Here is a 243,793-nt window from a genome sequence, read left to right on the forward strand (position 1 = left end):
CCCTTATCAGTGAGTGCATATCAAGTGACTTCTTTTGTGATTGGGTTACCTCACTCAGGATGATATCCTCCAGATATATCCATTTGGCCAAGAATTTCATAAATTCATTGCTTTTAATACCTGAGTAATACTCTATTGTGTAATCCCTAATTTGTAAGAAGGAAAAACCATACAGACACAACTGTTTATAAAACAAAAAAGAAAAATAAATTATTAAATTATTTTATCAATTCTTTGTATTATTATATTGTATTAATGATTAAACACTTATTATGAGAATACCTATAGTTGGCAAAAACATATTGTTACAATATTATAGAGATCTCTCACATAAAACACAGCAGATCTTGGCACTGGATTTGCCACGGTCGTCTTGTGAAAGTAATTTCAAAAATTCAAATAATACTCAAGGACATTAATTCAGATCTTGAAAAATTATTCAAAGTAGATTGATATAATAAAATTTAAACTCAAAAGTCTAAATTTTAAAATTCCAATCAGTTAGCAGGCATATATTGACAATATTTCATACACACAAAATTATGGAAGATTGTCTGCTTCTTAGTACTATGTCATCTTAAAGAAAACTTTATTAGCTTACCAGAATTAGAAAAACTGAAAAAGTAAAAGAAAACTAGAGAAAACAATATCTGGTAATGTTTGAGAATATTTGGGGGAGGGTAGTAATAAATGCAATGTAGAATTCAAAGAGCTAACTCTAAAAATGAGCCCTATTCTCCAACTGCTGGCTCCATAGACTCAGACAAGTTTCACTATTTCCAGAGATAACATGAGCACATGTTCATAAGGATGGTATGAACATTTTTAATTTCAGCAACAAGTGAGCCATAAATACAAATCTCTGTAAAGGTCAGTTATATATTCAGATAAACTTTGTATCATCCACAGTATTTAGCAAAGCAATGTGAGATGTCAATAAATACTTAATATGACTAATGATCAAGGTCAAAAAGTTCAAGAAAAAACACTGATAAGTGAATACTAGCCAAAAAGCTCAGAATATCCATAATACAACACAGACCATATGAAGCTTGACAAGATGGAAGGCCAAAATGTGGATCCTTCAATCCCACTTAGAATAATCACAAGAGGCAGAGGGAGGGAGGAACCTAAGTGGGAGATGGGAGGGGGAGAAAAAATGGGGCAGGATCAGGTGTGGGAGGAGATGAGGGTGAAATACAGAGGGTCTGGAAATTGAATGGAGGTATATAGCAGTGGGTGATGAGGAACTGGGGGTAGCCACTAGAAAGTCCCAGATGCCAGGGAAGCAAGAGGTTCCCAGGACCCAGTTGGGATGGCATTAGCTGAAATACCCAACTAAGGGGAGATAGAACCTGTCAAAACCATATCCAGTGAATAGGCACAGCCCCTGGTTAAGGAATGAGGCCACCTACTCATTTGAAAAGTATTAATCCAGAATTGCTCCTATCAAAAGGAAATGCAGGGAGAAAGAGTGGAAAAGAGACTAAAGGAAAGGCCATCCACCATTCAGAGACTGCCCCACCTAGGGATTCATTCCATTGGTAGACACCAAACACAGACACTACTGCTGATGCCAAGAAGTTCTTACTGACAGGTCCTTGGTATAGCTGTCCCCTGAGAGGCTCTACCAGAGCCTGACCAATACAGATGCAGATGCTTGCAGCCAACCATAAGACTGAGCACAGGGACCTCAATGGAAGAGTTAGGGAAAGGACTGAAGGAGCTGAAGAGGTTTGCAACCCTATTGGAAGAATAGCAACATCAACCAACCAGACCCCCGAAGCTTCCAACTAAACCACCAACAAAAGAGTACACATAGAGGGACCCATGGCTCCAGCTGCATATATAGCAGAGAATTGCCTTATCTGTCTGATGTCAATGGGAGGGGAGGCCCTTGGTCCTGTGGAAGCTTGGTGCTCCATCATAGAGGACTGCTAGGGCAGCAAGGTGGGAGTGGATGGGTGGATAGGGGAGCACCCTCATAGAGTCAGGGAGAGGAGAGATATGATAATGGGTTTCAGAGGGGAAACCTGGAAGGGGGACTACATTTGAAATACAAATAAATAAAATAACCAGTAAAAAAACAGAAAACATATTGGGAGAAATTAATAAAATAAATATTAAACAGCAATATTGAAAGTCAACCAAAGTAGCTTTCTGTAAAAGTAAGACTGGCAAATCCTTAGTCAATGTGACAAAAAGAGGCAAAAGATGTAAATTAACAAACTGAAGATCAAAATGCTATCATTGCAATGGACCCCAATGAAATACAGAACATCATTAGAAATCCCTATGAACACTCATACTCTGAAAATATGGATAAACTGAATAAAATAAGAAAATCTAAATATATATATATATAATCTACCAAAATAAAGCCCTAAAGATATAAAAACCTTAAACACATAAAACTATGGTCCATGAGATGGAAGATGTTCTTAAAAATACCTCCCCACAATAAAAGCCTAGGACTAGGCAGGTTCATTGCAAACTTGTATAAAAATTTCCATGAAGACTCTTTGTAATATGTTTCATAAAGCATAATGTGAATTAATTCACCAAACTAATTGATCCTATGCCTATGAAGCTAGTGTTGAGAGAGAGAGAAAGAGAGAGAGAGAGAGAGAGAGAGAGAGAGAGAGAGAGAGAGAGAGAGAGAGAAAACAGTTCTCAATACTTGCAAATGAAGTTCAGAAACACATTAAAATGTGGAGCAAGGGGAACACTCCTCCATTGCTGGTGGCAGTACAACCACCCTGGAAATCAATCTTGCATTTTCTCAGAAAATTTGGAATGGTTCTAACTGAAAACCAAGCTGCACTGCTCCTGTGCATATATGCAAAAGATGCTCCACCTTACCACAAGGACACATGCTCCATTATGTTCATAGCAACTTTATTCATAATAACCAGAAACTAGAAATGCCCCAAATCCCTCTCAACCAAAGAATGGATACAGAAAATGTTCATTTATACAATGGGATGCTACTCAGTATTAAAAACAAAGACACCATAAATTTTTCAGGCAAATGAATGGAACTATAAATACCATCCTGACTGAGGTAGCCCAGACCCAAAGGATATGCATGATATATATTCCCTGATAAGTGGATATTAGCCAAAAAGTACAGGATCCCCATGCTACACTCCACAGACCCAAAGAAGCCAAACAAGAAGGAAGGTCCAAGCAAGAATACTCAAATCTCACTTAGAAGAAGGATTAAAATAGGCATAGGAGGCAGATGGACAGATGTGACTGGGTGAGAGAGGGGAGGGGAAGGGGAATAGGGTCCAGGATCAAGTGTTGGTAGAGACAGGAAAGAGGGCCAGAGGGTCAGGAGAAAGAATGGAAATCAGTGGCTATTGGAGGTGAGGGTAGGGGGTACTTATAGGACATACCAGAGATGTGGAATAGTGGAGGCTCCCAGGAATCTATGAGGGTGACTTTAGCTGAGAATCCTAGCAGTGGGGATATGGATGTTGAAGTGCCTACCAGGATTCCCAGCAGAGAGATAAGGACACCAATCCACCCACAGAACTTTTGACCCAAAATTCATCCTGTGTACAAGAAACGCAGGGACAAAGATGCAGCAGAGCCTGAGGGAATGGCCAACCAATAACTGGTCCAAATTGAAACACATGTCAAGAGCAAGCAGCAGTTCCTGACACTATTAATGACACTCTGTAATGCTTGGAGCAGGAGCCTATCATAACTGTCCTCTGAGAGGCTCCACCTGGAAGCTGACTGAAACAGCTGCAGAGGTCCACAGTCAAATGTGGAACGGAATACTGGGAGTGTTATGGAAGAGTTAGGGGAAGGTTTGAGGGTCCGGAAGGGAATAGGAATTCCACAGGAAGACCAACATAGTCAACTAACATGAACCCCTGGACGTCCTCAGAGACTGAACCACAAACCAAAGAAGATACATAGGCTGAACATAGTCTCCCCCTCACACATATGTAGCAGATGTGCAGCTTAGTCTTCACGTGGGTCCCCCAACAACTGGAATGGGAGCTTTCCCTAAAGCTGCTGCCTGCCTGTAGATCCCGTTCCCTTAACTGTGCTGCCTTGGGTAGATTCAGTGGGAGAGGGTGGGCCTAGGTCTGCAGAGACTTGATGTCCCACGTTGGGGGGCATACCCAAGGGGTCACCCTTTCAGAAAAAGTGATAGGAGTGGTAGAAGGACTGTGTAAAGGGTGACCAAGAAGAAGGAGGCAGTGATCAGGATGTAAATAAATAAATAAATGATTATACATTATGACCAAGTGGCCTTCATATCAAAAAAAATCAAAGTTGATTCAATATTTATAAGTCAATAAATGTAATACACCATAAAAATAAACTTAAGGCCAGAAACCACATACTGATTTCAATTAATCCTGAACAGGCATCTGACAATGTTTTCATGATAAAAGTTCTGGAGATTTTGGAAATGGATAGAACATACCTAAAAATAATAAAGGCTATATACAACAAACCTATAGCTATTATTATATTAAAAGAGACAATGAAAGCATTTCCTCTAAAAGCAGGATTAAAGTAAATATGTCCATTCTCCTTGCTCTTATTTAATAGATGTCTTGAAGTCTTAGAGGGGAAAGAAAGAAGTCAAAGTATCTGAATTTGTAGACAAGGAGTCTTTGCGTGAAAGACAGTAGGGGTGTACTAGAGAACTACTGCTCCTAACAAAGAAACACTTAAGGTATTAAAAAGTCAGTACTGAAAAAGTAACCCTGATTTTGCTCTCAGAGAAAGAAATTAGGGAAGATATTCCATTCAAAATAATCAAATATCAGGAAAAAATACTTAGAAATAAATCTAATCAAAGAAGTAAAAGACCTCTACAACAAAAAATTGAAGATATTACAAAAGGGTAACAGAGAAGATATTAAATAATAGAAAGACATTCTACGTTCCTGTATTGGCAAAGTTAGTATCATAAAAATGACTCTGCTACCAAAATTAATTAGCACACTTAATGCAATAACATATCAAAATCCTGATGTCATACTACACAGGTTTAAAAAAAAATATAAGAATTCATAGGGAATCAAAAAAGACCATAATAGCCAAAGTAATTCTAAGGTTCAAGAACACTGCTGGAAGCATTAACAATACCCAGCATTATATTATTCTATAGGGCTATAGTAATAAAGACATCCTGAACACTGGCATAAATATAAACAGGTAGAACAATAAAATGAAGTGCTGGGAGATAAAACAACACAGCTATGCCCAGTCAATTTTCAAAAACCAAAGAAAAACATTCATTCGGAAAAAAAAAAAAAGATAGCTTAAAACTGAGCAAGTTGGCTCAAGCCTTTCATTCCAACACACTCAGGAGGCAGAAGAATGTAGATGTCTGAGTTCAAAAACAGCCTTGTCTACACAGAGAGATCCAGGACAGCAGGGAATATATGATAAAATCTATCTTAAAGGAATAAAGATAACTTAGTCAACAAATGGCACTGACAAAGCTGGATGTATACCTGCAGAAAAATGAAATAAGATTCTTACCTTTCACCTTGTAAAAAAATCAATTCAAAATGCACCTAGATATTAATTTTAAACCAGAAACAGTAAAATTTCTAGAAGAAAACACAGCAGATAACCTTGAAATTGTTGGACTTGGAAAGAACTTAATTTTTAAAGGTTTTAGACTGATTTATCTTATTTTCATATGTATAAGGGGTTTGCTTGCATGCCTGTATATGTAACTAGTGAGCATATGGGTGATTATGAGCTACCATTCAGATGCTGAAACCTCATCCCTCTGCAAGAATATCAGACTCTCAAAACCACTTAGACATCTCTCTAGCCACATCAAGCACATTTTCAGTAGAACAAAAATAGCATAGGAATCAACTGTAAATATCAACAGATGAGATTACAAGAAATTTAAAGATTCAACACAGCAAAGGAAACAATCATGATAGCAAACAGAATGGAAGGAAACCTTTACTAACTGTAATTCATTTATTTTATTTTATTTTTTAGATATTTTCTTTATTTACATTTCAAATGTTATCCCCTTTCGTAGTTTCCCCTCCAAAAAGCCCATATCCCCACCACCCTATCTCTGCTTCCCAACCCAACCATTCCCACTTTCTGACCCTGGCATTCCCCTACACTGGGGCATAGAACCGTCACAGGACCAAGGGCCTCTCCTCCAATTGATGACCAACTAGGCCATCCTCTGCTACATACGCAGCTAGAGCCATGAGTCCCACCATGTGTTTTCTTGATTGGTAGTATAGTCTCTGAGAGCTCTGGAGGTACTGGTTAGTTCATATTGCTCTTCCTCCTATGGGGCTGAAAACCTCTTTAGCTCCTTGGGCCCTTTCTCTAGCTCCTTTGTTGGGAACCCTGTACACCGTCCAACGAATGGCTGTGAGCATCCACTTCTATATTTATCAGGCACTGTCAGAGTCTCTCAGGAAACAGCTTTATCAGGCTCCTATCAGCAAGCACTTGTTGGTATCCACAATACTGTCTAGGTTTGGTGGTTGTTTATGGGATGGATCCCCAGCTGGGCCAGTCTCTGGATGGCCATTCCTTCAGTCTCTGCTCCACACTTTCTCTCTCTAATTCTCCCCATTGGTATTTTGTTCCCCCTTCTGAGAAGGATCAAAGTATCCACACTTTGGTTTTCCTTCTTAAATTTCATGTATTTGCAAATTATATCTTGGGTATTCTGAGTATCTGGGCTGATACCCATTTATCAGTGAGTGCATTTCATGTGTGTTCTGTGACTAGGTTATCTTACTGAGGATAATATCTTCCAGAATTATCCATTTACCTAAGAATTTCATAAATTCATTGTTTTTAATAGATGAGTAGTACTCCATTACATAAATATACACATTTTCTGAATCCATACTTCTGTTGAGGGATATCTGGGTTCTTTCCAGCTTGTTGCTATTATAAATAAGGTTGCTATGAACATAGGGGAACATGTGTCCTTATTGCAAGTTGGAGCATCTTCTTGGTATATGCCCAGGAGTGGTATTTCTGGATCTTCTATTAGTACTCTGTCCAATTTTCTGAGGAACTGCCAAATTGATTTCCAGAGTGGTTGTACCAGCTTTGCAATTTTATGAGGCCCAGTTTTTCAATTCTCAATCTTACAACACAAGCCATTGCTGTTCTGTTCAGGATTTTTTCCCCTGTTCCCATATCTTCGAGGCTTTCCCCCCACTTTCTCCTCTATAAGTTTCACTGTCTCTGTTTTTATGTGGAGTTCCTTGATCCACTTAGACCTGAGATTTGTACAAGGATATAAGAGTGGTTTAATTCGCATTCTTCTACATGATAACCACAAGTTGAGCCAGTACCATTCGATGAAAATGCTGTCCTTTTTCCACTGGATGGCTTTAGCTCCTTTGTTCATTTCTGGGTCTTCATTTCTATTCTATTCGTCTACCTGTCTGTCATTGTATCAGTACCATGTAGGGTTGTTTATTTATTTATTTATTTATTTATTTATTTATTTATTTATTCACAATTGCTCTGTAGTACAGCTTGAGGTCAAGCATGGTGATTCCACTAGAGGTTCTTTTATTTATGAGAATAGTTTTTGCTATCCTAGGTTTTTTGTTATTCCAGATGAATTTGCAAATTGCCTTTCTAACTCTGTGAAGAACCAAGCTGGAATTTTGATGGTGATTGCATTGAATCTGTAGATTGCTTTCAGCAAGATAGCCATTTTTACTATATTAATCCTGCCAATCCATGAGCATGGGAGATCTTTCCATCTTCTGAGATCTTCTTCAATTTCTTTCTCTGGAGGCTTAAAGTTCTCCTTATACAGATCTTTCACTTGCTTAGATTCACACAAAGGTATTTTAGACTATTTGTGACTATTGTGAAGGGTGTTGTTTTCCTAATATCTTTCTCACCCTGTTTATCCTTTGAATAGAGAAAGGTCACTGATTTAACTTAATTTTATATCCTGCCACTTCACTGAAGTTGTTTATCAGGTTTAGGAGTTCTGTGGTGGAATTTTTGGGATTACTTAAGAATACTATCATATCCACTTCATTCCTTCTTAGAATGGGGAACAAAATACCCATGGGAGGAGTTACAGACACAAAGTTCAGAGCTGAGACGAAAGGAAGGACCATCCAGAGACTGCCCCACTTGGGATCCAACCCATAAACAACCACCACACCCTGACACTATTGCATATGCCAGCAAAATTTTGCTGAGAGGACTCTGATATAGCTATCTCTTGTGAGGCTATGCCAGTGCCTGGCAAATACAGAAGTGGATGCTCACAGTCATCTATTGGATGGAACACAGAGCCTGCAGTGGAGGAGCTAGAGAAAGTAACCAAGGAGATAAAGGGGTCTGCAACCATATTGGAGGAAGAGCAATATGAACTAACCAGTTTCCCCAGAGCTCATGACTCTAGCTGTATATGTAGCAGAAGATGGCGTAGTAGGCCATCAATGGGAGGAGGAGAGGCCCTCAGTCTTGTGAAAATTATTTGCCTCAGTACAGGGGAATGCCAGGGCCAGAAAGCACAAGTGGGTGGTTTGGGGATCAGGGAAGGGGGAGGATATAGGGGACTTTTGGGATAGCATTTGAAATGTAAATGAAGCCCTTCCAGTCCCCGCCAGCACTGAGGTACCTTGGTCACGGAGTCTGTGAACACTCACAAGGTACCAACAGGACCCTCCACAGGATCTTAAGACCTCTGGTGAGTGGAACACAGCTTCTGCTGCAATCCAATCGCGTGGGACCTGAGACTTCATTAATTAGGGAAGCAGAAAACCCGGCCTGATCAGGGGCACAAGTCCCTTCCGGTCTATGCCAGCACCGGGGTACCTTGGGCGCAGAGTCTGTGGATACCCGCAAGGTACCCACAGGACCCTCCACGGGATCTTAAGACCTCTGTGAGTGGATCACAACTTCTGCCAAGAGGCAGATTCGAACACCAGATATCTTGGCACCTTCTCTACAAGAAGAGAGCTTGCCTGCAGAGAGTACTCTGAACACTGAAACTCAGGAAAGAGCTAATCTCCCAGGTCTGCTGATAGAGGCTAACATAAACACCTGAGGAACAAGCACTAACCAGAGACGACTACAACAATTAACTCCAGAGATTACCAGATGGTGAAAGGCAAACGTAAGAATATTACTAACAGAAACCAAGACCACTCACCATCATCACAACACACTCCCACCCCAAACAGTCCTGGGCACCCCAACACACCCGAAAAACTAGACCTAGATTTAAAAGCATATCTCATGATGATGGTAGAGGACGTCAAGAAGGACTTTAATAACTCACTTAAAGAAATACAGGAGAACACTGATAAACAGAAGACCTTAAAGAGGAAGCACAAAAATCCCTTAAAGTATTGCAAGAAAATAGGACCAATCAGGTGATGGCATTGAATAAAACCATCCAAGACCTAAAAAGGGAAGTAGACACAATAAAGAAACCCAAAGTGAGGCAACACTGGATTTAGGAAACCTAGGAAAGAAATCTGGAACCATAGATGAGAGCATCAGCAACAGAATACAAGAGATGGAAGAGAGAATCTCAGGTGCAGAAGATTCCATAGAGAACATCAGCACAACAATCAAAGAAAATACAAAATGCAAAAAGATCCTAACTCAAAACATCCAGGAAATCCAGGACACAATGAGAAGACCAAACCTACGGTGCTGTGTTGTGATGATGGTGAGTGATCTTGGTTTCTGTTAGAATATTCTTACCTTTGCCTTTCGCCATCTGGTAATCTCTGGAGTTAGTTGTTGTAGTAGTCTCTAGTTAGTGCTTGTTCCTCAGGTGTATATGTTAGCCTCTATCAGCAGACCTGAGAGACTAGATCTCTCCTGAGTTTCAGTGTTCAGAGTACTCTCTGCAGGTAGGCTCTCCTCTTGCGGGGAAGGTGCCCAGCTATCTCGTTTTCGAACCTGCCTCCTGGCAGAAGTTGTGATCCACTCACAGAGGTCTTAAGATCCTGTGGAGGAATGGATCAATTCGCATTCTTCTACATGATAACCACCAGTTGTGCCAGTACCATTTGTTGAAAATGCTGTCTTTCTTCCACTGGATGGTTTTAGCTCCCTTGTCGAAGATCAAGTGACCATAGGGGTGTGGGTTCATTTCTGGGCCTTCAATTATATTCCATTGGTCTACTTGTTTGTCACTATACCAGTACCATTCAGTTTTTATCACAATTGCTCTGTAGTAAAGCTTTAGGTCATGCATGGTTATTCCACCAGAGGTTCTTTATCCTTGAGAAGAAGAGTTTTTGCTATCCTAGGGTTTCTTTTTATTCCTAAGGTCAAATCTAAGTGGATCAAGGAACTCCACATAAAACCAGAGACACTGAAACTTATAGAGGAGAAAGTGGGTAAAGCCTTGAAGATATTGGCACAGGGGAAAAATTCCTGAATAGAACAGCAATGGCTTGTGCTGTAAGATAGAGAACTGACAAATGGGACCTCATGAAACCTCAAAGCTTCTGTAAGGCAAAGGATACTGTTAATAAGACAAAAAGGCCACCAACAGATTGGGAAAGGATCTTTACCTATCCTAAATCAGATAGGGGACTAATATCCAATATATATAAAGAACTCAAGAAGGTGGACTCCAGAAAATCAAATAACCCCATTAAAAATGGGGCTCAGAGCTAAACAAAGAAATCTCACCTGAGGAATACCGAATGGCTGAGAAGCACCTGAAAAAATGGTCAGCATTCTTAATCATCAGAGAAATGCAAATCAAAACAACCCTGAGATTCCATCTCACACCAGTCAAAATGGCTAAGATAAAAAAATTCAGGTGACAGCAGATGCTGGCGAGGATATGGAGAAAGAGGAACACTCCTCCATTTTTGGTGGGGTTACAAGCTTGTACAACCATTCTGGAAATCAGTCTGGCAGTTCCTCAGAACATTGGACATAGTACTATCGGAGGATCCCACAATACCTCTCCTGGGCACATATCCAGAAGACGTTCCAACCAGTAAGAAGGACACATGCTCTACTATGTTCATAGCAGCCTTATTTGTAATAGCCAGAAGCTGAAAAGAACCCAGATGCCCCTCAACAGAGGAATGGATACAAAAAATGTGGTACATTTACACAATGGTGTACTACTCAGCTATTAAAAGGAATGAATTTATGAAATTCCTAGGCAAATGGTTGGACCTGGAGGGCATCATCCTGAGTGAGGTAACCCAATCACAAAAGAACTCAAATGATATGTACTCACTGATAAATGGATATTAGCTCAGAAACTTAGTATACCCGAGATATAAGAGACAATTTGCAAAACACATGAAACTGAAGAAGAATGAAGACCAAAGTGTGGACACTTTGCCCTTTCTTAGAATTGGGAACAATCACCCATGGAAGGAGTTACAGAGACAAAGTTTGGAGCTGAGACAAAAGGATGGACCATCTAGAGACTGCCATATCCAGGGATCCATCCCATAATCAGCCTCCAAACGATGACACCATTGCATACACTAGCAAGAGTTTGCTGAAAGGTCCCTGATATTGTTGTCTCTTGTGAGACTAGACCGGGGCCTAGCAAACACAGAAGTGGATGCTCACAGTCAGCTATTGGATGGATCACAGGGCCCCCAATGGAGGAGCTAGAGAAAGTATCCAAGGAGCTAAAGAGATCTGCAACCCTGTAGGTGCAACAACATTATGAACTAACCAGTACCCAGAACTCTTGTCTCTAGCTGCATATGTATCAAAAGATGACCTAGTCGGCCATCACTGGAAAGAGAGGCCCATTGGACATGCAAACTTTATATGCCCCAGTACAGGGGAATGTCAGGGCCAAAAAGTGGGAATGGGTGGGTAGGGGAGTAGGGGGGATGGTATGGGGGACTTTTGGGACAACATTGGAAATGTAATTGAGGAAAATACGTAATAACATCAAAACAAAACATAAAAGATCCCATTGAGGGTCCTTTGTATACCTTACGGGTGTCTTCAGACTCCATGCCCAAGGTACCCCTGTGCTGGTGTGGACCGGAAGGGACTTGCACCCCTGATCAGGCTGGGTTTTCTGCTTCCCTAATTAATGCAGTCTCAAGTCCCACATGATTGGATTGGAGCAGCAGCTTTGTTCCACTCACCAGAGGTCTTAATATCCCGTGGAGGGTCTTTGGGTAGCTTGTGGGTGTCAGCTGACTCTGCGCCCTAGGTACCCCGGTGCTGGCGGGACCGGAAGGGCTGTCCTTGTTTTTAATAGCTGAGTAGTATTCTATTTTGTAGATGAAACACATTTTCTCTATTTGCACTTTAAAAAAATGAGAGCATAAGTTAAGTTGTTACAGAGGACTCTGACAATACAAATATATGATATATTTATTGATTTAATGACTTTTCTGATGCAAGGTCTCATTACATAGCCCTGGTTGTTTTGGGACTCTTAATGTATACCATGCTGGCCTCAGAGACCCACCTGTCTCTGCCTCCAGAGTGTTGGGATTACAGGTATGAGCCACCATGCCCTACTGAGTTAATTATTTTTTAGTTAAAAATTTTAAAGTAAATTTTAGAACTAAGATTTCACACTTCATCCACATTAACATGTTGACATTTTCCTTCATAACATTTTTATATATTTTTGTCTTAGTTGCTTACTCTTCTTCTATTCCTCTCCTTGCCCTGCCTCTCACTTGTCTCCAATTGTTGTCTTCTAGCTTTCAAGTAACAAGTATTCCATTATCATCCCTAATCCCTTCCTTAAAAACTCTTTTCCATAACAAATAATGATAAAATAATATGCAACATCCATCCACTTTGTGTTCCTATTTCTAATTTCCTGACTGGTGTACATACAAGTACAAATATAAAAATTAAAAGGAGGGTCAACATATGAAAGAGAACATGTAATATTCTTGTGAGTCATGTCTATATCACTTGTTAACTTCCAGATCTATCAATTTTCCTGAAACATTCACTATATCTATATCTATCCATATTCATATCTAATCTATACCTATATCTATCTATAGTTTACACTCTCACAAAGAGTTCCTTTTCCCTAACACTCTCACCAGTATTTGTTGTCATTTGTCTTTTGATGATAGCCATTCTGCCTGGGATGAGATAGGATCTCAAAGAAGTTTTACTTTGCATTTACCTGATGGTTGAGTCTACTGACCATTCTTTAAGAATGTATTATACTTTTGTATTACTCCTTTCAAGTACTATCTGTTCAGTGTTTGGCCATTTAGGGGTTCTGGTGTTTTCTGTTTTCAGTTCTTTATATATTAGAGATATTAACTCCTGTCTAAAGTAGAACTGGCAAAGATTATTTTTCCCATTCTGTAGGCTATCTATTTACTCTGGTAATAGTTTCCTTGCTGTTCAGAAACTTTTAAATTTCATAAAATTCCACTTGTTAATCTCTGTGTTGGATAATCTTGTTAATTTCCTGTGCTTTAGAGTTCTAATAAAAAAATTGACTTATGCCTGTATCTTGAAGTGCTTTCTCTGTTTTCTTCCAGCAGTTTCAGTGTTAAACATTTTGTTAAGTACTCTTTTCTGAAAAATACAATAGACTCCTAAATTTTGAAGATAATTATTGACCTTTTATTCAGAAGGAAGCCACACTAGTTACTTGTAGATTATAAAATGTAACCTAATTGAATGAATATAAAGGAATGAATACAAAATAATTGAATAACTTTTATATTCAATTATATAAAATTAAATATAAATATTTCATTTTATAATAAAAATTAATACTATGTTAATTTACCTGCAAAACTGTGATCCAGATCTGCTCTGCTAAAGAATTATAAAGCAATTTCACATTCAATTTCTCCAAGTTTTTTTCATCTACTGATAGGGTGATTCTATCTGAATTATAAAGAACTAAGAATAAAAATTCCAGGCAATCTTTTTAATCCAATTAACATTTGATTTAAACCAATTTTAAAAACACAAATAAAACAAATGTATTGGACTTTTGGGACAATATCTTACTATGTAGCCTTGACTATCCTGTAACTTACTTTGTAGATCAAGCTGGCCTTGAACTCACCGAGACCTTCTTGCCTCTCACTCCCAAGTGCTGAGAGTCAAGACATGTGCCACCATCCCTGGCAAAACCTGATATATATTTTTTAAGTCTCCAGCATAGTAAGATAAAGATCACACTTCTGGTTTTTGTATGTGTGTGTGTGTGTGTGTGTGTGTGTGTGTGTGTGTGTGTGAAATGCTAGAGATAAAATACACTAAGAATGCATATCTTTTAGGAATTTAACAGAACTGCAATGTAGGAATTAAGTTAAAACTCTGTAAACAGCACTTTTCAGGTTGACGTACTTCTGAAAGTTCCTTAATCCATGTACTTTAAATCATAAATAAAAGATATATAGCAGCTTACTTTAAAAATACATTTGTTTTTGCTTTGAATACTAAGCCATGGGCTATCTGATCTCAATTTGTGATAATACCATTAACACTGGTACACTAACCAGCAGATAAAATGAATTAAACCTGTTTTTCTTTATCCAATTATAACAGTGACAAGATATTACTAAGTAGAAATAACCTGCTGAGCAGTATACATAGGATACTGTATTCCTTACCCAGGCTTCTGTTACTGCCCTGAGAATTTTTTCTTGAAGAAGAACTACTAGGCACACTGGAAAATGAATCACGTCTCTGCAATAACAATAACAATAGCAACAATATGCTTCAGTCAGAAAATGAGTATCAAACTACAAAAACTTTCATGCTTATGCCCCAATTAAAAACCTTGATATCAAATTCCATGTTAATCAATTTGTCATTGTTATTGGTCAGAATTTCCTATGCTGGTAGGAGAGAAAAGAAAATTGTAACATGTACTGAGAAATACTTTAGTAGGTAACATTAGAAAATCTTCAGTATTTTCGGTTTGGTCTTACTTTTCATATTTCATGCATTATTGGAGGTGTCCAGTAACCTACTAAAGTATAAAACAGTATTATCATAGCATAATTCCTCTAGACCAGGAGCAATTGCATCATGCAAAACATACAAATAAAAATTCAGACACCATCACGGGACTACTAAACAGAAAAATTCTAGGGATGAATCAAGCCTTGACAGTTGTATTTAACAAAAATCATCAAACAATTCAGATGTGTGTTAAAAGAGTGGTTTATATAGCATTAGTTGGGGTGCACTATCTGAAGGTGTGTCTCTGTATATTCAATTGTTAATTCTGTACTAGCAGAGAGCTAATGGCCCATCACTGATCTCATATTTTGTAAATATTCGTTCTTCCTTACCTGCCTAAGGCATTCTAAAATTGTATCTGATTGACTTTAATAAAGATCTGATGGCCAATAGCTGAGCAGGAAGTGGAAGGTGAATCTTCCGGGCAGAGACTCTGGGAGAAGAAATCAGAGGCAGGCGTACCAGCCGACATGGAGGTGGACAGATGGACAAGAGCTGGGCAGAGAAGCACACCTGACTATGTGGAGGGAGATTGTGCCAGGTTTGGTCTGGATAGAGTGCTCTGGAGACTGCTTGGCAAAAGGCCTAGGCTTTAAAATATTAATAAGCCTCTGTGTAGACATCCACATTGCTGGTGGGTCTGAGATAGTCCTGGTATAAGAATTAAAAACTAATTATAGAATTATTAAGGCTAATTGAGAATGAATGCCCATTTTATAAAACATGCCTTCCACACCAACTTAAAAGAAGTCCATGGTATATATAAGGAGATGTTCAGAGTACTTTTACTCTCATTTACAGGAAGATAGATGACTTGTCTTTAAACTTTCCCTCTCTCTATTGCTAAAAGGATTTTTGGTGTTTTCAGACATAGTTTTATTACTATGTGGCCCAGGCTGGCCTCATATTCTTAACTGATCCTCCTGCCTCAGCTTTCTAAATGTTGGGATTACAAACATAAGGAATCATTTCTGGTTTGTTTCCTTATTTCAAATAGAACTTGGCTGAACTATAAACAAACCTTTTAATCTATCAGAGAATGCTATATTAAAGCATCCTTTATACCCCAATAGAAATAACTAGTAACTAGTAACTAGTAACTAGTAACTAGTAACTAGTAACTAGTAACTGCCTGGTTATGTTCAATAAGCAAAGTTAAATAAGCTCTGTTGACTATACAATTACAAATACTAATTGCCTCAAGATACTTCAGTGCATACTAATTAAGAGATAAAATTATGCAAAGTGAAAGAAATATAATACATTTTATTAATCACTGAAAATTTCCTAAACTAATGAATATAGGAAATGACAAGTATTTATTCTTCAGATATTATAATAAACATAGTCACAGAAATACATGTGGTTCCTAATGAAATTCACACAGTTCTGATTATTTTTATTTGAAACAGTTCACGTAGAGTGAAATTATATAATTACTATATCTGGATGAATCGCTGAGATGAAGTTGTAAGATCAAGCATAGATTTGCTTAGCCCAGGAGAACCAGGAAGTTTACTGGTCCTAAAATTGCAAACTACAAAGGGACAAGAAAATAGGTTTTTTAATTAAAAAAAAAAAAGGAAACAGGAGGAATTCATCACGTAAATTATATACAAATTTATGTCAAAAGAAATTGTGATAAAATCTAAAAAAGTTCAATTATAATCTTTAAGGCAGAAGTACATAGCAATCAAATAATACATTTTCATTTCCACATTAAGTATTAAGCATGTTTTTGCTTATATTCTCCAATCCCTTACCCAAAAAAAATAATTTAATAGGACGTAAGTACTCTTCGATTAGTCACCCAGTATCCGCATTCTGTGGCTCCAGGTTCAGTGAGAGGTTCTGTCTGGAAAATGCTTACCACCTTCTAGTGCAAGAGACAGCATACAACAGAGAGGAGTCTCCAGTTTCTGGGACTGTGTTATTATTGGTAAAGATACTTTGTTGTGCTCTGCACTTTCTTTCAGGGTGTAGACTAACTTCTTTCATTCAAGTTCACCAGGGGAGAAGAAAAGTCTTTCTAAGAACACATTAAACTGAGAGCGGTTTTCTTCTGTGATATTTATACAAGCAGGTGACAGTTCTTTTGAAGTAAAGCATGATTATAAAATTGGGTTAACTAGTATCATAGCAATACTACTTGTCAGCTTTGTGCCCATTTATGACTATTTGGTACTGAGGAACTCATTTGGATTTATGCTGGGGACCCTTAGTGAGTCTGCACACCCAACAGAGAGCATCCATGCAGCAGTGAATATGGGAGAAAATGGGAAATTCTGTGCACATACAGTTCTTCCCAGGCTTTGCACCCTGTGTGCTTGCTTGTTTTTCTTTCAGTAAGTTCATTTGCAAGTCATTAGCTCTTAGGCCTATTTTTCTTTCGAGACAGATATGAAGCTCTCCCTGATGGCTGCCTTAGCTTTAGTATTTGGAGACAGAATGACCCTTTGGCTGTTACGGTTTTCCTTAAGTACTCAATAAGCATCCTAACACTCTACAGTAGATATTATATTAAGACTTATAGGCTTGGTAAAGTACTGCTTCTCATAACTTTCCACAGAAAATCTCTGATACTTGTGATAGAGGCAGTCAGTTGGAAATTCCAACTGCCTATCCTTTAAGATTGTTCTTAGCAGGCTTCTGTACTTAGTAGCAGCTGATTGGCTCTTACCAAAGTTAGGTAGACTGCTAGGCAGTTAACTGTGAAAACTCAGCTCTTGATACTTGGGTCTTCAATCTGTAGAGAAGAAACAAGGCTAAGGTAGAAACAAACAACAACACAAAGCCAAAAAGAAAGGCACCGAGGAAGACATTCAATTAAAGGTAATTGTAGAGAAAGGCATTAAAATAAGCTTCCTGCTCAAATGTTAATTTGATGCAATCACTTTTCTGTGCCAATGGAATAGCTGCAAGTGATTCAAATGAGAAGAAGTTAGGCTTCTTCTCTAGTTGATATTACAATGTTCTCAGTCACATAACAAAAATCATCCCAAATATCTTGTTTGTCTCAGACATTTGGGTAAATTGAGGTTTTGATACTGGAAATTCATTTTTTGATACTGGATCTTCAGTCTACAGAAAAGACTCTACACAGAAGAAATATGGGTAAAGGATAAAAAGAAAAGGCAATTAGGTAGCAATTAAATGTAATTGTAGTAATAAATATTAAAATAAGCTCCCTGCTATAATATTAACTTAAATTAATCACTTTTCTACGACAATGGCATAGTTACAAATGAACCAGATGGAGGTAAGTTAGGCTCCTCTCTCCTACAGTTCTCAGTGTTTGGTACCAGAAGGAAGGGAAATTCCAAATCTGTGACTTGTCATAGACAGTTATATAAAAGCCACAATAATTAAAGGCATGGGTCCTAGAGTTGTTCAGCTGTTGTCAGTTTACTAGTTTAAGGTGAAAAAAGGGGTGAAAGATTTTGTCATGTATCACTATGTAGTTTCCAGGTTTGAAACTGACTAGTGAAAGAAATAGTGTAATTGCCTGATAAGAAGTAACATTTGAATGTAAGAAATTGAAATTTATATAACAGAATGAAGAAGTTGTAGAACTAAGGAAGTACTTTTCTGTAATGAAACTGTCAAATGCATTACAGACAGTGTGGAGTAGCTGTGACACTAATCTTACTGAATAAAAAGTTAACTTAGAAAAGCAACATACTCAAAAGTACTTCAATTGTTCAAGGTTAACTCAAGCTAAAATTTAGACAGTCTCTCGAGATATAAAGTGACTGTTGAAATGAGGGAATTTCAAGTTAGGATGTATTGCTATATTGAAGGATAAAGGAGAGAATGCTAAGTGTCACCCAGTTTACTAATAGGTCAACTATAGTCATATTTCTGATATCCTTGAATTTTTTACTTTGTGGCATCTTCTAGTATTGATTAAACCCATGGAGTACAAAGATCATGGTTCCAAGATCATCTGTCCCTAGGCAGTAATGAACTTGAAATGTGTTTTTGTTAGTTATTTTTCTATTACTGTGATAAAAATCACATTACCAAAGCAACTTTTAGAAGCAAGAGTGTGTTTGGGTGTGTGGTTCCAGAAAGTTAGAGTCTATGGTAGCAGGGCAAAGGCATGGAGAAAGAGCAGGAAGCTGAAGACTCACACCTTGCACCACAAGAAGAAAACAGAAAGACTGAAGACTCAAAGCCCACCTTGAGTGACACACTTCCTCCATCAAAGTGACATCTCCAAAAGCTCCTAACAGTGCCATCAATTGATGTACATCATGTCCAAGTGTTCAAATGTCTGAGACTATGGCAGCAGGTCATTTAACCCACCAGGAACCCCAAAGTGCATTCTGTCACCAAACTCAAAGAATAAGTAGAAAGGCTCAAACCCGAAAAAGGGGGTGTGCAGTTAGTAAGAGTCAAAGGGAACCTGAGCCCACTTCTGACATGTCTCTCTTGTAACTCCCTCAGATTTCTTTACTACATGAATGTTTAAAGTCTTTCTCAGTAAGTTCTTAGTTCTTCTGTCTAAGATAAGCCATAGACTAATCCAATAAAATTAAATTAGCAATTTTATGCCTACCTAATAAAAAGATTAGAGCAACATTATGGATAGCAATACTATAGGTCAAATGAACTAGGGACCTAGGTCATAATGTATTTTCATTAAACTAAAGAGAAAAGCTGGTGGATTCTAATGGTGTTATATAATTTAATTTAAATGGTTAGGTAAATAATCCAAGATTTTTGACAGGAGCACTATTTTTAAATTAAGCAATAACCATATCTCAACATAATGTTTAACTTATTCTTACACAAAAACATAATTGAGTCCAGCACCACGCTGGTATACTTTAACATAATAGCTCTTTCCTCTAGCCTTGTGACAACTTGACTCATAGAGAGACCGAAAACATGGACTTTTTTAAAAATTGAGAAAACATGTTTTTTTACAATATTTTCTGATCAGAGCTTCTCCACCACCAACTCCTCCTAAATCGTTCTCATCTCCCCACCCTACTCCATACCGTTTTAGCCTTTATCCCTTTAAGAAACAAACAGATAAGTAAAAGAAAAGAAAAAGAAAGAGAAAGAACAGAAGAAACACGCCCACAGAGACACACACACAAAGTCATAATAAACTTGGAAAACCATAACACCCAAGCCAAAAACAAAACAAAACAAAACAAAACAAAGCAATATGAGATTTAAAAAAAAATCACCATTGAGTTTATTTTGTGTTGACCATGTACTACTAGACATTAAACTTAACCTGAGGTGTGGTTTGTATACCCAGTGAGACTCCATGGAAAGAAACTAATTTTTCCTTTTCAAGCTGTTGTCATTGGGAGATAGCTTGTTGATTATGGATGGAAGACATGCCCGTTCCTCTCCTCAATGCTGGCATCCCAGCTGGCTTTAACTTGCTCATGCCCTGGACATGCTGCCACTGTGTTCGTGTGTTCATGTACAGATCAGACCTGGTGTGTCTGGCAGACACCGTTTCCTTGGAATCACCTATTACCTCTGGCTCTTAAAATCTTTTCACTTTCTCTTTAACATAGCTTGCGGAGCCTTGAGGGGCATGGTTTGAGGAGGCGAAAACACCTCCTTTAGGAATGAATATTACAAAATCTCTCACACTTAGCACATTCTTCAGTTGTGTGTCTCTGTGTTAGTTCCCACCTATTGCAATAGGAAGTTTCTCTTGTGATGGCTGAGTTGAGGCACCCATCTATTCTGATAGGTATATCAGAAATTTGATAGGAGTCAATGTTATTTGGTTTCCCTCTAGTACCATTATCTATTCTGCCTCAGATTCTTGGGAATATCATGGAGTAGGCTATAACCCCAATCACTTTCTAACTGGATTTAACCAGAGGGTTGTTTATAGAGGGTTGGTGGTTGCCTTTATCCTCCAATAGCTTGCAAAAGTACCTTTCAGTACTATGAACTCTAGTTGGTAGAGATGAAGGCTCAACTTGGCTTTTTCTTGTTCAATGAAATATGTAAGTCTTCAACAATAAGACTTTACCATTAGTTTGTGGAGAACAAATAATAATGTACTTTAAAAAGTTTTCAAAGGTTGTATGGTGGTACATGCCTTTGAAATCCTGGAACTTGGAGGCAGAGACAGGCATTTCTCTATGGTTTGAAGAACAGACTGGTGTCTGTAGTGAGTTGCAGCCTAGAACATTGAGACCCTTTCTCTAAAAATAACTGCGTAAATAAAATAGACCTCTTTGATAATATGAAAATGATAAATTCAAAATTTCAATGGATATTTGAGCCCTTGTTCACTAAATATTCTTAAATAAGCAAATCAAATTTTGAAGGAGGGAAACCCCTAATTAGTTGAGCCGTTATCAGGAGCTCTGCAGAGTCTGAGATTTCAGTCTACTAAAGTTGACGAGTCAGTCTAGTGTCTGCTTTTGGATGTTGGCAAAAGACACTAGATTCCTATGTAAGAGACAAAAGGCATCATTACTCACAGAGAAAAGCATAGGCAGAGTATCAGTGTGAAGCTCTTTTCAATTCCCTCACATACAAAGTCCAACAGCATTTTCTAAGGTTCTATGACAAAGCACCACACACTGAGCAGATTAAGCCAAAGAATTTTTTCCACAAGTCTGGAGGCCAGAAGCCTGAGGCCAAAAGGTTTCCATGGTTGATTTCCTAGGGGCCATGAGGGAAAATCAGTTCTGGTCTCCCATGAATTTGTAGATCTGTTATGGTCTCCCATGAATTCGACTCTGTCTTTGCCTCAGCTTTCTTTTGTGTAACTCTGTGCCCAAGTTTCTCAGCTTTTAAGGACACTAGACATTTTCAGTTAGATCATTGCCAATGACCTTATTCTCCAACTAGGATCACATCATAGGGATTAGGACTTGAATATGTGAATTTTGTTATAAATGATACTTTCAAGGTAATGAGATGCATCACAGGGGAAGAACACTAATATTAGGAGAGTCACCAAAGAAACCGGCTTGCTCTTGCAACTCCCTTACATCTATTTGCTCGAAACAGGAACCTGTGAAAAAACCATGGATAAAGAGCAGCAGAGACTTGCATTCTTGCTGTAGATACAACAGGCAAGAATGCTTGGAACTATGTAGACTATCTCTCTCAAAATATTGTTAAAATAGTAAAAAGCAGGGTTGTGTTTGTTGGCCAATTTTGATTTGAGTGCTGGGCTCAAACTCATGGCTGTATGCTTACCAGGTATGCACTCGAACTCCAGCCCTATCATCTGGTTTTGTCACAAATAGAAAATAATTTTTCATTTCAAATGATATTTTCTCACCTCTGTGTTAGTTGCTTCTATTTTTAAAACCTCAAAATAGTATTTTCAGAATAACTGAATGAAAATTATTTATATTTATTTCAACAGATGGAGTCACCACTTATATATGTTATGCTGGTGCTTTTGAATGTATTTGTATTTTCATCAGGAGTAATACATAATAAGGGTAAGTTTCAGACTATAATTCGTTATTTCCTTCTTAGGTATTCATATTGATATTCCTTCCCCATTTAGTTATAATAGTTTTCATTTAGCATTCATTCTGGAAAGTTTTCTCGTCATTCTCATGCATTACCTTTTTACTGTGGTGCAGGTGTGTACTAAAATTATTGTGAACCCATTCTTACTAAGTTGTGTCTGCAGACCTTTGTTATAGCACTTCTCACCTCCAAGTCATGGAATGATTCATGTTAAAAGAAGAATTAACTTATTGTTTTAATAGATATAAAATTCTTGTGTGCATGAGTGAGTTATCGGACTAGTCAATGAAAAGTAGAATTTTTGTGAAAGAAATATGGAAATGGAAATATGTTGCCAAACTTTTATAAAGAAAATTTTAATAAGGAAATAGAAAAATCTATGTAATTGTGTATTGTTTTAAATTTTACAATAATATTTTATTGTATTTTTTAACTATTTATTTATTTTATTTAAATGAGTACACTGTAGCTGTCTTCAGACACACCAGATGAGGGCATCAGATCCAATTACAGATGGTTGCGAGTCAACATGTGGTTGCTGGGAATTAAACTCTGAACCTCTGGAAGAGCAGTCAACGCTCTTAACCATTGAGCCATCTCTTCAGCCTGAAAATTTCATTGTTAAAGTCAAGATAAATTGATGTTCATATTGTGTACACTTGTGAGATGCTCATGCATCCTAGAGTGCATGTTAAGATACAGTGGTGTTTAGTAAGTGGTTATGGAGAATTCAGACCTATTCACAGATGTGTTGCAGAATTGCTGAGATGTTTATTATCCAGGTTTTTAGTTCTCACATTGTAGTAAGAGATACTCAACATACATGTGGATATAAGCCAATCTTGGAGAGTCTTAGAAGGACGGATGTCAGAGAAAAGTGTGACTATATCTGGCTATGGAGAAGTATGTTGTTAAGGAAGGCTTTATATAAATGAGAAAAGTCCATCTAAGACATTAAAATGGGTCGAATTTGTATATGCAAATGTGGCAAAGAGAATTCTTTAAAAGTAGCAAAATGACACACGTTATAAAATAGTTTGGAGGAGGTAACTTGCAGAGTTTGTGAGGGAAGCAGTGCATATTTCAGTCTGACAATTCAACCATTTGGTAAGACTGAGAACTGGTGTATATCACAGGTTCTTGTATATGAGGCAAAGGGATATTGATGTCAAACTACAATCCTTGGGAAGCTATGCATACCAGTAATGATATCCTTACATAGGAAAATTTGAGAATAACTCTGAAACAACCACATTGTACAAAACATGTTCAGGATAAAAGATATTTATCCCTACTTCTTAATTAAATCTAATAAACTAGGTGGGATAGTGATATACCATAGCTGGAATTTGGATCAATATGGAAACATGGGGTGAGAAACACTTTTTAGGGAAAAAATTATTCTGTTATGTTCTGTGGCTGATGTTCTTAATCTAACAAAGGATAGGCCAACAAGGGAACAAAACATGGATTTCATTTGATATCAATATTTATGGAGCAATGAGGTCTTTGAGAAATCAGTGAATTCCTAAAGAAGTGGTTAATTCAATAAGCTAGTTACCATACCAACAAAAAAAGTAACAAGTTGGGGAGATGGGAGAATAGAAGGAAAGGGGGTTTGGGGATGGTTAACAGAGCATGAGTCTATTGGGATATATATAGGAGGGAAATGATGGAAAATAAACACTGTTTTAGTAGGTTTGAGCAGACTCAATGACATTTCTTTTTTTGGTGAAAGGAAAAATATGGTTTCTTAAGCTTGAAATAATCCCCATGCCAAAGTGCCTTAGGGTAGCATTTTCTGATCTCTTCCAATAGCACTGTGTGAGTGGAATTGGTGGTGAGAGAAGGGAGTTTTGTTGCCTCTGGTTACATGTTCATTGCTATACCTGTGTAACTGTGAGCAGAACAATGCATGCATTTAATAAATGACACTGGTTCTCCAAGTTTGCCCCAGAGTATCTCCTTATTCTATTTGGAACAGACAATCCCTCAGGAATTACACTTTTGTGATGTCTAAATTGTTAAAGATGTCACCTCTCTCGTTCCATTTTTCTTATAGGCACTAAATTCCCTTTCTAGCCTGTTGTGATGGTGTAAATGTACAATCCCAGCACTTAATTGGGTAAGGAAAGGATGGTGTCAGTTATTCAGAGGACAGCCTGAACTACATAGTGAGTTCATGACAAGTCAAGCCAAGATTATAAAATCCTGTCACAAAATCACCAAATCTTTCTCCACACTCCAGTTCTTATTAATCATATGCTCAAAACAAGAGTGAGGAACCGAAGAGTCATGACCTGGTTTTTGTCACCCTCTGCAAACTTGAAATCATGGCCCAGTGTAACTTGCATTATATTTTAATGCTTTAGCCTGTCAAGAGACACATGTATCACATGACCTTATGAAAGAATCTTTTTTAACTATATTCAGGACCATTGTTCCATTATCAGTTTGTGTAAGGAGTGATATGACCATTCTACTCAAGTGATGAGAGGCTTTTAAACAAGCAAATAAACAAAGTAACATCAAGTTTAATGCTCTAGCCCAAGAAGTTGTTCCTGACTCCTGATAGTATAGCTTTAAGAAGAAAAAAGTGCAAGATTTGAGTGTTCTCTAAAGTCAGTGAGTTCAAAACTGCAATTCTGCTTTTGTGGAGGATGGAAAGTAAGTAAGACATAATCTCCTGTAGCCAAGAATGGCTTCTGACTATTGATCCTCCTTCCTCTACTTCTTGAGAGGTAGAAATACAGATATGCAACTCCATACCCAGCTTTAAATGTGCAATTCTTCCTTTAAAATGTTTTGTCAGTTTGATAAAATGTGGTGCCTTTTACATAAGTCTTTCTACCTTGGTCTGTTTCTTTCTATTTGTTTAGGTAAGGAGCGAACTTACTTTTCTTGTTCCGGTGAAGGGATTCTCACAGGTCTGCATACAATCAAGTTGTTCCTTACCATGGACAATTTGGTAAAGTCCACCAACTGCATGTATTATAATAGCCCTTTGTGTTCCTTTTAAGCCCATGTAGAAAAGCTATCACACTGTATTCTCTCAAGTACCTTCCACTGTCGACACAGGAAGGTGAGGCTCTATGGAATTGTTTTTGTAGTTAGATAGGGAAGTATATATTCATTTAGCATTGAGCAACCTGGGTAGCCATGCTCTGTGACTGCTGTAAGCAAGTGATGCCTACCTTTCTTTTCTAAACCAACTGCAACACTCTTCATCTAACGTGAATCCAATGTGTTCTTTTGAAGATTGATAGAAGCAACCTGTCAGAGAAACATACCTCACATGACCTTAAGAAATATTTTTTTTCTTGTATAAGAAGGATCATGTAGCAGTTGCAATTTTGTAGAAGGGATGATTTAACTGTTGAGAGATTTTTAAACAATGATATAAGCAAAATTAAATAAAGCAGAATATTAGCCGTTGGTAAAGGCTAATTCAGTGATAGAGTGCTTGTGTATCCTCCTTGGTTGATGATACAGTCTCTGGGTGCCCACAAAGTTCCAGGTTAGTTGATTCTTTTTGGTCTTCTTGTGGAGTTCCGATCTGCTTCAGATCCCGCAATCCTTCCTCCAAATCTTCTATATGACTCCCCTGAGCTCAACCTAATGTTTGGCTGTGGTCTCTGCACCTGTTTTCAACAGTTACTGTGTGGAACTTCTCAGAGGAAAGCTACACTAGATTTCTGTCTCCAAGGATAACACGGTATTATTAATAGTGTCAGGGACCTTCTGGTTTACATCTGAGCCTGGTTGCAGACCCTGAGCTCTGGTTCTCCACCAGCTCTACCCACACCAAGAGGCAGCTTGACCTCCAGGAGCTCTGACACACCCAGAATCTCAGGTTCACAGGATTATAGAGATAGCTAGACTCCCAGGAGTTCTGACTCAACCATGATTCCAGAATTACAGCCTCACAGCAAGACCAGTTAGCATCAGAGACAGCCAAATGGTGAGAAGAAAGTGCAAGAATATAAGCAACAGAAACCAATGCTTCTTGGCAACATCAGAAGTTAGTTCCCCCTACCACAGCAAGCCCTGGATAACCCAACACACCAGAAAAGCAAGATTTAGATTTAAAATCCCATCTCATGAATATGATAGAGGACTTTAAGCCAGACATAAATAACTCCCTTAAAGAAATACAGGAGAACATGGGTAAACAAGTAGAAGTCCTTGAAGAGGAAACACATAAATCTCTTAAAGAAATACAGGAAAACACAATCAAAGAGATGAAGGAATTAAACAAAACCATCCAGGATATAAAAATGGAAATAGAAACATTAAAGAAAGCACAAGAGGAGATAACCCTGGAGATGGAAAACCTAAGAATGACAGCAGGAGTAACAGATACAAGCATCACTAACAGAATACAAGAGATGGAAGAGAGAATCACAGATGTAGAAGGTACTAGAGAAGACATTGACACAAAAGTCAAAAAAATACAAAAAGCATAAAGTTCCTAACTCAAAATATTCAAGAAACAAAGGACACAATGAAAATTCCAAGCCTAAGAATAATAGTTATAGAGTGAAGATTACCAACTCAATGGTCCAGGAAACATCTTCAATAAAATTGTAGAAGAAAACTTCCATAACCTAAAGAAGGAGATGCCCGTGGACATACAAGAAGCCTACAGAAGACAAATCAGATTGGAAAAGAAAAGAAATTCCTCCCATCACGTAATAATCACAACAACTAATGCATAGAACAAAGAAAGAATATTAAAAGTGGTAAGGGGGGAAAGGTCAAGTAACATATAAAGGAGAACCTACCAGAATTACACCATAGTTCTCTACAGAGACCATAAAAGCCAAAAGAGCTTGGCCAGATGTCATATAGACTCTAAAATAACAAAATGCCAGTCCAGGCTACTAAACCCAGCAAAACTCTCGATAACCATAGATGGAGAAACCAAGATATTACATGACAAAACCAAATTTAAATAATATCTTTCCACTAATCCAGGCCTACAGAGCATAATAGAAGAAAAGCTCCAACACAAAGAGGGAAACGACACCCAAGAAAAAGCAAGAAATTAGTCTTCTCACAACAAACCCAAAAGAAGATAACTACACAAACATAATTCCACCTGTAGCCACAAAAATAACAGGAAGCAACAACCTTAAAAGAGAATTTGTCCTTAATATCTCTCAATATTCATGGACTCAATTCCTCAATAAAGACATAGGTTAAGATAATGGATATGTAAACAGGACCCAGCATTTTGAAACATAGGCAAAATCCACCTCAATGACAAAGACAGGCACTACCTCAGAGTAAAAGGATGGAAAACAATTTTCCAAGCAAATGGTCCCATGAAACAACCTCGTGTAGCAATTCTTAATATCCAATAAAATAATCTTTAAACCAAAATATATCAAAAAAGATGGGGAAGGATAGTGCATACTCATCAAAGGAAAAGTCCACCAAGATGAACTCTCAATTCTGGATGTCTATGTCCCAAATACAAGGGCACCCATTTTTTTCTATATGCATGATTAGATAATTTTCATTTTCTGAGTATGAAAAATATAAGCTCACTATTTTTATGGCTAAGAACACTCTTATACAGATGAAGTGAAAAATCTTAGGAAAATTAACAAGTTACTGAGTTCTGAGGACATGCTTGTAAACAGTTTTCCCCTATGTAGATGAGACTCACTAAAGACAGGAGTCTTCACCAGCCATTATTTTTCACAAATTTCTCCTCAGTAATGAATTCTGCTTCTTCATATCAAGGTCTCATTACTTGTTATGTTTCTTTCTTTCCTAAAGAAAGTCCGCTGTTTCTTCAGAAATGAAAATCAAAGTCCTTCAAAGGAAATTTTGGGTCTCTTTACATCAGGAGGCCTTGCTCCCAACATGATAATTACGAACAGTACATTCTACGGTGGCTACTATTTTAAATTAACTCCGGTAATTATGTTTTGTTTTATTCTATGGTATGTTATTATTAAGAAGCACACTCTTTCTTATTGGATGCCTTTTTACAAGTTAAAAAAATCAGTAATACTGTATATCTACAAATGTTTTAAATCCAGTAATATAGTATGATATAATATGCTGTTGATTTTTTTTCAAATAATTAGAACACAAATAAAGTGATGATAGTTTTCTGAGAAAACTCCAAATTGATTTCCAAAGTGGTTGTACAAGTGTGACTCTCACCAGTGATGGAGGAGTTTTTCCCTTGGTCCACATCCTTGCCAGCATGAACTGTCTTACATTTGATCTTAGCCATTCTGATTGGTATCAGAAGGAACCTCATAGTTGTTTTGAGTTGCATTTCCCTGGTGACTAAGGACTTTTCTTTTAGTGCATCATGGCCATTCAGAGCATGTGGGCAGAGCCCCAGGATGCTTTGGTTATTGTTTTGAGTGCACTCCATCATCTTATATGGAGGAGGAAGAGCTTTTGTTTGACTTTTTTCCCCTGATGGAATGTTTTTAGCATCTCTGTTGAAAACTATACTAGTGCTCTGATCTGTGTGTCTAACCCTTATGTTAATAGCATGTGATCTTAATATCATGGCATTGTGCTACATTTTGAAGAAACCTCAGTTCACTCTTCTTCAATTGACTGGTTTTTGCCTAGTCTGAGTCCCTTTGATTTCCTTAGTTTTAAGACAACCATGCCAGTGACTACAAAATAGTCTGCTTGGACTGTGTTCAATCTGCAAATAAAGTTGGTTAAGACTGGCATTTTTATAGTGTAGACTTTCCAACTGATAACCGTGAGACATGGTTCTGTTTAGTAGATCTCCTTTGATTTCTGCCAACATTGCCATGTGGTATTCAAGTGTATTCATTTTTATTTACACTATTAAATCTCTTCCCAACATTTCATTTTTTGTGTACTTTTCTTTTACAACTTTTCTAAACATATTGTGACTTCTAACAGAATTTTATTAGTCACCTAAGTTTTGAAAGATAGTTTTGTCAGATATACTATTTCTCATTGACTTAATTTTCTTTCAGCACTTGCAACACCCCATTCTAAAGGCTCTTAGTACTATTGTTTTTTGATAAGAAGTTGGCTTTAAATTTAGTCATTCTCTCTGTATGTAATTTGTCATCCTTTTCTTCACATGTTTAAATTTTTCTCTTTCTACCTTCCTGACTGGATATCTGAGATCCATATTTTGTGCCTGCCAAATGTTGGAAGCCCTGAATAATTATTTCTGTATTGTTTGTTGCCCCTTTGTTTGTTTTCTTCTTAGGACTCTAATTATACGAATTTTGGAAGGCAAGAGTTGTCCCACCTACAAGTTTTTAAAACTATTAGACTTCTTTAGACATTTTCATTTTTTTCTAAATTTACCTGATGCATAAAAATATAAAAATTGTACATATTAGTGGGGTATCAGATGAAGAAGTACATATAGAAGTACATATTGTGTAAATTTTGCATTAGGTTAAATATACTCTCTCAAATATGTACCATTTTTGTTCTTGAGTTTGCTTTGTAATGTTGTTTTCTTTTTATTTGAGGAAGTATCTCATGTATTATGGTAAAAATGCTAAAGTCCCCTTTTAACTTTTTAAAATCTGTAGTACATTGGTACTGTCTTCAGCCATGCTCCTGCCTTCTTCTCTTGTATTATTGGGTTGCTTGTATATATCTCTAAATTCAGGATTTCTTTATCGATCTTATTCAATAGTCTCCTATTGGTCCTATATGGAGTGGATTTACTTCAGTTACCATCCTCACAGCCTTATTGTTTGCATGTGGCTTTGTCTGAGTTCCTTTTATACTGTTTGGAATTACCTATGTGTTCACTCAGTAGGACAGTTTTCTTGTGTCTTGCACAGATTTCTAAGAACAGCATTTAATCCATTGTCTGTTCACTGAAATGTAAGTCAACTGATTGTCTTCATTTCCCCCATAATATCATTCCAATTGTCTGTTTATTTTCCTATGATGTTTCTTCTTGTTGTTGACTGGACACTGAAGCTAGCATGTGTTGACTCTGGATTCTGGTTTGTTTTTCTAAGATGTGCTATTTTTACTGTCAGTTTAAAAGGCAGATGATTTCCTTGGTAACAATCAAAAACCCTGCAAACTCTCTTACCTCAGTTCTGATGGTTAGTATCTTTGTGGTTTGATTTTGGCTCCATTGATTTTCTTTTAAAAGTTTTTCTGGGGTGTTCTCTGGACTGGTGTAGCAGGAGGACTTAGACATGTTTTCTGTTGTAAATCTTAGATTTCCCCATTCTTATTGTTCTCCTTTTCCTGGAATTTCCTTCTTAAATTCCCAAATGTTCTGCCAGCCCCATTCCTTGGTGACTTATGAAATCAGTTATGATTCAGCTTTGTGCTTCTTGGGCTGCTCTATGCAGCTATATAATTATATATCTTACTAACAGTGCTATCAATCTGCTATTACAATCAATGATGCAAAATATCCTTGAGTATGTGCCATTTCACTCATCTGTGAGTGTACATGGAAAAAAAAATCCCTAACAGTGAAATTTGCTAGTGAAACCCCTTTCCTTATAGGCATACATATGCATATGTATTTGGATATGGTTAATTAATTTTATTTTAAAAATATTGAACAGAATGTGCCAAGATAAGTTTTGTTATTAACATTGCAAAATAATGTAATCTGATTTCTTCTGTCTTCAAGTTCAGTAATCGTCTTGAGTGGTTAATTGATATTCCTAGACAAAACATCACTGTAAACACAGGTAAGAGTGATCCAAGTTATTCTTATATTCATGGGCCTGCATTGCCAAGTTTAGCAGCATTGACTTGATATAATAAGTCAGGTCTTGTCTCAGCTATTATGTGACAGACTTTTAAAGGAGAAATACAACTTGCATGTCTACTTGTTCCAGAAAGGACGTGAGCAACAGATGAAAACAACTATTGCACCATGTCCATTTTGGTGAACTGTGTTTTTCCTGAGGCTTACTAAGCATGTTGTGAGGGGTTACTCATGAGAAACACAGCTAACACAAATGCAGATGTATCACCAGAAAGCCCACCCTCACATGGGTTGTGAGTCTCCAAAACCTACAGCACTGTAGCTCTCTACAAACACGTGTGCAGACCAACAGTCAGAGCATCTCTATCTTCAGGGATGCCCCATCAGCCTCTATCTCAGTGAATATTTACTTCCTTACATTGCTGGGTGGAAGCACCCAGGAAACTTCCTTTCTGCTCTTGGTTTATACGTTTTGGTTAACCCACTGAAGCTGGTGACCCAAGGCAAGCCCTCTGGAGGAAATTTTGTTCTGTAGGGTTTTTGTTTGTTTGTTTGTTTGTTTCAAAATAAGATATGTATTATTCAATATTATGAACTAATATCTAATCAAATAATTTTTCACTTTTAAAACGTGTGTTTATTTATTCACTTTATATCCCCATATCAGCCTCCCTCTCCTCCTTGTACCCCTTTATGCAAATCTTCGCCCTAAATCCATCCTCCTGTTCTCTGGAAAGTGCCCCTATGGGTGTCATCCACCCACACTAACCTGTCAGTTCCTGCCAAGTAGCTCAGGGACTAGGCACATCCTCCACAATTAGATCAGCCAAGGTGATCCATTTAGGGGGAAGAGATCCACAGGTAGGCAGACAATAGTTTTGGGCAATACCCCTGCTCCAGTTATTGGGGGACCTACATGAAGACTAAGCTGCTCATCTACTACATATATGCAGGAGGTATCCAGCCTGTGTTTACTCTTTTGTTGTTGATTCAGTCCTTGGGAGCCCCCAGGGTCCAGGTTAGTTGACTCTGTTGGTCTTCCTGTGGAATCCCTTTCCTCTTCAGGTCCCTCAATGCTTCTCCCAATTCTTCCATAAGACTCCCTGAGTTCCATCTAATAATAGGATGTGAGTCTTTGTATCCCTTCCCGTTGGCTGCTGGGTGGAGCCTCTCAGAGGACAGTTATGTTAGGCTCCTATCTGCAAGCATAACAGAGTGTCACTAATTGTGTTAAGGATTTGTTCTTGCCCATGGGATGGGTCTCAATTTAGGGCAGTCTTTGGTTGGCCATTCCCTCAGTCTCTGTTTTTTGTCCCTGTACAAAGATACATTTTGGGTCATGGGTTTTGAGCATGGGTTGCAGTACATATCCCTTAAAGGGGAGTATATCCTGGCTACAGTAAATGGCCTTGTCAGGATTCATATCCCCAATGCTAGGAGTCTCAGCTAGAGTCACCTCCATAGACCCTCTTCAGCCTTCTCCTGTCCTAGATCTATGGCTCATGCTGGAGATTGCCACCCTTCTACTGCCAAAGGGGGAAATGCTTTTATTTGGAGGAGTGCCATAAAACATCATGTAAATGTCCAATATAGATGTGTGGATATTCTAAAAATTATTTGTGGCTTATCTGAAATTCAAATGTAACTGAGCACTTTATTTGTTGACTTTACAAGTTGATTGTGCTAACACGTGCAATGTTAATACTGTGCTTGGTAATTTGACACAAGCTAAAGTAATCTAAGAGGAGAAAGTCTCAGTTGAGAAAATACTGCCATGAGATGGGCTGTAGGCAAGCCTGTAAGACCTTTTTGTAATTAGTTATTGATTGTGGAGGCCCTTCTCATTGTGGATGGGACCACCCCTGGGCTGGTTGGTGGTACTGGGTTTTGTCAGAAACTTGGCTGAGCAAGTCAGAAGCATGCAGTAAGCAAGCAGTAAACACTGTTCCATGGCATCTTCAGGAGCTCCTGCCGCCAGGTTCCTGTTCTGTTTGTGTTCCTGTCCTGACTTCTTAGACAATGAGCAGTGAATGACGTGAAAGAGCAAGCCAAATAAAACTCTCCTCCCCAACTTGCTGTTTTGGTCACTGTGTTTATTGTGGCAATAGAAATACTAACCTAAGACAGTACACCATCCTTTATTTGAAGCAAACACATTTTGTGTATTGGGGAAAATGGGCATTGATACACTTTCCTGAAATGGAATTAATCTAAAAATGTTATAGGCTGTAATAGGTGATGTTTCATTTTGTTGTGGAGTCTTCTGGTAAGTGGTGAATGGAAAATCACATACTGCTGTAAATACTCAGAGTGGAAAAAGAGGAATATCAAATTCCAGTAGTTGGGTATATTAAGCTAGTGAACCAAATTAACGCATCTTCAGTCATGAAATATACTCTTATAGGTGAAAAATGCTGGGAAACTTATTTAGATATGGTATGTGCTAGAAGCAAACACTGACTTAATTTTACCTTAAGGAAATGAAAACATTTATTGCATTTTAATTTCATATACATGTGCTGTATTTACATTATTTCATTCTTTCTTATCTTTTCCTCAATCTCTCCTATACAGCCCCAACTCCATTTCAAACCTTAGACTTCTTTTGTTTAGATTTTATTGAATATAACATATTCAAACATATATATGAGTGAATAAACAAACACAACAGACAAATATGAGTTTGTTTAATGTTGCTTATACATGTATTTATCTCCTTTTAGGGTTGGCTGTGTAGCACTAGATAACCAAGAAGGGTGCTCAGCCCTGCAGGATACTAATTTCCCTGTCTTGTCAGACATAATTGCTTTTATATCTTCATTTAAGAGTGGAGCCCATGAAAGTTCCCCTTCAACATTTTACATATGGACTGGTGCTGTTAATTTTCAGATCCTCGTTTTTTTCTATCTCCAGAATTGTCTCCTTTTGTGATTTTTTGTTTATATTTCCATTTTTAGATTCTGGATGGTTTTGTTCAATTCCTTCACCTATTTGGTTGTTTTCCTGTAGTTCTTTAAGAGCTTTTTGTGTTTCCTCTTTAAGGGCTTCTACTGGTTTACTTGTGTTCTCCTGTATTTCTTTAAGGGAGTTAATTATGTCCTTCTTAAAGTCCTCTATCAGCATCATGAGAGTGATTTTTAAATCCAAATCTTGCTTTTCTGGTGTGTTGGGGTATACAGGACTTGCTGCTGTGGGAGAACTGGGTTCTGATGATGCCATGTAGCCTTGGATTCTGTTGGTAAGGTTCTTGCACTTGCCTTTCATCATCTGGTTATCTCTGGTGTTAGTTGGTCTTGCTGTCTCTGGCTTGAGCTTATCCCTCCTGTGGGCCTGTAAGCTGGTGTCAGCATTCCTAGGAGACCAGCTCTCCCCTGGCAGGATCTGTGTGGAACAGCCCCAGCTCCTGAGTGCAGATGGCTGGAAGGAGTTATGGAAGGTTTTAAACCATCTTATTGAACTTGGATCCTCTGCAAAAGCATCAAATGATCTTAACCACTGAGCCATCTATCCAGCTCAACACTTTTTTATTTACCTTTTAATTTTTAATTTTTTCAGATATGTTCTTTGTTTACATTTCAAATGTTATCCCCTTTCCTAATTTCCCCTCCAAAAATCCCCTATCCCTTCGCCCCTCCCCCCTGCTCCCTAACCCACCCACCAACCCCATTCCTGGCTCTGGCATTCCCCTATACTGGGGCATAGAGCCTTCACAGGACCAAAGGCCTCTCCTCCCATTTATGACCGACTAGGCCATCCTCTGCTACATATTTTTGTGTTTATCTGCTGCTCAGTAAAGTATTCATCTAAAATTATTTTGAGTTTCTTACATATTTAGGATATAAACACTTTTCTCACATGATTGAGAATATTTCTTCAGTTTGTTATTCTCTTATTTATTATTTTGTGGGCCTGAGTACCAGAGGCTTTCCATGGAGATCTCTGGCCAGGCCTGGTGCAAGGGTTCTGGTGAAGGGAAGCAAGTATGGGCAGCGGTTGGCTGCAGTGATTGGCTCCACTTCCATCCCTGTTGTGCCTTCCAGGTTACTCAGTAACTCTGTGCCACATTGCCTTGCACTGAGTCAGGTTGGGCTGGGAAGAATAGAATGGATAGAATAAAAACAATATGTGTATACTCTGTGTGTGTGTGTGTGTGTGTGTGCGCACGCATGTGTGAGAGAGAGAAAGAGAGAGAAAGAGAGACAGAGAGAGAGAGAGAGAGAGAGAGAGAGAGAGAGAGAGAGAGAGAGAGAGAGAGAGGAAAGAGAGAGTTTGTGAGGCTATATGTATCAGCTGGTCTTCAGTATATGTTGGAACCCTGAACTCTACTGCCAGTGAAGAAATAAACCTGCCAGGGATAGAGAGGACAAGCAGGAAAAGAGCAAAGCCTTCTTCTTTCTTCCTACATTCTTTATGTAGACTGTCACCAGGAGGTAATAGCTCAGATTAAAGATGGATCTTCCCACCTCAAAATATCTATATTAAATGTGTTTCTGGCTACTTCAAACCATTTAATTGAGAAAATTCTCTGACAGGTTTTCCCAGTAGCTTGGGTTTACTTGATTTTAGACATTGGAAATTTGATAACCAAGAATAGAGAATACAGTCACAACTCCTCTTTTCTTGATGAGATTTGGTTTGGCTTGGGTTTGCACAGATCACTACACTTAATTTTGTGTATATGTATGGGTACACCCTTGTCCTTGTCATGATGAATGTATGGAAGTTTGTTGTGTCCAGAAGATAATATTTTTTCTCATCATCCTTCATTTTAGGCTCTTAAACTCTTTCTCTATTCCCACTTTTGTAATGACACTTGAGCCTTCAAGGTGAGGTTACAGTATACCTGCTCAGGCCTGAAAACCTGCAATCTCTTATTCTCTGTACCTTTTCCAATTGTTGATCACTGTGTTATAATAACCATAGATGCGTAGGAGGGTGTGTGCTTTAGAACTGTGATAAGTGTTTTGTAGCATCTCATTGTGATTGTGATTATATTTCCTTAGTAGGAAATATATGGTCTCTAGCCTATCAAGCCATAGTTAATGGTGCCAGATGCAGGTTTCATTCTGTGGAATGGGACTTAAATCCAACCAGAAAATGGCTGATTATTCCTATGATGTTCATGCAACTTTGGAACCTGTGAGCATTTCTCTCTGTCATTATTGCAGCTTGAAGGGTTCACAGCTGGGTATAATAGATAATTACTTTCATTCTCCAGTAGCTTGCATAGGATCTACCATTACTAGGAAAGCTAATCAAAAGGGCTAAAGCTTCTAAATCCACACAAGCTTAATTTCACCACGTTCTGTGACTCAAACATGTAGTGCCTTCAACAAAGGGATCTAACTATCATGTTCTAAAATCTAGAGGTTAACTAAAAACATGGTTTAAGGGGCCTTTGGAAACTCACTGGCCAACTATTTCAAAAGGAGTTATTCATACCTGGCACTGGGTTTATTATTTGTTAGTCTCTGGTGTGTAATAGGGGATTATTTGACCTGTCCTCTTATAACTTTATATTTAACCCAGCCTTGTGTGTCTGTCTGTCTCCCTCTTTCTCTCCCTCCCCTTCCCCTCCCACTCACCCTCTCTCTGTGTACGTACTCCTGTGTTCAGGTTGACTTGTCTGTTCATTCATATGTGGAGCCAGAAATCAATATCCTGCATCTTACTCTCTGACTCTCCGCCTTATTTTATTGATATATAATCTCTGACTGAGCCTAAACAACCAACAACCTGTTTCAGCTAGACTTGCTGGCCAACAAGGCCTCTAAAATCATCTATCTATACCTCATCCAGTGGGGGGAATCAAAGAGTTTATTATCAGGCTTGGCCTTTGTAGGGATTTTGGAATCTGAACTCATATCCCTTAGTTTGTGCAGCAAGTTTTTTACTCATTGAGCCATCTCCCCAAACTGAATTTTGTCCCTGTCTTTTCATCACCTCTCTTTTTTGAGATCTTTATAATAAGTCTTAGAATTATGTTAGGCTTTATCCTTTGACCATTTTCAAAATTAAATTGGTTTTTGTATTTATTGTGACCTTTCATGAAATTTTAGAGTTTCTTGTTTAAGTCTATGAAAAAAATACTCTTACCTCAAATACATATACATACATATACAAATACAAGTACATATACATTTGGAATATATTAAATTTATTGATCAGTTAGTGGAGATTTGCCTTATTAATTACATAAGATCTTTTAGTATTGCTCTCCATTTCATTATAAATGTCCATTAAGAATATGCCCTCATTTTAGCCTCAGCCTCAGTCGCAATCTTGATCTATGGCTGCAGTCAATACAGCAACTCGCAACTTGATGCCATCACCAGCCATCCTCCTTTATTTTTATAAGACATTTAAAGCATATACAATCCATATTTAAAATGAACTTTCTTATAATCAAAATATATTTCAATCTTAATATTACATCTAATGCATAAAATTTTAATTAATATTCTAGACCAAGTATATTTAGTGTAATTGTTTATTTGGGTCTATTGATATCTACCAATTTGCAAATGGAACTAGTGAAGTTTGTTGCATATATGGTATTTTATTTATTTCCTCCTATTCTCCATTTTATGTTACTTACTCTTGTGATTCCATTTTACCTCTACTCCTGGGACAGTATCCATGCCTGTAAATTTTTCAGTGTTTAACCATAGAATTTAGCTATCTACCCTTAAATAAAATACATTAAAGGTTTTTATACTGGGATGAAAATTAGCTATCAATATTTTATTTTAAGATTGGGTCTCGCTATGTAGTTATAATGTGTCCATGACTTATATCATCCTATGTCTCCCTAGTATTTAGCCATCAAAGGTTCTAGGAACCACCATTCCATTCTTTTCTATAAAAGCAAAGCCTTTATATTCTATGTGTGGATGAGATAGTACCAGTATTTGTCATTTTCTATGCCTGGGGTATTTCACCTAATATGATATCCTCCAGATTCATCCATGTTGTCTCAAATAACAAAAGGAGATAGTATTTATTTGCACTAATGTGGGTAACTATTAAGTTTTGAGAATTTTAATAAAAATGGACATTGTTGTTTAAGCATCTTTCTTTCTTTCTTTTTTTCTTTTTTTTCGAGACAGGGTTTCTCTGTATAGCCCTGGCTGTCCTGGAACTCACTTTGTAGACCAGGCTGGCCTCAAACTCAGAAATCCACCTGCCTCTGCCTCCCAAGTGCTGGGATTAAAGGTGTGCGCCACCACTGCCCGGCTTCAAGGCATCTTTCTAGTTATTGTGAATAGTATTACAAAAATAAGATGGAGGCAGATAGACATTCCTTGAAACAATGATTTTACTTCCTTTGACTACATGCTCAGTAACAAGATTGCTAGAAAGTTTTTAGTATTTTGAGAACTCTCCTTGTTGTTTTGCATTATACCCCCATAACAGTGTTTAAGGGTTACTGGTTCCCAACATGCTTACCATCACTTATTATCTTTTGCGTTTTGGATTATGGTCATTCAAACAGGGATAAAAAGATAGTGTGCTATGGTTTTGAATCACATTTCCATGGTGATTAGTAATGCATGTTTTAGATACCAGCTGGCCTTGACATGTCTTCTTTTAAAAACTGATTAATTTATTTATTTATAAAAAATTTTATTCACTTTACATCCTGATTGTTGTCCCCATGTCTCCCTCCTCCATGGCTGTTTCCCTTTCTACTTTGAGAGTCTGGAATTCCCATAGGTATCCCCTTACTCTAGCACAGCAAGTGTCTGCAGGCCTAGGCACATCCTTTTCTACTGAGGCTAGACAAGGCAGTCCAGTTAGAAAAACATAATACACATACAGGCAACAACTTTAGGGATAGCCCCCAGGTGTTGGGGAACTCACATGAAGACCAAGCTGTGCATCTGCTACATATGTGTGCTGGGAGAGTCCTAGGTGCAATCCATGCATGCTCTTTCATTGGTGGCTCAGTCTCTTAAATCCTCCAGGAGTCCACGCTAGTTGACACCTTTGGTCTTCCTGAGAAGTTCTATACCCTTCAGGTCCTTCAATCTGTCCCCCAACTCTTCCCTAAGAGTCTCCAAACTTCATCCAATGTTTGGCTGTGGGTCTCTGCATCTGTTTAAATCAGCTACTGAGTAAAGCCTTTCAGAGGACAGTTATGCAAGGTTCCTGTTTGCAAGCATTCCAGAGCATCATTGACTGTGTCAGGAATGTTTGTGGAGGATTTATTTGCATTCTTCTACATGTAGACATCCAGTTAAGACAGCACCATTTGTTAAAGATGTTTTCTTTTTTTCTATTGAATGGTTTTGGCTTCTTTGTCAAAAATCAAGTGTCTATAGGTGTGTGGGTTTATTTCTTGGTCTTCAATTCTATTCCATTGATCAACCTGTCTGTTTGATATCAACACAATGCGCCTAGTGCTATAAACTTTCCTCTTAGCACTACATTAATTGTGTCTGATAAATTTAGGTATGCTGTGCCTTATTTTTATTGAATTCTAGAAAGTCTTTAATTTCTTTATTTCTTCCCTGATCCAGGCATCATTGAGTAGAGAGTTATTCAGTTTCCACGAGTGAGTAGGCTTTCTGTTGTTTCTATTGTTGTTTTGTGTCCAATTATATAGTCAGTTTTGGGCAAGGTTTTGTGAATTGCAGAGAAGAAGATATATCTTGTTGTTGTTTTGGGGGTGCAATACTCTGTATATATTTATTAAACCTATTTGGTTCATGACTTTCTTAGTTTCATTGTGTCTCTCTTTAGTTTCTGTTTCAATGACATGCCCATTGGTGAGAGTTGGGTGCAGGTCTCCCACTGTTATTGTGAGGGGTTCAATGTGTGTTTTGAGATTTAGTAAAGTTTCCTTTATGAACATGGGTACCCTTGCATTTGGGACATAGATGTTCAAAATTGAGGCTTCATCTTGGTGCATTTTTCTTTGGTAAGTATAAAGTATCCTTCCCCATCTCTTTTGATACTTTTGGTAAAAAGTCTACTTTATTGGGTATTAGAATAGCTACAGTAGCTTGTTTCTTGGAACCATTTACTTGGAAAAGTTTTTTCAAGCCCTTTATGCTGAGGTAGTGTCCATCTTTGTTGCTGAAATGTGTTTATTGTAAGCAGCAGATATTGGATCCTATTTATGTATCCAGTCTGTTATTTTTGTGGTTGGATGCGGTATTATGTGAGTGTGATTCTCTTCTTCTGTGTTTGTTGTGACATAATTAATTTATTGTGCTTTCTTGGTTGTGGTTACCCTCCTAGTGTTGGAGCTTTGCTTGTAGTATCCTCTGAAAGGGTATATTAGTAGAAAAATAGTGTTTAAATTAGTTTTATTTCATGGAACATATTGGTTTCTCCTTCTATGCTGATTGAGAATTTTGCTGGGTATAGTTGTGTGGGCTGGCATATAGAGTGGAAGACAGCTGTACAGAATCTTCTGGTTTTTAGAGTTTCTGTTAAGAAGTCAGGTGCAATTATGATAGTTTTGCCTTTATATGTTACTTGGACTTTTCCCTTACAGCTTTAATATTCTTATTCATTCTGTAATTTAGTGTTCCGATTATTATTTGGTGGGAGGCTTTTCTTTTCTGGTCCAATCTACTTGGTGTTTTGTAGACTTTTTGTACATTTTCTACATAAATGGTCACCTCTTTCTTTAGGTTAGGAAAGTTTTCTTCTATGATTTTTGTGAAGAAGATGTTTTCTGGTTCTTTGAACAGAAAATCTTCACCTTTTCCATTCCTATTATTCTTTTTTTTTTTTCCTTTTTTTTCCATTTTTTATTAGGTATTTAACTCATTTACATTTCCAATGCTATACCAAAAGTCCCCCATATCCACCCACCCCCACTCCCCTGCCCACCCACTCCCCATTTTTGGCCCTGGTGTTCCCCTGTACTGGGGCATATAAAGTTTGCAAGTCCAATGGGCCTCTCTTTCCAGTGATGGCCGACTAGGCCATCTTTTGATATATATGCAGCTAGAGTCAAGAGCTCCGGGGTACTGGTTAGTTCATAATGTTGTTCCACCTATAGGGTTGCAGATCCCTTTAGCTCCTTGGCTACTTTCTCTAGCTCCTCCATTGGGAGCCCTATGATCCATCCATTAGCTGACTGTGAGCATCCACTTCTGTGTTTGCTAGGCCCCGGCATAGTCTCACAAGAGACAGCTACATCTGGGTCCTTTCAATAAAATCTTGCTAGTGTATGCAATGGTGTCAGCGTTTGGATGCTGATTATGGGGTGGATCCCTGGATATGGCAGTCTCTACATGGTCCATCCTTTCATCTCAGCTCCAAACTTTGTCTCTGTAACTCCTTCCATGGGTGTTTTGTTCCCAAATCTAAGGAGGGGCATAGTGTCCACAATTCAGTCTTCATTCTTCTTGAGTTTCATGTGTTTAGCAAATTATATCTTATATCTTGGGTATCCTAGGTTTGGGGCTAATATCCACTTATCAGTGAATACATATTGTGTGAGTTTCTTTGTGAATGTGTTACCTCACTCAGGATGATGCCCTCCAGGTCCATCCATTTGGCTAGGAATTTCATAAATTCATTCTTTTTAATAGCTGAGTAGTACTCCATTGTGTAGATGTACCACATTTTCTGTATCCATTCCTCTGTTGAGGGGCATCTAGGTTCTTTCCAGCTTCTGGCTATTATAAATAAGGCTGCTATGAACATAGTGGAGCATGTGTCCTTCTTACCTGTTGGGGCATCTTCTGGATATATGCCCAGGAGAGGTATTGCTGGATCCTCCGGTAGTACTATGTCCAGTTTTCTGAGGAACCGCCAGACTGATTGCCAGAGTGGTTGTACAAGCCTGCACTCCCACCAACAATGGAGGAGTGTTCCTCTTTCTCCACATCCACGCCAGCATCTGCTGTCACCTGAATTTTTGATCTTACCATTCTGACTGGTGTGAGGTGGAATCTCAGGGTTGTTTTGATTTGCATTTCCCTGATGATTAAGGATGTTGAACATTTTTTCAAGTGCTTCTCTGCCATTCGGTATTCCTCAGGTGAGAATTCTTTGTTCAGTTCTGAGCCCCATTTTTTAATGGGGTTATTTGATTTTCTGAAGTCCACCTTCTTGAGTTCTTTATATATGTTGGATATTAGTCCCCTATCTGATTTAGGATAGGTAAAGATCCTTTCCCAATCTGTTGGTGGTCTTTTTGTCTTATTGACGGTGTCTTTTGCCTTGCAGAAACTTTGGAGTTTCATTAGGTCCCATTTGTCAATTCTCGATCTTACAGCACAAGCCATTGCTGTTCTGTTCAGGAATTTTTCCCCTGTGCCCATATCTTCAAGGCTTTTCCCCACTTTCTCCTCTATAAGTTTCAGTGTCTCTGGTTTTATGTGAAGTTCCTTGATCCACTTAGATTTGACCTTAGTACAAGGAGATAAGTATGGATCGATTCGCATTCTTCTACACGATAACAACCAGTTGTGCCAGCACCAATTGTTGAAAATGCTGTCTTTCTTCCACTGGATGGTTTTAGCTCCCTTGTCGAAGATCAAGTGACCATAGGTGTGTGGGTTCATTTCTGGGTCTTCAATTCTATTCCATTGGTCTACTTGTCTGTCTCTATACCAGTACCATGCAGTTTTTATCACAATTGCTCTGTAGTAAAGCTTTAGGTCTGGCATGGTGATTCCGCCAGAAGTTCTTTTATCCTTGAGAAGACTTTTTGCTATCCTAGGTTTTTTGTTATTCCAGACAAATTTGCAAATTGCTCCTTCCAATTCGTTGAAGAATTGAGTTGGAATTTTGATGGGGATTGCATTGAATCTGTAGATTGCTTTTTGCAAGATAGCCATTTTTACAATGTTGACCCTGCCAATCCATGAGCATGGGAGATCTTTCCATCTTCTGAGGTCTTCCTTAATTTCTTTCTTCAGAGATTTGAAGTTTTTATCATACAGATCTTTCACTTCCTTAGTTAGAGTCACGACAAGATATTTTATATTATTTGTGACTATTGAGAAGGGTGTTGTTTCCCTAATTTCTTTCTCAGCCTGTTTATTCTTTGTATAGAGAAAGGCCATTGACTTGTTTGAGTTTATTTTATATCCAGCTACTTCACCGAAGCTGTTTATCAGGTTTAGGAGTTCTCTGGTAGAATTTTTAGGGTCACTTACATATACTATCATATCATCTGCAAAAAGTGATATTTTGACTTCCTCTTTTCCAATTTGTATCCCCTTGATCTCCTTTTGTTGTCGAATTGCTCTGGCTAATACTTCAAGTACTATGTTGAAAAGGTAGGGAGAAAGTGGGCAGCCTTGTCTAGTCCCTGATTTTAGTGGGATTGCTTCCAGCTTCTCTCCATTTACTTTGATGTTGGCTACTGGTTTGCTGTAGATTGCTTTTATCATGTTTAGGTATGGGCCTTGAATTCCTGATCTTTCCAAAACTTTTATCATAAATGGGTGTTGGATCTTGTCAAATGCTTTTTCTGCATCTAAGGAGATGATCATGTGGTTTTTGTCTTTGAGTTTGTTTATATAATGGATTACATTGATGGATTTTCGTATATTAAACCATCCCTGCATCCCTGGAATAAAACCTACTTGGTCAGGATGGATGATTGCTTTAATGTGTTCTTGGATTCGGTTAGCGAGAATTTTATTGAGGATTTTTGCATCGATATTCATAAGAGAAATTGGTCTGAAGTTCTCTATCTTTGTTGGATCTTTCTGTGGTTTAGGTATCAGAGTAATAGTGGCTTCATAAAATGAGTTGCGTAGAGTACCTTCTACTTCTATTTTGTGAAATAGTTTGTGCAGAATTGGAATTAGATCTTCTTTGAAGGTCTGATAGAACTCTGCACTAAACCCATCTGGTCCTGGGCTTTTTTTGGTTGGGAGACTATTAATAACTGCTTCTATTTCTTTAGGTGATATGGGACTGTTTAGATGGTCAACTTGATCCTGATTCAACTTTGGTACCTGGTATCTGTCCAGAAATTTGTCCATTTCGTCCAGGTTTTCCAGTTTTGTTGAGTATAGCCTTTTGTAGAAGGATCTGATGGTGTTTTGGATTTCTTCAGGATCTGTTGTTATGTCTCCCTTTTCATTTCTGATTTTGTTAATTAGGATTTTGTCCCTGTGCCCTTTAGTGAGTCTAGCTAAGGGTTTATCTATCTTGTTGATTTTCTCAAAGAACCAACTCCTCGTTTGGTTAATTCTTTGAATAGTTCTTCTTGTTTCCACTTGGTTGATTTCACCCCTGAGTTTGATTATTTCCTGCCGTCTACTCCTCTTGGGTGAATTTGCTTCCTTTTTTTCTAGGGCTTTTAGATGTGTTGTCAAGCTGCTAGTATGTGCTGTCTCCCGTTTCTTCTTGGAGGCACTCAGAGCTATGAGTTTCCCTCTTAGAAATGCTTTCATTGTGTCCCATAGGTTTGGGTACGTTGTGGCTTCATTTTCATTAAATTCTAAAAAGTCTTTAATTTCTTTCTTTATTCCTTCCTTGACCAAGGTATCATTGAGAAGAGTGTTATTCAGTTTCCACGTGAATGTTGGCTTTCCATTATTTATGTTGTTATTGAAGATCAGTCTTAGGCCATGGTGGTCTGATAGGATACATGGGACAATTTCAATATTTTTGTATCTATTGAGGCCTGTTTTGTGACCAATTATATGGTCAATTTTGGAGAAGGTCCCGTGAGGTGCTGAGAAGAAGCTATATCCTTTTGTTTTAGGATAAAATGTTCTGTAGATATCTGTCAGATCCATTTGTTTCATAACTTCTGTTAGTTTCACTGTGTCCCTGTTTAGTTTCTGTTTCCACGATCTGTCCTTTGAAGAAAGTGGTGTGTTGAAGTCTCCCACTATTATTGTGTGAGGTGCAATGTATGCTTTGAGCTTTACTAAAGTGTCTCTAATGAATGTGGCTGCCCTTGCATTTGGTGCGTAGATATTCAGAATTGAGAGTTCCTCTTGGAGGATTTTACCTTTGATGAGTATGAAGTGTCCCTCCTTGTCTTTTTTGATAACTTTGGGTTGGAAGTCGATTTTATCCGATATTAAAATGGCTACTCCAGCTTGTTTCTTCAGTCCATTTGCTTGGAAAATTGTTTTCCAGCCTTTCACTCTGAGGTAGTGTCTGTCTTTTTCCCTGAGATGGGTTTCCTGTAAGCAGCAGAATGTTGGGTCCTGTTTGTGTAGCCAGTCTGTTAGTCTATGTCTTTTTATTGGGGAATTGAGTCCATTGATATTAAGAGATATTAAGGAAAAGTAATTGTTGCTCCCTTTTATTTTTGTTGTTAGAGTTGGCATTCTGTTCTTGTGGCTGTCTTCTTTTTGGTTTGTTGAATGATTACTTTCTTGGTTGTTCTAGGGCGTGATTTCCATCCTTGTATTGCTTCTTTTCTGTTATTATCCTTTGAAGGGCTGGATTCGTGGAAAGATATTGTGTGAATTTGGTTTTGTCGTGGAATACTTTGGTTTCTCCATCTATGGTAATTGAGAGTTTGGCCGGGTATAGTAGCCTGGGCTGGCATTTGTGTTCTCTTAGTGTCTGTATAACATCTGTCCAGGCTCTTCTGGCTTTCATAGTCTCTGGTGAAAAGTCTGGTGTAATTCTGGTAGGCCTTCCTTTATATGTTACTTGACCTTTCTCCCTTACTGCTTTTAATATTCTATCTTTATTTAGTGCATTTGTTGTTCTCATTATTATGTGTCGGGAGGAATTTCTTTTCTGGTCCAGTCTATTTGGAGTTCTGTAGGCTTCTTGTATGATCATGGGCATCTCTTTTTTTATGTTTGGGAAGTTTTCTTCTATTATTTTGTTGAAGATATTAGCTGGCCCTTTAAGTTGAAAATCTTCATTCTCATCAATTCCTATTATCCGTAGGTTTGGTCTTCTCATTGTGTCCTGGATTACCTGGATGTTTTGAGTTAGGATCCTTTTGCATTTTGTATTTTCTTTGACTGTTGTGTCGATGTTCTCTATGGAATCTTCTGCACCTGAGATTCTCTCTTCCATTTCTTGTATTTTGTTGCTGATGCTCGCATCTATGGTTCCAGATCTCTTTCCTAGGGTTTCTATCTCCAGCGTTGCCTCGCTTTGGGTTTTCTTTATTGTGTCTACTTCCCCTTTTAGTTCTAGTATGGTTTTGTTCATTTCCATCACCTGTTTGGATGTGTTTTCCTGTTTTTCTTTAATGATTTCTACCTCTTTGGCTGTGTTTTCCTGCTTTTCTTTAAGGGCCTGTAACTCTTTAGCAGTGCTCTCCTGTAATTCTTTAAGTGACTTATGAAAGTCCTTCTTGATGTCCTCTATCATCATCATGAGAAATGTTTTTAAATCTGGGTCTAGATTTTCGGTTGTGTTGGGGTGCCCAGGACTAGGTGGGGTGGGAGTGCTGCGTTCTGATGATGGTGAGTGGTCTTGATTTCTGTTAGTAGGATTCTTACGTTTGCCTTTCGCCATCTGGTAATCTCTGAAGCTAGCTGTTTTAGTTGTCACTGTTAAGAGCTTGTTCTTCAGGTGACTCTGTTAGCCTCTATGAGCAGACCTGGAGGGTAGCACTCTCCTTAGTTTCAGTGGGCAGAGTATTCTCTGCAGGCAAGCTCTCTTCTTGCAAGGCAGGTACCCAGATATCTGGTGTTCGAACCAGACTCCTGGCAGAAGTTGTGTTCCACTCACTAGAGGTCTTAGGATCACGTGTGGAATCCTGTGTGGGCCCTTGCGGGTGTCAGGCGACTCAGCTGGCAAGGTAGCCCGGGGCTCGAGTGGAGCGGAAGGGGTTTGTGCCCCAGATCAAGCCCAGGTAGCCTGCTTCCCTATGTACCGCAGTCTCAAGTTCCCCGCGATTGGATTGGGGCAGGCGCTGTGTTCCACTCATCAGAGGTCTTAGGGTCCCGTGGGGAGTCCCGTGTGGGCCCTTGCGGGTGTTGGGCAAGACTCTGCTGGCAAGGTAGCCCGGGGCTCGAGTCTCCAGTCGAGCGGAAGGGACTTGTCCATTCCTATTATTCTTATGTTTGGTCTTTTCATTGTGTCCCAAATTTTCTGGATTTTGTTGGGTTTGGAAATTTTTACCCTTGACATTTTCTTTGACTTGTATATTAATGTCTTCTATGGTACCTTCTATGCCGGAGATTCTCTTTTATAACTCTTGTATTTTGTTGGTAGTGCTTGTGTCTGTAGTTTCTGTTCTATTTCCTGGGTTTTCCATCACCAGGTTTTATTATTGTTTCTCTTTCCATTTTTAGGTCTGGGGACTTTTGTCCATTTCATTTACCTGTTGGATTGTATTTTCCAGTATTTCTTTTTTTAAATATTTTTATTAGGTATTTTCCTCATTTACACTTCCAATGCTATCCCAAAAGTCCCCCATACCCTCCCACCCACTTGCTACCCACCCACTTCCACTTTTTGGCCCTGGTGTTCCCCTGTACTGAGCATATAAAGTTTCCAATGGGCCTCTCTTTCCAGTGATGGCCGACTAGGCCATCTTTTGATATATATGCAGCTAGGGTCAAGAGCTCCGGGGTACTGGTTAGTTCATAATGTTGTTGCACCTACAGAGTTGCAGATCTCTTTAGCTCCTTGGGTACTTTCTCTAGCTCCTCCATTGGGGGCCCTGTGATCCATCCAATAGCTGACTGTGAGCATCCACTTCTGTGTTTGCTAGGCCCCGGCATAGTCTCACAAGAGACAGCTATATCTGGGTCCTTTCAGCAAAATCTTGCTAGTGTATGCAATGGTGTCCGTGTTTGGAAGCTGATTATGGGATGGATCCCTGGATATGGCAGTCTCTAGATGGTCCATCCTTTCGTCACAGCTCCAAACTTTGTCTCTGTAACTCCTTCCATGGGTGTTTTGTTCCCAATTCTAAGAAGGGGCAAAGTGTCCACACTTTGGTATTCGTTCTTCTTGAGTTTCATGTGTTTAGCAAATTTTTCCAGTATTTCTTTAAGGATTTTTTTAAAATTTTATTTTGGTTTCCTTTTTAACGGTTCTACCTGTTTGACTGTGCGTCCCTGTATTTGTTTGAGGGAATTATTTATATACTTTTTAAAGGTTTTTATCATCTTTATGGGGCTGGATTGCAGACCAGATTCTTGCTTTCCATGTCTGTTAGTTTCTCCAGGGCTTGCTGTAGTAGAAAAGTTGGGTTCTGATGGTGACAAATAGCATTGATTTCTGTTGATTATGTTCTTGTGTTTGCCTTTCACATTCTGGTTGTCTCTGGTGGTATTTGGCTTTGGTGTCCTGGATTGGAGCAGGCCTCACAGGACATGGGAAATTCTCTGTCTCTGGTTAGAGCAGGCCTTCTGGAAGACAGGCAAAACTGGGTTGGTGGCAGTGCCAACCTGCCCTAAATGCAGTTGGAGGTACAGACCAGAAGAGAGATAGGGGTCCAGCAGGGCAGGAGAGATCCCATATCTGCTGAGCTCTGTGGGATCACAGCTGGTGTATGGGTTGGGACAGGGGTCTCAACCTTGGTTATAGAAATCCTCCTCATGTTTGCCCTCTTCTTACTGAACTATGAATCCCATGGTGAATCATCTTATAGTATTCCACTAACTTATCTTTTGCAGTATTTTTAAAGATTGTTTTATTTTTAAATTTAATTTTATTAGTTTTTTTTAACTTGTTCTCTTTTCATTCTGTGCTCTACCCCCTCTCCATCACCTCCTTCTAGAAACCTTCCCCCATCATCCCTCCCCATTCCCTCTGAAGAGTTGGAGGAACCACTGTGTATCTCTACCTCCTGGTACTCTGTGAGGTTATACACTTCCTCACCCACTGAGGCCAGACAAGTATGCATATAGGCAGGTCCATTATGTGCATATAGATCTCATAGGATATTTGAAGGCTTAGAACTGGAGTTTGATATGGCTGTGTTGGCCTTCTTGTTGCTGAAAATTGAACCTGGATCGTCTAAAAGAGCAGCAAGTGCAGTAGTTAAGTGCTCTTAACCAGAGAAATCTTTTCAGCTACCACCATTAAAGTATTAGCTTGTGGTCATTTTACCTTAAGGTTCAACAGGAATGTTGGCTTTAAGTTTTCTTTTTCTTTTTCTTTTTCGATATTTTCTTCATTTACATTTGAAATGCTATCCCAAAAGTCCTCTATACACTCCCCACACCCAGCTCCCGAACCCACCCACTAAACGCTTCCTGGCCCTGGCATTCCCCTATACAGGGGAATCATATAATCTTCACAGGACCAAGGGCTTCTCCTTCCAATGATGGCGACTAGGCCATCTTCTGCTTCATATGCAACTAGAGACACGAGCTCTGGGGGCACTGGTTAGTTCATATCGTTGTTCCTCCTATAGTATTGCAGACCCCTTCAGCTTCTTGGGTACTTTCTCAAGCTCCTCCATTGGGAGCCCTGTGTTCAATCCAATAGCTGACTGTGAGCATCCACTTCTGTATTTGCCAGGCACTGGCATAGCCTCATGACAGAGCTATGTCAGGGTCATTTCAGCAAAATCTTCTGGCATATGCAATCGTGTCTGGGTTTGGTGGTAGTTTATGAGATTGATCCCCGGGTGGGGCAGTCTCTGGATGGTTCTTCCTTCTGTCTCAGCTCTGAACTTTATCTCTGTAACTCCTTCCATAGGTCTTTTGTTCCCCATTCTAAGAAGGAGTGGCATATTTACACTTTGGTCTTCCTTCTTCTTAAGTTTCATGTGTTTTGCAAATTGTATCTTCGGTATTCTAATTTTCTGGGTTAATATCCCCTTATCAGTGAGTGCATATCATGTTTGTTCTTTTGTGATTGGGTTGCCTCACTCAGGATGATATCCTCCATATCCATCCATTTGCCTAAGAATTTCATAAATTTATTGTTTTTAATAGCTGAGTAGTACTCCATTGTCCAAATGTACCACATTTTCTGTATCCATTCCTCTGTTGAGGGACATCTGCGTTAGTCCAGCTTCTGGCTATTATAAATAAGACTGCATGAACATAGTGGAACATGTGCCCTTATTATAAGTTGCAACATCTTCTGGGTATAAGCCCAGGAGAGGTATTACGGGATCTTCCAATAATACTGTGTCCAATTTTCTTTTTTTTAATATATTTTTTATTACGTATTTTCCTCAGTTACATTTCCAATGCTATCCCAAAAGTCCCCCATACCCTCCCCCCCCCCACTCCCCTACCCACCCATTCCCACTTTTTGGCCCTGGTGTTCCCCTGTAATGGGGCATATAAAGTTTGCATGTCCAAGGGCCTCTCTTTCCAGTGATGGCTTACTAGGCCATCTTTTGATACATATGCAGCTAGAGTCAAGAGCTCCGGGGTACTGGTTAGTTCATAATGTTGTTGCACCTACAGGGTTTCAGATCTCTTTAGCTCCTTGGGTACTTTCTCTAGCTCCTCCATTGGGGGCCCTGTGATCCATCCAATAGCTGACTGTGAGCATCCACTTATGTTTTTGCTAGGCCCCGGCCTAGTCTCACAAGAGACAGCTATATCAGGGTCCTTTCAGCAAACGCTTGCTAGTGTATGCAATGGTGTCATTGTTTGGAGGCTAATTATGTGATGGATCCCTGGATATGGCAGTCTCTAGATGGTCCATCCTTTCGTCACAGCTCCAAACTTTGTCTCTGTAACTCCTTCCATGGGTGATTGCTTCCAATTCTAAGAAGGGGCAAAGTGTCCACACTTTGGTCTTTGTTCTTCTTCAGTTTCATGTGTTTTACAAATTGTCTCTTATATCTCGGGTATACTAAGTTTCTGGGCTAATTTTCTAAAGAACCACCAGGCTGATTTCCAGAGTGGTTGTACCAGCTTGCAATCCCAAGAACAATGGAGTGTTCCTCTTTCACCACATTCTTGAAAGCATCTGCTGTCACCTGACTTTTTGATCTTAGCTATTCTGACTGGTGTGATGTGGAATCTCAGGATTGTTTTGATTTGCACTTCTCTGATGATTAAGGATGTTGAACATTTTTTCAGGTACTTCTCAGCCATTCAGTATTCCTCAGTAGAGAATTCTTTGTTTAGCTCTGTACCCCAGTTTTTAATGGGGTTATTTGATTTTCCGGAGTCCAGCTTCTTGAGTTCTTTGTATATATTGGATATTAGTCCCCTATCAGATTTAGGATTGGGAAAAAAAAACCTTTCCCAATCTGTTTGTAGCCTTTTTTGTCTAATTGACAGTGTATTTTTGCCTTACAGAAGCTTTGCAATTTTATGAGATCACATTTGTCAATTCTTGATCTTAACAGCACAAGCCATTGCTGTTCTATTCAGGAATTTTTCCCCTGTGCCCATATCTTTGAGGTTTTTTTCCCCCATTTTCTCCTCTATAAGTTTTAGTGTCTCTGGTTTTATGTGGAGTTCCTTGATCCACATAGATTTGAGCTCTGTACAAGGAGATAAGAATGGATCAATTTGCATTCTTGTACATGATGACCACTAGTGAAGCGAGCACCATTTGTGGAAAATGCTGTCTTTTTTCCAATGGATGGTTTTAGCTCCTTTGTCAAGATCAAGTGACCATAGGTGTGTGGGTTCATTTCTGGGTCTTCAATTCTATTCCATTTATCTACCTGTCTGTCGTTGTACGAGTACCATGCAGTATGTATTACAGTTGCTTTGTAGTACAGCTTGAAGTCAGGCATGGTGATTCCACCAGAGGATCCGTTATTGATGAGAATAATAGTTTTTGCTATCCTAGGTCTTTTTCTTACTCCAAATGAATTTTCTTTTCTTTTCTTTTCTTTTCTTTTCTTTTCTTTTCTTTTCTTTTCTTTTCTTTTCTTTTGTATTCTTTCCTCTTCTTTTCTTTTTTTTTTGTGAGTAAATTTTTTTTCAGATGAATTTTCAAATTGCCCTTTCTTTTTTTTTTAATTTCTTTTATTAGGTATTTGCCTCATTTACATTTTCAATGCTATCCCGAAGGTCCCCCATATCCACCCCCAACAATCCCCTACCCACCCACTCCCCCTTTTTGGCCCTGGCGTTCCCCTGTACTGGGGCATATAAAGTTGGCAAGTCCAATGGGCCTCTCTGTGTAGTGATGGCCGACTAGGCCATCTTTTGATACATATGCAGCTAGAGACAAGAGCTCCGGGGTACTGGTTAGTTCATATTGTTGTTCCACCTATAGGGTTGCAGTTCCCTTTAGCTCCTTGGGTAATATCTCTAGCTCCTGCATTGGGGCCCGTGTGACCCATCCAATAGCTGACTGTGATCATCCACTTCTGTATTTGCTAGGCCCCAGCATAGTCTCACAAGAGAGAGCTATATCTGGGTCCTTTCAGCAAAATTTTGCTAGTGTGTGCAATGGTGTCAGCGTTTGGAAGCTGATTATGGGATGGATCCCTGCATATGGCAATCATTAGATGGTCCATCTTTTTGTCACAGCTCCAAATTTTGTCTCTGTAACTCCTTCCATGGGTGTTTTGTTCCCATTTCTAGGAAGGGGTAAAGTGTCCACACTTTGGTCTTCCATATTCTTGAATTTCATGCATTTAGCAAGTTGTATCTTATATCTTGGGTATCCTAAGTTTCTGGGCTAATATCCACTTATCAGTGAGTACATATTGTGTGAGTTCCTTTGTGATTGGGTTACCTCACTCAGGATGATGCCCTCCAGGTCCAACCATTTGTCTAGGAATTTCATACATTCATTTTTTAATAGCTGAGTAGTATTCCATTGTGTAAATGTACCACATTTTCTGTATCCATTCCTCTGTTGAGGGGCATCTGGGTTCTTTCCAGCTTCTGGCTATTATAAACAAGGCTGCTATGAACATAGTGGAGCATGTGTCCTTCTTACCAGTTGGAATATCTTCTGGATATATACCCAGGAGAGATATTGCTGGATCCTCCGGTAGTACTGTGTCCAATTTTCTGAGGAACCGCCAGACTGATTTCCAGAGTGGTTGTACAAGCTTGCAATCCCACCAACAATGGAGGAGTGTTCTCCTTTCTCCACATCCTCGCCAGCATCTGCTGTCACCTGAGTTTTTGATCTTAGCCATTCTGACTGGAGTGAAGTGGAATCTCAGGGTTGTTTTGATTTGCATTTCCCTGATGATTAAGGATGTTGAACATTTTTTCTGGTGCTTCTCAGCCATTCGGTATTCCTCAGTGAGAATTCTTTGTTCAGCTCTGAGCCCCATCTTCTAATGAGGTTATTTGATTTTCTGGAGTCCACCTTCTTGAGTTCTTTATATATATTGGATATTAGTCCCCTATCCGATTTGGGATAGGTAAAGATCCTTTCCCAATCTGTTGGTGGCCCTTTTGTCTTATTGACAGTGTCTTTTGCTTTGCAGAAGCTTTGCAATTTTATGAGGTCCCATTTATTGATTCTCGATCTTACAGCACAAGCCATTGCTATTCTATTCAGGAATTTTTCCCCTGTACCCATGTCTTCGAGGCTTTTCCCTACTTTCTCCTCTATAAGTTTCAGTGTCTCTGGTTTTATGTGGAGTTCCTTAATCCACTTAGATTTGACCTTAGTACAAGGAGATAGAAATGGATCAATTCGCATTCTTCTACATGATAACCGCCAGTTGTGCCAGCACCATTTATTGAAAATGTTGTCTTTTTCCACTGGATGGGTTTAGCTCCCTTATCAAAGATCAAGTGACCATAGGTGTGTGGGTTCATCTCTGGGTCTTCAATTCTGTTCCATTGGTCTACTTGTCTGTCACTATACCAGTACCATGCAGTTTTGATCACAATTGCTCTGTAGTACAGTTTTAGGTCCGGCATGGTGATTCCACCAGAGGTTCTTTTATCCTTGAAAAGAGTTTTTGCTATCCTAGGTTTTTTGCTATTCCAGATGAATCTGCCGATCGCCCTTTCTAATTCGTTGAAGAATAATCTAACTCTGTGAAAAATCGAGTTGGAATTTTGATGGGGATTGCAATGAATCTGAAGATTGCTTTTGTCAAGATAGTCATTTTGACTATATTAATCGGGCCAATCCATGAGCATGGGAGATCTTTCCATTTTCTGAGGTCTTCTTCAATTTGTTTGTTTCAGAGACTGAATTTCTTATCATATAGATCTTTCACTTCCTTAGAGTCACACCAAGGTATTTTATATTATTTGTGATTATTGTGAAAAGTGTTGTTTCCCTAATTTCTTTCTCAGCCTGTTTATCTTTTGTGTAGAGGAAGGCCACTGATTTGTTTGAGATAATTTTATATCAAGCTATTTCACTGGAGTTGTTTATCAGGTTTAGGAGTTCTCTGGTGGAATTTTTAGGGTCACTTATATATACTATCATGTCATTGGCAAATAGTGATATTTTGAATTCTTCCTTTCCAATTTGTATCCCCTTGAACTCCTTTTTTTTTTTTTTTTTTTTTTTTTTTGGTCTAATTGCTCTGGCTAGAACATCAAGTTCTATATTGAATAGGTAGGGAGAAAGTGGGCAGCCTTGTCTACTCCCTAATTTTAGGGGGATTGCTTCAAGTTTCTCTACATTGATTTTGATATTGGCTACTGGTTTGCTGTATATTGCTTTTATTATGTTTAGGTATGGGCCTTGAATTCCTGATCTTTCCAAGACTTTTATCATGAAGGGGTGTTGGATTTTGTCAAGTGCTTTCTCAGCATCTAATGAGATGATCATGTAGGCTTTGACTTTGAGTCTGTATAACAGTGGATTACATTGATGGATTTCCATATATTAAACCATCCCTGCATCCTTGGGATGAAGCCTACTTGATCATGATGGATGATCATTTTGATGTGTTTTTTGATTCGGTTTGAGAGTGTTTTATTGAATATTTTTGCATTGATATTCACAAGGGAAATTGGTCTGAAGTTCTCTTTCTTTGTTGGGTCTTTATGTGGTTTAGGTATCAGAGTAATTGTGGCTCCATAGAATGAATTGGGTAGAGTACCTTATGTTTCTATTTTGTTGAATAATTTGAGAAGAATTGGAATTAGGTCTTCTTTGAAGGTCTGATAGAACTCTACACTAAACCCATCTGGTCCTGGGCTTTTTTTTGATTGAGAGACTATTAATGACTGCTTCTATTTCTTTAGGGGAAATGAGACTGTTTAGATCGTTAATCTGATCCTGATTTAACTTTGATACCTGGTATATGTCTAGGAAATTGTCCATTTTGTCCAGATATTCTAGTTTTGTTGAGTATAGCCCTTTGTAGTAGGATCTGATGATGTTTTGGATTTCCTCAGGTTCTGTTGTTATGTCTCCATTTTCATTTCTGATTTTGTTAATTAGGATCCTGTCCCTTTGCCCTCTAGTTAATCTGGCTAAGGATTTATCTATCTTGTTGATCTTTTCAAAGAACCAGCTCCTGGTTTGGTTGATTCTTTGTATAGTTCTTTTTGTTTCCACTTGGTTGATTTCAGCCCTAAATTTGATTATAACCTGCCTTCTACTCCTTTTGGGTGAATTTGCTTCCTTTTGTTCTAGAGCTTTTAGGTGCTATGTCAAGCTGATAGTGTATGCTCTCTCCTTTTTTTTGGTGGTACTCAGAGCTACGAGTTTTGCACTTAGAAATGCATTCATTGTGTCTCATAAGTTTGGGTATGTTGTGGCTTCATTTTTATTAAACTCTAAAATGTCTTTAATTTCTTTTTTATTTCTTCCTTGACCAAGGTATCAATTGAGTAGAATGTTGCTCAGCTACCACGTGAATGTTGGCTTTCTATTATTTATGTTGTTATTGAGGATCAGCCTTAGTCCGTTGTGATCTGATATGATGCATGGGATAATTTCAATATTTTTCTATCTTTTTTTTGTTTGTTTTTTGAGACAGGGTTTCTCTGTATAGCCCTGGCTGTCCTGGAACTCACTTTGTAGACCAGGCTGGCCTCGAACTCAGAAATCCTCCTGCCTCTGCCTCCCAAGTGCTGGGATTAAAGTCGTGTGCCACCAATATTTTTCTATCTTTTGAGGCCTATTTTGTGACCAATTATATGGTCAGTTTTGGAGAAGGTACCATGAGGTTTTGAGAAGAAGGTCTATCCTTTTGTTTTAGTGTAAAATGTTCTGTAGATATTTGTTAAGTCCATTTCTTTCATAACTTCTGTTAGTTTCACTGTGTCTCTGTCTACTTTCTGTTTCCAGGATCTGTCCATTAATGAGTGGGGTGTTGAAGTCTCCCACTATTATTGTGTGAGATGCAATGTGTGCTTTGAGCTTTACTAGAGTCCCCTTAATGAATGTGGATGCCCTTGCCTTTGGAGCATAGATATTCAGAATTGAGAGTTCTTCTTGAAACTTTATCTTTGATAAAGGCCTGCCTTTATATGTTACTTGACCTTTTCCACTTACTGCTTTTAATATTCTATTTAATATTCCACCTTTGATGACTATGAAGTGCCACCCTTGTCTTTTTTGATAACTTTAGGTTGGAACTCAATTTTATTCTATATTAGAATAGGTACTCCAGCTTGTTTCTTCAGACCATTTGCTTGGAAAATTGTTTTCCAGTTTTTACTCTGATGTAGTGTCTGTCTTTTCCCTGAGGTGGGTTTCCTGAATTCAGAAAATGTTTGATCATGTTTATGTAGCTAGTCTGGTAGACTATGTCTTTTCATTGGGGAATTGAGTCCATTGATATTAAGAGATATTAAGGAAAAGTAATTGTTGCTTCCTGTTACTTTTGTTGTTAGAGTTGGCATTCTGTTCTTGTGGCTATCTCCTTTTAGGTTTGTTGAAGGATTACTTTCTTGCTTTTTCTGGGGCATAATTTCCCTCCTTGTGTTGGAGTTTTCCATTTATTGTCCTTTGAAGATCTGGATTCATGGAAAGATATTGTGTGAATTTGGTTTTGTCATGGAATACTTTGGTTTCTCCATCTATGGTAATTGAGAGTTTTGCTGGGTATAGTAGCCTCAGCTGGCATTTGTGTTCTCTTAGGGTCTATATAATATCTGTCCAGGATCTTATGGCTTTCATAGTCTCTGGTGAGAAGTCTGGTGTACTTCTAATAGGACTGCCTTTATATGTTACTTGACCTTTTTCCTTACTGATTTTAATATTCTATCTTTATTTGGTGCACTTGTTCTGATTACTATGTGTCTGGAGGAATTTCTTTTCTGATCCAAATTATTTTGAGTTCTGTAGGCTTCTTGTATGCTCATGGGCATCTCTTTCTTTGGGTTAGGGAACTTTCCTTCTATAATTTTGTTGGAGCTATTTGCTGGCCCTTTAAGTTGAAAATCTTCATTCTCATCTATACCTATAATCCTTAGGTTTGGTCTTCTCATTGTGTCCTGGATTTCCTGGATCTTTTGCCTTAGGATCTTTTTGGATTTTGTATTTTCTTTGATTGTTGTGTCTATGTTTTCTATGGAATCTTCTGCACTTGATATTTTCTCTTCCATCTCTTGTATTCTCTTCCTGATGCTCACATCTATGGTGTCCGATTTCTTTCCTAGGATTTCTATCTCCAGAGTTGTCTCCCTTTGGGTTTTCTTTATTGTTTCTACTTCCACTTTTAGATCTTGGATGGTTTTGTTCAATTCCATCATCTGTTTGGTTGTGTTTTCCTGTAATCCTTTAAGGGATTTCTGTGTTTCCTCTCTAAGGACTTCTACCTGTTTAGCAGTGTTCTCCTGTATTTCCTTAAGTGAGTTATAAATGCCCTTCTTAAAATCCTCTACCAGCATCATCAGATATGATTTTAAATCTGAATCTTACTTTTCAGGTGTGTTGGGGTATCCAGGACTCACTGTGGTGGGTATTTTGGGTTCTGATGATGCTGAGTGGCCTTGGTTTCTGTTAGTATGATTCTTACGTTTGCCTTTGCCATCTGGTAATCTCTGGTGTTAGATGTTCTAGCTGTCTCTGGCTTGAGCCTGTTCCTTCTGTGACTTGGTTAGCCTCTGTCAGCCCTCATGGGAGTCCAACTCTCTCCTGAGTCCCAGTGGTTAGAGCACTCCCTGCAGGCAAGCTCTCCTGTTGCAGGGAAGGTGCACAGAGGTCTGGAGCTCAGATCTGCCTCCTGTCTGAAGATGAAGGCGCGGAAGGGACCCTGACCAAGAACCTCTGTTGCTTCTATGGCCCAAGCACTCTTCCTGAGGGTACTGGTCTCTGAGAGACCAGGGTATAAGATGGTACTCTCACCTGAGTCCTGGAGTTAAAACCTTCTCTGAAGGCCGACTCTCTTCAGTGATCCTGGGTGTGCTAGGGTGCCTGCAGGGTGGAGAGTCCTCTGGGGACCGTGGAACCATTTGACTAGTTCATGCCCAAGATGGCCTGGGGCTGATGATGTCTGGAAAGAACCCCAGCCACTGGTCAGGTGGGTTTCCTGTGTCCCTGTTCCTGCGTACACAGGCCACTCCTGGTTGTTTTGGAACAGATGTTGCATTCCACTCACCAGTGATCCTAAGATTCTGGGTGTGGGAGGGTGCCTGTGGTGTGGAGAGTGGACTATCCACTGAGTTTGAGCCCAAGGTGGCGTGGGGCTGGCTCTAACTGAAACACATGTTTTCTCCTTATGATCTGTCTTTATTGGTTTGGTATCAGGATAACACTGGCTGGTAGAATGTGTTTAGAAGTAATCCCTCTGCTTCATTTTTGGGGACTAGTTTGGTGAGAGTTGCTGTTAACTCCTCCTTACCCGTTTTGTAAAATTCATCATTGCCACAGCCACGGGTCCTGTGCATTTCTCTGACAGGTATTCTAAAATAATATTATACCCCTTAACAAAATGGTTATGCATTTCTTAGTTATAAGAGAGAAATTATTATCTAAACTTATTAGCATTGAAAATATTGTTACAGTAATAAAATAATTTCATACTTATATATTATTTTACCTGAAAAAAATGTTTGCAGAAAAATGTGTGAAATTTGACACATTCGTATAGTCAAAATGATTTTAAAAGAGTTATGTTCACATGGCTTCCAGTTTCACCAACATGACATATAAAAAGTTATTTATCTTTTATTTTTAGACATTGCAGCTGTAGAACAGTGGATGATAAAGATCACAATGCATGAAGGATTAAACATTTATGATACTGAGGGGACCTTATTGGATCTTGTTCGAGGTAAATATCAACATATAAGGTAGAAGAATGTCATTCACATACTCTTTTAACACACTTTGATGATTAACTCATAGTGCCAAGTCCCAGAGGCCAGGACCATTGCTTTTATATATAATGTATAATGTATATTTGAAAATATATTCAAATTATAAATATATTTGAATCTCTGGGATGAGTTTTATTTGAGTAATATTTTACTGTGCTAGTGATCTGTTTTCTAGTACTTTAAAAAAGGTGTTTATTTTTATTTTCTGTGTGTGATTGTGTTGTGTACATATATGCAAGTGTACCATGTAGGGAGCTCAAACCAAAGAGGTTTTTGTTCTGGGGGCCAGCCTTGGCAGGCCTGCTTTCTTCTTCTTGGTTCCTCTAGAGGCAGCAGAGGGAGAAGAGTTTCAACAGGGGTAAGACTTTGTCTTATAAGATATGAGGATAAGACTTTGAGTTATGAGATATTTAGGGTTGCTGTATAATAATACAAAATTTACTTATCTAGGTCTAAGTTGCTTTGCTACTATAGCTATCTTCTGTGCTCCTCTCTGTTCCTCTGAGGCCAGAAACTACAGTCTCTGGCATTTAGCACCTCATCCTCAAACAGCAAGAGACAAAGTAGCCTTTGTTCTAACTCTGCAGGAATGGCACAGCTCTAACTTTCAGCCTGCTGCTGAAGTTGCAGGAAGGAAAGGGGACACTTTGAAAAGCGATTTTAGTGTATATTTCTAAGTTGTCAAATGTTTCCTATAAATGTTCTCTAATAAAAAAGGGCAGTCGCCATCTTGGTTCCGGGACTCAGCAGAACTTAGGAAATTAGTCTGAACAGGTTAGAGGGTGCGCCAGAGAACCTGACAGCTTCTGGGACGGGCAGAAGCACAGAGCCGCTGAGGCAGCAGCCTGGGCGGGCCGCAGACAACCGGCCACCATCCGGACCAGAGGACAGGTGTCCGCCTGGCTTGGGAGGCGACCTCAGCCTCAGCAGCAGCGGTCGCCATCTGGGTTCCGGGACTCCGCGGGACCTAGGAAATTAGTCTGAACAGGTTAGAGGGTGCACCAGAGAACCGGACAGCTTCTGGGACGGGCGGAAGCACAGAGCCGCTGAGGCAGCAGCCGGGGCGGGCCGCAGATAACCGGCCACCATCCGGACCAGAGGACAGGTGTCCGCCTGGCTTGGGAGGCGACCTCAGCCTCAGCAGCAGCGGTCGCCATCTTGGTTCCGGGACTCAGCAGAATTTAGGAAATTAGTCTGAACAGGTTAGAGGGTGTGCCAGAGAACCGGACAGCTTCTGGAACGGGCAGAAGCACAGAGCCGCTGAGGCAGCAGCCTGGGCGGGCCGCAGATAACCGGCCACCATCCGGACCAGAGGACAGGTGTCCGCCTGGCTCGGGAGACGGCCTCGGCCTCAGGAGCAGCGGTCACCATCTTGGTTCCAGGACTCCCTGGAACTTAGGATTTTAGTCTGCACAGGTGAGAGTCTGCACCACAGAAGCTGACAGCTTCTGGGAACTGCCAAAGCAACACAGCTTCTGAGAGAGGCCCTGTTTTGGGCCTTCTTCTTCGACCAGGAGGAGGTCCAAAAACAAGATATCTGCACACCTTCCCTGTAAGAGAGCTTGCCAGCAGAGAGTGCTCTGAGCACTGAAACTCAGAGGAGAGAATCTGTCTCCCAGGTCTGCTGAGAGACGGTAACAGAATCACCAGAAGAACAATCTCTAAACAGAGTCAACTATAACTACTAACTCCAGAGATTACCAGATGGCGAAAGGTAAACGGAGGAATCCTACTAACAGGAACCAAGACCACTCACCATCATCAGAACCCAGTACTCCCACTTCGCCCAGTCCAGGGCACCCCAACACACCCGAAAACCTAGACCTAGATTTAAAAGCATATCTCATGATGATGGTAGAGGACATCAAGAAGGACTTTAATAAATCACTTAAAGAAATACAGGAGAACACTGCTAAAGAGTTACAAGTCCTTAAAGAAAAACAGGAAAACACAATCAAACAGGTAGAAGTCCTTACAGAAAAAGAGGAAAAAACATACAAACAGGTGATGGAAATGAACAAAACCATACTAGACCTAAAAAGGGAAGTAGAAACAATAAAGAAAACTCAAAGTGAGGCAACACTGGAGATAGAAACCCTAGGAAAGAAATCTGGAACCATAGATTTGAGCATCAGCAACAGAATACAAGAGATGGAAGAGAGAATCTCAGGTGCAGAAGATTCCATAGAGAACATCGGCACAACAATCAAAGAAAATGGAAAATGCAAAAAGATCCTAACTCAAAATATCCAGGAAATCCAGGACACAATGAGAAGACCAAACCTACGGATAATAGGAGTGGATGAGAATGAAGATTTTCAACTTAAAGGGCCAGCAAACATCTTCAACAAAATTATTGAAGAAAACTTCCCAAATATAAAGAAAGAGATACCTATGAACATACAAGAAGCCTACAGAACTCCAAATAGACTGGACCAGAAAAGAAATTCCTCCCGACACATAATAATCAGAACAACAAATGCACTAAATAAAGATAGAATACTAAAAGCGGTAAGGGAAAAAGGTCAAGTAACATACAAAGGCAAGCCTATCAGAATTACACCAGATTTTTCACCAGAGACTATGAAAGCCAGAAGAGCCTGGACAGATGTTATACAGACACTAAAAGAACACAAATTCCAGCCCAGGCTACTATACCCTGCCAAACTCTCAATTACCATAGATGGAGAAACCAAAGTATTCCACGACAAAACCAAATTCTCACATTATCTCTCCACGAATCCAGCCCTTCAAAGGGTAATAACAGAAAAAAACCAATACAAGAACGGGAACAATGCCCTAGAAAAAACAAGAAGGTAATCCCTCAACAAACCTAAAAGAAGACAGCCACAAGAACAGAATGCCAACTTTAACAACAAAAATAACAGGAAGCAACAATTACTTTTCCTTAATATCTCTTAACATCAATGGTCTCAACTCCCCAATAAAAAGACATAGACTAACAAACTGGCTACACAAACAAGACCCAACATTTTGCTGTTTACAGGAGACACATCTCAGAGAAAAAGATAGACACTACCTCAGAATAAAAGGCTGGAAAACAATTTTCCAAGCAAATGGTATGAAGAAACAAGCTGGAGTAGCCATCCTAATATCTGATAAGATTGACTTCCAACCCAAAGTCATCAAAAAAGACAAGGAGGGGCACTTTGTTCTCATCAAAGGTAAAATCCTCCAAGAGGAACTCTCAATTCTGAATATCTATGCGCCAAATACAAGGGCAGCCACATTCATTAAAGAAACTTTAGTAAAGCTCAAAGCACACATTGCACCTCACACAATAATAGTGGGAGACTTCAACACACCACTTTCACCAATGGACAGATCATGGAAACAGAAACTAAACAGGGACACACTGAAACTAACAGAAGTGATGAAACAAATGGATCTGACAGATATCTACAGAACATTTTATCCTAAAACAAAAGGATATACCTTCTTCTCAGCACCTCATGGTACCTTCTCCAAAATTGACCACATAATAGGCCACAAAACAGGCCTCAACAGATTCAAAAATATTGAAATTGTCCCATGTATCCTATCAGATCACCATGCACTAAGGCTGATCTTCAATAACAAAAAAAATAACAGAAAGCCAACACTCACGTGGAAACTGAACAACACTCTTCTCAATGATACCTTGGTCAAGGAAGGAATAAAGAAAGAAATTAAAGACTTTTTAGAGTTTAATGAAAATGAAGCCACAACGTACCCAAACCTTTGGGACACAATGAAAGCATTTCTAAGAGGGAAACTCATAGCTCTGAGTGCCTCCATGAAGAAACGGGAGAGAGCACATACTAGCAGCTTGACAACACATCTAAAAGCTCTAGAAAAAAAGGAAGCAAATTCACCCAAGAGGAGTAGACGGCAGGAAATAATCAAACTCAGGGGTGAAATCAACCAAGTGGAAACAAGAAGAACTATTCAAAGAATTAACCAAACGAGGAGTTGGTTCTTTGAGAAAATCAACAAGATAGATAAACCCTTAGCTAGACTCACTAGAGGGCACAGAGACAAAATCCTAATTAACAAAATCAGAACTGAAAAGGGAGACATAACAACAGATCCTGAAGAAATCCAAAACACCATCAGATCCTTCTACAAAAGGCTATACTCAACAAAACTGGAAAACCTGGACGAAATGGACAAATTTCTGGACAGATACCAGGTACCAAAGTTGAATCAGGATCAAGTTGACCTTCTAAACAGTCCCATATCCCCTAAAGAAATAGAAGCAGTTATAAATAGTCTCCCAGCCAAAAAAAGCCCAGGACCAGACGGGTTTAGTGCAGAGTTCTATCAGACCTTCAAAGAAGATCTAATTCCAGTTCTGCACAAACTTTTTCACAAGATAGAAGTAGAAAGTACTCTACCCAACTCATTTTATGAAGCCACTATTACTCTGATACCTAAACCACAGAAAGATCCAACAAAGATAGAGAACTTCAGACCAATTTCTCTTATGAATATCGATGCAAAAATCCTCAATAAAATTCTCGCTAACCGAATCCAAGATCACATTAAAGCAATCATCCATCCTGACCAAGTAGGTTTTATTCCAGGAATGCAGGGATGGTTTAATATACGAAAATCCATCAATGTAATCCACTATATAAACAAACTCAAAGACAAAAACCACATGATCATCTCGTTGGATGCAGAAAAAGCATTTGACAAGATCCAACACCCATTCATGATAAAAGTTCTGGAAAGATCAGGAATTCAAGGCCCATACCTAAACATGATAAAAGCAATCTACAGCAAACCAGTAGCCAACATCAAAGTAAATGGAGAGAAGCTGGAAGCAATCCCACTAAAATCAGGGACTAGACAAGGCTGCCCACTTTCTCCCTACCTTTTCAACATAGTACTTGAAGTATTAGCCAGAGCAATTCGACAACAAAAGGAGATCAAGGGGATACAAATTGGAAAAGAGGAAGTCAAAATATCACTTTTTGCAGATGATATGATAGTATATATAAGTGACCCTAAAAATTCCACCAGAGAACTCCTAAACCTGATAAACAGCTTCGGTGAAGTAGCTGGATATAAAATTAACTCAAACAAGTCAATGGCCTTTCTCTACACAAAGAATAAACAGGCTGAGAAAGAAATTAGGGAAACAACACCCTTCTCAATAGTCACAAATAATATAAAATATCTCGGCGTGACTCTAACTAAGGAAGTGAAAGATCTGTATGATAAAAACTTCAAGTCTCTGAAGAAAGAAATTAAAGAAGATCTCAGAAGATGGAAAGATCTCCCATGCTCATGGATTGGCAGGATCAATATTGTAAAAATGGCTATCTTGCCAAAAGCAATCTACAGATTCAATGCAATCCCCATCAAAATTCCAACTCAATTCTTCAATGAATTAGAAGGAGCAATTTGCAAATTCATCTGGAATAACAAAAAACCTAGGATAGCAAAAACTCTTCTCAAGGATAAAAGAACCTCTGGTGGAATCACCATGCCGGACCTAAAGCTTTACTACAGAGCAATTGTGGTAAAAACTGCATGGTACTGGTATAGAGACAGACAAGTAGACCAATGGAATAGAATTGAAGACCCAGAAATGAACCCACACACCTATGGTCACTTGATCTTCGACAAGGGAGCTAAAACCATCCAGTGGAAGAAAGACAGCATTTTCAACAAATGGTGCTGGCACAACTGGTTGTTATCATGTAGAAGAATGCGAATCGATCCATACTTATCTCCTTGTACTAAGGTCAAATCTAAATGGATCAAAGAACTTCACATAAAACCAGAGACACTGAAACTTATAGAGGAGAAAGTGGGGAAAAGCCTTGAAGATATGGGCACAGGGGAAAAATTCCTGAACAGAACAGCAATGGCTTGTGCTGTAAGATCGAGAATTGACAAATGGGACCTAATGAAACTCCAAAGTTTCTGCAAGGCAAAAGACACCGTCAATAAGACAAAGAGACCACCAACAGATTGGGAAAGGATCTTTACCTATCCTAAATCAGATAGGGGACTAATATCCAACATATATAAAGAACTCAAGAAGGTGGACTTCAGAAAATCAAACAACCCCATTAAAAAATGGGGCTCAGAACTGAACAAAGAATTCTCACCTGAGGAATACAGAATGGCAGAGAAGCACCTGAAAAAATGTTCAACATCCTTAATCATCAGGGAAATGCAAATCAAAACAACCCTAAGATTCCACCTCACACCAGTCAGAATGTCTAAGATCAAAAATTCAGGTGACAGCAGATGCTGGCGTGGATGTGGAGAAAGAGGAACACTCCTCCATTGTTGGTGGGATTGCAGGCTTGTACAACCACTCTGGAAATCCGTCTGGCGGTTCCTCAGAAAATTGGACATAGTACTACCGGAGGATCCAGCAATACCTCTCTTGGGCATATATCCAGAAGATGCCCCAACTGGTAAGAAGGACACATGCTCCACTATGTTCATAGCAGCATTATTTATAATAGCCAGAAGCTGGAAAGAACCCAGATGCCCCTCAACAGAGGAATGGATACAGAAAATGTGGTACATCTACACAATGGAGTACTACTCAGCTATTAAAAAGAATGAATTTATGAAATTCCTAGCCAAATGGATGGACCTGGAGGGCATCATCCTGAGTGAGGTAACACATTCACAAAGGAACTCACACAATATGTACTCACTGATAAGTGGATATTAGCCCAAAACCTAGGATACCCAAGATATAAGATACAATTTCCTAAACACATGAAACTCAAGAAAAATGAAGACTGAAGTGTAGACACTATGCCCCTCCTTAGAAGTGGGAACAAAACACCCTTGGAAGGAGTTACAGAGACAAAGTTTGGAGCTGAGATTAAAGGGTGGACCATGTAGAGACTGCCTTATCCAGGGATCCACCCCATAATCAGCATCCAAACGCTGACACCATTGCATACACTAGCAAGATTTTATCGAAAGGACCCAGATGTAGCTGTCTCTTGTGAGACTATGCCGGGGCCTAGCAAACACAGAAGTGGATGCCCACAGTCAGCTAATGGACGGATCACAGGGCTCCCAATGGAGGAGCTAGAGAAAGTACCCAAGGAGCTAAAGGGATCTGCAACCCTATAGGTGGATCAACATTATGAACTAACCAGTACCCCGGAGCTCTTGACTCTAGCTGCATATGTATCAAAAGATGACCTAGTCGGCCATCACTGGAAAGAGAGGCCCATTGGACACACAAACTTTATATGCCCCAGAACAGGGGAACGCCAGGGCCAAAAAGGGGGAGTGGGCGGGTAGGGGAGTGGGGGTGGGTGGGTATGGGGGGGACTTTTGGTATAGCATTGGAAATGTAAATGAGCTAAATACCTAATAAAAAATGGAAAGAAAAAAAAAAAAAAAAAAAAAAAAAAAAGGGCAAAGCTAATTATTTTTGTCTTTAGCACTTATACATCTTTCATAGTACATGATCACATGGTAAAAAGTTCCTCACAAGTTTACATATAAACTCAATCATAAATCAAATAAGGAATTTACAACAGAGAATGTTTATATGCCTACCCATTAGGAGTAGTTATCTGGCTCAATATTCATGCCCTGTTATTCTGATAGTAACCTGCTTACTATCAGAGCAATTAACTGGTGACACTTGGAAACTGACCGAGTTCTGCAGTTTGAACTATCAGAAAGGACTTAATAACACTGTGATTAAAAGAGCTTAATAATTACTATAAATTTAGTAATTCTTATAGGGTCATCTTTAAGGATAAAGAAATCATCTTGTCTAAATAGCATCACTATAAGACAGTATATCTTCATAGTTCTACATGTAGAGATCTGCTCAAAAGAGGAGGGTAATACCTAGTAATTGTGATATATGCTTAATAATAACAGGAAACACATATTAATAGCAGGAATATTTCCTAAAATGAATTTTTCTGGGCCTTGCCGATGGGAGGAAATATGTTATTGATAATTAATCCAAGGCAGTCTCACCTCAGGACTGTTACATGCTAGTTTTGAGCTTGTTAGCTCCTGACATGTTTGAACACCTGGAACTGGAGTTACAAATAACTGTGAGACTGCATGTGGATGCTGAGAACTGCACTTGGATCATGTGTGTGTCTGTGTGTGTGTATGTATTTTATGTATATAACATAGGTATGTATATAATATATATGTGTATATGTGTATGTATATATATCAATAGGTAATTTTTTATTATATATTTTCTTCACTTACATTTCAAATGTTATCCCCTTTCCTTGTTTCCCCTCTGAAACTCCCCTATCCCATCTCCCCTTCCCCTGCTCACCAACTCACCCAATCCCACTTCCCTGTCCTGTCATTCTTCTACACTGGGGCATTCACAGGACCAAGAGCCTCTCCTCCCATTGATGTCCTACAAGGTCATCCTCTGCTACATATATGGCTGGAGCCATAGGTCCCTCCATGGGTACTCTTTGGTTGGTGGTTTAGTCAATAGGTAATTTTTCATAGAAGTATTCACAGTGAATTAAAAAGTTTTATTTATATGTGATATCTATGGGGTCATTCTAAGCAATGGCTGTATAAAGTTATTTTTTATATATTTGATCTGAATCTTAGTGTTCATTGCATCACACACTTATTAAAAAATACTTGTGTGCTTACAAACACAATTCTGGTGGGTATATTGTTGGATTGGCTGGTTGGTTTCATGTTTCTTTTCTTCTTTTCAGTGCTAAGGGTTGAACCTAGGCCTAGAAGACCTAAGCATTGTCAGCAAGTGCTTTACCACTGAACTATAGCACCAGCACACTGCAATTTTTAAAATGAGGAACAACAGCAAACATCTTGTTCAGTTTTAGTCAGAACAGTTGAAACTTTTCTTGCTCTTCTTTTTCAAGACAAGATCTTACTATGCAGCTCGGTCTGTCTTGAAGTTACCACCTTCTTGCCTCAGCCTCTCAAGTGTCAGGTGCCATCATAACCAGTAGAATAACTAATTGGTATGAATAAAAGTTAGCTGGTGTAGAGGTTGGAGATGTGTCTCAGTGGTTAAGAGAACTGGCTGGGTTTGTTTTTTGTTTGTTTGTTTGTTTGTTTGTTTGTTTGTTTTGTTTCAGAGCACTCAGGTTCAATTCCCAGCACTCACATGCCAGATCACAGCTATCAGTAACCCCAGGTCTGGGGGATCTCACACAGACATGCATGTAGGCAAAACACCAATGCACATAAAAATAAATAAATAAATAAATAAATAAATAATAAAATAAATAAATATTTTTTTAAAGTTCGCTGTTTTAAGCTCATGAACACTGTGTGTAATAAAAGCATGGGCTTCTATTTGATTGACATGAAACAGATTAATATTTTTCTGAGATGTAATAATGTGTTCCATTAGGTCTGGAATGTACCTTGTAGATATGTCTGCCTCAAACTTACAGAAACCCACCTGCCTTTTTCCTAAATTACTGGAATTGAAGACATGTGTCACCATGCCTAGCCCTAATTTCATTGATCATTTGTAGCACTGTAGTTAGTGTACGATGTAAATATTCCTTCAGTTCTCTCTCTTTCATTGCATTACTCTTTTTCTGGTATTAATAATAATCTGATATAATTCCATTTAGATTGAAGAATAAAAATATATAAAATTACATTTTGTGGAAGAAATTCTTGGGTAGATTTACAAAGAGTAATGATTTAACATTAGCCTCCATTATACATACACAAATTAAAATCTGTCTCTATAGATATGACGGGCAACTGTAGTTTTAGAAAGCCTTTCACCATAATTACAAACTCCAATGAGAATTGAGAGTGATTCTCAAGGAATATGTTATAAGCCTAAGAGACCTGTTCATCATTTTTAATTCAATGTTGTTTGTGATAAGAAAGAACTGGAAACAATATAAGTGTCTATAAATAAGAAGAGGAACAAAAGCATACAGGTATGTGCTACTCAAGTCCAAAAATAAACACATATCAGAGAGATAACTGAACCCATAGAAATTGAATGAAAAGATCAAGTTGCAAAGTAGAGTAGGAAAGGGCTTGGGAGATTGATTGTTCAGTGGATAAAGCACTGCCTGCAAAAGTTTGAGGACTGGAGTGTGGATTCACAGGACACACACAAAACCTGAGCAGCTGTGGCAATTGCCTTTAACTAATTACACCAGGGAGACAAAGACAGAGGCCAAATGCAAGCTAGTTAGCTAGACTAGCCAGAACTTGGGAGCACCAGGTTTTCAGATTTGAGAAAAGATTGATCCTGCCTCAATAAATAAACTGGGGAGCAGTCAAAGAAAATTGCCCAATATCAACTGTGAGCCTCCTTGTGCATGTGCACCTATGTATTTATGTGTATCTACGTATACACCAATACACATACACATGCACACCACACACAATTTTTTTAAAAAATGAATATGAGGACTGGTGAGATGGTTCAACCAGTAAAAGTACTTGTGATGGTTTGTATATGCTTGGTCCAGAGAGTGGCACTATTAGGAGGTATGGCCTTGTTGGGATAGGTGTGTCACTGTGGGTATGGGCTTTAAAACCTTAGTCCTAGCTACTTGGAAGTGAGTATTCTTATAGCAGCCTTCAGATGAAGATGTAGAACTCTCAGCACCTCCTGAATCATGCCTGCTTGGATGCTGCCATGTTTCTGCCTTGATGGTAATGGACTGAACCTCTGAACCTGTAAGCTATGTTGTCCTTATAAGAGTTGCCTTAGACATAGTGTCTGTTCACAGCAGTAAAACCCTAACTAAGACAATAATTGTCCCACAAACTTGACAAGAATTTAAGTCCTAGAACCTGTGATGAAAGAATAGAACTCACACTGTACATGCCCATACTGCCTCTCTACAAACATAGGCACAAATCATATTCATATGAATGCAAGTGTGGAAAGCCAGATTTGACAGGTCAGGTAAACTGCAGAGAGTTGAGTCTGGAGTAAATAATTCATCACCCACCAGACTTTTCTCTGAATAAATAAATCTTGATTCAATGAGGATAGCACTCCCTGTGACTGGCAGGAAAGTCTCTGAACACTGTAAATTCCTTGAAGGGTGATGAGAAGGAAAGGAGAAAAGAAGAAAAAGCACATACACACCCAAACACACACACACACACACACACACACACACACACACACACACACTGAATAGATGAAGCAAACAAGCTCCAACTTATATATACCATATATATAACGATATATACCATACATACATTTCTGTACATATGTACAGAAAGACACACACACACACACACACACACACACACAGAGAGAGAGAGAGAGAGAGAGAGAGAGAGATGCAAACATATTGGATAGATGGAGAAAAGCTCCAGTGATAAAGCTTGAACAAATTTATTTTTTCTCTTAGCCTTTACATATCATCTAAGACAAAGTTCTATATGTAAGAAAAAGCCTCATAGCCAGAAATTACATATTCTTTAAAACCAATCACCACAAAAACTTATTCTTCAAAAACAGATTGAAATCATTGCACAAAAGGAAATTACAACAGGATTTTTGGTTATGGATTCTTCTTTTACATCTCAAACCTAACTAAATGTTTCCATCTAACTTTGCACAAGTTCACCCAAAGCAATAATTCTTTTGTCATTAATAATGTGTAAGCAAGCTGGTGCATAGAAGCATTTTTTTTACCTATACTTTGCTGATGACAATTTGTATCTAGCAAGAAAGAGATCAACATCTCATGTTTTATATTTGAAGTCTTGTTCGGATAAACTGGCTAATCATCTATTATCTATCCTTATAATAGAATGATTTATTCTTTATTCATAACACCATCTTTTCATGGTGCACAGTGAAACCTGTGGTCACATCCCTAGACCACAAGATCCTAGAACTCAGTCCCAACCTTGAATGAAATATTTTCTTTGATCATTAACTTTTACCAAGCCTTTTTTTAATCTCCCAAATACAATTATGTGCTTGCAAGGCAATAAAGCTCACTATACTCTTTTCCTAACCTATGTAGCCCTTAATATTCTACAAGGAGAGAGCACTCTATTCTTGATTCTAATTTTATTAGAGCTTTCTGGCAGAACAACTTAAACCATCTCTTTAAACTTTGTATCAGATTCCCTGATTTTCTAAAAATGTATAAGTCAAATCAGGAATTCTGTAAAATCATTAGTTCATCTGAATAATATTATTTTAAGAAAGTTCATCTTCATATTGACTTGCAGGAAAATTGTCCAATAGGGTGGCTATCTCCCAAGAGACAATCACACCAGATTATAGGAAGTGAGATTCTCCCCACGCTCAATCACACTATGCTAGTTAGATGAGAAATATGGTAATGACAAACATGAGAAGGCACAGCAGCAGCAAGAAGCAATCAAGATGAAGGCACTCAGGTTGTGCCTCTCCAAGGTATACCCATCACAGCTGAGCAGAATAGTGAACCATCTCCAAGATGCTCACCTGCCCACTGAAGCTCCTCCTGTGTCATGTCTGCAATATAAGATGGTGAATTATTTTTTTCTAAAAGAAATGATTAAGAAGGGCTGGAGAGCTGGGCGGTGGTGGCACAGGCCTTTAATCCCAGCACTTGGGAGGCAGAGGCAGGCAGATTTCTGGGTTTGAGGCCAGCCTGGTCTACAAAGTGAGTTCCAGGACAGCCAGGGCTACACAGAGAAACCCTGTCTCGAAAAAAACCAAAAATCAAAACAAACAAACAAACAAACAAACAAACAAACAAAACAGAAGAAGAAGGAAGAAAAGAAGAAGGAAGAAGAAGGAAGAAGAAGAAGGAAGAAGAAGAAGAAGAAGAAGAAGAAGAAGAAGAAGAAGAAGAAGAAGAAGAAGAAGAAGAAGAAGAAGAAGAAGAAGAAAGAGGAGGAGGAGGACTAAAATTAATTGAATCTTTAACAATTAGAAAAATACCATAATTAAACTTCAAAAGTCATACAAAGAAAGCAGTGCTCTAAATTCTTCATGCAAGCATAGAGAGTAGTAAAAAACATAAAATGCAATAACATGGACTAGGGTAAACAGTTCAAATGTTGAAGTGTTTTCAAGTATGCCAATCTGACTTTGACCTTGCGGGTGTAATCTCAAGCAAAGAAAGGGGAGGTCTGTGTTAGAATGGGCTGTGATGTAGTGGTATATTTTGATTGAGCATGCTACTTAGGTGAGCCGAAGGGGGTGGGGTTATTCTGGACTTTAAAAGTGTGATACCTAGAACTCATGAGGGGAAAGTGGCCAATAAGGGAATAGATCTTGGTGGCTGTTTTAGGAATGCAATCTACTGGTTTTTAACAAGGCAAAGGAAATAGGGAAGAAGGGCAAGGCATGCCAGTACCAAGTTTGAATGCTTGATGGGTCAGAGTCCCTCCACTTCTTGCTGAAGCACAGAAAATGATGGCATGGGTTGGTCCTGAGTTTGTAAAGGTTGTCAGAGATTGTGGAATTTTATGAGCTATAACAAAATTGCATGAGTTGAGTATATTGAGTATTTTCTAAACATTAGTAAATTCTGACTTACGTTTAGAAAAGGTCCCAGTGTCAGTTGCCTGTCAGCCAGGGACCTGACTCTGGGGAAAGATGACAGGAGTGGAGGAAATGCCATGACTGGTGGCTGTTGCATCATTACAACCAAGAGGAGTCTGTAAACCTCAGGCTGTGGAACATGGAGTTCAGTAGTTGAGCAGTAGCAGCTCAAATATTACACTTTGTAAGTAGAGCAGATGGGATTCCTGACGACCGGGGGTGAAGGAAGTGAGAGGACCAAGTATGAATCCTCCATAGCTATGGAACAATCAAGTAGAGCAGTATCAGTTGCTGCAAGTTAGAGATATGAGGCAACAAAAGGAAGGAGGAGTCAAGGAAAAGGTGAGGGCATGGTTCTTAGAGTTTTTTCACCACTGAACACAAAGGGATGCATAACGATCCTCTTACTGCTTCATGTCTCATAGGCACTACAGCAAACCCCAAGCCAGGCATTAATTGTACCTCCTACACATAAACTGCCTTTTAATCACAGGTCAACAGCGGCCTTCACACTGACCACTTCTCTATCTCTTACTTTAGCAGTTGTCAAACCTTAATCACTCTCTAGGTTTCTTATTTTTGTTTTCCTGCTCCAGAAAGAGTTGTCTTTATCATCAGAACAACTGAAGAGCCTCAGTAGTGGAAACTGTGGCACAAGGCAGATGAAGGGTTACAGAGTTAGAATAGGAATGGCCCCAGACACTCCTGTGTGTGAATGCTTGGTTCATAGGAAATGGCACTGTTAGGAGGTGTGGCAATGTTGGAATAGGTGTGGCCTTGTTGGATGAAGTGTGTCACTATGGAGGCAGGCTCTGAGGTCTTATATACATTCAAGCTCCACTCAGTGACACACTCATTCCCTGCTGTGTTCAGTCAAGACATAGAACTCTTCCTTTTTTTTTTTTTTTTGGTTTTCCTGGAACTCACTTTGTAGACCAGACTGGCCTCGAACTCAGAAATCCACATGTCTCTGCCTCCCAAATGCTGGGACTAAAGGCGTGCACCACCATGCCCCGCAAGACATAGAACTCTTGGCTCCTCCATCACCATGTCTGCTTGCAGGCTGCCATGCTTGCCCCATGATGACAATAGATTAAACCTCTGAAAGTATTAACCATTTTCCTTTACAAGTGTTGTTATGGTCATATTGTCTCTTCACAGCAATAAAACCCTAAGATGGACAAAAAGCAGACAATCTTCAGGAATGATCTTTACCATAAGCAAGTCAGTTCCACTGCAGTTGAAAGGTGGTAAATGCCAACAAATGTCAGTGTGCAATTCTTTTTTTTTTTTATACAGCTTTCTTTTATTTTAATTGTTTAAAAAGTATTTTCTTCATTTACATTTCAAATGCTATCCCAAAAGTCCCCCAGACCCTCCTGCACCCACTCCCCTATCCGCCCACTCCCACTTCTTGGCCCTGGCGTTTCCCCGTACTGAGGCATATAAAGTTTGCAAGACCAAGGGGTCCTCTCTTCCCAATGATGGCCGATTTGCCCTCTGTTAGTCAGATCAATTTTCCACATCAGTTCTCAGCTCACCTGCAGCTTAGGTTACTAACACATCAGTTCTTGTAAGACTATTTAAAATACGGCCTCTGACCCCAAGCAGCTTTTACCTTAAGGAAGGAGGCAGTAAATCAAACTTTCTTATTCTCTATGGTCTGGTTTGAATGGCTTGCAAATGCTCCACAGCCTAGACACCAGTTCTTTAGCTCAAGCTCCTCAAAAGTCTAAAGCAACTTCCTGCTGTTGAATTCTTGTAGCTGCCATAGCTTTCCCCCTTCCTGCCTGTAGCTAGACTGCACAATACCCCCCAAAAGACAGAAGTACAACTGCTTGTCTTCCTTTACACAAAATTGGGAGAAGAGGGGAGCTTCCTAAGGTGTTTGGGCCTGCAGTTGACTCCGTCAGTTTGAGGAGAGAGAACCATGTTGTAGAATATAAACAACTAAGAACTGATTTCTTGGTGTCTCTGTTGTTAGAAGTGCTTTCACTGTTTTAAAATCACACAGCAGTATTCTTTCAAGTCACCCTGGAATACTTTTGTACTTTTCTGGTTCTCGTGTCTCTGATTATTTTCAAAAGAGGAAATATTTTTATTCTTCTGGAGTTTTTAAATATCTTAGTTTGTTTAAAATGTTTTCAGTGTTCCTTTACAAAAGAAGAAAAAAAAAACCTTTATATATGTTAAATTTGCCTTAACTTTAACCATTTTCATATCCATGTCAGATTTCTAAGTTTTAAAACCAAAACAGTTATCTGTCAAAGAGTATCCTTACCTACTCCAGCCTGCTGAGTAAGAGTACATAATGAGTCTTGAGTTCCAGTGACACTCAGCTGCACTGAGGTCCAGGGAGAGCCCTACTCCTTCTAGCATTGCATGGAGTGCTTCTCAGACAGGAAAGAACATATATGGTGAAAAGTAGAAACTTTTGAGTCAGAGCTTAGCAAAAATCAAAGCAGAGAAATTAAAACAAAACACAACACAACAAAACGAAACGAAACAAAACGAAACAAAAGAAAACGAAACGCCACTTCCAGGAACATCTACTTTGCCATAGGAAAGACCCTGACCATGTGAGCTGATATGCATTCTTTGATTGGCTGAGAGTCTTACATTTGCTTACTTTTTTTTTGTTAATCCATTCCCAAGGACTACCTTTTTCCTAGAGATTTTAGCCACTTGGTCACTGATAATAACATCTGCTTATACTCTAGATTTATTCTCCTTTTTAATTTATCTACTGCTGATTTGATAGGATTGCAAAAAGAAACAAAGAGAAATGTTTCATTTTGAAGCAGACCCTAGTCCGTAAATTACAAATATTCCTGCTCTGTTCCTACTGTTGTCATTTGGGATGACAGACCATGTGACCATGTATTTGCTGTGTTCGGATTAAGCAATCTATCCCATTCTAAATCTTCTTCAGCAGTGTGACTTTGTCACAGACTTATTAAGAGAATTTCATTCTTTCTCCGTTTTATAATAAAAAAATTACCAATTTTTAACTGAGAAAGTGTAATGTCATATGTTCACGGGTGTTTTGCCTATACACATGTCTGTGCATCAGGTGTGGTGACTGGTGCCTTGGGAGACCAGAAGAGAACATTGGATGTCCTGGAACTGGAGCTTCAAACAATATTGAGCTGCTCTGCGTGCTGAAAGAGCAGCCAGTGTTCCCAACTGCTGAACTATCTCTCCCACCTCTACTGTGTCACCTACACCTTTTGGATAATCAAATATTTCCCTTATTTAGTTTTCCTATAACCCCCCCCCCTTTTAAAAAAAAGTAATGGTGTTCCAGTTTCAAGAGTTCTGCTTTGATTTAAATGCCTAAATTTGTCTTCCACAGAGCCTATTCTTCAGTGGAATCTTGGACGTGTGCTTACAGAAATGGAGGTTAGAGATTTATATCCAGAAGTGAACGATATCAAAGTGACAAAGAGCCCCTGTGCCAATGATGTGGCTTTAATAGGCTTTATGATGAAACCATCATCTAATGGTAAGTTTACAGTCTGATTGAATGTTAAAAGGAACCAGTGTTTTATAGTTGTTAAGGATGGTTTTAAGTGGAAGCACACATGAAATGCATACAGAGAGTAAAATGAATTGTTTTTCACTTTGCCTCTTTTGCATGCCAGTGTGATGTACTAGGAGAGATACTCCTCTGTTGTGGCCTTTGCCATGTGAATGGTGACTCATATCTGGGCATGACGGCATATGCTTATAATCCCAGCTTCTTGGCACTCTGAGGTAAAATGTCTAACTTGGGCTCCTTCTTTTAGACCCTACTCCAAAAACCAAGCAAGCAAGTCCATCAGTCAATAAATAGGTAGCTGTCCTGACTAACTAGTCCTCTGTTCTCTAAGTTTGTTGCATATTCCCAGAGATGACCAAGCTCAGTCAGTCAGTCAACAGGGTCTTGAAGGAGGGAGTGAAGATAAAAGAAAAATGACAATTAAACAACAGAATATCATGACTCCAGCAAGCACTGAAGCAAGTTTATTTCTTTTTCCAAGCTGCTTTTATACCATTCTAAGTACATGCAAAGAATAGGGTCAGTTCTTGGTCAAGAAATAAACCAGAAAACACAAACAAAAATCCTGTGGTCACTGTATCCAGGAACTTATTAAGATGAACAAGATATAAGGAACACATTCCTCAGTTGTATTTTTACTTTGAATCTACATCCTTGTCCTTGCCCAATGTCAAATATTCTTACCAATTTCCTTGAAGCAGCACCAAGAGCTCTCCACACAGAAATATTTTATTGCTTCTAGTCTTTCTTCTTTTCTGCCGTGTATAAATCAGCATTGTTATTCTGGAGACACTGCTTATTTATTAATATATTTATTTAAAAGATATTTTCAACCTATTGTTAAATATCTAGTGACATGTGCAGTAAAAATAGTTGTTTTACTCTAGACTCTCATTTACAACACTTTTGGCATCAAATGTATGGATTTTCCAACAATGACAATTTTTCTGTTTACTGAAGTGCCCAAATAGGCATCCTGAGATTTAATTCACCTTTAGAAATAGAAGATAGAGTCACTATCAACACTTACAAGTTAAAAAAACACTGTCTCCTATTTCATATTCCAGTAACAAGTCCCAGGCCATGACCTGTACTTCTAACCTGACTACTATAAATCAAAGGATCCAATGAGCCCCTTCTTAAATTCAGTACTTTTTTACACTGTTCAAAGAAATAAGGGGAACAGTCCCATATTCCCTAAAGAAATAGAAGCAGTCATTAATACTCTCCCAGCCAAAAAAAAAAAAAAAAAAAAACCCAGGACCAGATGGGTTTAGTGCAGAGTTCTATCAGACCTTCAAAGATTTAATTCCAGTTCTGCACAAACTATTCCACAAAATAGAAGTAGAAGGTACTCTACCCAACTCATTCTATGAAGCCACAATTACTCTGATACCTAAACCACAGAAAGATCCAACAAAGGTAGAGAAATTCAGACCAATTTCCCTTATGAATATCGATGCAAAAATCCTCAATAAAATTCTCACTAACTGAGTCCAAGAACACATTAAAGCAATCATCCATCCTGACCAAGTAGGTTTTATTCCAGGGATGCAGGGATGGTTTAATATACAAAAATCCATCAATGTAATCCATTATATAAACAAACTCAAAGACAAAAACCACATGATCATCTCGTTAGATGCAGAAAAAGCATTTGACAAGATCCAACACCCATTCATGACAAAAGTCTTGGAAAAATCAGGAATTCAAGGCCCAAACCTAAACATGATAAAAGCAATCTACAGCAAACCAGTAGCCAACATCAAAGTAAATGGTGAGAAGCTGGAAGCAATCCCACTAAAATCAGGGACTAGACAAGGCTGCCCACTTTCTCCCTACCTCTTCCACATAGTACTTGAAGTTCTAGCCAGAGCAATTCGACAACAAAAGGAGATCAAGAGGATACAAATTGGAAAAGAAGAAGTCAAAGTATCACTTTTTGAAGATGATATGATAGTTTATATAAGTGACCCTAAAAATTCCACCAGAGAACTCCTAAACCTGATAAACAGCTTCGGTGAAGTAGCTGGATATAAAATTAACTCAAACAAGTCAATGGCCTTTCTCTACACGAAGAATAAACAGGCTGAGAAAGAAATTAGGGAAACAACACCCTTCTCAATAGTCACAAATAATATAAAATATCTTGGCGTGACTCTAACTAAGGAAGTAAAAGATCTATATGATAAGAACTTCAAGTCTCTGAAGAAAGAAATTAAAGAAGACCTCAGAAAGATGGAAAGATCTCCCATGCTCATGAATTGGCAGGATCAACATTGTAAAAATGGCTATCTTGCCAAAAGCAATCTACAGATTCAATGCAATCCCCATCAAAATTCCAACTCAATTCTTCAACGAATTAGAAAGAGCAATCTGCAAATTCATCTGGAATAACAAAAAAACCTAGGATAGCAAAAGCTCTTCTCAAAGATAAAAGAACCTCTGGTGGAATCACCATGCCTGACCTAAAGCTGTACTACAGAGCAATTGTGATAAAAAACTGCATGGTACTGGTATAGTGACAGACAAGTAGACCAATTGAATAGAATTGAAGACCCAGAAATGAACCCACACACCTATGGTCACTTGATCTTCAACAAGGGAGATGAAACCATCCAGTGGAAGAAAGACAGCATTTTTAACAAATGGTGCTGGCACAACTGGTGGTTATCATGTAGAAGAATTTGAATTGATCCATTCCTATCTCCTTGTACTAAGGTCAAATCTAAGTGGATCAAGGAACTCCACAAAAACCAGAGACACTGAAACTTATAGAGGAGAAAGTGGGGAAAAGCCTCAAATATATGGGCACAGGGGAAAAATTTCTGAATAGAACAGCAATGGTTTGTGCTGTAAGATCAAGAATTGACAAATGGGACCTCATGAAACTGCAAAGCTTCCGAAAGGCAAAAGACACTGTCAATAAGACAAAAAGGCCACCAACAGATTGGGAAAGGATCTTTACCTATCCTAAATCAGATAGGGGACTAATATCCAATATATATAAAGAACTCAAGAAGGTGGACTTCAGAAAATCAAATAACCCCATTAAAAAATGGGGCTCAGATCTAAACAAAGAATTCTCCCCTGAGGAATACTGAATGGCTGTGAAGCACTTGAAAAAATGCTCAGCATTCTTAATCATCAGATAAATGCAAATCAAAACAACCATGAGATTCCATCTCACACCAGTCAGAATGGCTAAGATTAAAAAATTCAGGTGACAGCAGATGCTGGCGAGGATGTGAAGAAAGAGGAACACTCCTTCATAAAAAGAATGAATTTATGAAATTCCTAGACAAATGGTTGGACCTGGAGAGCATCATCCTGAGTGATGTAACACAATCACAAAAGAACTCAAATGATATGTACTCAATGATAAGTGGATATTAGCACAGAAACTTAGTATACCCGAGATATAAGAGACAATTTTTAAAACACATGAAACTGAAGAAGAACGAAGTCCAAAGTGTGGACACTTTGCCCCTTCTTAGAATTGGAAACAATCACCCATGGAAGGAGTTACAGAGACAAAGTTTGGAGCTGTGACAAAAGGATGGACCATCTAGAGACTGCCATATCCAGGGAATCCATCCCATAATTAGCCTCCAAACAATGACACCATTGCATATACTAGCAAGCGTTTGCCGAAAGGACCCTGATATAACTGTCTCTTGTGAGACTAGGCCGGGCCTAGCAAACACAGAAGTGGATGCTCACAGTCAGCTATCGGATGGATCACAGGGCCCTCAATGGAGGAGCTAGAGAAAGTACCCAAGGAGCTAATATGATCTGCAACCCGGTAGGTGCAACAACATTATGAACTAACTAGTACCCTGGAGCTCTTGACTCTAGCTGCATATGTATTAAAAGATGGCCTAGTAAGCCATCACTGGAAAGAGAGGCCTATTGGACAGGCAAACTTTATATGCCCCAGTACAGGGAAACGCCAGAGCCAAAAAGTGGGAATGGGTGGGTAGGGAAGTGGAGGGAGGGTATGGGGGACTTTTGGGATAGCATTGGAAATGTAATTGAGGAAAATACGTATTAAAAAATATTAAAAAATTGTTGTCATTAAACACAGTATGTCACTTAAACAACTTGGAGAAATTTTCTGTATGATCAAGTTTAGCATCGTAGTCTTTTTAAAGTATTGACTATTTTATATGGAAACACGTTTAAAGTAAATTATACAACTTTTAAAAGATTCACTGTCATTATTAATAAAGACATTTGTTAAACTAAGCAGTCCCTCTATACTGCTCCTTTTAGAAGGTGGTTTAGAAGGTGACAGATTTTTGGTCATTCTTGTTCCAATACTAAAATGCTGTTATAAAAACAAAGTACCTTTGTGATTGTGTTACCTCACTCAGGATGATGCCCTCCAAGTCCAACCATTTGCCTAGGAATTTCATAAATTCATTATTTTTAATAGCTGAATAGTACTCCATTGTGTAAATGTACTACATTTTTTGTATCCATTCCTCTGTTGAGGGACATCTGGGTTCTTTCCAGCTTCTGGCTATTATAAATAAGGCTGCTATGAACATAGTGGAGCATGTGTCCTTCTTACCGGTTGGGACATCTTCTGGATATATGCCCAGGAGAGGTATTGTGGGATCCTCCGTTAGTACTATTTCCAATTTTCTGAGGAACCGCCAGACTGATTTCCAGAGTGGTTGTACAAGCTTGCAATCCCACCAACAATGGAGGAGTGTTCCTCTTTCTCCACATCCTCGCCAGCATCTGCTGTCACCTGAATTTTTTATCTTAGCCATTCTGACTGGTGTGAGATGGAATCTCAGGTTTATTATGATTTGCATTTATCTGATGATTAAGGATATTGAACATTTTTTCAGCTGCTTCTCAGCCATTTTTGTATTCCTCAGGTGAGAATTCTTTGTTTAGATCTGAGCCCCATCTTTTAAGGGGGTTATTTGATTTTCTGGAGTCCACCTTCTTGAGTTCTTTATATATATTGGATATTAGTCCCCTATCTGATTTAGGATAGGTAAAGATCCTTTCCCAATCTGTTGGTGGCCCTTTTGTCTTATTGACAGTGTCTTTTGCCTTGTAGAAGCTTTGCAGTTTCATGAGGTCCCATTTGTCAATTCTCGATCTTACAGCACAAGCCATTGCTGTTCTATTCAGGAATTTTTCCCCTGTACCCATATCTTCGAGGCTTTTCCCCATGTACTCACTGATAAGTGGATATTAGCCCAGAAACTTAGTATAGTGAGATATAAGGTACAATTTTTAAAATACATGAAACTGAAGAAGAACAAAGACCAAAGTGTGGACACTTTGCCCCTTCTTAGAATTGAAAACAATCACCCATGGAAGGAGTTACAGAGACAAAGTCTGGAGCTGAGACAAAAGGATGGATCATCTAGAGACTGCCATATCCAGGGATCCATCCCATAATTAGCCTCCAAATGATGACACCATTGCATACACTAGCAAGCGTTTGATGCAAGGACCTTGATATAGCTGTCTCTTGTGAGATTAGGCCGGGGCCTAACAAACACATAAGTGGATGCTCACAGTCAACTATTGGATGGATCACAGGGCCCTCAGTGGAGGAGCTAGAGAAAGTATCCAAGGAGCTAAAGAGATCTGCAACCCTGTAGGTGCAACATTATGAACTAACCAGTACCCCGGAGCTCTTGACTCTAGCTGCATATGTATCAAAAGATGGCTTAGTCGGCCATCACTGGAAAGAGAGGCCCATTGGACAGGCAAACTTTATATGCCCCAGTACAGGGGAACGCCAGGGCCAAAAAATGGGAATGGGTGGGTAGGGGAGTAGGGGGGGGGGTGTGGGGGACTTTTGGGATAGCATTGGAAATGTAATTGAGGAAAATACGTAATTAAAAAAATATTAAAAAATAATAAAAAAAATCATAAATATAGTATAAAAATAAAAAATAGGAAAAAAAACAACAACAACAACAAAGTACCAAAGTAAATAGAACTGGCTCTAGTGGGCCTTGTGTCTTTTTACTTTCAGTTGTTGCTTCTGACTGTTAAAAGAATCCCTATCTTTTTTTAAACCCTAAGTCATATAACTTGGTAAAATAAAATTTAGACTTAAAACATATATTTGCTCTGTGTAAGATTCTTTCCTAAGTGATTGGAGAAATGTTAAGATTCATGACTTTCATAGTATAATAAATACTGTATAGTCTTTGTCTGTGCAACAACTCAAAATAAAAAAAAAAAACAGTAGCAGGGTGCTGTCAAGAATGTTACAAAGTATGCAGGTGAACAGCAAACAAAGAGGTACTAAGAGTAAGATCTAGGCTGTTCCCAAGCACAGGAAATTCTGTCCAATGGCAATGCATTACATGATCTCCCAGGACATGGATATGTATGTGAAACTGGAATTCCTCTAAAGCCTGCAATTTGCAGATTGTAGGCTTCACTACATAGGAATGATCAATCTTTAACTTATCCTCTAGCCTCTCCCTTCCTGGGGCCTAGATATGAAGGTGCAAGTCTCAGCTGCCAAGTAGGGTTTGGTCTTGGCTGTGTCAAGATGAAGCTGAATGTCTCTATCCCAGCCACCAGTTTTTGAAACTCATCAAAGTAGACAATGAGTACAATTTTCATACTTCCTATGAGAAGTGCATGGTGCAAAAGTTGCTTACTGAAGTTTAGATGAAGAGTGAAAGAGTATATTGTCAAAATGACAAGGTTTTCTACTTGAGAAAGGTGTCTTGACCCAGTGCAGGGTGTGGCTACTATTGAGTAAGGGTCATTCATGCTATAAGTCAAGGACATCTGAAGGCATAATGTGTAAGTTTCTTTAGGGATGCTATGTGGACACTAATCCAAGTGATGTCAGATTGGGGGTATGTTGGGGAAGGAGAGAAAGAGAAGAAAATGGGGGTGGAAGGGAGGGAGAGAGATTGCTTTATTGGACTGATAGATACTGTTACTTTGTCAGTTGTGGGGCAAGAGACTTAGTAAAGGATATTTGCTTTTCAATCTCTCTAAAGAAGATGGCTTCCCTCAATTTACTGTCTAAAGTCTTTTAAACAATGAAGGAAAGAAGGCTAGATCAAAAGCTCCCAACATTCATTCTCCTTTTACTACATGTGTCCTGCAACAAAGACACTATGTAATTGCTATGAAGAAAGAACACACCAAAAATAAATAAATAAATAAATAAATAAGGAAGAGGCTGTAGAATAAAGGAAACTATAGGGTAAAAGAATGAAGAAAAAACAAAGAAAACTACCAGCAGCTGCGTTCCAAGAAATGTAGGTAGTTTCAGTGGAAGGTTTTGCTTTCTTTGTTGTTGTTTGGGGACAGGATATTAATGGGTAGCTGGCTGGAGTGACTGGCCTGGAGCTCACTATGCAGACCAGGCTGGCTTCAAACTCAAAAGGATCCATGTGCCTGTCTTGTACTGGGATTAAAGATTCATGCCACCAATCCAAGAAATAATTTCTCCTTCTGTGTCTGAATACAGTCAAAATTAAGCATCTTTAACTGTAACGAATAAATGATCAACTTTGAGATAAGATTGAGAAAAACCCGTGTACACACACACACACACACACACACACACACACACACACACTTCTCTAGAGTACCTTTTAATATACTAATAGATTTAATCAATGTATTTAGAGTATCAACAGAAGTCTACTTCTGAATTTGTATGATTTCCTAATGTCTTAGAGTCTGTTGCATACCTCTAAGTATAGATAGATGTCTTCTTCTGTTGAATTAGTTTAGTCAATATCACATTGTCATGCCTCCCTCTGCTTTCCCTATACTAGAAACTATGTCAACCCAGATGAAAACTCAGCCCATTCCTTCTTTATTCCATTGATACACATTTCTCTTTATTCATCTACCTACACCAACACTCCATGCACCTCAGTAGAGTAGCCATGGTCATCATTACATGTTCAATCATGACATCCACGTGATAGTCACAGGAGGCAATGAGGTCGTTCATAAAATGTTATGGTGTGACCTGGACCTGCTTCATCCTCCCAATGTCTTTGGAAGTGAGAGTGTGAGGCAAAGTGAGGAGAGGAAAGATCAGGTTCTTTGATGGCTATTCTTGGTTGTCAAATTGACTATATATGCAATTAATTAAAACCCAAGTAGATGGGCATTCCCATGGAGAATTTTTCTTTCATTGGAAATAGCATGACCCAATTTTTGTCTAGATCATTTGAGTAGGGAAGAACCACCTTTAATCTAGGCCACACCCTTTGGTGGCTGCCTTAATATAGGACATATAAAATGAAGCATTTGCTCTTTGCCTGAATGTTCTTGCTGTTACTGGCAAGTCCACTCCCTTACTTGGTCCCTAACTGTGGGTTCAAGTTCTGCCAAGCGACTGGAGTGTGCAACAGACCACTGGGAGGCAAAACAACTGGAGGAGTGCTCTTGACTGCCTTTACCCAGGACCACTGATGTCAGGTGCTGGACTTTAGGGAAGTACCAAGTACGACTCAGGGGTGTGGGGCAAGGCACTTTAAAATGTGAGAGGCCAAAGCTAGGGTTCCCTGCCTCCCGGAAATCTGGTTGCTGCTGGGGTATTGCACAGAGTTATTGGGAATGAAGTTTCAGGAGCTGGTCCATGGGCTGCAATGCACCACGGATGAGGTGTTCCCAAACGCTGGACATCCAGGCGCTGTTGAGTCGAGAAGAGTTGGAACAAAGTTGTGGGCCCACGGGCGAAAGACTAAAACAAACTGGGGCTGGGAAAATGAAGAACTGCAGCTTAGCTTGCTTGTGATTATCCTTTGCAGCGGTTGTAGGAAATGCAGCCAGGCATTCTATGGGAGATGCAATCTACAATTATTAGGCAAAGGCCTACTCCATGCTCCCCACAGTTGTTTTGATAGAAGAGACGGTTTATCCCCACTGTTTATCTACTGTTCAACGTGGAAAACTGGATGCATCTCAACTTCTCAGAGTGAACCAGAGATTTTTTTTTTTTCCAGCAAGGAATATCTGGGAAGGAAAGCTTATTGGCTAAACTCTCAGGGCCTCTAGAAACCTTATTAGCATGAAGAACTCTGTCCTGGGGCTATGTGACCTCAGGTCACGTTTCCATTTGTAGGAAGTATGGCACATGTTCAAGGCCAGGAATCTGACAGGGAGCAGGGAGCCACCTACCACCTCAGGTGGGTGCCTGGGTGCTGGGGACTCTGAACCTGCTCAAACTACCAAGTTTTCTGGTATGGCCCACCATCTCACACCTACCTCTTAAGAATTCTGAAGACCACCTGAGGCATCCAGAATTAAGGAATGAACAAATACTGGATTCCTGGATTTTTCATTGGTAAATAGACATTGTTAGGCTAGCTAGACAACAGCCTACAAACTTCTTATAAATCCCATGTAAGTAATACATATTGGAATTAATAGATATTGACTATATATATATATATATATATATATAATTCATATATATAATATATATATAATTCATATTTTGGAATATATTCATATATATGGGAATAAATGTAGTTTTCTGTAAGTTTCATTCCTCTAGAGAACCCTTTCTAATACAGATTTTTGCATTAGTATTGTATAAATCAGAGTGGTTTTAGAGCAATGGAAATATACGGATGAAAAATGAAAAAAAATAAGGATGAAAAATTTTAATTATCTGGAATAGTTTTGAATGTACTTACAGCTATAGTTACTAAAGGCACTCCTAGATACTTTATGATACTGAAAACTCATGGTGTGAACTATTTTAAAGACTTATCAAGATTAATACATTTGGTTATACCATTTGCTGATTATAAGAGGCAAGGGAATTAGAGACTATTTGTAAGAATTTTGACAATTTGTAAAGAAAAAGAAGGAGAAGGAGAAAAGGAGGAGAAAAGGAGAAGAAAAGGAGAAAGGGGGAAAGGAGAAAAGGAGAAGGAGAAAAGAAGAAAAGGAGAAAATGTTGCAGGTTGGGTGTTCCAAGAACCTCTAGATAAACTGACAAATGAAAAGAAAAAGCTTCCTGATAAGGTCAAGCAACTTCTAGCATCTCGGAATACAGTGAGAGACAGCAGTGAACTCCATGTAAAGTTGAGCAGCTGTGCATAAAAAAGTTTAAAGGTAGCGGGGCATTCGTGGCACATGCCTTTAATCCCAACACTTGAGAGGCAGAGGCAGTTGGATTTCTGAGTTCAAGGCCAATCTGGTCTACAGAGTGAGTTCCAGGACAGCCAGGGCTATACATAGAAAACCTGTCTGGGGGGGGGGGAAGGGTTTAAAGGTATCTAAGTTTTTCCAAGAAGAGAATCTTCTCTCCAGGAATCATGGAGCTCAAGTTACAGAAAATCAAATCAAAGCTTTTACTATAAGATTAACAGAATTAGAACAAAAATACAACTCTACAAATTCTACATCCCTGTTTCATAACTTAGAAGGTATCTTAACTGTTTATTTCTCACACAAAATATCACATTGGGCCATTATATTGATGACATTATGGTGATTGGACCAAATGAGATGCAGGTAGTAACCCCTTTGGACTTGTTGGTAACACATATGCACAGCCTTGGTGGGTGCTGGCGATTAAATTAAGGACATTATTGGTAAAGAATGGACTCCTATATCTTGGGATTGAGTTGTGTAAGAGCACCCTAGTGAGGCTGGGAAATTTGAGACCTCAGATTCAGTAGACTCTCCACCTTTAGCAAAAAATATATTTCTGCTTCAACCTCCAAAAAATTGCCCTATCCACCTATGAGTGAGAAAATATTTTCTTTATTATCTATTCAGCCAGCAGTAACTTTCCCTGAAGGAGATGTCAGGTAAGACATCTGGTTAAGCAGGTGCCTAGAAAGGAGATGGAAAATGTAGTTCATGAGGATGTGTGCTATACTACCAGAGAACAAATTCACTCAATGAAAAGTCTGGGAGATATGTGTGGGAATGGATTTTAAGTGTATGGGATAATGGTGAATAAAACTGAATCAGGTTGCGGTCATTGATATGTGTGCACTGAGTAGAGATTCTAGGTTTAAATGTGGAAACTCACAAATAGGGAAATTTTAAAAAGGCATCAAAATTTTATGTGAATGGTTAGCTGTGGCATTTGTCAAAAGATGGCCTACTGAAAAAGGATTGGAGATGGCTGATACTCCTTGTCTTAGTACTGAGGAAGGGATTTTAAGGCCCAAGGAAATTCCAATGTTAGAGTGGATATGGTTTTCCCTAATCCTACACAATGGGAAAGCCCAGAAAACATGCTCTTCACTAACACTGAAAATGGTGAGAAGGGAACCACTACATGTGAAGAGCTTTGTTGTTGCCCATTTTCTTTCTTTCTTCTTTAAATTTATTTTCGTTTATTTTTACCTATTCATTCTACATCACTCTGCTCCTTCCCAGTCACCTCCTCCCACAATCCTTCCCCCCCCCCCCCATATCCCTATCCTATTCTCCTCTGACTGGGTGAAGGTCCCCCGGATATCCCCAACCCTGGCATATCAAGTCTCTGTGAGACTAGGGCCATCCTCACCCACTGAGGCCAGACAAGGAAGCCTAATTAGAAGAACGTATCCCAGTTACAGTTGTTGCCCATTTCTTTGTGTCAGACCTTTGGGATGAAGATGCTGCTGCTTGCTTGGATTAATTAAATGCAAAGGGATTAGTTGGGCCTTGAAGCAGCAGGAGGCAGGTAGCAGCACCGAATCACCAAAGACAAGGTGATTATAGTTATTGTAGTTGGTAACATAGACAAAGCAATATCCACAATAGCCTGACCCGTTAGTGCACGGCACAGACAGAGTGATTTTTATGGTGCTATGACTGGTATGGACATTTAGTAATGACTATCAATAATGATGTTTCCAGGCATGAAATAGATAATAATCTTACTGCATTTGTTCAATCTTTATAACTGGAAACATTCTCAAATTAAGGAAAGACTACATTGAATTGTGGCAAAAAGAAATCTCAGATCCAGAACCCACTGAATGAAGGGAAGGTCAGGTTCTCATGAATAAGGACTTTGCTAAAATTCCTAAAAGTTACTGTTGGCCTTTTCTTCATTCCTTCTACAAAGGAACATATTACCTTTTACAAGGGTAGCTGTATACTGTGGAAAAGAAAAAAATATGTATCAGATTTCCTAGGATATATTGGATAATGGTTCAGAATTGATATAGATTCCTGATGAGCCTATGAATAATTGTGACCCTTCTGCTAAATGGGTGTGTGGAGGTCAGATGTTTCATGAAGTTTGACTGAAGAAGCTCCCTGAATCATTCTGTAGTTATTCCTCGTTTCAGAATGTACAATTGGTACTGAGAAGTTGACAGAATACCCACATTGATTCCCTGATTTGTGGAACAAGGGCTTTTATGGTTGGAAAGGTCAAATGGAATCTATTGAAGTAGCATGTACCTGGGAAAATAGTGAATCGAAGACAAATATCACAGCCCAAAAGTAATTGGAGAAATTAGTGCCCCCATCAAGCACTTGAAAGATGCAGGGGTGGCGGTTTCCACCACATCTCCTCTTTACTCTCCTGACTGGCCAGTGCAGAAGACAGATGTTTCTTAGAGAAGGACAGTTGACTATAGAAAGGTATCAGTAGTGACTCTGATTGCAGCTGCTCTACCAGATATTGTCCTTACTTGAGGGGCTTAACACATATACTGGTACATGGTATGCATCTATTTGTCTATCAAATGTCTTTTCTTCTTAAGTATTTCTACATAAGGAACATCAGAAGGAAGTTGCTTTCAGTTGTAAAGGCTAAACATATACATTTACAGTTTTACCTCAAGGATGCATTAACAATCCATCCTTATTTCATAACTTAAAAGAGATCTTGATCCTCTATTTCTCCCATAAAATATCACCTTGAGCAACTATATTGATGATATTATGCTGATTGGACCAGGTGTGCAATAGGTAGCAACTTTGGACTTGTTGGTAACAGATATGCACATCAGAGAATGGAAAATAAATCCAACCCAAATTCAAGGGCCTTCTACCTACCTCAGTGAAGATTTTAGACGTTTAGTACTGTGAAGCATGCAGAGATATTCCTTCTGAGATGAAGGATAAATCATTGTACCTGGCTCCCTCTCACCACCAAGAAAGAAGCACAACATTTACTGAGCCTATTTGGATTCCAGAGACAGCACATTACTCACTTGAATATGCTACGGATACCAAGTGACTTGGAGAGCTGCCAGCTTTGTTTAAGGCTAGCACAAGAGAAGGCTCCTTAACAGGGCCAGGCTGCAGAGAAGGCTGATCTACCACATGGACCATATGATACATCAGACCCAATGATACTTGAGGTGTCAGTTGCAGATAAGGATGCCATTTGGGGCCTTTGGAGGTTCTATATAGGAGAATCACAGAAGACACCTTTGGGATTTTGAAACAATATTCCACCATCATCTGAAGAAAACTATTCTCTCTTTGAGAGACACCTCTTGGCCTGTTAATAGTCTTACTGGAAACTGAACATTAAACAATGGACCACCAAGTTACCATGCAAACTATGCTTCCCATTATGAGCTGGGTGACCCACCAAGCCATAAAGTAGGATGTGTACAGCAGCAATCTATTACAAAATGGAAGTAGAATATAAGATCAGGCCTGTGGAGGTCCTGAAGGCACCGGCAGGATTCATGAAGAAGTTTCTCAAATGCCTAGAGTTTCTACTGTTGTTACAATGCTGCTTATTCCCAAGTATGCAACTGTAGCCTCATGGGGTACGCGCCATATCAGTTGACTATGGAGAAGAAGAGTAGGGCCTGGATTACTGATGATTCGATTCTGCATGTTATGCACACACAATGCATAGGTTGACAGCTGCAGCATTATAGCCTGTTTTCTGGGAGCCTCAAAGCACCAGCAAAGAAAAATCATCAGTGGGAAAAGCATCAGGCAATGTACATGGCCATGTATTTTGTTTGGAAGGAAAAATGGCCAGATGTGTGATTGTTTATTGGTTCACAGGCTGTATGTAGCCACTGGAATGACTAGATGTCAGGGATTGGAAAGACAATGGTTGATACTTCGTGAGAAAGACATATTGGGAAGATTTATGAAGATAGATCTCTCCAAAAGGGTGAAGGATGTGAATATACTCATGACCCATGTAAATGCCTGTCAAATGGTGACTTCAGTTGGGAAAGAGTTCAATAATCAAGTAGGTAGGATGACCCATTCTATGAAGAGTTAGCCACTTTCCCCTGATATCTTTGTCATTACCCAAAGATCTCATGAACAAGGAGGCCATGGTGGCAGAGATGAAGGGTATGTATGAACTTGACAACATAGACTGCCACTCACAAAAGCTGACCTTGACACAACTGCTTCTGAGTACCAGATCTTCTGACAGTAAAAACCAACACTGAGCCCCAGTTATGGTACAGTTGCCCAGGATGAGCAGCCTGCAAATTGGTGGCTGGTTGACTACACTGGACAACTTTCTCAAGAAAAGGAAGAGTGCTTTGTACTTCCTGCAGTAGATTCTTATTGTACTTCTGGATTTGCCTTTTCTGCACCTAATGTTTTTGCACATCCATCTGTGCCCTTCCAGAATGCCTTAACAACCATCATGATACCCCACATGGTATTGCCTGTGACAAAATAACTTACTTCATAGCCAGAGAAGTGCAACAGTGGGCCTATGCTCATAGGTCTTAGTATGTTCACTGACCTAAGAATGTCCCACAGCATCCTGAAGCAGATGGCCTGGTGAAATAATGAGATAGGATTTTGAACACACAGTTATAGCATAGATTATGTGGCAGTAGTGGCCTGAAGGCCTGGATCAAGAATTGCTAGAAAGTGGTATATGCTTTGGATAGGATCAAATATATGGTACTACTTCTCCTATACCCAGGATCCACAGGTACGGGAATTAAGGGGTAGCAAAGGGAATATTTGCATGCACTATCACCCGTAGTGACTCACTAGAAAAAATTTTGCTTCTTATTGCCACAACCTTAAGTTCTGCTGACCTAAAATATTTTGTTCCAGAGTGGGGAGTGTACCTGCCAGGAGACACAACATGTATTCCCTCAAACAGGAAACTCAGACTATCCTGTGGCCACTTTGTCCAAGGAGAAATTTCAACAACTTAATTTAGGCAGGCTGACAAAGGGCACAGTCTCATCAGGAAGGAAGGAATGCATCAATTCTCCAGGCAAAGAGCCAAGAACTTCTGAGGTCTTGTTGAGGGTGGTGGAAATACAGAAAGTGTAGTAGTTAAAGATAGTTATAAATACTAGCTAGTATCATGTGACCAGTCGAAGAAACACAGATTATAATTGATTTTTTTCTGATATTTTGTTAAGAATTTGCTTTTGCAGTTATTTCTGTTTTATTTCTCAATTGTTTTTATCATCCAATATAGCATCAATTAAGAAATATTGTGGTTACTATATTTAAAATTTTGAAATACTAAAAGAATGTTACTCAGGGGCCATTGCCCTCTATTCTAAACTTTAGAATGTGTTTGCATGTGTATGAGGCATTGCTATAGCATGTTAATCCTAATTATGACCTATTTAAGTAAATGAAGTATTTGTATTTGTGAGTATATGCCATTAGGTTTCCACTTGTCCTGCCCTTCCTGGGAAAGTTGGTCCACAACTGAAACTAAGGCCAGGGGTGGAGGTGGTGGTGGTAGGGGTTCAGGAAACCTGAGGGGAGGAATCAGGAGGCAAAATGGTCAGGGGTGACAGAGACCTCTGGCAATGGGTGAGAGCTGAGAGAAACAGACTTCTCTGGAGGCAGGCTTCATTGAGAATCTCATTTTAATTTGGAACAGAGAGGGAGAACAAAAGTTATTAAAACCTTTGTGGAATTGGTCGAGGTATTCAAGCAAGTGTACTCATTGGCAGAACTAACTGTTGTATGCTTTGAATAGGATCAAATAACAGTATTATCTCTCCTATACCCAGAATCCACAAGTCTGGGAATCAAGGGGTGATAAAAAAAATAGTCCCACTCACTATCACTTCTAGTGATCCACTAGAAAATTTTTTGCTTCCTATTCCTACAACTTTAAGTTCTGTTGTCTCTGACAATATAAGGACAGGTTGAGTTTAACCTGGTTGAACTTGACCATGACAATGTAAGAGAGGTTAAGTTTAACTTGGTTGTGAATACATGACCTCTATTGGTTGGGGCAAAGGTAGGGGGCAGTACAGGACACAAAGGCCCAAGGCAGGGGAAGCAGTGGTCCAAACTCTTACTGATCTCAAGACAAGAGTTGTGGGGTTGGGTATGACTCAACCCCACTCCTACGCCAGACCAGCTCTTCCTAGTTCCCCAGTACCTCAGCCCCACAAGGACAAAAGGTATATCATGAGAGGCATAATTATGGCATGGTTATTGGTTTCATTTGGAAATTAACCATGATATAAGGAGATATGATTGTTTGTCAAGTTGACAAGAGGTGAACTCATGATGGTGATTCTTGGCTGTCCGCCTCACTACATCTAGAATCTATTAAAACCTAAAAAGGCTGGTTACACTTGTTGACCAGGCCAGCTCAATCAGTCAACAGGTTCTCCAGGGCAGGAGTGAGTATTAAAAAGAAAAAGACACTCAGACAACATTGTAGCATGACCCCAGCCAGTTCTGAGGCTAAGGCGGATTTAATTTTTTCCCAATCTGCTTTTATACCATTTTAATTACATTCAAATATTAAGATCAGTTCTAGGTTGAGGAACAAGCAATACAATAAACACAAATGGTCAAGGAACAAGCAAGGCAATAAACAAAGTTCCATGATCACTCCCAGATCACTGTTTCTAAAGACTTATCAGGATGACCAAGACACCTGAGCCTACTTCCCTATCCTAGCCCAAAGTCAGATTCTTGCCTGAAGCCTACTTCTTTGTTCTAGCCTAAAATTAGATTCCTGCCTGAGCTTACTTTCTTGTCCTGGCCAAAAGTCAGATTCCTGCCAAGTGCCCCCAAAAGCTCTCCATATCCTGTGAGGGTTTTTTTTCTTAAGTAAATCATATAAAATGGATAGACTCACCTTTAATCAGGGATATATCCACTGGTGGCATCTTATATAGAGGACATGGAAGAAGTAAGCTTTTGGGTTTTGCCTGTTGCCCTTACCATTGCTAGAAAGTATATTCCTTCATTGGCATTAGAACTGACTTCTTCAGGACTCTGGCATATGCTCAAGATCAGCTGGGACACCCAGCCAGGTGGACTGAACAATTTCTGCATTCCTGGACTATCTGTTGTTAGACAGCCATTGTTGGAGCAGCTGGACCACAGCCTATATGGCATTCTAATTAATCATTGATCTTCCTCAGATGAATGCCTGTTTATAGCAGATAGATGGATAGATAGATAGATAGATAGATAGATAGATAGATAGATAGATAGATAGATAGATATTCATTCTGTCAGTTCTAGTCAACCTTGTCTAATTCAGCATGGAGGAGCCTGGATTGAAGGTATAAAATGTTTACAGAGTTCTCTAAAGTTGCCTGGCTCTAATTACTTTTTTTTTTCATGGTAGGTGTTTTCATAGGAAAAACCATTTCTGGATTTTGGACCTATAAGGAATGCATATGGCATGACCTCACAGAGATAATCTATGCAGAACTTAAAGATGGTAATTTTTCTGGTTGTCTTCATCTTCATCATATCATTGATATCAAACTGCATTCAGTATTTCGGAAATGACTTTGCTAAAGAGCTCACTGTTTCTAATCTATGGTGTGATCTGATTTCTTCCTTCAGAACACCAAGGACTCACAGTGATAGATCTGGTTTTAACAAATCATTTTTTAGTCATCCTTACCTCTTTGGGTCTTTATGTAAGTAGTGATCTTCGTTATCCAACCACTTCACAGATAAAGGTATGAAAATTGCTTTGTATTTCATTGTTAACTATTAATATAGTCTGTGGTATACAAAGAAATATTTTTCAATTGAGTGATGAGTAGTTGTCAAGAGCTATCTAGGAAAGGCTAAGGTTAACAGATAGCCTTCCTGTATGTAGGTGGTCCACCGTTTTTTTGCATGGTCGTTAGTGGGTGAGCTCTATGAGTCAAGGTCCCAGAGAGATCCTCACATTATTAAATTAATATAACAATCCCTTGACATTCCCCCATTCTATTGATCAGATTTCATGCATATCAACATAAAGATGAACTTTCACGAATTAATGCTGTTAGATGAAATTGATGATTCTGCACAATTCCTGATTTGATTAAAATAATTTTAGGAAGCAAGGTTTAAGGGATGGCCTTAGTTGCTTTGCTAGAAAAATGTAATAAAGTTAGAATTAAGAATAGAATGTGCCTACACCTCATAAAAGCAAGTAAAGGCTGCATAATAAGAAATACAGTGAGCTTTCATAATCACACTAAAAAGCAAAATAGGCTGGGAAAAATAGGATCAAGGAAAAATATTTATTACCAAGGATAAAGCCACAGGTGTGTATTATGAAAAGGCAAGACTATGTAAAAATTGTTTCTTTAAATGTACAATGAGAATATTAGAATAAAACACTGCTTTGAATTTAATATCAACATCCTTCTGCAACTCCCATTTTATGTAACATTTAACTCTGAGGTAGGTTTCTAAAGAACTTTTTGTTTAAGAAGGTATAAAAAGTACAAGGAAAAATAAATTTGTTGTTTGGATTGTTTGGCTTGAGGAGCTTTGCCCAGTCCATCCTTCCTTCCATCCATCCATCCATCCATCCATCCATCCACCCACCCACCCACCCACCCATCCATTTATCCATCCAAGTGTACATGTCTGTCTATATGTATGCGTGTAGGTATATGTGCACATTTGCCAACATCCATGAATACTTTTGTAGTTAATTGAGGCAGATTGTAGGACCTGCCCAGAGTGTGGGTATATGAATGTTTGTGGGTCTGTGCATATTTGCCTGTAGAAAATGCAAATTTTCTTTCCTTTCCTTCCTCTCTGGTTCACAAAGAGTTATCCAGCCTAGTCACAAAGGCTTCTGGCTGCTTGGACAGAGAAGAAAGCAATAGCAATAAATCCGTTACCTACTATCCAGATGTTAGCAACAAGCTTCAATAGATCTAGAGGCCTGCAGCTTCTGGCCTCAGAGTAACTTAAAGATAGACCTAAGTTATTATAAAAAGCAACCCTTTGCTCTTCTCCTTCAGTTGCATCAGAGAGGACCCAGCCTGGTGCAAAGCTCCCAGCAATTTTAGAACCAATAATCATAAAAGTTAAAAAGATGTAAATATAATTCTGCAAACTTTCCCTTTGCTTCATATTATTTGGTGTATGAGTTGAAATTGCCACTAGTTTTATTGCTTACCATTTGTGGCAAACTTTAAATATATGCAATGGGAAAGATATCATTTACCCATAAATACTTGTATATTTATTTATTGGTCAATAGGGTCCCAAAATGCTGTAAGGTAATTTATAGAACTAAACATTATATTAAAATTAACAGAAATTAAGTGTTGTCTGAGAAATGATACATGCCTATGATGACAGATGTGCCAACTATCCTGATGATAATTATACAGCTACCAGTACATTGAAGTGCCATGCTGTCCCCATACATACATAAAATTACAAACTGATTAAAAATAAGGAAGACCCCAAAATTCTGCATAGAACTGTGTTCAATCCTGTTAGAAATTTCTGTGATAGGTCAACTGAAAATTATTCCACCAAGAAGCAAGTAGAAGTGAAATTGGGACTGTATATCCAGGCCTTGCTACAGAGATTAGAAAGTTTCCTCAGGCAGAAAGACATATACATATATATAAGGATTCTTTGTGGTAAAATTAAATACAAAGTTTATTATAACTTCTGAAAAGGTAGTACATTTTTAACTTTCTCCTCCTCCTCCTCCCCCTCCTCCTCCTCCTCCTCCTCCTCCTCCTCTTCTTCTTCTTCTTCTTCTTCTTCTTCTCTTCCTCCTCCTCCTCTTCTTCCTCCTTTTCATTCTTCCTACAGCTTTCCAGAGCAGAGTTTTGTGGATTTGAAAGGGTAAGACTTGATTTCCTAATATTGGTTTAGAAGATACCTATTCACCTCATAATTTGCAGAGCAATAATTCATAGTCTAGACCTTTTTTGCTACCATAAAATTATTTTCAGTTTAAACTAAAAACTTTTCTCTATAGCTATCAGGCCCTCCTCATTTCAGTAGCCACAATTTCCTACTGTTCGGTTCTCTCTGGGCTTGCTCAGATTGCTCTGGAGATTGCTAACATTGCTATATCAGGAGATGTGGCTCAGTGGTAGAGTCTTTGCCTTTCATGTTCAGGCTCTGGGTTCAATTCCTAGCAATACCAACATATTCAGTGTACACAAACATTTACTTGTTCTAGCAAAACAATATAGCATGGAAATTATTTCATCAAATTTGGGTACTCTGTTTAAAGCATAGAATACAAACCAAACTATGAGGACATGACTCTAGGCATGGTAGAGCAGTAGAGGATAGGCAAGTAGAGGATCCTGCAGAGAAAAGACTTATCCTCAGAACTCTAAGAACAAACAATCCTGTGACTCAGGGTCAAAACATCCTTGGCTTGAGGTCAGCCTCACATAAGTGAAATCATTTCTAAGGCTAGTCATTGGACTGTTCCAGTTTGGATTCATAGAGAAAAATGCATGAATCATCTAAACAGAAGGGAGAGGCATAGCATAGTTCAATACACACTAAAGGTTCTATATTAAAATTGTCCAGATTAATAATAATAATCATGGTACCCTGCAAACCTTAAGGCTCTTAAGAGAACTCAAAAGTTTTATTTTAACTGGATAATTTCAGTAATGGTATAGCATAATTCAAATAAATAATGGAACACTCATTCTTGAAAGGTCTTTGTCTTTGCTTAGCAGTTTTATCAAGGTAAAATTCACATGGCATAAACTTTTATGTTTTTAATATGTTCATCCATATGTTATTTTGTGTATTTGTGGAGTTGTGTAATCATCACCAGAATCACTTTAAGGATATTTAATGGTTTTTCATGAATAAGTTGTTGTGGGACTAATATTGTGCACCAATTGTGTAAAGATTATCCTTGTATTATGCGAATGCTGATTTCTCTGCCCCCATGTCTGGTAGGAATCAGAACAGGGTAGAGAACAGCATCATATTGTCATGCCTATTCTAAGTATCTCCTGCCTCAATGTTGTGTAAGCATTTGTCTTAGTTAGGGTTTTACTGAGGTGAAGAGACACTATGGCCAAGGCAATTCTTATAAGAGACAACATTTAATTGGGGGTGGCTTAAAATTTCAGAGGTTCAGTCCATTATCATCATGGCAAGAAAAATGGCAGCATCAAGACATTCATGTGCTAGAGAAGGAGCTGAGAGTTTTAGATCTTGATCTAAAGGCAGCCAGGATAACTCTCAAGCAGGAAAGAGGAGGGTCTCAATGTTCATGCCCACAGTGACACACACCCTCCAACAAGGTCACACCTACTCCAACAAGGCCATACCTCCTACTCCCTGGGCCTAGCATGTTCAAACCACCACAACATTGCACCTCGTTCATTCTCTGATTTGTCAAAACCTGATCAGCCAATGGCTGAGCAGGGCTGAGAACAGAGTTGGACTTCAACCAGCCAGCAGAGTGGTCGAGAGATAGGAAGTGAGAATCCAAGCATGAGAAGAAGGTCCAGGAAACATCATAAGAAAACAGCTGGATGAGAATACTAGAGTAAAGTAAGAGCTGGAAACCAACAAAAAGCTTTTCTTGTCTCTGAATATGAATCATTTTGTACTACATTTCAAACCAGAGTATTGCTTGTTGAGTTTAGTCTAGAGCTGGGCCATTCCATAGGGACTAGTTGTATGTGATGATTTAAATATAAATGCAGTCAACTGTAATGAAATAAAATTAAAATGCTATTCTTTAGTCTATTGGTCCATGTTTCAAGTGTTAACAGAAATGTATGTCTTTGGCCACTGAACTGGACAGTGCAGATATGCATATCACCTCAGGTACACCTCAAATGTGCATTTGAATTGTGCTATTGAGTTACAAGGTATTCTTAGATCCTTGGAGTTTTTTTTCCTATACAATCAGAGTGTAGGTTAAAATAGAAACCATTCTTTTTCTATTTGTTGATAACATATGCTAACATCTGGTTGAGTAAAATAAAAACTGGTTTGTTCATGTCACTGTAAAAAAAAAAAAAGAAAAAAAGAAAAAGAAAAGAAAACAGCTGGAGCAGAGAAAGCCACAAAATGCAAACATCGTGGGGGGTTGGGCTGGGAGGTAGGCAGATTAGTTGAGGAGATTAAAATAGATCAATACTGCTGAGTTGTGCCATAAATCTGTCAAATAATTAAAATATTCTGCCTCAATTATTTGGGAGCTAGCTGGGCTAAGTGAAAACTGCAATGTTATAGAATATAATTAATCTCAATCTGGGGTTTCTGCCACATCTTTGATCATTTGGTTCCTGGCTAACAGCCATACAACTTTTATAATTGTAATAAGCCCTAATCCATACTAAAGCTGAGCAGATATCTACCTTGTATACTATTTTCCCCTTGATAATGCCATTTTATACTTTGCCATGTTCTATCTGAGCAGCTCTTAACTCCAATTGGCTAACCCTCATGGCCATTTTTTTTTGACTCACTTACCCCATGATGGTTTCCACCACTCTCTACTTTCTACTGTCTTTCCGTCATGGTTATCCTCAGACACCAAGCCTAGGAACTCCAAACACTGCCTATCTCAATTCTGCTCAGCTTTAGGCTATAGACATTCAGCAACCATGGATATCTTGGTGTGAGCAACAAGGTCATGTAGTATCATTTGAATCTGCAATCACAGTTTTTAGGTCCATGGGGACAACCAGACCTTGGGGGTCAGTACCTTACAATACTTAGCAAAAGACTGAGCCACAAACAACTTTCCTTTTTTGTCCAATAAAGTGATCTTTTCTCCTTAAATATAAATTGAATACAATTATAACAATTATGAAAACTATAAGCTATGATATTCATTTATAAAAGCCTGTCAATTTATATTTGACAACTTAGATAGTCTATCATCTATCCTATCTTGGTGAGTTTAGAGTCCCATATCTAAATAATTTTCTATTCAAATCCATATTATTAAAGTAAAAACATCTTCTTAGACTTAGAACATCTTTTTAAATCGAAAACAATTTAGGCTTATAATAATACTATGACTTTCTAGTCTTCAAACCCATCAGAGGCCTGAGAAGGGATAAGCATTACTTGAGTATGCAGGAATTCAGCTTCCAAAAATTATAAATATGACAGAGACAGCAGACTTTCTGGACAGTATCCAACATTCTTTATACTGTTGGAGCATCTCCCTTCAGCCATCTTGTCAAGAACACCTGACAGCCCTTAGGTGAAGCAGAAAGTATGAAGCATTAGCTTGCCCTCTCTTGATAGAGCTTAGCAGTTGACTGTCCTGTGTCCATTTGTCCTTTTAGGGCCACATTCTCTCTGTAGATGAAGTTAGGGCATTTCTTGCCCAGTGGCCAGCTTGCCACGACTGAAGCAACTTTACATGGAGGTTATGGATGCTCATCATCTTTCAAGTGGAATGGCTGTACTGTCAGAGCAGACCTGTCTCATAGTCAAAGAGGTCTTAATAATGAAATAATTGTACATGCTATATTCTGTGGATCTCTGGTGCTTTTGAAAACCATCTATCTATTCATAGTATACCCAAGCAAGCAAAATTTGCCTGTCTCTAGCTACCCATTATCTGTTTGATCCAGGATGTATGATTTAGATTAGTATCTCACATGGCCTTGAGTTTGACTCTCTGACTCTTAACTTGCATTACTCATTATCTTAAACAGTTTGAAACAGCAGCTAGTAAAACAACTGGGACTAAATCTTGTATATTTAAATGGGTAGCATAGACATAATGTCTATGTAAAAATTGAAACATATCTATATTATGTTGAAATACAATTAATGTTAAATTTTGTATCAATATACAAAGATTTATACCAATGGAAACCTTAAGCTTGTATTAGTCTACAAAATTCTATATGAATATAGGGAAATATAACCTTAATTTTGTGTTAATATAAAATGATCTATATCAATATATGATTATGGCTATAGGATATTTTTTATTTAAAGGGGTAGATTCAATAATCTACCACTATTTGTTTACTTTATATAATATTTCTATATCCCCTCTTTTCCTTCTCAACCCCCTACCCTTTATGTAAGAAAGGATATAGAAGAGGAAGGGAAAAATAGAAATCCCTGAATCTATCCTCCCTATTTAGTTTCCTCCTCATCTAAGGCCATAATTACTTGTAAATTATCCCTTAAAATGACAATATATGTCTAATTTATAAAATTACCCAAACCATCCTCCTTGACTTAAGGGATTATGATGACAGTCTCCTTATAATTGCTTCCTGCTGTATTGGGGCAAAGAATTCCTGTTTGGGGTCCAAATGAAATGGGAAAATGGATAAAAAAAAAAAAAAAGGAAAACTAGCTCTAGTATTAATTGCCCAGTCTCTCTGTGTTGAGAAAGTTCAGGGTTAATTGCAATCCTGAGTGAAACAGTCTGAAAGGATGGATGAACCAAGGTCATTTGGGATTAGCGGTCCTTTTTGAAGCTGTTTCAGAAGCACATCTAACAGTATCCGTTTGAGGCAGGATCTCACAGGGAGATGGAACAGCAGAGCAGGTATCAGCATCTCACCATCCTTGAGGCTGAATCCTGTCAGGGCTGTATTCTTGATTGTTGGCTTGTTGGTTTTCTTTTCTTTTTTTTTTTTTCTTAGTGAACATAAAGTTTTAAAGGTAATATATATTTTTATATTAACGTTACGTATGGAATGTGCAGAGATCAGTTAAAGATGAATTTTTGCTCCTCATTTGAGCAGGTGAAGAAAACTGGCTTTCTTCATGAGTCAGTTTGAACATATAACCAAACTGTAATATAAATCCCCACTCATGCTATATGAAAGAATCACATTATGAATCTTGAGAACTCTGTACCAACAAGATCCATTGGTATGCATAGCTGAAGTTATGGCTAGAGACAATTTATGTCTCAGCCAGTTCAGGGCTGTTTCCATGAAGAGGGATCAGCAAATCACATTATCCCTCTTGTTCGGTCTTCTTGATTTTTTTCTTCCCGTCTGAAACTAAGATCTTTAGCAGGTCTTCCTCTATCAAATCTGACCTTTATTAGTTTGGAAGGAATCCAAATCCTTTGTTTCTTTCTTGTTAACATACATACATAACCTCTCTTCTTAACGTAGCTTGCCTTTGGTTCAGTAATTTGAAGTCATTAAAAGTACAGACTGCTCCAATTTAGTAGGCCCTGAATCTATTTTATTTAGATCTGCTCCATTTTGGCTTCTGTCACAGGCAATTTGTAATGCCATCATAACCATCAAATGTATAACCACCTTCATTTTGATAATTAAAACAATTTAAATTAGTTACTAATATTTATGGAAACAGTGTTTCTCTTTGTAGCCCAAGTTGATTGGATCTGCTCTATAAATTAGGCTGGCCTCAAATTTACCAACTTACTTGTCATTGGCTTTATTCCCCGTGTTTTGAGATTGAAGGCCTGGATTTATTTGTCATCTAAGTATCCTTAAAAACATTTATATCAATTCTAATTTCTTTCTTCCTTCTTTGGAAATTAGTATCTTTGATAATTTAAAACAATCACTCTTATTTATTAAGGCGTGGCTTCTCTCTGTAGCCCAGGCTGATTTGGATTTGCTCTGTAGATTAGGCTGGCCTCAACTCACAAGGAACCGATCTGTCTCTGCCTTTGTCTAGCAGGGTATTGAGATCAAAGGCACATCTTTATATATTCAGAATCTATGTATTACCTTTTTTTAAAATTAGATATTTTCTTTATTTACATTTCAAATGCTATCCCGAAAATTCCCTCTACCCTCCCTCTGCCCAGCTCCACTACCCAACAACTCCCACTTCTTGGCTCTGGCATTCCCCTGTACTGGGGCATATAAAGTTTGCAAGACCTAGGGGCCTCTCTTCCCAATGATGGCCATCTTCTGCTACATATGCAGCTAGAGACACGAGCTCTGGGGACACTGGTTAGTTCATTTTGTTGTTCTACCTATAGGGTTGCAGACCCCTTCAGCTCCTTGGGAGCTTTCTCTAGCTCCTCAACTGAAGGCCCTGTGTTCTATCCTATAGATGACTGTGAGCATCCACTCCTGTATTTGCCAGGCACTGGAATAGCCTCATGACAGAGCTATGGCAGGGTCCTGTCAGGAAAACCTTTCTGGCATATGCAATAGTGTCTGGGTTTGGTGGTAGTTTATGGGATGGATCCCTGGGTGGGGTAGTCTCTGGATGGTCCATCCTTTCGTCTTGGCTCCAAATTTTGTCTCTGTAACTCCTTCCATGAGTATTTTGTTCCCTATTCTAAGAGGGAGTGACATATCCACAGGTTGGTCTTCCTTCCTGATTTAATTGTGTTTTGCAAATTATATCTTGGGTATTCTAAGTTTCTGGGCTAATATCCCCTTATCAGTGAGTGCATATATGCTTGTACTTTTGTGATTGGGTTACCTCACTAAGGATGATACCCTCCAGATCCATCCACTTGCCTAAGAATTTCATGAATTCATTGTTTTTTATTTCTGAGTAGTACTCCATTGTGTAAATGCACCACATTTTCTGTAACCATACCTCTGTTGAGGGACATCAGGGTTCTTTCCAGCTCCTGGCTCTTATAAATAAGGCTGCTATGAACACAGTGAAGCATGTGTCCTTATTACAAGTTGGAAAATCTTCTGGGTATATGCCCAGGAGAGGAATTGCTGTATCTTCCTGTAGTACTATGTTCATATTTCTGAGGACCCAAAAAACTGATTTCCAGAGTGGTTGTACCAGCTTGCAATCCCACCAACAATGAAGGAGTGTTCCTCTTTCACCACATCTGCTGTCACCTGAATTTTTTATCTTAGCCGTTCTGACTGGTGGGAGGTGAAATCACAAGGATGATTTGATTTGCATTTCCCTGTTTATTAAGGATGTTGAACAATTTTTCAGGTGCTTCTCAGCCATTCGATATTCCTCAGTTGAGAATTCTATGTTTAGCTCTGTACCCCATTTTTTTAGAAAGTGCAAATATTTATTGAAATTTTCATTTTTGTTTTAAGAAGTTAAGGAGAGAATTTAATTTTCAGTGTCCATTGCAAATTTTCTTTTATTTTTTAATTAATTATTTTTATTAGGTATTTTCTTCATTTACATTTCCAATGCTATCCAAAAACTCCCCCATACCCCCCCCCCCACTACCCTACCCATTCACACCCTCTTCTTGGTCCTGGCATTTCCCTGTACTGAGGCATATAAAGTTTGCAAATTTTTAATAGGGTTGTTTAGTTTTCTGGAATCCATCTTCTTGAGTTTATATATATATTACATACATATATTGGATATTATTCCCCTGTCTCATTTAGGATTGGTAAAGATTTTTTTTCCCAAGGTGGCCTTTTTGTCTTATTGACAGTATGCTTTGCCTTACAAAAGCTTTGCAATTTATGAGGTTCCATTTGTCAATTCTCAATCTTACAGCACAAGCCATTGCTTTTTTTGTTCAGTAATTTTTCCCCTGTGCCCATATATTCAAAGCTTTTCCCCACCTTCTCCTCTATAAGCTTGAGTGTCTCTGGTTTATGTGGAGTTCATTGATCCACTTAGACTTGAGCTTAGTACAAGGAGATAAGAATGGGTCAATTCGAATTCTTCTACATGCTCACCGCCAGTTGTGCCAGCACCATTTGTTGAAAATGCTGTCTTTTTTCCACTGGATGTATTTAGCTCCCTTGTCAAATATCAAGTGACCATAGGTGTGTGGGTTCATTTCTGGGTCTTCAGTTCTGTTCCATTAATCTACCTGTCTGTCACTGTACCAGTACCATGCAGTTTTTATGACAATAGCTCTGTAGTACAGCTTAATGTCAGGCATGGTGATTCTACCAGAGGTTCTTTAATTGTAGACGATAATTTTTGCAATCCTAGGTTTTTTGTTATTCCAGATGAATTTGAAAATTGCCGTTTCTAACTTTGTGAAGAACTGAGTTGGAATTTTGATGGGGATTGCATTGAATCTGTAGAATGCTTTCGGCAAGATAGACATTTTTACTATATTAATCCTGCAAATCCATGATCATGGGAGATCTTTCCATCTTCTGAGATCTTCTTTGAATTCTTTCTTCAGAGACTTAAAGTTCTCCTCATAAAGATCTTTCACTTGCTTAGAGTCACAATAGTATTTTAGACTATTTGTGACTAGTGAGAAGGATGTGGTTTTCCTACTTTCTTTCTCAGCCTGTTTATCCTTTGTGTAGAGAATGGCCACTGATTTGTTTGAGTTAATTTTATATTCAGCTACTGCACTGAAGCTGTTTATCGGGTTTAGGTGTTCTCTGGTGAAATTTGTAGGATCACACACACACACACACACATATATATATATAATATAAACGTATATATGTATATAAATGTATATATATATATATACATATATATATATATATATACTATCATACCATCTGCAAATAGTGATATTTTGACTTCTTCCTTTCCAGTTTGTATCCCTTGACCTCCTTTTGTTGTCAAATTGTTCTGGCTAGGACATCAAGTACTATATTGAATAGGTAGGGAGAAAGTAGGCAGCCTTGTCAAGTCCCTGATTTTAGTGGGATTGCTTTCATCTTCTCTCCATGTAGTTTGATATTGGAAACTGATTTGCTGTATATTACTTGCATTATGTTTAGGTATGGGCGTGAATTCCTGATCTTTCCAAGACTTTTATCATGAAGGGGTGTTGGATTTTGTCAAATGCTTTCTCAGCATCTAACGAGATGACCATGTGGTTTTTGTCTTTGAGTTTGTTTATATACTGGATTATGTTGATGGATTTCTGTATATTAAACCATCCCTGCATCTCTGGGATGAATCCTACTTGATCCTGATGGATGATCATTTTGATGTGTTCTTGAATTCCCTTTGGGAGAATATTATTGAGTATTTTTGCATCGATATTCATAAGGGAAATTGGTCTGAAGTTCTCTTTCTATGTTGGGTCTTTAGGTTTTTTAGATATCAGAGTAATTGTGGCTTCATAGAATTAATTGGTCAGAGTACCTTCTGTTTCTATTTTGTGGAATAATTTGAGAAGAATTGAAATTATGTCTTCTTTGAAGGTCTGATAGAACTCTGTACTAAGTCCTGGGCTTTATTGGGTTGGGAGACTATTAATGACTGCTTCTATTTCTTTAGGGGATATGGGACTGTTTAGGTAATTAATCTAATCCTGATTTAAATTTGGTACCTGGTATCTGTCTAGGAAACTGTGCATTTCATCCAGGTTTTCCAGTTTTGTTGAGTATAGTCATTTGTAGTAGGATCTGATGATATTTTGGATTTCCTCAGGGTCTGTTTTTATGTCTCCATTTTCATTTCTGATTTTGTTAATTAGGATACTGTCCCTGTGCCCTATAGTGAGTCTGGCTAAGGGTTTATCTATCTTGTTGATTATCGCAAAGAACCAGCTCCTAGTTTGGTTGATTCTTTGTATAGTTCTTTTTCTTTCCACTTGGTTGATTCCAGCCCTGATTTTGATTATTTTCTGCCATCTACTCCTTTTGGGTGAATTTGCTTCCTTTTGTTCTAGAGCTTTTAGGTGTGCTGTCAAACTGATAGTGTATGCTCTCTCCAGTTGCTTTTTGGAGGCACTCAGAGCTATGAGTTTTCCTCTTAGGAATGCTTTCATTGTGTTCCATAAGTTTGGGTATGTTGTGGCTTCATTTTCATTAAAGAGTCTGGAAAGTCTTTAATTTCTTAATTTCTTCCTTAACCAAGATATAATTGAGTAGAGTTTTGTTCAGATTCCACGTGAATGTTGGCTTTCTATTATTTATGTTGTTATTGAAGATCAGCCTTAGTCTGTGGTGATCTTTTAAGATGCATGAGATAATTTCAATATTTTTGTATCTGTTGAGGCCTGTTTTGTGACCAATTGTATGGTCAATTTTGGAGAAGGTACCATGAGTTGCTGAGAAGAAGATATATCCTTTTGTTTTAGGATAAAATGTTCTTTAGATATCTGTTAAGTCCATTTCTTTCATAACCTGTTAGTTACAATGTGTCTCTGTTTAGTTTCTGTTTCCAGAATCTGTCCATTGTATGAGAGTGGGGTGTTGAAGTCTCCCACTATTATTGTGTGGGGTGTAATGTGTGCTTTGAGCTTTACTATAGTTTCTTTAATGAATGTGTCTGCCCTTGCATTTGGAGCATAGATATTCAGAATTGAGAGTTTGTCTTGGAAGATTTTACCTTTGATGAGTATGAAGTGCCCCTCCTTGTCTTTTTTGATAACTTTGGGTTGGAAGTCAATTTTATTCGATATTAGAATGGCTTTTCCAGCTTGTTTCTTCAGACCATTTGCTTGCAAAATTGCTTTCCAGCCTTTCACTCTGAGGTAGTGTCTGTCTTGTCCCTGGGGTGGGTTTCCTGTAAGCAGCTAAAAGTTGGGTCCTGTTTATGTAGCCAGCCTTTTAGTCTATCTCTTTTCATTTGGGAATTGAGTCCACTGATATTAAGAGATATTAAGGAAAAGTAAGTGTTGCTTCCTGTTATTTTTGTTGTTAGAGTTGGGATTCTGTTCTTGAGGTTGTCTTCTTTTAAGTTTGTTGTAGGATTACTTTCTTGCTTTTTCTGGGGCATAATTTCCCTCCTTGTGTTTTCCCTTTGTTATCTTTTGAAGGGTTGGATTCGTGGAAAGATATTGTGTGAATTTGGTTTTGTCATGGAATACTTTGGTGTCCCTATCTATGGTAATTGAGAGTTTTAATGGGTATAGTAGCCTGGTCTGGCATTTGTGTTCTCTTAGTGTCTGTATAACATCTGTCCAGGACCTTCTGGCTTTCATAGTCTCTGGTGAGAAGTCTGGTGTAATTCTAATAGGCCTGGCTTTATATGTTACTTGACCTTTTCCCTGTACTGCTTTTAATATTCTATTTTTATTTAGTGCATTTGTTGTTCTGACTATTATGTGTCAGGAGGAATTCTTTTCTGGTCCAGTCTATTTGGAGTTCTGTAGGCTTCTTATATGTTCATGGGCATCTCTTTCTTTAGGTTAGGGAAGTTTTCTTCTATTATTTTGTTGAAGATATTTGCTGGCCCTTTAAGTTGGAAATCTTCATTGTCATCTATACCTATTATCCATAGGTGTGGTCTTCTTATTGTGTCCTGGATTTCCTGGGTGATTTGGTTAGGATATTTTTGTATTTTGTATTTTCTTTGATTGTTGTGTCCATGTTCTGTATGAAATCTTCTGCACCTGGGATTCTCTCTTCCATCTCTTCTATTCTGTTACTGATGCTAGATTCTATGGTTCCTGATTTTTTCCTAGGCCTACTTTCTTCTGGCAGGGAATGTGCCCAGGGGTCTGGGTCTCAACTCTGCCTCTTGGCTGAGGATCGAGGCCTGAAGGGACCCTGTCCAAGAAGCTCTGTTGCTTCTGCCACTCGTGCTCTCCTGTGTAGACTGGTCTCAGTGATCCCAAGATTCTAGGTGTGCTAGGGCCAGCCTTTGTCCTTTGTCCCTGTTCCTGTTAGCACAAGATCCTCTGGGTTTTTGGAACAGATGTTGTGTTCTACTCACCAGTGATCACAAGATCCTGGGTGTGCTAGGGTGCCTGCAGTGTGGAGAATCCTCTGGGGACCTTGGTATCCTCCACCGAGTTTGCACCCAAGATGGCCCACACAGAGTCTTAATTAGGGTTTTACTGTTGTGAACAGACACCAGGACCAAGGCAACTCTTATAAAGGACAAGATTTATTTGAGAATGGCTTACAGATTCAGAAGTTCAGTCCATTATGATTAAGGCTGGAGCATGGCATAGTCCAGGCAAGGTGCAGGAGGAGCTAAGAGTCCAACATCTTCATCTGAAGGCAGCTAGAAGACTGACTCTACTACCCTGGGAGGAGCTTCGAAGCTCACCTCCACCATGACATACTTCCTCCATCAAGGCCAAACCTCCTCCAACAAAGCCACATCTCCAAATAGTGCCACTCCTGGGTCAAGCATATTGGCTAACCACCACTTAGACACAAACAAAAATAAAACAGTTACCAGTTTCTCAGGAAGGATTTCAAGGCTCCTAGAATATACTCCCAGGATGCAGAAAGGCACATACATAGCCAGCTGCAAAACAAACAAGCAAACACCAGACCAAACCAAACCAAACAACAGTGAGGCAAAGCAGAGGCAATTCTTTATGGAGCTTCTGCTGAGTAAAAACTAGCAATCAGTATCCTAGGGAGGCAGAAGACTAACTGGTAATCATTTTTATAGGGAGGTTAAGTCCCTTTGAGAAGGAGCTATGCTGGCCAAAAGAGTCAACACCTCTGGACCCAACAACTTCCCAGAGTGGAGGAGGAATGAGGATCTGGTGAAGCAACTTCTGGGTGTTAGAAAAGCTTCTCCCTGAGAACCAAAAGACAGGGTGTGATGAACTCACAATGAAGGAAGCTGGAGCAAGAGACAGACTGAGAGAAGACAAGATATCAAAACAAGAAAACTTCTGACCTAGGAGAAAACGTTTAAAGTCATGTTTTAATGTTAAAAAAGGAAGTAATCTGGATATGAAATTTTCATGGATAGATATGAATAACTTAAAATTGATACGTTTAAAGAAAATAAGCACATAAACATGAGAGGCACAGTAAAAAAAAACTTTGAAATTCATAAAATGCTCTTTTAAAGGGTTCAAAGCTAGTAACAAAAGAAAAAGAAATAAATGCCTTAACTGAAACTGACTTATTACAGATTTTGATTATTTTCCTATTGATAACCCTGACTCTTTCCTTTAATAATGATGTTGGTTTTCTATGCCTTCTGGAAACAGAGGGCTTTAGAAAAACAAGATAAGGAGAGGTATGAAAAGATAGATAAAACATTAAAAGAAAATTAGAAAAAATCCATTTATTTTCATATTTAATGGTTATTTTATTTATTTACATTTCAAATGTTATTCCCCCTTCCCAGTTTCCCCTCTACAGACTCCTATCTCCTCCCCGACCCCCTGCCTCTATAAGGGTGCTCCCCCTCCTGTCCACCCATGCCTGCCTCAGTACCCTAATGCCAGATAGGACAATCCTCTGCTACATATCCAGCTGGAGCCATGGGTCCCCCCATGAGTACTCTGTCATTGGTGGTTTAGTCCCTGGGAGTTTTGGGGGGTCTGGTTGATTGATATTGTTGTTCTCCTTATGGGGTTGCAAACCCCTTCAACTACTTCAGTCTTTGCCCTAACTCCTCCATTGGGGTCCCCGTTCTCAGTCTGATGTTTGGCTTTGTACATCCACATCTGTATTGGTCAGGCTCTGGCAGAGTCTTTCAGGGGACAGATATATCAGGCTCCTGGCAGCAAGTGCTTCTTGGCATTAGCAGTAGTGTCTGGGTTTGGTGTCTGCAGATGGGATGGATCCCTAGGTGCGGCAGTCTCTGGATGGCCTTTCCTTCAGACTCTGCTCCACTCTCTGTTGCTGCATTTCCTTGTGACAGGAAGAAGTCTGCATTATTATTTTTGAGGTGGATATGTGTAGAAAAATTTGTAAGCAAAAATAAACAGGATAATAAAAATATAGAGATACAAGAAAACAGATTTAAAAAATTTAAACCTTAGAATAAAAATTACTTATCATGTCATCCTTTCAAATGTCATAGATAAGAATTTATATTACATCTTAGCTATGCAGTCCAAACTAACATATAAAGAAAAACAAATGCCTTACCTGCTACAACAGAGAACAAAGAATCATCTTTAACCAAATGCTGGTCATTCTATTGGATAAATGTTTGTTGGAAGTTTCTTGTCGATGTAGGGTTTGGTTATAGGAATGATAAACAAAAGGGTAGATTATTGGATCTACTTTTAGATCAAAGAACATTAAAAAGCCATTAATCTTACATTGGTATAAATCTTTGTATATTGATACAAATTACGATTATACTTGGACACATTGGTATAGATCATTGTATATTCATACAATTTAAAAGTTATATTCAGTTACATTGGCATAGAACTTTGTATACTAAGATTTAAGATTATATTTTGCTACAACATGCTAAGGTATTATACCTCTGCAATAATTAAAATTTAATGTTAAGTTCTAGTCTTTTTTTTTATATTTTTAATTAGGTATTTTCCTCATTTACATTTCCAATGCTATCCCAAAAGTTCCCCATACCCCACCTACTCCCCTACCCACCCACTCCCACTTTTTGGCCCTGGCTTTCCCCTGTACTGGGGCATATAAAGTTTGCATGTCCAATGGGCCTCTCTTTCCAGTGATGGCGGACTAGACAATCTTTTGATACATATGCAGCTAGAGTCAAGAGCTCCGGGGTACTGGTTAGTTCATAATGTTGTTCCACCTATAGGGTTGCAGATCCCTTTAGCTCCTTGGGTACTTTCTCTAGTTCCTCCATTGGGAGCCCTGTGATCCATCCAATAGCTGACTGTGAGCATCCACTTATGTGAAGTTCTAGTCTTCTTAAAGTTGTTTTAAAACTGTTTAGGATAAATAAAAAGAACTTAGCAGTCAGACAATGAAACTCATGGTCATGTTAGATACTAGTTTAGTTAACTATAAAAATATGTTTCCTACATTGAATAGATAATAAATAGGAAAAAAACAATGCAGATATACTGTACACAAATAAATGGTTTTCAAAAAACTCAGAGATATACAAAATATGACTGTAGTGGCTATTCCTGGCTGCCAATTTGACTATATCTGGAATGAACTACAATCCAGAATTGGACAGCTCACCAGTCATCCTAATCTGGAGGCTGGGAAATACAAGTTTCTAACCTGGACCTTGGCATGGAGATCTTGAGGCATAGTGGCTATGAATTCCAGAATATTAAGACAGGGAGATCACTGAGTTCAAGGTCATTTGGGATTAAAGGCGTGGTGGCACACACCTTTAATCTGGGCTACAGCTTCTGCTGGAGACCTACATAAGGACATTGGAAGAAGGAAGATTTGCTTTCTCTTTGACTGCTTGCTTTGTGGGACTGAGCAACTGCTAGATACTTGTACTTCCATTCACAGCTGAGGCTGACCATTGATGGGAGTTGGACTACGGACTGTAAGTGGTGAACAAATTCCCTTACTATATAGAAACTACCCATAAGTTCTGTGACTCTAGAGAACCCTAACTAATACAGAAGTTGGTATGAGGAGAGGGATATTCCTGTGACAAACTGACCATGTTTTTGAGAGGACTGTGGAAGGACTTTGGAACTTTGGGCTAGAAGAACCATTCAGTGTTAAGAGCTCTGTGGGATGTTGTATAGGAGCTTGTAAGATAATGTTGAGAACAGTGCAGAAGATGGAGGCCTGGCTGTGAAATTTCAGAGGGAAGATTAAAGACTATTATCAGGGCCTTAGCTATTATGATTGTGAAGATTCTGTGGTTTTGGTTAGCTGGGGATGAAGAATCAGTTGTGATTAACAACATACCAGAACAACTAAAGCAAAACTTTGTGTTACTGAGACTATTGATTTTGGTTAGCTGGAGCTAAGAAGTTAGTGGTGAAGAAGAGACCAGCATCATTGAGGTGAAATTTACTGTGAAGTGTTTTTTGAAAGCATAGAGGCTATGGTTGCAGAGATAGTCAATGTTGTGCCTTGTGCTGTGGCTGGACTTGGTTAATTTGTAAGAGTCACCAGATGGTACTGGTTTTGAAGGTATGAAGGGGTCATGCAGAACAGCTGAGGTTCAACACTGTGAGAGGCTGCAGAAGGCCATTGGTGAAGGTGAAGCCTCAGTAGCAATTGATGGCACAGGATTGAAGGGGTCATGCAAAGGCAATGAGGCTTGACACCATGAAGAGAGCCTATGAGAGGCTATTGGTGAAGCCTAGTTACAGTGGAAGACAGCAGTGTTTTGTAGATGCCAGTACCATGAGATTACCACCAAGAACAGCAGCAACAGTGGAGTACAGGCAGCTGAAGCCTAGAAGACAAGGTGTGTGCTACAAGTGCAGGGCTGGAGAAGTGACCCAAGCCCTTGGAGGAGCCCAGAAGATTGTGAGTTGGATCCCAAACATTGGAAGGCTGGAGTCTGATTTTGTTTTTGATTGTGACTGTGCCTCTTAAAGAAAGAAGGTACTTTAGTGGAGTCCTACAGTTAAGAGACTTTGGATTTTTAAAAGACCTTGAATTTTAAAAGATATTGGTTATTTTAAAGGGATTGAACTTTAATATGCAAGACTGTGGGACTTTTAAAGTCATTTAGATCTTGGGGATGAATAAGAAAGTAAGGGTTGAGGCTTAATAGTGATGTGTTTGTATGTCAAGTTGACAAGGGGTCAATTGTACTGGCTGGTTTTGTGTGTCAACTTGACAAAGGGTGGAGTTATCACAGAGAAAGGAGCTTCAGTTGAGGAAATGCTTTCATGAGATCCAGCTGTAAGGCATGTCTCAATTAGTGATCAAGAGGGGAGATTCCATTGTGGGTGGTGCCATCCCTGGGCTAGTAGTCTTGGGTTCTATAAGAAATCAAGCTGAGCAAGCCAGGGGAAGCAAACCAGTAAGGAACATCCCTCCATGGCCTCTGCATCAGCTCCTGCTTCCTGACCTGCTTGAGTTCCATTCCTGACTTCCTTTGGTGATGAACAGGGACCTAAACGTGTAAGCTGAATAAACCCTTTCCTCCCCATCTTGCTTCCTGCTCATAATGTTTGTGCAGGAATAGAAACCCTGACTAAGAAAATGACATTTAAAGATAATTTATTAATTTAAGACATTTTTGACAATAAGATAGTTCTGATGCTGGAAAAATCTTATTCCACTTGAAAGAACATGACAGGCAAGCAAAGAACCTCCATGTAGAGTTGGATTCATATGTGGTAAGCTAGCCACTAGACAAGAAAATGCCCTTGCATTCAAATGCAAACAAAATGCTGTCTAAACTGAGCATACTGGATCCAGGGAAGTTGACAGCCAAGATTTTCCAGGACAGGTAGGCAAGTCCATTATAATTCCTCCTTCATAGAAATGTCTGTCAGATATTCTTGGCTGAAGATAGATGATCCCATGTTATAGAAAACTTCAGGGGGACTGTGCAGGCAACCAGCCATCTCTGCCACTTTTATAGTTTTGGAAGCTGCTTCCCTGCACTTCCTGTTTATTCAGGTAATATTTATTCCTTTTCAAGTCTCTGATGTGGTTGAAGACTAAATAGTTTCTGTATCTATATCAAGCTCAAATTGTTTAGGACTTAGGAAGATGTTTTTAGGCCTATTCATGTCATCATGATAAAAATTGATTTAACCCTTCCAGTGGGCACCAGCACCGGGTCACCTTGGGAGTCGGCAGACACCCCCAAGGTCCTCAGAAGACTCTCCACGTGATCTTAGGACCTCTAGTGAGTGGAACACAACTTCTGTTCCAATCCATTTGTGTGGGACCTGAGACAGCATTAATTAGGGAAGCAGAAAACCTGGCCTGACCAGGGTCACAAGTCCCTTCTGGTCTGCACCAGCACTGGGGCACCTTGTGCATGGAGTCATCAGACACCCCCCAAGGTCCCTAGAGGAGTCTCCAAGTGATCTTAGGACCCCTGGTGAGTGCAACACAACATCTGCCAGGAGGCAGGTATGAACGACAGATATCTGGGCACCTTCCCTGCAAGAGGAAAGCTTGCCTGCAGAGAGTACTCTGACCACTGAAACTGAGGAGAGAGCTAGTCTCCCAGATCTGCTGATAGAGGCTAACATAATCATTGGAGGAACAAGCTCTAACCAGAGACAACTATAAAAACTAACTCTAGAGAATACCAGATGGTGAAAGGCAAATGTAAGAATCTTACTAACCAAGACCACTCACCATCATCAGAACCCAGCACTCCCACCTCACCCAGTCCTAGGCACCCCAACACACCCAAAAAGCTAGGCCCGGATTTAAAAGCATATCTCAGGATGATGGTAGAGCACATCAAGAAGGACTTTAATAACTCACTTAAAGAACACAGCTAAAGAGTTACAAGTCCTTAAAGAAAAACAGGAAAACACAAATAAACAGGTAGAAGTCCTTATAGAAAAACAGGAAAACACATCCAAACAGGTGATGGAAATGACAAAACCATATTAGACCTAAAAAGGGAAGTAGACACAATAAAGAAAACCCAAAGTAAGGCAATGCTGGAGATAGAAAACCTAGGAAAGAAATCTGGAAACATTGATACGAGCATCAGCAACAGAATACAAGAGATGGAAGAGAGAATCTCAGGTGCAGAAGATTCCATAGAGAACATCGGCACAACAATCAAAGACGATGGAAAATGCAAAAAGATACTAACTTAAAACATCCAGGAAATCCAGGACACAATGAGAAGACCATACCTATGGAAAATAGGTATAGATGAGACTGAAGATTTTCAACTAAAAGGGCCAGCAAACATCTTCAACAAAATAATAGAAGAAAACTTCCCAAACCTAAAGAAAGAGATGCCCATGAACATACAAGAAGCCTACAGAACTCCAAATAGACTGGACCAGAAACGAAATTCCTCCTGACACATAATAATCAGAACAACAAATGCACTAAATAAAGATAGAATATTAAAAGCAGTAAGGGGAAAAGGTCAAGTAACATATGAAGGCAGGCCTATAAGAATTATATCAGACTTTTCACCAGAGACTATGAAAGCCAGAAGAACCTGGACAGATGTTATACAGACCCTAAGAGAACACAAATGCCAGCCCAGGCTTCTATACCCAACTAAACTCTCAATTACCATAGATGCAGAAACCAAAGTATTACACGACAAAACCAAATTCACACATTATCTTTCCATGAATCCAGCCCTTCAAATGATAATAACAGAAAAAAACCAATACAAGGACAGAAACCACGCCCTAGAAAAAGCAAGAAAGTAATTCTTCAACAAACAAAAAAGAAGACAGCCACAAGAACAGAATGCCAACTCTAACAACAAAAATAATAGGAAGCAACAATTATTTTTCCTTAATATCTCTTAATATCAATGGACTCAATTCCCCAATAAAAAGACATTGACTAACAGACTAGCTATACAAACAGGACCCAACATTTTGGTGCTTACAGGAAACCCATCTCAGGGAAAAAGACAGACACTACCTCAGAGTGAAAGGCTGGAAAACAATTTTCCAAGCAAATGGTGTGAAGAAACAAGCTGGAGTAGCCATTCTGATATCGAATAAAATCAACTTCCAACCCAAAGTAATCAAAAAAGACATGGAGGGACACTTCATAGTCATCAAAGTTAAAATCCTCCAAGAGGAACTCTCAATTCTGAATATCTATGCCCCAAATGCAAGGGCAGCCACATTCATTAAATACACCTTAGTAAAGCTCAAAGCACCTCACACAATAATAGTGGAAGACTTCAACACACCACTTTCATCAATGGACAGATCCTAGAAACAGAAACTAAACAGGGACACAGTAAAATTAACAGAAGTTATGAAAGAAATGGACTTAACAGATATCTACAGAACATTTTATCCTAAAACAAAAGGATATAACTTCTTCTCAGCACCACATGTTACCTTCTCCAAAATTGACCATATAATTGGTCACAAAACAGGCCTCAACAGATACAAAAATATTGAAATTCTCCCATGCATCCTATCAGATCACCATGGACTAAGGCTGATCTTCAATAACAAAATAAATAATAGAAAGCCAACATTCACGTGGAAACGGAACAACACTCTACTCAAAGATACCTTGGTCAAGGAAGAAATAAAGAAATTAAAGACTTTTTAGAGTTTGATGAAAATGAAGCCACAACATACCCAAACCTATGGGACACAATGAAAGCATTCCTAAGAGGAAAACTCATAGCTCTGACTGCCTCCAAAAAGAAACTAGAGAGAGCACACACTAGCAGCTTGACAACACACCTAAAAGCTCTAGAACAAAAGGAAGCAAATTCACCCAAGAAGAGTAGATGGCAGGAAATAATCAAACTCAGGGGCGAAATCAACCAAGTGGAAACAAGAAGAACTATTCAAAGAATTAACCAAAGGAGGAGTTGGTTCTTTGAGAAAATCAACAAGATAGATAAACCCTTAGCTAGAAATGAAAAGGGAGACATAACAACAGATCCTGAAGAAATCCAAAAAAAAAAAAAAAAAAAAAAAAAATCAGATCCTTCTACAAAAGGCTATACTCAACAAAACTGGAAAACCTGGATAAAATGGACAAATTTCTAGACAGATACCAGGTACCAAAGTTAAATCAGGATCAAGTTAAAGATCTAAACAGTCCTATATCCCCTAAAGAAATAGAAGCAGTCATTAATAGTCTCCCAGCCACAAAAAGCCCAGGACCAGATGGGTTTAGTGCAGAGCTCTATCAGACCTTCAAAGAAGATCTAATTCCAGTTCTGCACAAACTATTCCACAAAACAGAAGTAGAAGGTACTCTACCCAATTCATTCTATGAAGCCACACTTACTCTGATACCTAAACCACAGAAAGATCCAACAAAGATAGCGAACTTCAGACCAATTTCCCTTATGAATATTGATGCAAAAATACTCAATAAAATTCTCCCTAACTGAATCCAAGAACACATTAAAACAGTCATCCATCCTGACCAAGTAGGTTTTATTCCAGGGATGCAAGGATGGTTTAATATACGGAAATCCATCCATGTAATCCATTATGTAAACAAACAAGACAAAAACCACATGATCATCTTGTTAGACTCAGAGAAAGCATTTGACAAAATCCAACACCCATTCATGATAAAAGTCATGGAAAGATCAGGAATTCAAGGCCCATACCTAAACATGATAAAAGCAATCTACAGCAAACCAGTAGCCAACATCAAAGTAAATGGTGAGAAGCTGGAAGCAATCCCACTAAAATCAGCGACTAGACAATGCTGCCCACTTTCTCCCTACCTATTCAACATTGTACTTGAAGTCCTAGCCAGAGCAATTCGACAACAAAAGGAGATCAAGGGGATACAAATTGGAAAAGAAGAAGTCAAAACATCACTTTTTGCAGATGATATGATAGTATATATAAGTGCCCCTAAAAATTCCAACAGAGAACTCCTAAACCCGATAAACAGCTTTGGTGAAGTAGCTGGATATAAAATTAACTCAAACACATCAATGTTTTTCTTTCTTTCTCTACACAAAGAATAAACAGGCTGAGAAAGAAAGTAGGGAAACAACATTTTTCCCAATAGTCACAAATAATATAAAATTACTTGGCATGACTCTAAGGAAGTGAAAGATCTGTATGATAAGAACTTCAAGTCCCTGAAGAAAGAAATTAAGAAGATCTCAGAAGATGGAATGATCTCCCAAGCTCATGGATTGGCAGAATCAACATTGTAAAAATGGCTATCTTGCCAAAAGCAATCTACAGATTCAATGCAATCCCCATCAAAACTCCAACTCAATTCTTCAAGGAATTAGAAAGACCAATCTGCAAATTCATCTGGAATAACAAAAAACCTGGGATAGCAAAAACTCTTCTCAAGGATAAAAGAAACTCTGGTGGAATCACCATATCTGACCTAAAGCTATACTACAGAGCAATTGTGATTTAAAAAAAAAAAAAAAAAAAAAAAAAAAAGAAAACTGCATGGTACTGGTATAGCGACAGACAAGTAGACCAATGGAATAGAATAGAAGACCCAGAAATGAACCCACACACCTATGGTCACATGATCTTTGACAAGGGAGCTAAAACCATCCAGTGGTAAAAAGACAGCATTTTCAACAAATGGTGCTGGCACAACTGGTGGTTATCATGTAGAAGAATGTGAATTGATCCATTCCTATCTCCTTGTACTAAGGTCAAATATAAGTGGATCAAGGAACTCCACAAAAACCAGAGACACTGAAACTTATAGAGGAGAAAGTAGGGAGAAGCCTTGAAGATATGGGCACAGGGGAAAAATTCCTGAATAGAACAGCAATGGCTTGTGCTGTAAGATCGAGAAGTGACAAATGGGACCTCATAAAATTGCAAAGCTTCTGCAAGGCAAAAGACACTGTCAATAAGACTAAAAGGCCACCAACAGATTTGGAAAGAATCTTTACCTATCCTAAATCAGATAGGGGACTAGTATCCAATATATATAAAGAACTCAAGAAGGCGGACTCCAGAAAATCAAATAACCCCATTAAAACATGGGGCTCAGAGCTAAACAAAGAATTCTCACCTGAGGAATACCGAATGGCTGAGAAGCACCTGAAAAAATGCTCAGCATCCTTAATCATCAGGGAATTGCAAATCAAAACAACCCTGAGTTTCCATCTCTCACCAGTCAGAATGGCTAAGAGCAAAAATTCAGTTCACAGCCGATGCTGGCGAGGATATGGAGAAAGAGGAACACTCCTCCATTGTTGGTGGATTGCAAGCTTGTTCAACCACTCTGGAAATCAGTCAGGCAGTTCCTCAGAAAATTGAACATAGTACTACCGGAGGATCCAGCAATACCTCTCCTGTGCATATATCCAGAAGGTGTTCCAACTGGTAAGAAAGACACATGCTCCACTATGTTCATAGCAGCCTTATTTATAATAGCCAGAAGCTGGAAAGAACCCAGATGCCCCTCAACAGAGGAATGGATACAGAAAATGTGGTACATTTACACAATGGAGTACTACTCATCTATTAAAAAGAATGAATTTAGAAAATTTCTAGGCAAACGGATGGACCTGGAGGGCATCAGCTTGAGTGAGGTAACCCAGTCACAAAAGAACTCACATGATATGTACTCATTGATAAGTGGATATTAGCCCAGAAACTTAGAATAACCAATATATAAGATACAATTTGTGAAACACATGAAACTCAAGAAGTTCAAAGACCAACGTGAGGATACTTTGCCCCTTCTTAGAATTGGGAACAAAGCACCCATGGAAGGAGTTACAGAGACAAAGTTTGGAGCTGAGACAAAAGGATGCACCATCTAGAGACTGCCACATCCGGGGATCCATCCCATAATCAGCCTCCAAATGCTGACACCATTGCATTCACAAGCAAGATTTTGCTGAAAGGACCCTGATATAGCTGTCTCTTGTGAGACTGTGCCGGGGCCTAACAAACACAGAAGTGGATGCTCACAGTCAGCTATTGGATGGACCTCAGGGCCCCCAATGGAGGAGCTAGAGAAAGTACTCAAGGATTTCAAGGGATCTGCAACCCTATAGGTGGAACAACATTATGAACTAACCAGTACCCTGGAGCTCGTGTCTTTAGCTGCATATGTATCAGAAGATGGCCTAGTCAACATCAGTGGAAAGAGAGGCCCATTGGTCGTGCAAACTTTATATGCTTCAGTACAGGAGAACGCCAGGGCCAAGAAGTGGGAGTGGGTGGGTAGGGGAGTGGGGGGGAGGGACTTTTGGGATAGCATTGGAAATGTAAATGAGGAAAAAACCTAATTATAAAATTTTTAAAAAAGAAATTGATTTAAGTATAGAACTTTGATGCATCAAGATAGGATGAGTAATAGAATACTTTCTTCATGGTTCCTAAATGCATAAAAGTAAATCACATTATTGTAATAGAAAGAACCTTTCATTGGATTAAAAGGGGGAGGTGTAGGCATAGTATTATTGTGCCCTGTGTGTAGAGTATCTTGTATTGTTCAACTGCTGATTTCTCTGCACCCATGCATGGTTGCAATCTGCACATGGCATTGTAATGCTTATTCTAAGTATCTCCTGCTTAACAGAGTATAAACATTGTTCCCCATTTAGTCTCTGATTTGTCAATAAAAGCTGGAAAGTCAAGGATGGAACAGGGGAGAGAGTAGGGCTGAACTTCCTCCCAGCCAGGGGAGTGGGTGAGCGTGAGGAAGTGGAGGTTCAGTCATGAGGAGAAGGTCCAGGAGAAATCATAAGGAACCAGGTGGAACAGAGAAAACCATGAAGTGCAACCATCTTGGGGATTTTGTCTGGGAGATTCCAGAGTAGTTTAGGGAATTAAAAAAAAAAAATCGGCACTGCTCAATTGTGCCATAAGCTGTTAAATAAATAAAATACTCATGCTTCTATTTGGGAGCTAGCAGGGTGAAAATCTCAGTATTTATATAATTGCTACTGACAAGTTATGCTAATTTTCACACTGGCCAACACATTAAAAATAAAAGAGGATTTCCTTGTCTTAACTCCAGCTGGAAAGTTGAAACCTTCCCCTAACAAACTTTCTCATCATATTATAGTTAATATTTAACAAAAATAATTCTACTTGCCTACCATTTCTTTCTTATGATCAGTTCTCAGTGCCTTTATATTGCTGCTATTGCCATTACCAGTCTTCTGTGCAGGTTCCTTCTGCCCTGTTGCAGCAAATGTGGAACAACAACAACAACAACAAAATAAACATGTACCATTCTAACTGGTGAAGACCTAAGCAGCTTCTGGGTTCACTTCATAGCCAAGAACCGCATCATGCCTTTGCATTTCTTTCTTAGGGACTCTTGGCAATATAATTGCTGTTTCTTTACTTTAGTCTTCAACCTCTTATATAAGTACAGATTTTTTTCTTAGTTGACTTCACATCCACAAATGATTAAAACTTTAGAATTTTAAAGTAAGTTTCCTTCTGTTTAACATATTTCTCTCTATATAATCCACTTGATGTTTTCATTTATATATTTTTATAGGTTGACTATATTAGAGGAAATCTGTGGTATAATGAAAAATGTTTTGCAAACAGAGAAAGTTTTGAAGGTAAATTTTAAGACAGACTTTTGTCACTATAGATTACATACATAGATAAAATAAAATGCATTAAATAAAAAAATTGAATAAAATGTGAAGATAACAATTATGTATGAATTAATGCCCTAAAAATGAGAAAGTCAGGCTTACTAGTGGTATAGACATGTCATTCCTTTACCACTCAGAGGCAGAAACAGGAACACTGCAGACATGAGGCTAATATGAGCCACATGCTGAGGTAACTTTTATAAAAACGAGTGAGAGTCTTGGCATTCCCCTACACTGGGGCATTGAGGAAGCAGGAGTGGGTGGATTGGTGAGTGGGGGCTGGGGGAGGGATGGGATAGGGGTTTTCAGTGGGGAATCCAAGAAAGGGGATAACATTTGAAATGAAATAAATAAAATATCTAATAAAAAAATGAATGAGAGTGGCACTGCTGCCCAATTGCAAGAGAGCTGTGTCCAAAGATACATTAAATAGATGACACAAACTGCCCTTATATTTTATGTAGGCAGCTCTATTAACACTAATACTTCCCAAGTAAAAAAAAGTATAGATGTTGTTCATAATTTCTGTACCTTTGTACTTTACAGTTGATTATGTTACTATCACTTTCAACAGAAACAGGACCCTCAGTGAGGTATGATATAGAAAACTTTCAAAGGTAGCTAATTTTGTTAAGCATGATTTTGAGAACTGTTCTTGATCTGCAATTTGGTACTTGAACACACAGAAATACTCAACCAGTCCCAGTGGTGTCTCCTTGTTTACTTAATAGCAAATACCTACTCTTGATAAAGCTAAGTATCTAACATATCTAGACAAATGCTCCATACTAGATAAGTGTTTCTTCTCAGTGTCTTCTAAAAACAAAATCCACCCAGAAGAAAGGGATAGACATTAAAGAATTATAAACTATGATTTCTGAACCATGTGTAGAGTCACACATGTGTAATTCTAGCAATCAGTAGGAGGAGGCACACAAACCTGTGCGACCTAGATCTAGAAAACCCTTGGTCACATAGTAAGAACCATTCTGTGTATCTGCCTGTGTCCATGCATGCGTGCATACATAAGAAAAAGGGGAAGGGACATATGGATTTATTTGTGGCTTGTCAGAAGAACACAATGATTCATTAGCTTGTTTTTCTACAGTAAATAGTTGGAATTTATGTTTCAGAAACAATTTTCTCTCTTTCTATTTTGTAGTCCAGTTCTTGTTTTTTCAGTAAAGAACCATTTCTTCACTGGTTACCTTGTGTATTCTCTACTATTAAAAATGAAAAATCCATTCCGCGTGTGATAACATTCCTTATTGACCAAGAAACAGACAGTGGAATTTATCTTTTCAATGTGCAAGTAAGTCTTAGAGGGTATTTCCTGTCACCAAGCACTAGAAACTAATCTTAGCAGACATCATTTCCAGTTTGTCAAGATCTCTGGTGTAGAAATTGATAAAATCATTTGTGGAATAGCTTGCCCCTGAACACTTCTTTTTGTCAGTCAAATGTATAAAAATGAAAGCCACAATGCTAATTGTTTTCTGATTGTTCATTACTCATTCTCCATGGAAATATAAACTGAATATTTTCCACATAAATATAAAGTTCCTTGAAAGGGCTAGCTTCAATGGACAAAGAAGGGGAACCTATTACCACAGATGTAAATTTATTGTTGCATAAATCCTTAACCATGACTATTAATTACGATTATTCTCAGAACCGTTAAAAAAATCAAGGGTTCTTCAAGTGGCTATTCAGCACTAAGTCCTAAGTGGGACATATATATATCACCCCTCTAAACCTCAGTGTAACATTAAAATAAGCTGCTTTTCAGCTGAAATTTGTAAGGCAAAGTCTCACTATGTAATACTATGTGTCCTTGAGCTCACAGCATATGCCTACCCCTGACCCTGAGTGCTGGAATTAGAGGCATTTGCCACCATGCCTGCCTGTGCTGAAGTGAACATATTTTAGATTAAACTGGTGTTTTCCTTGAAAAAAAAGAGGAAAAATTGATAACATAAACCTGTGTATGTATCACTCTCAGACTCAGACTTCCCTTGGAAAAATATTTAGGGTAGATATTATTTGCTGTCTTTTTTCTGAGAATAGGTCTGCTGTGAGATGAAATATGTGGTGGTGCCCTTTAGTCCAATTTTCTACTTTTAGTTTAGAGCAGATTCCTAAGTTTCCTATGTTATGTCTCAGCATCTATAAAACTGATGGCTGAGGTAGTGGAGTAGAGTTATCAGTGATTCCTAATTTTTTTGAAATCTTTGCTGTGATAGTGGGTATGCCCTTGTCTCAATTAAAACTGAAATAGTGGAAAAGTCTAGAAATTATACTGTGGACAAAGAAAAAAAGGACAAATCTCAAGTCTTCCTTTGCTTTATCTAGGATACCAAAGAGACCTATGTCACTGTAGCTATGCTCAAGGATGGGAAACCAAGCCCTCGACCAAAATTTCCTAGTTTTCATTTTCCTTCAACATTCACTCTTCCACTTGGAATGATATTCCATCCCAGAAGCCACTTTCTGTATGTTTATGGCAGTCAAGTAAGCAGACATAAAATTTCCTTTTTTGGAACAAGCGTAGTAGTCCAACTTTGGTAGACTGTGTGATTATATACATGAAGAACTGAAGTACTCTGGTGATCTAGCGGGAGAAGTAGAAGTGGGGGTAATAAATGCTCAAATATTTATTGTGTGTTAAGCTTAGTAGTCTGGAGTTGGTTGTAACCTTTCAATTTGCTCACTGGCTGATAAAAATGAGACATGGGGCACCAAGCTTCTGAATATTACTGGAAATAACTCATTCCTCTACAACATTGGAAGACTTAGATTTTGCCATTAATCCACTAAAAGTATGTTTTTTATCTGGTGTTTCTGCAATTTGGTATTCCCTTCTCTTTACCTGAATTTGTCAAAGAATCCTCTTCTGGCTCTGTTGTTATCTGAGATCTTTCTGGTAATGTTCTCCATCCTTGGATTTCCAGCCAGACAGTTCTATTATCAGTACCCTGAAAGCTTTGTGAAGATTTGCCAAATGCCTATAGTTATCACCCAAGTTAAAAGTAAGGTCACAAAATATGAAACTTGAAGGCATTTAGATGCAATGTGGTATCTTCCAAAAAAAAAAAAAAAAAAAAAAAAAGCACTCAGTTCACTTTCACAGTGAGATTTCTTCCTGGGAAATGAAAATTTTAATGGCTGCAGTTCCGTCCAGAGAGGAAACAGAGTTTCTCCTTGAGATTCTAAGATCACAATGCAGGTTACAGCTTTACCTTCAAACATTAACTTCAAAGTAAGATTTCTATTTGGATACAAAGTGCTTAAAGTTTTTCAGAGGTTGGTAGTTGAATCCCAGAATATCTGTTCACTTCATGACTCTCTCAGAAAATCTATTGCTTATGAATAATAACTCCCTGGAGCAGTTACCGATGTAGAAAGACATTGAGTACTGGTCTAAACCTATTGGGAACAATCAGGGAAGTGGAGCATAATGACTCATCCAGACTGCAATCCCAGTAGTCTGAAGGCTGAGGGAGGTGCGTTGCTGTGAGTCCAAGGCCAGTTTTGGCTCCAGTGTGAGACTCTCAACAAAAAACAACTTGGGCAACTGACAAGGCCAACCAAAGTTGTTTAGGCTGATTTTTAGCACTGTGCCTCATTGTTAATTCATTCAGTCTTTCTCACTTGACACATCATGTAAGTGGTTTCTACTGAATCTGTGCCTCCCAACTTGAGAATCTAGGGTATATGTGAACAAAAACCATCTTTATTTTATCCATGCTCATGATTTCTTGGCTTATATTTTCTACTGTATGCAGAATTGAGCATATATACATCTTCTATCCTGATATATGTCTTCTTGAAACTCCCTTACAGTGGTTTTTATACTAACAGTTTACAACCTCTAATTTCTCCTCTGGCCACTGAAATTTTTTTCTTTTGGGTTAACTCTTTTTTTTTTTCTTTTGATTTCTTTGTCTCTTTTCTTTTTTTTTTATTGTTTTGTTTTTATTTTTACATATATAAGAAATAAATGTAATACACCAAATACATGGACAAAAAATGCAAGAATCATCTCAATGGAAGCAAAAAAAGTCATTGGTAAGATTAAACATGCCTTATTAATATAAGCCCTAGAACAAGTAAGACTGTGGGAAAGTTATTCCAATGTAATAAAGGTTATATATGACAAATCCATGGCCAATAACATCCTAAATGAATGAAACCATTAATAAGCCCCATTAAGATCAGGAATGAGAGAGGAGTGCCCACTATCCCTACTGCTTATCCATAATGTGATTGAAGCATTAGCTGGAGGAAAAGGCAAGAAAAGGGATACAAATGGGAAAACATTAAGTCAAATTATTTTCTTTTTTAAAAATTTCTATAAGATATTTTATTTACATTTCAAATGTTATCCACTTTCCTAGTTTCCCCACCAAAAATCATCTATACTCTCCACCCTCCCCCTGTTCCCCAACCCACCCACTCATATTCCTGGCCCTGGCATTCCCCTATACTGGGGGATAGAAACCTCACAGGACCTAGAGCCTCTCCTCCCACTGATAACCAACTAGGCCATCCTTTGCTACATATACAGCTAGAGCCACAACTTCCACCATGTGTTTTCTTTAATTGGTGGTATAGTTCCAAGGAACTATGGGGATACTGGTTAGTTCATATTGATGTTTCTCCTATGGGACTTCAGACTCCTTTAGCTCCCTGGGTACTTCCTCTAGCTCCTTCATTGAGGACCTTGTTCTCCGTCCAATGGATGATTGCGAGCATAAACTTCTGTATTTGCCAGACACTGGCAGAGCCACTCATTAGGCAGCTATATCAGGCTCCTGTCAGCAGGCTCTTGTTGGCATCTACAATAGTGTCTGGGTTTGGTGGTGGTTTATGGGATGGATCCCAGAGTAAGGCAGTCTCTGGATGGTCATTTCTTAAGTCTCTGCTCTGAACTTTGTAACTCCTTCCATGGGTATTTTGTTCCCCAATCTAAAAAGGATTCTGAGCTTCTGGGCTAATATCCACTTATCAATGAGTTAATATCATATGTGTTCTTTTGTGATTGGTTTACCTCACTTAGGATGATATCCACCAGATCCATCCATTTGTCTATGAATTTCATATTCATTGTTTTAAATAGCTGTGTAGTACTTCATTGTGTAAACATACCACGTATTTTTTGTATCCATTCCTTTGTTGAGGGACATCTGGGTTCTTTCCAGGTTCTGGCTATTATAAATAAGGCTGCTATGAACATAGTGGAACATGTGTCCTTATTACATGTTGGAGCATCATCTGGGTATATGCCCAGGAGGGGAATTGCTGGATCTTCCGGTAGTACTATGGCCAATTTTCTGAGGAACCACCAAACTGATTTCCAGAGTGGTTATACCAGCTTGCATTCCCACCAGAAATAGAGGAGTGTTCCTCTTTCTCCACATCCTCACCAGCATCTGCTGTCACCTGAATTTTTGATCATAGCCATTCTGATTTGTATGAGGTGGAATCGCAGGGTTGTTTGATTTGGATTTCCTTCATGATTAAAGATGTTGAACATTTTTTTAGGTGCGTCTCATCCATTTGGTATTCCTCAGTTGAGAATTCTTTGTTTAGCTCTGTAGCCCATTTTTTAATAGGGGTGGTTAATAGTTTTCTGGAATCCAGCTCCTTGAGTTATTTATATATATTGGATATTAGCCCCTATCAGATTTAGAATTGGTAAAGATCTTTTCCCAATTTGTTGGTTGCCTTTGGTCTTCTTGACTTACAGAAGCTTTGCCTTACAGAAGCTTCACAATTTTATGAGGTCCCATTTGTCTATTCTTGGTCTTACAGAACAATCCATTGGTATTCTGTTCAGGAATTTTTCCCCTGTGCCCATATCTCCAAGACTCTTCCCAACTTTGTCCTCAGTTTCAGTGTCTCTGGTTTTATGTGGAGTTCCTTGATGCACTTAGATTTGAGCTTTGTACAAGGAGATACGAATGGATCAATTCACATTCTACTACAGGCTAACTGCTAGGTGAGCCAGCACAATTTGTTGAAGATGCTGTCTTCTTTCCACTGGATGGTTATAGCTCCTTTGTCAAAGATCAAGTGATCACGGATGTGTGGGTTCATTTCTGGGTCTTCAATTCTGTTCCATTAATCTACCTGTCTGTCACTTTACCACTACCATAATTTTTAATCACAATTGTTCTCTAGTACAGCTTAAGGTCAGGTATGGTGATTACCCCAGAGGTTCTTTTATTGTTGAGAATAGTTTTTGCTATCCTAAGTTTTTTGTTATTCCAGATGAATTTGCAAATTGCTCTTTCTAACTCAGTGAAGAATTGAGTTGGAATTTTGATGGGGTTTGCATTGAATCTGTAGACTGCTTTCTGCAAGATAGCCATTTTGAATATATTAATCCTGCCAATCCATGAGCATGGGAGATCTTTCCATCTTCTGAGATCTTCAATTTCTTTCTTCAGAGACTTGAAGTTCATATCATACAGATCTTTCACTTCCTTAGAGTCACACCAAGGTGTTTTATATTATTTGTGACTTTTGTGAAAGGTGTTGTTTCTCTGATTTCTTTCTCAGCCTGTTTATCCTTTGTGTAGAGAAAGGCCACTGATTTGTTTGAGTTAATTTTATATCCAGCTACTGCACTGAAGCTGTTTATCAGGTTTAGGAGTTCTCTGGTAGAATTATTGGGGTCACTTATATATATTATTATAATATATATATAAGATGTGCAAATAGTGATATTTTGACTTCTTCCTTTCCAATTTGTATCCCCTTGATCTCCTTTTGTTGTCTAATTGCTCTGATTAGGACATCAAGTACTATATTGAATAGGTAGTAAGAGAGTGGGTAGCCTTGTCTGGTCCCTGATTTTAGTGGGATTGCTTCCAGTTTCTCACCATTAAGTTTGATGTTGGCTACTGGTTTGCTCTATATTACTTTTATTATGTTTAAGTATGGGCCTCGTATTGCTGATCTTTCCAAGACTTTTATCATGAATGAGTGTTGGATTTTTGTCAAATGCTCTCTCAGCATCTAATGAGATGATCATGTGGTTTTTGTCTTTGAGTTTGTTTATATAGTGGATTACTTTGATAGATTTCCATATATTGAACCATCTCTGCATCCCTGGGATGAAGCCTACGTGATCATGATGGATGATCATTTGGATGGGTTCTTGGATTCCCTTTGTGAGGATTTTATTGAGTATTTTTGCATCAATATTCATAAGGGAAATTGGTCTGAAGTTCTCTTTCTTTGTTGGATCTTTGTGTGGTTTAGCTATCAGAGTAATTGTGGCTGCATGGAATGAATTGGGTAGAGTACCTTCTGTTTCTATTTTGTGGAACAGTTTGAGGAGAGTTGGAATTAGGTCTTCTTTGAAGGTCTGATGGAACTCTGCACTAAACCCATCTGGTCCTGGGCTTTTTTTATTTGGGAGATTATTAATGACTGCTTCTGTTTCTTTAGGGGATATGGGACTGTTAAGATCATTACTCTCATCCTGATTTAACTTTGGTAACTGGTATCTGTCTAGAAATTTGTCCATTTCATCCAGGTTTTTCAGTTTTGTTGAATATGGCCTTTTGTATTAGGATCTGATGATGTTTTGGATTTCATCATGTTCTGTTGTTATGTCTCCATTTTCATTTCTGATTTTGTTAATTAGAATACTGTCCCTGTGCCCTCTAGTTAGTCTGGCTAACGGTTTATCTATCTTGTTGATTTTCTCAAAGAACCAGCTCCTAGTTTGATTGATTCTTTGAATAGTTCTTTTTGTTTCCACTTGGTTGATTTCACCCCTGAGTTTGATTATTTCCTGCCTTCTACTCCTCTTGGGTGAATTTGCTTCCTTTTGTTCTAGAGCTTCTAGGTGTGCTGTCAGACTGCTAGTGTATGCTCTCACTAGTTTCTTTTTGGAGGCACTCAGAGCTATGAGTTTTCTTCTTAGAAATGCTTTCATTGTTTCCCATAAGTCTGTGTATGTTGTGGCTTCATTTTCACTAAACTCTAAATTGTCTCTAATTTCTTTCTTTATCTTTTCCTTGACCAAGTTATCATTGAGTAGAGTATTGTTTAGTTTCCATGTGAATATTGGCTTTCTATTATTTATGCTGTTATTGAAGATCAGCCTTAATCTGTGGTGATCTGATAGGATGAATGGTACAATTTCAATATTTTTGTGTCTGTTAAGGCCTGTTTTGTAACAGATTATATGGTCAGTTTTGGAAGGGGTACCATGAGGTGCTGAGATGAAGGTATATCCTTTTGTTTTAGGATAAAATGTTCTGTAGATATCTGTTAAATCTATTTGTTTCATAACTTCTGTTAGTGTCCATGTGACTCTGTTTAGTTTCTGTTTCCAGGATATGTCCATTGGTGAGAGTGGGGTGTTGAAGTCTCCCACTATTATTGTGTGAGGTGTTGTTAAAGTTGGGATTCTGTTCTTGTCACTATCTTCTTTTAGTTTTGTTGAAGGGTTACTTCCTTGCTTGTTCTCAAGCTTTGTTTCCCTCATTGTGTTGAAGTTTTCCCTTTATTATCCTTTGAAGGGCTGGATAAGATATTGTGTGAATTTGTTTTCTCATGGAATACTATGGTTTCTCTATCTATGGTAATTGAGAGTTTTGTTGGGTATAGTAGCCTGGTCTGGCATTTGTGTTCTTCTAGAGTCTGTATGACATCTGCCCAGGATCTTCTGGCTTTCTTAGTTTCTGGAGAGAATTTAGGTGTAAGTCCCATAGGTCTGCCTTTATATGTTACTTGACCTTTTTCCCTTACTGCTTTTAACATTCTTTCTTTGTTTTGTGCATTTGGTACTTTGATTATTATGTGACAGGAGGAATTTCTTTTCTGGTCCAAACTATCTGGAGTTCTGTAGGCTTCTTGTATGGTCATGGGCATCTCTTTTTTTTTTTTAGGTTGGAAAAGTTTTCTTCTATAATTTTGTTGAAGATATTAACTGGTCCTTTTATGTTGGAAATCTTCCTTATAGTCTATATCTATTATCCTTAGGTTTGGTCTTATTGTGTCCTGGATTTCCTGGATGTCTTGGGTTAGTATCTTTTCGTGTTTCACATTTTCTTTGATTGTTGTGTTAATGTTTTCTATGGTATCTTCTGCACCTGAGATTCTGTCTTCTATCTCTTGTATTCTGTGGTTATGCTTCCATCAGTGGCTCCTGACTTCTTTCCTAGGTTTTCTATTTCCACAGTGGTCTCCCTTTGAGATTTCTTTATTGTTTCTATTTAGATTTTTAGATCCTGAATAGTTTTATTCAATTCTTTTACCTGATTGGATATGTTCTCCTGTATTTCTTTAAGGCAATTTTTTATTTCCTTCTTATAATCCTCTATCATCATCATGAGAAGTGACTTTAGATCCATATCTTGCTTTTCTGGTGCGATGGTGTATCCAGGACTTGCTATGGTGGGAGAGTTTGGTTCTGATGATGCCAAGTAACCTTGGTTTCTGTTGCTTCTGTTCTTAAGCTTGCCTCCTGCCATCTTATTATCTCAAGTGCTTGCTGCCCTCAATATATCTGATTGGAGCCTGTCCTTCCTATAATCCCGGTTGATTCAAGACTCCTCAGAGTCCAGCTTTCTCTGGGATCCTCTGATTCCGGGATCCCATGAACCTGAGATTCTGGGTATGTCAGAGTTCTTGGCAGTCAAGTTTCCTCTGAGACCCTGAGATCCTGGTGTGACCAAGCTTCTGGGATCCTGGCATCCTGGAATCCTAAGATCCTGGGTGTGTTACAGTGCCTGGAAGTGGTATCTCCTCTGGGGACCATGGGATTGTCCACTGTGTTCAAAACCAAGGTAGACCAGCACCGACCAGAAAGAACCCAAGCCACTGGTCAGGCAGGGCTCCTGTGTCCTTGCTCCTGCTATCACAGGCCCCTCACGATTGTTTTGGGATAGGTATTGTGCTCCACTCACCAGTGATCCTAAGATCCTGGGTGTGCTAGGGTGCCTGCCATGTGGAGAGTCCTCTAGGGACTGTGGAACCATATGCTGAGTTCACGCATGCCCAAGGTGGCCTGGGGCTGGCACCAACCAGAAGGAACCTGAGAACTCAAATTATTTTAAATTGGAGATTATATTATCTTATACCCAATGTTCCCATAATTTGACTGAAAAATTGTAGAACTTATCCCTAATTTCAGCAAAGTGTTATGATACATAATTAACTTACAAAATTTACCAGTCCTAATATATATATATATGAGTAACAAGCATGCTGAGAAAGAGATCATGAACATGCCCCTCTTCCTGGTGAGAAACTTGAGAAAAGTAAAATAAAATATTTAAGATATATATAACAAAAGAGGCTTTTTTTTAAAAAAAAAGCCTCTACAATGAAAACTTTAAATGTGTAAAGAAAGAGCTTAAGAAACATGCTAGAATTTGAAGACCTCCCAAGTATATAGCTTGGTAGAATTAACATTGTGAAAAATGGCCTTCCTACCAAAAGAATTTACTGATTCAATAAAATCACAATCAACATCCTCATCTCATTCTTCACATAAATAGAAAGAAAATCCTCGATTTGATATGGGACAACAAAAGACCCAGAATAGCCAATGAGTCCTAGATAAGTGTTTATTTCTATGCATTCTGCTCATTTTAAGTGATAAGTGCATCTGTCTAAGACCCCAACTTTTATACATCTGTTTCTATTGAGTCGATTTTGTTCAATATTAGAAAGGCTACTCCTGCTTGTTTCTTAGGACCATTTGCTTGGAAAAATGTTTTACAACATTTTATTCTGAGGTAGTTTCTCTCATTGCCACTGAGGTGTGTTTCCTGTTTGCAGCAAAATGCTGGGTTTTGTTTATCTATCCAGTCTGTTAGTCTATGTCTTTTTATTGGGGAGTTGAGTCCACTAATGTTAAAAGATATTAAGGAAAAGTGATTCTTACTTTCTGTTATCTTTGTTGTTAGAGGTAGAATTATGTTTGTGTGGCTATCTTCTTTTGGATTTGTTGAAAGATTACTTTCTTGCTTTGTCTAGAGTGTAGTATTTCTCCTTCTGTTGGTATTTTCCATCTATTATCCTTTGTAGGGCTGCATTTGTGGAAAGATATTGTGTAAAATTGGTTTTGTCATAGAATATCTTGTTTTCTCCATCTATGGTAATTGAGAGTTTTGCTGGATATACTAGCCTGGGCTGGCATTTGTGTTCTCTTAGGGTCTGTATGAGATCTTCCCAGGATTTTCTAGCTTTTATACTCTCTGGTGAGAAGTTTGGTGTAATTCTAATAGGTCTGCCTTTATATGTTACTTGACTTTTTCCCTTACTGCTTTTAATACTCTTTCTTTATTTAGTGCACTTGCTGTTTTGATTATTATGAGATGCAAGGAATTTCTTTTCTGGTCCAGTCTATTTGTAGTTCTGTAGGCTTCTTGTATGTTCATGGGCATCTCTTTCTTTAGGTTAGGGAAGTTTTCTTCTATAGTTTTGTTGAAGATATTTACTGGCCCTTTAATTTGCTCTCTTCTATACCTATTAACCTTAGGCTTGGTCTTCTCGTTGTGTTCTGTATTTCCTGAATGTTTTGGGTTAGGAGCTTTTTGCATTTTGCATTTTACATTTTCTTTGACTTTTGTGTCAATGTTTTCTATAGTATCTTCTCCACCTGAGATTCTGTCTTCTATCTCTTGTATTCTGTTGTTGATTCTTGCATCTATGACTCCTGTTCTCTTTCCTAGGTTTTTTAACTTCAGGGATGTCTCCCTTTGTGATTTCTTTATTGTTTATGTTTCCATTTTTAGATTTTAGATGGTTTTGTTCATTTAAATGAAAATAAAAACAAATAAACATGTGAAGAGATGCTTTTAATTCCCAAGTTCCAGGAAAATACAAATAGGAAATGCAGTATGTGGGGCTGGGAAGGTGGCTCAGTTGGTAAAAATCACTTGCTCTGAAAACAGGACCTGAGTTCAAATTCCCAAAAGCAGTGTAAAAGGCTGAGCATGACTGTGCAAATCTATAAACCCCAACATTAGGAAGCAGAGACAGGCAGATTCCCAAAGCTCACTGGCCAGACAGTATGGCCAAAAAATAATAATAATAAAGTTCTTGTTCAATAAAAGACTCTATCTCAATAAGGCAGAGAGCACAAGAGGAATTCACCCAATTTCTTCCTGTAGACTTCTTACACATGCACCCAAACATGTGCATGCAAGACACATGCACACACACACACGCACACACACACACACACACACACACACACACACTGAGAGAAGAAGAATGCAATAAGATACCACTCTCAATCACTTATTTGAACTAATTACCTTTGACATTACAAACGCTGGAAAGGTAAATCAAATGGGTAAGTGGGAAAGTAGTTGGTGTGTACCTGGGTTCATGATGGACATAGAGATATGAGGAAAATAGTAATGCATATATTTTTTGTAGGGAGATCAGGCTTATAAGTAATTTTGAGGGTTAGAGACAGTTCTTAGTGAGGTAATATCTTTTTATTCCTTTAGATATGGGTTTCAATGGATGGTGGCAATACTTTTGAAATGCTGTGTAACTTATTCTCACACCATGTAACAAAGACTTCTAATAGCTTTTATACTTCAGATATTGTTTTTATTGTAGAAGATGGAAGAATTTTGACGACCAAGGCAGGTGAGGAATTTTATATTTGGTGTTGTTTGTTCATTTTACTTGTGTGTCAAAAAGGTAAAGTGTTCAAAAACATGTTGTATTAGTTAACTGACAATAAAGTCTCAAACAGTGAGTAATAGATTGGTTGGATTTACAGAGACAAATCATATGAATAGCCATAATAAAGAGGAAACCTTCACTAGCATGCTGTGTACCCAGTACTGGTTCCCTCTCCCAAACCAAATAATAACAGATGTCACAGTGGAGATACAATTGTGTCCCACATGTTATAGACAGTGTATCATTCAATACTCCCAACCACAATGACAAAAAGTGATTTTTTTCTTTGATTTTGCTCTTAAAATAGATGCAGTTTAGGTCACAGAAACCTAAGAGATGATGCCATATTAAAGATAGTTTGGTCTCCATCTTCTTACAGTTTTTTGATCACAAGGCTATTGGCTTGAAAGAAAATCTCATGGTGATTGACCTAAACCTACAATTGCCAGATCCTTTCCAACATAGTTGAAGGCTGTCAGACAGACTCAATACCTGAATCATGAAGGGCATGGTCCTGGTATTTCTGCATCTCTGTAATCTGCATTTCATTTTGTCATTCTATCATTGAGTTTTAAAATCTTCTCATAGTGAATTAGTGTTTCCATTTTGCTAATAATTATTAATTAAAGTACGATTACATGATTTCCCCTTCCCTTTCTTCCCTCCAACTGCTCCAATATATTTCCTTCCACTTTCTCTCAAACTCACAGCTTTCTTTTATTAATTATTGTGTTGTAAAATATGTATATATATCTGTTCAGTCCATGTGTGTGTATACAATATAACAATATATAATATAATGTAATATAATGTTACCAGAAAGTATATTATATCAATGCTGATCACTTGATATTGGCAAATCTGTCATGCTGCTCTTTCCTGGTTAAGACGAGTTCCCCTCCTCTTAGCAATTATTGCTTGCCTGTAGTTCTTTATCTAGTATTGGGGCCTGTGATTTTTCCTCTTCTCATGTTATCATGTCTGTTGGTTGTTTGCTCAGGTCTTGTTTTGAGAGTCATATAGGTATATCGCCCCTGATAATTCTAATGGATACACACTGGATATATCTTGACTTCCTGTTCTGACTCTCGAAGTCCTTCTTCCCACTCTTCCACAATGTGAACTCTAAGAATTAGGTGTAGTAGTTGTATTATCACAGTATCACTTGAAGCTGGGCACCACATGATCACTTCTTCTATGCCTTTTGTGCTTTCTGTAATGGCTGTCTACTAAAAGGAGGAATTTCTTTGATGAGGTGTCGAAGCTTCATTTAACTGTGGATATAAGGATAAACATTTAGAATGCAGTCAGGAGGTATGTTGATTTGGTGAAGTGGTAGTTGTAAATTCTCACCCAAGCTCCATGAACACAGAAACCCAGAGTACTTAGCTAGATTTCCTATAAAAGTCATGATTTCCCTGTGGTTGAGTCCAATAAAAGAGCTGTTGGTTACCACCAATATATGTATGCCACTATTGCACATTTAGGGTTATCACATATGCTGGTAATTGTTGTAGTTCATAGGTTTGATAGCTGTGTAGAACTAATGGCTGATTTTTGCCCTTAAAAGTTTGCATGGCACCATCTGGTACTCTGAACCTAGTAACCAAGCAAGGAGGCTTTCAAGTCAGACACAGCATGATCCTCTGGGAGGAAACCAAGGATGTAAAAGTCACTTTTATTTGCCAGATGTAATTGTCACCTAGGAGACGTACCTCTGAGTAAGCTCTTTCTAGCTCTTTCTGAAGACTTGTTAGCTGGTTCAACTCAGCTCATCTGGCCCAAAACCTTTTTTTTAAATTTTTCTATTAGATATTTTCTTCATTTACATTTCAAATGCTATCACAAAAGTCCCCTATACCCTCCCCCCCCCATACTACCCTACCCACCTACTCCCACATCTTGGCCCTGGCATTCTCCTATGCTGGGGCATATAAAGTTTGCAAGACCAAGGGGCCTCTCTTCCCAATGATGGCTGACTAGGCCATCTTCTGCTACATATGCAGCTAGAGACACGAGCTCTGGGGGTACTGATTAGTTCATATTGTTGATCCACCTATATAGGGTTGCAGACCCCTTCAGCTACTTCAGTACTTTCTCTAGCTCCTCCATTGGGGGCCCTGTGTTCCATCCTATAGATGACTGTGAGCATCCACTTTTGTATTTGCCAAGCAGGCACTGGCATAGCCTCACTCGAGATAGCTATATCAGGGTCCTGTCAGAAAATCTTGCTGGCAAATGCAATAGTGTCTGGGTTTGGTGGCTGATTATGGTATGGATCGCCAGGTGGGGCAGTCTCTGGATGGTCCATCCTTTGGTCTTAGCTCCAAAATTTGTCTCTGTAACTTCTTCCATGGGTGTTTTGTTCCCTAATCTAAGGAAGAATGAAGTATCACACTTTGGTCTTCGTTCTTCTTGGTTTTCTTGTGTTTTGCAAATAGTATCTTGGGTATTGTAAGTTACTGGGCTAATATCCACTTAACCAGTGAATGCATATCAAGTGACTTCTTTTCTGAATGGGTTACCTCACTAAGGATGATATGCTCTAGATACATCCATTTGCCCAAGAATTTCATAAATTCATTCTTTTTAATAGCTGAGTAGTACTCCATTGTGTAAACATACCATATTTTCTGTATCCATTCCTCTGTTGAGGGACATCTGTGTTCTTTCCAGTTTTTGGCTACGATAATTAAGGCTGCTATGAAAATACTGGAGAATGTGTCCCCATTACCAGTTGGAATATCTGCTGGGTATAAGCCCAGGAGAGGTATTACTAAATCTTCTGGCAGTATTATATACAATTTTCTGAGGAACCGCCAGACTGACTTCCAGAGTGGTTGTACCATACTGCAATCCCACCAGCAATGTAGGAATGCTCCTCTTTCCCCACATTCTCGCCAGCATCTGCTGTCACCTGAATTTTAGATCCAAACCATTCTGACTAATGTGAGGTGGAATCTCAGAGTTGTTTTGATTTGCATTTCCCTAATGATTAAGGATGTTGAACATTTTTTCAAGTGCTTCCCAGCCCTTCAGTATTCCTCAGTTGAGAATTCTTTGTTTACTTCTGTACCCCATTTTTAATGGGGTTATTTGAATTTCTAGAGTTCAGCTTCTTGAGCTCTTTGTATATATTGGATATTAGTCCCCTATCAGAATTAGGATTGGTAAAAATTCTTCCTCAATCTGTTGGTGGCCTTTTTGTCTTATTGACAGTATCTTTTGCCCTACAGAAGCTTTGCAATTTTATGAGGTCCCATTTGTCGATTCTTGATTTTACAGAACAGGCATTGCTGTCTGTTTAGAAATTTTTACCCTGCACCCATATCTTCAAGGTTTTCCCCACTTTCTCCTCTATAAATTTCAGTGTCTCTGGTTTTATGTGAAGGTCTTTGATCCACTTAGACTTGAGCTTTGTATAAGGAGATAAGAATGGATCAATTTGCATTCTTCTACAAGATAACAGCCAGTTGTGCCAGCACCATTTGTTGAAAATGCTGTCTTTTTTCCACTGGATGGTTTTAGCTCCCTTGCTAAATATCAAGTGATCATAGGTGAGTGAGTTCGATTCTGGGTCTTCAATTCTATTCCACTGATCTACCTGTCTGTCACTGTACAAGTTCCATGCAGCGTTTATCACGATTGCTCTATAGTACAGCTTGAGGTCAGGCATGGTGATTCCCCAGAGGTTCTTTTATTGTTGAGAATAGTTTTTGCTATCCTAGGTTTGTTGTTATTCCAGATGAGTTTGCAAATTGCCATTTCTAACTCAGTGAAGAATCGAGGTAGAATTTTTATGGGGATTGCATTGAATCTGTAGAATGCTTTCGACAGGATAGCCATTTTTACTATATTAATCCTGCCAATCCATGAGCATGGGAGATCTTTCCATCTTCTGAGATCTTCTTCAATTTCTTTCTTCAGAGACTTGAAGTTCTTGTCATACAGATCTTTCACTTCCTTATTTAGACTCACACCAAGGTATTTTATATTTTTTTCCTCTTTTCTTTCCTTTCCTTTTCTTTCTTTTTTTTAATTTTTTATTAGGTATTTTCCTCATTTACATTTCCAATACTATCCCAAAAGTCCCCCATACACTCCCCCTGCTCCCCTACCCACCCGTTATCAATTCTTGGCCCTGACATTTCCCTGTACTGGGGCATATAAAGTTTGCAAGACCAACTGGCCTTTCTTCCCAATGGTGGCTGATTAGGCCATCTTCTGATACATATGCAGCTAGAGACACGAACTCTAGGGGTACTGGTTAGTTCATAGCATTGTTCCACCTATAGGGTTGCAGACCCCTTTAGCTCCTTAGGTACTTTCTCTAGCTCCTCCATTGGGGGCCCTGTGTTCCATCCTATACATGACTGTGAGCATCCACTTCTGTATTTGCTAGGCCCTGGCATAGCCACACAAGAGACAGCTATATTTGGGTCCTTTCAGCAAAATCTTGCTAGTGTTAGCAATGGTGTCAGTGTTTGGAGGCTGATTATGGGATGGATCCCTGGGTATGGCAGTCTCTAGATGGCCCATCCTTTCGTCTGAGCTCCAAACTTTGTAATTCCTTCCATGGGTGTTTTGTTCCCAATTCTAAGAAGGGGCAAAGTATCCACCTTTTGGTCTTCGTTCTTCTTGAGTTTAATGTGTTTTGCAAATTGTATCTTGTATCTTGGGTATTCTAAGTTTCTGGACTAATATCCACTTATTAGTGAGTACATATCATGTGAGTTCTTTTGTGATTGGGTTACCTCACTCAGGATGATGCCCTCCAGGTCCATCCATTTGCCTAGGAATTTCATAAATTCATTCTTTTTAATAGCTGAGTAGTACTCCATTGTGTAAATGTACCACATTTTTTGTATCCATTCCTCTATTGAGGAACATCTTGGTTCTTTCCAGCTTCTGGCTATTATAAATAAGGCTGCTATGAACATAGTGGAGCATGTGTCTTTCTTACTAGTTGGAACATCTTCTGGATATATGCCAAGGAGAAGCATTGCTGGATCCTCCGGTAGTACTATGTCCAATTTTCTGAGGTACCACCAGACTGATTTCCAGAGTGGTTGTACAAGCTTGCAATCCCACCAACAATGGAGGAGAGTTCCTCTTTCTCCACATCCTCGACAGCATCTGCTGTCACCTGAATTTTTGATCTTAGCCATTCTGACTGGTGTAAGGTGTAATCTAAAGGTTGCTTTGATTTGCATTTCCCTGATGATTAAGGATGCTGAACATTTTTTCAGGTGCTTCTCAGCCATTCGTTATTCCTCAGGTGAGAATTCTTTGTTTAGCTCTGAGCCCCATTTTTTTCCATATTTTTTGTTGGGTATATATTTCAATTACATTTCCAATGCTATCCCAAAAGTCCCCCACACACTCCCCCACCCACTACCCTACCCACCCACTCCCACTTCTTGGCCCTGGCGTTCCCCTGTACTGAGGCATATAAAGTCTGCACGACCAATGGGCCTCTCTTTTCACTGATGGCCGACTAGGCCATCTTCTGATTCATATGCAGCTAGATACAGGAGCTCCGGGGGGTGGGGGGGGGTATTGGTTAGTTCATAATGTTGTTCCACCTATAGGATTGCAGATCCCTTCATGAGCCCCATTTTTTAATGGGGTTATTTGATTTTCTGGAGTCCACCTTCTTGGATTCTTTATATATATTGGATATTAGAACCCTATCTGATTTAGGATAGGTAAAGATCCTTTCCCAATCTTTTTGTCTTATTGATGGTGTCTTTTGCCTTACAGAAGCTTTGAAATTTTATGAGGTCCCATTTGTCGATTCTCGATCTTACAGCACAAGCCACATTCCTGTTCTATTCAGGAATTTTTCATCCTGTGCCCATATCTTCGAGGTTTTTCCTCACTTTCTCTTCTATAAGTTTCACTGCCTCTGGTTTTATGTAGAGTTCCTTGATCCACTTAGATTTGACCTTAGTACAAGGACATAGGAATGGTGCTTGCACATGATAACTGGCGGTTATCATGTAGAAGAATGTGAATTGATCCATACATATTTTATATTTTTTGTGATTATTGTGAAGGGTGATGTTTCCCTAATTTCTTTCTCACCCTGTTTATCCTTTGTATAGAGAAAGGCCACTGATATGTTTGAGTTAATTTTATATCCAGCTACTGCACTGAAGCTGTTTATCAGGTTTATGATTTCTCTGGTGGAATTTTTAGGGTCACTTATATATACTATCATATACTATATATACTATAGTGATATTTTGATCTCTTCCTTTCCAATTTGTATCCCCTTGCCCTCCTTTTGTTGTTGAATTGCTCTGGCTAGGACATCAAGTACTGTATTGAATAGGTAGGGAGAAAGTGGGCAGCCTTTACTTTAGTGGAATGCTTCTGGCTTTTCTCCATTTACATTGGTGTTGTCTACTGGTTTGCTGTAGATTGCTATTATTATGTTTAAGTATGGGCTTTGAAATCCTGGTCTTTCCATGAGTTTTATCATGAAGGGGTGTTGGACTTTTGTCAAATGCTTTTTCAGCATCTAACAAGATGATCATGTGATTTTTGTCTTTGAGTTTGTTTATATAATGGATTACATTGATGAATTTCTGTATATTAAACCATCTCTGCATCCCTTGGATGAAGCCTACTTGGTCAGGATGGATGACTGTTTTGATGTGTTCTTGGATTCCCTTTGTGAGGATTATATTGAGTATTTTTTCATCGATATTCATAAGGGAAATTGGTCTGATGTTCTCTTTCTTTGTTGGATCTTCGTGTGGTTTAACTATCAGAGTAATTATGGCTTCATAGAATGAATTGGGTAGAGTACCTTCTGTTTCTATTTTGTGGAACAGTTTGAGGAGAGTTGGAATTAGGTCTTCTTTGAAGGTCTGATAGAACTCTGCACTAAACCCATCTGGTCCTGGGCTTTCTTGGGTTGTGAGACTATTAATGACAGCTTCAATTTCCTTTCGGAAAATGACACTGTTAAAAACATTAATCTGATCCTGTTTAACTTTGGTACCTGGTATCTGTCTAGGAAGTTGTCCACTTCATCCAGGTTTTCCAGTTTTGTTTGGTATAGCCTTTTGTAGTTGGATGTGATGATGTTTTGGATTTCCTCAGGATCTGTTGTTATGTCTCCTTTTTCATTTCTGATTTTGTTAATTAGAATACTGTCCCTGTGCCCTCTAGTTAATCTGGATAAGGGTTTATCTATCTTGTTGATTTTCTCAAAGAACCAGCTCCTGGTATGGTTGATTCTTTGAATAGTTCTTTTTGTTTCCACTTGGTTGATTTCAGCCCTAAATTTGATTATTTCCTGCCATCTACTCCTTTTGGGTGAATTTGCTTCCTTTTGTTCTAGAGCTTCTAGGTGTGCTGTCAGACTGCTAGTGTATTCTCTCTCTATTTCTATTTGGAGGCACTCAGGGCTATGAGTTTCCCTCTTAGAAATGCTTTCATTGTTTCTCATAATTTTGGGTATGTTGTGGCTTCATTTTCATTAAACTCTAAAAAAGTCTTTAATTTCTTTCTTTATTTCCTCCTTGACCAAGGTATCATTGAGTAGAGTGTTGTTCAGTTTCCACGTGAATGTTGGTGTTCTATTATTTATGCTGTTATTTGAAGATCAGCCTTAGTGTGGTGATCTGATAGGATGCATGAGCTAATTTCAATATTTTTGTATTAAGGCCTGTTTTGTGACAGATTATATGGTCAATTTTGGGGGAGGTAGCTCGAGGTGCTGAGAAGAAGGTGTATCCTTTTGTTTTAGGATAAAATGTTCTGTAGATATCTGTTAAATCCATTTGTTTCATAACTTCTGTTAGTGTCCATGTGTCTCTGTTTAGTTTCTGTTTCCAGGATCTGTCCATTGGTGAGAGTGGGGTGTTGAAGTTTCCCACTACTATTGTGTGAGGTGCAATGTGTGCTTTGAGCTTTACTAAAGTTTCTTAAATGAATGTGGCTGCCCTTGCATTTGGAGCATAGATATTTAGAATTGAGAGTTCATCTTGGTAGATTTTACCTCTGTTGAGTATGAAGTACCCCTCCTTGTCTTTTTTGATAACTTTGGGTTGGAAGTCAATTTTATTTGATATTAGAATGGCTACTCCAGCTTGTTTCTTTGGACCATTTGCTTGGAAAATTGTTTTCCAGCCTTTTACTGTAAGGTAGTATCTGTCTTTATCCCTGAGGTAGGATTCCTGTAAGCAGCAAAGTGTTGGGTCCTGTTTGTGTAGCCAGTCTATTAGTCTATGTCTTTTTTTTTTTAATATTTTTTTATTACGTATTTTCCTCAATTACATTTCCAATGCTATCCCAAACGTCCCCAATACCCTCCCACCCACCCATTCCCACTTTTTGGCCCTGGCGTTCCCCTGTACTGGGGCATATAAAGTTGTGTGTCCAATGGGCCTCTCTTTCCAGTGATGGCAGACTAGGCCATCTTTTGATACATATGCAGTTAGAGTCAAGAGCTCCGAGGTACTGGTTAGTTCATAATGTTGTTGCACCTACAGGGTTGCAGATCTCTTTAGCTCCTTGGATACTTTCTCTAGCTCCTCCACTGGGGGCCCTGTGATCCACTGAGTCCGTTGATGTTAAGAGAAATCAAAGAAAAGTAATTGTTGCTTCCTGTCATCTTTGTTGTTAGAGTTGGCATTCTATTCTTGTGGCTGTCTTTTTTTAGGTTCATTGAAGGATTATTTTCTTGTATTTTCTAGGGTGCAGTTTTCATCTTTGTGTTGGTGTATTACCTTTATTATCCTTTTAAGGGCTAGATTCATGGAAAGATATTGTGTGACTTTGGTTTTGTAATGGAATACTATGTTTTCTCCATCTATGGTAATTGAGAGTTTAGCTGGTATAGTAGCCTGTGCTGGCATTTGTGTTCTCTTAGTGTCTGTATAACATCTGTCCAGGATCTTCTGGCTTTCATAGTCTCTGGTGAGTAGTCTGGTGTAATTCTCATAGGTCTGTCTTTATATGTTACTTGACCTTTTTCCTTTACTGCTTTTAATATTCTGTCTTTATTTAGTGCATTTGTTGTTCTGACTATTATGTGTCAGGAGGAATTTCGTTTCTGGTCCAGTCTATTTGGAGTTCTGTAGGCTTCTTATATGTTCATGGACATCTCTTTCTTTAGGTTAGGGAAGTTTTCTTCTATAATTTTGTTGAAGATATTTACTGGCCCTTTAAGTTGAAAATCTTCATTCTCATCAACTCCTATTATCTGTAGGTTTGGTCTTCTCATTGTGTCTTGGATTTCCTGGATGTTTAGAATTGGGATCTTTGTGCACTTTGCATTTTCTTTGATTGTTGTGTCCACTTTCTCTATGGAATCTTCTGCACCTGGGATTCTCTCTTCCATCTCTTGTATTCTGATGCTGATGCTCACACCTATGGTTCCTGATTTCCTTCCTTGGTTTTCCAACTCTAGAGTTGTCCCCTTTGGGTTTTTTTTAAATTATTATTCTTTCTACTTCCCTTTTTAGATCTTGGATGGTTTTGTTCAATTCTATCACCTGTTTGTCTGTGTTTTACTGTAATTCTTTAAGGTATTTTTGTGTTTCCTCATTAAGGACTTCAACCTGTTTAGCAGTGTTCTCCTGTATTTCTTTAAGTGAGTTATTAATGCTCTTCTTTATATCTTCTACCATCATCATGAGATATGATTTTAAATCCGCATCTTGCTTTTTGGGTGTGCTGGGGTATCCAGGACTCGCTGTGGTGGGCGTACTGGGTTCTGATGATGCCCAGTGTTCTCTGTTTCTGTTAGTAAGATTCTTACATTTGCCTTTCGACATTTGGTAATTCTGGTGTTATTGTTCTAGCTGTCTCTGGCTGGAGCTTTTTCCTCCTGTGATTCTGTTAGCCTCTGTCAGCACTCCTGGGCTTTCAACTCTCACCTGTGTCCCAGTGGTCAGAGCACTCACTGCAGGCAAGCTCTCCTCTTACAGTGCAGGTGTCCAGAAGTTTGGAGCTCTGATCCACCTCCTGAGTCCTGGAGTCAGAGCCCTCCCTGTAGGCCAACTCTCCTCTGCCAAGGAAGGTAGGTGCCCAGGAGTCTGGGTCTTAGCTTAGCCTCCTTGCTGAAGATGAAGGTCTGAAGGGACCCTGACCAAGAAGCTCTGTTGTTTCTGTCTCCCACGTGCTCTCCCATGATTGGGAGGTCCTGGGTGTGCTAGGTGTCCTGCAGCGTGGAGAGTCTGCGGCCCTCGATGCCCTAGGCTGGGTTCACGTGGAACATGGCAGGGTTGGCCCCTACCTGAATGGATCCCAGCCTCTGGTCAGGCGGGGTTCCTTTGTTCCTGTTCCTGCTGGCACAAGACCCTCTGAGATTCTTTGGAGCTGATGCTGCGCTCCTCTCACCTGGGATCCTGAGGTGATCCCAAGGTCCTGCGGCATGGAGATTACTCCAGAGCACTTAGCAGCCTCCACTGGGTTCAGGGGAAAGATCTGTCCCAAAGTCTTATCCAAGCTGACTTATTCAAATTGACCTCTTTCAGCTTCTGACTGTATTGTTCTCCTTGGCCGAAAACTTGCTCTGGCAGTCTGTTCTAAACTTTCTGCTGCTTCTTATTCTCTAACTAGTTCTGTCTTCACCTGCAACCCTTCTCTGTAAAACTCTGGTAAAACTGTGTCCTATCCCACCACCCCCTCTCCTCTCTCCCTCTCTTCTTTCTTTGCACTGCCTCCTTTTTAAAAAATTAATTTTATTTATTTACACCTCATATGTTGCCCCTGTACCAGTCCCCCCTCCTAGTTTTCCTTACCATGTTCCCCTTCCCCTTTGCCACTGAGAGGGTACATCCTTCTGGGGCATCCCCCTTCCCTGGGGCATCAAGTCTCTATACGATTAGGCACAGCCTCTCCCCACTGAGGCCAGACAAGGCAGTCCTCTGGTACATATGTATCAGGGACCTCAGACCAGCCCAGTTATGCTAACTGGTTGGTGACTTAGTCCCTATGACCTCTGAGGTGTCTGGGTTAGTTGATACTGTTGGTCTTCCTTTGGGGTTGTCATCCCCTTCAGTTCCTTCAGTTTTTCCCCCAACTCTTCCACAGGAGACCCTGACCTCAGACCAAGGGTTGGCTACATGTGTCTGCATCTGTCTCAGTCAGCTGCTTGTAGAGCCTCTCTTGGACAGCTATGCTAGGCTCCTGTCTGTAAGCACAACATAGCATCAATTTTAGTGAGTTGGTATCCCTACTAATCCACCGGGGAGATTGTTTCTCTATTGGAGGCCTTCTCTTTAGGTTCCATATCCCTACTGTTGGTCATTACAGCTAAGGTCGCCCACATTGAGTTGTGGAAGTCTCTCACATCCCAGGTATCTGGGCCTATTTAGAGGCTCCCCCCACCCACTTCCCACACCCTGCAGTGGCATATTTCCATTCAATCTCCTGGCCCTCTGGGTTTCTCTCCTACCTCCCCTCATACCTGATCCAGTCTCCTTTTCCCCTCCTCCCATTCCCATCCAAGACCCTCCCTCCCTCTGCCTCCTTGTCTTGTCCCTGGTTTTAGTGGGATTGCTTGTAGTTTTTCTCCATTTAATTTGATGTTGGCTGTTGGTTTGCTATATATGGCTTTTATCGTGTTTAGATATGTGTGATGAATTCCTGATCTCTCCAAGACTTATAACATGAAGCGGGTATTGGATTTTGTCAAAGGCTTTTTAGGCATCTAATGAGATGATTATGTAGCCTCTTTTCTCCCAGTTTTTTTTTTTTTTTTTTTTTTTTTATAGAGTGTATCCTGAGCTTTTGTCCCCACCGGCAAGAACACACTCGGGACAACCGGAATCTTCTGCGGCAAAAGCTTTATTGCTTACTACTTCAGGAAGACCCCGACCCCAGAAAATGGAGTAGCTTATATAGCCCTCAGCCATGGCGTTTCAACACCTGATATGGCGTGTCAGCTCCTGATATGTTGCTCGCCCATCACCCCACTACTATGTCCCGAGATGGGCAGTGACTAGGAGTGAGTTCACTCTCGCACCTGCGTATAAAGCTTGTTTACTAGTTAGGCACAGCGGAGGCCAGCGCCATCTTATAATGGCGATTGCTCACGGCACGGCTCTCCACAAGAGTGTACTACATTGATGACTTTCCTATTACAAACCATCCCTGAATCCCTGAAATGAAGCCTACTTGATTATGGTGAATGATGGTTTTGACATGTTCTTGGATTCAGTTTACGAGGTTTATATTGAGTATTTTTGCATTGATAGTAATATGTGAAGTTGGCTTGAAGTTCTCTTTCTTTGTTGGGTCATTGTGTGGTTTAGGTGTCAGAGTAACTGTGACTTCATAGAATGACTTTGGTAGTATTTCTTCTGTTTCAATTTTGTGGAACAGTTTGAAGGATATTGGCATTAGTTCTTCTTTGAAGGTCTTTAGAATTCTGCACTAAAACCATCTGGTCTTGGGTGGATTTTAATGACTACTTCTATTTTCTTAGGGGTTATGGGACTGTTTAGATAGTTTACCTGCTCTTGATTTAACTTTGGTATGTGGTATCTGTCTAGAAAATCATCCAATTCATCATGATTTTCCAGGTTTATTGAGTATAAGCTTTTGTAGTATGTTCTGATGCGTTTTTTAATTACCTCAGTTTCTGTTATGTCTTCCTTGTCATTTCTAATTTTGTTTTTTGGATACTGTCTCTGTGCCATTTGGTTAGTTTGGCTAGGAGTTTGTCTATCTTGTTGATTTTCTCAAAGAACCAGTTCTTTGTTTGTTTGTTTGTTTGTTTGTTTTAATTTTTGTATCATTTTCTTTGTTCCTAATTAGTTAATTTCAATCCTGAGGTTTTTCTATTTCCTGGTGTATACTCTTGGGTGTGTTTTCTTCTTTTTGTTCTAGAGCTTTCAGGTGTACTGTTAAGTTGCTAGTATAAGATGTCTGCAATTTCTTCATGAAGGCACTTAGTGCTAAGAATTTTCCTGTTAACCCTGCCTTCATTGTATCCCATACATTTTGGGTATCCTGTGTCTTCATTTTCATTGAATTCTAAAGTCTTTAATTGCTTTTTTTATTTCTTCCATGACCCCTTCATTATTGAGTAGAGAGTTGTTCAGTTTCTATTAGTATGTGAGCACTCTATTATTTTGGTTTTCACTGATGTCTAGCCTTAGTCCGTTGTGACCTGATTGAATGCATGGGATTATTTCAATCTTCTTGTGTCTGTTGGGGTTTGTTTTGTGTCCCATTATATGGTCAGTTTTGGAGAAAGTTCCATGAGGTGGTGAGAAAAGGGTGAATTCTTTTGTTTTAGGGTGAAATATTCTGTACATATCTGTTAAATCCATTTTGTTGATTGCATCTGTTAGTTTCACTGAGTCTCTGTTTAATTTCAGTTTCAATGACTTGTCTATTTAGTGAGAGTGGGATGTTGAAGTCCCTACTGTTTTTGTGTGAGGTTCCAAGTGTGTTTTGAGTTTTAATAAAGTTTCTTTTATAAATGTGTGTCTCCTTGCATTTGGGGCATAGATGTTCAGAATTAAGACTTCTTTTAATGGATTCTTCCTTTGAGTATGAAGTGTCCTTCCACATCTATTTTGGTTACTTTTGGTTCAAAGTCTATTTTACTGGATATTAGGATAGCGACTCCTGTTTGTTTCTTGGGACCTTTTGCTTGGAAAAGTTTGTGGTAACTCTTCACCCAGAGATAGTATCTGTCTTTGTTGGGGAGGTATGTTTTTTGTATTATGCAAAATGATGGATCATGTTTGCATATACAGTCTTTTAGCCTATGTCTTTTTATTTAAATTGAGTGTGTTGAAGTTGAGAGATAGTAAAGGTCAATGATTATTAGTTCCTGTTTTTTTTGTTTTTGTTTTTGTTGGAGGTGATATTATGTGTGTGTGATTTTCTTCTTTTGAGTTTGTTGTGAGATGATTAATTTCTTATGTTTCTCGGGTATACTATCCTTCTTGTGTTGGGGTCCTCCTTCTAGTATCCTATGTAGGGATAGATTAGTAGAAAGATATTGTTTAAATTTGGTTTGGTCATAGAATATCTTGGTTTCTCCATCTACGGTAATTGAGAGATTTGCTGGGAATAGTAGCCTGGGCTGGGCATCTGTGGTCTCTTAGGGTCTGCATGACATCTTTCTTAGGTCTTCTGGCTTTTTGTGTCTCTTTTGACAAGTCTGGTTTAATTTTAATAGGTCTGTCTTCATATGTTACTTAGCCCTTTTTCTTAAAGCTTTTAATATTCTTTCTTTGTTTAGTGCACTTGGTGTTTGGATTATTATGTGATACAAGGAATTTCTTTTCTGGTCCAGTCTATTTGGAGTTCTGTGGGCTTCTTGTATGATTATGGCCATCTCTTCCATTACATTAGGGAAGTCTTCTTCTATGATTTAGTTGAAGATGTTTTCCGATCCTGATCTGCCAGGGATGCAGGTAGAGGTGCAGACCAACAGGGCAATCTGTACTGCCTTGTTAAGTGGCCTCTCTTTCCAGTACTGTTCTTGTGAGAGTTTGGCATGTCCTATCTCTGACTCATTCTGTGAAGTCTTTCTCTCAGTCTTCACTTTGTCCACTTTGAATTAGAAGTCTTTGTTAGTGATTAAAGGTTTATACTCAGGGTGTGTCTGTATTCCAGCCAGAGGGATTAAAGGTGTGTGAAGTGTCTGCATTCCAGTCAGATCACAAAATCCAAGGTCTTTAGACATGATCCCTTGCCAGAACAATCTTGTAGCTGGATCAAAATTCCATTACACAAGGGTAGGGACATTAGGCTATAATGCTTGTAAAATTTTTGGACTTATACAAACCCACAAATTGAAAGTGAGTTTTTCATGCCCAGTATTCAGGATTTTGTTAGAGAGTCTATGGCTCTTGGAGCATTATCAGCCAAGGTGAGAAAATTTCATTTTAGAACGTACACATACATACATACACACACACACACACACACACACACATACATGCACAATTTTGTAAAAGATAATATTATTCCTTATGACTTTTTCAGACATCAGTAATGTTATTGTACTTATATTTTCTCCTTCTGTATTGGCTTTATCACTCATCCCAAATAATGTGCTTCTGTTTTTTCTCCTTCAAATCCCTTCTACCTTGGTATTCCTCAGTCTATTGCTCTTCTTCATGTTCCCTTTCTACTTCCCTCGTTCATGAATTTAATTATTTCAGGTAGTCTACTGATATCTGAAGTTTGGAGTTAGGAATCATAATGAGAAATAACATGCAGCTGCCTTTAAGAGTCTGAGTTATCTCTCACACAATATCTTTTTGACTTCCAACCAGTTACCTGAAAATTTTACTTTATTTTTATTACATCTAATTTATATTCCATAGTGTATAGTTACCACATTTTTATTATCAATTTGTCAGTTGAATGACATTTGGGTTGTTTCCATGTCCTACCTAGTATGGATAGAGTAGCAATGACTATGGACAAACAAGTATCCATGAAATAAAATATAAAGTCTGCCATTGGCCATTCTGACTGCTGTAAGATGAAATCTTGAAAGACTCTGAAAGGAGCCCCTCGCTCAGGCCTCAGGACAATAGCGGACACCCAAGAACTCATGATAGACCGAGCTTGTTGCAAACCACATGAGGTTTTATTCGGGGAAAGCCAGAGCTCTGGGGACGACTCATATCCCACGCAGGGGTAGAGGAGTCGACCTCGAGAGGAAAGAGGTCCCAATTTTTATAGGCCCTCAAGGGGGAAAGGAGAAGGGGGAGAGGAGGGGATTTCCAGATCTAAACAAAGTCTATTCTCAAGAAATGGGTATGGGAGGGGTACAAGGAAAGAGTCTGGTGCAGGTGTAGCAACTCAGGATTGGCCAGGCTGTGGTTGCTGGGGAGATTTTCTGACTCTTTCTCAGCAACCAATATCACAAACACCTGGCACTGGGCTTCATCAGTGGGCACACACATGGGTCAAGGAATGGTCAAAATGTTGACAAACACACAGGTTCAAGGAGTGGCCAGAGCATTGTGCACCTCTATTTTTCTAAATCAGTGAAGCTAGTTCTGCTAACACTGACATCTATCTTGCCAATTTCAGGGCTTCTGTGTCCTTTTACATTCTGTCAGGATCTTTCAATCTCAAAGTAGTTTTAATTTGTATTTCATTGATGACTAAGATGTTGAACATTTTAAAATGTGTTCTCAACCATTTGTGTTTCATCCTTTGAGAACTCTGTTTAGATATGTACACTTTTTTATTGGGTTGTTTTGTTGTTTTTGTGCTTGTTTGTTTCTATATGAAGTTGAAGATTGATTGTTTTCATTGTCTATGAGGAATTTATACTGGAATTTTAATGGGGATTCCATTGAATCTGTAGATTTCTTTTGGTAGGATAGCAATTTACATAGTATTAATTCAAGAGCATGGAAGATCTTTCCATCTGTTGATGTCTTTTTTAATTCCCTTTTCAATGTTAAAATTTTTATACTACAAATTTTTCACTTGCTTGGATAGAGTTATTCCAAGATATTTTCTAATGTGATGCTGTTGTGAAAGGCATTATTGTGAAATATCTGATTTTTTCCTCACTGTATTTGTCATTTGTATATAGGAAGGCTAGTAAATTTGTGTGTTGATTTTATATCTTGCTACTTTTCTAAAAGTGTTTATGAATTGTAGAAACTGCACATTATAATATTTAGGTCACACACACACATACACACACACACACACACACAGAGAGAGAGAGAGAGAGAGAGAGAGAGAGAGAGAGAGAGAGAGAGAGAGAGAATAATGTTCATATCATCTTCAAATTGGAATACTTTGACTTCTCCCTTTTCTGATTTTTATCTCCTAGAAATATTGTGGGTTTTTATTATTATTATTCATTTTACAGTTCAACAGCAGTTCCCCTCCATCCTCTTGCCTATCCCTTTCCCCACAAATTCTCCTCTTCCCTTTCTACTCATCCATTCCTCCTCAGTTTTTGTTCAGAAAAGGATAATGGATATTACCAGCCATGGAATAGCAAGTTACAATAAGACTCGGTACCTTCTCTCCTATTGAATCAAGGCAAGGCAACACAAAAGGAGTAAATGGTCTTAAAGGCATGGAACAGAGCCAGAGACAGTTTCTGCACCCAGTGTTAGGAGTCCCAGGAGAAGAAAAACTACACACTGGAACAAATGTGCAGAGAGCCTATGTCAGGCCCATGCAGACTCTCTGGTTGGCAGTTCAGTATCTCTGAGCCCCTATGGGCCTTGGGTATTTGTTTCTCTGAGTTTTCCTATGGTGTCTTTGACCCCTCTGATTCTTTCAATTCTTCCTCCCCTTCTTTTTCAGGGTACCCCAAGCTCCACCTAGTGTGGGGCTCTGGGTGTCTACATCTGTTTTGATCAGTTCCTGGGTGAAATATCTCTTATAATAACTGGGCTAGATGCTAATATATGAGTATAGCAGACTAGAATTAGGAATCATTTCATGCATTTCTTTTCCATTCATGCTTGATTCTACTGTGGGACTCTGGGCAATCTAACCTCTGCTTCCTGGCCTTCCAGGCAATGTGAGGCATAGACTCCCTCTCATGGCATGGGTTTCATACTGGACCAGTCATTGGTTGGCCACCTTTACACTAGCCCATCTTGTAGGCGGAACAAATTGAAGGGGGAAGGCTGTGTGCCTGTGTTGGTTTCCTAACCCCTCCAGTGGAAGTCTTGCTTGGTTCCAGAAAATGGCCAATTCAGACTCCACATCCCCCTTCACTAGGAGTCTTAGCTATGTCACTTTCATCAGTTCCTGGAAATTTCTGTAGTCCTGGGTTTCTATCTCATCTGAGAGATGCCTGCTCCCTCCCAGTTGTCTCTTATAGTACTCTCTCCCATCATCATCCTCCTACCTGATACCTCCTGTTCCACTCCCCCATCCTTTCTCTTTTCCAGTCCCCTCTCTTGTCTGCCTGCAATGTCTACTGTTTCTCCTTCTCAAGAGATTCACATGCCCTGTCCAACTTAAGCCCTTCTTGTTATATAGCTTCTTAGGGTCTGTGGATTGTGACATTGTTTTCCTTTATTTTAGAGCTAATATCCACTTGTAAATGAGTACATACCATGTTTATCTTTCTGGGTTTGGTATACCTCACTCAGGGTATTTCCTAGTACGCCCATTTGCCTGCAAATTTCATAATGTCATTGTTTTTTTTTTTATAGCTGAGTCATACTCCATTATGTAAATGTAAAACATTTTCTTTTTCCACTCTTCAGTTTGGGGACATCTAGATTGTTTCCAGTTTCTGTCTATTAAAAATAAAGCTACTGTGAACATAGTTGAGTAAGTCTCCTAGTGATATGTAGGAACATCTTTTGAGTATATGCCCAGGGCTGGTATAGCTGGATCATGAGGCAAATGAATTCCCAGTTTCCGGATAACATGTCATATTGCTTTCTTTTTTTTCAATATTTTTTTTCCATTTTTATTAGGTATTTAGCTCATTTACATTTCCAATGCTATACCAGAAGTCCCCCATACCCACCCACCTCCACTCCCCTACCCACCCACTCCCCCTTTTTGGCCCTGGCGTTCCCCTGTACTGGGGCATACAAAGTTTGCGTGACCAATGGGCCTCTCTTTCCAGTGATGGCCGATTAGGCCATCTTTTGATACATATGCAGCTAGAGTCAAGAGCTCCGGGGTACTGGTTAGTTCATAATGTTGTTCCACCTATAGGGTTGCAGATCCCTTTAGCTCCTTGGGTTCTTTCTCTAGCTCCTCCATTGGGAGCCCTGTGATCCATCCATTAGCTGACTGTGAGCATCCACTTCTGTGTTTGCTAGGCCCCGGCATAGTCTCACAAGAGATAGCTACATCTGGGTCCTTTCAATAAAATCTTGCTAGGGTATGCAATGGTGTCAGCGTTTGGATGCTGATTATGGGGTGGATCCCTGGATATGGCAGTCTCTACATGGTCCATCCTTTCATCTCAGCTCCAAACTTTGTCTCTGTAACTCCTTCCATGGGTGTTTTGTTCCCAATTCTAAGGAGGGGCATAGTGTCCACACTTCAGTCTTCATTCTTCTTGAGTTTCATGTGTTTAGCAAATTGTACCTTATATCTTGGGAATCCTAGGTTTGGGGCTAATATCCACTTATCAGTGAGTACATATTGTGTGAGTTCCTTTGTGAATGTGTTACCTCACTCAGGATGATGCTCTCCAGATCCATCCATTTGGCTAGGAATTTCATAAATTCATTCTTTTTAATAGCTGAGTAGTACTCCATTGTGTAGATGTACCACATTTTCTGTATCCATTCCTCTGTTGAGGGGCATCTGGGTTCTTTCCAGCTTCTGGCTATTATAAATAAGGCTGCTATGAACATAGTGGAGCATGTGTCCTTCTTACCAGTTGGGGCATCTTCTGGATATATGCCCAGGAGAGGTATTGCTGGATCTTCCGGTAGTACTTTGTTTGGTTGGTTGTTGCCTACTTTCTTGAGTTCTTTGTATATTTTGAGTATCAGCCCTCTGTCAGATATAGGTTTGGTGAAGATCTTTGCTCATTTTGTAGACTGTCATTTTGTCATGTCCGTTCTAACTATACCTAGTCCTAGGTCTGGAAGCCTTAGTATATCTTCTAATCTTCCAAGCTTACTCTTTCAATCTGTCTTCTCTTAGCTTCTGACTGAATTGCTCTGCTTGGCTCATATAAACTTTTGGCAATATGTTCAAATCTTCTGGATTCTTCTCATATTTGGACTTGTTCTGTCTTCACCTGTGTCTAGCTCTTTTTCTTTGTGGCCTCTTTCTCTTAGATTGTTTATGGAGAACTTCCATACATATACCACTACCACTATACACACCCACAACCACCACCTCTCTCCTTCCCTCCTCTCTCCCTTTTTCTCCCCTCCCTCCCTTCTCTTTGCTCTTAAGTAGCATCTCTTCCTGTGATATTCAGGAAAATAGGGGGAACTAGAAAATTTTATACTATATGTAGTTACCCATGCCCTAAAAGAAAATTCCACATGTTCTGGATCTAACCTTCAAAGGTCAGATTTGTGTTTTACTTGTAATCTCTGCAAGATCAGGAATCTAGAAAAGGAGTGGAAATTAAAGGGTGTGAGATAGTAGAAGATATGATATGAAAGGGGAAGTGGAGGAATACTGGAGGTTAAAGGTGTAAGTGGAAATGGGAGTTTGAAAAACAAGGGAGCAGTACTTTGTAAGTTAATTTTAAATACAGTTTTAAAAAAGGAACTTGTGTGCAGGTACCCTCTCTTCCCAGAATCATTGGATATTAAAGAAAAATCTTAGTGCTGGGCTTGGGACAACTCCTTGTGAGTGAGTCACTGGTCAGTGAGAAGCCCAACAGTCCCCATAACAACACAGGGTATTACCATTGCTCTAGGCCTACCATAGCTAGACAGTGAGACACTCTTTCTGAGAACACAAAACACTTTGGTTATAGGTCCAGAAATCAAGTTGAACCTGACTTGATGATCTCTTAGAATCTTTGCCTTAAGTAATATGCAACTCACTCTCTTTGGTATCAATATCCTAGTGGTAACTACTGACTATTTTTGACAGCCTAAGCTTTTCTCATGGTTTCTACCTAGGCAGAAATCAAGACTTTCCAAGGATGTGACACAAAGTAGCATGTATTTCACTACTTTAGTGGTCTCAGAGCCCTACTCCCACCCCTAATTTAAACAAAATTTCATAGGTATAATATAAAATTTCTTCTGGTTGTAGAACATCAGTAACAACAGGGTTCTATTTCTTTCCCAACAGGCTTAACTACATATAGTGAACTGGGGATATTAAAGGATGCCATTTTCACATTGTACTATGATCAATTGGGATACATACACAAACTGACGCCAGAAAACTTTGACGCTGGTTCAAAACTTTTAGGGCATGGAAATTCTGGCAGCATTTTTGGAAAGGTCAGTAACATGTGTTCAAACTGCCTTCTTTTGAGAACAGATGGCACATTCTATGTGAACATTAATGAGAGGGTGTTTTCTTTTGTTTGTTTGGTTAAGTTGGTTGGGGTGTTGTTGTTGTTGTTGTTTTGGGCTTTTCATTTGTTCATTTGTTTGCTTGTATTTTGAGAGGGTATTTTCCTAAATACATCACTTTTAAGGATTTTAAATTATAAGTGTGTGCATATAAGTACAGGTATTTGTGCTAGGTATGCTGAGTCTACATTGAAGGTGAAGTTACAGGCAGTTGCAAGCCACTTGGCAGGGTACCTGTGAACCAAATTCAGATCCATTGCAAAGATCAAGTGTGTGCTCCTAAGAGCTGAGCTTTAGATACATCAGGACAAACATTCTTTAGTAGAGGAAAATTTTATACACAACATTGAATACTTCCAAAATCTTCTCTATTCCTCACAGGCGCCCTCCAGTTATCATCATACAAGGTTTCCTGGCAGAACAGCAAACATTCTGAAAATGATCTGTTACAAACAACTAGGGTCCTAGTGGAGTTTATTTTCTACGTTCCAATGTTGACTTTGAAAAAATATAATTACTGACATCTTCCATTTTAAATAGTTCTGATCACAAGTTTATTCCTTCTTTAGTGCTAACATAGAACAGAGCTTTCCAGTCCTTCTCAGATAATAATAGATACAAATTTTTAATGATTGTACTATATAATGTTATATTGAGAGACAGAGAGACAGAGGACTGAAGAAAATTATTACTGCCACATAGACATAAAAATGAACACTCATTAACTAAACAGCCAAGATTAAAATGTGTTTCATTTGTCTTAAAGAACATTTCAAGAAGGATGGATCTCTTCCTAGGTTAGTCCAGGCCTCTAATTTTGTGCCTAAGAGCATTTGCCATTCTTCTAGAGGGCCAGAATTTGGTACTTACCCACAGAGTGACTCATAACCATCTACAACTATAGCCCCAGAATAATCAATACATATTTAAGACCTCTGAAAGCAGTAGGTACATAGATCTTGTATGTATATGCACACTATGCTAGTTTGGGTCTGTCAATTTGATACAAACCTTCTGGGAAGAGGAATGTCACTTGAGAAATGGCCTACATCAGACTGGCTTGGAGTCAGGTCTTTGAGGCATTTTCTTGATTAATGATTATTGTGGGCAGTTACATCTAGAAGCATCCTTACATGGCCTCTGCTCCATTTCCTGCCTCCAAGTTCTCAACAAAAGTTATTTTCTTAATTTCCCCTTCTGGTGTAATAGATATAATCTGAAAAATTATTTCCTTTACCAACTTGCTTATGGTCAGCACTAAAAAGTAAACAAGGACACATATTAGTTAAACAATCTATCCATATACCAGGCTAGAGCTATAGAATGAGAAGAAAGTATTTTAGCATCCTCTATCTGAGATGCACACACAAACTAAAGAGGATTTCCATGAGAAGGGGACACCACCACGTACCTGGAGTCAGGGCTCTGGATTCTGCAAATGTACAATGCAGATGATGTGAGCAATCTCCTAGACATAACCAACAAAAGCAATCCTCAGAATTTCACTAACATCACTGTTTTACAGAAAGTGGCTTAGTTCCCTTCAGTGAAATTTGAAATTGTTTAGATGGAGAAACTATAGGGATTTCTATTCTCTGGACAAGCTTGAAGAATTCTGACTCAACAATATTGTTTTTCCCTCCGCATCCTCTCAGGAAAAAGTAACCACTAGCCTTCATTATGTGTCAGGCACTGCTGTGAACTCTTCATCTTATAAGAGCTATTTGTCCTCATTTCCTTGTGAGGTATGTGAGGCACACAGAGAGTAAATACTTGCCCAAATTATGTGACAGGTAAGTATAACAGAAAAAAAAACAATAAAAGGAAGGAAACCACGCCCTAGAAAAAGCAAGAAAGTAATCCCTCAACAAACCAAAAAAAAAAAAAAAGATAGCCACAAGAACAGAATGCCAACTCTAACAACAAAAATAATAGGAAGCAACAATTACTTTTCCTTAATATATCTTAATATCAACGGACTAAATTCCCCAATAAAAAGACATAGACTAACAGACTGGCAACACAAACAGGACCCAACATTCTGCTACTTACAGAAAACCCATCTCAAGGAAAAAGACAGACACTAACTCAGAGTGAAAGGCTGGAAAACAATTTTCCAAGCAAATGGACTGAAGAAACAAGCTGGAGTAGCCATTCTAGTATCGAATAAAATCAACTTCCAACCCAAAGTTATCAAGAAAGACAAGGAGGGACACTTCATACTCATCAAAGGTAAAATCCTCCAAGAGGAACTCTCAATTCTGAATATCTATGCTCCAAATGCAAGGGCAGCCACATTCATTAAAGAAACTTTAGTAAAGCTCAAAGCACACATTGCACCTCACACAATAATAGTGGGAGACCTCAACACACCACTTTCATCAATGGACATATCATGGAAACAGAAACTAAACAGGGACACAGTGAAACTAACAGAAGTTATGAAACAAATGGACTTAACAGATATCTACAGAACATTTTATCCTAAAACAAAAGGATATACCTTCTTCTCAGCACCTCATGGTACCTTCTCCAAATTTGACCATATACTTGGTCACAAAACAGGCCTCAACAGATACAATATTTTGAAATTGTCCCATGCATCCTATCAGACCACCATGGACTAAGGCTGATCTTCAATAACAACATAAATAATGGAAAGCCAACATTTATGTGGAAAATGAACAACACTCTTCTCAATGATACCTTGGTCAAGGAAGGAATAAAGAAAGAAATTAAAGACTTTTTAGAGTTTAATGAAAATGAAGCCACAACATACCCAAACTTATGGGACATGATGAAAGCATTACTAAGAGGGAAACTCATAGCTCTGAGTGCCTCCAAAAAGAAACTAGAGAGAGCACACACTATCAGCTTGACAAAACACCTAAAAGCTCTAGAACAAAAGGAAGCAAATTCACCCAAGAGGAGTAGATGGCAGGAAATAATCAAACTCAGGGGCGAAATCAACCAAGTGGAAACATGAAGAACTATTCAAAGAATCAACCAAATGAGGAGCTGGTTTTTTGAGAAAATCAACAAGAGAGATAAACCCTTAGCCAGACTCATGAGAGGGGACAGGGACAGCATCCTAATTAACAAAATCAGAAGTGAAAAGGGAGACATAACAATAGATCCTGAAGAAATCCAAAACACCATCAGATCCTTCTATAAAAGGCTATACTCAACAAAACTGGAAAACCTGGACGAAATGGACAAATTTCTAGACAGATACCAGGTACCAAAGTTAAATCAGGATCAAGTTAACGATTTAAACAGTCCTATATCCCCTAAAGAAATAGAAGCAGTCATTAATAGTCTCCCAGCCAAAAAAAGCCCAGGAGCAGATGGGTTTAGTGCAGAGCTCTATCAGACCTTCAAAGAAGATCTAATTCCAGTTCTGCACAAACTATTCCACAAAATAGAAGTAGAAGGTACTCTACCCAACTCATTCTATGAAGCCACAATTACTCTGATACCTAAACCACAGAAAGATCCAACAAAGATAGAGAACTTCAGACCAATTTCTTTTATGAATATCGATGCAAAAATACTCAATAAAATTCTTGCTAACCGAATCCAAGAACACGTCAAAACAACCATCCATCCTGACCAAGTAGGTTTTATTCCAGAGATGCAGGGATGGTTTAATATACTGAAATCCATCAATGTAATCCATTATGTTAACAAACTCAAAGACAAAAAACAAATGATCATCATGTTAGAGGAAGAGAAAGCATTTGACAAGATCCAACACCCTTTCATGATAAGTCTTGGAAAGATCAGGAATTCAAGGCCCATACCTAAACATGATAAAAACTATCTAGAGCAAACCAGTAGCCAACATCAAAGTAAATGGTGAGAAGCTGGAAGCAACCCCACTAAAATCAGGGACTAGACAAGGCTGCCCACTTTCTCCCTACCTATTCAACATTGTACTTGAAGTCCTAGCCAGAGCAATTAGACAACAAAAGGAGATCAAGGGGATACAAATTGGAAAAGATGTCAAAATATCATTTTTTGCAGATGATATGATAGTATATATAAGTGACCCTAAAAATTCCACCAGAGAACTCCTAAACCTGATAAACAGCTTTGGTGAAGTAGCTCAAACAAGTCAATGGCCTTTCTCTACACAAAGAATAAACAGGCTGAGAAAGAAATTAGGGAAACAACACCCTTCTCAATAGTCACAAAAAATATAAAATACCTTGTCGTGACTCTAAAGAAGGAAGTGAAAGATCTGTATGATAAGAACATCAAGTCTCTAAAGAAAGAAATTAAAGATCTCAGAAGATGGAAAGATTTCCCATGCTCATGGATTGGCAGGATCAACATTGTAAAAATGGCTATCTTGCCAAAAGCAATCTACAGATTCAATGCAATCCCCATCAAAATTCCAACTCAATTCTCCAATGAATTAGAAAGAGCAATCTGCAAATTCATCTGGAATAACAAAAAACCTAGGATAGCAAAAGCTATTCTCAAAGATAAAGAACGTCTGGTGGAATCACCATGCCTGACCTAAAGTTGTACTACAGAGCAACTGTGATAAAAACTGCATGGTACTGATATAGCAACAGACTTGTAGAGCAATGGAATAGAATTGAAGACCCAGAAATGAACCCACACACCTATGGTCACTTGATCTTCGAAAAGGGAGCTAAAACCATCCAGTGGAAAATAGCATTTTCAACAAATGGTGCTGACACAACTGTTGGTTATCATGTAGAAGAATGCGAATTGATCTATGCCTTTCTCTTTTTACTAAGGTCAAGTATAAGTGGATAAAGGAGCTCCACATAAAACCAGAGACACTGAAACTTATAGAGGAGAAAGTGGGGAAAAGCCTCGAAGATATGGGCACAGGGGAAAAAGTCCTGAATAGAACAGCATTGGCTTGTGCTGTAAGATCGAGAAGTGACAAATGGGACCTTCTGTAAAGCAAAAAGACACCGTCAGTAAGACAAAAAGACCAGCAACAGATTGGGAAAGGATCTTTACCTAGCCTAAAATAGATAGGGGACTAATATCCAATATACATAAAGAACTCTTAAGATGGTGGACACCAGAAAATCAAATAACCCCATTAAAAAATGGGGCTCAGAACTGAACGAAGAATTCTCATCTGAGAAATACCAAATGGCTGAGAAACACCTGAAAAAATGTTCAGCATCCTTAATTATCAAAGAAATGCAAATCAAAACAACCCTGAGATTCCACCTCACACCAGTCAGAATGGCTAAGATCAAAAATTCAGGTGACAGCAGATGCTGGCGTGGATGTGGAGAAAGAGGAACACTCCTCCATTGTTGGTGGGATTGCAGGCTTGTACAACCACTCTGGAAATCAGTCTGGTGGTTCCTGAGAAAATTGGACATAGTACTACCAGAGGATCCCGCAATACCTCTTCTGGGCATATATCAAGAAGATGTCCCAACTGGTATGAAGGACACATGCTCCACTATGTTCATAGCAGCCTTATTTATAATAGCCAGAAGCTGGAAAGAACCCAGATGTCCCTCAGCAGAGGAATGGATACAGAAAATGTGGTACATTTACACAATGGAGTACTACTCAGCTATTAAAAAGAATGAATTTATGAAATTCTTAGGCAAATGGATGGACCTGGAGGACATCATCCTGAGCGAGGTAACCCAATCACAAAGGAACTCACACAATATGTACTCACAGATAAGTGGATATTAGCCCAAAACTTAGGATACCCAAGATATAAGATACAATTTGCCAAACGCATGAAACTCTAGAAGAATGAAGACCAAAGTGTGGACACTGTGCCCCTTCTTGGAATTGGGAACAAAACACCCATGGAAGGAGTTACAGAGACAAAGTTTGGAGCATTGACAAAAGGATGGACCATCTAGAGGCTTCCATATCTAGGGATCCACCCCATAATCAGCTTCCAAACGCTGGCACCATTGCATACACTAGCAAGATTTTGCTGAAAGGACCCAGATATAGCTGTCTCTTGAGAGACTATGCTGGGGCCTAGCAAACACAGAAGTGGATGCTCACAGTCACCTATTGGATGGATCACAGGGCCCCCAATGGAGGAGCTAGAGAAAGTACCCAAGGAGCTAAAGGGACCTGCAACCCTGTATTTGGAACAACATTATGAACTAACCAGTACCCCAGAGCTCTTGACTCTAGCTGCATATGTATCAAAAGATGGCCTAGTTGGCCATCACTGGAGAGGCCCATTGGACACACAAACTTTATATGCCGCAGTACAGGGGAACGCCAGGGCCCAAAAAATGGGAATGGGTGGGTAGGGAAATGGGGGGAAGGGTATGGGGGACTTTTGGGATAGCATTGGAAATGTAATTGAGGAAAATACGTAATAAAAAAAAAACTCAGGGGATAGCAGATGCTGGTGAGGATGTGGAGAAAGAGGAGCACCCCTCCATTGTTGGTGGGATTGCAAGCTTGTACAACCACTCTGGAAATCAGTCTGGCGGTTCCTCAGAAAATTGGACATAGTACTATCAGAGGATCCAGCAATACCTCTCCTGGGCATATATCTAGAAGATGTTCAAACTAGTAAGAAAGACACATGTTCCACTATGTTCATAGCAGCCTTATTTATAATAGCCAGAAGCTGGAAAGAACCCAGATGCCCCTCAACAGAGGAATGGATACAGAAAATGTGATACATTTACACAATGGAATACTACTCAGCTATTAAAAAGAATGAATTTATAAAATTCCTAGGCAAATGTTTGGACCTGGAGGGCATTATCCTAAGTGAGGTAACCCAATCACAAAAGAACTCAAATGATATGTACTCACTGATAAGTGGATATTAGCCCAGAAACTTAGAATACCCAAGATATAAGTTACAATTTACAAAACACATGAAACTCAAGAAGAACAAAGACCAAAGTGTAGACACTTTGACACTTCTTAGAATTGGGAACAAAACACCCATGGAAGGAGTTACAGAGACAAAGTTTGGAGCTGAGACAAAAGGTTGGACCATCTAGAGACTGCCATATCCAGGGATCCACCCCATAATCAGCCTCCAAACGCTGACACCATTGCATACGCTAGCAAGATTTTGCTGAAAGGACCCAGACATAGCTGTCTCTTGTGAGACTACACTGGGGCCTAGCAAAAACATAAGTGGATGCTCACAGTGAGCTATTGGATGGATCACATGGCCCCCAATGGAGGAGGTAGAGAAAGTACCCAAGGAGCTAAAGGGATCTGCAACCCTACAGGTGTAACAACATTATGAACTAACTAGTACCCTGGAGCTCTTGACTCTAGCTGCATATGTATCTAAAGATGGTCTAGTCGGCCATCAGTGGAAAGAGAAGCCCATTGGGCATGCAAACTTTATATGCCCCATACAGGGGAATGCCAGGGCCAAAAAGTGGGAGTGGGTGGGTAAGGGAGTGTGGGGGAGGGTATGGGGGACTTTTGGGATAGCATTGGAAATTTAAATGAGGAAAATACCTAATAAAAAATATTTAAAAAATGAAAAAATAGATATTAGAAATCTAGGTAAACAGTGCCTTAAGAGACCGTCTGAATTATCTGTAAATTCAAAGAATGGGATATACTGGCGAAGACCAAAGCCAGAAGCATACAGGCACAGAACAGGATACTCAGGGAGCAGAGTTCAAAGGGAAGAAACTTTATTGGACCTTCCATGATAAAACTCCATATTTTAACCAAATAGAGCTCCAATTACAACTAGTCATGACAAGATCTTCTGTGATCAGGATGGTGTCCCCATAGACAACGCAACTCGAAAATCTGCACCTCCGGTCTCTTCACATACATCACTACACCCTCCTGCAAAGGTACAGAACCTTCAAACTGGGGTTTATTTATCAAACTTCTTTTTTTTCTGCACTGCAGAAAACTGAGTTTTCTCATTCACACATGTAGATATTCATCGCTATCCAAAAATCATATTGATATATTACTCTAATCAATAAAGCAGTAACATTTTGATATCAATGAGAAATACATTATATTTGAATCATTAGACATTCATCAAACAATATTTCCTTTTCTCCAATTTCAGAGGCCTGATTTGGGATTTGAAGCTATACTAGTTCCACAATATATCTCTACCAACGAAATGTATTTCTTTGCACATGTACCTCTGACTATGCCTACCAACATACAGTGGAAAAAGAGATTTAAAACTATTCACCTGGGGAAAACAATAGAGTTCAGGTAATTAATGATTGTAGTTAATTAAAAATGTAGCAAGGCTGCCTCCCAATTGCTGGTATTAAAGGTGTGCGCCACCACTGCCCGGCTTATTTTCTTGTAATTGATACAAAAGTAAAAGTTCTGTCATTTCCTTTTGTATAGCAACCTTTAATTCCCTAAATTCTTTTAATAGTTCTGGTGCATTTTGTACATGTTCCTTTATGCTTTCCTAGTAGAACTAGATACAGTTATAAGTAAACCATCATATCATCAGCAAATAAATAACATTTCTTAGTATATTTTACCTTTTCCTATTACATTTTGTAGGCCTACTAATAAACACCTTACATAAAAGATATCTTCTTTTTTTGCTCCTGGTTTTTAAAATAATATTTTAAACATTTCACCATAACATGAACTCTTTTATAGTTTTTAACCCATTAAAATATAAAATATCTTTCTTGTTAAATGATTTGGTGATATGTTGGATGGAGAGATGCTGCACAAATATAAATATCTCTGGTCAGATCTTCAGCACACATGTGAATAGAAAGGCATGCAATGGTACACCTGAGATCTTGATTATGGGAGGCAGAGAGGCAAGAGAATCCCAGAGACATGGTAGCTAATCCGTTGTAGTCCATTAGTAATCTCTAGTTTCATTGAGAAAGCCTGTCTAAAAACAAAGTTAAATGTGGTTGAAGCAATGGCTTAGTAATTCAGAGCTGATAATGGTCTGGCAGAAGGGCACAAATTTTGTTACTAGTTTCATGTGAGCAAATGTTTGGATATTTGTTTTGAATTATTTCAAATGTATGTTAAGCTAATCCATAGAATTACTCCTTTAATTTTGGTGAATAATGTGACTTATATTATGGATTCACTATTCCTGTTTTTATCATTTTGTGTTATCTATGCTGAACTTCTGGATTTAATCTGCTAACTTTTAGGACTTTAACATCTGTGTTCAAAAATGAAGTTTATCTAAATTTTTTCAGATATATTTTTTGCCCTTTAAAATTTTTATGGTCTGTTAAGAAAATTATAAATCCTCATAAATATTGTTTTTTAGAAAAATCTTAGGATAGTAGTTTTCTCTACTTTTTCTCTGTTTTTGGAAATGTTTTGAAACTTTATGTACTTAGAATAAAGCCACTCACACAGCCAAGTATTGTGAATATTTTTGTGGGATGTGTTTACTCTCGCCTTTTAGGAAAATTTCATATCTTAGTCTGAGAATTAAATTGACATAAGCTGAAGCAAATCACAAAATTTTACTTAGCATAAGATTTATGTGGCATGGAAAACCTTATAAGAAAACGAAGAACGAATGTGGCAGCTCAAGTTGAATACTTTTTTTTTTCTAGGAAGTTATTTCTATTCTCTTCAGATTATGCAATGACCAAGTAATGATTTTTATCAAGCTTTAGGGACAGAGAGGGGCCTCAAAAGTCTCCCGAGATCTCCATCACTTTCATGAGAGAATGTAAATAGGCTTACTTTTGAATAATCACAACTGCTGTAACTTCAAGAAGGAAATGCCCATTTTATATGCAGGCAACAGAGAGTCCTACAACTTTACCCTTTTGGTTCTTACATTCTTTCCAGCCCTCCCTTTCCCAATGTTTCCTGAGCCTTAAAGAGGTGATAAAGCTTTGATGATCAGTTCCCATTTGGGATGAGCACTGGTCCATGATGCCATAACAATAGTCATTTATTATCAGCACTTTGGAAAGTTAAAAATCTGTGTGTTAGCTACATCACTGCCTCACATTTAACTAGCTCATACACACACACACACACACACACACACACACACACACACACACACACACAACTCAGATCCACCTACCCAAAGAATGTTGCTGCCTGCAGTGCAATGAGCCTTCCTACATCAATTAACAATAAAGGCAGTCACCTACAGACATGCAAATGGGTTTTCCTCTCAGATGAGTCTAAGCTGTACCAATTTAGTCATCAAAACTAGCTAGAACAGGAGGATGGAGAGTTAAGTGTTTAAGAGCATTTGTTGTTCTTCCAGAGGAAACAGATTTGGTTTTGAGGGATTGAATGCCTTCTTCTGACCTATAGTAGTACCAAGCACACATGAGGTGCACACATACCCATGCATGCAAAACACTAATACACATAAACAAATATATATCCTAACTAGAATAAACTCTGATGATATAAATACCACAGAGCCCTACCTACCTCTTTTTTTAAAATTTTTATTTATTAGGTATTTTCTTTATTTACATTTCAAATGCTATCCCAAAAGTCCCCTATACCCTCCCTCAGCCCTGCTTCCCAAACTCACTCACTCCCAATTCTTGGCCCTGGCTTTCCCCTGTACTGGGGCATATAAAGTTTGCAAGACCAATGGGCCTCTCTTCCCAATGATGGCCAACTAGGCCATCTTCTGCTACATACACAGCTAGAGACACGAGTTCTGGGAGTACTGATTAGTTCATATTGTTGTTCCACCTATAGGGCTGCAGACTCCTTCAACTCTTGGGTACTTTCTCTAGTTCCTACATTGTGGGCCCTGTGTTCCATCCTATATATGACTATGAGCATCCACTTCTGTATTTGCCAGGCACTGGCAAAGCCTCACAGGAGACAGCTATATCACAGTCCTTTCTGCAAAATCTTGCTGGCGTATGCAATAATGTCTGAGTTTCGTGGCTGATTGTGGGATGGACTCCTGGTTGGGGCAGTCTCTGGATGGTCCATCATTTCATCTTAGCTCCAAACTTTGCCTCTGCAACTTGTTCCATGGACATTAGGGAGGAATGAAGTGTCCACGAGTTTGTCTTCCATCTTGATTTTCTTGTGTTTTAGAAGTTGTATCTTGGGTAATCTAATTTCTGGGCTAATATCCACTTATCAGTGAGTGCATACAAGTAACTTCTTTTGTGATTGGGTTACCTCACTCAGGATGATATCCTCCAGATACATCCATTTGCCCAAGAATTTCATGAATTCATTAGTTTTAATAGCTGAGTAGTACTCCATTGTGTAAATGTACCACATTTTCTGTATCCATTCCTCTGTTGAGGGACATCTGGGTTCTTTCCAGCTTCTGGCTATTATAAATAAGGCTGCTACCAACATAGTGGAGCATGTGTCCCTATTACCAGTTGGAATATCTGCTGGGTATAAGCCCAGGAGAGGTATTACTGGATCTTCTGGCAGTGCTATGTTCAATTTTCTGAGGTACCACCAGACTGACTTCCAGAGTGGTTGTACCATCTTGCAATTACACCAGCAAAGTAGGAGTGCTCCTCTTTCTCCACATCCTCGACAGCATCTGCTGTCACCTGAGTTTTTGATCTTAGCCATTCTGACTGGTGTGAGGTGGAATCTCAGGGTTGTTTTGATTTGCATTTCCCTGATGATTAAGTATGTTGAACATTTTTTCAAGTGCTTCTCAGCCCTTCAATATTCCTCAGTTGAGAATTCTTTGTTTAGCTCTCTACCCCATTTTTTAATGGGGTTATTTGAATTTCTGGAGTTCAGCTTCTTGAGCTCTTTGTATATATTGGATATTAGTCCCCTATCAGATTTAGGGTTGGTAAAAATTCTTTCCCAATCTGTTGGTGGCCTTTTTGTCTTATTGACAGTATCTTTTGCCCTGAAGAAGATTTGCAATTTTATGAAGTCCCATTTGTCGATTCTTGATCTTACAGCACAGGGCATTGCTGTTCTGTTTAGGAATTTTCCGCCTGTGCCCATATCTTTGAGGGTTTCCCTTACTTTCTCCTCTATAAATTTCAGTGTCTCTGGTTTTATGTGGAGGTCTTTGATCCACTTAGACTTGAGCTTACTACAAGGAGATAAGAATGGATCAATTCTCATTCTTCAACATGATAACCACCAGTTGTTCCAGCACCATTTGTTGAAAATGCTGTCTTTTTTTCCACTGGATAGTTTTAGCTCCCTTGTCAAAGATCAGGTGACCATAGGTGTGTGGGTTCATTTCTGGGTCTTGAATTCTATTTTATTGATCTACCTGTCTGTCACTGTACCAGTACCATGCAGTTTTTTATCCCATCCCACGGGATTCAGTTATTCGTGGGTGCGAGGGGGACCGCAAACCTGGAAGGAGATGGGAGGAAAAGAAAGAGAAACAGGAGACCAGGAAGGTTACCTATCGAGGTCTCGTTTATTAGGCTGAGGTGCCATCTTTTTAAAGCATACATCATGGGGAATATGGGAGGGGTCGAGGAAGAATTATACAAAGAACAAAGAAGTGGGCATCTGCTGACATGGGGGCAGAAGTCAGGCGCCAGGCAGCGGGCACTTTGCATCTTATCTCTGGAACACCAATCCTCCTTGACAGCCATGGGTGTCAGGCTGGGCTCAGGCATAACTCATGTCCTTGAATGTCATGGGAACTCAGGAAGAGATAGGGAAGAGGGGACTGTTATTCAAATTTTACAGCCTTAGGTGCCAGGAAGGGAATAAGGAGGAAGGGGGTGATAACCAGCTCTTAGCAAGAGGCCGTTTGGCCTGTTAGGGAGATTGTGAAGGGCTCTCTTTCTCACCAGATGGTCTCTGATAGTTTTTATCACAATTGCTCTGTAGTACAGCTTGAGGTCAGGCATGGTGATTCCCCCAGAGGTTCTTTTATTGTTGAGAATAGTTTTTGCTATCCTAGGTCTTTTGTTATTCCAGATGAATTTGCAAATTGCCCTTTCTAACTCGGTGAAGAATTGAGTTGGAATTTTGATGTGGATTGCATTGAATCTTTAGATTGCTTTCGGCAGGATAGACATTTTTACTATATTAATCCTGCCAATTCATGAGCAGGGGAGACATTTCCATCTTCTGAGATCTTCAATTTCTTTCTTCAGAGACGTGAAGTGTTCTTGTCATACAGATCTTTCACTTCCTTAGTTAAAGTCACACCAAGGCATTTTATATTATTTGTGACTATTGTGAAGGGTGTTGTTTCCCTAATTTCTTTCTCATCCTGTTTATCCTTTGTGTAGAGCAGGGCCACTGATTTGTTTGAGTTAAATTTATATCCAGCTACAGCACTGAAGCTGTTTATCAGGTTTAGGAGTTCTCTGGTGGAATTTTCATGGTCACTTATATATACTATCTTATCATCTGCAAAAAGTGATATTTTGACTTCTTCCTTTCCAATTTGCATCCCCTTGATCTCCTTTTGTTGTCAAATTTCTCTGTCTAGGATTTCTAGTACTATATTGAATAGGTAGGGAGAAAGTGGGCAGCCTTGTCTAGTCCCTGATTTTGGTGGGATGCTTCTAGCTTCTCTCCATTTACTTTGATGTTGGCTACTAGTTTGCTGTATATTGCTTTATGTTTAGTTATGGTCCTTGAATTCCTGGTCTTTCCATGACTTTTATCATGAAGGGGTGTTGGATTTTTGTCAAATGCTCTCTCAGCATCTAACGAGATGATCAAGTGGTTTTTGTCTTTGAGTTTGTTTATATAGTGGATTATGTTGATGGATTTCCATATATTAAACCATCCCTGCATCCCTGGGATGAAGCCTACTTGGTCATGATGGATAATTGTTTTGATGTGTTCTTGGATTCCATTTGAGAGGATTTTATTGCGTATTTTTGCATCGATATTCATAAGGGAAATTGGTCTGAAGTTCTCTTTCTTTGTTGGATCTTTGTGTGGTTTAGCTATCAGAGTAATTGTGGCTGCATAGAATGAATTGGATAAGGTACCTTTTGTTTCTATTTTGTGAAACAGTTTGAGGAGGGTTGGAATTAGGTCTTCTTTGAAGATCTGATAGAACTCTGCACTAAACCCATCTGTTCTTCAGCTCTTTTTGGTTGGAAGATATTAATGACTGCTTCTATTTCTTTAGGAAAAATGATACTGTTAAAATCGTTAATCTGATCCTGTTTAACTTTGGTACCTGGTATCTGTCTAGGAAGTTGTCCATTTCTTCCAGGTTTTCCAGTTTTGTTGAGTATAGCCTTTTGTAGTAGGATCTGATGATGTTTTGGATTTCCTCAGGATCTGTTGTTATGCCTCCTTTTTCATTTATGATTTTGTTAATTAGGATACTGACCCTGTGTGCTCTAGTTAATCTGGCTAAGGGTTTATCTATCTTGTTGATTATTGCAAAGAACCAGCTCCTGGATTGGTTGATTCTTTGAATAGTTCTTTTTGTTTCCACTTGGTTGATTTCAGCCCTAAGTTTGATTATTTCCTGCAGTCTACTCCTCTTGGGTGAATTTGCTTCCTTTCGTTCTAGTGTTTCTAGGTATGCTGTTAGACTGTTAGTGTATGCTCTCTCTAGTTTCTGCCTCCTGGCTGAGGATGAAGGCCTGACAGGACCCTGCCTGAGAAGCTCTGTTGCTTCTATCACCCAAGTGCTCTCAGGTGATCAGGAGGTCCTGGGTGTGCTTGGGGTACTGTGGCATGGAGAGTCCTCTGGTGCCCTAGATGCCCTTGACCGGCTTCATGCAGAAGATGGCGGGGCTGGCCCCGACCTGAAGGGATCCCAGCCTCTGGTCAGGCAGGGTTCCTTTGTCCCTCTTCCTGCAGGCACAAGACCCTCCACGATTCCCTGGAGTTGATGTTGTTCCACTCACCCATGATCCCAAGATGACCCCGAGGTCCTTTGGAATGGAGAGCACTCTTGAGCCCTCAGCAGCCTCCGCTGGGCTCAGAAAGATGACGGTGGTGGCCCCGACCGGAATGGATGCTACCTACCTCTTAAAGTTACTCCAAAGAACAAATTCTCAATACATGAATGTTAAAATACAAAGAACAAGGAAATTATAGCATCATTATAATGAATAGACACAAGTATACAATTGGATAAAGAAAAAGCAATTAAATCTCATGTGTACTATGAAGAAAACAAATCTGAGACATGGGATATAAGGATTTAATGCTGAGAACAAATAACAGAGTGCTTAGCAGAGAGCTTGCCAAGTGAAAGAAATTCAGATGAGAATCTGGTAGCCAGGAAATAATGTGGGGAGCGTTTGATAAGCAGGAAGATGGCCAGTGCATGCGCATACGTTGAGGTGGCATAACAAAAAGGTCAGTGAGGGGGTAAAAGTCATATTACATGGCAGTAGACAGGCTGCATGAGGAATGTAAGCAGAAACATTGTAAAATGCTATGTTGAAGAAAGAAAGAATTCATATTTATAAATATTCACTCTGACTACAATGGAAAGGGTGAAACAAGATAAGAGTAAAAGGTGACAAACAGTTGAGGGGCTTTGGAAAGAAAGCAGTAATGGTGCTGAAACGGGTATATCTGAGCGTAGGTAGGACTTGGTGGATTATGGTAGAGTCATGAGGAGACAAGAATCAGGTAGGTGGCTGATAAGATGACTCAGCCAGTAAAAACACTTGGTGTACAAGCCTAGTGACTTGTATTTGATCCCTGTAACCCACAATGGAGGTACAGAAAATCTCAAAAGTTATCTTCTGCTTTGTACACACAGGTGGCCATAGTGATACAAACCTTACACACATTAAGCATCATAATAAGTCAATTGTTAAAAGAATCCTACAGAAGTTTCATTTGCAGCTCAGGTGAATGCTGTCATTTTCTGAGATTAAGAACTTGAAGATTTGACAGGATAACTATAAATTCAGCATTAGAAATGTAGTTTTAAATGTCTGCTATGTATTTAAAAGATGGTGTGAAGAAAACCTGAAGTGGACAGTTGTATGTATGGACTCTTTATGCAGAAAAGAGCAGTTACATACATGTGGCAGTTGTTCACATACACATGAGTGGCTCTACTGCAGGATATTATGAAATAGAGGTGAAACATTCCAGTAACAGGATTGGAGCCAGGTGTGAAGGCTGGAAATGAACAACCAGGGGTAGAAAAGACAAGAAGGCAGAAGGCATCTAAACACAAAACAGAGGATACGTCCAGAAACACTCCAGCACTTGGAGAGGAGCTAAAATAAGGCCAAAAGATCACTTTGGATTTGGATGTACTCTACAGTATAATGATCTTGATGGAAGCAGTTTGATTGACATGGGATCCAGACAAAAACAAGCTAGAGTGTCAGAGCAGTTATTTGATGTAGCCATTCCCTTTGATGACAGTCATAGTTATACAGTTGTTCACTCAACAGTTATTCCTACCTCCAGGATCCACTGACCCCTTCATGTAAGTGCATCCCTTATTGCCTAGGTCCCACTTCTTTCTTCTTTTAAGGTTTATTTCTCTCTCCCTTTTGAACTACACAGTACCTGGCCACCTAATAGCAATTCTTGACACTTAGAGACTCCAAATGGGAGGAGTTGGGGACAGCTTTGGTAATGGAGTTGGCTGCTGGCCCTGGCCACTGACTTCACACACAAAAAGTTTAACTTCTTTAAAATGGTGGGTTTAAAAATAATTTAATTAGAGTTTTACAACAAAACCATGGAGAAGAGCAGAAAGTTCTCATGTACTCCATCACCACTCTTTTGTTCTCCCCATTCACCACAAACTCCCAGAGTTGTATACTTGCTCAAACTGATAACCTATACATACATACTTCACCCACAAATCATAACTGTGACAGGATTCATTTCTTTGAGATAGTAAATTTCTATGTAGCCCAAAGCTGGGCTCAAATCCTCCATCTTCCTGCCTCAGCTACCTGAGTGCAAAGGTGACATGCAGGTTATATATCCAACCTATGTTTCACTTTTGATGCCTAGGGTTGGAACATCTGTATAGTGGCATTATAGTGCAAACACTATAGTCATGTTGTATAAAAACTCCCCTGTGTCTCACCTGGTAATCCTTGTCTTCCCAGCTCTTAGCAACGTTGTTGTTGTTGTTGTTGTTGTTGTTGTTGTTGTTGTTGTTATTGTTATCTCCTTTGATTTGCCTGTTCTAGAATACAACATAGCTGGGAGTTATACACCCTTTTGAAATTTGCAAATTTGCTTCTTACACTTAAAAATAAGCCTTAAGATTCCTATTACCCTGCTTAAATAAGACCAGAACAATTATTGAGTCACTCGATATGCTAAAATAGAAGGGGAAAATTTCATGGGACCCCACCACTAGGTAAAGAATTACAGGTAACTAAGGAATGCTGAGAGCTAGAAAATTATTCTTCCTCAGGCATGAGCCCCTTTGTTGGTTATCCAATACCAAGTTGTCAGGCCTGAAATCATGTACACATACAAGTGCAGTAAACGGACTAGGCAGTTGCTAGCATATATATACATACATGTGTATATATATGTATATATATATGAATTTAGAGGAAAAAAGTTAATGAAATTGAAAGGGAATGAGATGTGGGAGGAGTAGACATAGGAAGGGTAGAGGGAGGAACTGAAAGTAGGAAATGATTTAATTATAACTAAATTTCAAAAAAATTAAAAGTTCCTATTATCTTTTTAAAAAATAATGTTTCTTAAAATAACATACTTAAAAGTATGATTAACTGAGGTGCAGAAAATACCATAGAAAACATTGACATAACAGTCAAATAAAATGCAAAAATCATCAAAATCCCAACTCAATTCTTAAGAGTTAGAAAGGGTAATTTGCAAATTCATCTGAAATAACAAAAAACCTAGGATAGCAAAAACTCTTCTCAACAATAAAAGAACCTCTGGTGGAATCATCATCCCTGACCTCAAACTGTACTACAGAGCAATTGTGAAAACAAAATGCATGGTATTGGTACAATGACAGGCAAGTAGATCAATGGAATAGAATTGAAGACCCAGAAATGAACCCACACACCTACGGTCACTTGATCTTTGACAAGGGAGCTAAAACCATCCAGTGGAAAGAAGACTGCATTTTCAACAATTGGTACTGGTTCAACTGGCAGTTAACATGTTGAAGAATGCGAATCAACCCATTCTTATCTCCTTGTACAAAGCTCAAGTCCAAGTGGATCAAGGACCTCCACATAAAACCAGACACTGAAACTTATAGAGGAGAAAGTGGGGAAGAGCCTCAAGCATATGGGCACAGGGGGAAAATTCTTGAACAGAATACTAATGGATTATTCTGTAAGATCAAGAATTGACAAATAGGACCTCATAAAATTGCAAAGCTTATGTAAGGCAAAGGACACTGGCAATAAGACAAAAAGGCAACCAACAGATTGGGAAACTTATCTTTACCAATCCTAAATCCGATAGAGGGCTAATACCCAATATATACAAAGAACTCAAGAAGATAGACTCCAGAGAATGAAATAACCCTATATAAAAATGGGGTACAGAGCTAAACAATTCTCAACTGAGGAATAACAAATGGATGAGAAGCACCTAAAAAAAATGTTCAACATCCTTAGTCATTAGGGGAATGCAAATCAAAACAACCCTAAGAATCCACCTCACTCCAGTCAGAATGGCTAAGATCAAAAGCTCAGGTGACAGCAGATGCTGGCGAGGATGTGGAGAAAGGGGAACACTCCTCCATTGCTGGTGGGATTGCAAGCTTGTACAACCACTCTGGGAGTCAGTCTGGTGTTTCCTCAGAATATTGGACCTAGTACTACCCAAGGATCCAGCAATACAACTCCTGGGCATATACCCAGAAGATGTTGCAACTTGTAATAAGGACACATGCTCCACTATGTTCATAGCAGCCTAATTTATAATAGCCAAAATCTGGAAAGAACCCAGATGTCTCTCAAAAGAGGAATGGATAGAGAAAATGTGGCACAGTTACACAATGGAGTACTACTCAGCTATACAAATCAATGAATGTATAAAATTCATTGGCAAGTGGATGTATCTGGAGGCTATCATCCTGAGTGAGGTAACCCAATCACAAAAGAGCACACATGATATGCACTCACTGCTAAGTGAATATTATTCCAGAAGATCGAAATATCTAAGATACAACTAACAAACCACAAACTTCTCAAGAAGAAGGAAGACCAAAGTGTGGATACTTAGATCATTCCAGAAAGGGGAAACAAAATACCCATGGAAGGCATTACAGAGACAAAGTGTGCAGCAGAGAATGAAGAAATGACCAGCCAGAGACTGCCCCACCTGGGGATCCATCACATATACAATCACAAAACCCTGACACTATTGTGGCTGCCAACAAGTGCTTCCTGGCAGGAGCCTGATATAGCTGTTCTCTGAGAGGCTCTGCCAGTACCTGACAGATACAGAGGTGGATGTTCACAGCCATCCATTGGACTGAGCACAGGCTATCCAATGAAGGAGCTAGAGAAAGGACCAAAGGAGATAAAGGGGTTTACAGCTCCATAGAAGGAGCAACAATATGAACTAACCAGTACCCCCAGAGCTCACAGGGACTAAACCAACAACCAAAGAGTAAACATAGTGGGACTCATGGGTCCAGTTACATATGCAGCAGAGGATGGCCTAGTTGGTCATCAGTGGGAGAAGAGGCCCTTGGCCCTATGCCCCAGTGTAGGGGAATGCCAGGGCCAGGAAGTAGGAGTGGGTGAGCTGGTGAGCAGGGGGTGGGAGAATAGGATAAGGGGAGGGCGTTTTCAGTAGGACACCAGGAAAGGGGATAAAATTTGAAATGTAAATAAAAAAATCTAATAAAATAAAAAAGAAAGAAAACCACAAAAGGAGTAAATATCTAAAACAAAATTATAGAAGAAATTATAGAAGAAATTATAGAAGAAAACTTCCCAAACCTAAAGAAAGTGATGCGCATGAATATACAAGAAGCTTACAGAACTCCAAGTACATTGAACCAGAAAAGAAATTTTTCCCATCACATAATAAACAAAACACCAGATGCACTAAACAAAGAAAGAATATTAACAGCAGTAACGGGAAAAGGTCAAGTAACACATAAAGGCAGACATATTAGAATTACACCAGACTTCTCACCAGAGACTGTGAAAGCTAGAAGATCCTGGGCAGATGTCATACAGACCCTAAGAGAACATAAAGGCCAGCACAGGCTACTATACCCAGCAAAACTCAATTACCATAGGGGGAGAAACCAAGATATTCCATGACAAAACCAAATTTATACAATTTCTTTCCATAAATCAAGTCCTACAAATGATAATAGATGGAAAGCACCAACACAAGGAGGGAAACAACACTCTAGAAAGGACAAAGTAATCTTTCAACAAACCCAAAAGAAGATAGCTACACAGACATAATTCCACCTCTAATAACAAAAATAACAGGAAGTAACAATCCCTTTTCCTTAATATCATTCAACATCAATAGACTCAATTCCCTACTAAAAAGATGTAGAACAGACTGGTTATGTAAACAGGACCCAGCATTTTTCTGTGTACAGGAAACGCACCTCAGTGAAAAAGACAGACACTACCTCAGAGAAAAAGGTTGAAAAACAATATTGCAAGCAAATGGTCCCAAGGAACAAGCTAGAGTAGCTATTCTAATGTCAAATAAAATCAACTTTTAACCAAAAGTTATCAAAAAAGATAAGGAAGGACACTTCATACTGGTCAAAGGAAAAACCTACCAAGAACTCTCAATTCTGAACATCCTTGTCTCAAATGCAAGGGCACCCACATTCATAAAAGAAACTTTAGTAAAACTCAAAGCACATATCACACCCCACACAGTAATAGGGGGAGACTTCAACACCCTACTCTCGTCAATAGACAGATAATAGAAACAGAAACTAAACAGAGACACAGTGAAACTAGCAGAAATTATGAACCAAATGGATGTAACAGATATTTATAGAACATTTTATCCTGAAGCAAACGAATATACCTTCTTCTCAGCACCTCATGGTACCTTCTCCAAAATTAACCATTTAATTGGTCACAAAACAGACCTCAACAGAAAAAAAGAATATTGAAAAAATCCCATCCACACTAACAGATCACCACCGACTAAAGCTGGTCTTAAATACCAATAAAAACAACAGAAAGCACACATACACATGGAAGCTGATCAACACTCTATTCAATGATAACTTGGTCAAGGAAGAAATAAAGACATTAAAGGCTTTTTATTTTTAGAACTTAATGAAAATAAAGACATATCATACCAAAACTTATGGGACACAATGAAAGCAGTGGTAAGAGGAAAACTCATAGCTCCAAGTGCCTCCAAAAAGAAACTGAAGAGAGCTCACACCTGACCGTGCTGACCAGTAGCAGCTTGACCGTACACCTGAAATCTCTAGAACAAAAATAATAAAATTCACCCAAGAGGAGCAGAGGGCCAGAAATGAACAAACTCAGGGCTGAAATCAACCAAGTAGAAACAAAAAGAACTATACAAAGAATCAATAAAACCATGAGCTAGGTCTTTGAGAAAAACAGCAAGATAGATAAACCCTTAGCCAGACTAACCAGAGGGCACAGAGATAGTATCCAAATTAATAAAATCAGAAATGAAAAGGGAGACTTAGCAATGAAATATATCTTAAAATAATTATTCTGTTTGTTGTATATTAACAGTTGAAAATATTAAAATCATGTTCTATAAACATTATAAATATATTATTGATAATTTTTCTCACTACTCTTGAAATCAGCACTTTCTTAATGTTTAACTTAAAGAGTTTTTGCTAATTTGAATTTTTTAAAATATACTTTCTGATAAAATAGTTTCTCTCCTAGAAACACTGATAATCTTTTTTAAGTAAACTGATTGATTGTTAGATGATGTTACACACATATAAAATATGTGTTAAATACTCTCTCACTATGTCAGGTGGTATCATTATAATGGCTTTTGAATATATTTCTTAATGATTCATTTGTAATATCTTATGCTATTTTACTATGTTTAATTCCCAAAGAATATTTTGTATGTTTTGAAACGATATAGTATGCAACATTAGATATAGGATCCTCAGTTATACTATTAAATAGTCATTAATGATATTTTTAGGGTATGAAAGGATATAAATATAAACATTGAACACATGTTTATGTATTATTTGATTCTTAAAATATTCAATATTATTGATATGTTTGATGTATAAATTGCTTTTAAATAATTAAAAAGTTAAGAAAATAAAGGATGCTGGGTATCTGATATTACTGGTGATGATGGAATCACAGACATGAGAGCTGAAGAAACAAGAAATAGATTTCTACCAGAATTCCTTGAGCTCCATAGTAGCAAATCAAAGAATTACTGCCAATATTCAGGAAAAATCGAAGCCTCATATTAATCCGACATAAACTTATATTGCTTAACAAGACTGTTAAATTTTTAAACCTTTGCCTAGAAAATTAAACAAAATAAAACCATAGCTAGTGTCAGTGTCAGAAGTTCTGCTTGTCATCATGAGTCTTAAATATTAGAAAATGAATTGGCTAGGAATAAATGTAAGAGCTTTCAGATTATAAATTTCCTCAAAAGTTTTTTTAGGACTGTCAATTTGAGGGATGTTGGAGTTGGATCTTTAAAGTGTTTTGTTATAAATATTGATGTCATTGCTTTTTATCTAACTACCTGTCTTTGTTCTGGTTCTGTTTTCATAAAACTACATTCCGGTTTTGATTTTTGTCCCCCAGAATGTAGAGTGGGGAAAAAAAAAAACACTTTTTTTGCAACTTGAAAAAAAAAGTGTGATTAAGCACTTTTTATTAGATGTTTTCTTCATTTACACTTCAAATGCTATCCCCTTTTCTAGTTTCCTCTCCAAAAATCCCCTATACCCTTCCCCCTCTCCCTGCTCCCCAACCCACCCACTCCCACTCCCAGCCCTGGCATTCTCCTATACTGAGTCATAGAATCTTTGCAAAACCAAGGGCCTCTCCTCCCATTGATGTCTGACTAGGCCATCCTCTGCTACATATGCAGCTAGAGACATGAGCTCTGGGGGGGGGGGGGTACTGGTTAGTTCATATTGTTGTTCCTCCTATAGGGTTGCAGACCCCTTCAACTCCTTGGGTACTTTCTCTAGCTCCTTCATAGCGGACCCTGTGTTCCATCCAATAGATGACTGTGAGCATCCACTTCTGTATTTGCCAGGCACTGGCATAGCCTCTCAGGAGTTAGCTATATCAGGGTCCTGTCAGCAAAATCTTGTTGGTATATGCAATAGTATCTGAGCTTGGTGGTTGTTTATGGGATGGATCCCCAGGTGGAGCAGGCTTTGGATGGTCCATCCTTTGGTCTCAGCTCCAAACTTTGTCTCTGTAACTCCTTCCATGGGTATTTTGTTCCCCCTTTTAAGAAGGAACACTATTCACACTTTGGTCTTCCTTCTTCATGAGTTTTGCAAGTTGCATCTTGGGTATTCTAAGTTTCTGGGCTAATATCCACGTATCAGTGAGTGCATATCATTTTTTTTCTTTTGTGATTGGGTTACCTCACTCAGGATGATATCCTCCAGATACATCCATTTATGTAAGAATTTCATAAATTCATTCTTTTTAATAGCTGAGTAGTACTCCATTGTGTAAATGTACCACATTTTCTGTATCCATTCATCTATTGAGGGACATCTGGGTTCTTTCCAGTTTCTGGCTACTATAAATAAGGCTGCTACCAACATAGTGGAGCATGTGTCCTTATTACAAGTTGGAACATTTTCTGGGTATACGCCCAGGAGTGGTATTGCTGCATCTTCTACTAGTAAGTCCAATTTTCTAAGGAACTGCCAAACTGATTTACTTGCATGGTACTGTTACAGCAACAGACAAGTAGACCAATGGAATAGAATTGAAGACCCAGAAATGAACCCACACACCTATGGTCATTTGATCTTTGACAAAGGAGCCAAAACCATCCAATGGAAAAAAAGGACAGAATTTTCAACAAATGCTGCTGACTAAACTGATGGCTATCATGTAGAAGAATGCGAATTGATATATTCTTATCTCCTTGTACAAAGCTCAAGTCTAAGTGGATCAAGGAACTACACATAAAACCAGAGACACTGAATCTTATAGAGGAGAAAGTGGGGGAAGAGCCTCAAAGATATGGGCACAGGGAAAAAATTCTTAAACAGAACAGCAATGGCTTGTGCTGTAAGACGAAGAATTGATAAATGGTACATCATAAAGTTGCAAAGTTTCTGTAAGGCCAAGGACACTGTCAATAAGAAAAAAGGCCACCAACAGGTAGGGAAAAGATCTTAGGGGCTAATACCCAATATATATGTATATATATGGAAATTGGATTCCAGAAAACCAAATAACCCTATTTTTAAAATGGGGCTCAGAGCTAAACAAAGAATTCTCACCTGAGGAATACTGAATGGCTGAGAAGTACATGAAAAAATGTTCAACATCCTTAATCATCAGGGAAATGCAAATCAAAACAACCCTGAGATTCCACCTCACACCAGTCAGAATGGCTAAGATCAAAAATTCAGGTGACAGCAGATGTTGGCAAGGATGTGGAGAAAGAGAAACACTCCTCCATTGTGGGTGGGATTGCAAGCTGGTACAACAACTCTGGAAATCAGTGATTAAGCATTTTTAAGTTGTGAAAATAATTTATGATAGTGAAATTCCTCTTAAATATACATGAAATCTTCTGAAGCTAAAAGTAATATGCACTCAACCAGTTTTTAAATTCTATTTGGAACATTAAACACGATAGAAGTAGAAAAAAAAAATCTCTTATGAGAGGAAATTGTGACAGGTTCCTGATTAAACAGAAAATGTTTCATCTCCAAGGGAGAATATGCAGTGTAACTGTGGCTTCATAGAATGAATTGGGTAGTGTTCCTTCTGTTTCTACTTGGTGGAATATTTTGAAGATATTGGTATTAGTTCTTTTTTAAAGGTCTCATAGAATTCTGCACTAAATCCATCTGATCCTGGGCTCTTTTTGGTTGGGAAACTTATAATGAATGCTTCTATTTCTTTAGGGGTAATGGGACTGGTAAATGGTTTATCTGGTCCTGATTTAAATTTGGTATTTGGTATCTGTCTAGAAAAATGGGCATTTCATCCAGATTTTCCAGTTTTGTTGAATATAGGCTTTTGTAGTAGGACCTGATGATTTTTTTTAATTTCCTCATTTTCCATTATTATATCTCCCTTTCCCTTTTGATTTTGTTAATTTAATTGATTCTGTCTCTGTGCCCTCTAGTTAGCCTGGCTGAGATTTTATCTATCTTGCTTCTTTTCTCAAAGAACTAGCTCCTGTATAGTTATTTTTGTTTCTACTTGGTTGGTTTCAGCTCTGAGTTTGATTATTTCCTGCCCTCTGCTCCTCTTTGGTGTATTTGCATCTTTGTGTTCTAGAGCTTTCAGGTACGCTGTTAAGAATATATGTATATATGTATATGCTCTCTCCAGTTTCTTTTTGAGGCACTCAGAGCTGTGTATTCATCTTATCAGTGCTTTCTTGATGTTCCATAAGTTTTGGTATGTTGTGCCTTTATTTTCATTAAATTCTAAAGAGTTTTTAATATCTTTATTTCTTCTTTGGCCAAGTTATTATTGAGTAGGGCATTGTTTAGCTTCCATGTGTATGTGGGCTTTCTGTGGTATTTGTTGCTATTGAAGACCAGCCTTAGTCCATGGTGATATGATAGGATGCATGGGATTATTTCTATCTTCTTTTTTCTGTTGAGGCCTGTTTTGTGAATAATTAAATAATCAGCTTTGAAAAAAGTACCATGAGTTTCTGAGAAGGTATATTCTTTTGCTTTAGGATAAAATGTTCTATAAATATCTGTTACATCTATTTGGTTCATAACTTCTGCTAGTTTCACTGTGTCTCTATTTAGTTTCTGTTTCTATTATCTGTCTATTGATGAGAGTAGGGTGTTGAAGTCTCCCCCCTATTGCTGTGTGGGGTGTAATATGTGCTTTGAGCATTACTAAAGTTTCTTTTATGAATGTGGATGGAAAGATATTGTGTAAATTTGTTTTCGTTATGGAATATCTTGGTTTTTCCATCTATGGTAATTGAGAGTTTTGTTGGGTATAGTATCCTGGGCTAGCATTTGTGTTCTCTTGGGATCTATATAACATCTGCCCAGGATCTTCTAGCTTTTCATAGTCTCTGGTGAGAAGCCTGGTGTAATTCGGACAAGTCTGCCTTTATATGTTACTTGACCTTTTTTCCCTTACTGCTTTTTATATTCTTTCTTTGTTTTGTGCATTTGGTGTTTTGACTATTATGTAACAGGAGGAATTTCTTCTCTGATCCAATCTATTTGGAGTTCTGTAGGCCTCTTGTATGTTCATAGGCATCTCTTTCTTTAGGATAGGGAAATTTTCTTCTATAATTTTGTTTTAGATATTTACTGGCCCTTTAAGTTGGGAATCTTTTATCTCTTCTATACCTATTATCCTTAGGTTTGGTATTCTCATTGTGTCCTGAATTTCCTGGATGTCTTGGGTTAGGAGTTTTTTGCATTTTTGCATTTTCTTTGACTGTTGTGTCAATGTTTTCTATGGTATCTTCTGCCCCTGAGATTCTTTCTTCTATCGCTTATATTCTGTTGGTGATACTTAGATCTGTGACTCCCTATCTCTTTCCCAGGTTCTATTTCCAGGGTTGTCTCCCTTTATGATGTCTTTATTATTTATATTGACACGTTTATATCCTGGAGGGTTTTGTTCAATTCCTTCACGAGTTTGGTTGTGTTTTCCTGTAATTCTTTAAGGGATTTTTGTGTTTCCTCTTTAAGGGCTTCTAGGTGTTTCCTGTGTTTTCCTGTATTTCTTTAAGAGAGTTATTTATGTCTTTCTTAAGGCCCCCTATCATCATCATGAGTTGTGATTTTTGAAGCTGAGACTTGCTTTTCTGGTGTGTTGGGTATCCAGGGCTCACTGTGGTAAGAGAACTGCTTTCTGATTATGCCAAGTAGCCTTGGTTTCTGTTGCTTATGTTTTTGCCCTTGCCTCTCACCATTTGGTTATCTCTGGTGGTAGCTGATCTTGCTGTCTCTGATTTATGGCTTGTCCCTCCTTCAAGCTGGTTTGTCAGTACTCCTGGGAAACCTGCTCTCTCCTGGTGGTTTTTTTGGGTATGAAACGCCATGCCACAGGATCAGCTCTGGACACAGACTCCTATTGTCTTCTATTGACTTGATAATTATTTATTGATGTATAATATTCCATGTCTGGTTAGACCACATTTTAAACTATTTACCCATATTTTTAATTTATTTTTATTAATTTATGTATTGGTATGTATTATCTTATATAATCATTCACTGCCCATGGAGGCTAGAAAAGAGCAGTGGGTCCCCATAAGTGGCGGTACATGTGTTTATGAGCTGCTTTGTTGGGGGCCAAACCAGGTACTCTAGAAGAGCACACAGCGTTGTTAAATACTGAGTATCTCCCCAGCCCCAACCTATTCACCAAATAAAAGACATTCCAGCTGCTCCCAATGAACAAAGTGCTATTGGTATCTATCTTCAGGTTTCAGTATAGACATGTCTTTTCAGTACATTTAGGTAAATACCTAGAAATGTTGCATAAAAGAATTTTTGAGATTAAATAAACTGCCTAACTTGCCAGACCTTTCTACATTGCCACCAGCAATAAATTAGAATTTTTGTCATATCTGGCCAGCACTTGGCATGGTTACTGTTAGGGTTTTGTTATTTTGTCACTTTCTGTTATTTCTCACTTCCCATTCCCTGATGATGAAAGACTGTATTGCTTTTTCTGTGCTTACTTGCCATCTACTTGTGTGCCGGAGTGTGTGTGTGTGAGTGTGTGTGAGTGTGTGTGCGCGCACGCGCGCGCACGTGTACCTTGCTTTCTCTTTTTCTTTCTGTCTTTCTAGCTCTTGCTTTTGTTCTGTGTGTGTGTATACACATACGTACATGTGTGTGCATCTGCCTGAATCCATCTCCACAGTCCTGAGATTCCAAACCATCCTTACCTTACCTTACCTTACACTTCTTTGCTTGCTCCCTCTTCTTTCTCCCCATCCCCTCCTTTTATGGCCAACATTAGTCTGCATGCTTCCACATGCCCTTGGCTATTCTCTTTATCTTATCTACAATGAGCTTTCCCCTCCACCAGAACTATGAGCAGTTATTTCTTCTTTTTCTTTTCTTTTCTTTCTTCCCTTTCCTTTTCTTTTCTTTTTTTCTTTTTTTTTTTGAGTGATTTATTTATTTGTATTATTATTAGGTATTTTTTTCATTTACATTTCCAATGCTATATCAAAAGTCCCCCACACACTCCCACACCCATCTTGGCCATTCTGACTGGTGTGAGGTGGAATCTCAGGGTTGTTTGATTTGCATTTCTCTGATGATTAAGGATGCTGAACATTTTTTCAGGTGCTTCTCAGCCATTTGGTATTCCTCAGGTGAGAATTCTTTGTTTAGCTCTGAGCCCCATTTTTTAATGGGGTTACTTGATTTTCTAAAGTTCACCTTCTTGAGTTCTTTATATATATTGGATATTAGTCCCCTATCTGATTTAGGATAGGTAAAGATCCTTTCCCAATCTGTTGGTGGCCTTTTTGTCTTATTGACGGTGTCTTTGCCTTACAGAAGCTTTGCAATTTTATGAGGTCCCATTTGTCTATTCTCGATCTTACAGCACAAGCCATTACTGTTCTATTCAGGTATTTTTCCCCTGTGCCCATATCTTTGAGGCTTTTCCCCACTTTCTCCTCTATAAGTTTGAGTGTCTCTGGTTTTATGTAGAGTTCCTTGATCCACTTATACTTGACCTTAGTACAAGGAGATAGGAATAGATCAATTCACATTCTTCTACATGATAACCACCAGTTGTGCCAGCACTATTTGTTGAAAATGCTGTCTGTTTTCCACTGGATGGTTTTAGCTCCCTTGTCAAAGATCAAGTGACCATAGGTGTGTGGGTTCATTTCTGGGTCTTCAATTCTATTCCATTGGTCTACTTGTCTGTCTCTATACCAGTACCATTCAGTTTTTATCACAATTGCTCTGTAGTACAACTTTAGGTCAGGCATGGTGATTCCACCAGAGGTTCTTTTATCTTTGAGAAGAGTTTTTGCTATCCTAGGTTTTTTGTTATTCCACATGAATTTGGAGATTGCCCTTTCCAATTAGTTGAAAAATTGAGTTGGAATTTTGAGGTGGATTGCATTGAATCTGTAGATTGCTTTTGGCAAGATAGCCATTTTTACTATATTGATCCTGCCAATCCATGAGCATGGGAGATCTTTCCATTTTCTGAGATATTCTTTAATTTCTTTCTTCAGAGACTTGAAGATCTTATCAAAAAGATCTTTCACTTCCTTCCTTAGAGACACGAAAAGGTATTTTATATTATTTGTGACTATTGAGAAGGGTGTTGTTTCCCTAATTTCTTCCTCAGCCTGTTTATCCTTTGTGTACAGAAAGGCCATTGACTTGTTTGAGTTAATTTTATATCCAGATACTTCATCGAACCTGTTTATCAGGTTTAGGAGTTCTCTGGTGAAATTTTTAGGGTCACTTATATATGCTATCACTATCCTAGCTTTTTTGTTATTCCACATGAATTTGGAGATTGCCCTTTCCAATTAGTTGAAAAATTGAGTTGGAATTTTGAGGTGGATTGCATTGAATCTGTAGATTGCTTTTGGCAAGATAGCCATTTTTTACTATATTGATCCTGCCAATCCATGAGCATGGGAGATCTTTCGATCTTCTGAGATATTCTTTAATTTCTTTCTTCAGAGACTTGAAGATCTTATCAAACAGATCTTTCACTTCCTTGCTTAGAGTCACAAAAAGGTATTTTATATTATTTGTGAGTATTGAGAAGGGTGTTGTTTCCCTAATTTCTTTCTCAGCCTGTTTATCCTTTGTGTACAGAAAGGCCATTGACTTGTTTGAGTTAATTTTATATCCAGCTACTTCACCGAAGCTGTTTATCAGGTTTAGGAGTTCTCTGGTGGAATTTTTAGGGTCACTTATATATGCTATCAAATCATCTGCAAAAAGTGATATTTTGACTTCTTCCTTTCCAATTTGTATCCCCTTGATCTCCTTTTGTTGTCGAATTGCTCTGGCTAGGACTTCAAGTACAATGTTGAATAGGTAGGGAGAAAGTGGGCAGCCTTGTCTGGTCCCTGATTTTAGTGGGATTGCTTCCAGCTTCTCACCATTTACTTTGATTTTGGCTACTAGTTTTCTGTAAATTGCTTTTATCATGTTTAGGTATGGGCCTTGAATTCCTGATCTTTCCAAGACTTTTATCATGAATGGGTGTTGGATTTTGTCAAATGCTTTCTCAGCATCTAACGAGATGATCATGTGGTTTTTGTCTTTGAGTTTGTTTATATAATGGATTACATTGATGGATTTCCTTATATTAAACCATCCCTGCATCCCTGGAATGAAACCTACTTGGTCAGGATCAATGATTGTTTTGATGTGTTCTTGGATTCGGTTAGCAAGAATTTTATTGAGGATTTTTGCATCGATATTCATAAGGGAAATTGGTCTGAAGTTCTCTATCTTTGTTGGGTCTTTCTGTAGTTTAGGTATCAGAGTAATTGTGGCTTCATAGAATGAGTTGGGTAGAGTACCTTCTGCTTCTATTTTGTGGAATAGTTTGCGAAAAAGAACTGGAATTAGATCTTTGAAGGTCTGATAGAACTCTGCACTAAACCCATCTGCTCCTGGGCTTTTTTTTTTTTTTTTGGTTGGGAAACTATTAATGACTGCTTCTATTTCTTTAGGGGATACAGGACTGTTTAGATAAATAACCTGATCCTGATTTAACTTTGGTATCTGGTATCGTCTAGAAATTTGTCCATTTCATCCAGGTTTTCCAGTTTTGTTGAGGATCTGATGGGGTTTTGGATTTCTTCAGTATCTGTTATGTCTCCCTTTTCATTTCTGATTTTGTTAATTAGGATGCTGTCCCTGTGCCCTTTAGTGAGTCTGGCTAAGGGTTTATCTATCTTGTTGATTTTCTCAAAGAACCAGCTCCTCTTTGGTTGATCCTTTGAATAGTTCTTCTTGTTTCCACATGGTTGATTTCACCCCTGAGTTTGATTATTTCCTGCCTTCTACTCCTCTTAGGTGAATTTGCTTCCTTTTGTTCTAGAGCTTTTAGGTGTGTTGTCAAGCTGCTAATGTGTGCTCTCTCTAGTTTCTTTTTGGAGGTACTCAGAGCTAGGGGTTTTCCTCTTAGAAATGCTTTCATATTGTCCCATAAGTTTGGGTATATTGTGGCTTCATTTTCATTAAACTCTAAGAAGTCCTTAATTTCTTTCTTTATTCCTTCCTTGACCAAGGTATCATTGAGAAGAGTGTTGTTCAGTTTCCACGTGAATGTTGGGTTTCTATTATTTATGTTGTTATTGAAGATCAGCATTAGTCCATGGTGATCTGATAGGATGCATGGGACAATTTCAAAATTTTTCTATCTATTGAAGCCTGTTTTGTGACCAATTATATGTTCAGTTTTGGAGAAGGTACCATGAGGTGCTGAGAAGAAGGTATATCCTTTTGTTTTAGGATAAAATGTTCTGTAGATATCTGTTCGATCCATTTGTTTCATAACTTCTGTTAGTTTCACTGTGTCCCTGTTTAGTTTCTGTTTCCATGATCTGTCGATTGATGAAAGTGGTGTATTGAAGTCTTCCACTATTATTGTGTGAGGTACAATGTGTTCTTTGAGCTTTACTAAATTTTCTTTAATGAATGTGGCTGCCTTTGTATTTGGAGCATAGATATTCAGAATTGAGAGTTCATCTTGAAAGATTTTACCTTTGATGAGTATGAAGTGCTCCTCCTTTTTTGATGACTTTGGGTTGGAAGTCGATTTTATTAGATATTAGAATGACTACTCCAGCTTGTTTCTTCAGACCATTTGCTTGGAAAATTGTTTTCTAGCCTTTCATTCTGAGGTAGTGTCTGTCTTTTTCCCTGAGATGGGTTTCCTATAATCAGCAGAATGTTGGGTCCTGTTTGTGTAGCCAGTCTGTTAGTCTTTATCTTTTTATTGGGGAGTTGAGTCCATTGATATTAAGAGATATTAAGGAAAAGTAATTGTTGCTCCCTATTATTTTTGTTGTTAAAGTTGGTATTCTGTTCTTGTGGCTGTCTATGTTTAGGTTTGTTGAAGGATTACTTTCTTGCTTTTTCTAGGGCGTGATTTCTGTCCTTGTATTTGTTTTTTTCTGTTATTATCCTTTGAAGGGCTGGATTCGTAGAAAGATAATGTGTGAATTTGGTTTTGTCGTGGAATTCTTTGGTTTCTCCATCTATGGTAATTGAAAGTTTGGCTGGGTATAGTAGCCTGGGCTGGAATTTGTGTTCTCTTAGTGTCCGTATAATATCTGTCCAGGATCTTCTGGCTTTCATAGTCTCTGGTGAAAAGTGTGGTGTAATTCTGATAGGCCTGCCTTTATATGTTACTTGACCTTTTTCCCTTACTGCTTTTAATATTCTATCTTTATTTAGTTCATTTGTTGTTCTGATTATTATGTGTCGGGAGGAATTTCTTTTCTGGTCCAGTCTATTTGGAGTTCTGTAGGCTTCTTGTATGTTCATGGGCATCTCTTTCTTTAGGTTTGGGAAGTTTTCTTCTATTATTTTGTTGAAGATGTTTGCTGGACCTTTAAGTTGAAAATCTTCATTCTCATCTACTCCTATTATCCGTAGGTTTGGTCTTCTTATTGTCTCCTGGATTTCCTGGATGGTTTGAATTAGGATCTTTTTGCATTTTGTATTTTCTTTGATAGTTGTGCCGATGTTCTCTATGGAATCTTCTGCACCCCTGATGCTCGCATCTACAGTTCCAGATTTCTTTCCTAGGGTTTCTATCTCCAGTGTTGCCTCACTTTGGGTTTTCTTTATTGTGTCCACTTCCCTTTTTAGGTCTAATATGGTTTTGTTCATTTCTATCACCTGTTTGGATGTGTTTTCCTCTTTTTCTTTAAGTACTTGCAACTCTTTAGCAGTGTTCTCCTGTATTTCTTTAAGTGAGTTATTAAAGTCCTTCTTGATGTCCTCTACCATCATCATGAGATATGCCTTTAAGTCCGGGTCTAGCTTTTATGGGTGTGTTGGGGTACCCAGGACTGGCTGAGGTGGAGTGCTGGGTTCTGATGATGGTGAGTGGTCTTGGTGTCTGTTAGTAAGATTCTTACGTCTGCCTTTCCACATTTGGTAATCTCTGTAGTCAGTTATTATAGTTGTCTCTGGTTAGAGCTTGTTCCTTTCGTGATTCTGTTAGCCTCTACCAGCAGACCTGGGAGACTAGCTCTCTCCTGAGTTTCAATGGTTAGAGCACTCTGCAGGCAAGCGCTCCTCTTGCAGAGAAGGTGCACAGATATCTGTTGTTCGGATGTGCCTCCTGGCAGAAGATGAAGGCCCGAAACAGGGCCTGTCCCAGAAGCTGTTAGCTTCTGTCGTCCACACTCTCACCTGTGCAGACTAGTCTTGGCAGGATTCGTGAACGAAGATGGCTCTCACAGATATTCAGGCAAAGGCTTCCCGGGCTGGACGGACACCTCTCCTCTGGCAGGGAAGGTGCCCGGATATCTGGAGCCCAAAATGGGGTCTGCCACAGAAGCTCTGTGGCTCCCACCTGTCCCAGAATCTGTTAGCTTCTGTAGTCCACACTCTCACCTGTGCAGACTAGTCTTGGCGGGATCTGGGAATGAAGATGGCTCCTGCAGATCTTCTTTTCTTTTCTTTCTTTTAATTTTTTTCATTCAAAGGTGAAGTGATGAAATGCTTTCTATGAAACTTTTTAATTTATATTTATATTAATATTGAATGCACATCTATTTCCATTCAAGTATCATCTCTTCTGAAAGCTGACATTTAAAATTTTTTTGTAGGATGGAGATTTAACATTTGTCTAACCTTCATGATCTCCAGCACTAAACGATGATAGATATATAAATAGATATACAAGTGTATAGATAACTTTTGCTCACTTGCAGTGTGAAAAATTATGTTGTATATGCCATTTTGCCAACAACTAAAAAGTTTGAACAACTGATGGACAAATAGTCATTTGTCAGATGGTATATTGCTATTATCCATCCTAACATTGGTATATTTTATTTTTAAATTATACATTATTGTGCCTGCTCTTTTAAGCCACTTGCATATCCATTCTTTTTATGTTTGTTGATTTGTTTTTAGTAAAACTGGACTTGCTAATATCAAAAATGTATATATGCATAAAACTGAGCCTGTGGGATTTCAGACATCTATTCACACAGAAATAATAGTCCCTTTCGGGATTGAGAACTCAAAGGACAGCCCTTGTTTACTTAGCGATCTTGAAATTACATATTCTGGAAAGTTATACTACACAATTAAGCTTCTATCAAAAAGTAAGTATAATAATATAACCTATCTCCATTGGCTTCAAAAATTAAAAGTTACATTTTGAGAAGACTATGTGTTTCTTTTTAATTTAATAGTTTTAATGAGTGTGTATGTGAATTGTATGGGTATGCATATGTAAAAGTGTATGTGTGTGTATGTGTATGTATGTGTATGTAGTATGTGCTTATAGATGTGTCTGTGTATATGTGTATATGTATATATGTGTTTATGAATGTGTTTTTGTGGCTATGGGTGTATATGTGTGTTAGTGTGTATGTATGTGTGATGATATATGTGGATATATGTTCTGTATGTTTCTGTGTGTGTTTGTGTTTGTGAATGTGCGGGTACATGTATATGTGTATGTGTGTTTGTGTATGTATGTTTGTGTGTGTATGTATATGTCTGTAAGAGTGTGAGAATGTGTAAATGTGTGTGTGTGTTTTCCTGGTAGATTGAACCTAAATCCTGTATATATTAGACAAATATTCTACCATTTCAATACTATCCTTATTACCAAATTCTAGTCCAACTGGAGATCAACTGAAGATTACAGATATACTTAAGTTACAGGATCAGTTTTCATAATGTAACAGAATATACTTACAACTTCATTAATATATTTCCAATAAGTAGTGTTTGTTATTTATTACAGTGATACTTATTTTATTTTGAACAGTGCTCAGAAGAAGTAAGAGAAATGGCACTTTTTGTCAATGAAAAATACATTTTGAATGAAATATTTTAAAACTCTTTATAAAAAGAGGTCAGGAAGACGGTGCAATACCTTTAATCCTAGCAAATAGGAGTCAAATGCTGAGGCAGGGATATCTTTGTAAGGGCAATCTAGTATAGATATCCAGTTCCAAGCTAGCCAAGGATATAGGGTGAGACTGTCAGGAGCCAACAAGCTAATAAATCGCAGGTGATCAACAATATGAACTAACCAGTACCCCGGAGCTCTTGTCTCTAGCTGCATATGTATCAAAAGATGGCCTAGTCGGCCATCACTGCAAAGAGAGGCCCATTGGACTTTCAAACTTTATATGCCCCAGTACAGGGGAACCCCAGGGCCAAAAAGGGGGAGTGGTTGGGTAAGGGATTGGGGGGTGGGTATGGGGGACTTTGGGGATAGCATTGAAGATGTAAGCGAGGAAAATACCTAATTTAAAAAAAAAAGAGTATAGCTCAAAAAAAAAAATCGCAGGTGATCTTTCTGAGATGACTTCACCTTAGATAAAAATCTATGATAGAATTTTGGTAGGCAAGGTCCAGAAGAAAATCATTTTAGGAAAGATTCCTGATATTAATTATGCTTTTTCTGCTATTACATAACAATCACTAGGTATTAGCCCGCACTTTTGAGCAGATCTCTGCAAAGCAATGAAGATGTACGGTCTTGTAGTGATGCTATATAGACAAATAGATGATCTCTTAATTCTTAATGATGATCCTATAAAAGTTCCTCAAATTATATCAGTATTTACTAGGCTCTATTATAGTGTGACTGCTTATTAGACCCTTTTATGAGAGTCAAAACTGTAATGAGAACTCTGCCAGTCTCCCATGTGTCACCAGTTAATTGCCTCTTAAATATTAAGCAGACATTCTACTACTCAGAGCACATTCCAAGATGTTGTAAGACCATTAACCAAAAGTCATAAAAGGGGATCTAACAATTAATTACAGGTGATAGAACAGAAGATAAAATATTGACTGTGTTTATCTATCTATGCAAAACTTCACTAATAACTTAGTTATGGTGTTTGATTCTTCATGAACCTCTGGAACTATGAGAGGTGATAAATGCTTAGCCAGATAATTACTCACAATGGACATGCATGTAAATATTCTTTGTTGATAACTTTTCATTTAATTTATGTGTAAACTTGTGATGAACTTTTTATCATGTGATGATGTATTCTGTAATCCCCTAAGCCAGGGATTTCAACGCTCAGAACTAGCAAGAATGTTTTTAGGACATTTTAAAAGTTATCATCGGCTCTCAGTATAGAGAGCTGGAACATCTGGAGACCCTCAGTCTTTAAAGCCACAACAGAGTTCTACCTTGTGTCTCCTTTAAACCTGCTCCAAGCCTGAAGGCTCCTGGTAACTCGTGTCATTCTTTTTTCAAAAATTATTGAAAATTTTCCCTACATAATAAAAATAAATTTGAAGTGGGCAGTGGTAGCATATGTCTTTACTCACAGCATTTGTGAGCCAGAAGGAGGCAGAGCCCTATGAGTTTGACGTGATCCTGGTCTACAGCATGAGTTCCAGGACAACCAGGGCTACACAGAGAAACCCTGTCTCAAAAAACAAAACAAACAAAAGGTATTTGAATCTCTATCATAACGGATATTTGTTTCTAATTATTAATGATAGATATACAACAGAAGTTAATAGGCTTTGGGGCTAGATGGGTGACTCAATAATAAAAAAGTATTTACTGCATTCGTGGAAGACCCAAGTTCAGTTCTCAGCACCAATCCCAGGTACTCAGAACAGCCTGGAACTCCAACTCCAGGGGATACAATGCCTCTGCTCTCAGAGGGCATCTATACCCACATACACAAACCCACACAACTACACATAATTAGTTTTGTTAATTTAATGAAGGATTTTGGTTTTACTCTGAGTAACTTAAGAAGGTTTTAGAGTGTTTTGCTAGAAAATGACCTGTTGTGACTCTGTTTGAACAAGATCACCTAGTCTTCTGTGAGTGGGCAGGTAATATGGACAAACCATAGAGGAAAGCAGAGAAACCACATGAAGGCAAGTCAGTAGGTGGGGGGAGGGGGGCATGTTAAATTTTAGGTTCCTATTACTTATGCAATTCCTAAACCTGCATCTGCCAAGCATGCTCCAGTACAAAAAGAGGGAGGTAAAAAGAGAGAAAGAATGAATAAAACTGAATGCCATAAGGTAGTTCACCTCTGAGCCCTACCACTTGGAACTCAGAGACAAGAGAGCCATGAATTCAGGGTGAGTTTCAGCTACACAGTAAAAAGCTGTTTTGTTTGTTTCCATTGGAAAAAAAAAAAAACATGTAATACATATTTTGTTCCTCTCCCAAAATTCTTCCAGATCCTACTTACAACTCTATTCTCTCTCTCTCTCTCTCTCTCTCTCTCTCTCTCTCTCTCTCTCTCTCTCTCTCTCTCTCTCTCTCTCTCTCTTTCATTTTACATTTCAATAGGAAATTCTCAACACCCCTCCCCTCCCAAACACCCCATTTCTCTGTAGGACTAAGTGCATGCTCTCCCACTGAGGCCAGACAAGGCAGCCCAGTTAGGGGATCAGGATCCACAGGGAAGCAACAGATTCATGGCCAGCCCCTGCCCCAGCTGTTGGTGAACCCACATGATGACCAAGCTGCACATCTGTCATATATAGGGTTTGGGGGGATAGGTCCAGCCCATGCTCATATTTTGGTTGGTGGTTCAGACTCTGAGAGCCCCCAATGGTCCAAGTTAGTTGACACTGTTGGTCTTCCTGTAGAGTCCCTGTCCTCTTTGGGTCCCTCAATCCTTCTCCCAATTCTTCCATAAGACTCCCTTAGTTCTGTATGATGTTTGGCTGTGGTTCTTTATATCTGTTTCCATTGGGTGTTAGGTGGCGCCTCTCACAGGACAGTTATGCTAGGCTCCTGTCTGCAAACATAATAGAGTATCATTAATAGTGTCAGGGATTGGTATTTGCCCATCTGATGGGTCTCAGTTTGGGCCAGTCATCGGTTGACCAGTCCCACTTTCTCTGCTCTATCTTTTCCCCTGCACATCTTGAAGGCCAGATATGTATTTTTGGGTCAAAGGTTATGTGAGTAGATTGTTATCCCTGTCTTTCTACTGGGAGTCCTACCTGGCTGCAAGAAGTGGCCACTTCTTGAATATCCACAAGTGCTAGTAGTCTTTTTTGTTTGTTTGTTTGTTTCAAATTTAATTTTTTTAATACTTGCTCCTTTTTTTTTATTACGTATTTTCCTCAATTACATTTCCAATGCTATCCCAAAAGTGCCCCACACCCTCCCCCCCCCCACTCCCTTACCCACCCATTCCCATTTTTTGGCCCTGGCGTTCCCCTGTACTGGGGCATATAAAGTTTGCCTGACCAATGGGCCTCTCTTTCCAGTGATGGCCGACTAGGCCATCTTTTGATACATATGCAGCTAGAGGATGCTCACAGTCAACTATTGGATGGATCACAGGGCCCCCAATGGAGGAGCTAGAGAAAGTATCCAAGGAGCTAAAGAGATCTGCAACCCTATCGGTGGAACAACATTATGAACTAACCAGTACCCCAGAGCTCTTGACTCTAGCTAGTAGTCTTAATAGAGTCGCCCCCATAGACAACCTGGGATCTCCTCCCACCCCTGTCCTAGGTCTCTGGTACATCCTGGAGATGATACCTACCTGACTCCAATCTCTGATTTCCATTCTGTGTCACTCACTCTCCTTAAAACTTATCCCCCCACCCTGCTCTTCTCTCCATCCCCTCTCCTACTCATTTTCCTCCCTGCCTACACCTTCCATATCTATTTTATTTCCCCTTTTGTGAAAAACTCAACCATCCTACCTTCTTATTCTTTGGCTTCCTTGGCTCTGGATTGTGGAATAGTTATGCTGTAGTTTCTTGCTAATATCCACTTATAAGTCAGTATACACCATGCATGTCCTTTTATGTCCAGGTCACCTCACTCACAAAAATATTTTTAGTTCCATCAACTTGTCTGTAAAACTCATGATGTCCTGGTTCATAATACATGAGTAGTATTCCATTGTATAAATGAAGCACATTTTCTGTATCCATTCTTCTGCTGTGGGACATCTGAATTGTTTCCAGCTTCTGACTATCACAGACAGGGCTGCTATTAACATAGTAGAACATGTGCCCATGTGGAGAATCTTTTGTATATATGCTCAAGAATGGTATAGATGGATCTTTAGGTAGATCTATTTCCAGTTCTATGAGGAACCTTCATATTGATTTCCAGACTTCTTGTACCAGTTTGCAATCCCACCAGCAATGGAAGAGTGTTATTCTTTATTCACATCCTCACCTCCATGAGCTGTCACCTGAGGTTTTCATCCTATCGATTCTGACTGGTATGAGGAGGAATCTCAGGATCATTTTTTTAATTAGGTATTTTCTTCATTTACATTACCAAGGCTACCCCAAAAGTCCTCCATAGCCCCACACTCCCACTTCTTGGCCCTGGTGTTCCCCTGGACTGAGGCATATAAAGTTTGCAAGGCCAATGTGCCTCACTTTCCACTGATGGCCGACTAGGCCATCTTCTGATACATATGCAGCTAGAGACACGAGCTCGTGGGTACTGGTTAGTTCATATTGTTGTTTTACCTATAGGGTTGCAGATCCCTTTAGCTCCTTGGGTATTTTCTCTAGCTCCTCCATTGGGGGCCCTGTGATGTATCCAATAGCTGACTGTGAGCATCCACCTCTGTGTTTGCTAGGCCCCGGCAAAGTGGGAAAGAGCCTCAGAGATATGGGCACAGGGAAAAAATTCCTGAACAGAACACCAATGTCTTGGGCTGTAAGATCAAGAATTGACAAATGGGGCCTCATAAAATTGCAAAGCTTCTGTAAGGCAAAGGATGCTGATTGCTTCCTTTTGTTCTGAAGTCCTCAGGTGTGCTGTTAAGTTGAGAGTGTAGGATCTCTCCAATTTCTTTACCAGGGCACTTAGTGCTATGAATTTTCCTATTACCACTGCTTTCATTGTGTATCATACGTTTGAGTATGCTGTGCCCTCATTTTCATTGAATTCCAGGAAGTCTTTAACTTCTTTATTTATTTCTTCCCTGACCATGCTGTCATTGAGTAGATAATTGTTCAGCTTCCATGGGTATGTGGGATATTTGTTGTTTTTGTCATTATTGAATACCAGTCTTAGGCCAAGGTGATCTGAAAGGATGCATGGGATTATTACAATATTTTTGTATTGGTTAAGGCTTCTTTTGTGACTGGTTAAATGGTCAATTTTGGAGAAGGTACCATGAGGTGCTGAGAAGAAGGTGTATTCTTTTGTTTTAGGGTGAAATGTTCTGCAGATATCTGTTAAATCCATTTGGTTCATAACCTCCATTAGTTTTACTCTGTCTCTGTTTAGTTTTTGTTTTAATGACCTGTCCATTACTGAGGGTGGGATGTTTAAATCTCTCACTAATTTTGTGTGGATTTCAATGTGTGTTTTGAGCTTTAGTAAAGTTTATTTTATGAAAGTGGGTGCCCTTGCATTTGGTGCATAGAAATTCAGAATTGAGACTTTCTTTTGGTGAATTTTTTCTTTGATGACTATGAATGTCCTTTCTTATCTTGATTGATAACTTTTGGTTGAAAATCTATTTTATTTGATATTTCTATGACAACTCCAGCTTGTTTCTTGGGACAATTTTCTTGGAAGACTATTTTCCAGCCTTATGCTCTAAGGTATTATTTGTCTTTATAATTGAAGTGTGTTTCTTGTATGCAGCAAAATGCTGAATCCTGTTTGAATATCCACTTTGTTTGCTTATGTCTTTTTATTGGTGAGTTGAGTCCATTAATTTTGAGGGATATTAAAGACAGATGATTGTTACTTCCTGTTATGATTGTTTCATATGTGCATGAGATTCTCTCCCTTTGGCTTTGTTATGAGATGATTACTATCTTGTTTTTTCTTTGGTGTAGATATCCTTCTTGTGTTGGTGTTTTCCTTCTAAAATCCTCTATAGGGCTGGATTGTGTTTGAATTTGGTATTGTCCTGAAATATTTTGTTTTCTCCATCTATGTTGATTGATAATTTTGCTTGGTATAGTAGCCTGGGCTGGTATTTTTGACCTATGTCCAGGCTCTTCTGTCTTCTAGTATTTGTGTTGAGAAGTCTGCTGTAATTCTTAAAGTTTTGCTTTTATACATTACTTGGCCTTTTCTCCTTGCAACTTTTAATATTCTCTCTTTGTTCTTTATATTTAGTATTTTGATCGTTATGTGATGAATTTTCTTTTCTGGTCCAATTTCTTTGGTTTTCTATAGGCTTCTTGTACATTTATGGCCATCTCTTTAGGTTGGGGAAGTTTTCTTCTATGATTTTATTCAAGATGTCTTTGGGTCCTTTGAGCTGGGCATCTTTGCTCTCCTCTATTCCTACTATTCTTAGATTTGGTATTTTCATTGTGTCCTGGATTTCCTGAATGTTTTGAGTTAGGAGGTTTTTATCTTTTAAATCTTCTACACCTGAGATTCTCTCTTCTATCTCTTGTATTCTGTTGGTGATCCTTATATCTGTAATTCCTGACCTCTTTCCTAGGTTTTCCATTTCAAGAGTTGCCTCCATTTTTATTTTCTTTATTGTTTCTACTTCCACCTTTAGGTCTTGGTCCGTTTTGTCCAATTCCTTCATCTGTTTGTGTTTTCCTATATTTCTTTAAGGGATTTATTTGTTTCCTCTTAAGTGCTTCTACCTATTTACCTGTGTTTTCCTGTGTTTCTTTCAGTGAGTTATTTTTATTCTCCTTAAAGGGCTCTATTATCTTTATGAAATAGAATCTTTGATCCTGATTTTCAGGTATGTTGGTATGTCCAGGGCTTGCTATGTGGGAGAACTGGGTTCTGATGGTGCCAAAGTATTCTGTTGCTTATGGTCTTGTGCTTGCCTCTTCCCATCTGGTGTTTGCTGGTCTGGGTGTCTCTGTCTAGAGCCTACTTCTTCTGGCCCTGAGTTCCTTCAGGTCTCTTAGTAGGCCTGTGGCACTCACCTCCTGTGGGGCCTTCCAACTGTAGGGTCTTCAGAGGGGCATGTATGCTGGTGACCTGTTGATCTGGCTGCAGTGGCTCTTCTGTGAGGCTTCAGACTGTGGGTTCTTCATAGGGGCAGAGAAGCTGCTGATTTGTTCCCCTGGCTGCAGCAGATCTTCTGGGAGACCTTCAGACTACTGTTGGGTCTTCAGAAGAGTAGTCAAGCTGTTGCCCTGTGTGCAGCTGTTCTCCAGGGAAGCCTTCAGCCTGTGAGCTCTGTTGCCCTCCGTGCAGCAGAACTCCGGGGAGGTTTTCAAATTGTTGGGTCAGTTGCCCTGCATGCAGCATAGCCCCTGGGATGCTTTCAGGCTGTGGTGTCTTCAGGAGAGCAGTGAAATGGGCGATCTGCCCTGGCAGAAGGTGCTGGCCAGAAGGCTAAATTTGGGGTTTTAATTTGAACTTTCTCCCTCTCTATTTCTCTCTCTCTCTCTCTCTCTCTCTCTCTCTCTCTCTCTCTCTCTCTCCCTCCCTCCCTCTCTCTCTCTCTCTCTCTCCCTCTATCTTGTACTCTCAAATTTCCCTTATTACAAGGCAGGGTGAGCCTCAGAATTATATTTCTCCATCTTCTTTTTTCTTAATGTGATATGATTCATGGTATGGTTTTAATTTGAAGTCCAGGGCTGTAAAGTTAGCTCAGCAGTTAAAAGCATTTGATGCTCTTTTAGAGGATCCAGGTTTGATTCCCAGCCCTCACATGGTAATGGTAGTTCACAACTGTAAGATCATGAAAGGCAGCCTGGTTCCTGGTGGAGCTAAGGTTAGAAATGCCAGTAACCCTAAAATGATGGCAGGCATTTTGTCTGGTTCCCAAACACTAGGCTCCTGACATGAGGTCCCAGCCCTCCATAGATTTGTGCCCATCAGTCACATAATGGCAACACCCACAGGTAGAGCACATGACCACAGGTCATGTAGGCTCAAGCCATATCTCCATTTTAATGAGGTTCATAAAGACCTGAAAGGCTTAGCCAATTAAGCTTTCCTTCCCCGGCATTCTTCCCTGCAAAAGGGATTTAACCTCAGGTCCACCCTGAGAAGTGGGTTATGGTTTGACTCATTCACTTTTGGACATGACAATAAGTGCCTTAAAACCATGGACTGTATCTTTTCAACAGGATCCACTGTGGGGAGCCATAGAGAAAGCCTTCACTTATAGAGCCCCCTCTAATCTCCCATACAAAGCCTCTCTGTGCTCCCAGCTATGACCACCAAGCCAAGCCAGCTGCCCATCAACAAGCCAAGGACTCCTGCCCACTCGATCAAGCCAGAGCTCCCCTCTCTTCCCCCTTGGCCCCGAGCTAGCTCCAGCCCATGAGCCCCCACTCAGTTTTCATCTCTTCTGTGGCTCCCCATGGTGCCTGGGTGCCCAAGAGTCTAAGAACCAGATAGTCCTGGCCTTCCTGCAGGCCCAGGGACCTCCAAGCCAGCTCTGGCTGCCCCCGGGACCATAGACTGTGCTTCCCCAGCCCCAGATTGGTGTCCTGCAGCTTTCCATAGCCCCACACCCATCCAGCAATGGGGCAGGATAAGTGCAGTCCAATCTCTGTGGCATAACAGACACAGGACCCCACTAACCCTACATACAACCATTTGTATCTCTAGTCTCAGGGGTTGTGAAATTCTTTTCTTTCTCTGCCAGCACCACTATGTTTGTGGTACACTTACATACATACAATGAAAACATAGATAAACATAATAAATCTAATGCTTACCTTTTAAATAGGAAGTGTAAGTATTTATTATTCACAAAGAACAAAAAAAGAACAGAAAGGAGGATAGGTGAGATAGGTAAAGAAGGAGGGGGAAAGGAGAGAAGGTAGATTCTCCTGTGTGTGTGTGTGTGTGTGTGTGTGTGTGTGTGTGTGTGTTTTCCTGCAAAATTTTGTCTTGGTTTATGTCTTTTAGCTAATGGGTATGCCTGTTTTGCTTTCATATATGCATGTAGACTGTCCATGCCTGCAGAAGACAGGGGATTTTGAGAACCAGCCCTGGGTCCTCTAGAAGAGCAGCAAATGCTCTTAACCACTGACCTATCTGGAGCCAAAATGAGACAGGCTAATAACTAACAGGTGGTCTTCCTGAGATGGCCTGCTTCAGATTATTATATAATCTGTGACAGGTTTGCCCTTACTTAGCAAGGCTATAAGGAATTCATTTAACAAATATTCCTGCTATTAATATGCTTTTCCTGTTATTATTAAACATATATAACAATCACTAAGAAATAGCACACCCCTTTGGAGCAGATCTCTGCAGATCTATGAAGATATACTGTCTTGCAGTGATGCTATATAGACAAATAGATGACTTCTTTGGTCTTAATGATGACCTATAAGAATTCCTAAAATTATATCAGTGATTATTAAGCTCTTTTTTAGTGGGACTGCTATTAGATCCTTTTCTGATAGTCAAAACTGAAATGAGAACTCTGTCAGTCTCCCAAGTGTCACCAGTTAATTGCTCTCAGATAGTAACCAGACTTTCTCCTTCTCAGAGCACATTTCAAGAAGTTGTAAAACTATTAATCAAAGGTCATAAAAAGGAAACTAATGATTTATTATAGGTGCTAGGGCAGAAGATAAAATATTGACTGGGTTTATCTATACAAAACTTAGTTATAATAACTTAGTTATGGTTTTAAATCTTCACTGACCTGTAGAGCTGTGACAGGTGTTGGATGTTTAGCCAGATAAGTATTCCTAATGGATATGCATGTAAATATTCTTTGTTGTAAACTTCTATTTCAATATTTTATAATTTGATTTTGTGTGTGTGTGTGTGTGTGTGTGAGCTTTTTACATGTGATCATGTATTCTGAAAGATGTTTAAATGCTGAGGACAAAGAGAAGAGTCAGAACTGAGCTGAGAAGAACTGAGCTGAGAGAGGAACTGGGCTGAGGAGAAGTTTTTAGACAGAACTGAACTCAAGAAGAGCTTATAAGTATAGCTTATAAGTATAGGCACAGCATTGGAAGAAAAAGCATTAAGAGTTAGAGCATTATTTTGACTTCAGGCCAGGACGAGAGAGCAATATTAGAAGGAGAATGCAGAGTGGACTAACTTAGAAATTATAGGTTAAAAAAAAAAACTAAGAGAGCAATGTGTAGAATGTAGAGGGATAGAGGAAAAAGGAAGCTGCAGAGAGCAGAAGGAGCAGGTAGGCTTCTCCTTACCATGAGACAGAACAGGTCTTTCTTAATAACAAAGCAGGCTTAGTCTTATTAAAAGGAACAAAGCTTTTTTTTTTCTTACAAACTTAGGTTTAATTCATTTCACATTAAAAGGTAGAAGCTTTTTTTTTTTTCACTATGCAATAAAGATTGGGATTTATTTTTCATCCAGAATGAGTGAGTTCTTTCTGCACCAGTGCTTGGTCTTTGCTCCATATGTAAGTATGGATGTGTGTGTAAGTATGTAGTTGTGAGAATGTATACATGTGTGTGTATAAGTATGTAATTGTAAGAATGCATGCAATTTGGGCCCATCTGGTTTAATGGAAATGTATAAATGAGCATGTGTGAATCTGTATGTGAACTTACATGAGTTTATGCACATTTGCTTATGTAAAAGCTTTTCCTTCTACAAGTGTTATAATATAACACTCCTGGTTCAATATAAGTTTATTGCTCCAAACTTCCCACTAGCCCAACAAGCAAGAGGCATCAGGACAAAAGGGAAAAAGCTTCAGGGATTAATCTTTTACTCAATCTCCTGCTGTTTTAGGATGAGGTGCTAAGTGCCAGAGACTGCAGTTTCTAGCCTCAGAGGAACAGAGAAGGAAGGTCAGCTACAGTAGAATAGTAATGTAGACTTAAATAAGCAAACTTTTTATCATACAGCAACCCTAAATACCTCTTAAGACCAAGTCTTACCCCTCTGCTGTTTCACTTTCCCTTCTGCTGTCTCAAGAAGAACCAACAGGAAAGATCCTCCACTGGGGTTGGGCCCCAGCAGTGACCCATCTCTCCAGCCTTTCTGCTGAGAATTTTATACAATGATTGTAAAGTAAAGATTAAAAGATAGCTTTGCATATGACAAATTCTTAACTTTCTATAAAATACTGTAATTTAGTTGTAACTGAAGTTTGGAAAATGTTCTGAGGCTATGATCATTATTTTAAATATCCATGAAACATTTGTTAATTATGATCACAGTTGCTTAATAAACATTAACTGTTCTCTTCTATATGATATATTCTCTATATTATCTTCAGATCCCCTGCATGAGCTTAAATCTACAGATGTAGAAAAGTCTGTGTTAATACCTGGCTATAGCAGCTTCCTGATCATGAACATTACAGATAAATGGACTGCTTCTGCCTTGGCTACTATGCCTCAAGCAATAAAATCAAACCTGAAGTTTCTAACAGGTTCTTGGTTCTTATACAACTTTGGCACGGCTGGAGGACGGAAATGGAGCATAAGTACAAGACAATGTAATTATTGGATTCAACAAGATAGTCTTGATTTTATGTCCCTTAATCTTGTGAAGTATATTGATGTGGGAAACACAATAGATTTTCAATTTAAGATTATTCCAAAAGGTAAGCTTGCTTTTATTGAAAAGAAAAACTTGTTTCTTTTCTTAAGTATAAAACATACTCTTTGATATTCAATGTGGCTCCCTGATTGCTAGGATTCTAATACTAACAGATGCTGTTCTGATTATGGTTATATTCTAAGCTCTATACTAAATGTTTTATAGACATTTTTAATGTTTATAGTCACTCTAAAATCTAGACAATAATTTCTATTTTAATTTTTTTAAATAAGTCAGGCAAATAGTATCACATGCCATCGCTGTGAGTTGCAAGCCAGCCTGGTTTACAGAGTGAGTTACAGGACAGCTAGGTTAGTTACACAGAAAAACCCTGTTTCAAAAAAATCAAAGGGAGAAAATGCAGAAATGAAGGTAAATTCATAGTCAGTACTTCAGTCATATTCCCTCTTCCTAGCCCTGGCATTCCCCCACACTGGAGCATAAGGGCCTCTCCTCCCATTGAAGTCAGACTAGGCCATCCTTTGCTGCATATGCAGATGGAACCATGAGTCCCACCATGTGTGCTCTTTGGTTGGTTAGTCCCTGGGAGCTCTGGGGGTACTGGTTAGTTCATATTGTTGTTCCTCCTATGGGGCTGCAAACCCCTTCAGCTCCTTGGGTCCCTTCTCTAGCTCCTTCATTGTGGATCCTATGCTCAGTCCAATGAATGGCTAAAAGAAAGCTTTAATTTCTTTGCTACAGCATTATTTAATTTAGGTATTTTTAAAGAATATGTTTATTTTTATTTTGTGTCTATGAGTGTTTTGCCTGCGTGTGTCTGTACCATGTTTCTCCAATGGTGACCATAAGAGGGTTTCAGATCCCCTGGAACTCAATGACACGTATTATAAGCTTCCATGTGAGTGTTGGGAATCAAACCTTTCTTTTGGTTGTGTTTTTGAGGCTATATGGTTACACACATGGACCACGGTGCATGTGTGGGGATCAGAGAACAACTTTTGGAAGAAAGGTCAACTCTATATAAACTATGTGTCCTCAGAATGGGACTCAGGTCATCTGTATTGTAAAGAGCAAAGCAAATGTCTTTACCCTAGCCCTATATTTTTCACTAGAGATAAGCATTAACTTTGACAGAAGGGCCATTGCTGACAGGAGCCTGATATAGCTGTCTCCTGCGAGGTTCTGCCAGTGCCTGGCAAATACAGAATTGGATACTCACAGTCATCCATTGGACAGAGCACAAGGTCCCCAATGAAGGAGCCAGAGAAATACCCAGGGAGCTGAAGGGGACTGAAGCCCCATAGGAGGAACATCAATATGAACCCCCAGAGATCCTTGGAACTATACCACCAATCAAAGAAAACACATGGTGGAACTTGTGGCTCTAGCTATATATGAAACAGGGGATGGCCTAGTCGGTTATCAATGGGAGGAGAGGCCCTTGGTCCTGTGAAGGCTCTAAGCCCCAGTATAGGGGAATGCCAAGACCAGGAATGGGAGTGGGTAGGTTGGGGAGCAGGGGGCGAAGAAGGGGATAGGGGATTTTCAGAGGGGAAACTAGGAAAGGGGAAAACATTTGCAATGTAAATAAAGAAAATGTCTAAGAAGAAAGAAGAAAGAAAGGAAGGGAGGGAGGGAGGGAGGAGGGAGGAGGGAGGGAGGGAGGGAGGGAGGGAGGAAGGGAGGGAGGGAGGGAGGAAAGGAAGGGAGGGAGGGAGGGAGGGAGGGAGGGAGGGAGGGAGGGAGGGAGGAAGAAAAAAGGAAGAAGGGCCATGAAAAGGCAGACAAGCAGGGGTCAGCCTTTGGGATGAGAGACACAGCATCTGATGTTTCTCTGAAGCCCTAAGACATCTGTGTATGGAAAACAGAGCATCATATTTTACTCCCTATTAGATTGCTTCTTTGTTTATGGACACTCTTTGAACAATTAATATGTGCATGCAAAGTTAAGCAGGTGTCTGGCCCAAAGTAAAGGACAATATGAAATGTAGGTGGGAGTGCCAGACTTTTAGTTTCCTGGTGGGACCTCAGTGGAAGCCCATGCTTTTTAACAAAAGAAGTTTCTAGGTGCCTGTTCTGGGATGGCTAGACAGAGATGTCAAACTTCTCATCCCACTTGAGACACTCCAGATATCTGCAAGTTCAAGTAAAGAGTCAATGCTTTTCGCAAAGCTTGTATGGCTCTACGAAGGTGCATGAACAACTGGTACCACCCACACTGCAGCAGAGGTCCTATCCACATAGATTCAAGTGTAAAGATATTAATGTATGAAATCCAAACTTCACAACGTTTTAATCTCCATGGGTAACACTAATCTATTAAGAAATAAGGGGCCTCAAGTTCCTTTGCCTTCTGGGCCCTGCCTATCTGTAACTGCCTCGGATTTACCTCTGTGGGTCCATTCTAATAAACAATGCCAGGAGATGCCAATGTGAAGAAAAGGCTGTCTTCTTCCAGCAAGTAAAAATCCAGTTGAAATAAATTCCTAAGCAAAGTCTCTGCAGAAAAAGAAAGCAGAAAAAGCTCTTACTGAGAAAATTATACATACTTCACCTAGAACTGTTTTAAGGGGGGTACATTTTTGGGTAAGCTCAGTTCAGGTCCAAGGTCATGCATTGTTCATAACTGGATGTGGCAGCTAGAAATGCCACAGGGCAGAAAACATAGTGTTACAATGAGCAAAGTTTACCTCATATTACCTTTAAAAAGTGAGTCAGAGAGTCTAGTCTGTTTTTTCTGCTTCCTTAAATTTCTCTGGAGGAGGTTATCACAAACCAGGAAGTCTTTGAAAGGAACAGTATACTCATATGGCTCTTGCAGAGAACCAAGTTTAGTTCCCATCACACATAAAACTTTGCAAGGATACTAACAGGCATCAGCTTCCTCAGCTCCATAGTTGTAGCTCCATAGTTGTACCTACAAGTACCTGCCTAGTGGGAAACGTAACCAGCAGTACCCAAGCGACCTTGCTATCCATCTGAGAACCTGGGTGAGCAAGGAGGAATGGAAGAGAAAAAATATTTTCTGACGAAAATGTCTCTGAAGGTAAATTTTTCTAAGAATTAGTAAAGTTGCCAATCATTATTAAGCTGTTTTTACAAATTTTTAAATTATGTTTTTAAAATTTTCATTATGCAATATTAATTCTTGGCACTGATTCCATAGCTATGTCAACATTTCCTATCCCTCCAGTCAGTATGGTGGTTGGAAACCCAGGATTGGTGGAAGTTAAGACACAAGGTGTTTTTGACCTCAATGAAAATTATTATCTAGATATTCATGTATCTGGAAGATTTTTTCAAAAAGTAAGCATTTCCTATTATTATTATTATAAAACAATTTATTAGATATAGAAAATGTTGACTTAGAGCTATGAAAGAGAAACTGAATCCTTTCATCCAGGATAAGTAAGCACATTTAATATGTGCAGTATTTTATAAGGTAGGGTGGAGGTTATGATAAAAGTTAGAAAATATGAGATCTCCTCAGAATTGGTATATAACTTTAATTCCAGCACTCTGGGGGCAGGAGCAGACAGATATATGGGAATCTGAGGCCAGCCTGGTCTACATACTGAGATCCAGGCCATACAGGGCTACATAGTAAGAGAATCTTAAAAGAATAAAAAATAAAATACTTTCTGCTTTTACATTTTTAAACCTCTTTACTAAGTTAACTTTTTGTGTTCTCTAAATTGTTAATCACAATTTCTCTCTATTTTCCACCTTTTTTCTTTTCCCCATCCTCTGCCCCTTACTGTTTTATATTTTAGCTTATTATTTTGAACTTTAAACCTCACTCTACATTATTTTGGCCACTTTATTTTATATGATTATTGATAGTATAATACCTGGCCTTAATTAATATATTTTATTATATTTCTATATCTGATTTAGCTTGATGGAGCTACTAATATGACAGTCTGTTTCTTTAATGCTAAGGCTCTAATGGTCAGCTTTCACTACCAACTTGATATAATCTACAATCACCTGAAAAAAGGGTCTTAGTGAACTTTGTCTAGACTAAGTTGACCTGTGAGCATGCCTAAGAAAAATTCTCTTAGTTAGGTTACCAGAAGGGACAATACCCACCCTAGATAGAGCAGCAGCATTTTATGGGCTGGACAATGGATTGAATGAAGATATATGATGTGAGCACTAAACTGGGGACATTCATTCATTGCTCTCTCCTCTTTTGTAAAGAGGTACTTTTGGGTTTTTGCCTTCATGTATATATGTGTGTGTGTGTGTGTGTGTGTGTGTGTGTGTGTGGTGTGTGTGTGTGTGGTGTGTGTGTGTATCTGATGCTCTCAAAGACTAGAAGAGGATGTTTGATACCCTGTAACTAGGGTTGCAGGTGGTTTGGAACTACCACATGGCTTCTGGAAACAGAATCAAGGTTCTTTTAAAGAGCAGTGAGGTCTCTTAACCATGGAGCCACTCTCTAGTCCTTGCTCTCTACCTTTGCTTGAGCATGTCATGTAACTATCTCCATTCAGGTTCCTGCCATATTAACCTCCCTGTGATAAGAGACTATACTTTTTAAAGATGCTTTTGCAAAAGATTTTGTTTGGATGTTTGGTTGGTTGGTTGGTTTTGTCACTTCAAGAATAGAAACTGAAGCAGAGGTTTAATGCTATCCACCAAGAAGAATCCCAAATAAGATCAGACAACATACCCATCCCAGTGGATGCACAATCACAACTCAAAAACACAACGTGAAAAGACAAAGCAGCATGATAGCTCTAAAAGATCCCAACTCCTGAGTAAGCAAATTCAAAGATACCAAAATAGTTAAAGGCCCAGACAGAGACTTCAAAGGAAACGGTTAAAAGTGACTAGTAATCTGAAGGAGGGCTCAAGTAAGCAAATGAATAAAACAAAAAAAGTCAGTTCTCGTGCTCAAAAAAGACAGTTGGCATCATGGACAAGAAATTTAGCAAGAAAAATGAGATTTAAAAATATTTTTAAAAAACTACTTCAAATATTGGAGATGAATATCTTAAATATCTAAAAACATAGCTTAAAGCATTGCCAGTATCCTTGACCCAGCAGAGAAAGACATGTGAGATTGAAGATCAGGTCCAGTCCAGAAAATAATACAATCACATAGCAATAAAGGAAATATAACCAGTCACATATGCCCATAATTTTCAAGGATTCTGTGACTTGATAACTTGATCATGAACCAAGTTCAAGAATCCATAGGATAGGAAAAGGTATGGAGGTGCAATTAAATTGCATAGAAAATTTGTTCAAAGAAATTACAGAAGAAAATTTCTCCCTAATAGAGGATGATTAGGAACATCCAAATTTAATAGAGATAGGACTTGAAAATAAGTGCCTAGGTCACAATATTATGAAATATTTATATTAGAATAAAAAGAAGCAATATTTAACACTTCAAGAGAAACACTATGGCTCACTTGGTGAAGTGCTTGTCAGATATGCGTGAAGCCCATGGTTATATCCCAGCACCACATATACCATGTACGTTAATATACACTTATAGTCCCAGTACTTGGAAGGTCAAGGAAGGAGAAAAGAACCAATTCATGTAAGTTGTCCTCTGAGCTACACAACACACACACACACACACACACACACACACACACACACAAGTGTAAGAAAGAGTACGAAAAAACAAACCAAACAATAAACAAAAGATAAGACTACTTTCATCAGAAATTTTGAATACCTGATTTGATATTTTGTGGTTTTCTTCTTGTCATTTATTCTTTTCCTTTGGCTAGCTTGCTATATGGTTAATAAACCCACCCATTCATAACCAAAAATACAACTATCATAGGTCATTCTCTGGATCTTTGAAAACAATGTAGTTTGGATGTTTCCAGGCTTCTAAACTTCATTTTTGGATCTTTGCAGGGTTCCACTTCAATAGCACTGGTTCTTTGGGAGGGATCAAGTAAATGCTATGCTATTACACTGCTGCCAACCATAAAGAGCAGCTGCAGTTACCTCAGGACTATGCACCACACTCCTGGCAGGCACATACCACCTGAAGACTGGATTAGCGGAGTTCACAAGGACAGTCAGGGTTTCAATATGATCAAAACTCTGCCGGTAAGAAATCTAGCTACTGCATATGTATCAAAAGATGGCCTAGTCGGCCATCACTGGAAAGAGAGGCCCATTGGACACGCAGACTTTGTGTGCCCCGGTACAGGGGAACGCCAGGGCCAAAGGGGGGGAGTGGGTGGGTAGGGGAGTGGGGGTGGGTGGGTAAGGGGGACTTTTGGTATAGCATTGGAAATGTAAATGAGCTAAATACCTAATAAAAAATGGAAAAAAAAAAAAAAGAAATCTAGCTACAGCGCCTTTAAGAGAACAAGTGGTGTGTGTGTCCTGGGTGAGGCTTTGGCCATTCTGTTAGCATTTCTGGTCTGGTAGCTCTAGCATTTCCATTGGTTTTCTCAGAAAAAGTCTCAAAATGTTGAACTTGAAGTTTCAATTCTCCTGTGAACAGTCTCATTTTAATATAATAATTTTTGCTTTTGTTTTCATAGTATCTGTGAGTCTTTTCCTTTTGTCTTTGTGTATATAGAGATGGCTAGCATAAACACGTGGAAATAAGTGTGTGTGCAGGTATGTGTGTGCAGGTGTGCTTGGCCATGCAGGCTCATGTATAAGTCAGTAGTTAATAACACAATGTCGTCCTCAGTTGTTTCTCTTATTTCTGAGTAAAGTGAGTAAAGGTCTCTCATTGAGCCTAGATGTTACCATTTTCCCTAGATTGGACAACATTTCCCAGGATCAGCCTCTTTTGCCCCCAGCATTGGGCTTATAGTTTAGTGATACCACAGTTGGTTTGCACTTGGTGACCAAGATCCAAATGTAGGATGGTGCTCACATTGAGTGGCAGACACTACCAATAGAGCCATCTGCCCAGCTATTTATTTAGTTGTGGTAGGGTTTTGTTTTGTTTTGTTTTGTTTTGTTTTGTTTTGTTTTTTAATGTGGATGATGATGCCAGTGCTCCACATCTAATGGTTCTTTGTCAGCCAAGGGGACCAGATAACTCAATGGGATTTGGTGCAGAAAGAAAGATCCATCAAGCTGGTGTTATTGACTAACCCCATCCACAAAGAACATCATTAATCTACTGTGGTCAAGTTGGGGACATTCTAGTGAAGAGTTCTAAATATCTTCCTCTTCATCCTTCCCAAAATCTGGAATACTTATTCTATTGAACTATTATGCCAGTTTTAACATTTTCCTCATGTTATGTTTTTTAAACAATGAATAAATTTAAGAAGCCATTTTAAAATTATGCCCAGTTCCAGCCTGGAAAACTTAAGGTAGGGCCTTATGGTGTCAATTTAGAAGCTTTATTTGGTGATTTGGTGCATTTAACACAACTAATAAGTGTGCAAATTCCACTTCACCTGTGTAAGTGAACAATAAAGACTGTTACTTTGCTGGCCCTATGAAATTCTGCACGAGAGTAAGTATATACTCTACCTTCATGACTTAACACTTGGCTGCATTCTTTTCCTTTTGTTCCCGTGCTCAGTATGCTTTTTTCTCTCTTTTTATTGGATATTTTCCTTATTTATATTTCAAATGTTATCCCCTTTCCTAGTTTCCTCTCTGAAAATCCCCTATAACCTCCCACCTCGCCATGTTCCCGAAAACAACCAATCCTTGCTTCTTGACCCTGGCATTCCCCGAAATTGGGGCATAGAACCTTCACAAGACCAAGGGATCTCTTCCCATTGATGACCAATTAGGCCATTCTCTGCTACATAAGCAGTAAAGACATGAGTCCCACCACGTGTTTTCTTTGATTCGTGGTTTAGTCCTAAGGAGCTCTGGAGTAGTTGTTCATTCATATTGTTGGTCCTCCTATAGGGCTGCAAACCCCTTCAGCTCCTTGGGTACGTTCTCTAGCTCCTTCATTGGGGACCCAGTGCTCCATCCAATGGATGACTGTGAGCATCCACTTCTGTATTTACCAGGCACTGGCAGAGCCTCTGAGGAGACTGCTATATCAGGCTCCTATCAGCAGGCTCTTGTTGGCATCTGCAATAGTGTCTGGGTTTGGCGGTTGTTTATGGGATGGATCCCCAGGTGGGGCACTTTCTGGATGGTCATTCCTTCAGTCTCTGCTGCACACTTTGTCTCAGTAACTCCTTCCATGGGTATCATGTTCCCCCTTTTAGAAGGATTGACGTATCCATACTTTGGTCTTCCTTCTTCTTGAGTTTCATGTGTTTTGCAAATTGTATCTTGGGAATTCTTAGCTTCTGGGCTAATATCCACTTATCAGTGACACGTGTGTTCTTTTGTTATCGGGTTACCTCACTCAAGAAGATATCCTCCAGATCCATCCATTTGCCTAGGAATTTCATACATTCATTGTTTTTAATAGCAGAGTAGTATTCCATTCTGTAAATGTACCATATTTTCTGTATCCATTCCTGTGTTGAGGAACATCTGGGTTTTTTCCAGTTTCTGGCTATTATAAATAAAGCTGCTATGAAGATAGTGGAGCATGTATCCTTATTACAAGTTGGAGCATCTTCTGGGTATATGCCCAGGAGTGGTATTGCTGGATCTTCCCGTAGTACTATGGTCAATTTTCTGAGGAACTGCCAAGCTGACTTCCAGAGTGGTTGTACCTGCTTGCAATCCCACCAGCAATGGAGGAATGTTCCTGTTTCTGCACATCCTCACCAGCATCTGCTGGCACCTGAGTTTTTTATCTTAGCCATTCTAACTGATATGAAATTAAATCTCAGGGTTGTCTTGATTTGCATTTCCCTGATGTCTAAGGATGTTGAACATTTCTTAAGATGCTTCTCATCTATTCGTTATTCCTCAGTTGAGAATTCTTTTTCTAGCTCTGTACCCCATTTTTAATGGGGTTGTTTGGTTTTCTGAACTCCAACTTCTTGAGTTCTTTATATATATTGGATATTATTCCCCTATCAGATGTTGGTTGCTGTTTTGCCTTATTGACAGAGTCCTTTGCCTTATAGAAGCTTTGCAATTTTATGAGGTACCATTTGTCGATACTTGATCTTACAGAACAAGACATTGGTGTTCTGTTCAGAAATTTTTCCCCTGTGCTCATATCTTCAAGGCTCTTCCCCACTTTTTCCTGTATAAGTTTCAGTGTCTCTGGTTTTATGTGGAGTTCCTTGATCCACAAAGACTTGAACTTTGTACAATGAGATAAGAATTGATCAATTTGCATTCTTCTACATGCTAACCAACAGTTGAGCCAGCACAATTTGTTGAAAATTACATGTTTTTTCCACTGGATTGTTTTAGCTTCTTTGTCAAAGATCAAGTGACCATAGGTTTGTGGGCTCATTTTTGAGTCTTCAATTCTATTCCATTGATCTTCTTGCCTGTCACAGAACAAGTACTATGCAGTTTTTATCACAATTACTCTGTAGTACAACTTGAAGTCATGGATTGTGATTCAACCAGTGGTTCTTTTATTGTTGAGAATGGTGTTTGCTATCCTAGGTTTTTTTTTTTGTTATTCCAGATGAATTTGCAAATTGCTCTTTCTAACTCTGTGAAGAATTGAGTTGGAATTTGATGTGGATTTCATTGAATCTGTAGATTGCTTTTGGCAAGATGGCCATTTTGACTATATTAATCCTGCCAATTCATGAGCATGGGAGATCTTTCCATCTTCTGAGGTCTTTTTCTATTTCTTTCTTCAGAGACTTGAAGTTCTTATCATACACATCTTTCACTTGCTTAGTTAGAGCCACACCAACGTATTTTATATTATTTGTGACTATTATGAAGGGTATTGTTTCCCTAGTTTCTTTCTCAACCTGATTTTTTCCTTTGTGTAGAGAAAGGCTACTGATTTGTTTGAGTCAATTTTATATCCATCTACTGCACTGAAGATGTTTATCAGGTTTAGGAGTTCTCTCGTGGAATTTTTGGGGTCACTTATATATACTATCATATCATTTGCAAATAATGATATTTTGACTTCTTCCTTTCCAATTTGTATCCCTTTGATCTCCTTTTGTTGTCAAATTGCTCTGAACAGGATTTTAGTACTATGTTGGGCAGAGAGTGGGCAGCCCTGTGTAGTACCAGATTTTTGGGATTTCTTCAAGTTTCTCTCCATTTAGTTAGATGTTGACTACTGGTTTGCTGTATATTGCTTTTACTATGTTTAGGTATGGGCCTTGATTTCCTTATCTTTCCAAGACGTTTATCATGAATGGGTGTTGGATTTTTGTCAAATGCTTTCTCAGCATCTAATGAGATGATCATGTAGATTTTGTCTTTGAGTTTGTTTACATAGTGGATTATGTTGATGAATTTCCATATATTGAACCACACCTGCATCCCTGGAATGACGCCTACTTGATCATGATGGATGATAATTTTAATGTTTTCTTGTGTTCGGTTTGCAAGAATTTTATTCAGTATTTTTTTGCATTGATATACATAGGGGAAATTGGTCTGAAGTTCTCTTTCTTTGTTGGGTCTTAATGTGGTTTAGGTATCAGAGTAATTGTGGCTTCATAGAACGAATTTGGTAGAGTACCTTCGGTTTCTATTTTGTGGAATAGTTTGAGGAAAATTGGAATTAGATCTTCCTTGAAGGTCTGAGAACTCTGCACTAAACCCATCTGGTCCTGGGGCTTTTTTAGTTGGGAGACAATTAATGACTGTTTCTAATTCTTTAGGGGATATTGGACTGTTTAGATCATTAATCTGATCCTGATTTAAGTTTGGTACCTGGTATCTGTCTAGGAAGTTGTCCATTTCATCCAGGTTTTCCAGTTTTGTTGAGTATATAGCCTTTTGTAGTAGGATCTGATGATGGTTTAGATTTCCTCAAGATCTGTTGTTATGTCTCCTTTTTCATTTATGATATTTTTACTTAGGATACTGTCCCTGTGCCCTCTAGTTAGTCTGGCTAAGGGTTTATCTATCTTGTTGATTTTCTCAAACAACCAGCTCCTGCTTTGGTGATTCTTTGTATAGTTCTTTTTGTTTCCACTTGGTTGAGTTCAGCCACAAGTTTGATTATTTCCTGCCCTCTACTCCTCTTGGGTGAATTTCCTTCCTTTTGTCCTAGAGCTTCTAGGTGTACTATCAAGCTGTTAGTATATGTTCTCTCCATTTTATTTTTGGAGGCACTTAGAGCTATGAATTTTCCTCTTAGGTCTGCTTTCATTGTGTCCCATCAGTTTGGGTATGTTGTGGCTTCATTTTCATTCAACTCTAAAAAGTCTTTAATTTCTTTCTTTATTTCTTCCTTGACAAATGTATCATTGAGTAGAGTTTTGTACAGCTTCCACATGTATGTTGGCTTTCTACTATTTGTGTTGTTATTGAAGATCAGCCTTAGTCTGTGGTGATCTGATAGGATGCATGGGATTATTTCAATATTTTTGTATCTGTTGATGCTTTTCTGTGACTGATTATATGGCCAGTTTTAGAGAAGGTAACATGAGGGGCTGAGAAGAAGGTATATCCTTTTATTTTAGGATAAAGTATTCTATAGATAAATTCTGTTAAATCCATTTGTTCCATAACTTCTGTTACTTTCACTGTGTCTCTGTTTAGTTTCTATTTCCAGGATCTGTCCATTTCTGAAAGTAGGCTGTTGAAGTCTCCCACTATTATTGTGTGCAGTGCAATGTGTGCTTTGAGCTTTTCTAAAGTTTCTTTAATGAATGTGGATACTTTTGCATTTGGAGCATAGATGTTCATAATTGAGCATTCATCTTGGTACATTTTACCTTTAATGAGTATGCAGTTCCCCTCTGTGTCTTTTTTTTATTGCTTTAGGTTGAAAGTCGGTTTTATTCAATATTAGAATGGCTACTCCAGCTTGTTTCTTCAGACCATTTGCTTGGAAAATTGTTTTACAGCCTTTCACTCTGAGGTAGTGTCTGTCTTTGTCCCTGAGGTGGGTTTCCCATATGCAGCAAAAATGTCGGGTCCTATTCATGTATCCAGTCTGTTAGACTATGTCTTTTTATTGGGGAATTGAGTCCATTGATGTTGAATGATATTAAAGAAACGTGATTGTTATTTCCTGTTATTTTTGTTGTTAGAAGTGGAATTATGTTTCTGTAGCTATCTCCTTTAGGGTTTGTTGAAAGATTAGTTTCTCCTTTCTAGGGTGTAGTTTTCCTCCTTGTGTTGGTGTTTTCCATCTATTATCCTTTGTAGGGCTTGATTTATGGCAAGATATTGTGTAAATTTTGTTTTGTATAACATCTGTCTAGGATCTTCTGGCTTTCATAGCCTCTGGTGAGAAGTCTGGTGTAATTCTATAGGCCTGCCTTTATATGTTACTTGACCTTTTTCCCTTACTGCTTTTAATATTCTATCTTTATTTAGTGCATTTGTTGTTCTGATTATTATGTGTCAGGTGGAATTTCTTTTCTGGTCAAAACTATTAGGATTTCTTTAGGCTTCATGTATGTTCATGGGCATCTCTTTCTTTAGGTTAGGGATGTTTTCCTCTATAATTTTGTTGAAGATATTTACTGGCCCTTTAAGTTGAAAATCTTCATTCTCATATATACCTATTATCCTTAGGTTTGGTCTTTTCATTGTGTCCTGGATTTCCTGAATGCTTTGAGTTAGAATCTGTTTGCATTTTGCATACTTTGATTGTTGTGTCCATGTTTTCTGTGGAATCTTCTGCACCTGAGATTCTCTCTTCCTTGTATTCTGTTGGTGATTCTTGCATCTATGGCTCCTGATTTCTTTCCTGGAATTTCTATCTCCAGAGTTGTCTCCCTTTGTGATTTCTTTATTTGTTTCTACTATTTTTTAGATCTTGGATAGTTTTGTTCAACTCCTTGACCTGTTTGCTTGTGTATTCCTGTAATTCTTTAGGGGGTTTTAATGTTTCTTCTTTAAGGGCTTCTACCTGTTTACCTGTGTTCTCCTATAATTCTTTAAGGGCTTTTTGTGATTCATCTTTAAGGACTTCTACCTATTTAGCTGTGTTCTCCTGTATTTCTTTAAGGGACTTATTAATGTCCTTCTTAAAATCCTCTACCAGCATCATGTAATATGATTTTAAATCCGTATCTTGCTTTTCTGGTGCTTGGGGTATCCAGAACTCGCTGTGGTAGGAGTACTGGGTTCTGATGATGCCACGTATTCTTGGTTTCTGTTGGTAAGTTTCTTACATTTTCCTTTCACCATCTGGTAATCTCTGGTGTTAGATGATCTAGCTGTCTCTGGCTGAAACTTGTACCTCCTGTGAGTCTGTAAGCCTGTGTCAGCACTCCTGGGAGACCAGCTCTCTCCTGGCAAGACCAGTGCACAAAGGACTGGGGATCAGCTCCACCTCCTGGCTGAGGATGAAGGCTAGTAGTAGGACCTTGTCCCAGAAGCTCTGTTGCTTCTGTGGCCTGTGCTCTTCTGGGATAACCGGTCTTATGGAGACACAGAAGAGAAAATGGTGATCTCCCCTGAATCCTGAAGTCAGAGCACTCCCTGGAGGCAATCTCTCCTCTGACAGGGAAGTTACACAGAGGACTGAGGATCAGCTCCACCTCCTGGCTGAGGATGAAGGCCTATAGTAGGACCATGTCCCAGAAGCTCTCTCATTATGCTTTAATTCTGAGGTTAATATGAAGATAGACTATAACTTTAAAAATTGCAAAAATTTATATAGCAAATGATTTTATAAAGTTGATGACCGAATGTTAAAATATTATTTTCATATCAATTATACTCTTGTCACAATCTACTTAACAAAGTTTGATTACATTTCAGTGAAAATTATCTTCCAGAGTAGGTTTTTTTTTCTTCCCGGGGTCGGGGTGGGGGTAAATAACTTAACTAAAATTAGTTTGTATGGTGCATATTTCATGCAAATGAAGTGTGCCTGTGGTGTGATAATTTAAACATATTTAAACAAAAGGTGAATGCACAAAATTCCTGCTGCTCAGATCACTGCAGCTTTAGGACCCAGTTTCTTTTACTAATTTAAAAACAAAATGAAAAACATAATAAAGAAAGTTGTACCTGAAAAAAACAAACTAACTAAAAATTAGCTGATGTACTACATTTAGGTCTGTGATAGAAAAGAAATAAGCAAAACTTGAAACTGTGATCTAACTGCATCTCTGTGACTCTTTGCTAAAAATGCTTAGAAATATCCTCCATTAACTTTATGAAACCTATTTTAAGTACTAAAAGTCATTTTCACTTCCTTTCAAAATCCAAATTACATCATCACAGAGTCAGGTCTCTGAAATTACAGAAACTGAGTGGGAGAGAAAGTGAAGTGGTAAAATACATTATAGTACATTCAGCTGAAAGTGAAATATTTATGCAGAATGGTTGTATGGAAAAGACAAAACATTTATGAGGTGATGAATAATAACACATAGCCCTCTTCCTTTGCTTAATCTTTTGCAGATAAACTACAGACCTCCATCCCACATGGGAATTTCTATTCCACTCACAGATAATTTTTATCATGCAGACCCTAGCAAACCCATACCGAGAAATCAATTTCACAAGTCAAAGGTAAATAATTTGTCTATAAATGAACTTCTGCAGTGTTTGATTCATATTTGAACACCAGGGTCAAAAAGTGGGAGTGGGTGGGGAGGGGGTGGAGGGGAAGGGTATGGGGGACTTTTGGGATAGCATTGGAAATGTAAATGAGGAAAATACCTAATTAAAAAAAGAAATGTAAATAAAGAAAATGTCTAATAAGATTTAAAAAAAAATCACTGTCCTCATTTAGATAGGTTAGCTGATATGTGTACTTGCCATCAAGCCTGAATCTCAGGCTTGACCCCTAGGAAGTAGTACAAGGAAAGAATTGATTCCAGCTAGATTACTCTGGACTCTATCCACACACCATAACAAACTCACCACACATACACAGAGACACATGCAAATGCACTATACAGATGTACTCATGTGCACACACACAATCACTCCATGTATACATGCATACGTACAGACTTAACAGTTTTTAAGAGTATTTATACTGTAGATGGACACAGTTATAGGATGAGGTACTTAAGCTATTTTTCATATTTCTCAAGGAGTTCTGCTGCTCCTTTTTTAGCCACTGCATTGATAACTTCAGCTACTCACAGACACTATTTTGCAGCCAAGAAGTCTCAATGGACTCTCTCCTTGACTTCTTAGCTCCCAAATAAACCTCAAAGGAGACACATAGACAAAGAGCACTGTGTTTTCAAAGTAGAGAACTTACAACTGTCTCATGTCTTCAGCAACTCCTTGTACTAGCATAGACACATTTAAATTCCTGCTATATCATGCCTACAATATAGGCTGGCTCCTTAGAACTGGACAGCCACCTTTCTGGAGGTTAGAAGAGATTGGTGGAACAGAGGGAAATGTTAGTTTTCCTAGAAAAAGTTACTTGGTGTTGAATCGTTTTAAGCACTTTTGTTCAGAGACAGGGACCTTAAGTGTCATATGATTTATGAACTGTATGAAATTACATTGTTAAAGATGCGATTTACAACTATGTCAAAGATGAAGTCAAATTTAGCCTTGCTCAAAGTTTTATGAGGAGGCTTTTTAAAAAGCTTGTTGTACTTGTTGATTTATCTCCCTTATGTATTTCCTTTGGACTGATGTGCTGGGAACAACATTCCAGCATGCTAGAGACAAAGGCAAATGACTCTCTGTAAGATGTAAAGCCAAGGCCTTGACCAGTCTGGCTAGTCAAAGGAGAATTTCCTTTTGTAAATGAGATGTTAGGTGGTTTGTGCAGTTCATTGGTCAAGTTTCAGGGTGAGAATAGAGTGCTAATATAGTTAAACTCAAAGATCACACATCTTCTGGTCCTAAGCAAACAAAGCCCACTATTCCTATATTCTGCTGTAACAGGCCATGCAGAAAAATGATTATTGTCTCTGCTCTAAATCCAAGTTGTAGTTTGATTTTGTCAGATGTGTTGAAGTTCTAGACACTAAGCCAAACAGAAATCCATATCAGGATCTGGAATGAGAGACTTCCCCTTCTGCTTGCCCTGTCTTTTCATCATGCTTCAACATGACAGCCCTCCAGCTCACTCTAGCCTAGGCATGTTGGCCTCTTTTCTGTTTCTCTGATATGTTCCCAAGTCAGACTTTGCAGCTGCAAGACCACCCCTTCATCTTCTGTCATATGTCACACCCCACTGTGACCTTTGTCAGTATTTTGCTTTAATGCCCAGCTCAGAGTGAGGCCTTCCCTGACCAATCCCTGTATAATGATAGCCCTATCTCTACCATCCCTGACTCCCTATTCCTTCCTATATTCTCCAAACTATGTGTTACTGCTCTAACACTTCACTTGCTAGTTTTATTTTTGTGTCCTTCGGTCTTCCCAAGAAAGTAAGCTCATAAAGCAAGACTGATTTCTTGCTGGTTTGCTTTGTTTTTCCTGATACTAAAGGTTAAACCAAGGCCCACAACATTCTAGTCGAAAGTTTTTATTTGTTTTGACCTGTTCCTACAATATCCCATGTATTCCAGGCAGCATCTGACAAAGGACTGTTAAGAAATTGTTGAATGAGTATATTATGATAGCCCATATGTATGTAATCTCAGCAGTTGAGAATCCCAAGGTAGGAGCATCAGGAGTTTGAGGACAGCTTGTGTAACACAGTATGTCTGAGGCCTCAGATAGACACTGCTGAGAGAGAGAGAGAGAGAGAGAGAGAGAGAGAGAGAGAGAGAGAGAGAGAGAGAGAGAGAGAGATTACAAACTAATAATACATATTTCATTCATGTTCTTATACACATAAAATATTCCTAGATTACCACATTTCTTGCTGAATTAATCTAGGATTTAAGGGCAAGAAGTTCTGCTCTAAACAGTGAGTCACTAAGACACTGAGTTCTCCAACTACAATTTCTTTCAAAGATAAGAACCTGTCTTCTTACTATGCCAAGTTCCTCCATTGACATAAGTTGTTTTTGCTTAGATATCCTTACTTTACATTGATTCCCCCTGCTGCTTTATACCTTGGACCATCTGCCTCTAGACCATGCTCAGCCTCTGTCCTGAGCTATTGTTCCCGCCCGCAGGAACGCACACGGGACACAAGATCCTTTCGTAGCTAATCTTTATTACATGTTGATGAGAAAGACAAAGAAGGCTCAGAAACGTGTTGCTTAAGTACCCCCTGGTGTGACGTGTCTATACCCGACTGGCAGCTTCACCCACGATCTCCTACACCCCCCGGATGGGCTAGTGACTTGGCCGGCTTTTGCTCCTTGCACATGCGCACATAGCTTGTTCTTTGTTTAGGTGGCATAAGGCACTGTGGAGCCAGCACCATCTTATGATGGTAAATGTTATTGCGGCTCTCCACAAGCCTCATGGGTTGGGGATGGGGTGGCAGAGAATCAATGGCTTAGACTCCAGGAGCAGGCGAGAACTCCACAGCAAGTTCATGAGAATGCTTCCAAAATCTCCTTTATTAATTCTTCTGGATCACCCTTTATACCTTCAACCCATGTCCCATTGGTCCCAAGCAAGCATGTCTTCCAAATAGCAATTCTCAGTTGGCTGTCACTGTGTCACAAATCTTTAGGCCCTCTGACAGTTTTCAAATTGGTTCCCTTACAGAAGTTACCTCTCTGGCTGCATACGCCAATCCTCCAACATCTCCCCATCATGATTTCCCTGAGTGTTAAATAGGAAATATACCTAATTCATACCAATTAATTAAGAGGGAGATTTGATCATTTGTTTAATTTGTTTTGTATTGTTGAGCAAGGACTTACTGTATAGTGAGGGTTAGCACAAACTTGCTATCTAGTCAAGGCTGACTTGGAACTACTGCTCATCTTGACTCAAAGTGCTGAGTTTGCTGACATGTGTCACCACATCTCCCCCTAAGAAGGTTTTGAATGCAGGGTTTATGGCATATGGCAGTTGTACAGTTCAGCAATTCTAGTGTTATCAGGCATGGGTTGCCATTCTCTAAAATTACACCCTGAACATGACAAATGGTATCTCCATGGGTTTGCACACTAGTCAGAGAAGCTCTCTGTGAAAGCAAAAGTCACAACAAGGAAGTTGTATCTTTTTGTGCAATGTTTATGAATAATATGTACATGTATAACCTGAAAGAATTATGCAGAAATATTGTTACATTACAACCTTCATAATCTCATCTCCTGGGCAAGCACTCTGTGCCCTCAATGCCTCTTATTTTATCATTAATGAATTTTCTTCTAAAATTCTCGAAACTTTATTATTCAGAGAATAAATGTTTTCTAAACACTTATTTTGGAAAAACTACAAATTATAAAAAGTCAACATTTGTTGCTTCTGCCTACAGGAAACTGGCAAATACAAACAGTGTGCTAATGTTACCAGTCGGGCAATGTGCAACTGCTCAGAACATCAAAAGTTTTCCCATGCTGTTGCTTTCTCAGATTGCAAAGAAAAGGTAAAGCAATTTGTATTACCTCATGATGGAATGGTTTTCTGTTCCTGTGAGTGGAAATGTGCCTTTTAGTTAGACATAACTGCTCACAACCTGCTATTACTCCAGTTCTTGAGATCTGATGCCCTCTTCTGGCTTCCACTGATAGTGTATGGACTCAGCTTAGAGAAAATCATGCAAGCAAAACTCCATATACATAAAAACAAATCTTTAAAAAAACAATAAAATTGACCATGTGGAAATAACATCTATTATGACTTAGAATAAATGTGACACCAAAAAAAAAAAAGATCTGACTTTTGTACATGGAAGAGTTAGTTATAAAAATTATCTCTGATGTAAAACCAAATACCTTATCTGAACACTCCATTTCAGGCAACACATATAAAGACATTCATGTATCAACACACACAATTAACAATATTAATACTACTAATAATAAATTAAACTTACTCTAATTCTTTTTATTAGCTATTTCATGTATTTACATTTAAAATGTTATCCACTTTCCCTGTTTCCCCTCCAGAACCCTCCTATGCTATCCCTCCTCCCCCTGCTTCTATGAAGGTGCTACCCCATCCACACACCCAATCCCAGCTGACCACCATGGCATTTCCTGAAACTGGGGATTCTAGACTTCACAAGACAAAGGGCCTTTTATCTTATTGATGCCAGACAGTGCCATCCTCTGCTACATATGGGATGACCATGTGGGTCTCTCCATATGTACTCTTTGGTTGGGGGTTTAGTACCTGGGAGCTCGGGGGGGGGGGGTCTGGTTAGTTAATATTATGGTTCTTCTTATGGGGTTGCAAACCCTTTCAACTCCTTCAGCCCTTTTTTCTAACTCCTCCATTGGGGTCCCCATGCTCAGTCCAATGGTTGGCTGTTAGCATCCACCTTTGTATTTCTCAGAATCTGGCAGAGCCTCTCAGGAGATAGCTATAACAGGATCCTGTCAGCAAGCACTTCCTTGCATCCGCAATAGTGTCTAGACTTGGTGTCTATATATGGGATGGGTCCCCAGGTGGGCAGTTTCTAGTTGACCTTTCTTTCAGTCTCTGCTCCATACTTTGTCCCCATAGTTCCTATAGACAGGAGCCATCCTCAGTTAAAAATTTGGAGATGAGAGGGTGGTCCCATCCTCCAACCTTGCCTAGCCTCTGAATATGGCCTCTACAGGTTCTCCAACCTCTTTGTTGGGCATTTCAGCTAATTTCATCCCTGTTGGGTCCTGGGAGCCCCCATGCTGTCCTGGGAACTGGGACTTTCTGGTGGCTACCCCCACTTCTCCATCCCCCATTGCTACACACTAGTGTTCAAATTCATGACCCTCTCTGTATATCATCCCCATCTCCTCCCATTACTGATCCTGCCCCTCTTTTCCTTCCTCTCCCTCCTCTCTACCTCCCATGAGTATTTTCGTCCCCCTTCTGAAGAAGGTCTGAAGTCTTCCTTCTTCTTGAGCTTCATATGGTCTGTGAGTTGTATCTTCGGTATTCTGAGCTTTTGGGCTAATATCCACTTATCAATGAGTACATACCATATGTGTTCTTTTATGACTGGGTAACCTCACTCAAAATATTTTCTAGTTCCATCCATTTGCATAAAGATTTCATAAAGTCATTGTTCTAATAGGGGCTTAGTACTCCATTATGTAAATGTACCACATTTTCTGTATTCATTCCTCTTTTGAAGGACATATGGGTTCTTTCCAGCTTCTGGATATTATTAATAAGGCTGCTATGAACATACTGGAGCATGTATTCTTGTTATATATTGGAGTATCTTTTGGGTATATGCCCAGAAGTGGTAAAACTGGGTCCTTAGGTAGTACTATGTCCAATTTTCTGAGGAACTGCAAGACTGATTTCCAGGATAGTTGTACCAGCTTGCAATCCCACCAGCAATGGAGGAGTGTTCCTCTTTCTCCACATCCTTGCCAGCATCAGCTGTCACCTGCGGTTTTTAACTTAGCCATTCTGACCGATGTGAAGTGGAATCTGGAGGTTGTTTTGACTTGCATTTCCCTGATGACTAAGGATGTTGAACATTTCTCTAGGGGCTTCTCGACCATTCAATATCACTCAGTTGAGAATTCTTTGTTTAGCTCTCTACCCTATTCTTAATAGAGTTATTTACTTCTCTGGAGTCTAACTTCTTGAGTTCTTTGTATACATTGGATATTAGCCCTCTGTCAGATGTGAGATTGGTAAAGATCTTTTCCCAATCTATTGTTTGCCGTTTTGTCCTATGACAGTATTCTTTGCTTTACAGAAGTTTTGTAATTTTATGAGGTCCTATTTGTTGATTGTTGATCTTAGAGTATAAGCCATTTGTGTTCTGTTCAGGAAATTTTCCCCTGTGCCCATGTGCTTGAGGCTCTTCCCCATTTTCTCTGTTATTAGATTCAGTGTATCTGGTTTTATGTGGAGGCCATTGCTCCACATGGACTGGAGCTTTGTACAAGGAGATAAGAATGGATTGATTTGAATTCTTCTACATGTGGACCACCAGTTGAAACAGCACCATATGTTTAAAAAAAATGTTGTCTTTTTTTCCCACTGGATGGTTTTAGCTCCTTTGTCAAAGATCAAGTGACCATAGGTGTATGGGTTCATTTTTGGGTCTTCAATTCTATTCCATTGATCTACCTACCTGTCTCTATACCAATACCATGCAGGTTTTTGCCTTTTTGCTTTTGTTTTTAATCACTATTCCTCTATAACACAGCTTGAGATCAGGGATGCTGGTTCTTTCCAGAAGTTCTTTTATTGTTGAGAATAGTTTTCATTATTCTGGGATTTTTGTTATTCCAATTGAATTTTCAAAATTGCTCTAACACTATGAAGAATTCAGTGGGAATTTTGATGGGGATTGATTGCATTGAATCTGTAGATTGCTTTTAGTAAGATGGCCATTTTTACTAAATTAATCATGCCAATACATGAGCATGAAAGATTTTTACATCTTCTGAGATCTTCTTAGAGTTCTTTCTTCAGTGATTTGACATTCTTGTCATACAGATCTTTCACTTGCTTGGTTAGAGTCACACCTAGTCATTTTCTATTATTTGTGTCTATTGTGAAAGGTGTTGTTTCCCTAATTTCTTTCTCAGCCTGTTTATCCTTTGAGCAGAGGAAGGCTACTGGTTTGGTTGACTTAATTTTATAACCAGTCACTTTGCTGAAGTTGTTTATCAGCTTTAGGAGTTTTCTGGTAGAATTTTTGGAATTAAGAATACTATAATATCATCTGCAAATAGTGATATTTTGACTTATCCCTTTCTATTTGTAACCCTTTGACCTCCTTTTGTTGTCTAATTGTTCTGGCTAGGACTTCAAATACTATATTGAATATGCAGGGACAGAGTGTGCAGCCTTGTGTAGCCTCTATTGTAGTGGGATTGCTTTAAGTTTCTCTCCATTTAGTTTGATAATGGCTACTGGTTTGCCATATATTGCTTTTACTATGTTTAGATATGGGCCTTGAATTCCTGATCTTACCAAGTCATTTACCATGAAGGGGGGTTGAATTTTGTCAAATGCTTTCTCAGCATCTAATCAAATGATCATGTGGATTTTTTTCTTTGAGTTTGTTTATATAGTGGTTTATGCTGATGGATTTCCTTCTATTGAACCATCCCTGCATCCCTAGGATGAAGCCTACTTTATCATGATGGATGATCCTTTTTGTGTTCTTGGATTCAGTTTGTGAGAATTTTATTGAGTATTTTTGCATTGAAATTCATAAAGGAAATTGGTCTGAAGTTCTCTTTGTTGGGTCTTTGTGTGGTTTAGGTATAGTGTAATTGTGTCTTAATGGATTGTATTTGGGTAGTGTTCCTTCTGTTTCTCTTTTATGAAATAGTATGAGAAGTATTGGAATTAGGTCTTCTTTGAAGGTCTGATAAAATTCTGCTTGAAAACCATCTGGTCCTGTGCTGTGTTTGGTTGGGAGGCTTTTAATGACTACTTCTATTTCTTTAAGGGTTATAGGACTGTTTAGATGGTTTATTAGATCTTGATTTAACTTTCTGACCTGCTATCTGTATTTTTTAAAATGTCTATTTCATCTAGAGTTTCCAGTTTTGTTGTGTATAAGCTTTTGTAGTATGATGTGATAATTTTTTTTTAATTTCCTCGGTTTCTGTTATCATGTCTCTCTTTTCATTTCTTATTTTGTTAATTTGAAACTGTTTCTGTGCTCTCTGGTTAGTTAAGGGTTTATCTATCCTGTTGATTTTCTCAAAGAACCATCTCCTAGCTTTGTTGAGTCTTCGTATAGTTCTTTTTGTTTCTACTTGGTTGATTTCAGCCCCGAGTTTGATTGTTTCCTGCCATCTACTCCTCTTGGGAATGTTTGCTTCTTTTTATTCTAGAGATTTCAGGTGTGCTATCAAGCTGTTAGTGTATGTTCTCTCCAGTTTCTTTTTGGAGGCACTCAGAGGTATTAATTTTCCTCATATCACTGCTTTCATTGTGTTTCATAAGTTTGGGAATGTTTTGCCTTCATTTTCATTAAACTCTAAAAAGTCTTTAATTTCTCTCTGTATTTCTTCCTTGGCAGAGTTATCATTGAGTAGGGTGTTGTTCAGCTTCCATGGGTATGTGGACTTTCTGTTGTTTTTGTTGTTATTGAAGACCAGCATTACTCCGTGGTGATCTGATAGGGTGCACGGAATTATTTCTGTCTTCTTGCATCAGTTGAGGCCTGTTTTGTAACTGATTATATGGTCAGTCATTGAGAAGGTACCATGATGTTCTAAGAAGAAGGTATAATATATTCACCTTAGAGTGAAATTTTCTATAGATACCTGTTAAATCTATTTGGTTTATAACTTCTGTTTGTTTCACTGTGTCTCTGTTTAGTTTCTGTTTCCAGGATCTGTCTTATGGAAGAGAGTTGGGTGCTGAAGTCTCCCACTATTATTGTATGAGATTCAATGTATGCTTTGAGCTTTCATAATGTTTCTTTTATGAATGTAGGTGTCCTTGTATTTGGAGCATAGATGGCCAGAATTGAGAATTCTTCTTGGTAGATTTTCCCTTTGATAAATATGAAGTATCCTTCCTTATCATTTTTGATAACTTTTGGTTGAAAGTCAATTTTATTCAATATTAGAATGGCTACTCCAGCTTATTTCTTGGAACTATTTGCTTGGAAAAAAAATCTGGCCCTTTACTCTGAGGTAGTGTCTATCTTTGTCACTGACATACATATCCTGTATACAGCAAAATGCTGGCTCCTGTTTATGTATCTAGTATGTTAGTCTATGCCTTTTTATTTGGGAATTGAGTCCATATATGTTAAGAGATATTATGGAATTGTGATTGTTGTTTCTTGTTGTTTTTGTTGTTAGTTGTAGAATTATGTTTGTGTGGCAATCTTCTTTTGGGGTTGTTATAATTTTCTTGCTTTTTCTAGGGTATAGTTTCCTGCCTTGTGTTGGAGTTTTCCATCTATTATTCTTTGTAGTGCTGGATTGGTGGAAAGATATTGTGTAAATTTGTTTTTGTCATGGAATATCTTGGTTTTTCCATCTATGGTAATTGAGAGTTTTGCTGGGTATATAGTTGTCTGGGCTGGCATTTGTGTTCTCTTAGGGTCTGTATAATATCTGCCCAGGATCTTCTGGCTTTTATAGTCTCTGGTGAGAAGTCTGGTGTAATTCTAATAGGTCTGCCTTTATATGTTACTTGACATTTCCCCCTTACTGCTTTTAATATTCTTTGTTTTGTGCACTTGGGGTTTTGACTATTATGTGACAGGAGGAATTTCTTTTCTGGTCCAAACTATTTGGAGTTCTGTAGGCCACTTGTAAGTTTATGGGCATCTCTTTCTTTAGGTTAGAGAAGCTTTCTTCTTTAATTTTGTTGAACATATTTACTGGGCCTTTAAGTTGGGAATCTTCACTCTCTTCTATACCTATTGTCCCTAGGTTTGGTCTTCAAATTATGTTCTGGATTCCCTGGATGTTTTGGGTTAGGAGATTTTTGCTTTTTGCATTTTATTTGACTGGTGTATCAATGTTTTCTATAGTTATCTTTTGCACCTGGGATTCTCTCTTCTATCTCTTGTATTATATTGTATTATCTATTGCTCCTGATCTCTCTCCAAGTTTTTCTATCTCCAGGGTTGTCTCTGTTTGTGATTTCTTTATTGTTTTCTATTTCCCATTTTAGAGCATAGATGGTTTTGTTAGGTTCCTTCACCTGTTTGTGTTTTCCTGTAATTCTTTAAGGGATTTTTGTGTTTCCTCTTTAACGGCTTCTTGCTGTTTTCCTGTGCTCTCCTGTATTTTTCTAAAGGGAGTTATGTCCTTATTGATGTCCTCTATCATCATCATGAGATGTGATTTTTAAATCCAAATCTTGCTTTTTTGGTGTGTTGGTGTATCCTGGACTGGCTATCTTGAAAGAACTGGGTTTTGATGATGCCAATAGCCTTGGTTTCTGTTGCTTATGTTCTTGTAATTGCCTCTCTCCATATGGTTATCTCTGGTTTTAGTTGGTCTTGCTGTCTCTGACTGGAGCTTGTCCCTCCTCTGGGCTGTGAGCCTGTGCTCTTAGGTATGTCATCACTCCTGGGAAACCAGCTCTCTCAATGGGATTTGAGTGTGGAGAACTGTGTCACAGGGTTAGCTCAGGGGCACTGATAGAAACTGGAAGGTTGGCACAAGTCCCTACCTTGCAAGCAGAGTCTTGCCCAACACCCGCAAGGGTCCACACGGGACTCCCCACGGGACCCTAAGACCTCTGGTGAGTGGATCACAGTGCCTGCCCCAATCCAATCGCGCGGAACTCGAGACTGCGGTACATAGGGAAGCAGGCTACCCGGGCCTGATCTGGGGCACAAGTCCCTTCCGCTCGACTCGTGACTCGAGCCCCGGGCTACCTTGCAAGCAGAGTCTTGCCCAACACCCGCAAGGGTCCACACGGGACTCCCCACGGGACCCTAAGACCTCTGGTGAGTGGAACACAGCGCCTACCCCAATCCAATCGCGTGGAACTTGAGACTGCGGTACATAGGGAAGCAGGCTACCCGGGCTTGATCTGGGGCACAAACCCCTTCCACTCCACTCGAGCCCCGGCTACCTTGCCAGCTGAGTCGCCTGACACCCGCAAGGGCCCACACAGGATTCCACACGTGATCCTAAGACCTCTAGTGAGTGGAACACAACTTCTGCCAGGAGTCTGGTTCGAACACCAGATATCTGGGTACCTGCCTTGCAAGAAGAGAGCTTGCCTGCAGAGAATACTCTGCCCACTGAAACTAAGGAGAGTGCTACCCTCCAGGTCTGCTCATAGAGGCTAACAGAGTCACCTGAAGAACAAGCTCTTAACAGTGACAACTAAAACAGCTAGCTTCAGAGATTACCAGATGGCGAAAGGCAAACGTAAGAATCCTACTAACAGAAATCAAGACCACTCACCATCATCAGAACGCAGCACTCCCACCCCACCTAGTCCTGGGCACCCCAACACAACCGAAAATCTAGACCCAGATTTAAAAACATTTCTCATGATGATGATAGAGGACATCAAGAAGGACTTTCATAAGTCACTTAAAGAATTACAGGAGAGCACTGCTAAAGAGTTACAGGCCCTTAAAGAAAAGCAGGAAAACACAGCCAAACAGGTAGAAATCATTAAAGAAAAACAGGAAAACACATCCAAACGGGATGGAAATGAACAAAACCATACTAGAACTAAAAGGGGAAGTAGACACAATAAAGAAAACCCAAAGCGAGGAAACGCTGGAGATAGAAACCCTAGGAAAGAGATCTGGAACCATAGATGCGAGCATCAGCAACAAAATACAAGAAATGGAAGAGAGAATCTCAGGTGCAGAAGATTCCATAGAGAACATCGACACAACAGTCAAAGAAAATACAAAATGCAAAAGGATCCTAACTCAAAACATCCAGGTAATCCAGGACACAATGAGAAGACCAAACCTATGGATAATAGGAATTGATGAGAATGAAGATTTTCAACTTAAAGGGCCAGCTAATATCTTCAACAAAATAATAGAAGAAAACTTCCCAAACATAAAAAAAGAGATGCCCATGAACATACAAGAAGCCTACAGAACTCCAAATAGACTGGACCAGAAAAGAAATTCCTCCCGACACATAATAATCAGAACAACAAATGCACTAAATAAAGATAGAATATTAAAAGCAGTAAGGGAGAAAGGTCAAGTAACATATAAAGGAAGGCCTATCAGAATTACACCAGACTTTTCACCAGAGACTATGAAAGCCAGAAGAGCCTGGACAGATGTTATACAGACACTAAGAGAACACAAATGCCAGCCCAGGCTACTATACCCGGCCAAACTCTCAATTACCATAGATGGAGAAACCAAAGTATTCCACGACAAAAACAAATTCACACAATATCTTTCCACGAATCCAGCCCTTCAAAGGATAATAACAGAAAAGAAGCAATACAAGGACGGAAATCACGCCCTAGAACAAACAAGAAAGTAATCCCTCAACAAACCAAAAAGAAGACAGCCACAAGAACAGAATGCCAACTCTAACAACAAAAATAAAAGGAAGCAACAATTACTTTTCCTTAATATCTCTTAATATCAATGGACTCAATTCCCCAATAAAAAGACATAGACTAACAGACTGGCTACACAAACAGGACCCAACATTCTGCTGCTTACAGGAAACCCATCTCAGGGAAAAAGACAGACACTACCTCAGAGTGAAAGGCTGGAAAACAATTTTCCAAGCAAATGGACTGAAGAAACAAGCTGGAGTAGCCATTTTAATATCGGATAAAATCGACTTCCAACCCAAAGTTATCAAAAAAGACAAGGAGGGACACTTCATACTCATCAAAGGTAAAAATCCTCCAAGAGGAACTCTCAATTCTGAATATCTACGCACCAAATGCAAGGGCAGCCACATTCATTAGAGACACTTTAGTAAAGCTCAAAACATACATTGCACCTCACACAATAATAGTGGGAGACTTCAACACACCACTTTCTTCAAAGGACAGATCGTGGAAACAGAAACTAAACAGGGACACAGTGAAACTAACAGAAGTTATGAAACAAATGGACCTGACAGATATCTACAGAACATTTTATCCTAAAACAAAAGGATATACCTTCTTCTCAGCACCTCACGGGACCTTCTCCAAAATTGACCATATAATTGGTCACAAAACAGGCCTCAATAGATACAAAAATATTGAAATTGTCCCATGTATCCTATCAGACCACCATGGCCTAAGACTGATCTTCAATAACAACATAAATAATGGAAAGCCAACATTCACATGGAAACTGAACAACACTCTTCTCAATGATACCTTGGTCAAGGAAGGAATAAAGAAAGAAATTAAAGACTTTTTAGAGTTTAATGAAAATGAAGCCACAACGTACCCAAACCTATGGGACACAATGAAAGCATTTCTAAGAGGGAAACTCATAGCTCTGAGTGCCTCCAAGAAGAAACGGGAGACAGCACATACTAGCAGCTTGACAACACATCTAAAAGCCCTAGAAAAAAAGGAAGCAAATTCACCCAAGAGGAGTAGACGGCAAGAAATAATCAAACTCAGGGGTGAAATCAACCAAGTGGAAACAAGAAGAACTATTCAAAGAATTAACCAAATGAGGAGTTGGTTCTTTGAGAAAATCAACAAGATAGATAAACCCTTAGCTAGACTCACTAAAGCGCACAGGGACAAAATCCTAATTAACAAAATCAGAAATGAAAAGGGAGACATAACAACAGATCCTGAAGAAATCCAAAACACCATCAGATCCTTCTACAAAAGGCTATACTCAACAAAACTGGAAAACCTGGACGAAATGGACAAATTTCTGGACAGATACCAGGTACCAAAGTTGAATCAGGATCAAGTTGATCATCTAAACAGTCCCATATCACCTAAAGAAATAGAAGCAGTTACTAATAGTCTCCCAACCAAAAAAAGCCCAGGACCAGATGGGTTTAGTGCAGAGTTCTATCAGACCTTCAAAGAAGATCTAATTCCAGTTCTGCACAAACTATTTCACAAAATAGAAGTAGAAGGTACTCTACCCAACTCATTTTATGAAGCCACTATTACTCTGATACCTAAACCACAGAAAGACCCAACAAAGATAGAGAACTTCAGACCAATTTCTCTTATGAATATCGATGCAAAAATCCTCAATAAAATTCTTGCTAACCGAATCCAAGAACACATTAAAGCAATCATCCATCCTGACCAAGTAGGTTTTATTCCAGGGATGCAGGGATGGTTTAATATACGAAAATCCATCAATGTAATCCATTATATAAACAAACTCAAAGACAAAAACCACATGATCATCTCGTTAGATGCAGAAAAAGCATTTGACAAGATCCAACACCCATTCATGATAAAAGTTTTGGAAATATCAGGAATTCAAGGCCCATACCTAAACATGATAAAAGCAATCTACAGTAAACCAGTAGCCAACATCAAAGTAAATGGAGAGAAGCTGGAAGCAATCCCACTAAAATCAGGGACTAGACAAGGCTGCCCACTTTCTCCCTACCTTTTCAACATAGTACTTGAAGTATTAGCCAGAGCAATTCGACAACAAAAGGAGATCAAGGGGATACAAATTGGAAAAGAGGAAGTCAAAATATCACTTTTTGCAGATGATATCATAGTATATATAAGTGACCCTAAAAATTCTACCAGAGAACTCCTAAACTTGATAAACAGCTTCGGTGAAGTAGCTGGATATAAAATAAACTCAAACAAGTCAATGGCCTTTCTCTATACAAAGAATAAACAGGCTGAGAAAGAAATTAGGGAAACAACACCCTTCTCAATAGTCACAAATAATATAAAATATCTTGGCGTGACTCTAACTAAGGAAGTGAAAGATCTGTATGATAAAAACTTCAAATCTCTGAAGAAAGAAATTAAGGAAGATCTCAGAAGATGGAAAGATCTCCCATGCTCATGGATTGGCAGGATCAACATTGTAAAAATGGCTATCTTGCCAAAAGCAATCTACAGATTCAATGCAATCCCCATCAAAATTCCAACTCAATTTTTCACTGAATTGGAAGGAGCAATTTGCAAATTTGTCTGGAATAACAAAAAACCTAGGATAGCAAAAAGTCTTCTCAAGGATAAAAGAACTTCTGGCGGAATCACCATGCCAGACCTAAAGCTTTACTACAGAGCAATTGTGATAAAAACTGCATGGTACTGATATAGAGACAGACAAGTAGACCAATGGAATAGAATTGAAGACCCAGAAATGAACCCACACACCTATGGTCACTTGATCTTCGACAAGGGAGCTAAAACCATCCAGTGGAAGAAAGACAGCATTTTCAACAATTGGTGCTGGCACAACTGGTTGTTATCATGTAGAAGAATGCGAATCGATCCATACTTATCTCCTTGTACTAAGGTCAAATCTAAGTGGATCAAGGAACTTCACATAAAACCAGAGACACAGAAACTTATAGAGGAGAAAGTGGGGAAAAGCCTTGAAGATATGGGCACAGGGGAAAAATTCCTGAACAGATCAGCAATGGCTTGTGCTGTAAGATCGAGAATTGACAAATGGGACCTAATGAAACTCCAAAGTTTCTGCAAGGCAAAAGACACCGTCAATAAGACAAAAAGACCACCAACAGATTGGGAAAGGATCTTTACCTATCCTAAATCAGATAGGGGACTAGTATCCAACATATATAAAGAACTCAAGAAGGTGGACTTCAGAAAATCAAATAACCCCATTAAAAAATGGGGCTCAGAACTGAACAAAGAATTCTCACCTGAGGAATACCGAATGGCAGAGAAGCACCTGAAAAAATGTTCAACATCCTTAATCATCAGGGAAATGCAAATCAAAACAACCCTGAGATTCCACCTCACACCAGTCAGAATGGCTAAGATCAAAAATTCAGGTGACAGCAGATGCTGGCGTGGATGTGGAGAAAGAGGAACACTCCTCCATTGTTGGTGGGAGTGCAGGCTTGTACAACCACTCTGGAAATCAGTCTGGCGGTTCCTCAGAAAATTGGACATAGTACTACCAGAGGATCCAGCAATACCTCTCCTGGGCATATATCCAGAAGATGCCCCAACTGGTAAGAAGGACACATGTTCCACTATGTTCATAGCAGCCTTATTTATAATAGCCAGAAGCTGGAAAGAACCTAGATGTCCCTCAACAGAGGAATGGATACAGAAAATGTGGTACATCTACTCAATGGAGTACTACTCAGCTATTAAAAAGAATGAATTTATGAAATTCCTAGCCAAATGGATGGACCTGGAGGGCATCATCCTGAGTGAGGTAACACATTCACAAAGAAACTCACACAATATGTACTCACTGATAAGTGGATATTAGCCCCAAACCTAGGATTCCCAAGATATAAGATATAATTTGCTAAACACATGAAACTCAAGAAGAATGAAGACTGAAGTGTGGACACTATGCCCCTCCTTAGAATTGGGAACAAAACACCCATGGAAGGAGTTACAGAGACAAAGTTTGGAGCTGAGATGAAAGGATGGACCATGTAGAGACTGCCCTATCCAGGGATCCACCCCATAATCAGCATCCAAACGCTGACACCATTGCATACACTAGCAAGATTTTATTGAAAGGACCCAGATGTAGCTGTCTCTTGTGAGACTATGCCGGGGCCTAGCAAACACAGAAGTGGATGCTCACAGTCAGCTAATGGATGGATCATAGGGCTCCCAATGGAGGAGCTAGAAAAAGTAGCCAAGGAGCTAAAGGGATCTGCAACCCTATAGATGGAACAACATTATGAACTAACCAGTACCCCGGAGCTCTTGACTCTAGCTGCATATATATCAAAAGATGGCCTAGTCGGCCATCACTGGAAAGAGAGGCCCATTGGACTTGCAAACTTTATATGCCCCAGTACAGGGGAACACCAGGGCCAAAAAGGGGGAGTGGGTGGGCAGGGGAGTGGGGGTGGGTGGATATGGGGGACTTTTGGTATAGCATTGGAAATGTAAATGAGCTAAATACCTAATAAAAAATGGAAAAAAAAAAAAAAGAAACTGGAAGGTTCATGTCCTTGACTGCTCTGCAGTTCCTGTGCCCTGTGTACTCCTTGTGGGTCTCACTTTGGCCAGTTATTGGAGCAAAAGTGGTGGTCTCACATGTGAAATTAGGAATGACAACACTCCTGAGAGACCGGCTCTCTCGTGCGATTTAGCTGTGCCACTTCTGGATATACATCTTAAGGACTTAGTCAATATACCACAGAGAGTTATTTTCATCCATGTTTATTGCTGAATTACTTACAATCACTAAGAAATGGAACTATTTTAAATGTCCATGGATAGGCAATATTTGTCCAGGAGTACTTTTCAGCAGTAAACAAAAGAAAATAAAACAAAATGTGAAATTATGATATTTGCAGAAAAATTACCATTTGATGGTACTGCAGATCATTGTGTTAGGGAAATAAGTCAGGCTTAGAAAAGGAGTACTATGTTTTTCCTCATATAAACACTCTACACTTAAATTTATATTGGGGGAGTAGAAAGTAGAAAAGCAACTACACAAGAGGAGGAAAAGATCTTCAATTGTGGTAGACAGATAAGAAAATTTATGTGACATAAAAGCAGAAGGAATTTCAGGGTTGTTTTGATTTGCATTTCCCTGATGATTAAGAATGCTGAACATTTTTTTTAGGTGCTTCTCAGCCATTTGGTATTTCTCAGGTGAGAATTCTTTGTTTAGCTCTGAGCCCCATTTTTTAATGGGGTTATTTGATTTTCTGGAGTCCATCTTCTTGAGTTCTTTATATATATTGGATATTAGTCCCCTATCTGATTCCACCTCACACCAGTCAGAATGGATAAGATCAAAAATTCAGGTGACAGCAGATGCTGGCGAGGATATGGAGAAAGAGGAACACTCCTCCATTGTTGGTGGGATTGCAAGCTTGTACAAGCACTCTGGAAATCAGTCTGGCAGTTCCTCAGAAAATTGGACATAGTACTATCAGAGGATCCAGCAATACCTCTCCTGGGCACATATCCAGAAGATGTTCCAACCGGTAAGAAGGACACATGCTCCACTATGTCCATAGCAGCCTTATTTATAATAGCCAGAAGCTGGAAAGAACCCAGATGCCCCTCAACAGAGGAATGGATACAAAAAATGTGGTACATTTACACAATGGAGTACTACTCAGCTATTAAAAAGAATGAATTTATGAAATTCCTAGGCAAATGGATGGGCCTGGAGGGCATCATCCTGAGTGAGGTAACCCAATCACAAAAGATCTCACATGATATGTACTCACTGATAAGTGGTTATTAGCCCAGAAACTTAGAATACCCAAGATACAAGATACAATTTGCAAAACACATGAAACACAAGAAGAACGAAGACGAAAGTGTGGATACTTTGCCCCTTCTTAGAATTGGGAACAATCACCCTTGGAAGGAGTTACAGAGACAAAGATTGGAGCTGAGACGAAAAGATGGACCATCTAGAGACTGCCATACCTGGGGATCCATCCCATAATCAGCCCCCAAACGCTGACACCATTGCACAAACTAGCAAGATTTTGCTGAAAGGACCCTGATATAGCTGTCTCTTGTGAGACTAGGCCGGGGCCTAGCAAACACAGAAGTGGATGCTCACTGTCATGTATAGGATGGATCACAGGGCCCCCAATGGAGGAGCTAGAGAAAGTACCCAAGGAGCTAAAGGGGTCTGCAACCCTATAGGTAGAACAACAATATGAACTAATCAGTACCCCCCCCCCCCGGAGCTCGTGTCTCTAGCTGCATATGTATGAGAAGATGACCTAGGAGGCCATCAGTGGAAAGAAAGGTCCATTGGTCTTGCAAACTTTATATGCCTCAGTACAGGGGAATGCCAGGGCCAAGAAGTAGGGGGGGGGGAGTCAGGGGAGGGTTTGTGGGACTTTTGGGGTAGCATTGGAAATGTAAATGAAAATACCTAATTAAAAAAATAATTTAAAAAAAAGCAGAAGGAAACTCTGTCTGGGAAGAACACGGGGATTTCAGAGAAGAGGATGCGAAACAAAAACCCAATGTATAATGACAGGGAAGATAATTCCAATATGTGTGTGTGTATGCATGTGTGTATATATAATTCCAATATGTGTGTATATATTTATGTATGTATGTATGTGTGTGTGTGCATATATATATATATATATATATATATATATATATACATAAGTTTATGTTTGTGTAAGAAAACTCCATAATTACACTTATCACTTTGTATAATAACTTCAGTGTTTTTAAAAGTTATGAATCTTATTACTTGGGATTTTCATGGATTTGGTTGTGATAGACCATTTCCATGTCTGAAAGGCAGAGATCCTAAGAAGCATTCTACTTAGAATAGCCAAGATTCTGCAAACATTTCATTCATTTCCTGGCCAGAAATAAGTGTTGAATTTTCCATTCTTATACGCATTCATGTAATTGTATTTTAGGTTCATCGTTTCAAGTTTCCAGTCACACAATACCCAGTTGTTTTGGAAATTTTCAATGAAAGAGACAAAATCTCCGCAGAACCTCCGTATTTAGTTACCATGACTGAAGTGAATATGAGGAAAAACTGGCAACTAAGTATGGATTTCTCTCTCTTATTAGATGTTTCGGTCTCTTATTAGTGGTTTTCAAACACAAGTGGATTGCAAAGCCTGTTCACATGAGAAATATCCAGTAGAATTTGGAAAAGGAGTTGAGTCACTGGCATGTTCATATTCACCATTGTCGTGTCCTTTTAGGTTCTCATCGCATCTGGTACCCTGAATTTAATTGACTAAGGCCATTTTTTTTATACATGAACTCAGGACTAGAGATATTGCTCAGTATTAAAGGAGTATAGTGCTTTTGTAGAGAACTCAAGTCAAGCAACTCACATAATGTCTGGAACTCCACCTGTAGGGTGTCCTATGATTATACCCACATTCAAAAATAATTAAAAATAAATATTTAGCAAATAATTTGCCAGAAATGAATGAATCTGAAAGTCATGTTGTAGTTTAGTAGCAATGATGATTGAGTTTGTGCTGTGTACCAGTTGTGCATGTCTTTATTAGTCACTATCATAGCAGTTATCAAAATGTTCTAAGTGTTTCCAGGCAATCTGTAGAATATGTGTCTAATTACATACATAAAGTTTCGCAAAGATTTTTTTTTTACTTGAATGTGGTAACACACAGTTATAATCCCAGCAATTGGTGGGTAAAGGAAGGAGAGTCAGAAGTCCAAGGTCAGTTTCAGTTCTATAATGAGATAGGAGCAGCCTGGGCTAGGTGAGACATTGTTCCAAAAAGAAGGAAAAAAAAGAGAGAGAGAAAGGGAATTTTGTGGTAAAAGAGCTAAAAATAAACAGGCAAATTTTACAACACAAAAGGAAATTTATTTAAATTCAGTTTTACCCCAAAGATATAATTTTCAGTTGCATATTTATGTGTGAATGTTTTCAGATAATAGACAGATGGATAGACAGACAGATAGACAGACAGTAGATAGATACATGCATATGCATATATATATATATATATACATACATATATACATACATACACATACATACATACATACATATATATATATATATATATATATATATATATATATAGAGAGAGAGAGAGAGAGAGAGAGAGAGAGAGAGAGAGAAGAGACAGGAAGATGGCAGAGAGGTCTGATGAAGTGGGTAGATGAACTGAATCAAAATTTGATTAGTCACCACTGTATCACTAAGTTTGCAGATACTTGGTTCAATGAGTCTTACTCTGACAATGTAATGCTTTCTTGAAGTGAAAACTCCAGTAAAGAAAATAAAGCTTCCATTTTCCAGGTTTGGAGAATTGACTTTTAAATATGTAAGCATTTTAAAAGAAGATTGTTAAACTAGTGAGTTAGCAGTGGTGACAGAATTCCCAAGGGAAATTAGCTAAGAAGACAGTCAGAGCTTGAATTACTTTCTTTAGCTCCTGTCTCCATTACATTACTGTGGTTTACAAAACCTACACCAGCTTACTTATTTAGAAAAAATGAAGTATTAAGCAACAGAGCTATTTACTACTCTTGGAGAACCATTTAGTTATCATATTGTGCAAGTTTACTTCCATCTTAGACAAATCATTTGCCCACCACTATGAAAAATGCAAAGTATATTCATGTCAGGATTGGTATCTTATAATCAGAGACTAGAAAAAAAGAACTCAGTCTTTAGCAGAGATCAGATGAAGCTATCTGCTTATTGAGGAGCATATTGGAGCAATGTAAGCAGTTATGCTAATTCCACCTGAAGAGAACTGAGTATGTAGTTTGGTGGTAGAGTTCTTGTCTATTATGAAAAAGGCACTGGGCTTCAATTCCCCAGTACCAGAATATTTCTACTTTTGATGAATATGGGTGTTTTATCTGTATGTCTGGGTATCACTTGCACACCTGGTACCCTCAGAAGCCAAGATTCAGATCCCCTAGAAATGGTGTTGCAGATGGTTGTGAGTTGCCACATGGGTATTGGGAATCAAAGCTAGGCCTTGTACAAGAACAGCCAGTGCTCTTAACCACTAAACCATATTACCAACCCTATGTACCAGACATGGTTTGAAAATAAAAAATAATTCTCTCTTGGCCCATACATATACTTGGGTTTGTCTTATCTTCTGCAACTCTTTGAGATGTCCATAACCATGCTGTGGTTATATTTTACTGTCTTCTGGGTGTCTCTTTTCTTCTCTTAGCTGTTCTTTAGTTTATATTAAAATATCTTGGGAAAATACAACTCTAAAGATATAACTCAAACAAAACTAAGAGCACGAGTTCCTTAGTCATGTCACATGATAAAATATTTTGTTGTACCTTCATGTAACAGTAAGATATGAAAATATAAGTGTGCTTAAAATGTAGTCCCTGTATTTCAGAACACAATGAGCCAGAAAACGTTAAGAAAATGAAGCATTACTTAGAGCCACTGCTTAAGACTCCAGTGTATAATCCTTTAGGTCTCAACCTAACCATACAGGTAAGTTGACAGCATTATAATTTTTTACCATGTAGAGTTCAAAGTAAAGTATATATGCTAAAGTAAGATTGAAAGATTACAAGCTAATGAATGGTGCAAATAACAGCTTTAAAGTATATAGAACATCTTTATTTACTTCCCTTAGTTTCTTATTTCTAAATGAATCAGAATATTGATTGGAACATTAATTTACTTTTTTTGAAAGAGATATGCCAGATCAATTGGCTAAAGGTAAGCAGAAAAGTTTCCACTATCTAGGGATCTCAGGGATACACAGAGCCCAGATAAGTGTGGAAAACGAGGGAAATGCAGAGACACATTAAAACCACAGAAATTTAGTGGTGATTCAAAGTGTTCATGAAAGCCAAGTAGTTTTATGTTTTAGTTTCATTCTCATAGATGTGTTCTCATAGAAGTGGCTCTCCTGGGTGCTTTTGTTGAAATGAACACACTAGTTGAGGATGACCATCTGTGTTTGTTCCACAGGGCTCTGAACTGTTTCACTTCAAGGTGTCTGTGGTTCCTGGAGTCAGCTTTTGTGAGTTAAGTGAAGAATTTCAGGTATAGTAAATGCATGATGTACAAAATGACATGAGTGGGAAAATGACACAACTCTTGTCAAATCCAACTTGTGGATAAAGATAACAGGGGCAGTATTTGTGTGCTGGATAAGGCTTAGACAGGGTGTGGTAGAGATCAGAGTATAGATGGTAGGGGATGCTAAATGTCCACAGAATTATGGGTGGAATTTTACTGTGTGGTTAGTTGTGGAGATCCAGTGTTTTACATATTCACTTTTGTTTTTACTTTTAGATTTATGTCGACGAAGTCCCATTGCCTTTTCCAGGACATGCACTAATAGCTGTTGCAACATCTGTAGTGCTAGGAGTATTAATTTTTATAGCATTTGTATTCCAACTGCGTAACATCCACCCACTGAAGGCATTGAAGAAATCTATTAGGGGAAATCCTGGACTCACCTCAAGTACAACTGTTAGCTCATAATTTAAGTCTGTATAATTAACCAATGATAACTGATTATCTTTGAATCCTAGTTCCATTAAACATGTTCATATAACATACTTAAATTTCTTAAATGTGCATTTGGTACAATGCTATATTATTATTATACTATTATAATTCTAGTTTCTGACAGTCAGTAGCTTCACATTACATTTTCTTATTTTTAAAATACATAAAAGATTGTTTTAACACTTACATGGCATGGGTGTTTTGGGGGGAGATTGTTTTCCAAAATATAAAGTGATAACCAGTTCTGTGTGGAATGGGTTTTCTGCAATATATAGCTCTCATGCTCTAGAGCCCATTTTCTAGGGCCAGGTTCTAGATGGAATTGAGGTACAGTGAGGGAATCATTATACAATGTAGTAAGGTATGGAGAGGCTCATCAGTGGAAGAGGAAATAGGGCAATATTGTACGTTCTCAAAGCCTTTCCCCCCAAGCTCCTTCTGTTTTGTTGTGGGTCTCTACATCTGCATCTGAAATAACTCCTTGTAGCCTATCAGATCACCAAGCTGTAATTCAACAACAGAATGCCTATAAACTCATGAAAACTGAACAACTCTCTACTCAATGATCTCTCGGTCAAGGAAGAAATACAGAAAGGAATTAAAGACTTTCTAGGGCTGGAGGGATGGTTCAGCAATTAAGAGCACTGACTACTCTGCCAGAGGTCCTGAGTTCAATTCCCAGCAAACACATGATGGCTCACAACCATGTGTAATAGGATCCAATGCACTCTTTGAGTATGTGAAGACAGCTGCAGTGTACTCATATAAATAAAAAAATGAATAAATATTTTAAAAAAGACATTCTAGAACACAATGAAAATGAAGGCACAATATACCAGAACTTACTGGACACAATGAAAGCAGTGCTGAGAGGAAAGTTCATAGCACTAAGTGCATTCATAAAGAATGTGGCGAGGTCTCATAGTAATGATTTAAAATTAAACCTGAAAACTCTAGAGAAAAGAAGCAGTAGTTCACAGGAAATAAGCAAACTCAGAGCTGAAATTAATCAGTTATAAACAAAGGGGACAGTACAAAGAATCTACAAAACCAAAAGCTAGTTCTTTGAGAAAATTAACAAGATAGAAAACTCTTAGCCAAACTAAATAAAAAAACAAAGAGACATTACTCAAATTAACAAAAACAGAAATGAAAATGGAGACAAAAACAGAAACTAAGAATTAAAAAAGAAAAAACATTAGGTCTTCTTTCAAAAGCCTATACTTCACAAATTTGTAAAATCTAAATAAAGTGGATAATTATCTAGAAAGATACCACTTACCAAGGTTAAATCATTATCAGGTAAACTAAGTAGTCTGATAACCCCTAAGGAAATAGAAGCAGTCATTAAAAGTCTCCCAAACAAAAAAATCACTGGGTCAGATGATTTTAGCACAAAATTCTAACAGAATTTCAAAGAAGAGCTAATACCAACACTTCCAAAATATTTCATAAAATATAAACATAAGGAACATTGCCAAACTCATTCCATGAGGCCACAGTTACCCTGATACCTAAACCATACAAAGATTCCACAAAGAGAATTTCAGACCAGCTTCCCTTATGAACATTGATGCAAAAAATATTCAATAAAATACTCTCAAACTGAATCCAAGAACACATCAAAGACATCATCCAATATGATCAATAAAGCTTCATCCCAAGGATGCAGGAGTGTTCCACTATATGAAAACGCATCAACACAATCCACCATATAAACAAACTGAAAAAAAAGTCACAAGATCTTCTCATTAGATACTGAAAAGCCTTTGACAAATTGTATACTACTTCATTGTAAAAGTCTTGGTGAGTTCAGGAATGCAAGTCCCATACCTAAACACAATAAAGGCAATATACAACAAGCAGATAGCCAACATCAAAACAAATGACAAAACTTAAAGCAATTTCAGTAAAATCAGGGACAAGACCAGGCTGGCCACTCTCTCCCTATCTGATCAACATAGTACTTGAAGTCCTAGCTAGAGAAATAAGACAACTAAAGGTCAAAAGAATACATATTGAAATGAAGTCTAAGTATTGCTAGTCACAGATAATATGATAGCACATGTAAGTAAGCCCCACAATTTCCACCAGAGAGCCCCTACAGCTGATAAACACCTTCAGCAAAGTAGCTGGATACAAAATTAACTCAAAGAAATCAATAGCTCTCCTTTACATAAGTGACATATGGTCTGAGAAAGAAGTTAGGGAGATAATACCCTTCACAGTAGCCACAAATAACATAGAATATTTTGCTGTAACTCCAACTAAGCGAGTGAAAGATTTGTATGACAAGAACTTCAAGTCTCTGAAGAAAGAAATTGAAGACATCAGAAGATAGATCTTCCATGCTCATAGATCAGTAGAATTAACATAGTAAAAATGGCTATCTCCCAGTGTGTGCTTGCAGACAGATTAGCATGGGTATTCTCTGAGAGGCTATACCAGCATCTGACAAGACAGATTTAGATAGTTACAGACAACCATTGGATTGAGGTCAGGGCCCCTATGGAAGAGTTAGGGGAAGGATTGAAGGAGCTGAAAAGAATGGCAACTGCATAGGAAGACCAAAACTATCAACTGACCTGGAACTCTGGGAGCTCCCAGAGACTAATCCACCATACAAACCGCATACATAAGCTGGTCTGTGGCCCCAGACACTTATATATCAGAAGACTCCCTTGTGTGGCCTCAGGGGAAGAAGATGTGTCTAATCCTACAAAGCCTTGATGCCCCAAGGAATGGGCATGCAGTGTGTGTGTGTGTGTGTGTGTGTGTGTGTGTGTGTGTGTGTGTGTGTAGGGGTGTGTGTGGGTGAATGAGGGAGTGTGGAGTGGAGGTGGAATACCCACTCAGAGGCAAAGGGAAGAGGGGACAGGGTAAAGAATTCTTGGAGGGAGGATCAGGAAGGCGAACAACATTTGGAATATAAATAAATAAAAGATTAAATTAAAAAAACTGCATAGTATTGGTATAAAAACAGACAGGAAGATGAATCGAATCAAGGACATAGAAATTAACTCACATGCCTATAGACACTTGATTTTTGAGAATGAAGCCAAAACTATACAACAGAAAAGGGAGAAACATCTTCAACAAATGGTGCTGGTCTAACTGGATGTCTTCATGCAGAAGAGTGCAAATACATCCATATTTATCACCCCACAGAAAACTCAAGTCCAAGTGGATCAAATACCTCAATATAAAACAGGATACACTAAAGGCTTGAACTCATTGGTACTGGAGACAACTTCTTGAACACTAATGGCTCAGACATTAAAATCAGCAATTAATAAGTAGGACCTCATGAAACTGAGAAGCTATAAGTCAAAGAATACTGTCAATAGGACAAAACAACAGCCTACAGATTGGGAAAGGATCTTCACCAACCCCACATCCAACATTCTACATTCTAACCTCTTCAAGTCCCTCAATCCATTTTCCAATTTTCCCATAAGACTCCCCCCACACACACACACTCACACACACACACACACACACACACACACACACACACACACACACTCCTTCTAATGTTTGGTTTTGGGTCTCTGCTTTTGTGTCCCTTGGGTGCTGGGTGGAGCCTCTCAGAGGATGTTATGCTAGAATCCTGTCTACAAGCATAACAGAGCATCATTAATAGATTGGTTCTTGCCCATGGGATGGGTCTCAATTTGGGCCAGTCATCGGCCATTCCCTCCATCTTTTCTCCATCTTTGTCCCTGCACATCTTGTAGGTAGGACACATTTTCAGTCGATAGTTTTGTGGGTGGGTTCTTTTCCATATACCTTCACTGAAGTCCTGCCTGAATACAGGAGATGGCTACTTTGGGCTATCTCCCACTGCAAAAGTCTCAACTAGAGTCACTTGCATAGTCTCTCTGGGGCTTCACAGTCCCAGGTCTCTGGCATCTTATACATTAACTGCACAAATGTATCTATATCGTCCTACTTTCCCATCATCAACTCTTTTCCAACAACTTTTATTCCCTCTACAGGTCTTTTTTTCTGGCCAATTTTGTCTGAAAAGGCTTCCTCTTTTGTCATGAGTTAAGGAAACATTATTCAGTCCTTCCCACCTTCATTACCTCAGACTTAATCAGTTTTTCTAATAAAAAAAAAAAAGATTTTAAAAAAGGAAGATTGTCCATAGTAGTGAGATGTAGGTAGAATACCTTTGCTTTTCTTACAGTCTCCTAGCTAAATCTAAAGAATTCCAAAGTTTTCATTCTGTATCATGAGAAACAGAACTCATATTACTATTATACTCATGCTCTTTCACTTTTTTTATTGGATACTTTATGCACATTTCTAATGTTATCCCCTTTCAGTCCTCCCCCCCAGAAACCCCCTATCCTATCCAACCACCCCTTGCTTCTATGAGGGTGCTCACCCATCCACCCACCTAGAATTCCCTTACACTGGGGCATCGAGACTTCACAGGACCAAGGGCCTCTCCTCCCATTGATGCCCAACAAGGACACCCTCTGCTACATATGAGGCTGGCACTATGGGTCCCTCCATGTATACCCTTTGGTTGGTGGTTTAGTCCCTGGGAGCTTGGGGGGGGGGGGGTCTGGTAGTTGGTATTGCTGTTCTTCCTATGGGGTTGCAAATCCCTTCAGCTCCTTGAGTCCTTTCTCTAACTCCTCCATTGGGGTCCCTGTGCTCAGCTCAATGGTTGGCTGCATGCATTTGTATTTGTCAGGCTCTGGCGGAGCCTCAGGAGACAGCTATATCAGTCTCTCGTCAGCAAGCACTTCTTGGCATCCTCAATAGGGTTTGGTGACTGTATATGGGATGGATCTCCAGGTGGGACAGTCTCTAGATGGCCTTTTCTTCAGTCTCTGCTCCACACTTTGTCTCTATATTTACTTCCATGAGTACTTTGTTCCCTCTTCTAAGAAAAATCAAAGTATCTACACTTTGGCCTTCCTTCTTGAGCTTCATGTGGTCTGTGAATTGTATCTTAGGTATTTCAAGCTTTGGGGGTAATATCCACTTATCAGTGAGTGCATACCATGTGTGTTCTTTTGTGATTGG

At 38.9% G+C, this 243,793-nt stretch overlaps 1 protein-coding gene across 2 annotated transcripts; it reads left to right on the forward strand.

Moving 5' to 3' along the window:
* Nucleotides 1–17,625: 17,625 nt before the first annotated feature.
* Nucleotides 17,626–238,990, forward strand: Catsperb (cation channel sperm associated auxiliary subunit beta). 2 transcript variants are annotated; one of them, NM_173023.2, is made up of 27 exons: nt 17,654–17,772; nt 22,310–22,388; nt 25,302–25,390; nt 28,210–28,350; nt 31,064–31,124; nt 59,007–59,102; nt 76,017–76,166; nt 93,712–93,807; nt 93,936–94,054; nt 96,156–96,188; nt 120,890–120,956; nt 121,542–121,588; nt 122,158–122,307; nt 123,348–123,506; nt 133,484–133,628; nt 154,389–154,543; nt 162,675–162,829; nt 188,766–188,959; nt 200,966–201,295; nt 204,419–204,558; nt 207,139–207,336; nt 215,656–215,766; nt 219,560–219,670; nt 235,167–235,302; nt 237,618–237,718; nt 238,205–238,279; nt 238,532–238,990. In NM_173023.2, the coding sequence occupies exons 2-27, from the start codon at nt 22,310–22,312 to the stop codon at nt 238,721–238,723; spliced, it is 3,330 nt and encodes a 1,109-aa protein (NP_766611.2). In that variant the 5' UTR covers nt 17,654–17,772; the 3' UTR covers nt 238,724–238,990. The 2 variants fall into 2 exon arrangements, with proteins under 2 accessions (XP_006515992.1, NP_766611.2); XM_006515929.1 differs by lacking the exons at nt 204,419–204,558; nt 215,656–215,766; nt 219,560–219,670; ... (2 more) ...; nt 238,205–238,279; nt 238,532–238,990 and having other exon boundaries at nt 17,626–17,772; nt 207,139–207,265.
* The last annotated feature ends 4,803 nt before the right edge of the window (nt 238,991–243,793 follow it).

This window comes from Mus musculus, chromosome 12, assembly GCF_000001635.26.
Source record: "Mus musculus strain C57BL/6J chromosome 12, GRCm38.p6 C57BL/6J".
Lineage (NCBI taxonomy): Eukaryota > Metazoa > Chordata > Mammalia > Rodentia > Muridae > Mus > Mus musculus.

What these genes read in the sequence shown, in the direction of transcription:
- Catsperb (NM_173023.2), top strand. Translation starts at nt 22,310, where the DNA reads ATGGAGTCACCACTTATATATGTTATGCTGGTGCTTTTGAATGTATTT. An exon ending in CTGGCAGCATTTTTGGAAAG is followed by an intron (nt 154,544 to 162,674) that starts GTCAGTAACATG and finishes CTCCAATTTCAG; the next exon opens with AGGCCTGATTTGGGATTTGA. An exon ending in AGTTAAGTGAAGAATTTCAG is followed by an intron (nt 238,280 to 238,531) that starts GTATAGTAAATG and finishes TTTTACTTTTAG; the next exon opens with ATTTATGTCGACGAAGTCCC.